Here is a 288,358-nt window from a genome sequence, read left to right as displayed (position 1 = left end):
TCATTTAGTGATTCACATACTATACTAATTCACTTTCCGTCATCATCACTGATTCAGTCATCAATTATAACACTCAATCAATGAATTACGTTTTTGCTTAAATAAAACTCAGATTTACTCACACAACAAATAATTAATTAATTCAAACATTCTATCAATTAATCAAGTAATTAATTCATCGTGTTGTAAACAAATTAATTAATTCATTCATTCGTTCATTCATTGATCAATCTATCAATCCATCCATTAATTCATCCATCAATCTATCGATCCATCTCAATCCGTCTGTCCGTCCTTCCATCCATCCATCCATCCATCCATCCATCCATTCATCCATCCATCCATCCAAACAAACAAAGAAACAAACAAATAAACAAAGAAACAAACACACAAACGAACAAACAAACAAACAAACAAACAAACAAACAAACAAACAAATAATATCTGTTGTATGACAATCTTGCTCCAGAGCTGTATATTAAAATGTTTTGTTCTGAATTCTCCACAGCCATTACTGCTTTTCTTGTTTATATTCAAATATGCAAATATTTCATGGAAACTGTGATCTGCTTTTCAGGATTTTTTAATGAATATAATATTGAAATCAATTGTAATAATTTATTGCATATATCATTGACAATTTGTTTTGAATGCTATTGCAATTTAGTTAGTGATCTTTTTACACTATTCTGAAGGATTTTCCAACCATAACATGCTTTACTGAAGTAAAGCTCAACTACTTTGTAACCTCGTTTTTAAAAGAAAGTGTTTTCAACCAAGATGAAGTCGAACTTGCAATAAGGTTGCTAAGAACACTGCCTAAATGCCCATTTGTACATCAGCAGGAAAAAAAAAGAAAATCATTTGAGAGCAAGTAATTCCATTTTGATTAAAATTTAAAAAGGCACATTTTCTTCTTTGCAATAACAGGCACCATCGTAATTGCTCACTATAAGAGCAGGAAAGATACATTTAGAAAGTAATTTGGCTCAATTTAAGTTTAATTTACACTAGCATATTCCGTGTTTTCTTCATTCCTAATTATCCTTTCTCTTTTCCTGTTTTTCTAGCGCTGAAAGATGACCGTTTTCAGATGGTTCTTTTTACGCCGAAGCTGGTGCGCATCACGTTGACTAATGTAAGTGTGTCAGACGAGGGTGGCTACTTCTGCCAGCTCTACACCGATGATACACACCACCAGGTGGCGACGCTGTCGGTGGTGGTGCCCCCGGAGGTACCCAGCGTGGAGGTGAAAACAGAGGCGGTGGAGGGAGGAGAGGTTGAGCTCACATGTTTGTCCCTGCGGAGCAAACCTCCAGCCACACTGCGCTGGGTTCGAGACCGCAGAGAGATCCCAGGTGAGTTTATTACAAGTGAAAACAACACAGAGATTTACTGTAGACACAATAAATAGGGGTTTACTTTTGTCACAGAGCAGTGTTTACAGAACTTTAGGGGCTGAGTGAAAATGTATCAAATAATTTGTTTATGCTTATCAAAGAGATGCATTGGGACATTTACAATGAAAAACGACTGTATTTACAAACAAAAAGTGCAGTATATACACTGTAAAAAAAGCTAGGTTCCACAAAATTGTTTCATATTGTCCTAACACAAATAGATTAAGTTCAAACTTAATTGTTTTTACAAATTTAAGTTGATGTAACATAAAAATAAGTCTTAAGAATCATGTTGTTTTAGCTTATTTTAATTAAGTAGTTTGAACAAGCAGCAAAAATAATTTTATTATTATAGGTTTTCAGTGTGTATTTATTAAATTATCATTGAAATATGTTTCATCTAAATATTAAAACTAAATTACAGAAACAGATTATTTTGTAATTAAAATGCTAATAATATCCAGTAAATGTCTTTTCCTATTTATAAACAAGCCTGAAATTTCTGCAGCACTGGTTCCAGAAGTATTTTTCTGTTTTCAGAGGGGAATCTTTTTATTTTTTATTTTTTTTAAGTCTCCATTAAAGTCTTATAAGCTTTAAACCAAGCAGCTACAGGGAGAATCACAACATTGTCAATTTTTTTTTCCAAGCAAAAAGCAAAGTTGACAAAAACCTAAACCAAAGGGCACAGAATTTCAGTTAGACATTTCATTTTGTCCTTGCTCTGGGTTAACACTCAAGTCCTTTTGGGAGGAATTAGCAAAACAAACACTGCTACATTTTACACAACATTTATAATAACTCATTATACATTGTGAAAAATCTTGGTGTGCTGGGTAGTTTCTTACCAAAAGCTCATTCTCAAGCTCGTTCATGCTGTCTCTGGCCAGTTGTTTTGGTGTAGTTCCAAGCATGACTGCTGTGTTTATGTATTTCTACCAAACCGAACACAGGGACAAAACGTGACAGGCTGTAAAACATGTGTAAACTCCTTAAAGGATTAGTTCATCTAAAAATTCTAATTTACAGTTATTTTACTCACCCTTAAACCATCAAAGATCATCAGTAGAACATCAAAGATAATTTTTTCAATAAATCTGAATCTATTATCCTTGATTTCTATAAAGCAAGTCAATGGAGGTCCTTTCTGAGATTAAAAATAAACACATACAAACAAGTCCAAATCAGTCCCTATGGCTCCTGCTGTACACTCAGGCCTTATAAAGCTTTTGTTGATTATTCAGCCATATGAATTATTAACTCTAATCCACAGCCTGGGCAAGCAGTTCTCTGCATGTGTTCACAGCGTTGCTGGTCACTTGACGTTTTGGTTTTCTTTTTTTACCTTTTCTGCAAATTTTGACAAACGTGTAATTATATAGTGAGCCATCTTATATGCTGATTCTCAAATATGTGTAAGAATATGTATTTAATCATGATAACAGCTTTATCATGAATATGATGGGTGACAAGTGCTACTAGGTTAGCCTGCGCCGCAGTGGAAAGATCAGAGCTGCTGGTTTTACAACATGTTAATTCATCGAGAGTTTTTTTTTTTTTTTTAAACTTGCTCATCCTCTGATGGTCAGCTACTGCTGTAGCCACTGTGATAGTAGCCTGTTTCTATTTATTTTGTATGTTTGGTGATTGTTTGTACTGTTCTCATGTGTTGATGGATGAGATGGCAAGTGTGTCTATGTTTTTATATTCTGCAGAGCAGGAAGCTGCTGAAAAACAGCATTAATACTGAGTCAGGCCCGATTATCTTTTCCTGTTTAAAAAAAAAAAAAAAAAAAAAAATATATATATATATATATATATATATATATATATATATATATATATATATATATATATATATAAATTTAAAAAATCTACTTCTCAAGAAATACATGAAAGTAAGTTGCTGCTTAGCCAGGAGAAACATAAAGTAATTGTTCTAGTAACCTAAACAATGTTTATGTGTTTAAAAATAATTGTTACTTGTCATCTCCATAAACATTAACTTGTAAATTACCATGTTACGTTTAGCTAGTACTTACAGTGCCTATAGAAAATCATCACACCCCTTTGAAATAATGACTTTATTTGTCATACAGCCTGAAGTCAAATCACTTTTCAAATAACATTCCAGCCTTTGAAATGTTTTTGTAGCCTTCTCCTAACCTGTGCCTTTCTACAACTTAATACTGAAGGAGTATTTAAAAAATGTAATGTGAGTAAAGGTATAGATTTTCACAGGTCATGATGCTTTTCTATAGGCACTGTATGGGTATTTATATGTTTGAAACATAAAATAAGCGTTATTTGTTTGAAATGCTGATGAATTGTGATTTAGGACTAGTCTTTTTATGGCTCAGCATTAACCAAAATTCGAAAGCAGATCTTCGAATCTGTGTGTTCGTGTGCTCCAGGGACCGGCCATGACTTATCACACCAGTGTAATTGTACGCATCAAAGCATAAAGCTAATTGTAAATAATGTTACATTTCTTGCAACAACTAAACATTTTGCTTAATAAAACCCCAGTGTATCACAAGGAGCTCCAAAGTTATTTTAAAATGGGTTTCATTTTAATCTCCGAACAACGACTTTGATTACACAAATCACTAAAGATCACAAATTCATCTAAATCATTATTAGTCACCTACTACATACTATGTTCAATGGCCTAAGGTAACTAAATTAGCAGTAAATTTTCATTTTGGATGAACTGTCCCTTTAAGTAATATTGTTTTTTTTTTTTTTTTTTTTTTTGTATTTTGTTAAATCGTTTTAAATTTTAACTTTTTATGTCCTGAATTTTAAAAAGCTGAAATCCCAGGAACCTATTTTTTATTCATTCATTTATTCATTTATTTTCTTTTCGGCTTAGTCCCTTTAATAATCAGGGGTTGCCACAGCGGAATGAACCGCCAACTTATCCAGTATATGTTTACGCAGTGGATGTCCTTTTAGCCGCAACCCAACACTGGGCAACACCTATACACTCTTGCATTTACACACATAGACGGACAATTTAGTTCATTCAATTCACCCATAGCGCATGTCTTTGGACTGTGGGGGAAACCGGAGCACCTGGAAGAAACCCACGCAAACACGGGGAGACAAACAAAAATGTCAACTGACCCAGCCGGGGCTTGAACCAGCGACTTTCTAGCTGTGAGGCGATTGTGCTACTCACTGCGCCACCATGAGGCCCCACCTTTTTATTTTTTACATATACTCCAAAATGCATTTATCAGTTCCACTTACATCTATTTTTAGTCTGAAAATGCGATTGAAATGCTGGCACCATTGAGCTCTGCTGCACATGCACTTACAAACACGAACAAGCACATAAGCACACATGTAAACACAATAGAGTTAACTTCAAAATGTAGAAATCCTCTACATGTGTGCATGTTTGCTTTGTCTCTCTGTCAGACTGTCTGTCTTCATGGTAAATGTCATGCATTTGGACTAATCTCTCTGGCAGCCAGAAAGAAAGGCTTTGCTCTTCTCCCCCATGTGTTTGCTCATTGGCACATTTTCCCCTCTATTGCTTTATGTCACTCTATCGAATTTCAAATGCATCTGTCCATCTGGGTCCCTTCAGATGTGTGCAGAGAAGCATTTTTTTTTTTTTTTTGTCGAATACATCCCACATACACACACATGCAGAGAGAACTGAATCCAGGTGCTGCTCCAATCTGTGCCTTTATTTCTGTTCTGTCAACTCTACCTTTCCTTTCCTGCTTTCTCTCCCTTTCTTTTACCTCACTGCCATTGCATTTGCTCTATCTCTTTGTTTCAGCTTTGCTTTTCTGGGCTCCTAGCAGGGGGAAAAAAATCTTGTAGAAAAAGAATGACAAAGACGCTGAGAAAGAGAGGCAGGGAAGGAAGTTCAGGGTGAGATTGTAGGTTTGGTGCTCTATCAATGTTGCTGGAATATAAAGTCGTGAGCACAAGTGTCTGTTTCTGTGCGACAGATTCAGTAAGACGGGTTTCAGCTCGAGTTTCGACTTCTGAGCCAGTCGGTGTTCTGCTTCGGTGAAAATAATTTAAATGTCTGTCTGATCAAGGTTATTGCCGCAAGATCACACAAGTGAGAGTTCTATAAACAAGTTCTTGTCAAGTTACTTGTTGGAAATCAGATTTGCGGTTATTTCAGCAGGGATAGTGCTTGGACTGACATTTTTCCTGGAAATAGCCAAATGCAAAAACACAGAGCTCTGCAAAACTAGCAACATTATCTGATTATGTCAGATTATTGTGGGGAGGTAACAATGCATGATACATTATAATGTTCAGCTTGTTAACATTAGTTAATGTATTAATAACACTGAATAATATATGGTATTTATTTATGAACATTTTGATACATTCAGGCCTTTACATTTACTTTTTTGATCAACAGCCACTGTGGCTACTAGTTTTTCATCATCACTAGCCCACAATTTTGTTGTTGGAAAATAAATTTTAATAATAATTTTATATATATATATATATATATATATATATATATATATATATATATATATATATATATATATATATATATATATATATATATATATATATATACATATTGTCATGTATCTAAAAATATGCACAGTAGTCTGTCCTGGCTAAAGGTCTCAGATGACCAGATAGCTAATTAATTTCCTATAAAGCTTTGTTATTGAAAAGGATGATAATTAAACTATATTAACAAAAAATAACCAAAGCAAAAGAAACACATGAAAAACATTCCGTGTGAAAGTATGATCCTGCGCACACAGTTAACATTAGGCCCTTTTATAATCTGTGTAAAGAATGTTTAAAGCGAAAGCTGCAACCGCTGCTGCTTACATAAAATCCTTTTTTTATCTCAATTCCTTAAAAGTGGTGCATGAGAAACGCTTTTTGTATAGTCTTTCAAAAAGAATCGATCGTAGCAGTTGCGTTTCCAGGAACGGTTGCTTCATGCAAGGAATCGGGCACACTTTTAAAGACTCACACGTGACACTAAGTGATCGCCTGTGTCTCACCGTGCACATGATCCTCTTGTCATTCGGTATTCACCTGCTTTCTTTTGCTCGCGTGAACACAGTTGTTTTTGTCAGTCGTGCTGCTCTCATTTCTCAAGGGCCATTGGTCCATCCTTATTGTTGAACCCTGCTTTTAAGAAAACTACAATAATTTTTTTTTTTTTCAATCAGCCTAAGTGGCTAGTGGGAATGTCTGTCTAACCCACCACAGAATAAATCAACCCGTATTTAGGTTGGCAGGTGTTAATGTGAAGCCCTGGATAAATTTCATATGGAAGAAGAAAAATTAGTAATTATGACTTCGATGGGGATTTTTTTCTTGCAGTGTTGCATTCATTTTGCACAATTCTGATTTTCTTCTTGTGAAGAAAATGGTATTGCAAGTCAGAATTCTGAGTTTCTATCTTATACTTTAGATTTTTTTTTTTTTATAAATGCAAGGTTACAGGCATAATTGTAAATCTTTTGGTTCTAAGTTAATTACTATAAAAGTCAGAACTAAAGTTAAAACTCGGCTTTTAAAAGCAAACTTCTTATTAGTAACAGCAGTAGTACTATAGTGGTTGTATTATTGTAATGAGTCGAGGTACAATGAAGTTGAGGACCCAAGTGCAGTTTATTAGGAGAATCTTCAGGCAGGAAATAGTTCAAAACAGAGACAGACATGAGCATGCGGATAATCTAAAATACAGGCCAATGGTCAGGATAGGCGGAAAAACAACATAAACAGTAAAACAAAGGAAAGGTCAAAAACACGGCAAGACACCACAAGATATCATGTACAAGACATTGCAAAGTGTGTGTGTGTATGAGGTGTCTTTATAGTCCTGGAAATCAGTCCTTTCAAGAATCAACTGTATGTGTAATCTGGGAGAGAACAGGACGTGGTGTGTGTGAGGTACATGATGGGAGTTGTATTCATGAATGTTGGATGTGTGTAGTTCCCCTTCGGGGGGAACTTCAGCACTATAAGTGGATTTGATTTGTAAAATCCACGCATAGGGAGGTTCGGTTCAGAAGCTACTCGTCTGAAAGAGTATTGAACGGGCCAATTAAGAATGAATTGGCAGCGCAAGCCTGCGCAGGTGAGCGGCATAAGCAATCAACTGAGTATATAAGCTCACCTGGCGCCAGCAGACGCTATCCTTTTCGCTTCAGAGACTTTCTGATCGAGTCGATGAGGGTTCCTCCTGCTGTGACCAGCGATTCTGAGCGAACGAGAGCATTCTCCCGGTCCAGAGTGTGTACACGCAGTGGCAGACGGTCGAGCTGGGTTTCTCCCTTGCCTGGCGTTCTTTGGGTCCGGTCCTCCAGAGCGGTGCGTATAAAGTTGCAAACTTCACAGAAAGAGCAACACAGTCGTGCAGCACGTCCTTATCAGGACGGCGCTCCGAATGTGCGTTTCTGGATGCGGTGGTTTCCTGTCCTCGGATGATGGGCGCGGGCACTGCGTTACATGTCTGGGGGTCCAGCATGTTAATGCGCTGCTCGCGGGCAGTTCATGTCGTCATTGCGATGCCATGACTGTTGCGCAAGATCGCGGTTAGCCTTTGCAAAAGGGTGAGCCACCCCAGTTGTCCCCTGCTCTGCAGCGGGCACTCGGGCAGATCTGAGGGTTTCAGCGAGAGATAATCCGTCGCCCACGGGCCCGCGGACCTCCCGCTCCTCTAAGCGCTCCATCCAAGCTTCGGGCGGGGGAAGCGATCCGTCTAACAGATGGTAGCCCTTACGCCCGATGACACCGGAGACCAGATGTCCACCGCGGCATCGGAGGGTGGGCTTTCATTGTCCGATGATGATCCAGACCCGCTCGCCCCCTTCGGGCTGGTGAGCGCTGTCACTACGGATCCTGAAACGGACATGTTACGGCAGGGCCCCATTTCCAACGGCACTTTTTACTGCCATGAAAACATTATGAAAGGGCACTTTTCACTTCCCCAGATGTGACAGCCCGAAATCTGCCAGTCTGGGACGCTATGCTTTCTAGCTTGCAGATTCGGTGCGTTTCGCCAGTGGCTCACGAGCGCTGGGAGGACGGTCTCCTTTCTCCCACCCCTCGAGCCTCCCCTCCGGAGCTCGGGTTTGGAGTGAGTGCAAATATCTCACCTCCAGCTTTTCCGTGGGACCCGCGAGCTTCCCGGATCAGCACACCCACTTCGCGCTGCCCCACTGCTGGTACGTCAGCGATTGTAGCGATGAGTCCATTAGCGAGAGCTCTGCCTGCCTGGTTAGCGCGGGCCAGCTCTTCGCGGTGGCTCATACGCACAATCAGACTCGGCTATGCGATTCAGTTCGCGAAACGGCCCCCCAAGTCACGGGTGTGTATTCACCAGGGTCAGCCCCCTGTCCGCCCCTGTCTTGCGAGAGGAGATTGCTGTCCTCCTGGCGAAGGATGCAATCGAGCCGCTCCCTCCAGCCGAGATGGAGAGCGGGTTTTACAGCCCATGCTTCATCGTGCCCAAAAGAGCGGTGGGTCACGGCCAATCCTAGATCTGCGCGTTTTGAACCGCTGCCTGCACAAGCTGCCGTTCAGAATGCTCACGCAGAAGCGCATCCTCCGGTGCGTTCGTCCTCTGGGTTGGTCTGCAGCATTAGACCTGATGGACGCGTATTTCCATGTCTCCACTCTTCCTCGCCACCGACAGTTTCTGCGGTTTGCGTTTGAAGGTCGAGCTTGGCAATACAAAGCCCTCCCCTTCGGGCTCTCTCTGTCTCCGCGGGTCCTCACCAAGCCCGCGGAGGGTGCCTCAGCGCCCCTTCGGCTCGCGGGCATCTGCATACTCAATTTCTTTACGACTGGCTGATTTTGCCCTCTCTCAGAGCAGTTGATTATGCACAGAGACAAAGTGCTCTGGCACTTCCACCTGTGGGGGTTTCAGGTCAACCGAGAAAAGAGCAAACTCGCCCCCGTGCAGAGGATCTCTTCTCTCGGGCTGGAGCTGGACTCGGTCACCATGGCAGCGCGCCTCTCCGGAGAGCGCGCTCAGCTGATGCTGTACTGTCTGAGAGAGCTCGACAGTAAAATAGTGGTCCCACTGAAACTATTTCAGAGGCTCCTGGGGCATATGGCATCCGCAGCCGCTTCATGCCGCTCGGATTATTCTATATGAGACCACTTCAGCACTGGCTTCACGATCGAGTCCCCAGACGCGCATGGCACGCGCGCGCACACCGAGTCTCTGTTACTGCGCTGTGTCGCCGCGCCCTCAGCCCTTGGAGCGACCCCTCGTTCCTACAGACCTGGGTGTCTCTAGAACAGGCGTCCAGTCTTGTTGTCGTTTCAGCAGACACTTCCAACACGGGCTGGGGGGCTGTGCGTTGCGGGCATGCGGCTGCGGACCTGTGGAAAGGTACCCAGTTGCATTGGCATATCGCCTGGAGCTGTTGGCAGTGTTCCTCGCTCTCCACCGTTTTTTTCCGGTGCTGGAGCGGCAACACGTGCTGGTCAGGACGGACAGTACGGCGGCGGTGGCGTATATCAGCCGTATAGGGGGTATGCGCTCTCGCCGCATGTCTCAGCTCGCCCGCCGTCTGCTCCTCTGGAGTCATCCGCGGCTGAAATCGCTGCACACCATTCATATTAAGGCAAGCTCAACCGTGCAGCCGATGCGCTCTCACGGCAGCCTTGCGTCCTGGAGAATGGAGACTCCACCCCGAGTCTGTTCAGCTGATATGGGCGCGATTCGGGGAAGCCCAGATCGATCTGTTGCTTCCCCCGAGATCGCTCATTGCTAGTTGTTCTTTCCCTGACCGAGTGCTCTCGGCACGGATGCACTGGCTTACAGCTGGCCTCGGTGCACGCGCAAATACGCGTTTCCCCCAGTGAGCCTGCTCGCGCAGTTACTGTGCAAGGTCAGGAAGAGGACGAGGAACAGGTTGCTGGTTGCGCCCCTCTGGCTCAACCGGACCTGGATGTCAGAGCTCTCCCTCGCGATAGCCCTCCCCTGGCAGTCCCTTCGAGAGAGCACCTACTCTCTCAGGGACAGGGCACCACCTGGCACCCTCGCCGATCTTTGAAGAGATTGTAGACGCGAGGAAGACTTAGGTAACCTCCGATTGCGGTGGCTAATACCGTCACTCGGGCTAGAGCCCCCTCCCCGAGCGCGCCTATGCCCTGACGTGGAGTCTATTCACTGAATGGTGTGTCTCTCGCTGAGAAGACCCCCGTAATTTGCCAGATCAGCGTTGTGCTTTCTTTACGCCGAGAGAAGTTGGAGAGCAGGCTGTCGCCCTCCACACTCAAGGTTACGTGGCTGCCATCTCCGCTCTCATAACGCGGTGGCTGGCAGCACCGTGGGAACGCATAACCTCATCATCCGGTTCCTCAGGGGCGTTAAGCGAATTAATCCACCCCGCCCCCTCTCATGCCCTCTTAGGATCTCGCCCTCGCTACACAAGCCGCGTCAGATCCCTTCGATCCTCGACTCAGTATTTCTGTCCCTGAAGACAGCTCTGCTGGTCGCGTTGATATCGATTAGAGGGTCGGGGACCCGGAGGCATTTTTCGGTCAGTGACTCGTGCCTGTAATTGGGCTGGCTTCTCTCACGTATGAGACCCCGCCCGCGATATGTGCCCAAGGTTCCTACCACTCCGTTTTAATACGAGGTAGTGAGCCTGCAAGCGCTGCCCTCGGAGGAGGCAGACCCAGCCCTTCTTTATTGTCCAGTTCGCGTTTTGCGTATTATCTGGACCGCACTCAGAGTTTAGATCATCTGAGCAGCTCTTCATCTGTTATAACGGTCGGCAGCAGGGAAGTGCCGTACCGAAATAAGTTCCCACTAGATTGTGGATGCCTTTCTTTCACTATCAGAGCCGAGATGAGCCGCGTCCCCCGAGAGCGCGTGCGCACTCCACTCGGAGTTTCGCATCCTCTCGAGCGCGCGCACGCGGCGCCCCTCTAACAGACTTCTGTAGAGCTGCGGGCTGGGTGACACCCAACACATTTGCAAGGTTTTACAATCTGCGAGTGGAGCCGGTTTCCTCAAGGGTATTAGGTAACCCTTGGTGATTGAGGAAACAATTCGGTAGGGTATTGAAACACGCTTGCTGCGCCATTTTCCCTAACACGGAGATACGTGCGCCTTTTTATCTGTCAGTAAAGTTCCCCGTCAGGTGAGCCCTGCAGATTCCTCCGTGGCCCCCAGCACTGACTCAGCGGAGGAGTCACTTGCTGGCCCACTACGTTGTAGGTCTGCCCGCTGGTCAGCCCGCGTTTTGGGTAAAGGTGCCTGCTATGCGTGATCCCCACTAGGCGATCCCATATGCTTATTCCGCCACGGTTAAGTCCCCCCCCTGGGCGGACCCGTGTCTTCCCTCCCCGCTAACCACTCTTTTGCTATGCGTACTCCCCCTTTTTAGGGCTAGTCCATATGTAAATTCTGCCATCTATCCCCCCTCGGGTAACGGATGGCCTCCGCAGCGTCCTCCCTATCGGGATTGCACGCTTCCCAACGTACTGTCGTATTCCTAGAATTATCTAGATGCTCACGACTTCCCAAAAAATATATCTAAATCCGTAAAACTTCTGTTGAAGTAGGATAAATTAGGGCCAGGGACACGTTGGAGGACCGCGCCCCCCATGATGCGGGTGCGTCACGCTTGCTTGACTATCTCCTCATCGGGGGTGTTGGTAAGGTGCAGTCATTATGGCGCTTTCAATGGGCTCCCAATGCGTGGATTTTACAAATCAAATCCACTTATAGTGCTGAAGTTCCCCCCGAAGGGGAACGTTCGAGGTTACTAAAGTAACCCTTCGTTCCCCGAGGAGGGGAACGGAAGCACTATACTCCGTCGCCATAATGACTGTCCCTTAGCTGTTGAAAGTCTCTTCAGCTTAAAAAGGATAGCGTCTGCTGGCGCCAGGTGAGCTTATATACTCAGTTGATTGCTTATGCCGCTCACCTGCGCAGGCTTGCGCTGCCAATTCATTCTTAATTGGCCCGTTCAATACTCTTTCAGACGAGTAGCTTCTGAACCGAACCTCCCTATGCGTGGATTTTACAAATCAAATCCACTTATAGTGCTTCCGTTCCCCTCCTCGGGGAACGAAGGGTTACTTTAGTAACCTCGAACGTTCTCCAATGTTCTGCAAATGCTCGATCGCTGGTGATTGTGACAATTTTGTTCTAAGGCAAAATCAAGGCTATCTCTGTGAAAAACTGAAAATGTCAAAAGAAGCTTAGAAGAAGGCTGTCTATGGAGACTAGGGTGTTCTTTTGTGCATCCTAAAACTCCACATTTATAATGCCTCTTAGTGGCTGACATTATCTTTGGCAGGTATGGTCACTAATGGGCAGGGCTTTCCCCCTCCGATGACATGTATATAGGGAAAATGTCAATCAAAGTGCTACTGCAGGATGTTTTCATGAAGTGTGATTATAAAAAATAATTTTAATGAATTTTTATCATTACAGGCTGGATATATTCACACACTGTTGCCACATAACTGTGTTTAAACCCCTCATAAAAGTGATTTTTGGCCTAATAGGTTCCCTGCTATGAGATATATATTTTTAAGATAATTGTTAAGATATATTTTTGTATAGTTTTTTTTACATAAATTACTTTTACATATACAAAGTTGCATTTATTGTATAGTACAGTGAATTAATATTGTGAAATCTTTGTACACATTAAAATAACAGTTTATTTATTTTTATTTTATATTAGTGCAGATTTTTAATATTTCAAGTCAAACATGCATTTTATAAATTACCTAATGTAAAATAACTAAACGAATTTAATCATCATTAAACCTACATTATCCCTACAGTAACCCTACAAATTATTACACTACATCTTCATTTAACTCATGATTTGAAAAACAAAGTTATGCTTCATTAAGAGTAACATGGATTATTAAATGCTGAAAGTTTGAGCACTGCAATGATTATGTATTTTTTAGGTCAAGACAAAATTAATCTTCAGCCTGCCTCAATCGACAAGAACCCAATGGGAGTTCTAATATGGCCTTTAGATTATTGCTGAATTTATTCAAAAAAAAAATGTTAATATTTTTTAAAGTCCTAAATAAATTGCCAGATCTTCAAAACTAAACATAAATTAGGCTTATATAAATGGACTACACACTGCAGTCACGCCACTTTAACATCACCATCATTACTTGTCCGTCTACTCTTTCAGTGTTTATTTAAAATATATATATAGATTTCTCTGAAAGCTTGGCTTTGAATAGATAGCAAGAGCACAATTACAAACACAACGAGAATGTAAAAATGGACTGGAGATAACTTCTATAGTGCCGTTTAGCCTCTTGTTAGCAACTGTCTTTTACAAGAAAAGAGAAAGCTTTACAACATTCACAATGGTGTATTCTTTATAGCAGAGATCAAAAGTAAAATTGTTATTTTGAGCTTGCGTTTACCACAGACCACCTTTAACCAAAAATACTGCATTTCTGCAGAACTCTTGTTGTTTATTATATAAAAAACATGAACTTCTGTAAGTCTCATTTGAAAGTTTATGAAACTTCTCAGAGCTGCTCATTTCAGAAATCATTTGTTTCTATGGTAATAATCATAACACTAAAAGAAAAGATCTATTTGTGGTTTTGTCTTTGATGAAAAAAGAATATTAAAATGGCATAATGCTTTACCTTTAAATGCTCTTTCTATATAAGACACAAAATGTAACATTGTGTATCAAACAACAATACACGTCAGCATCATTATATGTTGCAGCCATTACTATTCTTGTTGTTCTGGTAGTCTTTTAGTCAAGTAAGAGTTTTTTAAATGCAAGTTTTACAAGTTGGAAACCGATGGTTATTGTAATCCTGATGTATCCCTCATAAATCTGTGAACTCTGTTTGACCTCACTCTCTATCGACCTGCACTTTCCTCCATCTGTTTCATCCCCCGTTTTCTGCCCTTCACTGGCCCCTTGACGTTTCGTTTTCATCATCAAATTAAAACTTAATAGTCTCGCCAGGATAATAGAGCCTGTTCTGTGGTAGAGAAATCAATGTGTGGAAGGTGCATCTAAGTCAGATGGCTTGAAGTAATTGGGGCGAGAGTGCAGTGCATTTGTACCAAAGGTATGCAAATAATGTCTGGCTGAAAAGTAAACACACATTGTTAACCCTTTTATTTATGAATCGTTGAGTCACAAAGTAAATTCTATATATTTTAAAAATGTGTTTCTACATTTGGCGAGGCAGTGGCACAGTAGGTATTGCTGCTGCCTTACAGCAAGAAGGTCGCTGGGTTGCTGGTTCGAACCTTGGCTCAGTTGGCGTTTCTGTGTGGAGTTTGCATGTTCTCTCTGCCTTTGAGTGGGTTTCCTCCGGGTGCTCCGGTTTCCCCCACAGTTCAAAGACATGCAGTACAGGTGAATTGGGTAAGCTAAATTGTCCGTAGTGTATGAGTGTGTGAATGTGTGTGTGGATGTTTCCCAGAGATGGGTTGCGACTGGAAGGGCATCCGCTGTGTAAAAACTTGCTGGATAAGTTGGCGGTTCATTCCTTTGTGGCGACCCCGGATTAACAAAGGGACTAAGCTGACAAGAGAATGAATGAATGAATGTTTCTACATTTAATCATGTGAAATATGATTTTTAATATATCATATATTGAGCGAGTTAAGTATCTGTTCCCTACAGTGAACACCATGTTGGTGGTGTAAAATGTTACTGAATTGAACTGATTTGATTGCTTGGTTTTAGACAGTTTTCATTTTGTAAATGAAAATGGCTTGAAACAAACAGAACTTGATCGGTCTGGTGTGTCAGTAATGTGACTGAATGTGCACTCTAATTCTCTTACTTAATGAATGCACAGCACAATCCAGCAGACTATAACAAAGATCCATGATGTGTACTTTGAATCTTTTTGACTACATTTTAGTCTAATATGCTGATTTTTGTATTATATTTTGCACTGTTCATGAGTGGATGAAAAAGTGCACATTCATCATTTTTTGTTTAAGATTTTTTATGTATGATATTTCTATTTGAAATAAATAAATCAAATCAAACCTTTATAATCATGAACTGACATGTCATAAATATGCATTTTATTTTAAGCATTCTTAAGACAACCTTAATTAAGTGTCATTTGCTCCTTTTAAATGCAAAGATGAGTTTTTGAGAATGTTTGAGATGTCTTTGTTGTGACAGCTTGACATAACCAAATACATCATAACCTGTCAGTGTCTGTCATGAAAACTTGACAACATAATTACCAAGACAACGTAACTTCTCATAAACCTATAATAAACCTGTAATAAACATGATTGTTGTGAGGCCATTATGATTGTGCCATTAATTTTATAACAGTGTTGTTAATGTTTTTTGGACCTCAACTACAGTGGCACACAAAAAAATAAAGGAATGACAAAATGTCATTTTTCTTATGTTGCTTTAACCTATTTTAATAAGTTAATCTGGTTAAATTAAGTCGATCAAAAAACTTTTTAAAAAAATTTATACAAAGTTTATCTTTGTTTTTCTGTCAGTTTGATTAATGGCTTGAGATGGCTAGAGAAATTCATTTGATTCAACTGTAAACAGGGTGTTTTGCGGGGTCTTAAAAAGTATTAAAAGTTGATAAATCAATAATGAGAACATTTTAAAAAACGCGTTTTTAGGAGGACTTAAATTTTGTTCAAGCATTGTCCAAAGTGTTTGACTCCAAAACAGCATAAATATATTTATTTTCCTCCTAATATTAACAATGGAGTGCTCGATACACGCAATTGGTTCGGGCATGGGCACATCGGGCCAAACTCCTTTGTCCGGATGATGTCACAGAATTTGTGACAAACGCGGGAATATTATGTGACGCTTTCAACATGTAGCGAAACCATAAAGCCAAACAGAAAGCAAAAATGTAAGTTTTCGTACTTCTGGTAGGAGAAAGACGAGTTTAAACAGTGGCTGACACCTGTCGCTAAAAACGACCACATAATTTATTCTTTCAAGCTTTGTTTCTTCTGAGTTTATCTGAGTTCTGTTGCACGGTTGTGCTCCATTGATTTATTTAACCACAAGTGTTTATTAACAACTGTTTATTAAGTTAAAGGTTTGATACTGATTAGAACTTGAAGTGGTGACGAGGTCTTAAAATATTCTGAGAAGGTCTTTAAAAAGTCTTAAAAAGGTATTGAAATTACCTATAATATTTTTGCATATACTGTATACCCTGAGAAAATGTAAGACAGCAAGATGTTTTACAGTGTACAAATTGAGTTTTTCACTAAGATGTCATTAAAGTAATAATGATGAAGTTATACATTTATTTGTCAAGATAATGACATTTTAATATCTTTGTATAATAAAAAAAAGATTGAATGGTACCAAGGAAAAAGTGATCAGAAAAATATTCATTTAACACAGTTATAATGTCATTATGACAATCCTGTTTATGCCATTTTCATGACAAGCTCTGTCGTCTTGATAATGTCAAGTTGTCATGACAAAGACAAAGACAGATTAATTGAAGTAATTGTTTATGTCAAGTTGTCATCAAAACTTCTCAAACAGTGTCAGCTTTGCATTTAAAATGACACAACTGAGAGAAGAACACTTAATGATAAACATGCATGCATTCATGTGTTATGTCATAGTTATTTGAACACCCACTTCAAGTAGAGTGTTACCAAAATGTACATAAACAAATATGATTTAATCTGGATAGAAGTATTTCCAACAACTTATTTAACACCTATTTGGTTTTCCGTTAATTAAAGGATTCAACACTAATTCCTGCTGAATTCTCTCATCCCTCTGCCATATTAAATGTATGACTCAATATCTCTAAACAACGTGGGACAATACAAACAATAATGAAGTGAAATTGGAAACGGCTCATTGGGAGTTCAGCACATGGTGCTACAATTTAAATGACTGATAATAGCTTCCAAATATCTGTCCATTGCAGTGACCACAATGCACAAAAGGGTTCAAATTTGTGCAGAGTGACTCATGTAAACCCTCTTTCCGTCCCTCTCTTTTCATTCAGGTGTGATCTCCCAGCAGGAGAATGGCAAGACTGTGAGTGTTTCCAACACTATCCGTATCCCCGTGGAGAGGAAAGATAACAGAGCGGCGCTGAGCTGTGAGGCGTCTCATCCCGCACTCGTGAGCCAGAAGCGAGTTCGTCACTACAGCCTGGACGTTCACTGTGAGCCAACAACGCCGTCACATTTCCATGACTACCACCATATTAGACTGATTAGCGCCTGTTATTAGCTCGCTGAAGCCCCATCTGTTTAAACATGTTTGGTTGGCAAGCGTTTGTTTGTTTGTGTCACATCTTGCCTGCTTTGATAAAGGACTAGAAGGCAACAGTATCCCGTTAAACAGCACAGAAACACTCCAAATATGATAGATTTCAACCAGTGATGTAGATATTGACTTTGCACAAGGACTTCTCTCATAAAGTCCCTGTAAAAATCGAAAGGCTTTACTCTGTAAAAGACAATTGAGTTTATATAAACTTCAGCGTATTGCTGTTGTTACCCACAGCGGGTTTGTATCAGACTCCTGCTAAAATGTTTTAAAAGCATTTTTGTTGAGAAAAATGTTGTATTATTAATGTAGCTCACTCAGTGCAGAACACTGCTTACACTTACATTTAAAAGTTTGAGGTCGGTACGAATTCGAGATGTTTTTGTCTAGCTCACTAAAGATGCATCAAGAGGATGAAACATATAGAAAGACATATTAGGTAATAGTGGGAAATAAATGTACAATTTTATAATTGATTGAATAATTTTATGATTATAATTTAATATAATAATGTAAAATTCTTAATTTTATTCCTTAATTTGGGCGACATGGTACCTCGTTTAGCACTGTTGCCTCACAGCAAGAAGGTCGCAGGTTTAAGTCCCGGATGAGTCAGTGGGCGTTTCTGTGTGGAGTTTGCATGTTCTCCCCGTGTTAGCGTGGGTTTCCTCCGGTGGCTCCAGTTTCCCCCACAGTACAGAGACATGCGGTATAGGTGAATTGAAACTAAACTAAACTAAATTTGTGGTAGTGTGTGTGTGAATGAGTGTGTATGGGTGTTTCCCAGTACTGGGTTGCGGCTGGGAGGACATCCACTGTGTAAAACATATGCTGCATAAGTTGGTGGTTTATTTCGCTGTGGTGATCCTTCATAAAGGGGACTAATCCGAAGCAAAATGAATGAATGAATGAATGTATTCCTACATTTTCAGCATCATTACTCCAGTCTCCAGTGTCACATAATCCATTTATGTTTCTTGCTTGAGAAACATGTTGTTATGTATTAAGTAATCAATTTAATATCAATGGTTCTACTACACTGTAAAAGTGTTTTTTTTTTACTGCAGTTTTACAGCAAAATTATAATTATTAATATACAGCATGTTTGCAACTTACAGTATTAAAGGCAAATATTAAAGGCACACTGTAAATAACACCTCTTACTGTGTTGTAGTTTTAAAGAAAAGTTTTAATTGTTTTTTTTACAGTACTGTAAATTTTACAGTATTTTTTACATTAATTTTCCCTCAGCTTAGTCTTTATTTCAGAGATGACCACAGTGGAATGAACCGCCAACCATTCCAGCATATGTTGTATGCAGCGGGTACCCTTCCAGTCACAACCCAGTATTAGGAAACACACATACACATATACATACAATACAGACAATTTAGCTTAACCAATTCACTTATAGCACATGTTTTTGGACTGTGGGGAAAACCGGGGCGACCAGAGGAAACCCATGCAAACACGGAGAGAACATGCAGACTCTACACAGAAATCATTCTAACCAGAGACCTTCTTGCAGTGAAGCGACAGTGCTAACCACTGAGCCACCCATCTTTTTACAGTGTACACAGTAAAACGCCACAGACTACAATGTTGCACAGGGATATTAGTGGGAATCCAAAGCTATTTCAGCAGTCTAAATATGTGATCACATTTATATTTACAGTTCATGAACAATTTCAAACGATTTAGGTGTATTGGTTTGACTGACCAGCACACTAAGTAGAGCTGACTGAACGATGTTATTCTCAAACCGGCCATCATGTGAATGCTTTTTTAAAACCACTTCCGCTCATCGTTCCTTGCTATGTATTAGTTGAAAATAGTTTTTCAATGCGCTATTACAAATACATTTAACTGTGTTTTTGCTCTACATTTTGAAAAACACATTGAATTTTGCTAAACATGCCATGGTGTATCGATGAAAATGGAATTCTACTTTTCCTCAGAGTGAGTCTACAGTAATTGCAATTAGGGCAATTAACATTTAACATTTCTTTACCATTTCTGCATGGCACTACACACATCAAACTCAATTCGTGTAATACCTTTTTAATGTAATTTTTATAACTGTTAAAGCATTAAAATTAGTATCTCATTTTTACATATTAAAACTGTGATTGGAAGTGGGGAATGTAAATTATATAATTGAATTATCCTTTACATTTTGCACCAAACTTTGCACATATATCACGGGGAACTCAGTTTTATATGGATTGTCATTTTACATTTTAAAATGAATTTTGCTGCTTCTACAACATTGCCTAATTTCATTTTAAATTTAAATTTTCAATGTAAACTAAATTCTCCAACTGTGCTATCATATTATAGGGACGAGGGTCGAGCATTTTCAGCCCTGTAGTGTGATTATTTTCCAAAATAAAATGATGTAAATGTCGTATTTAGCTGAAAACACCCTAGCGTAAACATAGCCTCAGTCAGAGCACCGCCATTGAGGACAGTAGGCACTCAGTGGGCTTTGTGACAGAGCTCTTCTCAAGTTTTATTCCCTGTCTGTATCTTTCTCTTTATCTCCGCAGTTGCTCCTACGGTGAAAATCGTTCCCCCTCAGGGCATCCTCCGAGAGGGAGACTCCCTCAGTCTCACCTGCTCCGTTACCGGAAACCCACTGTGAGTGTACAAGAGCGCTGTGTGTGTTTTCTTTCTAAGTGCATCTGTCAGGCTGCGAGTGGGAGATTCGTGATGGATGTGAAGGCGTGTGTGAAGCTCTGTTTTTACATGTGCTTTAAGAACTAATCATCTGAACTGGTCCCATAAGAGCAGCTTTTATCTTGTAACAATCCAAACTGCTTATAGAGGATCATCTGAATGCAGCTTTATTACAGTAGACTGATCTTACATGAGGGAGTACATCCATGGCTCTGTCCTCTGTTCCTCTTCTTTTAGCTCTCTCATTATTTTTCCTCATTTTCAGTTTTAAAGGACACAATAAAAGAAGTGTCTGGACAAAAATAGTTTAAACGACAATATACTGTCAATTTCATTGTATGTACAGTATGTATGTGTGCATTGTTCATATGTGTGCATTAGTTCATTTATTATAATAAGTGAATTTTACTAAAAGTAATAAAAAAATATACTGTAATACAATATGATATGCAATTAAAAAAATAAAAAATAAGATCAAATAAATGTAATTGTACATTTAATTGTTAATTTCATTGTAAGTTATTCTTTTTATTACAGTTTCTGAGAGTGATTTGATTTTTAATTTTTATTGTAAATAATATAAATTTGATAATGAATTGTTATTAATGTAGCAATAAACATGGAATAAACAACAACAATAATAAAAAATCAAGCACAAACATATGTATGTTATTTTGAAGATTAAGTAAAATGTCTGGACAAATATATTGTCCAATTTATAAATTTTTATTAATAATTTATTATTTATTATAATGAATGAATTTTACACACGAGGTCAAAGTTATAAAAATATTAAATTCAGTATAAAAAACTAAGAAGTAAGACACATTTTCTTTATTAATGTAACTGTATATTGTTTTTATAGCAGTAACTAACAGGTATTTATTTGTTTGATTGTTTTTAAATAACAAAATTAATATAGGATTTTATCAAATGTAGCAATACACACAGAATAAACAACAACAACAATAATAATTATAAAAAAAGCACAATAAAATAATTTTTTCAAAATAAAGTATAATTTTATTCTAATTTTTTTGCACAATATTACTGTGGCTGCTGAACGTGCTGCAATTTAAGAAAACACATGCAATTACAACAAACGCCAGCAAATTGAGAAAAGATCTTCATCTGTTTGACAGCACATGTGCTGCAAATCCTTACAATGCAAACACATTACAAAAAACGCTGCATTTTCTTACAGCGCAAGCATTTTACGAAAATGTGCTGCATTTTCTCACAACACTTGCAAAAACAACAAATTTAATGTTTAGGGACCCTAAAACGTGACAGATGCCGCTGTGCCTTGACTATTGCTTAGTGAAGTGTAGGTGATCTTTGAAAGAGTTTTTTGTTTGTTTATTTTAATATTCTGATTCTGGTGTCTTTAGTATTTTATTACCATCGTAAATAACCATAACCTAAATAGTCGGATCCGTCATGTTTTAGGGTCCTCTTGGAACATTTCCATTGTGTTTTGTGCTATTTGACAGTTTTATGAGAAAATGCAGCACAATTTATTAATTGTTTGCGTTGTGAGAAAATACAGCATGTTTGATATATTTGTTTGCATTGTGAGAAAATGCAGCATGTTTTATTAATTGGTTTGCGTTGTAAGAAAATACAGCACGTTTTATTAATTTGTTTGCGTTGTGAGAAAATGCAGTGCATTTTATTAGGTTGTTTGTGTTGTGAGAAAATACAGTGTATTTTATTGATTTGTTTGCGTTGTGACAATATACTGTGCATTTTATTAATTTGTTTGCGTTGTAAGAAACTGCTGCGCGTTTTATTAATTATTTTGCGTTTCGAGAAACTGCAGCGCGTTTTATTAATTTGTTTGCGTTGTAAGAAACTGCAGCGCGCTTTATTAATCTGTTTGCGTTGTAAGAAACTGCAGTGCGCTTTATTAATTTGTTTGCGTTGTGAGAAACTGCAGCGCGTTTTATTAGGTTGTTTGTGTTGTGCGAAAATGCAGAACGTTTTTTTAATTTGAATGCATTGTGAGAAAATGCAGCACATTTTACTAATATGTTTTTGTTGTGGAAAAAAATTCAGCACGTTTTATTGATTTGTTTGCGTTGTGAGAAATTACAGTGCGTTTTATTAACTTGTTTGCATTGTACAATGTAGATTTGATAAAAATGCATGGGATAAAAAGGGAGCTAGTAGTTGTAAAATAATAATAATAATAAATAAATAAAAATAATAATAATTTACAATTGGGTTAAAATAATTTATTGTTTTTTTTTTTGTTTTTTTTTTTGTAAAGAGTTACCTAAAATAAAATAAAATACGTTCAAATACTTTAAAATAAAATAAACAGTTGAGTAGCATAGGGTTGCGGTGGGAACACAATCGCCTCACAGCAAGAAGGTCGCTGGTTCGAGTCCCGACTGGACCAGTTGGCATTTCTGTGTGGAGTTTTCATGTTCTCCCCGTGTTCGCATGGTTTTCCTCTGAGTGCTCCGGTTTTCCCCACATTTCAGACACATGCGCTATAGGTGAACTGAATAAACTAAATTGGCCGTAGTGAATGTGTGTAAATGTAAGAGTGTATGGGTATTTCACAGTGCTGGGTTGCAGCTGGAAAAGCAAGTGCTGCGTAAATCATATGCTAGATAAGTTGGCGGTTCAGTCTGCTGTGGCAACCCCTGATTATTAAGGGACTAAGCCGGAAAAATAAATAAATTAATAAAAAAGTCAAAAACTGCATTAATATATATTAAATGAACAACAATATTCCTTGACCGAATGTCCTCCACCAGCATTTGACCTTTAATTGGCAGGTTTTTCCCACATCCATCACTAAACATCTTATTCTGAAGGCGAAAGTGTCGCTCATTCAGCTTCAGCAGTGTCTCAGTGAACACTTTCTTTCTTCAGAAGACATATTTGTCTTTGTCTCTGTCTTTGTCTTTTTCTTTTCTTTTTTGTCTGTGGTCACTGAGTCTGTTCTCCCTAAGAGCCAGTGAGCAGAAAGCCATTAAAGCTCTCCAGAGCCTCGTAAGAGACCGGCTACAGAAATGAAAGATGGACAGATAGAGCTGCCACTCATTTTACGCCCAAATGAGGGAATGACGGAGAGAGAGAGGGGAAGAAAGATGGCCTGCGAAGGGTTTTAGCCAGGAAAGAGAAATGATAGACCTCGTGATTTATGCGGTGGGGAGAAGGAGAGTACGAAACGTGTAAATGTTTAATTGTAGGGGCATGTTTGAAGATTACAGAATGCGCTGATGAGAAATGAGAATAGACCAGCCGCCCGCAGAGACGCTCTCTGGATAGGTTGAGATAAATGAGTGTATTGATGGGAGGGATGAAAGATGGATCCAGATGCCGCTCTACGGTAGCTGAACTCACAGTTACACTGCGTCGCGCAGCTTGCTTATAAAGCCATTACGATCATGTTCATCCGACATTAATCACCAATTAAACACAGTCTGCATTTGTTGGAGGGGTGTGTTTATTATCCCTAGGCTGCTCTGGTTGGCTCAAACTGTATGTATGGCTGAGAGAATGTGTGTGGTATGAATCCTGAATCCTGTGAGGGCTGTAATTAAAAGTGTCCCATGGGATTACTCCCGGTGATGACGTAGACTTGTATTGTATCCAGGCGGGATGAGGGATGAGGCGGTTCACAGGCGGTGGGCTCAGAACACAAGCCTCGGGCGTTTTGCCCTACAGTTTTCCATGTATCTCCTGCTGCTGTGGATCACCTCGCAGCTGTTTGTGTGTGAGCGTGTGTGTGTGTGTTTGGTAATCTCCTACTTTCATGCTCTTTTGTCTCTGTCTGCCTGGTATTATCTGCTAGAACTGTACTGCTCTGCACTCTCCTCTGCAAAGAGTAGGCCTACGTGAATGTATATAAAATAGTCCCTGTCTTGCTGTAAAATCCTAAAGGAGCGCTCCATATTTTTTAGAAAAAGGCTAATTTTACAAATCACCTAGAGTTAAATTTTAGTACCAATTTTAAATCCACTCAGGTGACCTCCTTTTGTGTTGGGAGCGCTATTAGCTTAGCTTAGCATAAATCATTGAATCAGATTAAACCATTAGCATCTCACTCAAAAATTTTAAAGATTACCAAAGCCTCTTTAAGGGTGCTTTTTTTACATCTGTAGTTCGGTTTATTTCATTTCAAGCTTTATCTGGATATATTTCTTATGTCTGTGAAGCAAGTATTCGATGTAATTGTTGTAATGTAATGTAATTCCAGTGCGTTGTTGACCACCAAACTGTTGTGAAAGCACACATCTGGATCCCCCAGAGAAACGTCAGTCTATAGCAAGGGTCTCAAACTCAAATTGGCGGGGGGGCCATATTAGTGACTGACAATTCATAGGAGGGCCACTTAAACATTCTAGCACACAAAAAAAGTGGAAACCTAATGTAATTAAAGCACTCAGACTTTCTTCCCCAGAGTTTACGCAGTCAAAGCTCCTTCTTTTTGTTTCTTGTTGTGCATATTGAAGGGGTAGTAATAGGGTTGCTATGGAAATACTAAAATTTAATGATAGGCATAATAATACCGAGTGACATGTTTTGTGTATTCTATAGTCTTTGATATTACGCAGCGATGTTATGTAGTTACCTAAATGAGGACTATTTTCAGGTATTGCGTAATATCATTGCACCTGCTGCAGTCATGACTCAGCAGCATGCTTGCTTAATTATTACACGAGAATAAGAATATAGTTCCTTGTCATGTTTACCTATGAAATAGTAAATTTCAATGTTCCATCAGTCTTAGTACACAATGTAACAACAGAAGAGTCTAGCTTTAAATAGGAAATGTGATGAAACTAGTCTTTGAAATTTTTGACAGAGATGCTAATGGTCTGGTCCGATTCAATGATTTACGCTAAACTAAGCTAAAAGTGCTTCCTCCAGTTCTGGAGATCACCCTTGGATTTAAATGGATTTAAAAATGGTAATGATTTAAAAAGCTTTTGTGAACATTTTGTTATTACTCTGTTATTTCTCAGTATCATTTATTTAATTACTATTATTTACTTTTAAAATGTGCTGAAGTAAATTTTAAATTATGTCAGTGGATTAAAAACAAATTTCAATTATATTTTCTAATTTACATAAATATATATATATATATATATATATATATATATATATATATATATATATATATATATATATACTGTTTTTTTTTATTTTATTTTTTTTTTATATATTTCCTAACCCTAAGTCATACACAGATTGTAGTTCTTTAATGCCTTTTTTATATTACCTTATTTCCATTCTCCGTCTCTGGAGCCTCATTATTTGGAAGAGATTTGATTTTGAGCTTTTCTTTTAATGCCTTTGTTCTGTCTTTGATAAATTCTTGATTGCTTCTTTAATGCAATGTCATCTTCCACTTCCTTTCTAGACCACGTGACATCCAGTGGTCACGAGTGAACGACACTCTTCCTGAGAGGGCGGAGAAAACCGGCAACATCCTCCACATGTCTCGCCTCAGCCAATCACACAATGGCACCTACCTCTGTCAGGCACATAATAATTACGGCCGTGCAGCTGATCACTACACACTGCTGGTGTATGGTAAGAAATCAAGTGATCCCTGAACTCGACATTAAACCCTAACCACTTCAAACTACTCGAAGCAGATCATATGTTTGCATAGGGCTGTGCAATTGATTGAAATTCAGTTATGAAGTTGATATTGGCCTATAATGATTATGAAAAAAACAAGAATAAAAATGCATGAGTAACAGTAAATTGGGTCCGTGTGGCTCTTTAATAGCTGTTTTCACTGAGTAGTATGGTACGATACAGTTTGGTTTGGTGCGCTTTTATGGCCATTTCCACTGTCAAAAGGTACCAAAAAGCGAACAGTGCTGTACAACCAAAGGGTACCAAAAGGCGGAGCAAGATGTGCAACTGAAGGTTGTTGGTTTACAGAGATACGTCACTTGCTCGTGCACAATCCAGGATGATGAAAACAAAGGAACCATCATTTTTTCATACACAGCCGAGACCTTACACTGTAATATTACATAAATATAATAACAAGCCATTTTCGAACCGAGCTCAAACAAAACTTGTCATCTTGGCCACAAAGCCAAGAAGAAGAGCAGAATCCACCTTGTTGTTGTTCACAAAGCCGTCTTAAGCACAAGCTCTCTCAAGAGAGCTTGCTTGCTTGTCTATACTTAAAATAATTTCTTGAGCTGATGATAATAATGTGCACAAATATTGAAGTGCTTCTGACACCTGATCCTTTCAGAAACGGACAAATGCGAGAGTGAAACGCAAAAAAAGAATCAAATGATTTTTTCAGCAACCTAACACATAAACAAACTGCCATGTTTAACTATTATCATCGTCTTTTGAACTATTATGAACTCAGAATTACTCTCTAACAGAGGCTACATGTGCTGGAGTAGATTAAAGATACAGATGAGGTTAGCACTGACTGTGGGCTATATGTTGCGTGTTGTTTTTGAACCCAAATAAGGACTTAATGTATGCTGTATGCAGTTGCAGTATGCAATGTAAACAGCTTACAGTGACAAAAAATTCAATTGGGGGCTAATAAATCTGACTTTAACTGTATGTTGCATTTATTTATTTATCTTATAAGATCGCAGTTGTTACAGTAGGCCATTTCATTGATGTGCAGTTATAATCAAATCATGTTCATAGTAAGGTTAGTAATGAACATTTACACAAGTATTGATGTGTTTGATTAGAAGTGCTTCTCATATAATATACCCGTACAGCTTTACTTTGACATTTACTCAAGCGAGAATGACATTGACAGAAACTTTCTGTCGTATCAGTGGTGCCCTTTTGACAGTGGAAAAGCAAGCCTGATAAAGGTGACCCGTACCAATCCGTATCGTACCGTACTGTACCACTCAGTGGAAACGGACCATTAGTGCAACTGTGTTTATTATTATTATAATTATTAATCAATCAACAAAATACATAATCACTTACTGTTTTTGATTAAAGAACTTTTGCAGATTTAAATCAATTATTGAACTACAAGAATTATAGTTTAATAATATACAAATCAAGTTGAATTCTTACAGTGAAAACAATACTTAAAGCACAGTTTTTTTATTTATATCTTTACATAAACTATTTAAAACTTTTTATTATAAGGTCCACTCATAATCGTTTTAAATAATCAAGATTACAGTATTGACCAAAATGTGATAATGATTTCTTTCATAATTAAGCAGCCCTATATTTCTGCATGTCATAATGTCTGCTTTCCAATGAAACATGTTTTTTTTTCAGCAGCCTGTGTTACAAAACAATTTCATATGTATGCGCACAAACACCTACACTTTCTTTGCAGTTGGAGAACAGCGTGGGTTCTTGGCTACTGAGATGGTTTAGTGTAGCTTTGGATGCGACAAACTTGTCTTGTGCTCCCACTATGGTGTTTTTTTTTCCTCTAGTCCTCCCCCTCTTGCTCAGATCTGCCCCCTGTGGATATTCAGTGCATTGCAGGTTTCAGTTTTAGACCTGCAGGATGTGTGATGTATTTTAAAAGAGTGCAAGAAATGAGATCCCCAGAGGTCTCCCTCCTTTCTCTCTCTTTTTTCCTCTTCTTTTTTTCGCATGGTAACGACAGCTATCAAATACGCACGTTAACGAGGCAGCCTGGAGAGCACAGGTGGGTGGGAATGTCATCTTTCATCCCGCTTCTTTCCCTCGCTCCCTCTCTCTTCCGCTCGTTCTATCCGCAGTTCTGAGTAGGTGAGCCTCTTAGCTTTGAAACACCTCTGCACTTCTGAGAATGGCCCAGGAATTCCTTTCTCTCGGCCTGTTTTTCTTCCTCCATCTGTTCTTTCCTTATTACTTCTCTTATTTCTTCCATCCTTTTTTCTAACTTCCTTCCTTTCTTCCTTGTTTATTTTCTTACTTCCATACTTGCCTAGTTTCACTCTTGTTTTCTTCTTTGCTTTTCCGTCTTACCCTTACTTCCTTAATCCTTCATATGTTCTTTCCTTCCTTCTTTCCTTTACCAATTCCCATGTCTCTGTCTCTGTACGTTCATCCTTCCATCCAAACATGTCTTTTTCGATCCTCACTTTCAACATTCCTCTCTTTCATCGTTCATGTTTCTGTCTTCCGTTTTTCCTTCCGTTCTTCCGTTCTTCCTTCCTTCCGTTCTTTCTTTCTTTCTTTCTTTCTTTCTTTCTTTCTTTCTTTCTTTCTTTCTTTCTTTCTTTCTTTCTTTCTTTCCTTCTTTCTTTCTTTCTTTCTTTCTTCCTTCATTCGTTACTTCTTTTCTTCTGTCTTTTTTCCATTCCACACTCTCCTCTTTTCCTCTTTATCTTTCTTCACTTGTCCTTTGTGTTTCACTTGTTTCTCTCATTCTTCCTTCCTTCCTTCCTTCCCTCCTTTTCTTTCTTTTATCTTGTTTTGTCACCATCTTTATCTTTCTTTTTTACATCCTTTATAAAATCATTTTCTTCCTTCTTTATCCCTTTGTTTCCTTCATTATTTTCTTCGCTGTATCATCTCTAATATATTTTCTTCTTTGCTTCCTTGTTTTGTTTGCCATACTTTTTCTTTTACTTCTAAATCCTCTTTTATAATCCTTCCTTCATTTTTATTCCTACCTTCCTTCCATCTTATATATATATTTTTTTTATTATATAAATTTCTTTTATATTTTCTTCATTTCTTTCTTCCATCCAACTGTATCTTTCTACACTTGTCCTTGTTTCTTACATCCTTCAATTTTTTCCCTTCTTCCTTCCATTCATCTGTGCTTTCCAGCCATCCTTACATTCTTCCCTTTTCCATCTATCAATCATTTCCAAACTTCAGTCTCTACTATCATTTTTAATTTTTTCTTCACCCATTTCCTTTCTTTTATCTTGTTTTGTCACCATCCTTATTTTTTACATCCTTTATTGAATCTCTTTCTTCCTTATTAAGTTGCCTTTTTCTTCTTTTATTTGCAGCCCTTTTTCACTTCATCCTTTTTTTCTCCTATCCTTTCTTCCTTGTCTTTTTCTCAATGCATCTCCTACACAGAACACAGACTTTCCCATTTAATATGTTTGTGTGGGAGTAAATGAACAAGATTTGGTGTTAACTCTCAGCGGTATCAGCGTGTTTAGGCTGGAAATCCCATGCTCTGTGCAACTAAAAGGAGGGAAAAAGCTGACTGCTGAAGGCTGATATAGGATGAGGGAGAACTATTAGATGATGAGTCAGCAGTCACTGTGACACGAGAGGACGGAGGAGGGCTGATCTCAATATCTTGCTGCTTCGCACTGACAAACTTTTTTCACACTGATTTATTTAATGTCTAAAGTGACCATGGAGTGCAAAATGAGGAGCAACCAGCCAGTATGAGCAGAATGGCGATTATAAACTGGAGAAGAGTAACAGAAAGAATGAATGAGCAAGCAAGGAAACAGCTTTCGCAGATAAGGAAATGAGGAAGACAAGACGACAGAGGAGGAGGAGACTTTGTTTTCAATTTTGGAAATTTAGCAATTTATGCTGACTGATATGGAAGTGTTTATTTATCACATGACTCAACATGTACGCCTGTGCTGTTTTATCTTTGTCTGGAAACTTTTCATTTGCATATATATTTGGTACACACTTTTTTAAAAACCAAACCCACTTTGGAAGCATTTATATGCATAGCTACGGTTTTACATTTATTTCAGTGTGAGTATCTGCATGGTTCAGGTTTACTGCCTACACAAGAAATGTTAAGCCTGAAATCACCTACACTGTTGGAAGACGTAAAAAGTCTCTATGAAGTAAATGTCTTAAACATGCTAAATAACTTTAATGGAGACCTACGAATTTAAAAAGATTGCTGGAGTTAGGGTTAAAGGATGTGATATTTTGTATATACAGTATAAAAATGTTGCAATACAGCATATATAAGTACACCTCTCACAATTCTCCTTTTTAAACTACTATTTTTAATATGAAGTTTTACAATATTATATTTGTGCTATTACATTAGATTAATCAATACTGAAGCCAAACATGGAGCTTATCTAACAAAATAACTTACGATATCGATCCAAAAACTTGTACACCCAAATTTATATGTTACAGAAAAACTATTAAATACAAATTTTAAAAAGAGGAAAAATCAAGAGAAGCAAAAAATGTATAAATTTAATTGAAATTTTGTAGGTTGTAATTAATTTTTGCAATATTTTACTTTCAATTTTTAAATATGTTTGGTGATTAAAATATTATCAATACATCTGTTTAATAAATCTGTTTTGTTTAAATGCACCAAAATATATTGCCAATATTCACTGAGAAATGGAGAAAAATATCCAATTTCAAAATGTGGTGTTCTTAATTTTGCTGAGCACTGTATATACAGTGCATCTGGAAAGCATTCATAGCGATTCACTTTTTCCCCAGTTTTTTATGTTACAGCCTTATTGCAAAATGGATTAACTACACACAATAGCCCATAATAATACTGTTTATTAAAAACAAAAAAGAAAAAAGAAATCAGCATTCACAGCCATTGCCGTGAAGCTCTAAATTGAGCTCAGGTACATTTTGTTTCCGCTGATCATTCTTCAGATGTTTCAGCAGCTTAATTGGAATTCACTTGTGGTCAATTCAGTTGATTTAAAAAGGCTTATACCTGTCTATATAAGGTCCCATGGTTGACAGTGTATGTCAAAGTACAAACAAAGCATAAAAACATAGGAATTGTCTGTAGACCTCTGAGACAGGATGGTCTCGAGGTACAAGGCTGGGGAAGGTTACAGAAAGAGTTCTGAGGCTCTGAAAGTTCCAATAAGCCCAGTGGCCTCCATCATCCATAAGTGGAAGATGTGTGGAATCACCAGGACTCTTTCAAGCGCTGGCCGGCCATCTAAGCTGAGTGACCAGGGGAGAAGGGCCTTAGTCAAAGAGTTGATCAATAACCTGATGGTCACTCTGTCTGAGCTACAGCGTTCTTCTGTGGAGAGAGGAGACCTTACAGATGAACAACCATCTGTGCAATCCACCAATCAGGCCTGTATAGTAGAGTGGCCAGACGGAAGCCACCCCTTAGTATTGGAATTTGGCAAAAGGCATCTGAAGGACTCTCAGACCATAGGAAACAAAATTCTCTGGTCTGATGAGACTAAAATTTAACTATTTGGAGTGAATGCAAGGCGTTACATTTGGAGAAAACCAGGCACCGCTCATCACCAGGTTAATACCATCCCTACAATAAAGCATGGTGGTAGGAGCATCATGCTGTAGGGATGTTTTTCAGCAGCAGGAACTGGAAGTCAGAATAGAGGGAATGATGAATGCAGTAATGTACAGAGACATTCCAAATAAAAACCTGCTTCAGAGTGCTCTTGACCTCAGACTGGGGTGATGGTTTAAGTTCCAGCAGTACAATGACCCAAAGCACACCAAAATATCAATGGAGTGGCTTCAGAACAACTTGGTGAATGTTCTTGAGTGGCCCAGCCAGAGCCCAGACCTAAATCCAATTAAACATCTCTGGAGAGAACTGAAAACAGCTGTACACTATCACCTCCCACCCAACCTGATAGACCTTGAGAAATACTGCAAAGAGGAATGGGCAAAAATTCCCAAAAACAGGTGTGCCAAGTTGTGGCATCATATTCAAAAATAAATTAAGGAAATTAAATGTACACAAAAATGTAATTGCTGCCAAAGGTGTATATACAAATCATTGGGCAAAGGCTGTGAATACTTTTTCAGTGTTTTTTTCACATTGTCATTATAGGGGTGTTATGTGTAGAATTTTGAGGAAATAAATTAATTTAATTCATTTTGGAATAAGGCTGTAACAAACAAAATATGGAAAAAGTGAAGCGCTGAAAAGTGAATACTTTCCGGATGCACTGTACTTCTTACCTCCAAACATATATCTTATTCACTGGTCAAATGGTCATAGGATAGTCCCTGTAGATTTTCTTATGTTACACAGTAAAAGTACTTAGCAACGATTGACCTCGCTGCCGATAAAAACCATTACGATTGAACAGCCTCTGAAAAGCACTGAGATTGAAATGAGAGAATGGCAAAAGAGATGGAGGGAGAAGCAGCAATGCTCGCAGGACAGAGGAAAAGATGTAGCACAGTAATGAGCTGTGGCTCTAATTGGGAGAAACAACATGGGCACTTAATTAATGAAGTGAAACTCTGGAAAAGGATGAGGAAGCATGAGCAAGAGAGCCTATGGTAATTGAAAATGTCATTTTTTACCTTTGGATAGTCATGACAGGAATATTAAGCACGGCGAATCGAGGACTGTGTCGAGTTGACGGCAGAGACTTGGCCTTTGAGTGAAGAGGTGAGAGACTGTGGGATTTACCAACTCCATATTCTGAGGATTGAACACAGTTTTGGAGATCTGCCACTCTCTCTGTCTTTTATTGGTATAATGTGGCACAAAAACCAGAGTCACAAGAACGCGGAGAACAACATTGCTGACGTGACTCATCCAAACATCTGTGTGATGAAATGTTTATCAGCTTTCAGTCTGAGCCGTAATGATGCGCAGGAAGCAGGAAAGAAGAAACGCCTCTTAAATGATTGGTTTTGGAAAAATGTGCAGGAAAAACAGAGAATTATAATGAACGAGGAACATGGAAGCTCTGAAAGGAGAGGAGAAAAGGGGAAAAGGGACAGGAAATGTAATGAGAAAAAAGGATCTGACTGATGGAATAGGGCACCCAAAAAAAGAAAATTTGGCCATTATTTACTCAGCCTCATGCCATTCCCAACCTGTATGACTGTCTTTCTTCTGTAGCGCACAAAAGGAGAGATTTTGAAGACTGCCTTCTGAGCAATTACAGTGAATTGGGACTGAAGCTTTCAAGCTTAAAAAGGATGCAGAAGCACCATGAAACAACATAAAAGTGATCTGTCTGCAATACCCCAAGTCTTTTGGAGAGACGTGCCAAATCTCTGTATAAAAAACAGACCAAAACAAAGGCATTATTTACTGTTATTTTTACCCTTTACTCTCCCTCCTAGATTTGTGAATATTGAATCATTTCATTCAATCTGTTTACTGGTTTGCACAACCTTTTGAATGGTTTCTAATTTGAAATGATGCAGTACTCCAGTATAACACATAGACTTAATGATCAGGTTGCAGCTTGATATCGAGATAAATTTTATTTAATTTCTTTCACAGATCTTCCAAAAGGGGGGAATTTCTGAAAGCCATTGTTAGCCAGCTAAGGTCGCAAGTTCTGTCGTTACAAACATGGTTTGTTGATTTGGCATTTCCCAAACCCATCGTTCCAACGAACAATTGCAAACTGCGTCACAAACTTTTATGCTTGCAACTACACCTCTGGAGCTTTATTTAGAAGCGTAGTTACTGGCTGTGCTTTATTCCCAGTTCTCCCCCCTCTGCCCTATTCATTTAGAACATTTAAAATTTGCTTTCAAAACAGTTCAGTTTTAGCGATCTACATGTTTGCAGTTTTGCTCCCTTCGCAGTGCACTTTGAAATCATTGATGCCGTTTTAAACAGCCATGGCTCATGACAAAAACTATAGAGTGACCTATTATTTAAAAGCGGAGTTTATGTTAAGTATTTAAAACTTTTGAAAACAAAAAACATAGCATATATGCTTTTAATTTATAGTAGGTTACTTATTAAGTATCTGTACTGTATATGACATGGCCCTATGGTTAGAACATTTCTGCAGTGGTTTAAAGGTGTCAAATTGTAGAAGTAGACTTTTCTTAATAATAATATTAATAATATTCGTCATCATCATCAATATTATTATTTCATATATTTCATATATTAATATATATATAAAGTATGATTTTTTTCATTTCCTAATAAATAATAAATATTTAAATTTATTTTTTAATAAATAGCCTCATTATTTATTTATTTATTTATTTATTTATTTATTCATATGACATTAGATATTGGTGTTAGCTTTTGTAAGGGATTTTATGTTCATTTAGAATAGACTATAGAATATTCTCAATAATATTTGTAAAGGAATCACAGGCCCCATATGTGCCATTTACATATATTTCAAGTTGTATGGAATGCGAGTGCATGTTTTCACCAAAACTAATATTAGATTTTTTTTTTTTTTATGTGTGTAGTGTAAAACAATATAATTTGCACAATGAAATTATGGGGTTCTTCTCTGAAGAAGTAGTTACTCCACCTCGTTTTAAAACATCAGTATGGGCATATTATGTTATAACTAACATGGTTCAATCGATGGATTGGCGACAAAGAAACTACGGGTTTTGGGAAACACTCGTTACTAAATCGTTGTTTTTCCAAACTATGCATCGTACTATGTTTAGCCGTGAGTTATGTCGTTGTTTGGGACGACAATAACAGTCAATGTTGTCAGTTATACTGGAGTGTTTTACATATTGCAAAGTGTATTGCATTAAACTTGGAACCAGTTGCGCCTGGTTCAACCACTGGGTATCAAACTTTCATACTGCACCTTTAACTATTTGTTCAGTATCCAGCTTAAAAACTATTTGTTAATTAATCGATTGTTGGTGAAAAGATCTGAAATCCAACATGTTGGTCTCTACTCTTATAATGCCATTGGTGCTACTCCTTTATTATATTCTGAAGAACTTCATTGTTCATTATTATTCCGAAAAGAAAATGATACTGGAGGGACATGATGTTGTTGAGTAAATGATGACAGAATTGACAATTTTGTATCGATTGTCCCTTGAAGAGTCATTTTAAAGGAAATGATCTCTCCGCCCCTTTAAGAGTTTGAGCTGCTATAAAATGTGAGATATTTGGCCTCAGAAGAAGATGAGAGTTATTGAGAGAAGAGAGATGAGAGGGATGATTTGCTGCCCTTCGCTTCCTGAAGAAGACGGGTGGTCTATTGATCGGTGTCCGGTTATCGATCGGTCTGGTACCACGCTGTTAATCCCTCTGAGTATTGAAGGCCACACACGCACGCAACCCGAAAACCGATGTGATGCTGCTCTTTGTTGCATAAAAAGCCACAGAACTTATGCAGATAGAGGAGAGAGTAGCTGCGAGCTTGAAACCGAAATGAAATGTGGCGAGAAAGAGCGATGAGGCTACTGCTTATATTAGAGGTGTGGAGGATGGTGGGTTGAGCAGTAAGATTGATGATCTTTGGGATGGAGGGATTGAAGATTACAGTGAGAGAGAGAGAGCTGAGCCCAGGGTGCCAGTAACTGCAGTATTTTGCAGCGGTAAAGGATGAAAGGGTGGAACAGGAAGCTGCTGCACCCTGCTGGTTGGAGATGTTACCCACAAAGAGACCCATGACCCCGGCAGAAGGGTGTCATTTCACACATTGCACTGTTTTATCACTTGCTTGTAGATCACATAAATGCTTAATTTAGCATGTTTTCCCTTGCATGTGCTTGAATGTAGCTGCTGTAGTTTGTGAATAACCATGTTATAATGCCATTCCCTTGTAGTGTCTGTTGCTCAATCTCATCCTGCCATCGCTCACCCCAACCTTCCATCCTCAAAGGAATACCAAGGTAACCCTCCATTCATCATCTCACCTCACATCACCTTCTGTTCTCATCATTCACTTCCCTTCTCTAGTTTTTCTTACAGAGTTGCTTTCATAATGTTATGTATTTTTTTTTTTTTTGCTTCACATATAGATATACTTGAGTTATACATGTCTATTTTCAACCATCTTTCTTTATCTCAGACTTAAACAGGCCAGGTTTCTACCAGCCCACACTCAGGAACAATATGTGCCTTTTTTTAAAATAGGGCATTTTTATAAACAGCTATATATTATTTAGGCACTTGCATGTTTAGAAGCAGTTTCCAACTGAAATGTCTAGTGAGTGCTGCAAAGGTTTATGTTCATGTTTTCTCAGAAACAGATATATCTACGTTGGCAACATTTTATATTAAACTGGTTCATGCACGCATCAAGGAACTTTAAAAAAATTACTAGGCTAATGAGTTGCTGTAAAAGATTAATGTTATATCACATGATCGGTTCTAGGATTTCATCCGAAGAGGGGCTCAGCCCTCGCTACTGTTGCTGATAATGCTGAATCCATAAACTTTACATTATAATCTTGCAAGTATAACAAATATATATATATTACTAGATTTTATCATTTTTGACGAATTATTTAGTGACGTACATTGTTGATGGTTGGTTGGTTTAGTGAATTGTGCAACATAGGCTAATATAGAAAATTTAGCCATATATATGGTTGAAGTCAGAATTATTAGCCCCCTTTGATTTTTTTTCTTTTCTTTTAAAAATATTTCCTAAATGATGTTTAATAGAGCAAGGACATTTTCACAGTATGTCTGATAATATGTTTTCTTCTGAAGAAAGTCTTATTTGTTTCATTTCGGCTAGAATAAAATCAGTTTTACATTTTTTAAAAACTATTTTATGGTCAAAATTATTAGCCCCTTTAAGGTATATATTTTTGCGATTGTCTACAGAACAACCCATTGTTATGCAATGACTTGCCTAATTATCCTATCCTGCCTAGTTAATCTAATTAACCTAGTTAAGCCTTTAAATGTCACTTTAAAGCTGTATAGAAGTGTCTTAAAAATATCTAGTAAAATATTATTAACTCACCATGGCAAAGATAATATAAATCAGTTATTAGAAATGAGTTATTAAAACTATTGTGTTTACAAATGTATTGAAAAAAAAATCGTCTCTACGATAACCAAAAATTGGGCGAAAAATAAATAATAGGGCTAAAAGTTCTGACTTCAACTGTATATTTCTGGAGATTACGAATTACGTAGCCAGAAGTACATATGGCTGCATTTTGCCTAAAGAACAATTCTTCAATGCCATTTCTGCACACAAATTCAAGAATCCCAAATTTAAGAGCCTTAATGGGTAATTGGTAGATATATTTTGCTATTTCTGCACATAATTTTGTACAAAAACTGACAATTTATGTGGAATGATTTTGAGAGTGTTGTAACAAAAAACTTAACACATTAAATAAAGTAATGATAACCTTGTTTAAGGTTTGCATTACAAGTCCAATTAGAATCGCTTGTGACAACAGTGTCACTCATATAATATACTGTATTAACAAAATAATTGAAAATATTACTTTACTAACTGTATTGTACATTAACAATACAAACATTTTATTTAATAATATTACTAAAATAAAATTACAAAAAAATAAAAGCATAATTTTTATATTTTTACACTCTATTTACATAATTAAATAATAGATTGAAATACTGCATTTCTGCACACACCGTGATCCATGAGGACCTAGTAATTGGTAAATGCTGGGTTGGTTCAGCCAAAGTGGTCAAATCAGGAAAAATGGGTTCAAATTAAAGTTTTAAAATGTAGCTTTTATAATTGCAACCACTATTGACTAGGATCAGCAACCTATAGTTAGATAATCAGAGCATGCATGTATTTCATTTAAAAAAGACCAATGGAACTGTGTACAAATGTTCTCTGTTAGATGAGCATCCTGATAGAAACTACAGTATAAAAATGTTTTGAAATAACCTGTGGGAATTAATGTGAAGCAAACCATTGACATGAGCATGAGCATAGAGAAGCACATTGGCACAACCCGAAACCCGAAACCCGAAAAATTAAAAAGGCCACTTGATGGTCAAAACGTAGCTGACCCCAGAGCCCCCTGTAACATGTGAATCAAAGGACTGTTTCATTAAAATGCCTGCAAAATACGCACTGTATTATTATTAATTATTTGACTTATTTTTCAGCTCAGCTTCTCAGCTTTATGCTGCTTTTTTCAAGCAGTTAGGACAAGCATTTTTTGAAAACAAAAGTAATTTAATTTTCAATGAAGATTCACACAACAGCTGCTTATGGGTTGTGATCCACCGTAAGTGCAAAATGTTTTTATTTAAAATCATTCTTCATTCAAAACAGTCATTATTAAGAATGGATGTTTAATAGAGAAAAAAATATAATCCTTGCTTCATATAATTTGTTTTTGTTTGCTGGTTTTTTCAGAATATTAAATATTGTTGTCTTATGTACCGTATAGTTCATTCAAGTCATGTTATTATTAATGTAATTACTAAAACACAAACCAGTTGGAGCATTTCTTGCCCTCTGAATTGTATAATTGCATAATTAAAGTTGGCGTGAATGAACCTTTACATTAATGGAATGTCCAGTATTCAGAATGCCATTGACAGTGATGTCACAGTGATATTTGCTTACTGAACTGTCTTTTTTACATACTATATTCTACTTTAGCCTCAGTTTGTTCATTAAAGTCCAATGTATACTTCCGCTTGAACATTTAATTGTTTGTACAACCTCAACACATGCACACAAGGAAAAATCATCCATGTTCAGTGTCACATTTCTTTCAACATGTTATTAGTGACAACAAAAAATATGTGTTCGTACTCATTTAAAATGGAGCTGCGGATATCTGTTTAGCATTTCAAAGCACATGTGCTAGCTGCTTATACATTTTCTGTGCGATTAGAAAAATCAAGCTGCACATGTACAAAATTATTCACACACCTTTCACTACCTGACAAAAGTCTTGTCGTGGATCCCAGTTGTAAGAGCAACAAATAATAACTTGACTTTTGGTTGATCATTTGGAAAAGTGGCAGAAGGTAGATTTTTCAGATGAAATATCTGTTAAACTGTATCCCAATTATCACAAATACTGCAGAAGACCTATTAGAACCTATCATGATTTGGGGTTACGTTCAGTATGGGGTGTGCGAGAGATCTGCAGAGTGGCTAGCAACATCAAAGGCCTGAGGTATCCGGACATTTGTGCTACCATATTAGAGGGCAAATTCTTCAGCAGGATAGTCCTCCTTCTCATACTTCAGCCTACAATTCAAATTTCCTGAAAGCAACGAAGATCAAGGTGCTCCAGGATTGGCCAGCCCAGTCACCACAATGCAAAGAAAATGCTTCTCTCACTTAGATTTTTCACTTGTTTCTAGTCCAAAAATCCAAAACTGCTTAAATCAAGAAGAATTTTCTAGACAAGCAAAACATATAGTCTTGTTTTCAGAAATAATATGCCAATATTAAGTGAGTTTTTCCTTAAAATAAGCAAAGTAATCTGCCAATGTGGTAAGTAAAATCTTGTTTCTCCTTTTGACATAAGATTATTTTGCTTACCCCATTGGCAGATTTATTTTCCAAGCTCATGGTAGTCATATACAATATGAATTATTTCTCCGCACCATGACTTTATATTCTATACTTTACATTATTTCTGTTAAGTGACAAGACTTTTGTCTAAGCAAAGTCAGACCTTACTGTCCTAATTAAAAAAAAAATTAATAATCAAGGCATGATCATATTTTATTCTGGTAAAATTATTTAAATCTAGAGGCTTTTGCCTTTCATATAAGCCACTTCTAAATGATCAACTAGAAGTTAAGTTATTATTTGTTGTTCCTAAAACTTGGATTGGCGACTAGACTTTTGTCAGGTAGTGTACTTTTACTTTAGTATGCACATAAAAACTGAGGCATTCATCCATCTGTCAGTCTCTCTCTTATTTCCACTCATTGACTGCCTTTTTCTTTAACCAACATTTATTTTAACATCACTTTGTTTACTGCCATGCAAATCCTTCAGGAAATGCAAATCCATATTTTATTATTATTTTAATTGTCTTCCACCTCGTTCTCCACCTCAGCATATGCTAATTCTTCCCTGACGGCTCTGCTCCGATGCTTACCTTCAAACCAGCTTATTTTCCATATGTTTTCTCCAGCTAACTTGCCTAGCTTCTCATCTTCTCGTTCATGTTTTGTTTATTAATCTTCCTTAAGATTCATGCAAGCACACTCCTATTGTCTTCCAAGTGCCCTTGTCAACTGAAGCACTAGCGCCGCTCTCCAGAGGATCTACTCAGCCGCAGAGGCTTGTTTTTTTTTTTTTCTTGTTGTTTGAATTTAAGTCCCTGCCAACAGATGAAGAGAAACACGCTATAAAGGAGAGCAAGAAAGGGAGCAGCAACAACAAAAAAAGAAGACACAATGACCCTTTAAAAGAGGCCTGGTGCTACACGGCATTGCTTGTCATTCATGATGCTGTGGGATGTGAGGTCGGGTCAGTAGAAAGCTCTTGATCCTCCCACCTGACAGAAGTACTGAGAGACTTGACTGTACTGCAAGACATCAACATCACGCAACACTGCACAAACCACACACCTCACTGACCTGCAGAAGAAGATATCAGATGCGTTTCTAACATTTCCATTTCATGCACTTCAAAGCGCACAGTCATTGAATCCGTGGCCTTTTCCTTTCACAAAAACCTTCTTTTACATCACGTCTCTTGCTCTTCCACTTTCTGATTCACATTGTTTTCTGTCTCCAGTATATGAATTGAAGGGATAAATACTGTTTTCCAGAACGGATGGGAAGTGAAAGACTATTACTAGTAGAAATGACAGTGGCTGCGGTGTCTCTTGGTGTCATTTTCTTAGTGCCGGGCTGCTGGTTCCCTGAAAAGTGTGCGCGAGGCAGGGAGCAGCGTTAATTTTTCATCGTCTCTGAAACGGACTCTTAATGAAATGTTACTCGACAGCCTGTTCAAAGGCGACCTCCCGCTTTCCAGATCTCCCGCTGTTTCTGTAGCGTTCGCAGTGAAGGTGAAGTGTGTAATTTTTTTTGATGTTTAAATACTTTCTTTTATCCCAGCTTAATACGTGGAGACAACTGTAAGCAAGCCATTTGTAAGCTTATATGCCTTTAAAAGTGTAAACATCGGGGCTCAGTGCTGAAAACATTGTTCTGTTTGTTTGACAATCCTAGGGTCCGTTCTACATACCTCATGTAAATGATCCAAGATGATTTGGCAGATCTTGGATCTTTTAATTGTGCTTAATTTGGTTTTTTCAAAAATCTAATTCCTGAATAAGATTAAAATATCTGGAAGAACTGATCTGAGATATCTGCATGTGCTTTTGTTTTTTGTGAAGGACAGATATATCTTTATTTAATTTCAGGAATTCACACTTAGCTGATGATTTATCATAAGCTTGTTTGACATGCTGTCCTGGGAAAGAGCCCTGAGCTCAAGGGAACCTCGTGCCCAGGGCTCCCTCCCATTCGCAGAACGAGAGGGGAGATTGAGCTCAGGTAGATCTCAAAAACTCCCCAGCTGAAGTGGCTAAGGTGAACTACTTTGAGAAGGAAAGGAGCTAAACAAAGTGCCTGTTTTGTTTAGTCTGTTAAGTATGATGCATATCTTTGGATGATGGGAGGAAACCGGAGAACCTAAGTGGAAACCCACACAAACACAGAGAGAACATACAAACTCAGCAGAGAAACACCGACCTGCTCGGCGAGGACCAGGGCCGGCAGTGTTCTTACTGTGAGGCCAACAGTGCTAACCACTGGGCTGCAATGCCGTCCAATCTATGAGAAAAAAGGAGGAGAAGGGGAGAAAGGGGGTTTCTTCCAGACGAAAATTAATATGGAATGAAGACTGTGGTTATTTATAGTAACTTAGGAATCATTTGACTGGAGGGACCGGCTGTGGTAAATCATAAGCATGTGATCCTCTCGAAATTAGTTTATAAGTAAACGTCACTTAAAATACTTTTACAATATTGTTATTTTGCCCAAATTAATACAGACCTGTTGCTAAGACAACAACTCCTGGATGAGTTTGACATACAAAACGATCCTGGATTTTATCAAAACAAATCAAGCTGAGTACAAAGAACAAACCCCTACCATCGTCACACAGCAACTTCAGTGAAGTTGTTTTTAACTATTATTACACACTTTACCTTTAAATTCATTTTAATTATTTACTTTGATGTTCCCTATTTGTATTTAGCATGATATAACCATTTGCATCCTGCTCAAGCTGTTGAGATTTAGGGAAGTTATTAAATGAGCCTATTTAAAAAAAGTGGAGTGTTCCTTCCAGTGGTTCTGAAACATTATGAGCCTTATCATACACCCGGTGCAAGGCGCGAAGCAATTGCTGTTTGCTAGTTTCAGCTGGACGCAAGAGCTATTTTGATGTTTTGCACTATGCTGTTTAAATAGCAAATGCAGTTGCGCTCATATGTGCGCCCATAGAAATCTGGTCTAAAAAAGGAGGTGTTTTAAGGCGCATCGCCTCCATGTTGCTATTTTGAGGAACTAAAATAGACTGCACAATAGACCAGCTCAAAGCAAGTCTAAAGTCCAGCACAGAGCGCATTAGTTGTGCTCAACCCTTACACATTGCTTAGTGCAAACAGGATGTACAGTAGAATGTGAAGCAAATATCTTTACATATAAAATAGAAATAAAGAATTAAAATTTTACAAAAATGATTAATTTCTACATAAATATAAAAAGTGCTGCTTTCATGCCTTCATCATCTCGGCTTTTCAGTTAATTCATGACAATTAGCTTTTTTATAATATTATTATTATTAATATTAGTATTTATTATATGCATATTTATATTTGTTTTATTAAAAACAAGCTTAGATTTACCCACCTGTCAGGTTTTGGACCAGATGGGCACAGCATGTATATTTGGATATAACTCAGTTGTTTGACCACACTTCGTTATTATTGTTCATTTATTCGTTTGCTGGAAATTAAAATTGAATTTAGAAATAGTTTTGAAAGAAATCTTTGCACTTACCAAATGAAATTAAATAAGTAGGCTAATGGATGTCTGTGCGTACAACACAGTGTCACGCTCAAAAATAAGAGTCAAGGAGGATCCAAGTGCAAGTGATAAAGTTTATTTGACCAAGTCAAAATAAACAAACAAAGAAAGTGACAGGCTAGGAGGACGACGAACACAGGGCAGGAACAGACAGGAAAGCAGGGTCCAGAAAATTCTCCTCAGGGGCCTGAGCACAGATAACACACATGAGAACAGATGTAACGAACTGACAAAGAAACATAGAAACGTCGCCCTGATATAGGGCTAATAATTAGCCTCAGCTGGTGTGTAATCAGCCCCGCTGAGTGTCGTCATGTCACGTGAGCATAACAAATACACATGGACAACCAAAACAAAACAAACCCACGTGATCAAACATACACTCCGGAAAAGCGCACAAACCTGCAACCGTGACACACAGTTCCTTTTCCAGGAAATAGTAAAGGTGAAAGTAAAGAATGAGGAGGCTCATTCTCTTATTCTCGCACTGCAGACGCGACACAACTGACTCTTGAAGGGAATGGGAGATGAGAATCTGATTGGCTTATTCTCAAAACACACCTATAACTCATTAAGAAAATAAGCTGAACCCTGTAATGCTGCGTTTACACCAGATGCGAAACGCACATCAAGCGCGAGTGATTTACATGTTAAGTCAATGCAAACGCGTAAATAGACATCCTGCGGCGCAAGCGCGAATGGCGTGGCGCAAATTGAGCGTTTTGCACGTTTGACGCGCTTAACGTGCATATCGCACGAATCACTCGAGTTCGGAAATCTAAACTTCAGCGGACATTCGCACCGCGTTAACCAATTAGAAGCTTGCTCTTATGGGGGCGTGATTGTGACGTAGAACCTGTTGATGGTGTCGCGGGGGAAATCCTCCAGCCAACAACAAGTCATCAAACTGGTTGCACCTCTGAAAGGATGTAGTGGACTCAGACATGACACTAAACGTATCGACACTGTTTTTCAGTCTTCATAAAGCACATAAGCACTGTTATTTTCTTCATAAAATCCATGTTGGCCATTTAGCTATGAAGCTAGAGTCACCGGGTAGACAGAAGCCCTGCCCATCACGCGAATCCGCGTCTGTTCTGAAGTGGATTTGACGCGCGAATGAAGCAGGGTTTGAAGCGCGAATGAAGCGAGTAACCCTCAAATGTTTACGCGGCTATTTACACACGAATAGCGCGATTTATCCGTGTGTTCCGCGTCTGGTGTAAACACAGCATTAGATCATGTGCAAAGCGGATTTTTTTAAAATAGCAAAAGTGGATTCTGACACGCCCTAATTCCTTTGCTCCCTTCTCTTTAGACTTTGTGTCTTGTCAAAATAGAGCTCTTTGAGTTTAACACAAAAGAAGATATTTTGAAGTTTGCTGGAACCCGATCGCTATTGACTGCCATAGTAAGAAAAACAAAAACTATGAAAGTCAGTCGTTACCAGGTTTAGCATCCTTTAAAATATCTTCTTTTGTGTTCAGCTAAAAGATTGTCGCAGAAGAGAAGTCGGCAGAATAAAAATTTTTGGGTGAACTATCCCTTTGACATGTAAGACCTTATTTCAAATCAACTTTTTAAGTTTATAGATTTTAAAGAAGAACAGTCATGGACACTAATTACAGTTTTAGTGTTATCCATATAAATAAAATCATACTGTTTTAAGTGACGATTATTTACTATTAGTCATTTGTCCGTTGTATTCTTCAGGACCTCATGGAAACTTTTCTTATTTGTGCTGTTGACTGTTGCCCTTCCAGCGAACATACTTTCCTCTTCCTCACTCTTTCTTGCCATCGACCTTATTTTGTGTCACTTTCTCGCCTCTACTCTCTCCATCTATGTGTCACTCTGTTTCTTTCATTCAATCTCCATGTCTCCTATTTTTCTTTTCTCCTCACCGCTGTGTTGTAAACAGGTTGTTAAATATTTAACCGCGCTGTCCAAGCTCATGTGTGGATGGTTCAGAGTGTATGTCTGCCTCTCGCTGTTTCCTATCTGTCACACACACTCTATGATGGCCTATGCAGTAATTAACTACATTTACATGGGCTTCTTTGTTTCTGTAGGATTTTAATCTTCCAGAGATCAACAAATCCAAACATACATCAATGTTAAAATGATCATGTTTGAAATGATGCATGTTTGTCATAAGTGTTAAATCAGATTTGATCCTTTGATATACAGCATACTGTTTGCCTCCTGCAAATGTTGCCTGCTAAACATCCTCTTTACTTTTTTTACATAAAAGTAGACTTATGCTGCCTTCATGTGCTTCAGGGATTATCATACTTCACATGTACAAAATAATTAGCCCTTTGTGAAATTTTAATTCTTTAAAAAATATTTTCTAATTGATGGTTAATAGAACAAGTGTAACCAGCAAGACAGATGACAACAGAGTGTGGATCCACGTGCAGCTTTATTTAGTAGGGAATGGTCAGACAGGCAGCAGTCAACAGGTACAAACAGTAGCATGAAGGCAATCCAGAAGCATAGTCAAGTCACTGGCCATAAGGTCGGTAAAGTCGGCAATAACATAAATGAGGAAACAAGTCTAGGGTCAAGAAACACAGAAATACTAGGCACAGAGAACGCTTTATTATGTTACAGCAAAACAAGACTGTTATGTAAGGAATGTAAGCAGTGTATAATGTATGTACAATCAGTGTTGGGCAAGCTACTTAAAAAAAATGTAGTGAATTAAGCTATTAGTTACTTAAAAGGTAGCTTAACGAAACTAAAAGATACCACCTGGGAAATGTAGCAAGCTAAGTGAAAGCTACTTGGCAAAAGTAGCTTAGCTACATTTAAGTTTTTTTTGTAAGTTTAATTTTTACATCAAAGCAACTTAAATCCAAGTCAACCATCGAATGTAGCGACGCTACCGCCACGCTACTAAGAAATGTAGTTAAGCTAGTAGTGTCACTACTTGTAGCGACGCTACTGCCCAACACTGTTGATCAGCTTCCAGCTGTTTGTGTAATCATTGGTAATCTGGAAACGGGTGTGTGTGAGGTGCATAACAGGATTTGCAGTTCATAAGGTGACAGAATCTTTGTCCGAGTGATAGTGAATGTTTACAACCCAGGCTCATTCTGGAAACTAAGCCCAGCGGTGTTTCTGAAGGCTGCGAAATACATTCCGGGAGGTACGTATTTGTGCAGTTTTTGTTTTCGCTAATCCGTTCGCGCCCACGCTGTTCACGTGTAAAAAGCCGCCGGAGGCAGCTGTCGAGCGACCGTCTGTCCGACTGATTGACTGACTGACCGAATGACTGAACAATTGACTAGGCAGCCAGCCAATCAGCTGACCCAGCCACCCTCCTCCTCCTTCTTTCCTAAACCCGAGCGACGATTTACAAAAGCCGTCCAGAAAAAGATTTTTTCGAAGAAAATCCGTTTTCGGATTTCACCGCATTCTTGCCTGTTACGAACTTGTTCGCTTTAATTTTTGAATCCTGTTTTTTGCCTGACCTTATTTCTGTGACCACTCTTCACCGAACTCAAACCCGGTCATCGCCGAGTCCAGCTCTTTTTCCTCCAGGCCTTTGCTCCGCCAACATAACACGACGAGCTAACTGGACAAACTGGTTGCGGCGGGAAAGCCCTCCACACGGAGGCGAGCCGGTAAGCGCGAATAGGATCGCCGTCACACCACACCTTGAAAATGTTCGCTTGAAAAAACTAAATGCAGCCATAGGTACCTCCGGCCATGTAAATCGCGGTTTCCAAAATCATCCGGGGGGCTACCTTTTCAGAATGAGCTTGAGTTGAATGTTTACCAGCAATCTGCTAGCCTGGTGATCATGACACAAAGGGAATTTTTTCTTAGTATTTGCTATTATTTTTTACTGAAAGTCTTTTTTTTTTTTTTTTAGGCTTTGCTATGGTCAATATCAATAGCCCCTTACAGAAGAAACCGTTGTTGTTAATGACTTGCCTAATTAACCTAGTTGACCTATATAACCTAGTTAAACCCTTAAATTGCACTTTGTAGCAAAATTTGCCTTAATTAGATAATTAGTAACATAATTATAATAATTATATTATATTATAATCTCATAATTAGATAATTAGTAACAACAATTAGTAATAACACCTTTGAGCTGAATATTAATATCTTGCAAAATAACTACTGAAATGTCAAATACACAATAAATTAGTTTTTAGAAATAGGTTATGGTTAAAAATATGATGAAAAAAAATCTCTGTTAAACAACACTTTGGAAATATTTGAAAAAGAAAAATGTAATTATTTTGTTTAAAGAATGTATGTAGTCAACCAAGTGCCTCGTTTTTTGTGGAATTCTTATTAAAGCTAATAGGTGGTAAAGATATTTAATTATGGACAATGGCGAACTCAGGGATTTGGGGGCCCTAAGCAGTTCCAAGTATGGTGCCCTTAGGGATGCTCAGTTCAGTTAATTTTTTGTAACCGACACTGGCTAACCAAATATTAACCATTAACCAGTCAGATTAATATTGACTTATCATGTAATAAAAAAAAAATGAATTGATGTCTATTTTGTGTCGGACACATTAAATACTGCATTTTAAAATAGACTCTACTGATTTTTTATAACATGCCAAAAATAGCATACAGAACATTAACATCAAAACATCTTCACACATCTGCGTTTCCAACAGCATAAAAAGGAATATAATAAATAAAAGAATAAAATAAAGTGGCCTTCCCTTTTTTTTTAATAATGTTAAAATCTTTAATGGTTATAGACAGATTTTACAACATATGATAGAAAATGTATAAAAGAGCTATATATTTAATGTAGGCTTCTTTGCCCCTAATTCCCCAGGGCCTTAAGCGGCTGCTTACCTCGCTTATTCATTAAGTCCACCCCTTATTATGGATAAAATAAAACATTCCTTTGAGTCAACCTTATAAACATTACATAAACAGCTTGCTGATGACTCTGGAATTACTGATCAAATGTATGCTGATTTTAAATCAAAAAGGCGGCAACACAGAAGATCCAAAAATACCAATTTATTAAATTAAAAGCCAACACAAAATGTGCAATGTTTTGACCACATTGGCTCTTCATCAAACAGTGTTCAAAAAACAAAAAACAATACTAATAATATATCACAATTAAAGAAAAACATAACAGAATATAACAAAGAAATGCAACAATATGACCAAAAACCTTTACCCAAACAACTAATTAAACATTAAAGGAAAGGACGAATCTCAAACTCCTCCTTTTTTGAAATCATAAAAGCTATAAATTGTTTGTCATATGTAGATATTCACACCTTTAGCAACAAGACAAGGTGAGAAAGTTCACAAATTATCTCTGAGTTTTCCAGTAGTAAATAAGACTTGAGAGGCTGTTCATATCAATTTCCGAGTAGGAAGCTCACACACGAATAATCTATTTCGGTTCCTGATTAGGAGACGATGAGCTCTTGAAGCACATGCTGGTTATATTTATTTAGAAGTAAAAATACCTTCCTGCAACTTCCTCCAAAACAACTATATCTAAGGATGTGAGTCTGAAGCAATGGCTGGTGTCAGTGAGATAATTAGCTGGCCATAAATACTGCATTTTATATGAATATTACAACAATAAACATGATGACTCTAATGTGAAGTGGACGCTGACAAAAGAAGTGCGAAACGCAGGTTTATTAAACAGATTGGTAAGGCAAGCAACAGTCAACACAGGAGCAAACAGATGTATACGGTAGGGAAGGCTGACATGAAGCTGTAGATTCGACAAAGTATCTATGTTTCCATCCAAAAATCCGAATAAACTTTATGCGCAAATCTGGATTATCGCATAAAAGATGTGCAAAAAAAGCAGCATTTCCATCCAACGAGTCAAAGCGAACAAAATCACAACTTCCTGATTAACTGGCGCCAAATTTCAACTGTAAAACATAATTAGCTGCAGTAGGATAAGCTGCAAGAATCTTTTTTTCATTTAATAAATGACTTGTGCCTCAGAAGGCAATCCTGACACGCAGTGAATGCATGGTGGCGTTTAAAGGCATGAGACGCAAAGCACAGACGGTCTTGAATCTGGAGGTCATTATTACTATAATAACACTAAAGCTAAAATGACAAGGCGTTTAAGAATGGCCAAAACAATACTTCAGATGGTTTACAATGTGCTCAGCCTGCTGGTTCATCCATTTACACACATTTTTATCATCACATGATCTCTATAACAAAATCACATTACTTTTTAATGTGCATACTGGAATTTATTCTGTAAAAGTGTTTTCATTGCAGTTTATACGCATCCTTTCTTATCGAATAAAACATTTATTCTACTACTAAGCTATATGCGCTTACATTTTTTATGTGCATTTTTAAAATGTATGCGCATCATGCCATTTCCATCAATTTATTTTTTATGTGCATATCCAAAATAAGCATAAAAATAGGTGAGTGAAAACATAGTGTCGAGATCCTGAAGCACAAGTGTTTCCAAACACTGCACCAAGGCATTCGGATGTCAGACCAATGTTAAAACAAAAAAATACAAGAACAAAGTATTTCAAACCTAACATCCATAGCTGTATCAGCCTGGATTTGAACTACAACTGTTTCTTTGCTGAAGCTGTTACAGTGTAATACATAAAAATGTAGACAGTAGACAGGTTTCTAAACGTTTTGAAGCTTCGACACATTTGCTTCGACTGTTTCAATGTTTCATGAAGCCTCGCTTTGCCCACCACTAGTAATTCCAGAGTTGTGGTCCTACAACAGGCAAACAAACAAACAAATAAGGCAAGGGTCAAAAACGTGTGTGTGCTGTGTAGTCCTTGTAATCAGTCCATAATAGTCTTCTGGCTGTGAGTGTGTGCAATCAGCGGAATCTGGAACAGATGCGTGTGTGCAGTGCATGACTGGAACTTGTTGTCCATGTGATGTCAGATTTGTAGTGCGTTGCGATATGCATGTTTACCAGCAATCTGCAGCCGCTTGATCATAACAATGACATTTGACTGTATTTTACAACCATTACCTTATCTAGTGTTTTACCTTTCTTTTCTACCTATTGCTTTAGCTTTACTTATTTCTGCTGTTTGTGTGTGTGTGCATTGTACATTTATTTAGATAAAAGCCTCTGTCTGCCAAATGCATACATGTAAATTTAAACAGCCTCAAACCGATCGTAACAATTTTATGGTCATTTCACAACACCGCAGAGAGAATAAATGAGAAAAAACTATTCAAGAGAATTCAGAACAGTTAAATGACGGAAAAACATGAATATAAAACAACCAGAACTTATAGTGGCATTCTCTATAAACAACATTTATTATTAATGTCAAGCCTACACTCATTTATTTAAAGCAGAACTGAAACTAGCAGTGTGTGTGTGTGAAACGCACAACACAAATATGTGTCTCTCTCATTCGGCACGAATGCATTTCTCTGTTTTCACCAGTCAGCTTGATTTGTTTTTTTATTCAAATGCTAAAACTAAAGCTCTCTCTCTCTATCTCTCTTTTTCTCTTTGTGTGTCTTAGATCCTGGAGCAGTGGTGGAGACCCACAGTGCCGTCCCGTTTGCAGTGATTGGGGGCATCCTGGCCCTGCTGGTCTTCACTGTCATATGTGTGCTCATCGTCACCATCTGGTGCTCCGTCCGGCAGAAAGGTGACCTCTTCTGTCCACACACACTTAACCTGTGCTGACACACGCCACCTTTGAGGACAGGAGCAACTAGCTAACGTCTGAGCAGTAGAGAGAGAGAGAGAGAGAGAGAGAGAGGCTGTCTGTCTTTTTCCTGTGCCCTATAATTTTTTGAGTGTATTATAGGATTAACCTCCATTAAAGTGGAAACCAATCAGTGTTTTAAAAATAAAACTGGGTATAATGAAGTGGCGTTAATTCCCTCACAGTTCTGCAATTGAATATTGAAAAGTGGCATATAACAGAATAAACAAAGCACTTTCAGAAAACCACCAACAAGTCTGAAACTCAAAACAAGTCTTTCTGCAGCAAAATTACACTGAAAAAATATTCATTGGATTTACTAAGATTTTTAAGATAAGTAGTCACAAACTATTTAATCGGTCTGAATTTAAACAAACAGATAAAATTTTGTAATGTTCAACATAATTTGTTTGTTTAAATTCGGACCATATAAATTGTTTGCAACCTCTTAATTTAAAAAAAAAAAAGTAAATCCAATTAACCATTGTGTACAGATGGGTTACCAAAACAAAATGATTCTGAGAAACAAAACATGGTTAATTCAAAAAAGATATGGTAACAGGTACAGTAAAAAAGACTGAACATATTAAGACACCGTTATCATTTCTCACATTATTAAAGTTTATTTACTATAGTTGTAACAAAATAACAAGAACTCTGGTGCCATTTACATTAGTGTGTTTTAGTTTAACACGAGTTGTATTATGGTTATATCTGGCTTCCACACTATTCCAACATCTTTACACAACGGATAGCATGCAATGGATGGTCGCAAAATATGCACATGCATATTTTTACTGTGACCTCAAATTGACCTTGAACATAAGTGTAACAAGTTTGGCGATGATATCTTATTACATTCAAAAGTTGTAGCATTGTACAATAAGCAATTAGCTTACAATTAGCATGAAACCTTTTGTGTACTGTTTCACGCGAGGATCAAACTGTCAACTTTTTTTTTTCTTTCAAAAACTAATGATATTATTCAGTGTCCTGAGAATATTTCTGAAATGGTTTGGCTTAGATAAGACGAAATACCTAGGACTAGTTTGCAAAAGTAAGTGTCAGACAAATCTCGATGTAGCTGTGTAGGCAGAGATCCTTTTTTTCCTGAAAGGCATGTAAAACCATCAGTATGGATGAGGATTGTTTTCATTCTAAACTAAATGCACCACTCTATACAGCACCTCAGTTCTTCACAGTTGAACCAAAGAGCATAGACTCACCAAGAGGTTACACTCAAGTGCAATTTGTGAAACAGCCACTAGAGGGTGTGGCGGCCATTTTGGAATAAAAACTCTAATAGAACAACATCATATTGTAAGTCTGTAAAATAAACTATTAAAAGTGCTGATGATTGAGATAGTAAGTGTTGTATTGTCGTCTTTCAAGTTGTATCTCAGCTTTAATGAGCTTTTTAAATAAATAAATAAAAAATAAAGCAGCTGCTTGCCACCGCGACAGCAATAAGATTTAATGTACAGCCGATCGCTTTCACTCCAAAATGGCGGAATCCGGGGCTGTTGTTGCTGCTATGAAACGTTCTATTGAGTATCACCTTTTAGTCATCTAAGCTCTTAGGTTGAACTGTGTCAAAACAAATTCTTCTTGATAATGTCAGGAAATCTTCAATATGTAATGGATTAAAATCAACCAAAAATATTCAGACATCTGTTACTCTGACAATATTTACACAACTATCTATATTTTGTTGGTTCACTCTGAGCCTCGATAGTGGAACATAGTGTCCTGATGCTGTCAGTTTGGTTTATGAAAACTTTATTTTCAGTATTTTTCTGATGCAGCTTCTTCAGTTCCTAATACTTTTTAGTCAACTTTCTGAAGAATGTTTGGATATAATGTTTCACGGTCTACTTTAAGTTGCCATACTCACATAAATGATGAAACTAGTCAACAGTATCAAAAAGAAAATAACAACGCATTTGTTTGACTGTATGCTTGTGATACTAAAGTCATGTTAAAATATCAAACTTTACAGTCATTTCCAGAGGGATCAATATAGAATATATAGTACACCTCACTCAGTTTACAATATGTATATGGCTTATTTTTAGCAAAACCTTATTATTTAACAGTGGAACTACCAGAATTCTATCATATTTACAACTTTTTTAATAAGATTTGACAATTCAATTTTGTCATCATGTGTTGCAAAGTTATTTACTCAAAAATATGATTTTTTTAGTAATATAGCTTTAAATCTGTACAAGCTATCTGACCCCCACTGAAGGTCAGGGCCGGATTAATGTAAGGGCTAGGCGGGGCTGAAGCCCCAAAGCCCACGGAAGGAGGAAGCCCTTGATTGGCTAAACAATTAATTTGCATCATGACATGGAAAACGACTCGATAATGTGAAGTATTCCTTTCGCTTGCTGCTGTTAAAAAACGGTGACGTCTCTAAACTATGGCTCGGAGCTGCTTTAGCTTAGTTTTAAATAAAATAGCCCTGTTAAGTCCCCAGTAAGGGTGATGCCCTGTTTTTTCCCCGGAAAAGTTCATTTTTCCCAGCACATTCCTTATTTCGGCTCTACCAGAACAGTCCAGTCAAAGGTAGGTTAACCAAGCGCATCGTAGAACAAAAAAATTAATTCATACAGTTTCCGTTATTAACAAGCGGTAAGAGAAGCCGGGATAGGAATCATGCAGAATGAACTCATAACTTAACCACTGTGTCGGTTGCACACCTGCACAATCCTGTCCATAACTGGGATAGTGTCCGACCAAATCAAATAGCCTGCACACCGAGTTATCAAAATGCGGAGTATCTATCTCTAGAAAATACATTGTTTAAGTCTAACTGAACTAGTTAGAAAGCTAACTTTTAAACTAATGAATTTCCCCTTTTATAAAAACGACAGTAATATTCTAGATCAATGAAATATTGGTGTTGGCTTTCAACAGACAATACAGTATATCTGAGGAAAAACAATATATCTGGAAAAAAAAAAAAAAAAACATGCAAACCTTCCATAATTGACTGATTCAAGACCACACGGGAAATTTGAAGCATGGATTTTAAAGATATTTAAGGGATTTATTCTCAGCTAAAGTTTAAAGTGAAGTTTTAAAGATAACCCTATTTAAAGTATTTATTGTAAAGCACTCGTTTAGGAAGCAGGCTATTGCAAATGTTTGTTTGTTTTTTACTGATGTTTTCTGTAAAAATGTGAAGTTAATGTTTTGTGAATAATTTTGAATGCTTGTACACCTAGTAAAATAGAAAACATTATAATTATCAAATATAAATCAAATTGTAAAAAAAATAGATAATAATTATTCATTTATCCATCCATTCATTCATTTTCTTTTTGGCTTAGTCTCTTTATTAATCTGGGATCGCCACAGCAGAATGAAACGCCAACTTATCCAGCATGTGTTTTTATGCAACGGATGCCCTTCCAGTCACAACTCATGACTGGGAAACATCCGCACACACAATTATACGCTACAGTCAATTTTAGGATACCCAGTTATTGACCTGTACCACATGTTTTGGACTCTGGGGGAAACTGGAGCACCTGGAGGAAACCCACACGAACACGGGGAGAACATGCAAACTCCACACAGAAATGCCAACTGACCCAGCCGAGGCTCGAACCAGCAACCTTCTTGCTGTGAGGCGAACATGCTACCCACTGCGCCACCGTATATAATATTAAAATAAATATAACTTTGTGAGGAAATAAAATAAATAGGGCTCTTGGGTTTGATATAGCCCCAGGGCCCAATTTGTTCGTAATATGGCCCTGCCGAAGGTGAGAGAAAATTTTGTTTTTGAAAGTTTAAAAAGCTTGTCTTAGAAAAGTTATGTTTTTGCTGTGACAAAGTTATGTTTTTGTTAACAAAAACTTACAGAGCCACACATATTCAGATTGCATGGGAAAAAGTGGTGGGTGTCATTTTGCCAATTACAATGCGATCCTGGAACGTTATTTTTTTTTTTGAAAATGTAATCTGTACCTAATCTCTATTCCTAAACCAAACTCTAAATGTGAATTATTTCCAAAAACAAAGAGAATTTTAGTTAGATAACAATATGTTCTACAAAAAAAAAAAAAGAAAAATCACACTAAATGGAAAAAGTAGTGGACCCTAAAATGCATATGGCCAATTTGACTATTATAGAAAACCTCAGAACTCTTTTGTGTTTTCTAATATTAATAAAATAACAATTTTATAATGAAATATAAACACATTTAACAAAAGAGAGGGTACTCTAGTTAGGGGTTTCCCTTCTTAGGATTTAATTACATCATTTTAGAATGGTCTCAGTAGCTCTTCAAACCAGAAGTTCAACCCATAAAGAAAAACACAGTAGTCACATGCAGAAAAAGGGGGATAGACCGCACCAACTAACATCGACCAAACTAAAACTTAACTTTACCTAACTTAAACTAAACGCTCACCCAGTTTTCTGGTGTTGTGAAAGCTAAGGTCTCATAGGAAAGAAACAGAAATGTTGTGATGGTGATTTAAGGTTGACTGTATGACATTGAATCTGTCACCCTGACAGTGAGCACAACTGCTCTGTTATTTTCATGTGACAGCCATGAAGAAACGCTCTGTGAGGATGAACTAGCATGGATGAATCACAGAGGATGAGAATGAGTCATCGTGTTTGTTAGGGTAAAGAAACACAAAGCTGTTGTGGTTATATCTTCAGAGCCATGTCAACTTAAACAACATTTGTGCATTTCAGCAGATGTTTCATATTTCAGATATTTCACATTCATTTAATCAGAGTTTTTTTATTTATTTAAAAAAAAGGAATTTTTACTTTTCTTTCAGCAAGGACACATTAAATAGATTGATGGAAAAAAGTTTTGTTGTTGTTTTAAAATGTATTTTGCCTCATACAGCCTTGGTTGGGGCTGTGTGATGTGGCAAAATTATGAGGATTTTTTTTTTTACTTTAAATGTTTTTAAAAAACTTTTGTGACATATTTTGTCAATAAATTTGCATTCACACATTGAGTGCAGTTTTGGATTCTGGATATAAACTCTAGACAGAATGGCTATTGTCTTGTCTGTTAAAATATGTATTTTTATATATAATTTTATAACATTCATTCATTCAATCATTTTCCTTAGGTTTAGTTCCTTTATTCACCAGGGGCCACACACACACACACACACACACACACACACACACACACACACACACACACACACACACACACACACACACACTATATGTATATTAAGCAAAAATACTATGTTAATGTTGCTAATATTAAATTCAATTACCTACTATATAGATATCATAGATCAATATAATATTGAATCAATCCAATATGGCACCTGAATTCTAGTGCAGTTTATGACTAAAAAAATAAATTTATAACAGTGTCATGGCATTGGGTAACATGATTGCCTCACAGCAAGAAGGTCACTGGTTCGAGCCCCGGCTGGGGCAGTTGGCATTTCTTTGTAAAGTTTGCATGTTCTCCCCATGTTTGCATGGGTTTCCTCTGGGTGCTTCGGTTTCCCCCACAGTCCAAAGCATGTGCTCTATAGGTGAATTGAATAAACTAAGTTGGCCGTAGTGTATGTGTGTAAATGCAAGAGTATGTGGATGTTTCCCGGTGTTGGGTTTAAGCTGGAAGGGCATCTGCTACGTAAAACATGTGCTAGATAAGTTGGCGGTTCATTCTGGTTTGGCGACCGCTGATTAATAAAAAGACTATGCCGAAAATAAAATGAATAGATGAATGAATGAATGAATGAATGAATGAATGAATGAATGAATGAATGAATGAATGAATGAATAAATATTTCTGTATCTCAATAATGTAAGATTCCACAGAGGACCATCAAATTCATTTGTATCTGTTCAATTGTATTGTATTTTATGCAGATACACCTTTACATAATAATCCCAATCAATGTAAAATAATGAACTCATTCAGAGTATATAGTTATACATTAAGTCATCTTGTGAAATAATTTTCATATCGCAGTATTTATCGCCAAGTAACTAAGTATCACAATGTCCGTTTTTGTCCAATATCATGCCGTGCAGAGCAACATAGCAGATCTCCCTAATATTCATGACCATTCCAAATATGATGAAAACCAAGTTATTCATTCTAGGGGTAATTTTTGTGAGCATATAAATGAGCATATAAAACCATTTCTGGAGAATTTTGCACTTACATACTAAGTAGATATCAGAGAACAATAGGGTATATGCGGAGCTAGTGGTTCTTCCCGTACTGATAAACTTCCGGTGAACAGTTAAATGTGCATTTTATACAGTTCTTTTTACAGCATTAATGCTGTAATGTAATTAAAATATAATCAGTTAAATTGACTTAGGCATTCATTTAGTTGCTCAAGCATAAAACGAGACAAAAAGCCTTTATTCGCATGCACCCCTCAGAATCGGCAGACTAGCGCAGAAGTTCCATTGAATATACTGGGGTAAAATAAATGTTCATATTTTAAAGGCATGGTGGGAAAAAAATGTAATATAATGCAGCACTTCTTATACAATCTGAGAACCACTTTATATTGGATATCATTTAGCCAGTGGAGATCGCTGATTTGTAAAGAAAATAGACCTTAAACACACAATTTTGTAATGACATACAGTTCAGTGGAAGTGCTTAACCCAGGTTACTGACCTTTACTTCTGCATATAGCCTATTTAACATTGAATCAATGCAATATGGCACCTTTAATTCTAGTGTAGTTTATGAATGAATGAATAAATAAATTAGCTACAAGTTTAATCTTTTAATTAGTTTTCACATTCCATTTTAATATCAACAGTCTTAATAGTTTAGTTTAGTTTAGTTTCATTCTGCAGGGACATTTCTTTTCAATTTGCATGCTTTTTTTTTATGCCAAAACACTTTTGTTAGTTTCAACCCTGCACCTGTTCTTGAAAAACACTTTAGCTGTAGCAATTTCTAGATTTTGATCATGCCTCCTTGTGTCAGATCTGTGATATAAAGATGTGGCCCAGGGAAATGTTTAATTGCCTTTTTTCTATCAAGCGTATCAGGTGCATCTATAAAGAAAACTTAATTACCTCGTCCCTGAACTCTTTGAGAACTTCAGGCCATCTCAGTGAGCCACCGTTTCCAATAAAGATCACGGCTGCCGTAAATTGGGGCGGAGGCAGAGGGAGGAACCCGAACCCACCTGCCAATCACAGTCACAAGCAGTTAGTTCAGCCACGGGCACAGAGACACACGGCATTAGGGTTGATCCCGTCTAACCTTGGGGCGGCTGGAAAGGCAGAATGGAAGTGATTAATCTTGGAACGGAGGGCGAGGGACATTACAGCTCTGATGCATTGTCCTGGCCCACGACATCACTGCTTTTAACGACCCCATCAGCCTCTGCTGTACACTTGCATTTTAGCAAAGCAAAACCGCACGTACGTAAGATCGATTTTTTTAATTAAACGGTGTCGCACTGGTGCCACCGAGTCACTTCTGCCCGAGTTATTTCAGTTATTTGTGCCTGAGCCACAGAGGCAAAACCATTGTGTCATATAATGATGCGAATAAAAGGGCTGCACTGTGGCGAGCTGCTGACTGTGCAGTAAAATGTCAGAGGTGATTATACCTAATGAATTTTGCGATTAATTAAAAGTTGATCTGCATAAGTTCTCTCGATAACAACAGACTTTAGCTAGCCTTGCAAAAGAAGCTCTAATTGGCAGGAACGTGATTCCAGACAGGTTTAGATGCGAGGTAGATGCGATGCAGTGCAACAGCATCAATTCCCTTGGGGCAGTTAAGTTTGAGACTCAGTGATTGAGAGCACTTGGGTATAGTAGAAAACTACAGAAGGAGCCATTACAGACTATTGACTGCTTTGCATATAAATGAGAGTATGTTAAAAATTAAATAAAAAGTAATAATATAAAGATGCGACGAATATAAAGAAGGTCGCTGAATCGCTGGTTCAGTTGGCGTTTCTGTGTGGAGTTTGCATGTTCTTTCCTCCGGGTGCTACGGTTTCCCCCACTGTCCAAAGACATGGGGTACAGGTGAATTGGGTTGGCTAAATTGTCCGAATATGTGTGAATAAGTGTGTGTGAATGTTTACCAGAGATGGGTTGCGACTGGAAGGGCATCCGCTGCGTAAAAACATGCTGGATAAGTTGGCGTTTTTTTTTACTGTGGCAACCCCAGATTAACAAAGGGACTAAGCTGAAAAGAAAATGAATGAATGAATGAAATAATATTGGTGGAAACTGCGACTAGTTGTTGGCAGTGTTTTTATTGTTAAAATGAAACTATTAAAAAACACAACAACAAAAAGTTAGACATTAAGATGTTATTCAAATTAATAAAAATTATATTTTCATTTTATATTAATTTTAAATGTGTGTATATATATATATATATATATATATATATATATATATATATATATATATATATATATATATATATATATATTATTATTATTTTTTTTTTTTTAATTAATTTTTTTCCACATAATTCTGCTTTTAATAAATGTTGTGTGCATTTGGTCAATTATACAATGACATGATTTGAATTAGGGTTGGGTTAATACTAATAGAAAATGCCATTGACTATCACCGCTGAGCCAGCATCGCGATCCTCTACTCCACTCACAAAAAATACACACGGCCCAATTTACGCTAATAAGTCTTAGTTTTAAAATGGAATTTTAGAACGAAAACGATCCACGTTCACACTGGCGTTTTATCTAGCTTTTCTGAAAAGCCCTCCGTCTACAGTATACCGCTGAAAACGCATTACGTGACCCCACACACACACTGTCATGTGCTGCAGCGTACATGCGCGTCTGAGCTCCAGCAGTCGGATAGTTTATCAACGATTTTTTGCCAGTCCTGCGGGAAAAGTGATTGGCAGGTGGTAATTTGTGTGTAACTTCTCTTTATTTATTTATGATTTGGTTATAACAAAGACAGTGCGGGTCAGGTAGTTGAAACGGTAGGCTACAAATCATTTATTGGTTATGAGTTAATTAATTATTCATAAATAATTAATTCACCGCCGCCTACGACAAATTGACATCGCCCAACCCTAATTTGAATAGCACTTTAAAAAAAAAAAAACATTTTAGGTAAAATTACAATTTTACATTAATAGTTTACTGTGGCTTATTGATTAGAATAATTGTATGTGCTTTATTATAATTTATTTATTTTTATTTACAGTTTTTCTCAGTCGCATTTTTCCCAACACTATTTACATTTGCACAACACTTAATGCATTTCTCAGAACAATTAGTCAGTAGTGCACATCATAGTAGCAGTTTCTCATTCTTTCCAACAAATTGCAAATGTCGCTATTATCATTATTATAATAATTATTTTTATTATCATTTGCTATTATTATCATGCCATGTCAGTCAAAATGAACTAAACTTGTGAATGCTAATAGTCATTCTTACTAATAGTCCTCATTTCATTACTTGAGTCACTACATACAAAAATGTTGAACTAGTTGACAAAATCTGTTAAGCAAATTTTATTTTAAAAATTATTAAATCGTTTTTCTTAAAAAAAATTAACAAGTTTATGAATAATTTACAGACATATGTGTTTTGTAGGTTCAGTTCCAATATATACTGCAATGTTGTCTACAGTTGTGCACAGCTCTACCCAAAGGAAGTTTCTGTTTGTTGTAAATAAGGGTGTATTTATTCTTTTGCACAATGCTGTGAATAAATTTGAATTGCAAAGAGCATATACAGTTAAAATGCGAAATATACATATTCAGTGTCTTGTACTTAGATACCTCACTAAATGCAGTGATGTCTAACTTTACTGTAGTTTTCAAATGGCTGTGCAAATAGTATACAGCGCTGTCTTGATCATTTTCAGGAAGTGTCACCAAAATTGCATTGGAAAAAATTAACAGAGTATATCGTCATAACAAAAACATGACAAAGCCATCTGACTATCTTGTTCATAAACAATGGTGTCAGGACTTTTCATCTTGATGACACTGACACTTTCATTGACATGAATACAGGAATGAGCTCTCCATTTTGAGAAAGTGACACGCTTTTGCGGGTTATCAACTAGGTTTTACAGTTTTTACTAATTGTTTTGAGAAATGCATTAACTGTTGTGCAAATGTAAATAGTGTTGTGAGAAACGCACCAAAGTGACTGAGAAAAACTTTAATGCAAATTATCATATTGGTCTGTTGTTAGTTTCAAATTGTTATTAACTCTTCAAAATCCATTTTAGTAGGTATAAATTGCAAAAAAAAACACAGAAAAAAGTATGTATGTCTTCATCAAATTCTGAAATTGCTTCCACTCTGAAATTGCATTCCATCTCTGATGATGTCAGTTTGACAGCTTAAACAGAATATCGTTAAGCACTGCTGTCTGAGTGTTGTAATCGAGAGATGGCCAGCACTGAAATAAAACTCCACTCTCATTTTGATATACTGTTTCAGCTGGGAATGCCTCACAGTGCTGATGTAAAGTCAGTAGGAAAGTCGCAGACTATAAATATTGCTAAAACACCTCAGCTAGCCTCAGCCTAGCCTCTTATTGGTTGAAAATCAAAAAAACTTTATTTTAATTTTATGGGACCTTGAATAGAAGCACATTCTCTTCAATATGCCCTGCTTCAGCTTTGTATTTCAGAGAATGTGAAACTGCCATTAAAAAACTAGAAATTCACAGATTATAAATATTATTAAAAAACCTCAGCCCCAGTCTAGCCTCTTATTGGTTGAAAATAAAAACAGCAATATGTAATAATTAAGACAAGAATAGGTAAATTCTCATTTTCTGTGGACAAAAACACATTTGCTGACCCCTGGCAATCATCTCAACGCATTATTTACATTTCTTCTATTTTTAATTACCTACCTTATTGGAGAAGCAGCAGGTTAATTGGCCATTCGCTAGTCTTTCATGCAGAGAAATCTCCTCAGATCTTTGAATAATTAAACATTTAGAAGTTATTGTCCAAACACATCTTTATATAAGTTTACATTGTTGTTGCAGATGAAATATAAGACAGAAACTGTGATTTAAATATTTTCCAGTTGGCATAATATTAATTAATAATCATTCAAACAACTTTTACAAAAGCTTCTCTACTTGACAGTTGGTCTCGTGCTTCCACCATGTTTGTAGTTTGTTTACACTTTTTCCCTTGGGTTTGTAGTTCTAATCAAATCACGTTCAACACACAAAGTATTGTGGGCAATTTTACCGGTTATAGAGTATACGGACGGTTCTGCACTTCTAAACATACTCTTTGGCACACTCATTTCAACATACTAGTTTGCGACATACTAATTCTATTTTTGAATACTACTTAGAATGGAGAGCATGCAAATTGGGACACAGCTATTTTCTTTTAAGTCCTCAAGAAATCCAAACTTACCATATGGTTTTGTTAGCTAACATTGCTATTTTTGTGGTGAACAATTCATTTGTGCATGTCATTAAGAAAAAAAAATGTTAGCCCTTCTGATCTTTAATTGAAATCTTAAAAAATGCACTTCCTGTTTAATTTTTTTCAGTTAAATTGTCAGATTACGTATATGTTAGCAAATGGGCGTGGCTAACATATTTAATCACACTGCTCCAACTGTCAGTTTTGACAACAAATAGAATGGTGTGTAGGAGTCTGTTAACTCTCCCCAAACACTTTCTCCAATCTTTCTGAATGAATTGCCTACTACATCTATTCAACTTGCAGTCAAAAACAAGCAATGACTATTGTTTTGTCGTATAATATTTTGTTTCTCTAGGTACTGCATCACAATACGAACAAAATAAAAGTTGTAGCTTCCGGTTCATGGGGACTTTAAAGGTGCTGTGAAGTGTTCTGAAATGTGCATTTTTATTCGATGTTTGCCATAATCTCAATTGAAACATGAAGAGATGGCAGGACATTGTAGCTTCTCTTTAAAAAAAAAAAAAAAAAACTGCCAATAGCATTTTTGTTTTATCTCTAGGCTGCCAGTGAGAGTGGTTTAGCTCAAGTGCCTCAAATGTGAAGCGTCTTGAAGGGGGCAGGCCATGTATGATTCTAGAGAGCATTTGACAGGTCTTATTTTGATGAGAAACCGAAGTATGAAGCAACCTAAATAAAACTGTTCATTCATTTAGATCAGGGGTGTCAAACTCAATTCCTGGAGGGCCGAAGCCCTGCACAGTTTAGTTCCAACCCTGCTCCAACACACTTACCTGTAGGTTTCAAACAAGCCTGAAGAACTCAATTAGTTTGATCAGGTGTGTTTAATTAGGGTTATAACTAAACTGTGCAGAGCTGCGGCCCTTTTGGAACTGAGTTTTGTCAATGTTTTGATGCATACTTAAAGACTAACATACTAATACAAACATCTAAAAACATTATTTTAATTTCATGGGACCTTTAATAGTAGTAGTAGTAACTTTATTGTCCTTGACAGCAAATTCGTTATGGGCATCACCATATTGCTGCAGACATTCCATAAAAACAAAGAATAAAAACAATACAAAATACAGTAGTTACAATAATTATAATGCTAATAAAGATAAACTCTTGTGAAATAAACCCACTGAAATGGGTTCAAAGAATTTCTTATATTGGTTCAACCTACACTTAAGGACTTTCCACCAGAGGGAAGTAGTTCATTAGGTGGAATTTATAAAAAAAGAGTTTGAACATTCAGAATCCTTTCCACCTGATTAAGGACACAATTCTCATATAAAACTTGAAATATTCATCGTGCCCAACAATTTTTTAATCCTGCCTTTAAGAGATGCATCAATTTACATTTACACTGTACGGATGGATACAGTGCATCCGGAAAGTATATATAGCACTTTACTTTTTCCACTTTTTTTTTTTTTTTTTTGGTTACAGCCTTCTTCCAAAAATGGATTAAGTTTATTTATTTCCCTAAAATTCTACACACGATACCCCATAATGACAATGTGAAAAGATTGTTGCAAATTTATTAAAAATAAAAAACCTGAAAATTCACATGTTCAAAAGTATTCACAGCCTTTGCCCATTAAGCTCCAAATTGAGCTCAGGCACATTCGGTTTCCACTGATCATTCTTGAGATGTTTCAGCAGCTTAATTGGAGTTCACCTGTGGTAAATTCAGTTGACTAACCATTATTTAAAAAGGCATACACTTGTCTATATAAGGTCCCAGGGTTGACTTTGCATGTCAAATCACAAAGCAAGCATGAAGACAAAGGAATGAGCTAGTGCGCTACAGCGTTCTTCTGTGGAGAGAGGACAACTTTACAGAAGGACAACCATCTGTGCAGCAATCCACCAATCAGGCCTGCATGGTAGAGTGAATAGACGGAAGTCACTCCCTGCCTGGAATTTGCCAAAAGGCATCTGAAGGACTCTCAGACAATAAGAAATAAAATTCTCTGATCTAAAATTGAACTCTTTGGATTGAATGCCAGGCATTACGTTTGAACAAAAAAAACAGGCACCACTCATCACCAGGCTAATACCATCTCTAAAATCTCTTACCATCTCTAAAAAATACAATCTCTGGTGTAAATGAGAACCAACCAACACTATGTGTGTTTTACATATAAAAGAACTGTTAATGTAAATATCAAAGAAGCACAACAGAAGCACATTCTCTTTAATATGCCCTGTTCAGGTTTGTGTTTTAGTTGAAAATGTCAAACTGCAATTTAAATACTCATCTAGTGCTTTAATTTTAATTTTTTTTTTAAATTCTAAAGTATGAACCTAATTCTCATTCATTTGTGCATGTCCCTCTCTATAGGTTCTTATTTGACTCATGAGGCCAGTGGTTTGGACGAACATGGCGAGGTTCAGGAGGCCTTCCTCAACGGAAATGATGCCAGCCAGGGCAAGAAGGAGTACCTACTGTAGCGCTGCCGTGGTGGAATTCTTGAGAAACACTGGACCGCTGCAGACTGCACACCGCAACACACACTGTTCCCAAACAGACCTACACACCACTACTACAACAACCAGAGGGAATCACAATCGTGCCATATGAAGGAAGATGGAGTGGGAAGGAGAGGACGGAGATATTAATGGAGGAGCGAGAGAGATGAAAGGAGAGAACAATTATTCTGACTGAAAAACACCATCATGGTCACTCTCTTTTTTTAGTTGTGACAACTAAACTGTAATTGCAGGACCAAGAGAGAAAAGTGTCCATTTCTAAACAGTGCCTCTATGGCTTATGAGGTATTGAATGTCTCAAAGTGAGCAAATTGAAATCTTCTGCATTTTTATGCAGCACTGGGCCTCAGAGACTGAGCCGGTAGAGAATAAATCCACCAACAACAGCGCTGAGAGCTCAGAGCCGTCCTCATAAAGTATTTATCTGCGCTTTTCATCCAGCAACTCCATTATCTGCTCACGCTGGCCAAAACCTGTTGACTTGTGAAGAAAAGTTCCTCTCGTTTTTGATCCTCTCTCGGTGACTCTCTCCAGCGCTCCTTCCTCTCCCTCCTCTATCTCTCCACTATTGTTTGTTAATAATTAAGGGATTAGACATGTTCTCTTTTATGAGCCGAATGAATTGAAGCAGACCGCTTGCTTCAACGCTGTAAAAAAGGGGGCTTAATTATCGCAAAGTCATTGGAAACGTGGAACCGCGACTTGGGTGAGAAAAAAAGACAGTTTGTCGAGAACATGTCGGAAATTACATTTTTTTGTTTTGTTTTTTGATTGCTCCACACAGAAACACACAATGAAACATATCTCTAAAGTCATTATTTGTATGAAAAAGTCTACAAAGTAAGTTAAATGACTCTTTTAAGAAAAAAAAAAAAAACTTTTGCGCGCATTACCGAGCGATGCTACCGTACTAACACAGAATATTAGCTTAGAGGTGCAAAACTGAACAAACTACTGTTACGTCATCTTTAAAAAAAAACTTGCAAAATTAAAAAAAAAAAAATATCTATTTTGTTTGTCTTTAAAAGATATCAGAGGTCTTAATTGTTTTGATTAATTATTATTTGGACTATTATGATCGTTGTTATTGTTATTATTATTCTTACTGTTATTATAATTGTAAATGTTATAAATTGTATACTTCCCATGCTTTAGTTCTACCAGTAGAAACAGCCGTGTATACCCACTTTTCTCTCTCCTCCACTTTTCTCTGATCCTCTTTGTGTCTTTCTCCCTCTTCGTCCGTCTCCTCTTTGTCTTTCACTTCCTGTTTATTTTATAGTCTTTGCGTCGCTGTTGATATAGCTAACTGTACATCTTTATAGGGGAAAGATACCAAGCACGACAAAATAAAAAATACTTAAAAGATTCCCGACTGATTTTCTGACTTCAAGAAGCCGACACAATCAACTCTCACCAGTGGCAATAAAGGAAAGCGGCGAAGAAAAAAAAAGGGAGGATATTTTAATTAGCAGAAGCAGCCAGTGGAGATGAAAGCCTTGTGACTGAGATGATGAATCATAAGACTCTTATGACAAAAGAGCAGAGACACAAAGAGAGAGAGAGAGAGCAGGTGCATTAAAATAGGACTCCTCCATTATTCCACTGTAATCAATATACGATTGTGTCAGAAGTCACTTGCTGAGCACTCTAGGAGGGGTGGCTTTGGATTTAAAAGCTGAGGGGAGGATGACTGATCGATGTGTTTGTCCTTTATTGATGGAGAAGCTCTGCAGAAGCCTGTCATAAACAGTAACTGTCACATGGCAATCAAAGCGCACCCTGCGTTACCTGCTGTTCTCCTCGCTTTGAGCTGCTCCTCAGATAAAGAAGGACATATGCTAGCAATTTCCTTCAAGTTTGAGAATGAATGCTTCACAAAGCATGATCAGATGCGATGAGTTGCTAATTCTGGGGCTTCTGAGAAGCGAGTTATGCTTCAGCAAGCTGACAAACTGCAAATGCAGAGTTTAAATGGAAAATGACAGCTGCAGTCTTTTTATGAACTTTATCAATCTCTTGTAATTTCCTTTATAGATCTTAAGCTGACAGATTAATGGTATAGCAAGCTGTTTCAATGTTTCATATAAACCACAGTTTAGAAACCAAATACTTATTATTAGATACCTGTTCTTGTTCATTAGAAACAATGGATAGTCTACACAAAAATGAAACTTCTGTTATCGTTTACTCACCTTTACTTGTTTTTGTTATTATTCTATTGAACAATAAAGAAAATATTTTGAAGAAAGCTGAAAACCTTACAACATTCTTTAAAATATCTTAATTGTTCAACAGAATGAAAAAAAAAAAACTTGAGGTTGGGTAAACAGAATGAAAACAGTTGCATTGAAAATGTGCACGCCAGGCACTAAAACCAGCATACAGCATGCTACAGCAGTGGTTCTCACATTGTCTTTATTTTACACTCTTTGATTGTCATAAAATGCTCTGCAAGTGACATAATTTTTATGGATGCAAAAAAACTGAATAAATATCCAATTCCAACATCCCAATCCAAAAAAACAATCTATGACAAAGTCGAATGACGAATGTTTCAGAGGACCCGTGTGTAAATGCCAATGACACAACATGAGGTCAAATTTATTTTTTACGTGCACAAATTTTTGATTCAGTTTGCAATGACCTTTTGTTATGTCTAGGTGTGATGTGTAAGGTAATAAATGATGGCGAGCAGGATCCAAATGCAGAATTGTGATTTAAAATAAAACAACAAAACAAGGAGAACAGGGAAACACTCAGAATCCATAGAAGTAAAGCTAAAAACACTAGACAACGAATGGCTTAAAGGAATATTGGTTGAAACAGTTAGGTTAAACAAGATGATGAGGGGTTGGAGACTAAATAACTAACGTAGTTGACAAGGGGAGATTCAAATGACTGGGCATGATGAATGAAAATATGGAACTGAACAAAACTAAACATACAAAAAAAAAAACAAGGACCTTTACAGCTTAGTACATCTAAGTACAAGCAGGATTGGATTTGAACCACAAATTAAGTGGTTTGCACACACCTGGCAATCCAGGTGGGCCTCGGTGTTGTTTGCGTCACTTGGTTGCTTGGGCTGGTGTGACTAAACCATTTTTTTCCACTGGTGTTAAAAGGCTGTCGAAGCGGAGGCTGCTACAACTGCTGCCATACAAATTAACCATGGACATTACCCAATGAAATATCACTTTAGATATGCTGAAAGTCATACAATTCGAGTTAAGACATTTGGACATCCTATTTTAGTTGCATGGAAAAAATAACATACATTTTTTAAGTTAAATTTGTGGAAATTAGTTCCAGGAGAGAAGCCAATCATTAGTTTATAGCTAAATATTTTGTAGTGTTTGCATGTGCTTTACTCCATAGAATTCATTCATTCATTTTCAAACACTTTTTCGGGGCCAGGTCGCAGAGGCAGCAGTCTCAGAAGAGAACCCTATTTTTCTCTGCCCAGACACTTTCTCCAGCTCATCTGGTGGGATCCCGAAGCATTCCTAGTCCAGCCAAGAGATGTAAGGCCTCAACCATGTCCTGGGTCTCCTCTGAGGCCTCCTCCCAGCGGGACATGGCTGGAACACCTCCCTAGGTAGGCATCCAGAAGGCATCGGAAACAGATGCATGAGCCACCTCAGCTGACTTCTCTCAGCGTGGAGGAGCAGCGGCTCTATTCCGAGCTCCTCCCGAGTGACAGAGCTCCTCTAAAAGGGTGCCCTGCCACCCTGCAAAAGAAACTCATTTCGGCTGCTTGTATCCAAGATCTTGTCCTTTCTGTCGTGACCCAAAGCTCATAACCATAGGTGAGAGTAGGAACGTAGATTGACCGGTAAATCGGGAGCTTTGCCTTTTGGCTCACCTCCTTCTTTACTACAAAGGACATTGACCAATGCTGCTGCCACTGCACCGATCCACCTGTTAATCTCACGTTTCATCCTTCCCTCGCTCAAAACCCCACGATACTTGAACTCCTCCACCTGGGGTAAGGACTTTCCTCTAACCTGGACATGGCAAACCAATTTTTTTTCTGGTGGAGCACCATGGCCTTGGACTTAGAGGTGCTGATTCTCATCCCAGCCGCATCACATGCGGCATATGATTCATTAAAATAAAATAACATTCACTTCAAGTTGATTTAAATAAATCACCTAAATAGTTTTGCATTTTGTGAGTTTTTTTCTAGTTATTAAAAGACATTTATTTAATTTTTGAGAATTTCGTTAAAGTAGTGTGAAAATCTCATCTCGTGAACCTAATCATGTGTCTCGTCTTGTGGAGTAAGCGTTCATCACACCCCTATAAATAATAAGCATTTGTGTCTAATAATAACTAGCATCAAATAAATGAGTAGGCTACAAGTATGTTCTATTTATGTTCTTGTTAGCTATTTATGAAAATATAAATAGGTACTAACTGCTAGAACATGGCTACTAGTGCTGTTTATAGACTAGATGTTAAAACAGCTTGCCATTGGCATATACCATATGCTAGTCAAGGAGTGCATCCAACTTTCCTATGGCTTTACCCAAGGACATTGCATTCACATTATGCTTTATGGTTTTGATGCTTCTGTACTCCTTGTAACGACCCCATTCAAGAGGATGTGGACTAGAGCAGGTGCGCTGAATTGACTGAAGCTGCTTTAGTGATGAAAGATTGTAATTTCGGCAGGAAGCTAAAGGCTCTCGAGCGAAGAACAATCGAATGAGCTCTCGGTTAGCAAAAGCTTTTACTTGTTTTTCCTTTTTGACAGGCCACGTTCACTCAATAATTCACCTCGGCATTGGAGGTTTGCGCTCGCTGTAATGAGAGAGAAAAGCATTTGCAAGAAAAAATAAGTGGAAGACAATGATCAAGTGCTAGACGAATCAAAGTTGGAGCTGTACAAAGACAAAATGAGTGACTTTAGATGGAGGATTTCATGCTTGAAACTTAGATGGATAATAGCTGGATTGGGGGAGTGAGACGGCAAGGAGGGAGAAAAGGAATATGCGGAGATCACAACACAAATATTCCGATACAAAAGGATTCATTTCTTACACCAGCACTGACACAAGTGAGCAAAAAGAATAATCCAATTAGACTGAAACAGAGCTTTTATTCGAGCCGCACATATGAAGTGCGCATTTAATCAAAACAGCTATGGAATCCTGTTTTCCCTGGGAGTTATTGAGTGCTTAATTATCTCGATACATTCAGACGGCCTCTCCCACTTGATATGCTATTATAGTTGGGATAATTAAACATGCAGATCAAACCGAAGGGTTCGCACGTTGATGGGACACATTTTGATGTACCATATTTAATTATGCATAAGTGTGCACACTTATTGATGTATTCATATAAAAGCCTTCTGAGACTGTTGGTTAAATCATTTCACCAGTAATCCTCTAGTATCGCTGGGATTAAACATGGCAGCGGTGGAATATTTATTGGGCCATTTTTGCAACATAACAGGAATTTACAAAGTGCTTTCTAATGACTCATTACATCTTCAGTCAGAAAAGGCTTTTCTGCACCAGTTTAGTTCATAGCTTATTTGTTGTCGGGAACATAAAAGTAAGGTCAGAATAATATTTCTTGCATATTGTAGCAGTTTTATATTTTCCTGCTCCCTGAAGTATTCATTATTTCCAAGACAACAAAGAATTCGGTCTTGTCTGGAAAGCCATTTTAATGCTATGATAATTCAGGAATTACGATTACTTGTCTCGTGGGAATTGGTAATTTCATAGACAGACTTGTTTCCCTCAGATTCAAATGCATCAGAATCCCTGCTGAGTTCAGATATTTTCATAATTGGACTCTAAAGTTAAAAAGAGGCTCTTTAGATGTGGGTGGTATTGCGGCCTTAATCATAAAAAACTGCAAGAATACAAATATATGTTTGATTTTAAAACCAAAGTCTTGATTGGCTTTGTCAAATTTGCAAGTCCACGAGCATAATGAGAGTTTTTTTTTTTTTTTTTTTATAAGTTGGGTAAAGTATAATATCCTGGTCATTTTTATTTAGTCTACTCCAAATTAATGTTTCATACAACCGTGCCAATTAGAGTAAACTAACTAAATCTATTAATTCAGACTGAAACAGATAGTGTGAATGTTTGTTAATATTAGGTAGTGATGGCAGCTTTTGGAGCACTGCTTTAAGCTTCGAAACCTTTGTTAAACATTTGTTTCCAATCAGTGGTCTTGGAACATGCATCAAAATGATAAATAAGGCTTTAATACATCATTACTGCTTTGAAATGTTTTGAAATTTCAATAGTTCTCCACTGGGGCGATTTGTGTAATACCATAGAATCCCAACATAGGCTCATTCTGAAAACCTCTTTGTACATTTCTGGAGACTGCCAAATAGACCTACATCCCAGGAGCTAGATTTATTTTTTTTTATTTTTTTTTATTTTTTTTGCAGTCGCTGTGTATTGTTTTTGAGATCTCAAATCCTATTCACGCCTGCTGTTCTCGTGTAATACCACCAGAGGCCGCTGTTGGCTGACTCACTGACAACTGACCCACCCTCCTTCTTCCCTAAACCCAACAAATTGTATTGATTGGGCCACCCACCCACTTCCCTAAACCCAACCAACAATTTTCAAAAGCAATCCAGAAAAAGGCCACATTCTTACCCTGTTAGTTAGGCCTACTTTTTTATTTTATATTTTGAATTCTATTTATGTCTTACCTGCTTTCTGGAACCGTTCTTCACTTGACTTGAACACCGTCATCGTGGTCAACTCCTCTCTGCATATTAAGTCCGTCGACGTACATGGTGAGCTAATGAGACAAACTGGTAACAGCAGGAAAGCCATCCATATGGACCTAAGTGTTCAGCTGGTAAGCGAAAAGTATTGGCGTCATACCGCACCATAGCTTTCGTTTTAAAATGAAATGGAGCCATAGCTCTGGCTACATAATTTGCGATCTCCAGAAACGTACATTATATAGGGCTAAGTTTTCAAAATGAGCCTATGTTGTGAAATCCACATGAATAAAGCTAGTTCACTTAGATCCCCCCAATGGCAAATCACTGAACAGGTTTTATAGTTTTAACCTGATTTTGGATCCTGTTTTAAAGAATTTGCAGAAGTTTTAATGTTTCATTTTTAAAATGAAAGGGAATAATAGTTATTAATAGTTTCTAGTTTGCCTGTTGGGCAGAACCAACATGGAACAATCAATAAATAAGCCATGGCTATATATAATGTGTGATAATGGGCTGCAGGTGTAATGCAATCAAAGTTCATAAACATCAGATGTGATGTGCATAGGATTATGGGAGGTGTAATCCGGTTGAGTGGCAGATATGAGGTGTAGAGTCTAATGTGTCTGGTGGGAACTCTAGCTGGTGACCAAGAAAAGTAGACTTGAAAATGACTTAACAGAAAATTGTATTTTGAATGTAACTTCTAAACTTTTCAGTTTTTTTCTTAGATCACTACATTTGAGGTTTTAATTCTAAGCAGGTATTTTGCATAAGTTGTGATTAATTTTCAACCTGACAGTTGTGAGAATCAACTTCTAACTTAAAAGGCAAGTTCGCATGAAGAAAATTAAAAGGTAAGGTTCATTTTAGACAGTGTTGAGTAGATTACTTATGAATAAAAGTATGTTATTGATAGTAAATGACATAATATTAACTGTAATTAGCATCCTGGTCTATTAATGAAAACCTCTGATCTGATCTGACTTAACGTACCCATCAGTTCAACTAATGGTTTCATTTATAAAACTGTGTGGATTAATCTACTACAGACTGATTTCACGCGGCCATCATTTTAAACTACGAAATCCAGGCTGCAGTGGAAAGAAGTATTGCTTGAGTCACACAGAAATGTTGTTTATCTGGCTGTACACCTGGCTTCTGAGTGACCTGAAAGTCCGATCTTAATGAATAGTGAAAATAAAAAGGAATATTGGATCTCATTTTAAGGGAAGTTAAGGGAAATGGCACTACACACGTTTTAGATGCCATTTAACAAACTTAAGTTAATGAACTGATTCTTTCATTATATTAGACTAGTCATGATACAAAATGTCGGTACTAAAATAATAAAAAAAACGTCCATTGTAAGGCACCGTTGATGGCGTTCTTAAACACTGCTGATTTGCCATTGTGTGCACATGCTCAACAGAAATGACTGTGATTGGCCGTGAAGTTCATCAGTTTACCACACTTCAATGATGTTTACCCAGACAAGCAATCCACTTGACAAATTGACTGATCTTCACAGCTTTAAAACGATTCCAGTGTCTGTGTATCTGTGTTTGCAATCTGTAAAGAATGGTGAATTGTTAACCTTCATGGCCAATCACAGTCATTTCTGTTGAGCACTGATGAATACTATGGCAAATCCGCTTTTTAAATGTTAGCGGGAATTGGACATTTTTAAAACTTCAGTACCAGTACAAGGACTGCATTGTTTTATCGCTAACCATATAGGCTGAAGCAGGGAAGTGTCCCCACGTTGTTTACCTGGTGCCATGAATTGAAGTCTATGAGGACACTTACACGTATTACTCCTAAAGAGATTGCGATTTTGTTTGACGCCTAGTGTGCTTTTAATTGTTTAAATTAAACTCAACTGAAGGATATTAAAGGGATGTTTACACCATATCTGCATTTTTAAATCATGGCAACAGCAGGTTATTGTAGTCAACAGCATCTTGTTGCAATATTTACAGTGCTGGTCCTAGACTTCCAGGTTTCTTCCCACTGCAGCCTCACTTTCGTTCTTTAAAATGGTGGCCGCATGAAATAAGCGTATACACACTATCTATGCTGGTTAAACAGCACACAGAGTGATGAATAACAAACAGTGCTTGGAATCATTAACCATGAAGAATTCATTGAAATTAAAAAAAAAAAGTGCCCACATAATTGACTACCTATAAAAGTAATGCAGGTCCATTACAATTTAAGGCAGTTGAATAAAAAATGATATTTCATGCAGACTCCAGGTTTGGTTTCACATAACAGAGTAAGTGTGAACAAAATCAATGTGCAGTAACTCTCTTCATTCATTGCCTGAAACGACATGAACGACCCTAATGCAAATGCAGCAGATAGCCATGAGCTAATATTGAATGAGTTTAACCTAACTGCTGAATATAATTAGATATGACCCATGCAATGACTCTACAGATAGCTTTAGCTGTAAGTGCCCTCTTCACATGACAACCCTGGAGATGCTTTGCCTTTGAGTGTCAGCCCACTGTGATGGAAATCTTCCACAGAACAGAAAGCGCTCCGCACAGATTTGACTCGAGAGGTGATAACCCTGGAGGTCAGGTTGGGTGCGGATAACAAGGCGCACTCGAAGCCTACCTGCTGAGAGGTGCTGGTGAAGAGGAGTGGGGGCACTATGCTATAGATCTGGAAGAGAACAGAGGCCGTCAGAGAGGTCCAGTCGGGTCTAGTGGCGCTCGGGGCGAAGAGTAACAAAGCGTGGGTGATGTGCTGGGGCAGGCAAAGCATTATCAGCAGAGAAATAGAGAGAGCCAAAGAGCGAGACCAAACAGAGCTTCGTTTCTGAGAAAATGTGGAGCACGCAGAAACCCGCTGTGGCATGAAGCACGTCAAGTCCAGATACACGGCCAGTAAAACCAACAAAGGAATAACAAACACAGTGACAGCATAAACATACACTAGGAAGACTGGACTGAGTGTGGTGTCAGTGGCACAGACGCCCCAGTGGCTGCCATGGATCTCGGCGTATGTGAAGTTTTCATTGTCCTCCACCAGGAACTTGGACAGAAAACCTCCATAAGGCAAGAACTCACCGATAACAGAGCGGTCCTGGGGGTAGGGGCGTTTGGGAGGGAGGGCGGGGGTGGTGTCATTTCCTTCAGGCCATTCATCCATCCCGAGTCCGGTTGTATCGTCGTCCACAGCAGCTCCCCAGGTATCAGAAGAGTTAGAAACAATGAACTGGCCGAAGGCGGTGATCACTGAAATGACCCAGCAGAGCAGCAACAAGCACAAAACCCGCCTGCGAGTCACTAAGCCTGCATATCTGAAAGAAACATAAGCGCCGTCCTGAATTTTAACTATTAAACATATTCGGCACCACTTAATACTCTGATTTTATAGTCAGCACAAAACCGAGTCTTATGTTATTTCACATATGCTGTATGCAAGAATTAAAATAGCTCAGAATTTGCTGAAAACTTTTCAAACATACAGTGTATCTGGAAAGTATTCATAGCACTTCACTTTTTCCGCATTTTTTGTTACAGCCTTATCCCAAAATGCATTAAATTCATTTTTTCCTCAAAATTCTACACGATACCCCATTATAACATTCCGAAAAAAAAAGATGTTTTGAAATTGTTGCAAATTTTATGTTAGTACTCTTTATTGCAATCTTTATCGCAGTGGACAGTGAATTTACTTAACTAATAACACAAAACATTTAAAAGTAGCAAACAATTTGCATACTTCCATAAATCGCTATACATGGCATGTGTAGCTCTTGGGTTAGGAAGTTCACAAATAATTTTATCCTACATTTTTTTAAAGGAAAACTAAGGTGTAGGTTATATAGGTGGTTGTAAAATGCAGAGCTTCTCGATAAAAAAGGGGAAATAAACACCTGCAAATTCTGAAAGAGATAAAACCTTAGCCAGGTAAGGAAAAGTAATGCAAATGTAACTCAAAAGTAATATAACGCATTATTTTCCATAACAAGTTACTAAGCAAAGCACTTAGTTACTTTTTTAGGGAGTAACACAATATTGTAATACTCAAAAGTAACCTTTACCAACACTGGTGACAATAACATTATATACTGAAGTGTTGTTATTTTTTTTATTTAACAATAATGTGTATATGTTGTCATAGGTAAATGGTTTCCCCTTTGTATTGTATAACTTGCATGTCCATATTCTATCATGTTGGGGGGGAGGGAGACAATGTTTAGGAACCAGTCTGGTAACATTAGTTGTGGTCACTTTTTTTAGCACGTTTTAATTTAAGAAAAAATAAATTAAAAAAATCAACAGGGTTTGTTAGCTAGTATCATTTATATTTTGTGTATTTAATATTTTATCAAATAGTTATGAAGCCACTTTAAGATGTAGAAGATACAAAATTATTAATAGTTATATCACAAAACATTTCGTTTTTTAAAGAATTATAAATAAAAACCCAACAATGTCACCCCAAGAAATCCTGTTAATTTATCCACCCTCAGACCATTAAAGATGTAGGTGAATTTTTCCTTCAGGAAAAACTGTAAAATCCTGCAACTGTTGTCTTTTGGTATCACTATAATTCAGTTCAGTGAGTGGCATTACTTTGAGATTTAAAAAAATCCTATTGAAATGAAATGATAACCACTGGCAGCTACTGACGATTCACTGAGAAGCTAAACGATCACTTTAGTGGTGGTGTGGAGAGATCCCCATCGTGAAGTGTGAAATGGTTTGGGTGTATGGCCATACACAATAAATGTGCTATATAAATACACATTACATCACGCTACATTACAACAAATTAAATGTTATTTACAACTTACATTATTACCTGTAATTAACAACCTGGGCAAATGACTCTGAGCACACTAAAGTAAGCACTACAAGAGTCTCATATAGTTCCAGCTAAACATATTCTTTTCTGTTCCACTGAAGAAAAATATGTCACCTACATCTTGGATGACCTGAGGGAACCAAAAATTACATTTTTGGGTGAACTATCCCTTTAATATTATTTATATTCTCCCCCAGTATGCAGTTTTGACTTGTCACTGAGTTGATGATGCATTTACCAATTCAAAATAGAAAATCATCCCACTCATAATAACAACTTTGTAGTGGCATCCGGGGGACGCAGTGGCGCAGTAGGTAGTGCTGTCGCCTTACAGCAAGCAGGTCGCTGAATCGCTGCTACGAGCCTCGGCTCAGTTGGCGTTTCTGTGTGGAGTTTGCATGTTCTCCCTGCGTTCGCGTGGGTTTCCTCCGGGTGCTCCGGTTTCCCCCACAGTCCAAAGACATGTGGTACAGGTGAATTGGGTAGGCTAAATTTTCCATAGTGTTTGAGTGTGTGTGCATGTTATCTATTTTTATCCGCTGCGTAAAAACATGCTGCATAAGTTGGCGGTTCATTCCGCTGTGGTGACCCTGGATTAATAAAGGGACTAAGCCGACAAGAAAATGAATGAATGTAGTGGCATTCATGTGTGTTCAACTCTTAAATACGAATACTTGAATGCACCAAAACTTCCTCTCCAAAACCTTCACCTCTGTTGCTCTTTTGTAAATCTCACTGGATAAAATACACCTGCTAAGCCAAGCACATAAATGTGAAGGACCTTTTGTGTAATGGAAAGGTTCTATGAATGTTAAAGATTCCTCGTGGAACCATCAATTCCAATTAACCTTTATTTTTAAGAGTGTAAGCCCTGGAAAGCAAAGTTGGGTTGTGTGCACTCACCTATTCCCCAGGCGGAGCTGCAGATGATTATTAAGGGTGAGTAGAAGCAGAATGCACACAGTGAACTGCCTGACCAGTATGGGGCAGGACACCATTGCAATGCAGGTGTACAGGCACTGGGAACTTCTCAGGTTCAACAGCACAAACACTGGAGTTTCTGCAATACTGCCCACTGACCCAACCAAGCCGAGGCAAAGCTTCAGGCATGCAGATGTGCTCCATCTTCTACTTCCTGCCACAGCTGCAAACGAACCAGCAGCCAAGCTCAACCTCACACTCACACCAACCACCAGCACAGCGATTACACACTGAAGTAGGGAATACAGCCACATAACATGCATCATTTCCTGTAAAAGAAAAAAGAAATAAAACACATGAATATTAGACATGGGGAGGTAAGCTAAATTGTTCGTAGTGTATTTGTGTGAATGAGTGTGTGTGTGTGTGTGTTTTCCAGTGGTGGGTTGTGGCTGGAGGGGCATCTGCTGCGTAAAACATATGCTGGATAAGTTGGCAGTTCATTACACTGTGGCAACCCCTGATTAATAAAGGGACTAAGCTGGAAAGAAAATGAATATTACACATTTTACACATGAGTACACTATAATGTATTGATCTCTTTGCAGAAATTGTATGTTCATTCAGTCATTTTGATGGTGCTTTTATTCACGTTATTTTGCATTATGGTGGTAAAAGCTATTTTCCGGTCTTTGTGAATGTAATATATTTGCTGCTATGGGTAAATTGCTAGTAATTACAATAACCAACGTCTTGCACTACAAACTAATTTGTTTATGGCGATACAAATTAAAGCTGAAAGAATAAGAAAATAGCAGTTTGAAACATCAAGCGGCCTAACAAGCTATTTGTACACCTAAAAATCTATGCAAGTGAATGAGACTGGAAGTCTTGACACGGGTTACAATGGCTGCACTCACTCTTATGTGAAACATAAGTTGGACACAGTTAAAATTGTGTGTAGAGAGTTAAAAATAACAGATTAATACTTCAATACACTAAAACCCATAACAAATGATGATTGTAGGCAGGGATGGGCAAAAATACATTGGAATTTATTTTAAAATAAAATACAAAATACCTCAGTTTTACGTGTACCAAAATACAGCAGCCCCAAAAGTATCAAAACAAAATACTGTGTTTTATATTTTAAAAATACAACACAATACTTTTACAAGTGAGCATGACATTTCTTTGCAAACCTTCATTCAACAGGCCTATTTGATCAGTCCCTTCACCATTAAACTAACTTTCTCATTCGTTTTTGCTTAAATTTTGTACAAATGTCATACAGAAAGTCTTGTCTTAAAGATGTTTCATCACGGTAAAAAACATGTAATGTAGTAATGAGTTTTCTGCACTGTATCTCTTCATTTTGTTTTCATCCATTACGTGGCCAGTGACACTGCAACAATCTCTTAACAGTCAAAAAGAAAGATATATGAAGAGGTTGTTTTATTTATTTTTGTTTTTGTTTAATAAATGTAGATTTATTTATGTATTATTATTTTTGCATTTGAAATCTTCAATAACTAATGCAAAAACATGATTTCTGAACATAACTTTTAAATTAATTATTCTGAAAAAAATGTCCAGTTTTAATAATTTCCATAAATACTTTTTTTGTGTGTGTGTACTCTTCAATGCATATAATATCTCTAAAAAATAGTTATCTGTTTTGCAAATAAATTTTTCATATACTGTACATCCTGCTGCTGTTGAGTAACAGAATTCTGAAGGTTTTGACCAGTCTGTATACACTAGAGTATTATCAAATATTTGTGTCTCATATACTGTATTGTGCCACTTTGACATCTCTTGATTAACTGTACACTGCATCTGCAGATCATCTCTGTCATTGGAAACAGACAATGAAGTATTGTAGCAATCACCACCGTAGGGGTTAATTGTATGTTGTTTGTTTTATTTTCTTGGCATCACATTAGCAATCCATTCAAAACTATTATTATTTGTGTAGCACACTTATTCTCCCAATATTTTTTAGCTCTTCTTTAACTGAAAGAGTCCCAGTTTACGCCCTTAGTGAAGACCAGTACACAATCATTAGGTGTTTTATATTTCCCAAAGTTTCAGCACTGAGAATGATTATGTGCTGAAGGCTCTACATCCTATTCTTAAAGACTGATATTTTATTCCATTTAATTTCGTAAACAAAGATGCTGAATTGTACACTGTGCCATTACTGGTCTTAGCATTGTGCAGTATATTAATTTTAATGATTGTTGTCTTTTGTTATCATTTGTCTGTTATTTTCTTTATCTGTGTATCTGCATAATTTCCATCCATACTTCAATAATTGACCGTACCTTCTTAATCAGTTTTCTATTCTGATCTCAAAGCAAATAACTGAGAACATCAATCGGACGCATTTTTATGAAGTCATCATAGACTTAAAGTATTTTACAGTATTTTAAAAATGCTAAAATACAGAAGTATTTTGATAGAAAATATAAACTTGTTTACATAAACCCCATCAAATACAAATCACAAAATACTTTTTTTGTAATTTAAATATTTGAAATACATGTATCATACTGCCAATCCCGTGTGGGCCTATTCATAGAATTATTTGCGGTTTTCTTGCTACAAATTGTTTTACAAATAATTAACCCGCGTTTTACACAGGGACATTTGATACAAAAAAGTAACAAGATTATGGCATTTGTGTTGGTTTACACTTAGTTGAAAAGGTTAGCGGAGATTGCTGTGACAGTGAATCCACACACAGTGTGTAATCACAGTCTAAACAGAGTGGGGAATGGCTGAAAAGTCACGCACACCGTTACAGACGATATGACAACCACATCACGTACTTGCCTTCCTGCTCTGACAGACAGGTTATTTCATTCTGTGCCCAGACAATGGAAAACATATTTGCGTTAAAAATAGCTGTTAAAATATCCCCCGAAACGCTTCAATATGCCACCTGTCTCTTTATCATAATGAATATGACCTTTCAAAAGCCACTGACAGTAATCAGTCGGAAATGCCCGTGAGTGCTTATAGTAATGAACAATGATTGCGCAATCCCGTAATTCTGCTCGAGCTGGGCCGCCGGGTCTGCAGTTCTTTTATTGTTTTCCTCACTCAAACAAATTGATTAGCCGAAGTAATTAATGGTGTAAAAGTTAGAAGTCGTCTCATTGTGTCACTCCTATTGTAATGCGTCTGCACTTCACTCTCCGCACAATTAATTTTTCCGGATAATCAACTAGCGATACAACAAACGCTCGTGCATTCACGGCCCTCTAGTGAGGAAAAGAACAGGATATGTGTTAATTAAAACACCAACATGTTTACAACTGAGTAAAATTGAGAGAAAGAGGTTTGTTGAAATTACCGTAATTAGACGCAAAGAGACCCGTCAGCTCTGTTTTCCCGCCACCAAATTCCCCTCACGGCTCCGTGAGTCTCAAATGTGCCGGTGGAGAGAGCAAACACATAATAAAACTATTTTAACCACAACTCTTCTTTTCAATACAGTGTATGGAGGCTTATCAGTCTATTGAAGTGTGAGCAAAACCATTCCATTTGGCCAGTACAAAGGGCAGCGTGGCTACCATAAATAAACATCAATTTCATTCAGGAACACATGAAGACTTCACACACACACACACACACACACACACACACACACTTTCAGATATGCACAGTCTGAGGGAGACACACACCATCACCGATTTGCACACACCAGGACCCTATCTCTAAAGTAAACAGATATGACAGGAATGATTTTGAGGAAAGAAGAATGAAGGGAAGATGAAGCGCTTATCTGTTTGGGAGTTAGGTGTCGATGCACATGAACTAATTCAGTTCTCAGCAGGGTATGAAATGATAGATTTCTACCATGGTTCAATAAAGCTGCTTCAATTGTCTTCTTTAAAGGAACAAAATGTCAATTGAACTTCACATGAGAGTTTTAAATGGATGGTTCATGCAAAAAATTTAATTCACTGTTAATACATAACTCCAGGCCATTGGAGATGTAGGCTATTTTTCAAAAAAGAAACGTTTCTACATGATTCTTGAAATGCAAGTCAACAGCACACTAGTTCCTTACAAAAGAGGGAAAAAGCATATACAATACAAAATTAAAAAACATACTGATAATAGTCTAAATGGTAGTCTTTTAAAATAAAATAATTGTGGGTAGGCGAGAAAGGGTTCGCAGTAGGTAGTGCTGTCGCCTCACAGAAAAAAGGTCGCTGGGTTGCTGGTTCAAATCTCAGCTCAGTTGGCGTTTCTGTGTGGAGTTTGCATGTTCTCCCTGCCTTCGCGTGGGTTTCCTCCGGGTGCTCCGGTTTCCCCCACAGTCCAAAGACATGTGGTACAGGTGAATTGGGTAGACTAAATTGTCCGTAGTATATGAGTGTGTGTGTGAATGTGTGTGTGGATGTTTGCCAGAGATGGGTTGCGGCTGGAAGGGCATCCGCTGTGTAAAAACTTGCTGGATAAGTTGGCGATTCATTCCGCTGGGGCGACCCCGGATTAAAAAAGGGACTAAGCTGACAAGAAAATGAATTAATGAATGAATAATTGTGGTTAAAAACTCAAATGTGAGCTGACATCAGGGGTGTTGCTAGACATAAAGCTCTACTGGGACACAGCACCCCATTCAAAAAACATAAATAAATAATTAATTAATTAATTACTTAAAAAAAAAAAATATATATATATATATATTTTTTTTTTTTTAATTATCTATGATTTTCTTATTTTAAACTGTCTTGCCATTTTAATTTTTTTTAGTCTGCTTCAGTTAGGTTCTGATTATTTTTTATTTTAGTTAGTTTTAATTTGTTTTGCTTTTTTGCATTAAAATATTTCTAATATTTCTAATAGTAAGTATTCAATTAATTCTAATGATTATACAATTTTTATGTGACTAAATTAATAAACAAAATGCAAATAAATAAATACCAAAGTAAATATATACATTGCTTTTATCAGCGTTGGTTTGGTTGCACATAAAGAATTTTCTGGCATTACCACTCTTAATACACCTGCATATAAAATTTTAAAGCATTTACTGGGCCACTGTCAATTTTTACTCGGGCACATGCCCCAGTTAATGGGGTCTAGCGACGCCCCTGGCTGACATTGTAAGATTTTTTACATAAAGGCCTTGCAGCATTGAGGAAAAACATTTTGATTAAACAACAATGCATCCTCATTGTCAATTGTCATTCATTCATTCTTTTTTTTTCGGCTTAGTCCCTTCTTTAATCTGGGGTCGCCACAGTGGAATGAACCGCCAACTTATCCAGCATATATTTTACGCAGCGGATGCCCTTCCAGCTGCAACCCATAACAGGGAAACATCCATAGGCACTCATTCACACACATACAGTACACTATGAACAATTTTAGCATACCCAAGTCACCTATATACCATATATCTTTGGCCTTGTGGGGTAAACCGGAGCACCCGAAGGAGACCCACGCCAACATAGGGAGCACATGCAAACTCCACACAGAAACACCAACTGACACAGCCGAAGATCAAACCAGCGACCTTCTTGCTGTTAGGCGACAGCGCTACTCACTGCGTCACCTCATCTCAATTGTAAATCAATAAATAAAATTTAAAAAAGAGCAGCAGCTCAAATGCTATATTACAGTGCCCAGGCATGTCATTATGTCAATGGTTGCTCACATTGTGACAATTTGTTGCTGGGGATTAAATGTTTCTAAAAATGCTCAGACTGACTAACTTTTGCTTTTTAAATAATGTGTGATGGTCTTTGATTTAAAGTTTAGTGTTGTGATGGGCTATATACAGAGAGAGAGAGAGAGAGAGAAAAAAAAAACATTTCACAGGCAGAATTGGTGTTAATAAAATTTTTTGACATTTCTTTAATAGTTCATTATTTACCAAAAAATATAATTGAACAGACAAAAAGTAATGTTATCAGTTGTTATTAATAATCAAGATTACTCCCCAAATAATTTCTCTTTTCTCATTCTTTTTTCTTTGCCTACACAGATTTACAGACATTAGAAAACAATAATAAATAGACAATGATTTTCCTATAAACACAAATCAAGATGGAAGCATTGGCTAATTTTTTTTTATGTCAACATGGTTTAATATTATAGTCAAAAATACAATTTGAAAGCTTAGCCTATGTTCTATCTATCTTTTTTGGCAAGGTTTATATGGACAAAGTTAAGCTCGTCGGACTGTATGCCTAAGGATGTTTAGCAAAAAGGCCTCACATTTTAAATAGGCTACCACTGAAGTATTAACGTTACCATAATGTCTGTAATTTTATTTCTTGCAATTCAATTAATTACTTTTATTGCCTGTTGTAGAGTAAGTTGATTAACTAAGATTAACTAAGACAAAAACAAGTTTAAAATGCTATTATTTTATTTATATGTATGGATTGAGCACATACAGAATTTTAATAATAAGCATCATTAAATTTAGATGTAATGTAATGTATTAATATTTATTTATTTATTTATTTATTTATTATTATTATTATTATTAATATTATAATTATTATTATTATTATTATTATTATTATTATTATTATTATTATTATTGTTGTTATTATTTTAAACATTCTTGTTAGACATCCACAGTTTGTTTATTTTGCACGTGAAGGAAGTTGTATAGCAGAGTAAACCTCCAGTGTTCAAGTCTCGCGATAAGAACCGTGACTCGCCCCTGTTAACACGCTTAGGAAACCCTGCGCGTGCCTCTTCCTTTTGCTGTCCACAAGCAAGGTAAATCATACTCCGCGTCTTTCTAGACTATTCAGCGACTTTTAAACAGTATTTCATAGTATTTCGTGCATAAATTCATCTTAGTATATAGTGGCACTCATGTGAACTCCCGACTATTCATAAAATGACACGCAAAATGACAGTTTATTTGAAAAACGAGATCGCATGCTAAGAATCCCCGGTCTTCCAATGGCTGCGCCCATGGAGGTGCACTGAGGCCTGCTCCGCTTTACATCTTTTGCTTTGTTAAGATGTAACGATAGGCCCTGAGTTAATAAAAGTTACTAGTATTCGTTACGTGGTTTAAGAAAACAACCATATAAGTTGTTTTTTTGTTAGTCCTTAGCGTTACGATGTGTGCTCAATACATAAGGCAGACATAAGCGTGGTTGTTAGCTTTTAGCACACACGTTGTCTCAGAACATTCAACTAACGTTACACGTATCAACAACCACAAATGCGTATTATATTGTAAATAAAGTATTGCTGATAACAGCAAGGTTTGTTCTGCCCCTAACCACATTGTGCATGAACACTGATTAAAAAGTAACACATCGATGTTAGCTTTCTATACGTATTATGCGATTTGTTTTCTTTACTGTTAAATATTAATATAGGTTTTGATGTTAATTCGTTTTCAGATGCCAGGTGGTGTAACAGTGAAAGACGTCAACCAGCAGGAGTTTGTCCGGGCGCTGGCAGCCTTCCTCAAAAAGTCAGTACATTTTATATTTATGTTCAGTGATGATTGAACGTGCTGTAATTCAGTAGTTAACATTTGAACCGAGTTAAAACTTTTCATCAAATTTGTCCTAAAACCATTAAACAAGTCCTGGTCTTGGGACAATTTTGAAACGTTTTTTTGGTCCACTTCTAAAGTTGACTGCTGTGTAATCATGCTTGAGACTTTGTGATAAAAGCATGTGTGTGTTTTAGCTAATTATGAACCCTTGTCTTTTGAAAGGTCGGGGAAGCTGAAGGTGCCAGATTGGGTTGACATTGTCAAACTTGCTAAGCATAAGGAGTTGGCTCCCTGTGATGAGAACTGGTTCTACATCAGAGCTGGTGAGTTTTTCATGTTTTATCATAGCTTATGGACATGCATAGAATCAGTGTAACTTTCGTCCATTCCATATCCCATATATATAGATAGATAGATGTGTGTAATATGTGTATGTATGTGTGTATATATATATATATATATATATATATATATATATATATATATATATATATATATATATATATATATATATATATATGTGTGTGTGTGTGTGTGTGTGTGTATGTATGTATGTATGTATGTGTGTGTGTGTGTGTGTGTGTGTGTGTGTGTGTGTGTGTGTGTGTGTGTATGTGTATATATATATATATATATATATATATATATATATATATATATATATATATATATATATATAACACATACACACCACCTACATGTGTATAATGAATTTAAGTGTTATCCGTTTTTCTGTTCTAAAATAAAAACTGAGCCAAGATTTTTTTTTTTTGAAAAAGGCTGATAAATAGCCTCAATTTTCAATATTTTGGCTTGAAAATGGTTACAGAATAGACAAAAGATACCCTGATTGCATGGAAGGCTGGCTTTTGTGTGTTGCTCTTAGTGCACAAAGTTCATGCAACATTTGCACGTTAAAATACACATGCTGGCTGTGTATTCATTAATTTGAGCTGTTTTTAAGCCTCCTGCTAGGTATATTGCATTGATTCATTAGTAAATGTCATGTCATTATTTGTCAGAAGCAAGGAAGATGCATTGTGAATGGCTTTTGTTAACTTGTACAAGGTCTACTCTGTGGCATATCACATGTTCGTTTTTTTTATTTTTTTTAATAAAATATTAAATTACCTTATTGTAAATACTTACTTGGCGTTTACAGTAGTCAAGATTAAAAGTGTTTTAAATGAACTATATGATTGTAGTGATGCTTTTAAATGTTACTAGTACTCATATAGCAGAAAGTATTTCTCAAGTGTATATACTTAAATTTAAACAGTGATTTACATGGTTCAGAACTAGGGCTGGGCGATAAACTTGGTATCAATATTTATTGACTGAACACCATTGTCAATATCGATTTAAAAAAAAAAAATTTAAATGTAGCTTTATGAAGGCTGTGGTTTTATAAAAATGTATCTGTTAAACGTGGCCCTTGGAAGCAATCCTATTCCAATGGAGGCGTGTAACTTGCAGGATGCACCTATGGGAGTGACGTGCATTTTCAGCAGCACCTAGTTGAAAACGTCTAAACTTTTCCAAATGCTACAAGTGCATCGTGATTCATGTCAAGTAGAACTATCCAATCTGCTTCACACTTTGTATGGAATATACACATTTCAGTAATAACGACCAACTAATTACCCGAGACAAACGGTGCATTCAAACACTACAATTGTTTGTCCATTTATCATCCTCTGAAAAAATGGTTTATGGTCACCTAGTTACGAGAGACTCGGGGAGCGCGAGTGCAAAATCTATTGTAAATGGTCAAGGAATCCACACGCCCGAGATTGTCACTTAAGGTCAGAATAACAATGCATGCAAAATTAAGTGCTGAATAGCAGCAGCGAAAAGATTATAAATACAAAAGGATATCTCCGTAGTGGCTTTTTGGTTTCTTTTCTTGTGCATCCCAGCCAACCCATCTGAGTTTTTTTTTTTAAGCATAAGCAGTAATATAGTCATTCAACTTCACATTTTGTAATGTTGCGATATGTATTTGAATAATGGTTGGTCAGTCGCTCAGATTTGGTTATAATTTGTGTTGTTCACAGTTTGAGGTTTACTATATCATTATTATTAACTCCTTAAAGGTTGCCTTGATTGTTTATTATTTGCACTTTACATTTGCACACACTTTGTAACATTTTATTTATGTAGTTTATCTAAGTCTCTTTAACACTTTTATTTTTTAAAAAAAAGATCTTATATATTTGTTTAAATTTTTGTTTTTGACTATTAAATCCATTTGCTGTAGTAATGTTGGTAAATAAAAAAAAAAGTGGTTAATCCTAATATTTCTAAATGGATTTTTAAAAACATTCAATAATAATCTATATTGAATGATATGAAAAATTGTGAATTTATTTATTTTTTTTTTGCAATGTCACTCTGCCCTATTTAGAACAGTTGTGTAAAATGATAAATGCGAAGTACTGAAGTTTATGTAACAGCCCTAAGAAGAGGTCAGGTAAATTATAGAATGCAATTTTCTGTTTGGCAGAATTATTATTTTTATTTATTTATTTTTTTTTAACAATTTTTGCCTGTTTACATTTGACACTTTATAAAGTTTTAGAGTTTTTATAAAATTGTAGTTTTGTTAAATTAGTTTCTAGGTGCATGTTTTTGAAGGCAGCTGTTAGTTTAACTACAAAGTTACAAGAGTTGATTAATGTGTCATCAGTTTCTGGTTTATGGTGAGTTTTAGTAGTTAGGAACTGATATTACAAGTTAATTATTTTTTAATAGACTAGCATTGGTCCTTTTAAAGATTCGTTTTTTTTTTGGCATATTGGTTGTCCTCCACTACTCACTGAAGAAGTCTTTTCTCTCTCTCTCTCTCTCTCTCTCTCTCTCTTGCAGCCTCCACAGTGCGTCACCTGTACCTGCGTGGAGGTGTTGGCGTGGGCTCTATGACCAAGATCTATGGCGGGCGTAAGAGGAACGGTGTGTGCCCCTCTCACTTCAGCGTGGGCTCCAAAAATGTTGCCCGTAAAGTACTCCAAGCCCTTGAGGGCCTCAAGATGGTGGAGAAAGACCCCAATGGGTGAGTAGGCTGAATTTGTGTAATGTGTAGATGTAGTGGAAATTTCTTTTATCTACAAAATAAATTTAAACTCTGAGATCTGAAATTAAATAAGACCAGGCAGATTGTTTTATCATAGTTTAATTTTGTAGATTGAGCCATTCATACACAAGCATATTTGTGAGCGGAAAGAGCAGTGCATTGCTCTCAATAGCTTGCAAAATTATTAGTTGAGAGAACTGATTCACTCAACCGACTTTAGGAGTTTCACCACTCGCACCACAATCGTATCACAGAGAAATCGTATACTTGCATGAACTTTCACACTATTGATCATTCATTTTGTAATTAATACTCTATTGATCTATGAATATTGGGAAAAACAGATCCATTTGTAGTAAATTTCCATTACACAATCTTCTACACTACTGTGCTCTATTGATTCCTCAAGACTTTAGACCTTATGACTAATTTCTGATCTACTTCATCAGCGGGCGTAGACTGACCCCCCAGGGGACCAGAGACCTGGACAGAATTGCTGGGCAGGTGGGTGCCGTTGCATTACTGTATTTGAGAACTTGAGCTCTTACAACGTTGATTTTCTAAAGTCATATTTAAGAAGCTATTGATTTTGTTGGTTAGGGTTCTTAACTTAAACAGATACTGTATGAGCGATTGTGGGATCTCATAATTTACAAAATAGTGTTTCCTTTAGTTTTATAATTAAATTTTAATAAAATTCAAATGAGGCTGTATAATGCAGCTTTGAAGAGCAGATGCAGGTACTAAGTGTGAGGAATCGACTGACTTAAAAGGCCTTGCGGTTCAGTTTTGACTGCAGTAGCTTTGATTTAGTGTGTGGACACAGTACAGTCTTTAAAAAGGAAATGCATGCACATCATCTCCAAAGCCTTCGCTTGCATTTCACCCCCTCTGTTGGTCCTCTGCTTTCCCTGTGAGCTACCGCTGTGCGCCAATCCGATGCTGGAGGAAGTAAACAAGCCGATTGAATTTCATGCTCGCTGGGCTGCCGTATGGCGGCGTTTTATTCTGCCTGATCCTCCTTAATGAGCTGAATTCAGATGAGTTAACGTGATTTTCTTGTGTTGTGCTTGCCTTGGCTGTGTGTTCTGCACTCTTGACTCTTTCCAGAACACTGTTGATATGCTTGGCTTGGTGGCATCAGCAAAAACAATGTCAGGGTTGCTCCTAATCTCCTGGCTAAGATCACGTCCAGAACCTTAAAACCTTCTAAAACGTTTGCCCACTGTTAATTAAATTTTCTGCAATGGGATGCAGGGATAACTAGACTGATTTTGTGTCTTTTCTAATATTGAACTCTCTTTATTATCTGTTACAGGTTGCTGCTGCAAGCAAGAAAGTGTAAAATAAACTTTTGTTGGAAACCAGTTTCTGTGTCTTAGTCTTCTGTCTTTGATTTTTTTTCCCCCTCAGCATTAAAAATAAAATGCTGTAACCTTCCACTTTTTTTAAAATTGTGTAATCCATCCATCCCATGATTTTTCAATTCTGGGTCGCTTTGTGCATTCCTGGATGCTTCTGGCAATTAGCTTGCATCATCTTTCAAAACAGATGAAGTAAGGCTGGATTTGTATCATTTCTTGGCAATGATGCCGATTGATTTACTCATTAAGACAAGTGTCTTTATTTCCCTTCTGCTAGTTTTGGCAGAGGAATTTGGAGCAGTTAATGGATAAATGCATGGGAGTCAAACAGCTGTTTATTGAACTTGCTGCATAGTAACAGTGCCATCATGTGGGCATTCATGATATGACCAGTTTATGACCGCCGAAAGGCAGTAAGTGTGAATTTAGAAGTTTAAACCTAAAACGTTAAAGTTGACTGAGGATGCGTTTGCACCTTGCACATCAAGAAAATCGCAGTCTAAAGGCCAGATCACTTTTTTTTATTTTTACCACTGAAACGCAAACTGGCCTTAATTTTTGCCCAGCGCCAACAAAAATCTGATTTTATATATTTTTTTTTGCTGTGAAGTATTAATTTAAGTCACAAAGAAAATTCTGCAAATCAGGTGATAAAGAATATTGAGAATATTTGTCTAAATAAAAATTGCCAATAAACTTTTTAGTTTGTCATGAGAAAAGTAACTATCACACACGGAACTTTTATTTGTTGTAAAAAACATATATATATATATATATATATATATATATATATATATATATATATATATATATATATATATATATATAACCACGCTGGTTTGAGATTTAAAGTTCTTGTGGCGTCATCAGATTCGCTTCTGATGCTCGTTGCAGCTGAAGTCTCGCTACACGGAAAGAAAAGTGTGAAAACTTTTGACATTGTCAGATTCTATTCGGTTGGAAAGTCTGACCAAAACGGATTTCGGACATGTCATGTCAAAACAACGGTCAAAGATCAGATTTTAGCCTACGATTTATTGGTTCTTTGGAATTTGTCACATTTTTTCTCAGAGAACTTAACATACTTGAGCATGAAGGTACAGTGAAATATTGTGGCTGTTTTTTTCTTTGTGCAGTATCACTTTCAATGACTGATGAGTCACTCATTTACACCATGAAATTGTTTTCCCTTGCTTATCGGTTCTTTCATTCAAATACATTATTTCAAGTTTCTCATCCAGTAATAATTACTGTACTTTATACCCTATGTAAGTCGTTGATCACTAAGTTATAATGTCGATATAAAAAAGCTGCTTCAAACAAGGGCCAAAATAGTTACTTTCCATGATTTTATATACATACAGGTAAGATTTGTGTGCCTTGCGACATATAAATAAATGAACGTGGTGATATGGCAAGAAAAAGCACGACCCAAAACACAGAAAACACCATTAAAATGTGTCTTATGGGTAAAGGTATAACATTTGAATGGCGTTTGCTGTCGTTTCTGTGATTTGACTTATAGTTTGTTTGAATGTTTTTCCTGTATTCACCGTGGTGAAAGACGACTGCACGCAAAAGCCCTGGAGTTACAGGCGCTGTTGAACAGTGCCCGCTGGATGGGACTTTTTTATCCAGCCATCACTGTAAGCTGATGAAAACCGATTCAGCGCGGTTTTGATTATGACTCCAAGAATCTTCAAAACAGACAGGGAAACGTTATTTTTTTCTATTCGAAACTGCCCTACCATTGATTTCTTTTCATTGCATCCCTGCTGTTAAAAAAGTATTCCTGGTCTTCACTCTTTTACAATTAAACATTACAAGCGGTAGACTTTTGATCATAAACAAGTAGCCTACATAAGGTTTTTCGTGGAAGCATAAATGCCAATAAGAATCTTTATCCCTAATAAGCCTATCTTACTGACGTCACATTGTAAAAATAGCATACTGTTTTAACGCTAACAACGTGATGGGAAAACATTTGTCAAGTAAACTCCATTTTGAACTGGCTGTTAATGTGCACCAGAGGGCAGCAAAGTTTAAGATATATCACCAAAATTAAGTTGTAGCCTTAAAGTTAACTTATGCCTTTTGGGCCACATTTAGCTATTCTAAAAAATTTCCAGATTTCCACAAGTTACTGTAATTTCTTTTCACAGTAAATTACATTAGTATTGTTTTACCGTATTTAACTGTAAAAAGTTCACAGTAATATGTTGTATTCATAATTTTTTGGTTATATGTTAACATGTTTACAGCTAATTACAGTAAAAAGGGCTTTATCTTTTGAACGTTAGTTATAGAAATTCAAACTTTTTTTATTTCATTCCCACAAACCACAGATTTGAATTTTTAAGAACTATATTCTCGCATGAAAAACTGTTAAAACTGCATTTCATGACATATCAAAAGCAATATTTAAATTAAAATATTATGCAGGTTTTCTCATCCGCCAATACCATTTGCTGCAGCTTGGTGCAAAATGAATCCTGGGAGAAAAAATATTAATTCTCAAAACACTCCAAACTAACCTTTTTTTCTTATTATTAAAGTCAGATATATGTAATATTTTAAATGGCAAAGAAAAAAAATACTTACTATATTGTAATCACTTTTGCACTGCTTAAGTTCAGCACTCGTGTGACATCGATTCAGATATTTTATCAGACGTGTTCATAAGCTCATGCTCATCAACATGCAGTTAGTGTACAACTAGTTATGTTATGTTATGTTGAGTCTTATTCTACTCTTATATTCATCTTTTTTTTTGCAGCCACAGCGATTGTTGTTGAAAACCTGATGCTACCAAGCACCCCTTGCTTGATTATTCAAGGAAATGTTGATGCCTTCATCGTTTTGATTAGATTTTTAAATGTCCAGTTGATCACAGATTTGTTGTGAGCACTTTTATGTACAAACTCTTTTTTTTTTTTTTTTCTTTTTCCAGAAGTTCTTCCAGTACTCAGACAAAAAAAAAATTTAAGCTAGTCTTTGTTTTTATTAACAATTTCACTGGGCATGTGTGTTTGTTTGCTTGGTTTTCAATAGGCGGTCTATGAAATGACAACTTTATTTGTACAAACAAATTAAATTATTCACAAACATCTCTAATTTAGTCTTTCATTCCCCAGCAATACAACATCAAACAGTCTTATTCCTTGGAGCAGTGGTTCCCAACCTTTTTCTTTGGGGCCCCCCCCATGAACATATACAAACATTGGAGCCCCCCCCACCATATAAATACACACGCACGCACACATATATGTACTGTATATATATATATATATATATATATATATATATATATATATATATATATATATATATATATATATATATATACTGTATGTGTTTGTTTGTGTAATATTAATATATAATATGTATAGAAAATATAAATTAATCACTTTTAACTTGTCTTGGCCTTCAATAAAACTAATCTTTGTCTAATCTTTTTCTTCGCCTCTGAAGAACCACTGCATTTACGTTTCTCTGCCATTTTTGTTTTGATTTTGCCTTTACGACGCGTTGGACAAGCACATTGCGTGAGCAAAATTTAAATAATTATTTAAAGTTATTTATTTAAATTATTTTTACTATTATGTTGGAATTTTAAGCATGTTTTGATTTTGATTTTTTTTAGTACTTGAAAATACATATATAATAGTAGGGCTGCTTGATTTTGGGAAAATCATAATAACGATTATTTTGGTCATAATTTTAATCATGATTATTCAAAACGATTATCAGTTAAAGTCAAAATTATTAGCGCTCCTGAGAATTTTTTTTTTTAGAAATATTTCCCAAAATTATGTTTAACAGAGCAAGGAATTTTAACAGTATTTCCTATAATATTTTTCTTCTAGGCTTATTTGTTTTATTTTAGCTAGAATAATAACAGGTTTAAATATTTTGAAACCAATTTAACTTCAATATTATTAGCCCCCTTATGCAATATATATTTTTGATTGTCTGCAGAATACACTACTGTTATACAATGACTTGCCTTATTACCCTAATTAAGCCTTTGATCTGCACTTTAATCTTAATGTTTGTATTTTGAAAAATATCTAGTAAAACATTATTTACTGTCATCATAGCAGAGATAAAAGAAATAAGTAATTAGAAACGAGATATCAAAACTAATATGTTCAGAAATAAGTAAAAAAAAATCTTCTTTCCATTAAACAGAAATTGGGCTGGAAAATGGTTGCTAATATTCAGGAGGGCTAATAATTCTGACTTCAAGTGTTTACATACAGTTATTTCCACCTTGCAAAGGAAAGAGAAATAAATACAATAGAATAAAAATATTAAACAAACTGTGATTTAAGCATCTTCACTGTAAGAAAAACACTTTAGCTACAGCAGTCCTTCAGTCAAGACTAGTGAGGGATTTTGTCATTGTTTGATTAATGATAAAAACAGGCGGCAGCAGAAATATTTCTCGCTGTCTCTTTAATGCAGGGGTCTCAAACTCGCGGCCCGCGGGCCATTTGCGGCCCTCAGTGCAATATTTTGTGGCCCGCGCCGACCGAATCAGAATCACTGACAGAATCAGCGGAGCGGGGAGAGAGAGCGCTCCCTGCTCCGCTGATTCTATCCGTACACAGCGGTCACTGGCATTCCCCGCCCGCTGTGTTGTCGCGCGCGTTCTCATCAGCTGTGTTGTCGCGCGCGTACTCAAGAGCGGTGTTATCGCGCGCCTACTGAAGGGCGGGACCGAGGGTGTGTTGCGTCCCGGGGGCACTTTTGATCATTTTGGAAGGGCACTTTCTATGCAAGACTAAAAAGGGCATGTGCTCTGCACAGGTTGAGCCCTATGTGTGCACGTGCCTGCCCTGCATCTTATATATATCATAGGTAGATACAGACTGGTACAGACTGATGTGACTGGAGTGGGGTAGGGGTGTTTTATTTATACATATATACACCTTTTTTAGGTGAGGGAATGGAAGTTTTGAGTGAGTTCCCCCACTTTTTTCCCAGGACTTCAATAAGTCAAAGTACAGGTCTAGATTTAATGATGATCATCTTCAAGCCATACTGAGGGTCTCAACTGCTTCCGCTCTAAAGCCAAATGTGGTTCAGATTTGTGAGAAGAGGCGCTGTCAAGTCTCTGGCAGCAAGAAATAGGCAAAAGATGCCATGTTCAGAAGAACTGTTCATAATCTTCACTCAATGTTCTATTATTATAATGTTCAGGACACTTCATGTTCAGAAGAAATAATTAAAACTGTTAATAATGACATTTGAGGACTTTTTTTTTTTTGTGAAATCCCTTATGCGGCCCAGCCTCACCCAGACTTTGCCTCCTGCGGCCCCCAGGTAAATTGAGTTTGAGACCCCTGCTTTAATGGTTTCTCTTTCACGTCTTTTGATCCTCAACTCGTTTGTTTATTACACAAATGAGGGTTAATATAAATAATCAATAAACACCGCGTTTTGACACCTATTTGACCATTAAAGCGTTCACGTTAAGATGACTTTAGATGTCTGCGCTCCGCTGCTCGTCTCAGTGTGCGAATGAGACCGAATGCTGACCGGCCGAATGCTTCTGATTGCGGGTGCTTGCTGCACACACAAATAAGCACGCGGTCTTTCGCGCTTTTAGAAGCAACAAACGTGAACAACTGGAAAGGGGGCGGTTTATGATGCAATAAACTTTATCTCAATTAATGCTTTTTTAATAATCGTTTGAAATCGAAACCGGATTTTCGATTAATTGTACAGCCCTATAAAATAGTGGAGCATTTTTATGCCTTTTTCTACCTCAACACTTATCCTCTCCCGCGCCCCCCTTGTGAACTCTGGCGCCCCCCTTAGGGGGGCGCGGACCCCAGGTTGGGAACCACTGCCTTGGAGGGTCAAGCAGTCATGGGACCTTACCTGGATTTCACAACTGGCTTCGGATCTGGTCTGAAATTGAAGTATGCAGAAAATGCCTTTTGCACTTTGGAATTTAAGGTAATGCCTGTCTACATTTAATATTGTACCTGAGGGCATGTTTTAGTGGATTAAACATGTAATGAGTAGAGGAATTACCAGCCTACGTCACACAGGTTCCCAGTTGCAAAAAAAAAAAAAAGACTTTCAAAAGCAAATATGTCGTAGAATGCCAAAATAGAAAACTTAACTTTTACCGTACACCACAATGCTTTTTATGCCAACCGCATGTCTTAGCAACATATTTGAGTAGAGGCGTGGCGCGCACGATGTACCTGAAGAGCGATGGGGGTGAGTTGCGCGTAACGTACCTGAAGAACTAGGAGAGATGCGGTTGAGATGGGTGTGCAACGTATTTAAGGACCGGGCGGGAGACGCGCAATTTCCAGGAGATTATCATTCATTTGCGGGCATCCAAGAGTCTCTATGCATTTGCGGGACACTCCCGCAACTTTCAGGAAACTTGGGATGTCTGGTTGATGATTACCCAGGCCTTGTATAGCTCTGTCATGGTTTTAAGCACTACAAAGTTTTGAATCTGGTAATCATGGAACATTGTTTCTTGCACATGACCACACAGAACAAAATTGTAAGCACCCAAAGACTTGTAAGCCTTTAACTTCTCTCTTGTAAAATGACTTGGAGTTTCAGTGAGATTGTATATTTTGAGCTGGATGCTTTGCCATTTTATCTTATCCGATATCCATTGGGAAGGTGCTATTGCAAATGGACCTTTCAGACGAATGCCGTTCACTTTAATGGTAATTTTTGCTGAATAACTGTGCTTATCACTGGATGACAAGCTGTAATAATACACTGAAAGCATTATGTAAATAATATATATAATATGTAATCAATATAACTTATTTCCAATACTACAACAAACTCTGTACTGCATTGATTGTCATTCTCTAACTGTAAATACTATATCACTCCCGTTTTTTTCTGCAACCTTGCTGCACGTGCATCCTAAATGTTTACAAACCGGTAATTTTTCTATAGGAGCACAAGTCATGACTCCCCTTGTCCCGTTGTGATGAAAGGGTGTGTTGCAGACTCAGTTTGTGTCTCTCTGCTGGAGACCAGAGAGGAAGCTGTCTTTAAAAAGATGGAGCTCTTATGCTGGATTGATACCAAATGTGAAGTTACATTTTCAGGTGGGTGGATTAAATACAAGTCATTGCAAATGCATAAATTGTGGGGAATTTTTAGCAGCAGCACAAATTAAGTGAAACGCAAAACGAGGAAAAATCTTTGTAATATTTGCAAAAACTTAATTGAAGTGAAAACAGCAAATTCACAAGTTTTGTATTCACTTCAAGTTTTTTGCATATATTCTTCCAAATATTCAACTCATGAAAAATTTGCTTGATGCAAGAAACATCCTGCTAGTATTCAAGAGCAAGTGCCGTGGTGCATGTGTTCACTTTGCAATAAGTGTAAACCCAGCATTAGATTACTCTGCAAATGGAAGATGTAAATCATATCAACTGTTTTGAAATGCTCTGCCTGGGTTTATTAAAACCACTATTTGTTGTTGGACAGTTCTTCATTGTGTATTTGTGATGGAAATGTCTTTCAGACGTTTTTGTTCAAATGGTTGCAGTTTGACTGAGCTAGAGTTTTGTCATCATGTTCAAACTGAGCTAACAGTAATTTTGCTCTGTAGTGCCGCAGTAGTGTCCCACTGAAGCTGGTGATTTGGAACAGACAACGCCATTTGTTGAATGAAACCAGCAGTTTATCTGCCCTTTTGCTTCTATGCTTGATGTTTGATACAGTGTTTTCAAGGTTAGGAAAGTGCTTGGATTTTGGACAAAGTGATTGAACCTGCTTGAATTTGAAATTGTAGGGCTCGAAATTGCAACCGTTTTGGTTGCATATGTGACAATTTATTTATAAAAGCTCAAAATAAATTTGGGAGCATTTGTGTGAGTGGATAAAATTGTGGCTGTGTTAGCAGTTTCCAATGCAAAATGTGCACAGCATGTGCGTATTCAGGAGACATTCACGCAGAATGCCTATTTGCACAAAAAATCGCTAACGCAATGCTCATTAATAGTTTAAAGCAGTTGACATGTCAACTTGCTGCAGTAATCAAAGCCTGCAATGCCTGCCCCGCTTTAAAGTTCTGGCCCACTGCTCTTGGACGCGAATGGATTGGTCAATATCAGCTGTCAATAACTTAGTCAATGCTTTCCTTCAAATGACAGGGAGCTACAGCTGTGAAAATGTTAAGGTCTGGGTACGAGAGAATAAAAACAACACTGACAGATTTTGTTTTAGAAACCACCTAAAGTTACAAATAATGGCACATTTTTTTTTTTTTTTTTTTACCATTTTTGGGTGAGCTATCCCAAAATATTAATGTTCCAAAGTATTCAACAATTTAAATTAAAATGTCATATTGTGTTTTTTTTTAAATAGCACAATGGATTTAAATGTAAAAAAAGTACATACAGCATATATAAACGGAATTTATTGTGGTTGTTAGGTGCTGGAAAAGCATAAAAAAGCACATTGAAAATGCTTGAAAAGTGCGGAATTTGAAGTTGGAAAAGGTGTAAGAACCCTGAGAAATAAAAAGACGGCCTCTGTAAATGTGCTGTTAAATGTGTAGATGAGTGTTAGAGAGTGGATTAGAGAACAAAATCATCCCTGCGTCCCAGTCCAGCTTCAGCCGGATCACCTTCAGTCTCTGTTGAACATTTAAAGTTGTGCGGTGACTGAAAGCTGACTGTGTTGTGTACTGATCAGACAAAACCGCACACGGCACACTCTGCCATGGAGGAAATCATCTTCTTTTCTCTGGTTAGTTGCTTCGACAGACCCGTATGTGTTGTTTTGGTACAGCCCTCAGAGCCAGCACACAGTGGAAATAGTCAAACCTCTCTGGGTTTTCTGGATAGGGTTGACCTACTGTACTGGACTTTAAGTTGGTCAGATCATCAGTTATGGTCAGCAGAAGAGGAGCAGTGTTTGGATCCAGTGATTTGAACAATCTCGACTTTAAACTTCAGGCTTCCCATGAGTTCTGCCACATTTATCAGCACTCCAGTGTGCATCTGTGGATCCTGCAGTGTTATCTGGACTCTTTCTCTAGACAACATGAAGTTTTGCAGAAAGGGCTTGTTGGCAGTAGATAAATCATTAGTGTTGGCGTTGATGTTGTTTGAAAGAGCTTCTATATCTTTGTCTATTTGTTCAATCTGGAGTGTCATTTTGTGACTCTTCCTGCATCAGTGCAGATATTCTGCTCGTATCTTCCTTCTGCAGAAACTGATGAAGCTGTTCAAAGTCCTCCTGCAAGAGTCTCCTGCTCTGCTGACTCTGCCTTGATGTGTTGGGCTGCATCATCAAATGATTGTTTGATCTCTTAAAAAGTTCTTAGTTTTTCTTGCAACTGTTTCAGTTGGATCTTCAGCTCCTCCTTGAGAAGCAGTACGGTTTCTTCAGCTGTGATTGAGGTGTTTTTCTGAGTCTCTGCACACCAAACACAGCAGATGCTGGTCATCCAGACAGAAGAGTTTGAGCTTCTTTTCATGCAGATCACACAGCTCCTCTGAAGCTGAACTCTTGCTCTTAATGACGGATTGACAGATGTTGTGGAGCGCCAGAATAACCGTGGCCAAAGCAGTTCTGTAAAGATGTCTAAGCACACGGGACACAACAGGTTCTCCTCAGAGACTCCACAACTCATGTTCTGTCAAACCTTCTCTCTGACGGTCAGAATATGTGTATTTCCTTGTTTTGCTTGTTTACTTACTCAGTTCATTATGCGATTTGATCACGTGCTCTTCACACATTTGAGGATAATGATGACCTCAGATCTGGAATTTCACCTGTCATTACACAAGAAAACTCATTTAAATTCAAAGCAAAAACCAGGAAAAACTCCAGGTGGCACTCTTGTGCAGATTTCACTCTCAGATGCAAATCTTGTTTTTCTCTCAATCATCTCTTGCATTCCCTTGCGAACACGGGGAGAGCGAAAGAGAGAGAGAGAGCACTCTGAATTATTAGCCCCCCTTTGATTTTTTTTCTATTTTTTAAAATATTTCCCAAATGATGAATACAAGCAGTTTTTAATTTTTTAAACACCATTTTAAGGATGAAATTATAAGCCCCTTTGAGCTAATTTGTTTATCAATAGTTTACAGAACAAACCATTGTTATACAATAACTTGCCTAATTACCCTAACCTGCCTAGTTAACCTATTAAAGCCTTTAAATGTCACTTTAAGCTGTATAGAAGTGTCTTGAAAAATATGTAGTCAAATAGTATTTATTTTCATCATGGCAAAGATAAAATAAATCAGTTATTAGAAATAAGTTTTTAAAACTATTATGTTCAGAAATGTGTTGAAAAAAATCATCTCTTCATTAAACAGAAATTGGGGAGAAAAATAAACAGGGGGGCTAATAATTCAGGGGGCTTATAATTCTGACTTCAACTGTATATGTGTACGTTATGTATGATGTCAGAAGATGTTTTAATATGTTCTTATAGTATTTATCAGTTCAATGGAGAGAGGCTTCACCTTTTGAAATTTTTTTGAAATGTTTACACAGATGTCATTAAACTGTTAAATAGATTTGTAAAAAGTGTGTTCGTTTGTTTTTATTTTGATTTAAGTGTCTTCTCAGATCATCCAAAAATGAAGATTCCGTCATCATTTACGCATTCTCAGGTTGTTTCAATCCTTTTTTTGTTTTGTTTTGTTTTGTTATGTTTTGATGGTGTTTAAAAAAAAAAAAAAACATATTTGCAAAATTGGAAAAATCTTATGGTGAGTAAATCATGACAGATTTTTCATTTTTAGGTGACCTAAATTTGCTTTCAAATTTTACAGCACCAATTTTAAATTGCAGTAATCCGGGCTATAATTGTAACTTTACAGTTAAATCAAATATTTTAACTGCAGCCAACTGCTAAATCACAGAAATCATATTGTAACTTCACAGTAAAATATAGGTAATTCTACAAGATAATACTGTGAAATACATAAAAAAACAAACAAAATAAAACGTCAACATGTAAATTAAAATGTGCTTTTAAAAGTTCATTAAAATGGTAGGCTACTGTTCTTAAAAAAAAAAAAAAAAAAAAAAAAACTCCTGTACTTAAATGTAAAGTGTTAACCTATGGTAACCTATTCATCAAAACCTGGACATGTTGCTTGGACCTCATAAATATAGGGTATATGTCATCATATTCATATATGAACCATTTTTGATAAATTTTGAAATATATGTTGCATGTACATATGACATATTGGATTCCTCTGCATACCACTTGAAGGAAGCCCACATACAACTAGTGGTACACTTACCACAGTTTGAGAACCACTGAGTTAGAGCAAAATCAATAAAAAATAACTTGCTCTTATCATTTATTGAATTATTATTATTATTTATTAGGGACATGCAAGACTACAGGCTAAAGTGAAATACAAAATATCATCATCTAAGTTACCGGTGCCACGGCTAATTTGTGTTTGAGTGCTGATTTGTGTTGTTTACTGTAGTGTGTTTGCTTGACACAGTGTGTACTCAGATGTGCCGAGGAAAACAAAGCGCTGTAGGCTAACAATGCTGTTCCGTGCCAGCTTATCTGCGACCGTGAGTACACAGAATCTCCTTTTTACAGGATCACTCATCAGCACATACAGCGTTTCTGAGTTTACCCTTCATCTCTCAAGAGATATTCATTTGTAATATTTTCCTATCCACCTCTCTCCCTTGATCTCGCCAGCTGTTCTGGAGCACCTGAAGCTTCCCTCTCTTTCTCTCTACCCTGTAATTTGGAAGCAACAGAGAAAGATAAACATGTCTTTGAGTGATAGTGGAGAATGTCAGGAATGCTTACAGAGAAGGTGTTGCTGTTTGTTCACTTGCTACTGTCTGTACATGGCCAGTCTGACCTCCAACGACGCCGTCGGTGACTACGAAGGCCGTTTTAATATTTAATCTTAAAGAATAACATATTAGTAGCGATCTGTTTTCCTGCTACTATATTTCAGGATCTTCTCTGTTATGAGCACTTTTTCACAGGCTAGTGCTAGTGTTTAAGTAGAGGCTTACTTAACTTTTAGTTTATAAAACGCTGCAAGTAAATATCTAACCTAATTAATCAGATACCTACTAATAGTTGGCTATACCTCACACCTCATCATCTATTTGTTGGTACTATCAAAAGTTTGCTAATGACTTTTATGAGGACCTGTCATTGAAACATCAAACATTTTTATATTCTATAAGTTATTTATTGGGTAATATTTTTTGGACACTGAAATTCATTTACTTTATTAAGCTACTAGTAGCCTATTTATTTATAATACTAGCCTACACTGTAAAAAATAAATAAAATAATCCAGGGTTCAACATATTTTATCTAGGTTGTCCTAACACAAATCCATTAAGTTAACGTAACTAATTTAAATTGCACCTATTTCACCCCTTTTTCAGGATGTAATATAAACATTTGGTGTCTCCAGAATGTGTCTTAAAAGTTTTAGTTCAATATACCTATCAAATCATTTATGATAGCCTACAGAATCTGCCCATTTTGGTGTCTGAATACATAACTGTTTTTGTAGCCTGTGTCTTTAAATGCAAATGAGCTGCTTCTCCCCGCCCACCATTCCCAGTTATGTGTCTGCTTCTCATCATGCGTTACGTCAGATAAACAGCTGTCAGTGACAGAGACAGAAATGGATGAAGCTGAAATACAGCTCATTATTCAGAAGTACCAAGTCATTTATTTGATGTATTTGTGGTGGAGTTTATACAAGCCTTTCTGAAATAATGAGTCTCAGACAAATGTCGTTTGCAGCACTGACACATATTAGCATTTACTGACACCATGCAGCTTTGGTGATTATAGTGGTTAAGAATTACATAGCATTTCCCTGTCTTTATTACGAACATGCTCTGTTTTAAAAATGTTTTAAACTTATAAAACATAGACAAATCACAGAGAGTTGTAACAATTATTTTAATTCTAGTTTATAAAAAAAAAAACAAAGTTCTGTGGACGTGTGTATACATGTTATTATAGAAATATGGTGCCTGTCAATTAATTTGGTGGATGGGGAAAACCGCACTCCTACATCATGTTGCGCTGGGCCTCAAAATCACTGGGATTTGGGTCTTAAATTAATGTCAAGAAATTTTTGTTGTGTTTATATCACTCCAAAATGGCAGTGGAAACACTATAACGGCACACAGATCCGTCCAAACAGCTTAAAGTTGCTTTTCATCATAGGTGCCCTTTAAGTAAATTGAAAAAAACTATTAAGTTTCCCAAAAAATCTTTGGAATTGTGTCATTTCCGCTCATTTTAAACAAGTAATTTGGAACAAGCAGCAAAAAAATAAAAATAAAAAATAAATAATAATAATAAATAAATAAATAAATTGAGTATTAAATAATTATTCATATCATAGCTTATTTATTTTACTACATATTGATTAGACATTAGAACAAGCAGTAATTGGTAGAATTTAATTCATAATATTACTTGTAACATTGTGGGAAAAGTACTAATATATTCTTAATAGACAAGTTCCAAAATAATTCACTGTATTTAAATACAGTTGTCTTATTTTTAGGTTGAATTGAATTAATCCCATGAGTAATTTTAACTTAAATGACACAGCTTGTATAACTTGTCTTGTATAAATTGCCTTTAAAATAATACATGGTGTCATGATATATTGATCATATACTGTAGGTACATATTTGGTATATAGGTACTGTTGAAAGAGTAAGTATAATATCTAATAAATCGTTATTTTGTTAATACATTACACACTAGTATCTACCATATAAGTTCTCTAATAATAATAATAAAAATACTAGTTAATGTTAATGTAATAGTTAATGAAATTACTACTAGGCTTTTTATTAACTGAAATATTAATAGAATGGAAATAGGTACTATTAATAATATTTTGTAAGGTTAAATGTTAACACTGCTTGCCATACTCAGAGCTTCTGCAGCCTTCACGTTACGTTTATTCAGTTTTCCAGGGCATTGTTTTCATAATGAAGCCGGTGGGTGTAAATAGAGGAAATTAAAAATGGTAATTACTGCAATTAGAATTACGCTGTTAAATAATTAGATTATTGTGGTCTCAGGTAATATGTCATGCCAGTTTAATAGTGGCAAAATGTAAACATAAACAGTTTTATTGCTTAAATGCTAACTGTGTATAAGCTGACACAGACACTCTGCTGCTGTTTGTAATTTTTCCAGGGCAGATGTGTTGATTTCTGGACCACACGCAGCTACCTCAAAAATAACTGTATTATCAGTGAAGTCTCAAAGCCACTCAACACCCTTCTTCTGCATTTTTTCCACCCCTTGAGGATAGAGAGGTCTGTGAGAGTGGGTCGGGATGACGGGTAAATACAAGGACAGAATGCATAACAAGATTAAGATATAATCAAATGTTCCTGTTAAACACAACTTTTGTTTAGTTGTGTGTTTGAGCCTCTGCATTTCACACGCTGTTAAAGTATGGGTAAAGATTTTTATTTTCTTTCTTTCTTGGCCATGGCTAATCTAATCTTACAGCCAGTTAGCTGAACTGAATGTCTTATTGTAAAGAGAAAAGCAAACGGTTTGAGTTGAAACATTCACAAAACTCTCTGTTGAATAATTAGAGTGGCTACTTTCCTCTGGGTTCTGTAGCCTATCATGAAGCTATAGCTGAACAAACTCAGGCTTAAAGGACTGGTTTCAAGTTGTCAAAACCAAACCAGTACAACTGGATGTTGTTTATACCTTGATGAGCCGATTATACCTTGTTCATTAGCTTCATTAAGTCAGGCTTACTTAGTTCAGGCAATTGTGAGTTCATTAACTATGGTGTGTACATGAAATGGGACATTGGTAATAAACAGTAATTCACATTGTGATACATTATAAATTCATAATTCGCTCCTTGCAAGTAATTACACAGTAATAATTTAACAACATAAACTAAAATAAAGTGAGCTGTTTCAGTGCAAGTTAAACAAGTTAAACCTTATACTATCTCTCTATCTTTTTTTTTTTTTAGAAAAACTGAAAACCTAATAAAATTTAACTTATCACCTTTTCATATATATAAGTTATAAGTTATTGTATAATGATAATGATAATGGTTTGTTCTGTGAAAGGGGCTAGTTTCCATAGTTTTGTCCTTAAAATGGTGTTCAAAAAATAAAAAACTGCTTTTATTCAAGTCGAAATGAAACAAATAAGACTTTTTCCAAAAAAAAAATTATCAGACATACTGTTAAAATTTCTTTGCTCTGTTCAAAATAATTTGTAAAAATATAAAAAATGAAAAAATTCAAAGAGGAGCTAATTCTGACTTCAACTGTGTGTGTGTATGCGTGCGTGCGTGCATGCGTGCGTGCATGAGTTTATATTTGTGGATTTGGACATTTCATTAGGCAGTTTTGATATATGTGCCAAAGCATATAAATAAATTCCACTGGCTATAATTGTCAGCATTGTAGGAATGTAGTACACCTCACAGTATTATGACATTTGCATGAACCACAGCTCATACTGAAAGTACACTATAAAAGAAATTGTAAATTAACAGTTTTTCATATTTTATGATTCATGTCTTGAACTCTGATATATGCCTATCTAAATCTTTCATCCAATTTCACTTGATGTTGAAAAGTTTGGGAAAAAAAATATTTTCTTGACATTTTTATTTGTTTAAAGTGATAAATTGACTGGGTTGTTGTAAATTAGGGTACAAAGTAGAACTGTTGGTTCTTTTCTGTTAATATATGCACTTATTTCTATGACCAGTATATTATTCATTCATTAATTCATTTTCTTGTCGGCTTAGTCCCTTTATTAAACTGGGGTGGCCAGAGCGGAATGAACCGCAAACTTATCCAACACGTTTTTATGCAGCGGATGCCCTTCTAGCCGCAACCCATCACTGTGAAAAAGTATATTATTTCTTATGCAATACTATATTGTTTCAAACTACAAAATGGTCAATAAAAGACACACTGTTAAATGCGGAGTTTAATTTTCACCATAAAAGTTAAAACGGCAGAGATCAAGGTCCCATAACACAATTCATAACCATAAATAAACAGAAAACAACAGAAATAAACAATACAAAGTAGGGAAACTGTTAAATTATATTTTTAACACTCAAAAACAATAATGAAACTGACTCCAATGGGCTCTTTTCGCCATATTGAGTGGCTGTTCTAAGATGCTGTGTAGTTCTTATAGCGCTCTTAGCATGGCACTTTTTTTTATATTCTTTTTTTTTTCATTTAACTCAAGAAGTAGGTTTATGTGAATTATCTCACACAGTCTTTCTATGCCTCTTAGACTGGCATTGGCAGCTTCTGCGTGGCGTCTTTGTTAATCTACCCATCATTCTCTGTTTGTGATGGGGCAGGTGGTGTAGTAAGTCGTGGTGCTTTTGTGCATTAATCTTCTGTGTGTGTGCGTAAATGTGTCTGGTGTGTGTGTGTGTGGCACAGCCTCAGGGCAGACAGGCCTGTGTTGTCTTTACTCAACAGTCGCATGGCACGGCCTGCTCCCTTGGACATAACACCTGTTTTGAGGGCAAAAGGCGAGCAGTGAACAGATGCAGGTTAGAAACACTGTGTTTGAGTGTGTCTGTTTGGCACTTGATCTGGCTTCAACCGTTTGCCAGACATAGTCAAACACCTGTCAATTGATGGACGAGAACAGAGGCAAGTTTAAAGGAAGAGAAACTATTAGGATGATACAGAGCAGGGCTGGTAATTAAAATAGGAATTTGGTATTATTTGTCCAAAAACTATAGTGATTAACCCATATATATATATGGTCAAAATTATTAGCCCCCCTGTTTATTTCTTTCCCCAATTTCTGTTTAATGGAGATATTTTTCAACACATTTCTAAACATAATAATTTGAATAACTCATTTCTAATAACCGATTTCTTTTATCTTTGCCATGATGACATATACTATTTTACTAGCTGTTTTTCAAGACACTTCGATACAGCTTAAATTACATTTAAAGGCCTAATTAGGTTAATTAGGTTAACTAGGCAGGTTAGGGTAATTTGGTAAGTTATTATATAATGATGGTTTGTTCTGTAAACTATTGAAAAAAATGGCTTTAAGGGGGTTATAATTTTGACTTAAAAATGGTTATAAAAAAATTAAAACTGCTTTCATTTCCAGAAGAAAAAAATATCAGACATACTGTGAAAATTTCCTTGATATGTTAAACATCATTTAGAAAAAAAATAAATAAATGAAAGGGGGGTTAATAAATATGACTTCAACTGTATATATAAATAAATAAAAGTTATAACTAGTTATTACCCATATAATGAATTAGTTATTACCCATATGTTTATTTCAGGAATTTTCTCAGAGTAAGAGCAATTCTGGTTATACTTATATTGAAAACTTATTTAGAAATAATTATATATTTAGCATAAATATTGCCTTTCAGAGATCATATGGTTTGTCTTCCACACAAGTAATTCTTTCATATTTTACCATTAAAAATAGCTCACAGTACCACACAAATACTATGTTGTAACTCTCTGAAACTGCCCCTGTTAGATTTTGATCTAAATTGTGTCATGTTGGGTCTGTATGTGTAAACAGCCCCTTTTTGAAAATACTGGGAAATTCGTTCCAGCATTTTTCCGGAAAGAGAAGTTGTAACATTAGCAGTAATTTGCTGGAATGCTGCACTGTGTGAATGCAGGAACATTGCTGGAATGAGCATGTTCACATCCACACTGTTTATGAAAACAAAAGCATTTGGATTCTTTTCCAGACACTTAGCTGCTATAGTGTTTGCTTGATAAAGTTTCTAGGTTCCTTCTTAATACCAACTGTGGAAAAAAATATTGATAAAATACTTATGATAAACCGCCGTTGGTTTATGTGCAGGTGAGCGCCAACACACTCACACATTATGTACATCTCGACATGTGAAAGTGGTTCTCCATATGTTTTCGTCGAAGTTGTTCACAATACTTATCCACCCACAGAATTTGTAATGTCAAATGTGTAAACAGTGCATTTACTCACGAAATGGTAAGGTTTATAATCTAATTAATACAATGATTTTGAGTCACAGTTCTAAAGTTCAATTTCAAACTGTTTATTTTATAAGATCTGAGGTGTACTATCTGCTGCTGCTTTAAGTATATTGCAATAAATGTAATGAAAAATGCCATTCAAACTTACATTATTAGCATTTAACACAGAAAACAGTACATGAGATGTACCTAAGGTGATCATTGTCAGTTTTCTGTTGTTCACCTGTCAGATATAGAAGCCATTTCTAAAATATCTATTCAAGGTGTCAAGGTGTTGGTCAGAACAAAAACTCCTTTAAATATGGAAAATGTTCCTTCTATAGTGCTTTTATTTAGAACAAGACTTAAATCTTAAATCTCTAAGTCTTTAGCCTCAATCGCCAGACTCGCTCCTTAATCTGGCAACCTGCGCTTGCATTAGTTTTGATTCTGGAATGTAATACCTAGTTCAGCCACTGGGTGTCAAACTTACATACTGCACCTTTAATGTAATAAGGTCAATCAAACATAAATAACATAGCAAACTGTTTGCTAACAATAGTCTATTATAGTAACCGCTGCAAAATATACCCCAAAACACTGATAATGGTGCTCGATGATTTGACAGAAAAAGCCTTTCTGTCAGAAAAGTCTCATGACAGGTGAGAAGGTGAGCCTGACTTGAATAAGAATCGATGTGTAACAAATATATAGCAAGGTGTCTGACAACACCCAGTCAGTGTTCCTGCAAAATGCTGTTATCAGAAGCATCCACATCCTGAGGGTTAATCTCTTCCCGCCCACAAAATACCCAACAGTCACACACACACACACACAAGCTTGTTTGGGGTCTGTCTTTGCTCTTAAACAAGTCCTCCCGATCTAATCACATAAACTGATAACCATACAGTTCTCCTATTTCCGTCGTATTTCTCTCACCTGCGCCATCGCTTCACCTCTCTTTCAACTCAAACCTCTGTTCGCCATAAGCTCTCAGCTGCTCTGATCCCCCTGGAGTATGTGTGGTCTTATCTTAACAGCGTCTGACCCAGAGTCCCGCTCTCGTTTACTCCTATCAGCCCATTCCTCTCCCATTCACTTGTGTAGACAATGCCCATCCACCATCCCACTCCTCCATGCAGGAATATGAATTTTGCAACATCCCGCTATTAAATATTTACTCGAACAGTGTCCGGAGGAATGTGAACATAAGCCATGCACATACCTGCAGTTATTTATTAAGTCTCATATGACAGTCCAGATCCCTCCAGTTGGAACAGACACGCATGAGTTAGGATTATTAGAGCGGGTTAACTCTCTAGAAAGACATCTATGGATTATTTATGACTGCTGTAATGGTCAGCACTGATGGCGTGATAGTTGCTCTCCAGCTTTAGCAATGTGTTGAATGGAGTAATACATTTTTTTGACTTGGAGCTAAGGTCTTCAACTTTCCTCTCCCCTCACATCACTTCAGAGGTCAGACATGCTGTTTGTAAAGTAGGAGAGCTTGGTAACTTGGAGGAGAACTGTGGTGAGGGATTGCATATGAAGTATGTGCTGGATAAAGTGTATTTGACTGCAAGATTTTCACATTCTCTCAATGACTCTTAACTCTCCCCCAAGTTTAAGAGAGCTACTTTGTTACAGCGGTTGACCAATGCTGTTTTGTGTTGGCAGGTTGGTTTGATTAAAACAAACCTTACATTACAGAACCATAACAAGTATAGAATGCTGAATCATTGTCAAGGTCATGTTCCACATTAGAGTTCAGTACTGGGGATGGATGTACTTTCTTGCAGCAGATCTTTATGTATAGAGCTAGATTAGTCTCAACAATAATTAATGCAAAAACCTGATGTTCACATGCAATCAGAGTTCATTTCAAATGAAAATCAAGCATTGTATGCATGCTCTGAAAGAATTGATTTCTGCATAATTGTGGCAAACAATTTATATGGGATGAATTTAATCAAATAAAATTTAGTAATGTTGAACTTAATTTGTTTATTTAATGTCAGCCCAAATATTTTTTTACAACCACTTGACTTAAAACCATTTAGTAAATCCAAGGAATCATTTTTGAATATTATTTTTTTTCAGTGTGTCTGAAAAAAGCCAGCATGTTGCACTAGGGGTGTTACGCCCCATTCACACGAGGCATCAGTGTCAATGCTTTCCATTTACTTTGAATGAGTGACATTAGGCGTTGCTGAACTGCATTGTGCATCTTTCAGCGCTGCTTCAGCGGCATTGCTTGCTGCAGAAGTTGGGATTTTCTCAACTTTTCAAGTGCCAATAAAAGTGTCTGCCAATCAGATCGCTGTATGCAGATACACCAGCTCAGACAGCTGATTGCTAACTAATTTTATTGGCTGACACTGCTATGACAATTGCGTCAACCCCAACTTCATCCATGCCCTCTTTCAAGTGTTGATGCTGAAGCCCGGTGTGAATCGGGTGTAAAGGATCACTAATCACAACCCACAGTTCAGAACACACGTGACCTGCGGATTAATAACTTTTTTGAATTTGTAGGTTAATTCAACATTTATAACCACTGCAGATAGATTGACTCCCGCGTCATTCAAATCACATGTATGAAAGCATTTTGGTTTCCCTGTAAAATATAATAACAACAAAAAGGGGACTTACCTAAATCCTTTCTTAGGCTATTAATTAAACAGTTTGTTTAGCCTGCATTAATGCATTCAGTATAAATCTGTACAATTAAACATTAAAAGATTGTGATTATTGTAAATGCAATGTGAATGATAATAATTTTTCAGTTAATTACAAACAGTCAAATAACACAGAAGTACTGGGTGAACAGTTTATAGTTTAGAAATAAACACTGATGTTTATGGTAAAGATTAAAATCACTGTTTAATGAAACGTGACGCTGCTGAATTTTGTAGCAATTACATTGTGTTACCAATCGCTGGCGACAAACAACCATCAAAAATGTCACTGAATAGGTTTTCAAAAATGATACACCTATAATGAAACAAAAAGTTTTATGTGTAAATTGTAGAATCATTAATTAAGAATAAATATAATATTTTGTACAAGATGTTAGATTTCTATATTCAGCATTTTCAGCAACAGTAGCAAAGATCATTTTTCATATTGAATATTTTTCTTTTTTCGGCTGGTCCTTTCTTGATTTAAATTTTTATTAAAATTACAGATTCTAAGTTCTGTTTGATAAAACCAATGTTTTGTATAACTGAAAAGCATGACATTGTCCCCCCTTTTTTTTCCTTATTCAAAAATGTAACAAAAAACGTAGTGTGATCCGAACCGTGAGATTTGTGATCCATTACACCACTATTTTGCACTATGCGTGAGTTGCACTGCATGCACTTACCCCCTATTTACGCACATGCAGCCTACTCAACATGCAAAAGACATGATATGTGAACATGTTCTGTTCTCTGTTTCCCATGCTGGATTTTTGCACATAAGGCGTGTAAAGTGGAGCACCTTGAATACAATGCTTTTAGTGGGTTATGATTGATTGAACAGAAAGCTCACATCTGATTGGCTAAAGGGTACAAATGACCTGGTAAAAATAGATACATTTATGCACTTTGAAGTCTGATGTTTGAGAAAATATAAGGGCTCACAAATGTTATGAATTCTTTCGGAAAAATGTAATTGTTAAAATGATGTGATATAGCAAAAAATATTAAAAACAACTTTTAATAATTAACATAGTTGTACACTTATCTTATTATAAGGCTATTTATTCATTCATCATCTTCGGCTTAGTCCCTTTTTTCATCGGGGGTCACCACAGGGAAATGAACCGCAAACTTATCCAGCATATGTTTTACACAGCAGATGCTCTTCCATGCTGCAACCCAGGACTGGGAAACATTAATACACACTCATTCACACACATACACTATGGCCAATTTAGTTTATTCAATTCATCTAAAGCACATGTCTTTGGACTGTGGGGGAAACTGGACCACCCAGAGGAAACCCACGCGAACACGGGGAGAACATGCAAACACCACACAGAAATGCCAACTGACCCAGCTGATCAAACCAGCAATCTTCTTACTGTGATAGGATCATGCTACTCACTGCTACACCGTGCTGCCCATGATGCTATTTATTTGATATGAAATTATGAATATTAATGAATAATTATTTATCTCCATGACTTCAAGCAATTTGGACTTGTTGGATATTAAATCAATAGGGTTGCCACACCAAAGGAAAACAAAAGTGAACAATTTTATCGTAGTTCCACAAAAGTTAAATGTCAAAAATTGTCAGGTGGATGTCATGGGCTTCATAGAGCATACCTTTCAACCCTCCAGTTTTTTTTTTTACCCATCACTGAAAAAAAACAATCATACACACATTTATTCACACGTATACATTACGAACAATTTAGTTTACCCGATTCACTTATACCAAATGTCTTTGGACTGTGGGGGAAACCGGAGCACCCGGAGTGAAAAGTATAGTGAAAAAATAACACTGAGGCAGATAATTAAGCAATTGAGCATTAATGATGAACACTAGCTGTTAACTAGCTGTGTTAGCAGAAGCAGTGAGGAGAAACACAACTATGGACAGTCCCCATATTAGATGAAATCAAGTCATTAGATGATAAAAAGTGACTTATTGCTTGCTGCAGTGATAAAATAGTTCAAAAAGTTGAATTTTATTCTCTGTGTGAATTGTCCTTAATTAAGGTATTGGATAAGTAGATGATGTCAATACATTTTTGTTTTAATTTTGACCACTTTGTTTATACCTTTTTGGGAGTGACTAATATTGATATTTTGATGTAATATTGTAAAAAAAAAGGCTATCTTTTGATTTGAATGCAAAATGAGACAACTGAAATGATAATTCTGTTTCACTTCTGCCCTGAATGCTTCAAAATAAACTGAACATCATATGCAATGTTCTAATTAGCGAGTAAAGTAATGCATTACTTTAAGTAATAATATTTGCATTACTTTTTAAAAATATGAGTAATGGATCCATGAAAAGTAACTAAGTAACACAGTTACTTTTTTGGGAAGTAGCTCAATATTGTAATGCATTACTTTCAAAAGTAACTTTCCCCGTTAGAATAAGTACCAGCCTGATCTCACGAGGAAACGTAAGTATTTTACGTTTTGTAAGTTTAGTGGCTAAAAAGTGAGCTAGAGAGTTCAGTTCTACGAAAATGTACAAATTTAAAGGAGGCATGGCACCCAACCCCACCCCTAACTCCAACCGTCATTGGGTGATGAGCAGATCGTACTAATTTGTACGAATTAGATCATACGAATTAACCACTAAATCAAAAAATTATGAATTGGCATGAGATTGAGGTGTAAGTACTAGTAAGAAAATTGTGCATTTCACATATTTTCATGTACAAATTAAAGAATTTTATCTTTTCAGATAGCTAAGATTAAATGACTTCAGGTTAGCGTGCTTAAACAACACTTTCTGTAATGTTTGAGAAATAGGTCAGCAGGCAGAGAGTAGATGTGTTTTTTGTGTGGCTGTTGAAAAGGATTGGACCACTTAGGAATTTACACTACGAAATCTATCTAGTTGTATATGTTTTCCTCGACCTCTGGAAGGGCTTGGAAGTGGACATTCTCTAAAATGTTTGACCTTGTTTACGTTATTATTGACAATCTACATCTGAGAGACTTTGCAGTTATAGTGGCATCCACAAAAACTGGTGTCCGCAAGCGATTTGTTTTTATAAAGTTCCCTCTCATCTATTTTCTTCTACTATTTTCTTTTATTTCTGATTGTCTGCAGGTTTCATGTTCATGTATTTGAGTTGTATCTGCAGTGTGAGAAGAGAGAGCGACCACGTCCGAGATCTCTTATTGTGTATATTCTCAAAGCTTGCCTGTCAGGTAATGCAGAGCCACAGTGGGACATTGAGACTGCTGTCTGGATAAAGAACACAGACTGTCCCCTTCTTTTGAAAGAGAAAGCTCAGGAGAGAGCTCACATGGAATGCTAATGCTACAGTCAAAGTCAGGACAGTGAAATTTCGGGACGGCGCTCCAGAAAGGAGACATTGTGTCATTTGCTCTGAGATCCATTAGCGGGAAGTCATACGTGCCTTTCTGTAAGGAGGGTCTGTAAAACATGAAATGAAAGTAAGGTGTCTACTGTCGTTCTGTGAACATAGCTTAAAAAAAGTTCATACTGTATTTTTGAGTAATGTACATGATCAAGCACTTCCTTTAGACAACTTTAAATGTGATTCTCTTAATATTTGGATTTTTTTTTTGACCACTCAGATTCCAGATTTTTAAACAGTTGTATCTCCGCTATATACTCCATCCCACCAAATAGGCAAAAATACATTGTATAAATCAAAATAATTAATTTTATGCCAGAATTATTACAATATTAAGTAAAAGGATGTTTTATGAACATAATTTAGTACATTTCATACTGTAAACATATATAAACCTGATTTTTGAGTAGTGTGCATAATCAAGTACTTCCTTTGGACAACTTTAAATGTGATTCTCTCAATATTTGTTTTTTTTGACTGCTCAGATTCCAGATTTCCAAATAGTTGTATGTCAGCCATATATTATATAGCAGCAAACATCCATAAATGTAAAGCTTATTTTTTCAGCTTTCAGGTGATGTAAGAATCCTACATTTTAAATTGACACTTATAACTGGCTTTGTCACATTTGATGAAAAAGTGAGTGTAAAGTTGCTGCCACAAAAAAGTGAAGCGCTTAATTAGGAAACGGGACGGAAATGAATGTATGAGGGTTAAAAACATTTAATTTCTGGGCTCTCCAGAGCAAACTGTGGGAAGAGATTAAAACTTTGCTTCTCACTTTGTCCCGATCATAAAGTCATCTGCATACTCTGAAGCAGATGAAAGGCCTGAACCTGCTTTAGGGCTGCGCAAATGTAACAGACAGACATTTAGTGTTACATTATGCGTTTGCCGGAGGCTCTTCTCCTCTACAGTAATGGGGAGTCGTGCTTCCCTGTCTTTTGATATATGAATGACCCTCTTTTTCATTTTTCATCACAACCGCGGTGCTTCTGCTACAGCTGTGCCTCATGTCTAGCCGTGTTTTAAATCTGTAGCACAGCACACACACACAGCATTTCATGAATAACAATGCAATGGTACTATTCGTCGCCCTTTGGGAGTAATGGTTGGGTGGGTACAAAGACTCTGCCCATTAAAGCGGCCTGCAACCTGCAAGCATAACTGCCACTCAGCTCTCACAAACTGATTTTTTTAACATACGATTGCATGTTTTATTCTGTTTGTTGACCCGTTGTGTCGTTTCCAGGTTTGACTTTGTTTGGGCGTTAGGTATATGCGTGACCTGAAAAATCTGTCCCAATCAGATATGATTATCAAGTTCAAACAGTTTAATCTATTTATTAGGCATGTCACTTAATTAAATATGTTAAGTAAATGTTAATTAGACCAGTTAATCGTGTGCATGAATAATTTATTTTGAGAAAAGCCCTTAAGTGAAGATCATTTTAGGTTTTGCAGTGGTTTACAGTTTGTTGCAGTAATTTCTTTTTTTTTTATTCTTTTTAAAAAATTTTATTTATACCTAAACTGATATGTGTATTAGGGCTGCACAATATTGGAAAAATTGGACATTGCAATATTTTGTTTTGCTGTAATTATATATTGTGATATGAATAAAGTTTCACATAGATAACTTAGCTCTATTTGGAAATTATTAGTTTATTTAGGCTGATTGGAATTATTCTGGAAGATTATGGGGGTTATTCTAGTTGGAAGATAGAAGTGAAATGTTTTCATGTCACAGTATTCACATACAGAAATTAAATAATCATATGTAAAATAGCAGTGAATACTTCAAAACTCCCCTGCCTGAATGCTTAAATAGCTCTATTTGGAAAGAATTAATTTATTTAGGCTGATTGGGATTATTTTGGAAGATTATGGGGTTATTCTGGATTATTATTGGGAAGGTAGAAGTGAAATGTTTCACATCACAGTATGTTGGTACAGAAATAAATAATCAAATGTAAGATAATACTGTATTGTATAAACATACATAATCATTAGAGTTACAAATAGTACAATTTTATGTGCCTGAATACTTTAAACTCTCCTGTCTGAATGCTTGCACAGTCACAGGCCTTAAAAACACACAAATGATCAACTCTTGCTCCTTTATGGTTAAATTCATCAGTGACCCCAAAGATTTTCTGTTTTCTGAATTATGGCTCCTGGTAAATTATAGTCCCAACATTTAAATCCTACACTGCACTTTCTGCGATGTGACTATTGCAGATGTGCACATTGCGATATCGATGCAGGAACAATATATTTTGCAGCCCTAACGTGTATAAATAAAGGAATTGTTTTTTTACAATCATAAATGTTTTTTTATTATTATTTTGTTAAAACAGGTCGGTACTAAAAGTTTGAGTTGTTCATAATTTATGTATTTATATATTCTTCTTTTATGTATTTTCCAGTGGACTTGTACATTAATATTTCAATATTTTGTAAAGAATTTTGAAATATTTATAATTGCTTTATGATTTTTAAAAAATAATAATTGTTAAATTATTATCCGTAGTGTGTGAGCATGTGCATGTGTGAATGTAAGAGTTTATGGGTTTATGTTTTCCAGTACTGGGTTACAGCTGGAAGGGCATCCGCTGCTTAAAACATGGTGGTTCATTCCTCTGTGGCGACTCCTGATAAATAGGGGACTAAGCTGAAGGAAAATGAATAAATTAACTTTTTGTTTTGTTTTTAGTTTAATGTTTTTTAAGTATATATTTCTTTATTATTTATATTCATATTATTCATATATTTTATATAATTTTACTGAACACATCAACAACAATCTTGTTTATTTTTTTTTTTAATTCCATTGATATATTGAAATTCATTTATAAACTTATCTTGTCCATTAGTTTATAACATTTATTTCACTATTGATATACTATGGTCAAGAATCTTGGTGTGATTCTGGAGTCAGATCTGAGTTTCAGCAGTCATGTCAAAGCTTAAGTAAATCATCAAATCACGTTATCTCAAAAACATTGCAAGAATTAAATGCTTTGTTTCCAGTGAAGACTTAGAGAAACTTGTTCATGCTTTTATCAGCAGCAGGGTGGATTACTGTAATACACTCCTCACTGGCCTTCCCAAAAAGACAGTCAGACAGTTGCAGCTCACACAGAATGCTGCATCCAGGATTCTCACCAGAACCAGAAAATCAGAGCACAACCCACCTGTCCTCAGGTCTTTACACTGACTCCCAGTAACATTCAGAATAGATTTTAAAGCATTATTACTTGTCTATAAATCACTAAATGGCATAGGACCTCAATAGTACATTACAGACATGCTCACTGAATACAAACCGATTTTACTGATAACAGATCACCTAGATCTTTAGAATCATATAAACTAGAAATTACAAGGGTTCAAACTTTTACTGAATGAGCACTGGGCTACGTCCCACAGATCACATTAAATATTTCTTTTCTTTTTCATTTTTTATAACCTGTTTTAACACATTTTAATCTGTTTTAATTATTTTTTTATACCTTTTTTATATTTTTCCCTGTTTATGTAAAGCACATTAAATTGCCACTGTTAATGAACTGTGCTATATAAATAAACTTGACTTGCCAGTGTTGAACTCTACTCAGTTAATTTTTGTTTTTATTCTTTCTGTTTTCAATTTAATGAGGTGGTTTTAGCATATTTTAATGACCACATGAATTGCTTATTTCATTCAATGTAATCACAATTGTTGTCGATTTATTCTGACAGGCACTGAGCGATATGCTTTCCTAAGGCCACAAAATAATAATTGCATTTGTTCCTTGCCTCCATTAACTTTCAAGACCTTTCAATTACTTTCAATCAACCATCACGAACATTCTTTTACCGCCATTCAATCTTCAATGCTCACCCTGTGCTCTGAACAGCTTAAGTACACACACAGTGCCCTTGTTATGGCCCTTTTAAGTGTGTTGCTCTCTGCATTGTACCAGCCTAAGTAGTCCAGTTCTAACCTGAATTAAATGCCCTTTCTTTGCTCCACCTTCTTTTATCTGTCCTTTCTCCCCAATTTCTCCAACCAAGAGGCAGAACGTGTGCTGGAAGAGTGTAATCTGCTCTTTTGCTCTCCTTTATTTCCATTTCAATCCCTTGTTCACAGCTGGAACTCAACCGCTTTGCATGCTGATGAAGAATGGGTCAGACTGATGTGGGGGGAAAAAAGCGCAAACAGACTGGAGGAAGGAACGAGGGATTATTGGGAGGAGTAAAAGTGAGGAAAGGCTGAAAGAACTGAGGAAGGAAAGAAAGAAAGAGCGTATTTGTTTGTATGCTTTTAAAAGGCACTCAGAAAATCTATTATTTCCACTTATAAACAGATCGATTGTTCTCGCATTTTCCACTTTCTGTTGTATTGGTGCCAGTGTTCAGGAGCGCTCATCCTGTGGACTGCAGTGTGAAGTCATCTCTGTTGGGAAAAGTGAGAGATGCTGAGTCAGATTCTTCATAACCCTCAAGAGTCAAGCAGCATTATTCTAGCAGGAAGCGGTGAAGAGTTCACAATGACAGGATAACTTTTTCCATTGTTGATCATGTCAAAGAGATTCTGAAGCTGAGGATGTTAGACAGGGAGTCTGACTGTTTGGTGCTTGAAGTGTGTGTGGGTCATACAGCATGTGCTTTGCATAGCGTTGAATTAATGCATCAAAAGCTTTCGAGACACCCTCAAAATATGCAGTAGAGCCACATTGTTTAGATTTTTAACACTGGTCATATTTCACCATGGCCTTTTTTTCAATAGAACATAATTGATTTTCTAAAATCCCCAGAAGTTTTTCAGTAATTTGTTTATTTGTTTTGAGTTTTTGTCATTAAGCTTTGAAAAACATGTGTTATACAATACCAAGCATTTTCTATAGTATTTTTTAAAAATCCAGCGAAAGGTTAGTATTTCTTTAGAACAAACTAAATAATAATAATAATAAATAATAATAATAATAATAATAATAATAATAATAATAATAATAATAATAATAATAATAATAATAATGAACAGTTTTTTTGCTTACCCAACTGACATTTTTGTCTTGTTTTATGAAAAAAAAAAAAAAAAAAAACGCTTAATTTTGACTCTAGTTTATTTAAAACCTTGATACACTAAGTTGGAGACATTAGACCACCACTGAACAGCTTAGATTTGGAGTGTGTTAATAGTCAGTGATTGATAACTTCAGGCCAACTGAGAGTGTGAAATTGGCATCTGTTCAGACTATTGATAAGAGAGAAAAAAATGTATTTGCTTTTTAATTTAGAGAGTGAATTAGAGTAAAACAATAATAGATAAAGGCAAGTTTATTTATATAGCACATTTTATACACAGTGGCAATTCAAAGTGCTCTACATAAACAGGAATAAGAGACAAGTATAAGACAATAAAAGCAAACAATAAAAACGATTAAGATTAAAATGTGTTGAAAACAGGTTATATAAAAATTAAGAAGAAGAAAAAAGACATAACAGTGCGATCTGTTGAATGTCTTTTTAGTTTTGTGCCTAATGTTGGAGCACATCTGATTATTTCTGGAAGCTGATTCCAACAGTAGGGTGTGTAGAAGCTAAAGGCCAATTCACCCTGCTTTGACTGAACTCTTGGAATTTCTAGTTTATATGATCCTAAAGATCTGAGTGATCTTTTTGGTTTGTATTCAGTGAGCATATCTGTATTATATTGAGGTCCTAGGCCATTTAGTGATGTATAGACAAGTAATAATACTTGAAAATCTATCCTGAATGTAACTGGGAGCCAGTATAAAGATCTGAGGACAGGTGTGATGTGCTCTGATTTCCTGGTACTGGTCAGAATCCTGGCCGCAGCATTATGGATGAGCTGCAACAAAAGAAAGTGAAAAAAGTTATTAAAGATGTCAAGACGAGACGGACAAGAGACTTACTAACAGATGAAATTACTAATCTATGTTAAACAAAGTTATTAGGTACATCTGTCTAATTTGCTTGTTAACGCAATGTGCCAACCGCATGGCACATGTCAAGATAATCTGCTGCAGTTCAAACCAATCATCAGAATGGGGAGGAAATGTGATTTAAGTGACTTTGAATGTGGCATGGTTGTTGGTTCCAGACGGGCTGGTCTGAGTATTTCAGAAACTGCTGATCTACTGGGATTTTCATGCACAACCATCTCAAGGGTTTACAGAAAATGATATAAAAAAGGACATATCCAGTGAGCGGCAGTTCTGTGGACGCAAATGCCTTGTTGATGCCAGGGGTCAGAGGAGATGGCTAGATTAGTTCGAGGCAACAGTAACTCAAATAACCACTTGATACAACTGAGTTATCCAGAAGAGCATCTCTAAACGCACAACACCTCCATTCTTAAGGCGGAGGGGCTACAGGAGCAGAAGACTTATGTAAGATAAAAAAAGTAACTGAGGCTACAATTCGCACAGGCTCACCAAAGTTGAACAATAGAAGATTGGAAAAACGTTGCTTGGTCTGGTGAGTCTCAATTCCTGCTGCGACATTCGGATGGTAGGGTCAGAATTTGGTGTCAACAACATGAAAGCATAGATCCTGCCTTGCATCAATGCTTCAGGCTCATTGTGGTGGTGATATTTTCTTGGCACACTTTGGGCCCATTAGTACAAATTGAGCATTGTGTTTATACCACAGCCTACCTGAGTATTGCTGCTGACCATGTCCATCTCTTTAGGATCACAGTGTACCCATCTTCTGATGGTTACTTCCAGCAGGATCACGTGCCATGTCATAAAGCATGAATCATGTTTGACTGGTATCTTGAACATGACAATGAGTTCACTGTACTCAAATGGCCTCCACAGTCACCAGATCTCAATCCAATAGAACACCTTTGGGATGTGGAATGGGAGATGCACATCTTGGATGTGCTGCCGACAAATCTGCAGCAACTGTGTAAAGCTATCATGTTGATATGGACCAAAATCTCTGAGAAATATGTCACATACTTTTGTTGAATCTATGCCATGGAATATGAAGGCAGTTCTGAAGGCAAAAGGGGTACAACCCGGTACTAGAAAGGAGAATCTTGGCCAGTGAGTGTTAAAGTGGCCAGTGAGTGGTCTATAATATAGATTTACTTTCTTTCACACTGGTGAGGTCTGCTGTGTACTCTTTGTTTTTTGTTTAAATTTTTTTTTTAAGTCCTGACATAAGCTCATTTTCATTGCCGTTGGTCCTTGTCTATTGTCAGTTTGATGAAGTTTTATTATGTAAATTGGCCAGTTACTTTTGAGGTTACTCTGTAGTCATCCTTTTAAAAATATTAAATGTTTTTGACATGAAAATCTACTTTCTAAATGCAAGTTGTTTAACTGAAATCAGAAGTGATTAAAAACTGTAATGCAGTCAACACCTGTCTGGAAATACTTGAGCTGCGTGTTTCCTGAAAACAACTGCTTGACCAATCATAGTGTAGCATTTAACAGCACTGCTGTGCAAACAACGATTAGCAATTGAATGTGCAACTCCTTTTTTTTTTTTCTCATGACAACATTTGTGACTGCTTCAAATCGATGGGGTAATAAAGTTACGTACAAGACGTGTGTGGCCTTACTGGAGTGTACGTGGAATAATTGACTGGTGAATTATTGATCATTAATGCACACCAAGCTGTGACTTTACTTCAAAATGAGTCGCTGCATTATCACCATGTGCATTAACTTTTAATAATTCATCATCCAGTGTCATCCTTCAATGCTTACTTGACTGTAAATCCAAATCAAGCTTGTGAAATGTGTGTGTGAGAGAGAGTGAGCGAGAGAGAGAAAGCCTTAGTGAGCCTAAGCTCTTTTAGGGGGGCTGACAGAGACCCGCTTGCTTGATCAAAGGGACAGAAGCAGCTCAAGCCAGCCAAGCCTGATGAACACACTCATAATCACGCACACGCACACACATACACGCAGACACTCCCATGGGGCGCTGCGCCTCACCATATGCTGAGTATTGATTATGATTCCTATTGATTTATGCTCCCATGCCTAAGCACTAAATGAAGTCTCAACCCTTTTCAAGAAATTACTGCAGTGAGTGTACGTTACGTTGTCCTTGGCTCGTGAAAACTGCACACTTTTCTTTTAACCTGAATAATGTCATGCCTTTTTGCAGATCTCTGCACTATTTCCACTGGCAGATGTGAGTGAATCAGCTGGTAAGTTGATTAAAGCAGCACGTGGGCATTCCGCTGCTCTGCCACTCTTGTCCTTATGAACGGGCATGCTGAGAGCTTGGCAGCCAAGATCACAGCACTAAATCAAGGCGCTAAGGGTAGCTTACTCGCACCGACTGCTGTAGGCTGGGATTTCCAGCATACTCTCTTCAGTCTCAGGCTTAAACTGAAATATTTGCGCCAGGGCTCCCCATCATTGTGCTTCAGCATGTGTCATAGGTTCTTTTCCCTGAATGCACCATCAGTGGTGGCTAATAAGATAATGACCGTCATCATGAGTAATCGGTGAGGGCAAAATGGAATGATAGAGAAAGGGCTGGCAGAGGATTTGGAAATGAACAAAAGGATAGCCAGTCACACACTGAGTCTAATACAGACTACAACAACTCTATTTGTTTTTTTTATTTTATAAATTGTATTGTGGAAAAGAAAGTTAAAGACACATGAACATGAGCAAGCAGATATTGTGATATTCAGTGCTTGCTTTATAACAAACGTTCACCCTTTTTCTATGTAGATTGGCAATTAAGGACAATTAGCTGAGTTCAATTAGCACAGCTAGATGTCTATTGTCAGATATAGGCTGCATTCCAGTCCTATTTGTTTATGTCCACCACTCGAGAACCCCACTTTGTCAAGATATACGTCATTGATTGTGTTGCACAAATGGCCATAGAGGTGGGGCAAAATATTGACATGGCGATATATTATTGATACTCTAGCATCAAGTATCTGTTTATTTAAAGAGCCCATATTATGTATTAAAAGGGTTATATTTTAGTTTTGGGAGTCTCCAACAACAGTCTAATATGCATGCAAGTTCAAAAAACATGTTCATTGTCTTATTATATGCATTTATTTTTACCTAGTTATCGCAACGACTCCCAAATGATTTGCTCAGCAATTCATTTGTTCCAAAAGCCCTCATTAGCCCTATGCTAATATGTGCTGATAGGTCCGATGACCCAGTCTGTTGTGATTGGTCGACTGCGTTCAACACGAGTTAGAGAGAATCGCCCACCATGGCTTATCAACAATTTTGAAGTAGTCAGAATTCAGAGTATATGTGTGAGCCCAATGCAGGAGTGCATTAAAGCAATGCAGTTTGACACCAGCATATTACTCTATTCTTAACCATAAGTTAAAACAGTGACATACATTCAGGATTATTCCACACAGTGGCAAAAGCTATTTTAAAACTTGACCACCGTTTGCGTGTAGGAACAGCTGATGGTGGCCAAAGCAACAACAAACAGCAAAGGATCTTGAGCTCACAAACGCATTTAAACCCGTAAACAATGCGGCACGCCTCGTGTTCTTAACATGATTTTAGGTGCGATATAAGAATCTAAAAAGGTAACCATATACAGTACAAGCCACGTGGAGCAATTACAAGTACCAAAACACAATTAAATACATAATTTGAAAAAAAAAACTAGAGAAAACAAGGAGGCAACCATTTAAATCACACTTACTTAAACTTGTGAAATGGAGGAAGAAACTGATCCATGAACTGTGAACTGTAAAGTTCCCGTCAAGCTCTGACAAAGTCCCATCACATCAGTAGTCTTTTCTGATCCTTCCCTACACAAATGGCCGATGAGTCACCCGTTGTAAGTGTATAGATTACAGAAGCACTCGTCAGAAATTTTCAACTGTGTTTGTGGGTGGACTTGAGCTCTGTATCAACGTCACGCCGACATGGCTAAAAATTTGTTACTACAACGATTAATTTGTACCACTATGAGTCGACTCTTTTATAGATGAATCAATAGTTTTAAACAAAGTGCACTTTCAGATTTAAGCCTTAACTGGATATTTCCCTTCACTTAGAGCTGTGTTGGTCATTCCATGGAAGGTCATTTTCAAAAAACCATAATAGTGGCTCTTCAAATGTGCAAAAGATATAAATTAATTAATCAGTCTTGCTTTTCACTACTTTGGCTGCAGTACACGCAGGACTAGCCCCAATCCCAATTCTACCTTTCAGCCCTTCCCCTTACCCCTACCCTTCGTTTTGCATGTTCACATAACGGGGTAGGGCTGTGCAAATCTTCTTTAGCTTGAAGGCGTAGGGTGAAAGCCGAAGAGATAGAGCTAGATAGAGATTTTTCAGGACTACACTCGAAATCAAGGGTTACAAAAATTTCCCAGAATACACGATTTGTTTTTATTTTTACATTCATAACGGTGTTTGTGTTTTACTGTAAAAAAAAATCCACTAAAATAAAAAACCTTTAAATTTAGCTATATACAGTATAATCTATCATTTTAATCTGACACTCGATGACACACAAATCCTCTCTCAGAAGTTTAAAACTTTTTACAGTGTCTGGTATGACATTAATGCTGTTTTTGTGTGTTTACATAGTTGAATATGGCCACAGTGTAAGTGCACAGTATAGTTACGATCGTATTGCCACATTATATCATTATGATAACATGATATATGCCCTCAGTGAGTTCCTGAAGATAAATACCAAAAAATAACTCAACTGGAATAACCTAGGCCCAATTCCAATTCTAACAGCAGTTGAGGTCGTTGATCTCATATGAAGTAAGAGATTGAGATTGTTCAGGTGTTGTAGTGCTGTCCCATTTCTTAGGGGTAAATTTTGAACCCCTTATCATTCACACTCCGTATCAAGAGCCAAGGGGTAGGGGTACAAAAATAAAATTGGGATTGCGCCCAAGGGTTTTAAGTTTACAGAAAACTAGAAAGGAATAAATTGCTAATATGGCAGGTTTTTTTTTTTTTTTTTTTGCTAAATGTAATTTGTACAAAATTATTTATTTATTTACAAATATTGGGATACATTGTGGATGGTTTTCTTGTAATTTTTTGAAGAATTGCTGATATGTGATATATTCATTCTTTCATTCATTAATTTTCTTGTCTGCTTAGTTCCTTTATTAATCCGGGGTTACCACAGTGGAATGAACTTATCCAGCAAGTTTTTACGCAGCGGATGCCCTTCCAGCCGCAACCCATCTCTGGGAAACATCCACACACACATTCACACACACTCTCATACACTACGAACAATTTAGCCTACCCAATTCACCTGTACCGCATGTCTTTGGACTGTGGGGGAAACCGGAGCACCCTGAGGAAACCCACGCGAAGGCAGGGAGAACATGCAAACTCCACACAGAAACGCCAACTGAGCCGAGGTTCGAACCAGAGACCCAGCAACCTTCTTGCTGTGAGGTGACAACACTACCTACTGTGCCACTTCCTCGCCTATGTGATATATTTTTATGTGGCAAAATATTGTGATAATATCATATTGTGAATTAACCTGAGATTCCCACCCCTACTACAAGCAGAACATTAAATGTATTTAAATTAAACATTTAAGTCTTCGGAAACTATTATGCACTATGTAGTTGTTGTTGTTGATGTCACAATCTCTCAAATCTTGTTGGATTAATATGAAATCAGGTGTAAATGCAAGCAGAGACTTTTTAATGTGTACACTTAACCCTAGCCCCCACACTAGTTCTCTTAGGAATATAGCAGCTGGAGTCTACATATAAAGCAGACTTGCTCCCTATGCTCAGAATCAAGGGGTCAAAGTTCTGTCCATGTATATTTGATAAAGTAGAACACACTTGAGGTCCATTAGGAAAGTTTGCAAGTGCATGTATATATAGAGTGAAACACAGAACTCAGAGTTTAGTCATATAAAACATATAAAACATGTAAACCATCTCAATGCCCAAGAATTTTATTTTAGACAAAGAATGATTATTAGGCTGAAAATGACACTAAACTGGAAATGTAACATTCAATCTTCTAATGACACTTATATGATCAATTCTCACATTGTTTTACCACTATATCCTTTAACCATGAAGAGAGACAGTAAGCTCTTAAAAGTTATCACTGTGTGTTGGTGTATGAGGAAAATGTAAATGAGCATAACATATTTAGCATCAGATGTACAAATTTAACATGGGCATCCTGGGCATCGACAAGACTAGTCAGAATCAGAAACGAAATAATGCGGTTAGGTAAAGGAATAGTAGAAGTGTGTACCCTTTTCAGAAGGAAACTAGGCTAACGAGAGCGATGGGCAAGGATTAACACGCTAGTTTGGTCAATAAAGAACAGGAGTTTGTGTGTGTGTGTTGGTTTGGGGGTCTTCTCAAAGGAGGAGGCCACTCAGGGGAGGTGACATCAGCGGGGTTTGGCACCGAAACAGGCCTCACTGAACACAGATGGGGCCCCCAATGTGCACCAGCTAACATGCACAGACAGGAGCACAGTCTAATGGATGCACAGGTGGACAAACATTGCCATGATCTGACTCTAGAGACAGGAAATCTGAGCTCAGTCATAAAAATGCACTCGTTTCAGCTGCATCCTGCACTGCTTTAAGGAGTAACTCCCAATTTTCAAACCACTTTGTATTGTTACAGTGTTGGCAGTTTATGTAGATCAACAATATCTTTCCTTTCACGTGGTTTTATGAGAATTTTGTGATACTGAATAAAACACTGGATGGAAAGATCAAGATGAACAGAAAATCTTACAATGCTCTTATTAGAACAACACTGTTAAAAATGTCAGGTTTCACACAATTTTTTCACGATGTCCCAAAACACATCAATTAAGTTAACTTAATAGTTTTTACAAATTTAAGTGGATTGAACATAAAACAATTAAGTTTTCCCCCCAAAAAACCTTCAAAATGTTGTTGTTTCAACTCACTTTAAAGAAGTAGTTGAACAGGCGTCAAAAGTCATTTTTTGAGTGAATTGATAGGGTTTAGTGTTGTACAAAAGAAACTGTACTAAATTAATTTTTCAATGTACAAAAAAAAAAAAAAAAAAAAAAAAACTTGAACAGATGATATTATTGGATAGCCAAGATAGGAAGTGATTTTGTTCATGGTTATGCTTTATTTGCAAGTGTTTTTTTTTTTTTTTTTTTTTTCAATATTCTATTCTTTTGGCATAGGATAAATTTGCAACATTGTATTGAAGCATATCTTATATTCACTCTATCTACATGGCCTTGTTGGTCAGAAAAAAATCCACAGGATGACAACATGCACTATTCAGGAGAATTTGACAACTCTGCTTTCTGAAAACTACAGTTTTACTTTTACATCCTTCTGCCTACACACAGTTTTGGTAGTGTTTGTTGACAGGGTTGCGTTCAATGGACGAACAAGAAGTAGTTGATGTTGCTAAGGGTCTAAAATGTCAGTGTTCTTGTAAGAGCAGAATTATGAATGTATTTTACCTTGTCTGTTAAACAATTTTATGATAAAACATTTCTTACTTTGTAACCTTTATGTGACTAGTACATTCGGCAGATTTCCTTTCATGTTTTCTGTATTCATAGTCAGATTGAAGTGGAAACTGCAGTACAAACATTTTTATGCTCATATTGTACTGTATACTGTGCTGGAAAGTGGAAAAAAAATCTTCTTTTCCACTAAATGTTATAAGTTTGAATTGTTGACCTACTGAATTGAGTCAATACCATTGTCACTAAAGCAACAAGGTCCTAGTAATCCATATTGATACAGAGCAGGGGTGTCAATCTCCAGTGCTGGAGGGCCACAGTCCTGCATAATTTAGATTCAACTTTAAAGGTGCCATAGAATGGAAAACAGTGTAAACCTTTTAGAGGCATGGTTGAATATATCTATCATATGTCTATCAACAGTGTATCTGTTCAGTACATGGAAATGACATACTTCAAACAACATTTGTTCCTCCTCCTTATATAAATCTAATTTAAACAAAAGACTGCAGAAAGAATATGCAAATCAAAGCATGTCATGGTTTTTAAAATGCACACCCCAGCAGCAATTAACTGACCACAACATTTCTTGTGACACAATACAAAATATTTCCAAATGTTCTGGTTAAATCAGCTTATTATATTATCTATGTATTTGGGACTCTTACCTTTAAAATGGGACAGTGTCTTATGAACTTATGGAGCATCTCATCACAGCTTGTCAGAACACTAAATGCAGAAAAGATCGATTACCCATCTTTTCATAAATATAAATATAAAGTCTGTTCAACTGTGTCTTTTGTAAGTTTAACATGAATATTGTGAAACTTGCTGTGTTCGACTGTAATGAGGCAACAGACACATGTAATGACTTGTGTTTATTACACGTTTTATGTATCGTCTTATCATTCAGCACTTATTGTTTTTTTTTTTATTATTTGGAGTGAAAGCATGGCAGTAACCTTCATAAAATCAAGCTTTGCTCATAATTCATTTGAGATAATAAAGTACAACGATGTGTTTATGCTGAGGTTAATATTAGTTCCTGCTCTTGTTTTTATATATGTTAAACCCATAAAATACATCTCTAAATAAACCAGTTCCTAAAAATTCCACACACTAAAAAGCCTATATATTTCATCCACTAGACAAAATTCAGCAGCAAACTATGGTTTACAGTGACTTTCTCCAACACTTTAGTTGAAACAATTGTCATTTGGCATAGCGTCTACTCAATTTGTTCAAATATTTTTTTTGACAACTGATATGTTTGTTTTACGCTTGTATTTCAGAGTACCTCAAGCTGTATGGGCATCAGTGACTGACATGAGCTGCTGGAGCACCAGAGCAGAGCTCAATAAAATTAACATAAATATTCAAAAACATAAGGTAAAAACATACCATTTCTTTCTTAGGACAATTTTAAGGATTGTAAATAGACTTGTATAAACGATTCTGGAAAGTTTTTGTGCTTACGTCAGCCACATACTGTACATTCAATGAAGATGTCTGAGAATAATTTAAAACATTTCTTCTCACACATCTGATGAAACTAATTAAGTGCTTCAGGCTTGTTTGAAACACACAGGTAACTGTGTTGGATCAGGGTTATTAACTCCACAAATGCCAAAGCAAATTATTAAGATAGAGTATGATTTACATGTATCTATGCATTCCTTCTTCAGCTTAAACTCCTCTTCAGATTTATATCTTAATAAAACATGGCTGACACGTCTCTACAATATTGCATGGAGCTCAGGGCCAGTTCCTTTGGACTGGGCAACAGGGGTGGTTGGTTTTCAGTTTTAAGAAGGGGGACTGGAGGGTGTGTTCCTGCTGTAGGGGATCACACGCTTCAGCCTCCCTGGAAAAGTCTATGCCAGGGTACTGGAGATGAGGATCCAGCTGATGGTTGAATCTAGGATCCAGGAGGAACATTGTAGTTTTTGTCCAGGCTGTGGTAAACTGGACCAGCTCTATACCCTCACCAGGGTCCTCGAGGGTTCATGGGAGTATGCTCAACCAGTCCACATGTGTTTTGTGGACTTGGAGAAGGCATTTGACCATGTCCCTCATGGCATTCTGTGGAAGGTGCTCTAGGAGTATGGGGTCAGAGGCACTCTGTTTCTGTTGTGGGCCCGTATGAACAAAGCAGGAGTTTGGTTTGCATTGCCAGCAATTAATCAGACTTGTTTCCAGTGCATGTTAGACTCCAGCAGGGCTGCCCTTTGTCACCAATTCTGTTCAGAATTTTTATGGCCAAAATTTCTGTGCAGCTGTGAGTTGGAGGGGCTCCAGTTCAGGGACCACAGGATTTCATCTCTGTTTTTCGCAGATGATGTTGTTCTATTCGCTTTATTGAACATGGACCCTTCAGCATGCGCTGGGGCAGTTTGTTGTTGAGTGCAGCTTGAATGAGAATAAGAACCTCCAAGTCCGAGGTCTTGGCGCTTCATTGGAAAAAGATGGTTTGCCATCTCCAGGTTGGAGGAAAGCCCTTATCCCAGGTGGAGGAGTTTGAGTTTTTGGGTTTTGTTCACGAGTGAGGGAAGCATGAATTATGAGATTGACAGGTGGATCGGTGCAGCTGCATCATGAATGCAGTCAATGTACCGGTCTGTTGTGGGGAAAGAAGGAGCTGAGGCGAAAAACAAAGCTCTCGATTTACCAGTCAATCTACGTTCCTACTCTTACCTATGGTCATGAGCTTTGGGTCATGACGGAAAGGACAAGATAAAAGGGGCCGAAATGAGTTTCCTTCGCAGGGTGGCAGGGCGCACCCTTATAGAAAAGGTGAGGAGCTTTGTCATCCAGGAGGAGCTTAGAATAGAGCCGCTGCTCCTCCACATTGAGAGAAGTCAGCTGAGGTGGCTGTGGCATCTATTACAGATGCCTCTTGGACTCCTACCTAAGGAGGTGTTCCAGACATGTCTAACTGAGAGGAGGCGTTGGGGAAGACCTAGGACATGCTGTAGGGACTATTTCTCTCGGCTGGCCTGAGAACACCTCGGGATCTCCCCGTAGGAGATAGAGGAAGTGTCTTTGGAGAGGGAAGTCTGGGATTCTCACCTGAAACATGGCCCCGGAAAAGAGGACAAAAAAAAAATGAATGAATGAACGTTAATTGAATGTGTTCAGATGAAAATTATGTACACTTTTCACAAATTTTGGTCTTTTTGAATATGAAAATGTTTACTGCTGAAAATGTTTTAATCCATTTTCAAAATCCTATCCTAAGCACATTTTTAAAGTCTTAACAGCTACTTTGTTGCCAAAAACCCTTTAAAATACATTGTGAGACAACAACAACAGCAGTATTTATCTAGCTTTACTAAGCTTAGTCTTTGCCATGAAATTGCATCGATGAAAAGACCTCTCAGGCAAACAGACTGAAGAACCAGAAAAAAAGCATTGTGTAAAGTGCAATAGTGCCTACTTTTTAAGCAGTGCTTGTTCTCAAAGTTTTTTCTCAATCATTTCAGGCCCTTGATAAAATTGTATAAGCTGTGAACCAAACTAACAAGATATGTTGTAATTACATCATCACACACTTTATTTTGAATCAAAGAAGCAAATGAAAAATCAGTGCAAGTTATTGTCCTCTGTTTTTTGTCCTACTTGTGTAGCACCAATGCCTTTTGCTGCTGTTGTTGTTTTGGCTTTCTAGCCAGCTAAGTTTTACTAAAAACTCTACTGATCTACAAAATCTACTGATTTTGCCAGTAGTGAAGTAGCTCTTTATTCTTTGTGTGCAGTTGTGTGAAGTTGAGCTAAACTGTAGGTGTAAATATGTTTTGATGTGCCCACAGATCAGACAGCAGTTTTTGTATTGGGTTTATGCAGTGTTTTGTGGATGGCACAGATACACTGACAAACTCTGTCTACCTCATTAACATGCTTCACATATAAACAGTCATGCTTTAGTTCATCCATAATTACCACTTCATAATTCATTCCATGGAACTTTTATTATTTCGTTTTAAAGGGAGTCAAGGAATTTTTCACAGAATTCGCCGTAAGCTCCAACACCCCCATCGCTCTACTCCAGCTCTCACACACACACTTCTCGCGACTCTGTGCTGAAATGGACCTCAGGCGTGTTGCAGGCGTATGTGTGTGGAAACAAAGTGCTAAATATGGATAAAGGTTTCAAATCTCCAGGCATATTGTTTCAGCATATGAATATTACACCATTTTTCTGTAGTTTCATTGAGTTAATCATATAGTTTAGTTTTTAAGTTTGATATATTCGATACAAGTTTTAAACAAGAGGGTAAGTTTATTGCTCTGTTTCAAGTATGATTGTAGTTGATGTTTGATAAGTTTCTTGCGCAGAACAAATGTTCCAAGTATTTTTTTTGATGATGGCAAGTTTTTGGTGTCATCACTGCACTTAAAATTTACTCAGTTTTGTCCACTCTGGCAACCAACCATCTTCCTTTCAACCTCCTTCTCTTCAACTGACCATCCTCCTTCCTTCCTTCCTTCCTTCCTTCCTTCCTTCCTTCCTTCCTTTCGTCCTTCCTTACTTCCTTCCTTCCTTCCATCCTTCCTTCCTTCTTTTCAACTGATTAAACTTCTTTCTTTCGTTTTTCCTTTAAAGCAACCAACCTCCTTCCTTCTTCCTTTCTTCCAAACCAACCACCATTCTTCTTTCTTTGGTTCTTTCCTTTTTCTTCCTTTTTGCTTCTTTCTTTCTTTTTTTCTTATTTTCTTTCTTTCTTTCTTTCTTTCTTTCTTTCTTTCTTTCTTTCTTTCTTTCTTTCTTTCTTTCTTTCTTTCAAACGACTGACCTCCTTCCTTCCTTGCTTTCTTCCTTTTCCTTCTATTCTTCCTTGTTTCCTTCATTGCTTCATTCCTGTCCTACTTTCTTCCTTACTTTCAAGCGCTTTCCTTACTTCTTTCGTGCTTACCCACCCAATAGGCTTGGATGTGTGTATGTGAGCTCAAAAATAATAAAGTTATGCCTTTGTTTGTTGTGAATATGTGTCTTCTAATGATAAAATGTACACATTATGCATTAAAAAATAATGAGAAAAAAAAAACTAAAGATATTGGATAAGCAACTGCTCTGGCAAAATGTACTGTAAACATAATTTGGCAGGTTCATTATTTTGTAATATCTACATTTATGTTCAAGTTTGATCAAAAAGTAATAGCCCCTTAAGGTATAGGAGTCATTTTGAAATATGATCAAAAGATGCAAAAAAAAAAAAAAAACTCAAGTGACGTAATATCTTTGTGTAAGTGAGTATCGGCTAAAGGCTTTTATTAGGTGCATTGTTTCACAGGCAGTGAATCTGAAACCCACAGTTTCTCTGAGTGAGTCATCTGAAGTTAAGTTTACAGTAAACGTAGTTGTCACTGAACACAGAGCCATATAAGTCTTGTTCTGTGCACTGACTGCATTTTATGAGGCAGATCTTGAGTTTCCAGTGTGAAGTCTTAATCTGCAGTGTTATAGAGAGTCTCATCAGCTTCCACATCTTCCTCTGTTGCCCTTTGACCTCTGGCTTAAGCTGAGGTCAGTTTGCACACATGCGGCGCTGATCTGTGTGGTCTATAGTTTATGATAATCAGATCTCTGCGGAGAGAAAGATGTTCAGTCAGACTGTGGGCTGAAGGAATGATAGGCTCTATTGTTCTTCTGAAAGCCCCCATAAGGATGAACCCTGCAGCCGAAATGTCAGCACGTCCGCCCACGTGCCATGTCGAAATGACTGGCAAAAATATGCAAACTTTTTGGGTTGTATCCCGACACTGTGCCGCCATGATGACAGAATGTTATGACTAGATCTAGAGACTGCATACAGGGATTTGGGTTGTGGGTTTTGTGTGTTAATGGTCTTTCCTGGAGAGCAAAATAAAAGGATCTGTCCTGGACTAAACCATCAGCTGTAGCTTTCTCTGGTATCTCCTGAATCAGTGTGGAGGGTAAATACAGTAGAGGAAGTTTAACATTTAATGGTTGCTATTTGACCAACCGTTTTATCAGAGTAAGACAAGCTGGCAAAGACATTGCTGTAACTCTGATACAAGTTTTATTTCTGAGAAAAAAATAGAAAGTACTGCAGTGTTTGGGTGTTCTGTGTTTGTATAAGATAATTAGTCTACTGAATAGTGTATGTTCCATACAAACTGAAGCTGATCAGTCAATTCTTGTCACATAACTTGTGGTGCTCCTGCAGGATTCATTTAACTGGGTGCACCTGGTTAGAAAAACGTGAACCCGTCACGCCACTTGGCACCACGCCTCCACTGGAAACAACCAACTTGTGCACACTCTAATCAAGATGCGATATGCAAACGGCCCCTAAAAGGCCGCCGTCATTTGGGATCCCCATCAGTTGGTCTTCCTGTACAGCCATGCTGGATTCATCTGATTTGTTGACAAATGGGTTGCAGATCCATTCCTTGGCAGATTATGGGTCCTTCATTGAGCCTTTTCCCCTTAGCAAATAATCTTTCCCTTGATGTCTGGCTCTTACTCATTTTGCTATCTTGTAGGTTAAATTTCGATGCTCAATTTAGTCAATTTTTAAAATAAAAGATTTTTCAAATTAAAAGATCTTTCAGACTCAGATAATGATTAAAACATAAATAATTAATCATTTCTTGTGCGGCCCGGTGCTTGAGGACTACTGGTTACGATCCAAACATAGTATAACTAATAAACATGACAATGTATGTTTCTGTAGTTTTGTTATATTACCTTCAGCAGTGTTATTGGTCATTTTGAAAAAACAATCTATATGACTGCGTGGTTTAATTTTTTTTCCTAAAAGTCTGTTTATACAAAAATAGATTACTATAGGCTGCACAGTGGCTTAGTAGTTAGCACTGTCGCCTCACAGCAAGAAGGTTTCTGGTTTGAGTCCCAGCTGGGCCAGTTGGCATTTCTGTTCGGAGTTTTCATGTTCTCCCTGCGTTGGTGTGGGTTTCCTCCAGGTGCTTCGGTTTCTCCCAGAGTCTAAAGACATGTCCTGTAAGTAAATTGGATGAACTAAAGTGTTGATCGTATTGTATGAGTGTATGTGTAAATCAGTCTGTGTGTATTTCCAAGTACTGGGTTGCGGCTGGCAGGGATCCACTGTGTAAAAATGTACTGGAATAGTTGACGATTCATTCCGCTGAAGGAAAGTGAATGTATGATAACTATATTGTTAAAAAAGCTACAAGTAACTCCTTTGAAACCCTTTTTAAGTGTGTTATATACCGCAAAGCAATATGTTGAACCAACATAATTCTTACATTTGCAGGCAGCCCATAAATATTGTATCTCAAAGAGAACTGGCTACAACCACAGCTGCCGCCATCTTTTTATCTGCTTTAAAATCAATGTAATTATTGTATTTAAAACAACCTCAGAAGTCTTCAGCAGGCACATTCCTGCTGTTGCTGTGAACATCCTGTTGGGAGTCTTGTTTACTGTATTGAACTTCACTGTGTTCATACAGGTGCTTAAATAACTTTGAATTCAATCAATATATAATGATCACATCTTCATTTGATTTGTGGACATGTACCAAGGCAAAGCAAGTTTATTCATATAGCACATTTCATACAGAATGGTAATTCAAAGTGCTTTACATAAACAAGAATAAAAGTAACAAGAATGATATTTAAAATAATAATGATAATAAGGATTAAAATAATTACAAATTATTAAAACATATTAAAATGTGTTAAAACAAGTTATAAAAGAATGAAAAAGAAAGTAAAGACATTATATCATAATGCTCATTCAGTAAACAGATGTGATTTTAGTCTAGATTCAAATGTGCCTAATATTGGAGCACATCTGATTCCATTCTTTGGAAGCTGATTCTAACAGCGGGGGGCGTAGTAGCTGAAGGCCAGATCACCCTGCTTTGACTGTACTTTTGGAATATCTAATTTACTTGATCCCAATGATCTAAGTGATCTGTTGGGTTTGTATTAAGTGAGCATGTCTGTAATGTATTGAGTACCTAGGCTATTTGATGATTAATAGACAAGTAATAATACTTTAAAATCTATTCTGAATGTAACTGGGAGTCAGTGTAAAGACCTGAGGACAGATGTTATGTGTTCTGATTTTCTGGTTCTGGTGAAAATCCTGGCTGTAGCCATCTGGATGAGCTGCAACTGTCTCACCATCTTTTTGGGAAGGCCAGTGAGGAGTCCATTAAAGTAATCCACGCTGCTGCTGATAAAAGCATAAACAAGTTTCTCTAAGTCTTCACTGGAAACAAATGTTTTTGAGATTGCAATGTTTTTGAGATTTATGCTGATTTACTTACTGCTTTGACATGACTACTGAACCTCAACAAGGCTTCTGCAGGTTTCACCAAGTTAAATTTAACATAATTTTGAACAACATTTTAGACTTATACAGGGCTTAACAAATTTTTCTAGCTTTCGATTATCCCAGTTGGAAAAGATTTTCACACTTGCCCCATCAAAAATATTATTTGTAATTTAACACATTTAATAATACAACAACAATAATTATCATTTAATAATAAAAATATAGGTCAGATCAGTATCCTCAGCAGTAAATACATGGAGAACATTTTAACAAATGTTATTGTAAGGAAAATAATTAAACCATTATGGTAAATGGAGTTAAAAATTCCATTTTATGCAATAAAAGTTATATTGAGATGAATTGTTGGTAATTGTATGGGTGTTGGCCAGATTGGATAGTAATGCATTAACAAAGGACAGTTAAAACCCTGTTAAAAAGATTCAAGACCTATTGCGCAATATTTCAGTAGATTTAAGTTGTTAAATTTAGTAGTTGAGATTTAGGCCCCGTTTACACTAGTGCGTTTTAGTTTTAAAACGGCGTTTTAGAATGAAAACGATCCGCGTCCACACTCGCGTTTTACCCAGCGTTTCTGAACTGCTCTCCGTCCACACCAAAACGCTGAAAACGCACATCACGTGACCACACAGACACTCTCTGGCAAGCGCTCCAGCATTTCTACCCAGATGAGAGCTCTGCTTGTCGGACTGCTCATCAAGCATCTCCCGCTGGATCTAATCTCACTATATTTGCTAAACGTGATATTTCATTCATGTTGTTGTCTTTATCTAACGACATATGCCAATTCCCTGACTTTGGTCATTGGAATCTATTAAGTTACTTGTTCACGGGTAACATGTTTTGGTTAAGCGCAAAGATAAGTTAATGATTAATCCAGGTACATTGACTGATCGCTTGCCTTTATTTCCTAGAATGTATAAACTTATTGTATGTTATACTTTTATAATTATCGATTATTAAAACTGATATTCAGCAATAGAGAGGGTGTGTTTCGTATTTTCACTGAAATTGAAAGGAGGCAGTTGTTATCGGCTCCGTTTTGTTATAAATATCCACACAGTGAAGATGACGCTCATATATGCAGCACGACGCCTCAACATTTCTGCTGTCTGTTTAGTTGTTAATATTAAAAAGAAAATAGGCAGTTCCTTAAATCATGTTTACATTTTATTGTTGAGAAAGTGAAACAACGTAGCCAAGGTGATGTGAATGAAGTTATAAAGTACACTGTTCCCTTTGAAGATTTACCCGTGTCCTCGGTATGTTTTCCATATCAAACTGAGAAGGGGGAGACTGCAGCCTTGATCAAACTTGCAAAGTCTGAACTTACAAGGAGAGGATGCGAGACTGAACTGTGTGTGGGCTACTTAATATTGAGGAAAAGCCCCAATCAGATAGGCGAACGTTTGCAGCCCCGCCTCCGTTTTCAGATGTCTCCGTCTTTCCCCATCCACACTGAGACGGAGCAGCAGCGTTTTAGAATGAAAACGGCCTCTCCAGCGCTTTCAAAAAGCTCCGTTTTTGGCGCTCGAGAACTCCGGCGTAGTGTGGACGGATGGCGTAACCGTAGCAAAACTTATGCGTTTTCAAACTAAAACGCACTAGTGTAAACGGGGCCTTAGGCCGTACTCACACTAGGTACAGTTGCCTCGAACCGGGCCAAAGCACGCTTGTCCCCCCTCCCGTCTCCCCCGACGGCCCGCACTCACACCATATCGGGCCTCGGCACGCTTACGTCATCGCTGCTGCTCTGTTCAGTGAGAAGCGCTCTCTATGGCAAGCCTTTTTAGCATTTAAATCTTTGTTCTGACTCCATAAATATATTTAGAGATATCTCTAATTATATTTTGACTTGTCATAATTATAATTCCACTACTCAGAATGACAATTAGAGATATCTGCAATTACAATTGTACTAGTATGAAATCAGATTGGAGATATCTGCAAATATATTATGACTAGTCATATTCCTCCATTGACTTCCATTGAAAAATATTTGCAGATATCTCTAAATGAGTTTTGATTAGTCAAAATTGTAATTAGAGATATCTTCAAATGAATTTTGACTAGTAACAATTGTAATTAGAGATATCTCTAACTGAGTTCTTACTAGTCATAATACATTTGGAGATATCTTTAATTCGTCATTCGTCAAATATATTTGAAAATATCTCTAATTAATTTACTAATAGTCGAATTACAGTTGTAGATATCTTGAATTGGATTTTTGACTAGTCAAAATTCATTTGGAGATATCTCTAATTACAATTGTGACTAGTCAAAACTCATTTAGAGATATCTGCAAATATTTTTCAATGGAAGTCAATGGAGGAATGACTAGTCAGTCATAATATATTTGCAGATATCTCCAATCTGACTAGCCGAATCATAATTATGACTAGTCAAAATATAATTAGAGATATCTCTAAATATATTTATGGATAGTCAGAACAAGGTTTAAATGCTAAAACGGCTTGCCATACGCTCTCACCCAGTAGCACAGTGGAGATTTCTCTAGTTATATCCTTTCAGTCATTTGATATGCAGTGACATGCAGTCAAATATTTCGCCAAACAGTCCTTAGGGATGCGGTGACACGCAGTCAGATATTTTACTGGACAGATCCGCATCTTTTTGCGCTCATAAACAATCATAAAGCTCTCGTGCTGCAGGAATGAGGAGGTCTGCTGAATGCGCGCAGCTGTCATGCGGTGAGGAGTTCTCGTCTTTAATAAACTACGGTAGTTTGCGATCACTGAACAATAAGAATGATTAATAAATCCATATGAAACAACCTCTTAAAAGTCACGTCTCGCTTTCAGTTTCGGGCTTTGGCGTGTTTTGCACTCACACACAAGCGTACTGCGCCCAAGTGAACCGCGCTCAGGCACACCTCTTCCAACCGGGCCAGGGCCGGCCAAGTGAACCATGCTTGAGCCCGATTCAGCGCACTCACACTTCTCAAACGATCCGGGAAACGGGCCTGGGCACGGTACGGATGGCATAGTGTGAGTAGGCCCTTAAGACATTTTAAGACATTTATGACCACGCGGGCACCCTGCTCAAGCTAAAAAAAAGTCATTTTTGCAAAATGAATGAATATGACATGAATAATCACGATCAAGACCGGAACATGTATATTTCTTTCTAACTTGAAAATTTTTTTTTCTGTGACCATTTTTTAAGCACTGGTACATTTTAATCCAAAGTATGATTGTCTAAAGATTGTCTATAAAAAGACATGCTAGAAAGGGATTTTTTCATCCTAGCATGTCCTCTGTATTCAACAGCTCTACCAAAAAAAAAAATAAAATTGCAGGACTACATTTTATGATGAAATTGATTTGGAGGCTTGACAAAAGCTTGTCTAAAAAGAGGTAGGCAAATACAAAATGGAAAGAGAGTGCGCGAGAGCAGTTTATGTAACAACCTATAATTGTGAAAATAATGAAAAAAGCGCATCAAATTCAATAGAGCTCTCCTGTCCACGCTCCCTTTGGTGTGTCTATGCTCATTCTCTGCTGATTTACTTTAGTGTGCAGACCTCTTTCCTCTCCCTTAAGCCCCAATTTATCATTCTGTTTCTCTCTTCTGCGCTCCTCTGTTCTGTATCCCTGTTGTTCCCTGAGGCCTCGGGCTAGTCACACCCTGACATAAGAATCAAAGAGGTCCTCCAACCTCTTCTCTCCCTTTTCATCATTTTATCATTACATCCCTTCAACATCCCCGACATCTCAGTGTACTTCTGATGGCAGTGTTCCAGAAGAAAATTATGCTTTTGGGGAAAATCACACACACTGTAGATCGCTACAACATTTTGGGTCAAATAAGACTCTGATGTTTTCAAAGAGCAAAGTCTGGACCGGGTAAAGGTCACAGAGTGGGTTTCAGTTATAAGTATGTTCTGTCCTGCCTGAGAGAGGATGTGTTGCAGCTCTGTTCCATACTAAAGATTTTACATGCGCACTGCATCTGAAAAAGTGTTCATAACGCTTAAGTTTTTCCACATTTTTTTGTTACAGCCTTATTCTAAAATACATTTAATGACTCAAAATTCAACACGCAATACTCTATAATGATTTTTTGAAATTGTTGCAAATTTATTAAAAATAAAAAACCCTGAAAAATCACATGTACATAACTATTGATGGCATTTGCTCAATACTTTGTTGATTCTCCTTTGGCAGCAATTACAGCCACAAGTCTTTTTGAATATGATGCCACTAGCTTGGCACATTTGTCTTTGGGAATTTTTGCCCATTCCTCTTTGCAGTACCTCTCAAGCTCTATCAGCTTGGATGGGAAGCAACGGTGTACAGCCGTTTTCAGATCTCTCCAGAAATGTTCAATAAGATTTAGGTCTGGGCTCTGTCTGAGCAACTCAAGGATATTTACCAATTTGTTGTGAAGTCCCTCCATGGATATTTTGGCGGTGTGCTTTAGGTCATTGTCCTGCTGGAAGATGAACCACGGCCCCAGTCTGAGGTCAAGAGTACTCTGAAGCAGTATTTCCTTTTGGATGTCTCTGTACATTGCTGCATTAATCTGTTCCTCTTCCCCTTCTCCTAGTCTTCCAGTTCCTGCTGCTGAAAAACATTCCCACCGCATGATGCTACCACCACCATGCTTCACTGTTGGTATTAGCCTGGTGATGAGCAGTGCCTGGTTTTCTCCAAACATAACGCCTGGCATTCACTCTTAAGAGTTCAATTTTAGTCATATCAGATCAGAGAATTTAGTTTCATATGGTCTGAGAGTCCTTCGGATGCCTTTTTAGTTGGCAAATTCCAGGTGGGAAGTGGCTTCAGCCTGGCCACTCTACCATACAGACCTGATTGGTGGATTGCACAGATGGTTGTCCTTCTGTAAGGTTCTCCTCTCTTCACAGAAGCACTCTGGAGCTCAAACAGAGTAACCATCGGGTTATTGATCACCTTCCTAACTAAGGCCCTTCAATTCTGTCTTGGAGGTCTACAGACAATTCCCTTGTCTTTATGCTTGGTTTGTGCTTTGACATGCACTGTCAACCATGGGACCTTATATAGACAGGTGTAAGCCTTTTTAAATCATGTCCAATCAACTGAATTTACTCCAATCAAGGTGAACTCCAATTAAGCTGCTGAAACATCTCAAGAATAATCAGTGGAAACAGAATGTTCCTGAGATCAATTTAGAGCTTCACAGCATAGGCTGTGAATACTTATGTACATGGGATTTTCAGGTTTTTTATTTTTAATAAATTTGCAACAATTAAAAAATTGTCTTTATAGGGTATTGTGTGGAGAAGTTTGAGGAAATAAATGAATTTAATTCATTTTGGAATAAGGCTGTAGCATAAAAAATATGGAAAAAGTGAAGCGCTATGAATACTTTCGGGATGGACTGTACATATGCATAAAAAAGAGTGAGAGAACGACAATAAATAAGGGCGAGACAACTGCATAATTTAGGAATTTGATGAACATCATCTGAAAAGAAGTTATCAAAAACAACTACTATAAATGTAAATGTTTAAAAACATCACAAATGCATATAGTACATTAATATGGACTGTAAAAGAGAGACTAAAATGTATTAGGATGGTTAGAGTAGAGGAAGTGAGTATTTGCTTGGTTTCAACATCCACCACATGACACTGATATTATCAGTGTTGAGCTTCATAAAAAGCTTAATTTTTAATTTGTGATAGATGTTTGACATAAAATAAGGGAGAGTTGATTACAGAACTGTCTTTTCTGGGTGAACTGTCCCTTTAACAGTCATGCTGTTCATATCTCTGCCTCATCTTTGACGTTGTTGTTGTTGGCATTTTTTGGGATGAATTTTCCCTAAGCAAGCCCTTATCAGATGCTGTTTCTGGAAAACAGACTTTAACTGATAATATTTGACCCATTTTTCCAAGAGGATCCTAAGATTATTTCCTAAAATCCCCGCATTGCGCTGGGTTTTAGGCATTAGGGTAAATATTCATAGCCGGTGTCTTTGAACTTTGAAGTGCAAAGAGCCACTTCAGGCGTTATGAGATGAGCAGTTTAATACGTTGCTACGCTGTCATGACCCAAGAATAGCACAAAGTAACAGTAATGACACAGCTGAATATATCAGTATCCTCTCCCTCCAACACAAAAAGCTTCACCCTCCTGTCTTCTCTCTCTTCTTCTTTCATCACTTTGCCCTACTCCATATCCCAAGCTTCTCTCCTCTTATCAGGTTCGATAGCTCACTCACTCTTGTTCTCTTTCTGCACACCACTCCCGCACTGAGAAAAGTGATGCAGCTGTTTTCTTCCAGCTATCCCTGGAATGCCTGTTTGAATCGTGTGAACTGAGAGGCTATTATTACCAAAGGGACAAACAAACGCACAATCTCTAGGATGTTGGAAGAAATTGAATTACTAGCGCATCCTACAAACTCTGTTTTTTAAACTTTTACAATATTTATGAATAATGAACTCTCATTGGCACACTTCTACTGTCATGCCCGTAGAAAAAAGCACGCTGCTGTAAAGGTTTTTAACTCTCTACAACTCTACTCACCCATCCTTCCAGCTATTTTGAAATGTTGTTGGAATCCCTAGGTCATCGTTATCACCACAGAATGGCAAAGCAACATATAAATAATATCTCAAGATCTGTGTCTTGTGTTATGTTGCGTTTGGGCTTGTTTCACTTAAAAAAAAAATGTGCCAACACATTTTGGTAAACTAAAAATGTTGGTTGTTTTAACCAACACTGACTCAAACATGGATAACCCCAACATTAGAATGACTTTTTTATATTATTATTAACTTTAAATGACACGTCTAACCCATTGGTTGTATTTGATCCAACATTGGGTTAAAGCAATTCAGATTTTTTAATTCAATTCATTTCAGAGTGTATTTCATTCAATCATTCATTTTCCTTCAGCTTAGTAACTTTATTCATCAGCGGAATGAACCGCCAACTTATCCAGCATTTGTTTTACACAGCGGATGCCCTTCCAGCTGCAACCCAATACTTGGAAACATCCATACACTAATTCAAACACATACACTATGGCCAATTTAGTTTATTCAATTCACCTATAGTGCATGTCTTTGGAATGTGAGGGAAACTGAAGCCAATTCAGAATGTACACAGTAAAACATGGACTAAACCAATTGGGCTACAATTTAGATACAAAACTTAACCCAAGCATCGATTTTTTACACACATTTGGGTTAAAACATCTCTACATTTTAGATTGTTGAACCAAGAACACCTACTATGTGTTTTACTATGGTTAACTAAAGTATTATGGGGCTACAAATCAAAACATGGCCAACAACCTTTTACCAACAACTTAATTTGTTTGGTCTCTAACTAAAACTAATTTTGGATGTAGGATATTTAATAACCTATACGACACAAGTCCATCTATTACACAAAAAGTCATTTTTCATTTGAACATCTAAAAGCTCTATCATATATATTTTCATTGACTATTTTAGGAAAAACCAACAATGATTTTTTTTTTTTTTTTACCTGGTCAAATTTAATTCCTTTATATTCTTAAAAATGAATATACTTATACTGAAAAATGTTGGGTTGTTTTAACCAATGCTGGGTCAAACATGGACAACCCCAACATCAAGATGAGTTTTTTTTTTTAAATAAATTTTAATTTAGTCTTTTAACCCAATCCCAACATTGTGTTAAAATAATTCATTCATTCATTTTCCTTCAGCTTGGTCCCTTTATTCATTAGGGGACGCCACAGAGGAATGAACAGCCAACTTTTCCAGCATAGGTTTTACACAGTGGATGCCCTTCCATCTGCAACCCAGCACTGGGGCACCTCCATACTCACTCATTCCAACACATATACTACAGGAAATTTTTTTTCAATTCACGTATAGCGCATGTCTTTCGACTGTGGGGGAACCCGGAGCCAATTCAGTGTTTACAGTAAAATATGGACCAATCCAATGATTGGGCTAAAATTTGAATACAAAATTTAACCCAAGCATTGATTTGTTCTATATTTTACACACATTTGGGTTAAAACATCCCCACATTTTAAAATGTTGAATCAAGAACACCTGTTACCGTATGTGTTCTGCTATGGTTTACTAAAGTATTTTGAGGCTACAAATCAAAACATGGCCCAATTACCTGCAACCGTTTTCTATTTACAGCACTTATATTGTTTGGTCTCTAACTGAAACAAATTTTGGATGTATTCCGGTATTTGATAGTATACGACTCAAGTCCATCTATTACACTAAAACAGAACTTTCTACATGACCATAAAAGCTCAATCATATATTTTTCATCTACTATTTTAGGCAAAATCAACGAGTTTTTTTTACCTGGTCATATTTGAATCCATTTAATTATGCGTTATAAACTGTCGGGAAGGCACTGAGGTCCACTCACGAAACTTATACCAAAACATTAGATACATTTAGTGCTTTCGAATCCTTGTTCAAACATCCCTTCAATAATCGTGATACCGTGTAAAATTCGGCGGTTGGCAGTTCACTTCAGCAGCACTTTACTCGTTTGGGAAGGGAGAGGAGAGCAGAGTAAGGGGAGGGGCGCACACGGTCACCTTTTGTGCAAATATATCAGCCAAGAGACTGCCATCCGCATCAGATTTCGTACGCCAAGAAGGACGGGATCAACTGCACTGCTGTGTGTGTGAGTGTAAGAGCAGAGGGTGAAGGAGCTGTACGGAGACGAGACTGAAGAAATATAACGACACAACGCGACACAAAGCCGCCAAGTTACGACGCAACTATGAAGAGAGCGATATCGGGACCGTTCTGGATTTGCTGCACCTTGCTTGCTGTAGTGCTGCAAGGTAAGAACTAATAATAGTAATGCTTCAAAATTGCCATTTTAAAAATTAATAAATGTAAGCATAAGTTGTTGTTCTGTAGCTTCACTGCGTAATTTATGGGAATAAACGTAGCCAGATGTTTTGAACGCGGAGTGAATGAAGAAAATGTTACTTTTCTGCTGTTTTTTTGAGCAACCTGTTACTGCGAAGCTCGTTTGGAGGATAACAGAGCGCAAGTTGAGTCGAAATGAGGCGTTGGACATATTAAAACATGTTCTTCTGTGGCTGTTGGCGTCTTTGAGGGTCTGTGGCTCATGTATTAGTAAAGGAATGGTTCAGGGGTCAAGAACTCGAACTGGTCTTGGTTTTTGAGGAGGGGGGGACGCTCCTGCTCCGCCGCACTTCAGAGAGCGGCAGTATCACAGAGCCGCTCCGCGCGCGCACTGTCGCCGGAGACGCGCCTGCTTTCATCTGAGTTCAAGTGTGCGGCTGCTGCCAGACTTACATTTATATCACGTCAGAATGATTCTTAGGTACAGTTTATTTGTGATCTCTTATTTACTGCTATTCAAAAAAAAAAAAAAAAAAAAAAACTGTTGAATGTTGAAATGTGAGCTAATTACGAAAAGCAATTTTCTTGAAAGTTATTTAAATGAATACAAACAGACTAATAAAAATAGCATGAGCAGATGTAAAACTATTATATAGAAACGGGCACCGTGATCTTGTATTATGTACAATACAAATAGCCTGGTAACGTGGCTATTTGCAAAAAGTAATTTTTCATAGTGATAAATACATTGTAAAATTAAGGTCTTCATCAACTTCTATAATGAACTCAGTTTTTTCATATTAGACTAAATGTTTTTTTTTTTTTTTTTCAAGCCAGTGTGTTTTAATCATGAGGGTTTCTGTTAATATTCTGTCAGGATCTGAACCCGGTCTCTTATAAAGCAGCGGGCTGTAGCTATCTGCACCCTGCGGTTCAGCTGGTAGCTTAGTTTTGTTCTGCTTTGAAGTGTTTGCCTTCCTATGACCAATAGTTTTTCAGCACAGGGGGATCATGGCCCCTCCTCTAGCTCCACCCATCTTCTGTCTGACCGTCTTTAACACTTCTCTCTCACGTATGTGTTGATGTATTAGCACTTTTAAATGGAGCTCAAATGCAAAGTACTGCACTGTTGACCTGTGGATAAGTTTCATTTAGACACCAATTTCCATACATGACTGATAATTTGAGTTTTGCATGGCGTGACTTCCACTTTAATATGGCTCTATGAGTGCAAACGCTCATTTTTTTTTAAAAGAAGCTTATTCAGGGAAAAAAAAAAAAACATCCTCCAGGCACACATTCTTCTCCATCCCAGAGGTGCTTGCGTTTTATCTCACTATCTGCTCTTAAGGCTCTCTTACTCCCCTCCCCTTCTGTATTTCTGGCTCTTCCAGTGTTCTCACCTTCTTTCAATACTGCGGCTATCTGCAGTCTTTTTTTGCCTACCTATCTTATCCCTCTGCGCCCTGTTTTTGTCTGTTGTTTGAGGCTCTTCTCATGTCCAGAGTCTGAAAATACGTTTGGTGCAACAGACAGATGAAGTGTTTCTTGTGATGAACTCACTCGAGGCTCCAGGGTGCTGCGTTGAAGTTTGATACACTGATCAGTGAAGCCTCTGTTGCCGCTGAAAGCAGGTCCTCCGAGATTTTCTCTTCTGTAGCTGTTTTTCCTCTCTCTTTAACTAGAACGTCATTAAGAATTTACTTACTTTCACATGTCCTTTAATTGGATTGATCATAGGATCCACAGTTACTCTCTGCTGACCTTATTTACACCAGATTATAAGGTGCATTTTGATTGATCTGATCACAGGAAGATGAGAGAGACAGATTCCTGTTTACATCCAATGTTTAAGTCTGTGTCTTTTGTCCAGGTTTTACTACATTCTGAGGGCAGGTTGTTTGGGCTATAGACATTTTAGCCATTGAATAAAAAATTAGCAACTTTTTTTTTTCTCAGAAATGCAGGACACAACATGTGAAAAATGACGACATAAAATTATGAGGCAGAGAAAAAAAAAAGTTCCATTTCAGCAGGCACCTTGATGTAAAATGTCATCAAAAACATGTATAAATTCTTAATTGACTACCGTGATTTCAAAATTAAATTAATTTGACGTTGGAAATATTAACATATGCATAAAACGTATGCTGGATAAGTTGGTGGTTCATTCCTCTGTGGCAGTGAAAATGAATGAATGAACATTAAATTGAAATTGACAACATTATCTAAAAAAGATCAAAAATTGATTACAGGACTGTCTAGATAGCTATGTGTTTTTTGACGCCAATGTCGGATGTCAGTTTGATGTAGTTTCAAAAAGGGTATCAATATATGGATGTACAATTTCAATGTTTTGACATCACATCAATTAGCACAAGGTATCCATGGGGTCTTAAAAAGTATTAAAAGTTGATAAAATAATTTAGAAAAATTTGAGGCTCTTAAAAAGTATTAAATGCTATTTAGGTTTTAAGTTCTGTATAATTTTGTAGTTGTACACTTAAATATATATATATATATATATATATATATATATATATATATATATATATATATATATATATATATATATATATATATATATATATATTTGCTTGTTTAAACTACTTATTTAAAATAAGCTGAATCAACACAATTCTTGAGATTTGATTGAGACAACTTATTTTTTTATGTTCAATTCACATAAATTTGTTAAAAGTGGTAATTAAATTAACCTAATTAATTTGTGTTGGGACAACATGTATGAATTGTGTGAAATCTTGTATTTTTTACCGTGTATGATAAAGTTTACCTTTATTTTATCTGTGAAAATTGGAATGTGAGTTTTTGAAGTTGATAAAATCCTGTTAGATTTGAAGTCACCCTGTTTCGTTTACTGCAGTAACCAAGACAACATCGTTATATATTCACGCTGTTGTACAGGCGCAACCTGCTGGAAGAGAGTGAATTAGCAGTTTTATTAAGTTGATATGTATGTTTTAGTTTAGCTGCAAGCAGTGTTGGGGGTAATGTATTGCAAGTAACGCGAGTTGCGTAATATTATTACTTTTCTAAGTAACAAAGAAATGTAACACATTACTTTTACAAAGAAGTAATAACATCTTAGTTACTTTTTAATAAATGTAGTCTGAGTTACTTTTTAGTTTAATTAATTCGCTTAATAAAAATAAATAGCTGAATTGAAATTAACGTAGTCACGTTGAATCCCACACTCAATGAGAGAATGCAAGAACAGACAGAAACATTGCAGAGTCTTACATTTCTGTGATGGAAGTATTCTCATTATTCTGAATGGATAAAAGAAAGGGAAAAGGGAATCATAGCCTCAATGGTATGTGATTTCACTTCACTACTAAGACAAAAAGTACAAAATAGCAAACACATTGCTTTATTCTTTCATTAATCTGTATAAATGGCATGTATAGCTCTGGGGTCAGGAAGTTCTCAAAAGATAAGATTATCCTACATTACATTGATGTGTGTGTGTGTGTGTGTGTGTGTTTTAAGGTAAATGAAGGTGTAGGCTATACAGTGCATTGTTAATTGCAGAGTTCCTTTATTTAACAAAAATAAAAGAAAAAATATCCTGCAACTTATCAAACGAATAAATCAAGCCTCAGCCAACTCAGAAAAAGTAACGCAAGAGTAACTCAGTCAATGATTCATTCATTCATTCATTCATTCATTCATTCATTCATTCATTCATTTATTCATATTCTTTTCAACTTAGTCCCTTTATTAATTTGGGGTCGCCACAGCGGAATGAATCGCCAACTTATCACGTTTTACGCAGCGAATGCCCTTCTGGCCGCAACCTATCTCTGGGAAACATCCTCACACTTATACACTACAGACAAATATAGCCTACCTAATTCACTGTACCGCATGTCTTTGGACTGTGGGGGAAACCGGAGCACCTGGAGGAAACCTACGCGAATGCAGGGAGAACATGCAAACTCAGTAAACTCAGTAACTCATGTAACTCAGTCAATTCAGTCAAATGCATTTTGAAAATGGTTGAAGCTGGATGAGCTCAAAACATTTGAATTTCACAATTTGCACCTGCATTAAGTGTTACCAGGTCATGGAAAACACGTCCTAATGGCAGGTCTTGACAGGTCTGTCCATCAGCTTGTAGTTTCTGTCAATCACACCACATGATCTGTGTGACTTCTTAAGCTCAGCGGATTGAAAAATCACAGCACTTCCATAAGCTCTGCAGCATGTCAACAGGAAAAACTCTTTTAACAACTTTATCCTCTTTCCGGGCATAAATTTCAATTGATCTGTAGCGTTTAACTGCCAATTGACAGCTGCTGGAACTCTGCCCGTTCATTTCAATTTGTTGCCTAGCTCTCCCAGAGGTACGCCATGCCTCTGCTAGCGCTTTCATATAATTTGCCTTATAATGGAAGTCTCAGTGATTAGCATTTAAAATGGTTCCCGTCCAGCCTCATATTGGAGCCACATGACCTTGTTACTGTAACCACCAGCACTGACACCAAAGCAATACCCACCCTGATGACATTTAAACAATATTATTTGCGCTTTCAAAACCTGGTTGGCCATCCTTAGGTGGTGTCGGTGCAGCACCTCAGCGACTGTGAGCGTTTGATCAAGGCGGGATGTCAGAAGGTGCCGTAAAGAATTGTTCAGACAGCTTGTCAACTGAGTTTAAGGAGCCTTGCTGAAACAACGCACTTCACTTCTTTGTCTATTTCCCCCCGCTCATTTCCTTGCTTAAATTTTCTTCTCAGCAAAACCTCCCCAACCGCAGCGGCATCAAACGTGAGCACGCGCACACACACATCACCCCCTGCAGCCGGCAGTAATTATTATGGCATTAGGAGGCTTCAAATTAAAACCCGCTCTTTGTGCTGGGCCAGCAGATAAAAGCCAATCTTGTGTCTGAGGTGGCTTCTGCAAGCTCAAAGCTCCCTAGATATCCATCACTCACGCACCCACCTGCGCATAAATCTAGTCACCCACACCTGAGCGCTCAGAGTAAGCCCACATGTTGTGTAACTGTACAAAGCCAAGGTGCTAATTTGTCCGGTGAATGATGATAGTCTGGAAAGAGTTGGTAAAGTGTGAGGTTTGGGTTTGTTGCTGTGGGCCCCAGTCTCTCATATCAGCTTTGTGATTCATGCCCGTGAGGAGGGAGGGGGGGGAGTCGCTGCCTGGAATGAGAGGCATTCGGCAGGGGACAGGTTACATCTCGCCCCCTCGGTCTACAACCCCCAAGATTCTCTCTCTTTCTATCCTAACTGTGATTCTCTCTCTCTTACACCAATTCTGCACAGATGGACAAGCTGTCTGCCAGTGAACACAAGTCATGCTTCCACAACCCTCTGGTTTTAGTCCAAGATCGCAATATGCCACTTTGCTGTTAGATCATAAATCTTTTTTTTTTTTTTTTGCATGTCAGTCATAATTTAGTGGTTTAACAGGCTCTTGACCCTTTAGCGTAAGCCAGTTAATCAGACATAAATTTATAAAAAAAAAATACAGCATTTATAGATTGATTTAATTGACTTAATTAAAAGATTGACCTAATTAAGAATTAATATGCGTAAAAAACTTAAGAGTTGTTTTTATATTCAAATTAATTGTTATATTTTAGATTTTTTAAAACATGTAACAGTTCATAGTTATATGCTTTTATGTCATACTAATAAAAGATCAGAACATTTTTGACCAAATTTTACCTGTAAACAGTCTTAGCAAACCTGGATTAAAAAAAGTGTCTTAAATACAGTACAATGCTACCTGACTCCAATTTGTAATTTTTTTATTCATTGGCTAATTTGTTTAAATTTGTATGACTATATTTGTAAGTTTTAGAACAATTTGCTCATCTTCCAATGATGGTTGGGTTTAGGTTTTTGTTTTTTACGACTGAACTTGTATAAACGTATGAATACGTATGAAATTGTATAAATTACCCACTAAACTGTCAAAATGTAAAATAGTTACGCTTTCTCAAGAAATCAGGCTGCTCAAATCTCGGCTTTCATCAGAAAGAAAGAAAGAGAAAGAAAGAAAGAAAGAAACCCGCCATATTGTGTGTAGGATGCATGAAATCTTCACTACAGTTGTTTCTTTATTGCTACTCACAACTTCTTTCTTGTGGCCTCATGGGACAGTAACGTGTCCACTGTATCTGCACTTCAAAATGTCAGCGAAGTAATAGGTCATCTGGGCCTTTTTTGTCTACTCTTTTATGAGTATTAATTGTGAAATCAGACATACTATTATTTTTACATAATGCTTTTTTAAATACAGGGTATGAATAAACGTCTGGTTAACGTCTGGTAAATGATTCCTTAAACACCTTGAGTAATAATCAAGAGCATTTGGGCTTGTTTTAATTGTTTTGAGACCCATCATGAAAGCTTGTTTTGGACTGGCGCTGGCTCTTTGGCAGCCGCTCTGAGGAAATCTCACTGCTTGCTGGCACAAAGCATCAGCAACCACATGCTCTCCCAGAAACAGAGATACTATAAACATCCCATCTTTTCATCTTAATATCATCTAAGCCAGCATTTCCTGATCTTTTTTTGTCTCATGTATTCTCATAGCCCCATTTGTAAAACAAAATAAGTCCTTTCATCTACATCAAAACATAAATGTGTTACATGCAAGTTGACTACCATTTACAGTAGCAATATTTTTAATGCTATTACAATAATTCAACTTTAAATGAAAAGTATAGCTTCCTCTGTTGTCTGTAGGTATATGGTACAACTTTAGATCAAGGAATACATATTGACTTTTAGCTAGTTGCTAGCTTATTAGTATGCATAATACAGCCATACAGGTTGTTTTTTAAGCATATATTATTGCCTTATTAAAGATGACTGCGTTCCCAGTCCCTTAAACCCATTCTATCTACACTTATCTTAATGTATAAACAGTAATTAAGACTTTATTGAGCAAAAACATTTTATTGATAAAATTTTTTTCCCCAATTTAAAATGTGTCCAGACTTGCTTGTGATTGAAAAGTTTTACCAGTTATGTTGTTGATAATAGAGAAACTATAGCATTTAAAGGGTTCTATTGTAAGTTCTCTGTGGTTATTAATTGAAAAGTGGCATATTTAACTGATAAAATTGGGTCAGTAAGTTTTAAATTATAGAGAACACTATTCTACAAATTAAAATTCCATTATCATTTATTTAACAAATCCATTTTTTAATCACTTACGTACGGTATGGTTCGGCACAGCTTGGCTTACTTCAGTTCGGGTTTGCTTAGCTGTTTTTCCATTGCAGTTTAGTACTGCTTAAAGTGGGTGGAATTATTGTTATAATTGCTCTGCCTCTACTGTTATGGCATCATCATAAATGTGACATAAACAAATGCATGACACCAACTAACTGGTTAAGTTGTGAGAACCAACAATATAGATGTAGCTTCTGCTTACAATTTACTGTAAATATAATGGATATGTTGTCTCATGTCTCAAATCATACTGGTATAATGATTCTTTTGGACCAATTGGCTGTGTGTATAAATCATGTTTTGGTAGCGGTACGGCCAGGTGGTACCAAAGCCCCTTTAAGGGAAGTCATTTCCCTCTATGGCCATCTTTGAAACGCCTCTCAGGCAGTATGCTTAGGCATTCTGTCTGAATGGGGAAACATCAAATTCTTCAAAACTGTTTGTCAAGCTTATGATTACGTAAATAGTTGGAATCACCAATAAAATTAAACAACAATCATTTCATAAGTTTTGTTTCTAGATGTCCGAATCAAACAAATTTGCTTATTTTGAGGTTGCCCAAGCTAACGCGCATGCGCGCTTAAAAAAAAACGAGATCACGAACACCAACCTCATTTAAGGCCGCGTTACACCTCATCATCCACTAAATAATGATCATCTGATCGCACTGGTCTTCTAAAGTAACCCAAAGCTTGGTCTTTATAGTAAATCTACTCCAGAAATGACAGTGACTCTTTATTTACAAGTTTGTGGGTGTAGTTGCTGCTATTATGTGATGTGTATTTGAAAGGACGCACTGTACCTCGTACCTGTACCTCGTGTTTATTTCATACTGATTACAAAACTATAAAACCTTTGTTTTCAAGTGCACTTGGTTAATTTAATGGCACAGATTTCAAGTTTTATGTGGATATATTTCTTATGTCTGTGAAGCAAATATTTGCTGAGATTCAAGCGTCTAGTCCGAGCGAGCTTCTTCTTGGAGAAACGTCAGTCTATAGCGATCACTGATTCGCTGTTCTAGTAGGCAAAGCTTCATTCGCTATATCAACCGTTACACTTTTACCCATTCAAAACTATATGAGTGACACCTAAAATAAAAAGGTGGTAAAGCACCTAAGTTGTTCTAAGTCTGCATTACTTTATTGATTGATTGATTGAATGATTGCATTAATAGTCAGTTGTTTTGAGCCCCACTGACTTGAATTAAATGTCAAAATATATGTCCAAAGCACATTTATAAGCAACAGTGTTGCATCAAAGTGTTTTACAAGAAAACACAATAACAAAAGAAACACACATCATATGAGAAAAGGAAAGAGAAAGACATGTATCAAATGTAAATTGATATAAATCAAAAGCCAGTGAGATAAGATTCGAGAGCAGTTTTCAAAATGTCCAGTAAAGGAGACATTTTTGAAAAATAACAACTAGTCCAAAAGGCAAAACTAGTTCATTTAATTCATACAAGTTTAGACTGACATGAGAATGAGTAAATCATGACAAGCTATCTGTGGGAGATCTTTGTCTTTTAAGCAACATTTAAGTTAGGCTAATATTTTCAGAAAGACAAATTACTGTTTTGGTTGAACTGAAAATGAACCCTCGAAGTCCATATTTACTGCCTTGAGCCACAGGTGCCTCAGATGCTGCTCCAGATGTCAGACACAGGAACAAAAGCTGTGGATTAGCTCTGTCTGGGTTGCTTCTGTGTTTGCAAGTCTCTCTCTTTGTTTTCAGTAATGGCGGTGCTGTTTAAAATCAGTGGGCAACCATTGATGTTTTCAGTGATTTACGGTTGGTTTTTGTGCGTGTTTGAGCATAGATAATGGTCTCTCGAACAAACACAGAGGTTAACCAGGAAGATAGACTGTGTGTCTCAGTAGATCCTGTGCTGGCAGTCAAGAATTTATTTATACAGACCCACTGAGCAAATTCACAGAATTTGTAACCAGCACATTGCCTACAGAGTTATTCCTTCAAAAAAACAAAAGCAGCAGTTCTCTCCTCAAAACCTCCAACCAATCCTCCCGTCTTATATGAAAACTGTGTCCTGACCAGTCCTTCAGCATTCAAACACTCTGCCAACACTACAAAGCAACCGGGCATGGCAGAAACAGTGATAGAGGAAGCCTGGTAGCCCGATGCCCTTTGATTTCTCCAAGGCTGCAGCTTCAAGGCTGTTATTAGCAGCATACAGGAAACAGAGTATGTGGAAGATACAGTGCATGATGGCTATTTTCTGTAAAGGATGTTGAAGTGGTCTGATACTGGAGTGGGGAGCACAAGGATACGAGGCACAGTGAAAAGCTGCATCTGTATAGTACTTTGAAGAATAGGCTCTTTGGGGAGACAGGGTTAAGAGCGGCTGATCCATTTAGCTGTGGAGATCGACAGGGTGATTGGCCAACGCAAATCCTGAGGCCTCTCTCAGGCATTCCTAATGGATTCAGGCCTGATGGGTTTCCTTTTGAGGGAAATATCGCTTTTTAGTTAGCAGGAACTTAGGTCGTGCTATACACCATCGTCCATCTTGTAGAACATTGCCGCATTTCCCTTAGCTCTATTATAGCTGTATCGATCTGGAGATGGACATTAGTTGTTCTGAATTGATTTGTTTATCCTAGCAGCGTTTGGGGATTCAGCTTACAAGAAATGCTTCATCTTGACGCAGTTCTGCAGCTTGTTTTCTGTCATAGGTGATCGCTTTTGTGGCTTGATTATATATATAGGCCACTTGGAAATTCTCTGTTTTTCTGGTTATGTTTTTGAGTGGAAAGGGAACACTTTAGTTTAGTAACCTATTCTCACTGTTAAAGAGATAGTACATCCAAAATGGAACATTCACCAAAAATCCCAATTCTGTCATCATTTAACTCACCCTTGACTTGTTCCAGAAAGTAACCTGGAAACCTGTAACCATTGACTTCCATGTTGTTTGTTTTTTTCTATTGTGGAAATCAATGGTTACAGATTTTCTGCATTCTACAAAATATCTACTTTAGTGTTTAATTTTAATTTTTTGGTTAAATCTCTTTAACGAGTGTCTTAGTTTTACAGCAATCCGTGTTTTAGGTGAATTATGGTAGGGGAAGCCTTTACACATGTCCTGAGTGAAGAAGGCCTGCATGTCAGATTCTTCAGAGAGTGAAAACTGAGAGAAAGTTTGATTGTGGATCAATTGCATAAAGAGTTGTGCAATCTTCCTTTGGCTTAATCCCTACCGTTTTAGATCAGTTTTAGATCTTGTCTTGACAGGAGATAAAAATAAAGAAGCTTTATTTTTATGATTTGTGTCAAAGTCATTTTGTCAGATTACACACCTAACATAGTAGGCTACCCAATAAACCTAATTACTACTTTAATAACTATTAATAAGAATCAAATTAGTAGCTTAAGACAAAAGTCATAAATAGTTAATTGTTTAATAATGTCATCATTAATAGGTTAAATTATAGTAAAATAATGAAAGCTGCCAAATTTTCAGACAAGTTTAGACAACACAATAAATTTTGCACTGATCAATATAAGCTAAGTTGAGTTAAAATTTACAAAATGTCTTTAAGTGTTAAGTGTTTGCAGACTTTGACACAAGGACATAACCACAAATACACAATGTCTTTCTCAAACTATTCTTCTGTGATGCCCTCAATCCTTTTCCTCATCTGCTCATTAGACCTCCATTGCACCTGGTCTAAACTTTTGCAACTCTACCTGGCGTGACTGAAAACACAGTCGTGTTGAAACAGTCCCTGTTTAAGAGCTCTTCAAACATCCCTTTCCTCACATAGACTGTGGCCATTGTCTTCATACTATCATCTGGCAAACATTCCCTGGAGAAAAGACTACTGACGCAAGGGAGAGAAAAGCCTTTATAGCCCTCAGCTTACGGCTGTTTGGTTAGCGGAGCTCACCCCCCGGGCCCAGCTATTCACTGGCCCGCGCTCCCGAGACCCTTCAAGATGAGCTCTCGCTGGAGATTACACTCACACATAAACACTATTTGTAATCCTGACCTCTTGTTTGCACTTGCACCACCTGAAAAGTATACACACTAAGAGTTCAGCTGAGAGAAATGTTTGGGGGGAAAAAGGTTCTCATTTGATTTTCAATTCCTTGTTAGATTTGTGTGCAATCTAGTTTCATGTTCACAGACTTTTTCAATGTGGTCATGTCATTGGCCCATGAACATTTCCTGCTTGTTGTCAAACTATTTAATAACTGTAACAATAGGCAATTCAATAATAACTTATTGTTAAAACAGCTATCATAACATTATTTATCAATATGTGGCTCTTTTTGGATTCTCAGAAGCTATAGAAATTAAAAAGGAAAAACCGGAAATACGTTAGGACCGTTGTTATTGTTTATATCCCTCAAAATGGTCTATTGTGACATATTTGAAAAACAAAACAAGAGAAGTGTAAAATGTATAGGTGTACAAATTAAGTACTATGGTATAACAGAGTGATCCAATTTCTAGAATAGCATGGGCTATTAAAGAGATATATTATGAACATTAAAAGTAAGGTCATTTTTACTTTCTACTTGTCAAAGTGTTTTGTTTCTCTATCATGTTTTCTGTAATTCTATATTTCTCTACCATGTTTTTGCACATTTTTATTGTCTATATTTTATGGCATTTTGTTCCATACAGCATTAGTCAGCATCAATCAGCATTACTCAATCAGTTTTGTATGCCTAAAATGAATGGAAGTGTATGAGATAATGGCCATGCTGCTTTAATATGAAAAATAAAGTGGGTAGGCCATGGGAATTCAGATGTTTAGTCAGTGAAAGTTAATAAGGAAGGAATTTTACATTTGGATTTACATTTGTGCCGTTTAAAGTAACTCTGGTACAAGTTTTGTGATGTAATGATTAGATATTGTGAAGGGAACTGTGAGGAAGTCAGGAGTCTTTTTTGATAATCTACCCTTGGCAATTATAGTCAAGAATATATTCAGTTTTACTTTTGGTTTTGTCTTCTAATTAATTAACATTGTTTTTGGTTAAAATAATAGTTATTTGGTTGTGTTCTTTTTTTAAACTTTAAAATATTTTCGTATTTTTGTGGTTTCTTAAGAATATGTGAATGTGCACTATAAAAAAATTCCTGTCACAAAGGTACCGCCAGTCATTTTGTTACCGTTTATTTCATTTCATCAAGACAAAACAAAAACAATAACCAACCTTAGACTGTGATAATATAGAAAAAAACAAAAAATTGCATGACAATGTAGAGAATGTGTTTATTTCAGCTTATTACTGCTTCCAATATTATGTACTGGTGTAGGATTTTGTAGTGCTGTGAAAATGTAAGAAGCATGTTTTCCCAAAGTCTTTCCAATCACTGTTTAAATATCCTTCAGGTGAATCATAGTTTAGTGGGTGAAACTATATGTCCAGGTTTCGTCTGAGTGTGTATTTCCGGCCGTGATTTATCATTGGCAATCTGCTTTACAATCCATTTGCACAGCGTGTGCCTTTAACATGAAGGACACTTTTTTTCCTTGAGACAGTTTGGCCGTTTTTTTAATCTGGTTAATGGTTAGCCAACCATTGTTAACCTCTTCAACAAAAATGGTCACTGTTTGACAAGCCACATTGTTGTTTTAACAGCGCTTGACCCATGAAGAACAACAAACTCCTCTGATGAATCTAAGATGTTTTCACAGGGATAGATTAAATGTATGCACTTGTGATTATGAATTTGTCTGAAGTGTTTCAGTAAAGGCATAGTTCACCTGAAACTGAAAATCTGGTATTTACTTATCATCTACTTGTTGATTTGAGTTTCTTTCTTCCGTTGAACACAAAATAATATATTTAAAAAAATGCTGGAAACCTGTGACCATTGACTTCAATAGTAGGAAAAACAAATACAGTAGAAGACCATGGCTACAAATTTCCAGCTTTCTTCAAAATATGTTCTTTTATATTCAACAGAAAAAAACAAGCTCATGAAGGTTTGAAACCACTTGATTTTTATTTATTTTTGAAGGTGAGTTTTTTTTTTAAAGACTGCAGTCAAAAACAGTTTTTACAAGGACCCAGGGGCATTGCTAGACATAAAACTCTACTGGAGCAAAGCTGCCCTTTAAAAAAATAAAAATATATATTATTTTTTATTTAACTAATTTCTTACATTTTATTATGAAACAAAAAGATTATATATAATTGTAAATGAATAACTGGATTATTGTTATTATTCAATTATTATTCTAAATAAATAACAGAAATTAATCCTAAATGTAACTGGAAAACAATCTAAAGACACAACTGGAGTCATGCTAAAATAATATAAGAAATCTTTTGTATGAACATTAATTGTATTAGAATGAAATTCTATAGACAATTCTATTATATCATATTACAATTCTGTTCGATATATTATTTTATATTTATTAAGATTATTATATTATAAGATTACAGAATTGTCTGTTGAGCGTGATCTTAGACCAGACTCATGGCCGAAAATTACATTTATTAAGTCTTACCTCTCTGACTCATCAGCCCTCTTTTTTGCTTCATATAAAAAATCTATCAGGAGCCATGCTTATTCTAAGTAAGATTACCATCATATTATTTAAACTTTGTTTTGTCGACTTGCAAAACTCACTGTGTGCCAACACCTCCGTTTAAGGAAGACTGCAATTATCACATATTTAAAGGACTTTAAATATGAGTATCCTAAAAAAGTATCCTGCCTTGAGCCAAAAATGTCCACTTCAGCAGCACTTACACACAACAACCTTTACAGTTTTATTCATAGTTCAAACGTGTGTTCTGAATGATTTTTTAACTGAGGTATGTTCATAAATAGTATGCCTGATTATGTTGTTTTATTCTACAATTTCCTGGCAGTATGCAGTATTTTCTGAATTATAAAACGAGATTTCCAACTCCAAACCCCCCTCTGTAAAAATGTGTAATAAAGAAATAAATACTTAAATTAATAAATCAATCACATAAAAATAAAACAAATATCCTGACTTTTCATTTAGTGTCCAGATTTTTGTGATTTGATTAAATATCAATATCAATCTCATTTAAATATTTAACAAATTTTGTTTACCATTTTCACCTGCGCTCACTTGCCTTGAAAAGATAATAGTTGATGAAGAAGAGCAAAGTGGTTTCATTTGCATGGCAAGAGGGATATATATTGCGTTTGTGTGTGTGAGTCTGTGTGTGTCTTTATGTATGTGTGTGTGTGTGTGTGTGTGTGTGTGTGTGTGTGTGTGTGTGTGTGTGTGAGACTCAGACAGACATTTAGAAGTTTTGATTGTCTGAGATTGGGGCTTCCCCGTTCACACGCTCAGACTGGGAGTCAGATCACATTTCATTCCGGAGACACATGTTCAGGTGATTACCTGCGGGACAAGAGCGTCTCTTACTTTACTCAACCCCCACAACCTGTAAAATACCCTTTGCTGTCCTTAAACCCTGAGACTTTAAACCAGTGTCAACATGACTTTGAATATGACCAGCACTGGAATGCCTAGAAGCTGATGACTTATCTGACCAACTTCTTGCTCCTATGAAAAAAATGACCCGCTTAATATTTTGTGTGTAATAATCTAGTGACAGTATCAAAACATGATCATTCACTTACAGAAAAACCACATCAAGTCACATTTGAAATCACACATGTAACAAATATTATGTGATCTGATGTGATTTCACATTTGATTTTAATACTAGATTGCTTGTTTGATGATCTTGTTTTATTTGCAATAAAAGCATATGTTTAAAGAAATATGATTTGGAAATGTTAATGGTTTTATTAATATTGTTAAATTGCATAAGAACAAAATCCTGGATAGAAAGTTTTTTTTTTGAGGTGGAAAACTTTTATTACATTAATGGTTACTTTCATGCAATCTTTCTGAATATAAGTATTAGGCTCTACATTTCAAGTATTCATACCAATAATGTTTATGCTTAAAGCAAGGAAAAATCTTCGCTAATAGAAAATCCCAAATAAACATAATTCAGCAATGTCTTATGCAACCAACCCTTATGCAATCTAAAGCAATTTTCCTTCTTTATTTTTATTTATCCATTTTTAAAGATGCTTATATATGTTTTTTTCACTGGAAGCGTGACAGAGCTCACTTTTTGGGGGTCGCTCTTTCTCTCCCTCCTCTATCGAAAGCCTTCATCCTAGTAGATTAGCGAGTGCTCTGCTTTAGTTTGCAGTTAATGAGTGTCCCTGGCTGATAGCTAATCAGAAAGGTGGTCTGATGTACCCCGAGGACCTCAGTGCCAACTCTAATTCTAGTGCCTCCCTGATTGACACTCAGCTTGATAATCATATTCAGGCCTGCGGGGCTCCAGCATTGGTTCCCCCCCTGCATAATCTCAACCAATCAGTGAATTCCCTGTACAGTATAGTATGACTGACAGACAGCAAGGCTACGTTTTCTATTGAGTTTCAAGTTTCGAACCTTGTCATCTGTTAAAGGTTCCATCCATTTGACTTGAAATCGTATTAATGTCCTGTAATCAGTTTTGGATGTAATTTTCCTTTCTCGGAGAGCACCAATGAAGTTTGTAAGATTTACATTATGCTTCAGCTCTTTTGGGAAGGATATTTTACCAGCGCTAAGATCTCCGAAGACCGTAATGTACTCGATTATCGAGTTTGGAGACCTAAAATGTAGCACAAATGAAAATCTTGTTATGTATTATCAAAGGAAATGGGCTTTGTGCGATCGAATTAGGCTTTCTTGAGGGGCAGTAATTCTTTGTTTGCCGCCAATTGCTCGCAGAGTCCAGAATCTTTTAAAAGACAATTAAATAGACAGCGGTGGCATTTGGCTTACGATGGATTAGTTCAGTTCGTTAAAACACAGAAGCTCATGAAATGGTTCTGCGCTAAGACACACGGTGCTTTAACTTCTTAAGACGGACTTAATTAGACTGTTATTTAGGGAAGTAGTTGACCCGCATGGCAAGATACAGTGTTTCGCTGGTGTCCAGTATGGGGTGTGGACACCCGCTGACAGTGGCGGCTGTCACTCTATACCTCGGATGAACATTTTTGGGACGGCAGCGGTCAGTCTAACCCCTCCGTTTGCTGCCAAGTAACCATGACGACGGGCACGTGGAATTCCCTAGCCAATTAACGGTGGGAGTGGGAGTAGGAGAGGCCGTGTGGGCGCGTATTGACTGCTGCGGTGGGGAGGGCTGACGGGGCGAGAACAGAGGACACATGTTCATTAAAATCATCCATCCAGCATCAGATGGGAGATCTGGAGATTTATGCCCTCCTCCCTCCCTCCCATTCTCTTTGAAACGCCCGTGTTGTTGGTTTGTGAGTGTGATACTGTATCTCATTGGGCTGAAGGCAACTTTCTCACACTGCTCTGCCCTTTTCTTTGTCCTTCATTCATTCACACTGGCTTTGTTAATGTCTGGCTTTTTTCTTTTTGGGGAAGCCCCCTTCCTTCCCTCTCTTTTCTCATCTCTTTACTTGTTTAGTCACTTTAATCACTATATTCTACAAACAGGGACATAAATAAAACGGGAGTGAGAATGTATGTACAGATGTATGTACAGTGAAAATCAGAATTAGATGACAAATGACCATTTACCTAATTTAGTAGTAAAGAAGTAAAGACATCCCGGAAAATTTTTAAGCATTTTTCATGAGTCGCAAGATGGTGAGCTGAAATCCTCCAATGGCAGGATGTCCAGATGAAGGCTAGAGGAAGAGCGTTTCAGCCATAGCAAGAGAAGCTGGTTGTCTATAATGTAACTAACTCATTCAAGTCACCCCAAAAGGTTGGAGTCTAAACCTATCTCTGGAAGTTAAACCACTTAAAGTTTGCATAGGCCAGTCAGATTAAGATTTCTTTTTTAATTAATACTTTTATTTAGCAGGGAGACATGAAATTGATCAAAAGTGGCAGAAATTACATTTCTAATGTTAAACATGATTACAAATAAATCTGTTGAAATATTAAAGAAGCATAATATCATGGTCTCTGTTTTTATACTTTTCTGATTTAAACAACATAACTGAACATTAACATTTTAATTTAATTTAATTTAATTTAATTTAATTTAATTTAATTTAATTTAATTTAATTTTTTATTATTTTATCTTATTTTATCTGTAAGTCATGGTGCATTGAATTCCATTTTTATCTTCTCACTTTCTGTGTAGCTTGTCTGCATGTAGCCACACGTGCGCGCACACACACACACACACTTGTACCTGTGCAGCAGTTAAAGGACAAGGCTACATTGTTAAGACATTCCTGGGGCTGCTGGAATGCAGGTATTAATGCAGAGTGATTAGACACAGCGAGAGAACGAGTGCAGAAAGAAGGAGGAGGAGGAGTGATAGGAAAAAAGAAAGAGGCTGGATTGGGGCAAAGCGAGGAAAAGAGAATGATGGAGTGGGACAGGTTGAGGTACAGTAAGGGAACATATTGTTGAAGGAGATATTGTTTTGAACATAAGGCAGGATTCAGAGTCAGTCAAGGTCAAAGGTCCGATTGATTTTTCGAGTTTAATTGTATGGTTTACTTAAAATCTGTATGTGCTGTGTATGTGTTACTCTGTATGTGTTACTCACCCTCAGACCATCCAAAATGTAGGTGGCAGTTTTTTCCCTCCTAGAGAAACATTAAAGAACATTTCTAGCTTAAAACAAGGTCCCTGATGATTCATATAATCCTGATTAAAGGGAAACAAGTACTTTATGAAACTAAACTAGTGTAGACAAACAAAAAACACCCGTGAATCCTTTTGACGATCTTGTAAGGTGAAATATTGGTCAGTAAAATAACTTGAACATTATTTACTACATTATCACCTTTAATCTACAGCCTTGGTTAACATCTTCATGTAATATAATGACACTTAAAGTGCTGGTGAATGACTGGCTTGTTACGAATTGAAATTGGATAATGAATCAGACCACAGTTTAAGCTCTAAATCTTCTTTAAAGCTATACTGATGAAACAAAAGTCTGCTACACGACATCTTAGATGGCCAAAAATAAACATTCCGTCATCCCTCATGGCTGAAAATCCATATTTTCCATATTAAATTGTGAATTTTTTTTACTGCAAGAAAAGTTATATGCTATGAATATGTGGAAGATAAAATTCACCATATTTTTTTATTGTCATCTGGCCTCCAACATCAGTTGACTGTCACAATTTACACCTGTGGCCTCATGGGGTAATAGGGTCTAATTGATGCACACTTCAAAAGTGCACACAAATTAGTAGGTCATCTGGGTTATTTTCACCTGCTGTTTCATGCCTTGTCTAAGTACTGTTTTTGACATGGTTGAATATGGTTACTCTTGTTATTCCAGATGTGAACAACTGGCTTTGTAAGGCAAGACAGTCATCTGTGCTTTTTGACAACGCAATCACAGTATAATGAATGAGAACTGCCGTTTTCAAGCTTCAAAAAGAACACAAAAGCAGTAAATAGACCCTTGTCACATTTGCAGTTTTGTCGGCAGTGGAAGTCAAAGTTTGGTAAACATAGAGAGCTTGATTCATTCGCAGAGAGATTTTTATTTGCATTCCAATTTGCTCAAATAACAAAGAATTCTACAATAGTCTTTTCACGACTTAAAAAAGAATTAATAAATTGTGAGACTGATAATGGCCACCGGAAGAGGGAATAATGACAAATTTACAGTACTGCCAAATGCTGTAAACACCTTGCATAATAACATAATACAAAGTATAGTTTTAAAAACGTGTCTTTTTTTAACTAACGTAAATTCGAGGTTGACGGCAATTGAAATGTGTCTATAGATTAGAAGTATTCCCATGTGTCTTTAGCATTTTTATTTCACAAATCTGTACAAATCAATAGCTTTGTGTGAAAAAGCACTATAATCTGGATTATCATACTTAAAATACTGTCATCTACTATATTATCATCTGTGTGTATGGGAATAACTGTGTATAATTTATTTAAAGAGCTCCTTTTATGCATTAAAAAGGTCATACTTTGATTTTGGGGATCTCCAACAACAGGCTGATATGCATGCAAGGTCAAAAACACTTTCATTGTCTAATAATATGTATTTATTTTTACATAATTATCCCAACGACTCCCATATGATTTGTTCAGCGATTCATTTGTTCCCAAACTCCTACTTTGCATGAGGCTAATCTGCGCTATATGGTCCGATGACCCAGTCTGTTGTGATTGGTCGACAACATTCATCGCGAGATGGAGAGATACACCCAGCATGGTTAAGAAGTATTCAGAGCGCAGAGTATATGTGTGAGCCCAATGCAGGAATGCATTTAAAGCAATGCAGTTAAACACCAGCATATTCCTCTTTTCTTAATGACAACCCCAAGTAAAAATAAAGACACACATTCAGTATTTATCCACACAGTGGCAAAAGATAAACTATTTGGAAAATTGATTGTGTCACGCGTGTGAGAAACAGCTGATAGTGGTCATAGCAACAACCAGCAGGAGATTGTGAGCGTCACATTTACAAAGTGGTTTTGGACACAATATTTAAAATGGCCAATACAGATTTAACCTGAGAGATAACCTGGCCTGACCTATAACAAATATGTGATTATAAACCGTCGGAGCAATTACAAGTTACAACACAATATTAAATACTTATTATGCAAGCTACAGAAAAGAGGCAACCATGTTAATCATACTTCATGTTATGTAGGAAGGAGAAACACTTACATGATCTGGAGAAAGAAGAAACTGGTCCGTACAATCTGTGTAACAGTTACTGACAAAATCCCATATTTTTGTAGTCTTTGCTGATCTATCTTCTATTAACGAATACCCGGCAAATCCCAAGCTGCATGGTAGGCTATTGTATCAATCATCAGAAAAAACAACAGTAACAAACACAGCACACGGTTGGCTATACTGAGGTTTTGATGTAAAAACGAAGTGGTAGTACTCTTCACTGATGATTACGTGCTCAATTCCATGATCCCTCGCACTACGCTAGTGTCTGAAGGGAAAGGAGTGTTCGCGTGTCATTGTTTCGTGTCGAAGTTAGTACAAGTAGGCAAAAATGCGGATGAACGATGAATCATTTAAATCACTCTGAGTCGAATCTTTCATTAAACAATCAATATTTTTAAACAAGATGCATCTTCAGATTTAACTCTCAGCTGGATATTTTCATTCACTTAGAGCGGTGTTATACACTGCATGGAAGCTCATTTTCAGAAACCCATAATAAGGGCTCTTTAAGTAAAATCAATTGATCTGCTTTAATGCGCTATTGATTTGTTCATGCAACTGACTGGTCGAGTTTAAATTATAGACTCAGTTGAGTCTAGAACTGGTTACATACTAAAAACCCGCTTTGGTCTATTTCACAGACAATGCTATGACTATGATATGATATCCCTATTCATTCATTCATTTTCTTTTCGGCTTAGTCTCTTTATTAATCTGGGGATGCCACAGCGGAATGAACCGCCAACTGATCCAGCATATGTTTTACTCTGCGGATGTCCTTCCAGCTGCAACCCATCTCTGGGAAACATCCATACACAGTCATTCACACTCATACACTACGGACAATTTAGCCTACCCAATTCACTTGTACCGCATGTCTTTGGACTGTAAGGGAAACCGGAGCACCCGGAGAAAACCCATGTGAACGTAGGGAGAACATGCAAACTTCACACAGAAATGCCAACTGACCCAGCCGAGGCTAGAACCAGCTAGCTTCTTGCTGTGAGGTGACAGCACTACCTACTGCACCACTGTGTCGACCTGCTATCTCTATAGTATGACTAGAAATTGTACACAATACTTAAAATTGTAACATTTGTATGGTACTTTCTTGTTTTTGATTTCTACATTCTCTAGTAGTCACCTTACAGTGTAGATAAATGGAGATATTGCTTCTTTTATGTTCCTTAGAGAAAAAAGGTCACAGGTTTGGAATGATACGTGGGTGAGTAAATGATGACAGAGTGAACTATCCCTTGGTTGATGTGTTGTTGACTATGCGTATCAGGAATGTGTTTATTACTGACAGAACTGATACTACAGTATATGCGTGTTTGTGTGTGTGTTGACATTGAAGTTTGACAAGTGTGTGGGGGTGCAATACTATCAAACAGGAGCTCGTGGATATGGCTTTTTCATTCCAGAAAGAAATTTGGATTGAACCGCATTTAAAAATAGGAAGTGGAATGTCTGGGAGGTCCCAGCATAATGATAGCAGTACCAGCTGGTGATCGGATCCGCCATGGATCTGTGTGTGAGAAAAGAGGACGAAAGCAGATGGGGGGAGGCGAGGGTTGCCTGTTGGTGCTTCCATGGCGAGGGCCACATTGCCAACCAATGTCAGTGGTGCCATCGCTGCTATATGGCCAGGTGGCATCAACCAGCAACATGTTCTGGCATTAACTACTGTAAACCCCTTCCAACACACAAGGTGGTGTAATCATTGTCAAAGTCAACCTCCTCAACCCCATGATCTGCTCCTTCTCATCTCTCCATCTGCTTCCTGTATGTGCTGGGCAAATGGGTTGAGGTGGGTGTCCCATATCTAACACTTTCTTTCTAAGATGACACTTAGTTTGGGATTTCAACAATATACAATATTCAAAATATGTACAGTTTTACTGGTTTATTTGAAGTTAAGGTATGGAGTTTCTGTGCAATTTACAAATGGAATTGTATTTGCCTTTTCATGTCTGTCTTTGGTTGAAAAATCAATATATATTCACCAATATATATATATATTTGTCCAAATCTCACATCACTATTTAATTTAATTTAATTTAATTTAATTTAATTTAATTTAATTTAATTTAATTTAATTTAATTTAATTTTTATTTTTATTTTTATTTTTATTTTATTATTTGATTTATTTCATTAGCTTTATTTTTAATTTAATACAATTTATTTATTTATTTAATATTTTTCATTTTATTTTATTTTTATTTATTTATTTGACTTATTTATTTTATTTTATTATTTCCTGTATTTTCTTGATTTTTCCTTATTTTTTTTCATTAGTTTTTAATTTAATTTAATTTATTTAACTTTTATTTAATAAATTTTTTTATTTAATAAAATTTAATTTTTTTCCCTATTTTATTATTTTTTATATACATTTTAAAATTTATTTTAACTGTTATTTTATTTTATTTTTAAGACCCAGTGCATCGAATTCCATTTTTAGCTTTTCACTTTTAGTGTAGCTTGTGTGCATGTAGCCACATGTGCACACACATGCAGACATACTTTTGTACTTGTGCACCAGTTAAATTGTTAACTGCAGCAATTGTTCACTTAGGGTTAACCAAAAAAATGCACAAAAACATTCTCATCAATCTTAAGTTGGTGCACAACCGAAGAAAAAAAAAATACTAAAAGCAAATATAACAGTGGTGACCCCAAAGCTCAAAAAATGTAGAATTTGTTTACTAAAAGGCTATCACATCGAAATAAAGCAAAACAGCACATGCTTTTTTGTCACTTTTTTGTCACAGGATTAACTGAAGAATCAGTTTGACGTTTTTTTATTCAACTATTGTTTAGTGGGTTGGCGGTTAGTAAGCAAGTTGGAGTGTTAAAGTGCTACTCTTGCTGATTAAACAAAAATCCCTCTTTAAGTAATTTTAATTGTAATTTTGCTTCAAATGCACAAATATCTGCATATATAAAAACCCAATAACAAAATGAAATATGTTGAGGTTTTATGGTGAGTTTTTTTGCTTGTGTCAGATTATACATGGCTTCTCAATAGCTCTACAGTAGTAACACTAGTAAATAATGAGAGATTGTGTGCTCCTCTTACTCTCTCTTGATCTTTCCATCCCTCTCGCTCTGGGAATGATAGTTGAAATGTTGTGTTGAGCTCTGGATGGAGTGACAGAGAGGGAGAGAGACAGCTGGACACTCCTGGCTCCACAGATCAGCTTACACAAACTCACTGGCATGTCTGGCTGTGGTCTCTCTGTCTTTCTATCCCTACGTCTCTTTCGTTCCACTTCTCTTACTTGCTCGGACCATTGCTCTGTTTCAGTCAAACAAATTCCCTACACACACACACACACACACACACACACACACACACACACACACACACACACACACACACACACACACACACACACACACACACACACACACACACACACACACACAGACAACCTCACACACAGAGTGCTATGTGTTACGGTAGACTTGGCATCTTGTGTTGGTTTGTCCGGCACGGAGCTCAAGCCTGACATCAAACACGCAACTAAACAATGAAGTCATGAACACAGGATGAAACTGCTCTGGGGCAGTAACCATGAGCCCCTCACAAAACACACACACACACACACACACACACAAACACATTCAAATGGAAACACATTTTAAAGGCATGACTCCTCAAGCCCCTGCCGTGTCATTCATTGATAAAGAATGGAGCACATTGCACATGGAAAAATCTAAAGGGTGTAGATTGAGTGACAGACACACAGAAACTACCCCGACACCCTGCCCCCTTCTCTCCATCTGCACCCCCTCTTTAAGGTGACAGATGGCTGTTGTCTACACTCTTATGTTTTAGTCTCTCCGTTCTCTCTTCTTCATACCTGCCTGGACATGGACCCTGATTTTCACCCTTCTTCAACCTTGTAAAACCCCCACCTTCAGCAAACATGCTAAAATCCACACTTAGCCTGAGAGTTAGGACACAGCCTGGGGCCATGCAATCTTCTCCAGGTGTGCTCCCTCCCGTAAAAGCTATAGATGGCAGCTTTGTTTTGCAACATGAAACATGATAGCTGGATTATAGATGGTCACTATAGATGGAAGGTGATTCAAACTAGCTATTTGCTGGTTCATCGCCTAGTAAGTTCTAGTTGTCCAGCTTAAATTGATATGATTCGTTTCTGATTTAAAATGGTCTACTAGATTGCATTTGAAGAATTCAGATGCAAAAACCTCTAAAGGCTTTCTGAAATATTCTCCTAAAATGAGGATTTTTCTCAGTCTCCTATGATTATGTTCATTTATTTCACTTGAAAGGCAATGAAAAGAACTATGAATCCTAATTTTAAAAGAAAATATCAAATGACTTTTAGAGGGTTTTTTTTTTTTTGCATTTAAAGTCTTCATTTGTTATTTGTTGTTAAAGTTAATGAACTGAAAATTAATTTGGTTATCATTAAATTTCTAAAGAGTTTTGTTGCAAAACGAGATAAATTCTTTTTGAAAAATGTTGGTTATTTTACATTATTATTTAAGACATCAACAGTCAAGTTCATTTACAATTTTTGTACAATAAACTATTACTTGAGCTCAGTGAAGTCCAGGACCACAATATTTTCAAATCCAGGATAATTTTTATTTACTTTTATGTCCATAAATTCAAACTGCAAGTCAAAAAATTAAGCCAGAATGCAACATATTTATCTTAACATTGTCAAACATCTTAAATTGGTAAAAAAAAAAAAAAAAAAAAAATTAATATATAGAATAATATATACAAAGATTGATTTATAATAAGATTCTCAATTAGATTTGGCCAGAATGTACACAACATAACATAACATAACTTTTTATTATTATTATTATTTTAGCAAAACGCGAATTATTTCACTGGAATAATAATAATAATAATAATAATAATAATAATAATAATAATAATAAAAAATAATAATAGTAATAACAGCTTATTTATTGGTTGTTGTAAAAAAGCAAAATCGTTTATTTTCCTTCATAACAACCTGTGCCCTTTATGTTCCCTTATAATAAATCACCAACAACAAGAATTATCATGAGGTTTTAGGCTATAAATAATCGGTTCAACCGCATAAATAAATCTTAAGATAGGCTACTCAGCTACATGTAAGACATTATTTAAAAAATAAACTTACAAAGGTCACCTTACAGACAGGTATTTTGTGATGGGGAGGAACGCAGGAAAAAAGGCGCTCCCTGGCCTTCCTCTTAATTGACATCAACGGAGACTCGTTCCCTGCTGCATTTGCGTATTGTTGACAAACGAAGAATTATTTTATTTTGGTCCACTTTTGTAGGGTTTTTATACATTTTTGTGAAGTTGAAGGCTTCATCCTCTATCGCTAAGTCAATGAGAAAACTCGGAGCACTTCAACAGCGGCGACTCTCTTCCCAGTGGATGTTGAGCTCGCACAGCATCCTGAACGTTCTATAACTGTTATAACACACTTTGTAAAGAAACTGGTTTGGCGGACATCGCGTTTTGTGAAAAAATACATTTTGTAGTAAGCCTAGGTACCGACAACTCCTTTGCTTTTAAACAAACCCTTGAGCGGTTTATTTGTGGTGAGAACATGATCCAAACTAAAATAGACCCAATCACAAAAAGTACTGCGCCTTTTTGGACTAATCCAGCTGCCGTAGTCAGATGCGCTGTCCCATCTTATGGGGTGTGGAGGAAAAATATTTGTTGACAGCGCTTTACCTACAATTATAAACAGAGAGAAAGAGGGGGAAAAACATTACCTGATGGATAATTGGTAATACTTCCGGAAGATGACCATGTCGCAGTTTGGCTAAATTAATTCAAGCCTCCTCCTGAAGTGACTTGCGATGCACCTCTGCCTTTTGCAATGCAATAAAACATTGTTTTCCAGCCACAGCCGCGATTCTTCTGGAAATGTATAGTTTGTCCAAAGTGATGTATACAATCAATATAGTATACTATTTCCAGCGCAGTTGTCCCTCCATAGTAAAAAGCGACATTTTGTGTCTGCCAGTGTGTTTACTTGCAAGAGTTCCATTGGCAGTTTCCTGCCTGTTAATTCTGACCAATCGAAAAACCATTTTAAGAGTTCCCACTTAGATATTCTTGGCATTAATAGCAGGTTTGGCATGCTGTTAAAGTTATAAATATATGCAAATATACATACATCAATAAATTAGGTGCAGCCTGTGCAATGTATTCATTGTTCAAGTGTGCTTTTTGGTGTTAACTAGCAGACAAAAGGTAATGAAGATGATGAAGTGATAAAAGCACACCTCATTGATTGTCTCCTCATCCTGTTAAGATGACTCAGAAGTACATTCCAAAAAATAGCTTTTCTGACCCCTAAACGCTTCATCCCTTCGAAGTGATGGGATTAGGACATAGAGATGAGTTGTTCTGAATGGAATGCAGTGAATGTGTCATCTTTCACAGTAAAATCAAATTTATTTTCCAAGATACAGCATAAACATCTCAATATTACAGCTTTTGAAAATATGGTATCTTTAAAGTGTCTAGTTAGCAAATGCTAGTTTGGATAGAGAGCAAAATTATCTGCTGAAGTCTATTGTGGATATACACTAACCGGTCATTTTATTAGGTACATCTTAATGGTACCGGGTTAGACCACCTTTTGCCTTCAGAACTGCTTTAATCCTTCAAGGCATAGATTCAACAAGGTATTGGAAATATTCTTCAGAGACTTTGGTCCATATTGACATGATTGCATCACGCAGTTGCTGCAGATTTGTCAGCTGCAAATTCATGATGCAAATCTCCCGTTTCATCACATTCAAAATGTGCTCTATTGGATTGAGATCTGGTGACTGTGGAGGTCATTTGAGTACAGTGAACTCACTGTCATGTTCAAGAAACCAGTCTGAGATAATTTGTGCTTTATGACATGACGTGTCATCCTGCTGGAAGTAACCATCCGAAGATGACATGATGTTCAATTGGTACAAATGGGCCCAAAGTGTGTCAAGAAAATATTCCCCACACCAATTCACCACCACTGCCAGCCTGATCCATTGATACAAGGCAGAATAGATCCATGCTTGCATGTTGTTGACACCAAATTCTGATCCTACTATCCGAATGTCGCAGCAAAAATTGAGACCAGGCAACATTTTTCCAATCTTCTATTATCTGATTTTGGTGAGCCTGTGCGAATTGTAGCTTCAGTGTCCTGTTCTTAGCTAACAGGAGTGGAAACCAGTGAGGTCTTCTGCTGCTGAGGAGATTGATAGACAATGGTCTACAGCCAATCAGGATGCAGAACACAATGCGCTAATCAGGATGCAGACCACAATGCACTAATCAGGACACAGAACACAATGCGCTGTAAAAAACCCCCGAAACAAAGCATGTCAAATTGCACAAAAAAATTGACGAAAGTGAGAGGCCGCGAAAGGTGAACCGCGTTATAGTGAGGAACCACTGTATACATATAGTGTAATTACAATTGAAGAGATGGATAAGCCTCCAACTGCCATCTGATTTTTACTCTAGAGCTTTTTCTCAAACTCTAGTGTGTAGGTTTAATAATTTCATGTTTATGGTAATGAAAGTTTTTTTTTTATTGCTTTTAAAGTAAAATAACTAAACATAAACACTCATTTAAGAAGAAACTTTTGATACGGCTTTTGCAACCGAACTCTTCAATTGAAGATGCACTGTCAACTTGCTCAAGTTTTTAACAGACTTTGACTGTTCCGGTACTGTGGGTGGCTTACATAAAGGGGCCCATATAGAGCTTAGTGTGTTTACAAATAGTTTTTGTTCAGGCATTACAAACATTCACCCCCTGGGGTCCTAAGCGGATAGTTCATGACACAGTACCCCTTTAGAGATTTAGTGACAGATTTAATAGAGCAAAGAAACACTAGTTTCCATGACTGACACTTTCCTCTCATTCTGCCATGTACTACAGTCACCTCGGCAGTCTGTGTGTGTGCTTGTGTGTGTGTGTATATGTGTTTGATTTTTAGTGGATAAACTGACATGCCTTTTCATGTCAAATGTGTGCGTATTTGCCTACCTAAGAAAGACAAAGATTACATCACACTTCATTAAATGTTTGCTTTTATCATGTTTTTCCAAATGCTTCTCATATTTGAGCTCAGCGGTACACTTTGTGAGTTTTTGAAACGTTATCTTATTTGCACTTATGGAAGGTTTTCCATCCTTCGTAATTTCTCTGGATATTAATTCCAGCAGGAAGGACTTGTGCTTACTGATAATGTGATTCATTTGCATGCACTCTCTGCATTATAGTGGGAATTATTCAAAACAGATTACATGGCATAAGAATTAGTTTCTGAGCCGCTGCATGTGAAAATGGTGCAACTCTTTAGCTACTTCATCCATCTGATTTTTTTGTTTGTGTTTCTGAACTACAAAAGAAACAATGGGAGAACGGGGAGGCAACAGAAGCTTCTGTTCTTATCGCTCTCTTTCACTCAAGGTTCCGGTTCACCGCCCTCCTCTATACGACTCTCTCGGACTATCCCTCCTCTTATCTCCACATGCCCAAGGTTCTGTCCATCCTGCAAGAGTTGAAGCACAGCTGCCTGTCTTGAATTTCATCCATTTTTTTAATTGCTTTGCTGCTCAATGGATTTGTTTTACAATCAGATCTTTTTCTCAGTGTTTTACCGTAAATTAGCAGTTTTCTATTTTTTGTGAATCATGTTTTCAGTTTTTATTTTATTTTTCCTGTTTATTTATGCATTTGAATTGCATTATGGGACCTTAATCCTTCTTCCAACAACCTTTAACCTGGATAAGTCATGAAAAGTGGCCTTTATTAACATTTTTAATAGTTTAAAGGGATCTATTGTCTGGGTTGGTTTTGTAAATGATGGTTGCAATAAACAGCCAGTACATTTTTTGTTACCTTACAGATTTATTTGTCTATATATTATTTAGTAATTATGTTATTATAATTATGAATTATATAATTTAACTATATAAAATGCCAATAAAAGTCACTTTGTTAAACTGTAGAGCTGATTTTTTAATACTTAGTTTTTATTGTTTTTTTAGAAACATAATGGGAACAAAACAAACATACAAACCAATAATAATGCATACATACATACATATACATACATAGATATACACGTATATATACAAACACATCCATTCTGCACATGTATATCTGTATACAGTACATGCATACATAAAAATATTCAATTAACCTTGAAAAAAAATAGAATAAGTATAAAATTAAATCTAACAAAATATTGCCAAATATATTCTCACAGTGATGCATAACCTCTAGAATTATGTAATTATTAAATTTTGAATAATTATAATGTCGTTGTGGAGAAAGCCTGCCATTTACTCCATTTCTTTTCAAAGATCTCAAATTGTAATGTAAGTGCATGTGTCATTTTTTTCTATTTCCTCAATTTATGCTATTATTTTAAACCATTCCTCTTGAGTTGGTGGGTCTTCTTTATACGATTTCCGGGTTATAGTGTAGAGTTTTCACCATCAAAAGTCAACAGAGCGGTGGTCCCATCAAGGTCCCATCATACAATTCACATCTGTAAATAAATGTAAAACATTCCCAGTACTGGGTTGTGGCTGGAAGGGCATCCACTGCATAAAACATATGCTGAATAAGTTGCTGGTTCATTCCACTGTGGCGACCTCTGATAAATAAGGGACTAAGCCGAAGGGAAATGATTGAAGTAAATGGAAAACACTTGTGTCTTCTGAAATACGAAACTATTAATTAACATATTTTTTTACAGTGTTGAGGTCATAGTTTTAACAGGGCTGCATTACACAATGACTTTCCTGTGAGTTTTGCATTGGAGGTTGGAAAGCTGATGTTTTTCTATGGCATCTTTGGTAGATGCCTGCTTAACTCTGTAAAACTCTGTAAAAATTGCAGGGTTCCATACAATCCATTCATGTTGTCCCAATACAAATTGATTAAGTTAACTTAACACTTTAAACAAATTTATGTGGATTGAACATAACAAATTAAGTTGTCCCAATGAAATGTCAAGAATTGTGTTGTTTCAGCTCATTTTAAATAATTAGTTTGAAAGATTTTTCTTTTTGTGAGTGCATTTAAAAAAGATTCCAGCATATTTTTTTTTAAACTTTCATATGGTTTTTACACATCTTCTAAAAAAGTATATCCTGGGATTTGCAAAACAGCAGCATGAACAATCAACAGAAATGGAGCCAAAGGAAATATTACTCCACTAAGAGATTTATGACTGCAAAGATTGGGAGAGTTGATGGGCTTGATTTAATCAATGTGTGTTTTCATTCACATGTTAGAGCCAAAATAGAAGTAGTTAGACAAAGTTAGATTTTTGCACACTTACCTACACTCACACATTGATTAAACAATGAACTGCAGAAGTTGGAACTTAAAATACATTCACATCTGGTTAGTTCTTTTATTTCCTGCATAGTTTTCGCCTTTAGCTCAGTTTACTCATGTGTGCAACATGGCAATTGTGCTTTTATCTGCATTAAAACACCAAAAAAAGGTCTTAAAGTGCATGCTGACTAAGGTGTATTCAGCCTGCTTGAAAAAATAAAACAGTGTGAAATCAATATGACTCAAAAAAATCAACCAACACGAATTTATCAAACTATGGATAGTGATGTACACTATGAGAAAAGCAGCACTGCTTGTTTTTCTGATGCCTTTTTAGAATGAATTATCAGATATGAAATGCCAAATTGAAATTAGAAGAACATTCTTCAGAATGTCTGCCAAACACCTATTGAAGGCTTGATACTTGCTCAACAGCTAAGAAAGCCACAATAAGCACACAGAGCTATTGTTCTGGGCAATGAAATGAGAGTTTACTTGCACAAGACAATTTTTTTTTTTCCATCTAGAAAGAAAATGAAAGAAACACAACATTTTGAATAAAGTAAACAGGTGTGGAAATTGCTTAAATTCCTTTTCTAGTTGCTTTTTGTTTGAAAAAAATGCTGACATGAAATAGGTAATATCTGCTAACACTTGATGGCAAAATAAATTCTGCTAAAAGGGAATTTAGAGTTATGTCAACTTATTCTATTAACACTAATTCTGCAAACACTCTGACTGTAAAAAAAAATAAATAAATAAATATATTCTATAACTTAGCAGTTTTCCTTATTTTGTTATTCATGTTTTTCATTTATTAATACTTTTGAATTATGGGACCTTGATCTTTCCTCCAACAACTTTTGATGTTATATGTATATCGTCTGCAAAATATGATGCAACATATTGCTTTTGATGCAATAAATTGTCTGGGTTAGTTTTACAGTACAAAACCTGGCAATAAACTTTCAGGTTTTTTTTTTTTTTTGGTATTTAAAAAACTTAATTCTCTGTTTTTTTTTTCTAATATATTATATTAAAGCACCAAACTGTCAATAAAAGTCACTTTGTTACACTGCACAGTTGAATGTTTAAAAACAAAAATCAGCAGAGCAGAGAAAAAGGGCCCATAATTTAATTCATAACCATAATAAACGGAAATAAATACAGCAAATCACAAAATAAATAATTTTACAGATATTTTTTTATAGTGCACTAATGCCCCACAGATAGCCAGTTGACCAATAGTTGCAAACTTTTTTTAGTCAACAGTGTGTTTTAAAGGAAACATCCATTAGTGGGATTTAAGCTTTGATCTCTAGATTCAGTTTTACTTCCTTCCTCTCCCTGTCTGGATTTCTGAATGATAATTTGTCACCTGCCACCCTAATGATAAACATCAGTTTTTTTTTTTTTGTGATCATGCGATGCTGGTTCTTCCCCGTGTCTTTGTTCGCTCTTCACTCTTTGTTCTAATTATCAGATCCCCATCAGACCATGCTTGTCTCCTCTCCTTCGTCCTCTGTGTTCTTAAGTCTGTTTTGTAGGCGTGCATATACAGTATATCATTATTCGATCAGTGTGAAAAGCAGCATTGTATCTGTTTGTATGTTTGTGTTTTCATTGAGGCAGTGATAAATTAGTACTCCAGCTGACCTTGATCGTCTGATGGCTGATTATTGTTCTGTCCTTGTATCTTATTGTCTTTGGAATGCAGACAAGCAAGCACATTTCATTATTGCATTTTGCTCTTGACTGTCACTGCTCCTTTTATTTTGATGTTCCAACTTTGCATGTGACAACCATTTTGTACATATACAAAACAATAGTTCACCCTGAATGAAGTGAAAGTTGTCACCATTCACTGTTAAAAATACAAACCAAGAATAATAATAGTTACTTTTTAGATAAATCAATTGAACTTTTTTGGTCATCTCAAATATCATCGATCAAACTTAAAAAAAAAAAAAAAGGTTAAGCTTTGTTAACTTGTATAGAGATGATGACGACCCTATGAGGACAGCACAAATGTCTTAAGCAAACACATATTGTTCTTTATTATTTTGATCTGATCCCTTCATTGAAAATGTGTTATACATACACTACCTGACAAAAGTCTTGTTGACTATCCAAGTTTTAGGAACAACAAATAATATCTTGACTTCTAGTTGATCATTTGTTATTAGAAGTGGCTTATATAAAAGGCAAAGGCCTCTAGATTATGCTTATTTTACCAAAATAAAATATAATCATGCCTTGATTATTAATTATTTAATTAGGACAGTAAGGTCTGACTTTGCTTAGACAAATGTTCTGTCCTGGAGCACCTTGTTCTCGAGTCCTGAAGCACCTTGACCTTCTTTGCTTTCTGGTACTTTGATGTGCCCTCTCCTGTGGTTTGTAATGGGCAGCACAAATGTCTTGACACCTCAGGCTGTTGATGTTGCCATCCACTACTCTCGCACACCCCATACTGAACATAACCCCAAACCATGATTTTTCCTGCTCCAAACTTGACTGATTTATATCTGAATCTTGGGTCCATGCGGGTTCTAATAGGTCTTCTGCAGTGTTTGTGAGTTTCGTATGAAGTTCAACAAATGATTTATCGAAATAATACCTTCTGACACTTTTCTAAATGATCAACTAGAAGTCAAATTATTATTTGTTGCTCCTACAACTGGGATCAATGATAAGTCTTTTGTCAGGTAGAGTAGATATTACTTTTTTTTAAGTGCACTATACTGTATATTGTATAACTGCAGCTGAATTAGGCCTAACTCTTTCTGATATTGATTGTAATTTAATGATGTGGCATTTGATAAAGCTGCTTTGGAAAGATGCATATTGTGAAATAAGCGATTTGCATATAAGCTTAAATTGGAATTTGATTACAAACTAGTTGAAACTTAGTTGACTCATTAAAATAAGTTTAAGTGACAAGAACAGTTGCTGTCATGACTTTTTATTATATTATTTGTTTTTCTTTTTCTTTTCCTTTGAACACAAAGGAATATTGTTGCAAACTGCTGTGTGTTACTCATATTTTCCTACTGTAAATGTCAATAGCTACTGGTTTTCAATCTTCTTTTGTCTTCAACAGACAAAATAAAATCCCAAAGGTTTTGCGAGACGAAACCATGAGTCAACTTTGATTTCGGGTGACCTATCCCTTTAAAATCCTTCAGGGTCCTTTGTGATTCATGTTGTTTTTAAAGTACAGATCATAAATCCTGGCATTTACCATGTTTTCTGAAGGTAGTGGAGTGTCTGAGTCAGATCTGATGAAGGGTCAGATGAAGATGTGTTTACTGACAACAGCATTACTGAAAGGCGACGTGAGCACCTTCACACTGAGAAACCCTTTTTGTACAATCATAAAAAGAGAGGAAGATGTAATAATACATACATCCGATCCTCATATCCTATCCACAGCCTTAAGGAACACTTGTCTCCACATCCGACGTTGAGTGATGGATTTTAAGCAGCTATGAGAGTGTGTGTGTGTGTGTGATTATCTCAGTTTGCGATTGTGTCATGGATTTCATGTGTGGTCCACAGCAGGATGTGTTTCTCAATCTCCCTTATTTATATATGCGAGTTTGTGTGTGTGTCTGTATACTGACGCCCCATTTTCATCTCAACTTTTGTGTTTACAGATTTTTCTGGCTCTGTTCATTAATTATAGCGCTGTGTCCCTGACACTCTCCACCTCCCCCTCGTGCTATCTCTCATCTCTGTAGTTTCTGGCTCCTGCAGGTTAAGACGTGTTGTGTCTGTGATGCAGATAAGGGTGATTCTTCAGTTCGCACTGTAGATTTGGATCTGTACTGACGCTCATCCAGGCTCTGCTTCGCTCTGTTGTTAAACTTTTACGGTGCTTTTACTCTGTGACTCGGTGGTCGCTCTCTCTCTATATCTTTCTTTTTTCAATTTTCAAAAACTCAATCATTTTGTCTTTTTTTAGAAGTACTGTTTGTTTTTATGTTGTCGTGTTTTCTCTGTTGGAAAGTCATGGAATGTTAAAGGGATGGTTCACCCAAACATGAAAATTACTTCATCCATACTACATAATCCTTCATGTTGTTTTAAACCTTTGAGTTTCGCCTGTTGAACACAAAAATATATATTTTGAAGAATGATGGTTGATGGTACCCATTGACGTCCATAGTAGAAAATTACTACGAAGGTCAATGAGTACCAGCAACCATCATTTTTATTCCAAAATGTCTTCTTTTGTGAAGAAAGAAGAAAGAAACTCTAATAAGACTGGAATAAGTTAAGGGAGAATAAATGATTACAGTTTTTTTTTTTTTTTTCGAGTTAACTGTCTCTTTAAGTAAAGTTTTGTTTTATTTAAAATCTTCAATTCATAATGAAGCATTGTAAAATTTAAGAGGCTGAAATAACATCTTTTTTATAGAATTAATAATATTTACAGGTTGTAATATAATATTTTAACTAAACCAGAAGCTTGCCTAGGCTCAACTCAGTTGTTAAACTTTTAAAATCTATTTTATATCCTCTAGAAGAATAGTCTCAAACTCCTGAAGGGTTGCAGCTCTGCATAGTTTAGGAAAATTGTGCAGAGCTGCGGCCCTCCAGGAATCGAGTTTGAGACCTATTACTGTAAAATGTATGTCTTGTACTGCTGTTTTTGGAGGTATTTTGAAAGTAATTTTGTAGAATAGGTTTAAACCCTGTTCTTGAGACTATTGCAGTTGTACTGATCAAATATTGAATGTAAATATAAAATAAATAAGCATACAAGTGGAGGGCTATGACAGTTTTCTCACCATTTATTCAAGCGGTTCCAAACGGATGAATGTCCTTTTTCTCTTGAACACAAAACAAGATATTCTGAAGAATGTTGGGGAAAAAAGCAGCTATAGACATCCATAGTAGAAACACAAAATACTATGGAGATTATTAGCTGTTTTTTTGTTGTTGTTTTTTTACATTTTTAAACTTATCTTCTTTGTGTTCAACAGAAAAAAGAAACACATGGGTTTAGAATAAGTGGAGTAAATCATGGTCAAATTTTGATTTCTGAATAAAGTATCACTTTAAGATTGGTTACTAAGTGATGTGGAGTCACAGCATTCATGGGTATCTGGTCAACAGTTTCTTAGTATTCATTAACTGTTTCAAAGTTAAGAGTTCATTGCTCTCAGATTCTATAGATCACTCATTAATTTGTCCCATGATAATACACATTGTGATTCCCATGTTACTAAACTGAATTCGTTTTATGAGACAATTTTTCTTTTATTGCACATATTATTAAATGTTTATCATTGCTTAGCCCCCATTGCATTTGTATAAGATTATGATTTACACTTGTAAAAATATCTATTTTTATATTTATTTGAAAAAGAACATCTTGTCACTATAGTTTTACTACTTTATGTATATGATTTAAATATTTAATGTATTATTATATAAACATACAGTATATGTGAGATATATATATATATATATATATATATATATATATATATATATATATATATATATATATATATATATATATATATATATATATATATATATAAACGGAAATAGCCACAATTAAAAACATGGGTAACCCTTTCATTTGATAGTCCATTAGTGTTTGAAGGTCTGTTGAAATTTTTCATTCTGAATAATTAAATTTGTTATCACTTTATTTTGATGGTGTCTTTAATGCATTTTGTTGAATTTAAGTTACATTGCATCTTCATGCCAGCTAATTCTCATTAGATTATAAGTAGACTGTTAGGTTGGAGTTGGGGTTAGGGTTAGTGTAAGTGGACGTACTTGTAAAGTTTCTTAAAGTCAGTTAAATGTTAAAGGAGCAGTATCAACAGATATTAAGCAAAAAGTCTACTAATACTCAATTGAAAAGTAATTGGCATGTAGTTGCAATGCAACTTTTAGTCAACAAAATGTGCAATAGGGACCAATAAAATAAAGTGTTCCCTTTATGTAACCTGTTAATAGTGCTCAACATAAACGAGTAAACGAGTTTCTTTCGTTTTGGCTTTGTTATTGACTAAACTAATGTATATGCACAAATATATTATTATAAAGCATCTTATAGAAATTATTCATTTAAAAGAGATCTGTGAAGGGTGTACTCATTAATGTCATTTACATAAAGAAAGACCATAATCTTATGCTATTTTTAATGAAGTTTTTTTTTTAATCTGATCTTTGATTTATAACCTCCAGCAGTGTCAGAATGAAACTAATGCAAGCCAATCAATAAGGGCAGGCCTGTTCATGACCTGACCCCAACCGCCCTATAAAGAGACACACCCTCCCCCATCCATCTCCATCCCGTTAGTGACCGTCCCGCAAAGACAATTACCCCCTGCATGTAACCTCGTTGACATTCCATTGTTGTCCTCTCCGCCCTTCAGATATAAGGCATTTCCCAGCGGATAAAAGCAGGAAGCGTTTATTTCTTTCTGATGTCTTAGGAGTTTATAGATAGAGCCGACCTCTTTTGAGCAGGGATGGAAAGGGCAAGTGGAAGTGTTGGTTAAATGTGTGTGTGTTAACAGACCGATACACGCCAGGTGTCTCATAATTAGACAGATTAGTGTTGAATGTCCCACACAGGGGAAATGCTTTGGTGGGCAACTCAAAAGTCTTCATTCAGCTCTCTGTTTATCTGTGTCTCAATGCTACCATCCTATCTGTTAACATCACTTTGCAAGCAATTCAATCATCTATTCATTTGTGATCCTGGACAAAACCAGTCATAAAGGTACATTTTTTTAAAATTTGTATTTATACATCATCTAAAAACTGATAAAATATACAGTTGAAGATTTTTAGCCCCCCTTTGAATTATTTTTTTTCTTTTTTAAATATTTCCCAAATAATGTTTAACAGAGGAAGGAAATTTTTACAGTAGGTCTGATAATATTTTTTTTTTTCTTTTGGAGAAAGTCTTGTTTGTTTTATTTTGGCTACAATGAAAGCAGTTTTATTATTTTTTAAAAAACATTTTAAGGTCAAAATTATTACCCCCTTTATATTTTTTTAATAGTCTACAGAACAAACCATCATTATACAATAACTTGCCTAAATATCCTAAACTGTTAACCTAATTAACCTAGTTAAGCCTTTACATGTCACTTCATAAACTGTATAGAAGTGTCTTAAAAATATGTAGTCAAATATAATTTACTGTCATCATGGCAAAGATATAATAAATCAGTTATTAGAGATTAGTTAATAAAACTATTATGTTTAGAAATGTGTTGAAAAAAAATTCTCTCTCTGTTAAAAAGAAATTGGGGAGAAAAAAACAGGTGGGCTAATAATTCAGGGGGGTAATAATTCTGATTTAATCTGTATCGATTTTAATTAATGTATGGTAATATATGGTTAAGGTGTGGGAGTATAGAACAATGTTTAGTTGAGAAGCAATTATTTGAAAATCTGGAATCTGAGAGTTTAAAAAATTTAAATACTAAAAAAAATCCTTTATATTTGTGCAAATTAGGTTGCATAAACACTGCGAATAAATAATAAAAGATTGGGTTTTGATATATCTATAGTATATAACTATATCTATTGAAATTTACAAAATACCTTATGGAATATATGTAACTTGATCTTTTATACCCATGGAGCTAAAACCTTTCACACATTTAACATTTAATGGGGTAAAGTTTGTAATAGGTACCATTTTGTTATGTTTTAAAAGAAGTTTATTTGATCTAATGTAAAATTTAAAATGTAAAATTGTGAAATAGCATTACAATTTTCATAAACTCTTTTTATATTGATCTTGATTTAAAGTTTAACGTATTTCTGTCATTAAAAGCTGAATTTTCAGCATCGTTATTCCAGTCAGGTCACATGATCCCTCAGGAATCTTTATGTGGTGATTAATATATATATTTATTAATTATTATATTTATTAATATATATATTTTTTTTGTTTATTTATTTATTTATTTTTTTATATATATATATTAGTTTCGTCAGTGAACATAAGGGTGAAGACTATTCATTGGCTATTGCTTTGGCTAAACAAACAGAAACTTGAGAGATGTGCTAGTAATGTGGCTTAATACTAAAAATACTAAAAATGACTCTGATCTGGTCATCTAATAAATGAACAATGATTTATTGTTGACATAAAAGATGACAATAAAATGTAGTTAAAGAGATATAAACCGGGGGTTTCCGAACTCAGTCCTGGAGGGCCAGTGTCCAGCAGAATTTAGCTCCAACCCTAATCAAACACACCTGACCTAGCTAATCAAGAGATGCGTCCCAAATCGTATACCTATGTACTATTCTATGCCATTTTATAGTTTAAATAGTGTGTTCACACTGAAAACTCTAAAAACAATAAGAGCACTTTAAATACCCGGATGATGCATTTATTCAATCGGTAAAATGAAATGTGTAATGACGGACACTTTACGCACTCAACGACCGCAACTTTGCTCACATTGTGGAAGGGACAAAGCTTTCTGGTGCTCAAGTTGGATTACTATATTTATTTTGGATTGTGAAAGCAGAATTCTCCTACGAGAGATATTATAGCACCTCCCTGTGGTAAATGCGGTTCTACTCATGGCAGGTATTATTTGGTACTTTGGTCATTTATTTCCCTAATATGGCCAATGGCCACCATCAAACATCATCAGGGAAAAATTTAGAATTTCTGCTTAGTAAAAAAACATTAGTGTTCCATTTGGGATGACATTACATCCATATACTATGCTGTTGAGTGTGTGGTGCATAAGTGCATAGTGTGCTATTTGGGACGCAGATAAGGTCTTACTAGATTTACTAGAAACTTCCTGGCAGGTGCATTGAAGCAAGTTGGAGCTAAACTCAGCAAGTCAACGGCCCTCCAGAACCAAGTTTGGACACCCCTGATATAAACTAACACAAATTTTTGGTTAAGCTGCTGCATTGTTCATTCATTAAACCAATAGATCAGAGCATGGATTGAGTCATGTTACTGATGCAGCAGACCTGTCAAGATTCAATGTCAAGCCATTTTTGTTGACAGAATTAACTCTGCTTTTTATTAGAAAATATTCTAATTTCTTATCTCAAACATTTGGTCAACAGTGCATGTATGTAGTGTGTGATGCAGTACTGACGCAGGAGGAAGTATGTACAGCAATGTACAGGAACAGTGTACAGTAACGTGATTGCATGCTTTTATGTGACATGTGAGTATGTTATCTCATTTATCTGCATTACTGAAGAGATGAAGTAAGATGTTAAATGAAAGGCTTTTCCGGCACTCAACATGTACGCAAACATCAAGCAGTTTTAGTGTTGTCATTCATCAGAACACATCAGGAGTGAATCAACAATTTCTCTTGCTCACTAAAAGCATTTTGCAATCAGTTCGCATCAATTATTCTGCAGGTTCTCCATTTCCTTTTTCTTGTTTGTTCCTGGTATTTGAAGTCCTTGTATTACACGAGCATTAAAAAGTTCAGTATTCATAATTAATGTCACCATATGCAAGTAGAACATTTCACACATGGTATCATTAACTGAGAGATGCTTTTGTCCGCAAATTAGAGAGAATTAACTAATAATGAGTATTGTACTGGTTGTACTGTGGTTCAGTGGTTAGCACTGTCACCTCACAGCAAAAAGGTTGCTGTTTGAGTCCTGGCTGGACCAGGCCTTTCTGTATATACATTGAGTCATTTATTCATTCATTCATTTTCTTTTCAGCTTAGTCCCTATATTAATCTGGGGTTGCCACAGTGGAATGAACCGCCAACTCATCCAGCACACGTTCTACGCAGGGGATGTCCTTCCAGCTGCAACCCATTTCTGGGAAACATCCATACACACTCATTCACACTCATAAACTACAAACAATTTAGCTTGCCCAATTCACCTGTACTGCATGTCTTTGGACTGTGGGGGAAACCGGAGAAGCCAGAGGAAATCTACACGAATGTAGGGAGAACATGCAAACTTCACACAGAAACGCCAACTGACCCAGCCGAGGCTCGAACCAGCGCGCTTCTTGCTGTGAGGCAACAGCGCTACCCACTGCATCACTGCATCGCCCATTTAGCAGAAGCTTTTTTCCAAAGTGATTCACAATTGGGGAGGCACTGAGTAGTACAGCATTGCTAGAGTAAGCGGGGGGATTCATTTTCTGTAGAGAGAGAGTTTCTACAGGTGGTTTGTCAAGCCCATTCACCAGTGTAAGGCACACTTTATGAATGCACATTGCATTTTTAGAGATATGGAGTGGTTGTAAGAAAGTGTCTTATGCAAATGTACAAAACTAGTGCAAGTGTTGGTTAAAGTGTCAGCAAGATGAACGATTGTTTTTTCTACAAGTGGTTTGTCTAATCCACTCACCAGTGTGAGGCACACACAGAATTGCATAATGTTTTGAGATCATCATGTGGTGGGGTGGGGGAGAGAAGAGGGGATCCTGGCTTTGTATATACTGTAGGGGTTCAGGTGATTGCAGAAGCAATGGATTTGTACTTGTTTGAATGATAGTGAATTAGCAGTCCGTGTGTTTGCACATTTTCCCCATGTTCATGATGGTTTCCTCTGGATGTTCCTGTTTCACCCACAGTCCAAAATTGATTAAACCTAATCTGTAGTGTGTGAATGAAAGAGTGTGTGGGTGTTTCCCAACACTGAGGATTGTACTCTTTATACTGGATTGAAGGATGAAGGATGTTCACTGTGTAAAACAATTGCCGGAGTAATTGGTGGTTCATTCCACTGTGGCAGCACCTGGTAAAGCAGGAAATAAGTCAATGGAGAGTGATGGAGATAATAATTGACTGCCATTGTATGAATGATATGTAATCATGTAGTCCATACAAAGTAGTTGCCATATCATTATAATCTTTTTTTAAAATGTGATCTAGTTACAAATTCTTAATTTTCATATTTAGATCACCAAATCTTGACCACATGACATGTAAACACATAACTACCCAGCACTGTATAATACATACACAGACAACCATTTTAGTGGTCTCACTCGTCAGTCTTTTTCTTCTCCCATAATCATTTTTAAAACTCATGTCGGTTTGCATAGCTATTTCGTAAGTTGTCTTTTAATATAGACCTACAGTACATCATTATGATACAACTGTCAGACAGTCATCATTGCTGTCCAGATACCCTCCAGACAAACCCTTGTTTCCACTAAAGACCATTCACATGCTCTGCCGCTAATATTTAGCATAATTAAGTTCGCAACAAAGTGGATTTCCTACCGCCACCAATGAAGGTCTGCTAGTGCCTGTCTGTGTGTGTGTGTCTGTGTGTTTTAGCGTCCTCTATGCTAGGTGACCCTCTGTTTTAATCAATCAAAGTGGCTCACGAGACCTTGACAGCTTGGCACAGCAAGGATGGAAAGAAAGACAGAAGGTACAGTAAAATATGAGGAACGATGAGAATCTGTGGGGTAATTGCACAGGAGAGAAGGGGAATCATTAAAGGCAGAGTGCGCTACGCTACGCTAACGGGGATAAGATGGATTAGCCGACCATGAGCTACATCGATCCCTCTGTCAGACTCTGTGACTTTGTTTACCCGCTCTCTGCCCTGAGTTACAGACACAAACCCCGAGCGTCTGGAGGACTGTGACTCGTTACCCTCCACTTACTCATGGCCGTTCAAGCATTATGAAGCTAATCCGTCCTAATAGGGAGAGGAGAGAGAGTGAAACGGAGGTAAAGGAGAGCCAGTGAAATGGAGGGATGAAATGGAAGAGTGGTTTCATACTAGAGGCTTAGCGCTGTGTTTTTGCTTCGAGACACTGATAACCTGTACAGACAGTCCCGGCTGATGATGGCATGTCATGTTTTGTCCCGTCAGTCTAAGCCCAGCCATAATCATACATAAATCCTCTCCAAACAGTGCAATATACTGATAAAAATGGCTTGAGAAAGAGCAACGACAAGGACAGTTGGAATTTCTTTTTCATACCGCGGTGATACCATAGTGTTCTTTAAATGGCTTGGTAAGTGTTACTAGTGGTAACTGGTAACTTATGTAGTTTTTATTAATAGTGAGAATAATTTTATAGAACTTTGTATAATTTTTGTTTTACAATTTTTTTTAATTTTCTGTCCCATTCTGAATTGTTATAGTATTAGTGTTGCTTTGTCGTTTTAGTTGTTTAAAAATAAAATTATATATATATTATGTGTGCACACAACAGTTCGATCTGGTTCTTGAATCTGATTGGCTGATAGCCGTGTAATATTCTGCAAATAACAGCACTAGTACAGCCCCTTCACCCTTGTGCATTACTCCAACCACATACAGCAACAAGCAGAGGACAGTACCGTTTGACAAATAGTCCTGCTCTTGGACAACATAATGTACTTTTTAGGCTTTTTAGTTGAGAATGTAGATGCTTAGATTGCAACTATGTAGTTTCACGAGTTCACACTTGCATTCGTTTAAGTATAAAGCGTATTTGGCGTGCTGTCCGGGGGGAGGGCTCTGAGCTCGAGGAGACACCCCAACTCGAGTTATTCCCCTTATAAGGAAACAAAGAGGAGTTGGGATTCGAGCGAAGTATCTAGCCCGGCCCCGGAGCGCTCCCCCCATGAATGCAATGCAAGAGGTGAGGTGACGGGGTGGTGGAGGGATGCTGAAGTCGTGAGATGCTGCAGGTAAGACAGCTTTGGTATATATAGGCGTTGCTCAGAAACTGATTTGATGATGGGATAATTGTCAATGACGTATTCGATACTGAAACTTCTGCGCATGCTCCTCCCGAAATTTGTTTACAAACATCACTTCACGAGTTCACACTTGCATTCGTTTAAGTATAAACAGTATTTGGCGTGCTGTCCGGGGGGAGGGCTCTGAGCTCGAGGAGACACCCCAACTCGAGTTATTCCCCTTATAAGGAAACAAAGAGGAGTTGGGATTCGAGCGAAGTATCTAGCCCGGCCCCAGAGCGCTCCCCAAAAAACGCTATTTGTTACAGGACAGCAGCCAGACAATGTGCAAGCCCCCCAAAATTTGCTGATCTTAAAAATTTGGAGGGGTGCTGTTGAGTTATAGGGTAAGTGATTTGGGGAGGAAGCAGTTGCTGTGTTGATAGTGGTGCATGATGAATGTCTCTAGCAAGAGTGTCTGCTCCCACAGGAGACGGGCGTCTTCCGTGGGAGTGGTCACTGCATTAGCAATGTTGTGTGTTAAAGTATGCATCCCCGTAATAACTGTCACTGTGCTGACAGTGGTGTATGATGAGGTATGAGTCTCTCATAGGAGTGGTCACTGTGCTTGCAGTGGTGCATAAGGTGTACGTCTCCCGTAGGAGCAGTCACTGCGCTTGCAGTGGTGCATAATTATAAAGTGTACGTCTCCCGTAGGAGCGGTCACTGCACTTGCAGTGGTGCATAATTATAAGGTGTACGTCTCCCGTAGGAGCAGTCACTGCACTTGCAGTGGTGCATAGTTATGAGGTGTACGTCTCCCGTAGGAGCGGTCACTGCGCTTGCAGTGGTGCATAATTATAAGGTGTACGTCTCCCGTAGGAGCAGACACTGCACTTGCAGTGGTGTATAGTTATGAGGTGTACATCTCCCGTAGGAGCGGTCACTGCGCTTGCAGTGGTGCATAATTATAAGGTGTACGTCTCCCGTAGGAGCAGACACTGCACTTGCAGTGGTGTATAGTTATGAGGTGTACGTCTCCCGTAGGAGCGGTCACTGCGCTTGCAGTGGTGCATAATTATAAGGTGTACGTCTCCCGTAGGAGCGGTCACTGTACTAACAGTGGTGCATAATAGTAAGGTGTGTGTCTCCTGTATGAGGTATGAGTGGTTACTGCCCTAGAGGCAGTGTGTAATAAGGTGTATGTCTCCCGTAGGAGCAGTCACTGCGCTTGCAGTGGTGCATAATTATAAGGTGTACGTCTCCCGTAGGAGCAGACACTGCACTTGCAGTGGTGTATAGTTATGAGGTGTACGTCTCCCGTAGGAGCGGTCACTGCGCTTGCAGTGGTGCATAATTATAAGGTGTACGTCTCCCGTAGGAGCGGTCACTGTACTAACAGTGGTGCATAATAGTAAGGTGTGTGTCTCCTGTATGAGGTATGAGTGGTTACTGCCCTAGAGGCAGTGTGTAATAAGGTGTATGTCTCCCGTAGGAGCAGTCACTGCGCTTGCAGTGGTGCATAATTATAAGATGTGCGTCTCCCGTAGGAGCAGTCACTGCATTTGCAGTGGTGCATAATTATGAGGTGTACGTCTCCCGTAGGAGCGGTCACTGTACTAACAGTGGTGCATGATAATAAGGTGTGTGTCTCCTGTATGGGGTATGAGTGGTCACTGCCCTAGAGGCAGTGTGTAATAAGGTGTACATCTCCCGTAGGAGCAGTCACTGCGCTTGCAGTGGTGCATAATTATAAGGTGTACGTCTCCCGTAGGAGCAGTCACTGCACTTGCAGTGGTGCATAGTTATGAGGTGTACGTCTCCCGTAGGAGCGGTCACTGCGCTTGCAGTGGTGCATAATTATAAGGTGTACGTCTCCCGTAGGAGCGGTTACTGTACTAACAGTGGTGCATAATAGTAAGGTGTGTGTCTCCTGAATGAGGTATGAGTGGTCACTGCCCTAGAGGCAGTTTGTAATAAGGTGTACGTCTCCCGTAGGAGCAGTCACTGCGCTTGCAGTGGTGCATAATTATAAGATGTGCGTCTCCCGTAAGAGCGGTCACTGCACTTGCAGTGGTGCATAATTATGAGGTGTACGTCTCCCGTAGGAGCGGTCACTGTACTAACAGTGGTGCATGATAATAAGGTGTGTGTCTCCTGTATGGGGTATGAGTGGTCGCTGCCCTAGCGGCAGTGTGTAATAAGGTGTACATCTCCCATAGGAGCAGTCACTGCGCTTGCAGTGGTGCATAATTATAAGGTGTGCGTCTCCCGTAGGAGCAGTCACTGCACTTGCACGTCTCCCATAGGAGCAGTCACTGCACTTGCGGTGATGCATAATTATAAGGTGTACGTCTCCCATAGGAGCGGTCACTGCATTAGCGGTGGTGCATAATAAGATATGCGTCTCCCGTAGGAGTGGTCACTGCACTAGCAGTAGTGTGTAATCAAGTGTGTGTCTCCCGTAGGAGCGGTCACTGCACTTGCAGTGGTGCATAATAAAGTGTACGTCTCCAGTAGGAGCGGTTACTACACTTGTAGTGGTGCATAATAATAAGGTGGGCTTCCCCGGTGGGAGCGGTCGCTGGACTAGCAGTGATGCTTGATGAGGTGTACGTCTCTAGTGGGAGCTGTCACTGCACTTGCGGTGGCACATGATAAATAAGGTGTGCGTCTCCAGTGAGAGCGGTCACTGCGTTAGCAGTGGTGCATAATAATGATGTGTACGTCTACCATAGGAGCAGTCACTGCGCTTGCAGTGGAGCATAATAAGGCGTGTGTCTAGAGTGGAAGCAGCCACTGTGCTTGCAGTAGTACGTAATAGGGTGTGCATCCCCAATGAGAGCGGTCGCTGTGCAGCAGCAACCTTATAATAGAACTCCTTAAAGGGGTTAATGACCAGGGTTAGGAAAGGTTTAGAGGTTGAAATGGTAAAAAAGGGGGCAACTATAGCGCATTTCCACTGACTTTTAGGTTTAATTTCTGTGGAAAACTTAATTGATAGGATTAAAGGAACTTAAGGTAGTGCAAGGAGCATTGAGCAGTACCTGAAGTTTTGAATGGAGTTCCATGGTTTATACTGAGTGCAATTGCGACTTGAAATCGCAGTGAAAATAGATGGGGTAAGCTAGTAATGGGATTCTGGATGATTTCTGAGCTGAAGTTGCTTATCAGCTTGGTGTTATTATTACTCCAGAATTACTTATCAAATTTATTTAATTAAGCAATTTATTTTATAGACGCGTGTTGTCTATGTAAACGTTAATAACGTACTTAAGTTTATACATGTTAAGTACCTAGACGATGAATCTAAGGAATATAGTCTATACGTGGCCCAGGATCACAGGTGGGAGGAAAAGAGAAGAGGGGCTGCCGGCGTTAGTGACGTCAGCGGAGGCAGCCTCATGCTGGCACTTACGTCGGGGCCTGACAGAAAATCAGGGACTAGAGCCGTTTGCGGAGGCATGCTCACGCTACTGATGAACCTAGAATCACAGGTGGGAGGAAAAGAGAAGAGGGGCTGCCGGCGTAAGTGACGTCAGCGGAGGCAGCCTCACGCTGGCACTTACGTCGGGGTCTGACAGAAAATTAGGGACTAGAGCCATTTGCGGAGGCATGCTCACGCTACTGATGACCCTAGAATCACAGGTGGGAGGGAAAGAGAAGAGGGATTACCGGCGTAAGTGACGTCAGCGGAGGCAGCCTCACGCTGGCACTTACGTCGGGGCCCGACAGAAGGTTGGGGATTAGAGCTGTTTGCGGAGGCGTGCTCACGCTACTGATGACCCTAGAATCACAGGTGGAAGGAAAAGAGAAGAGGGGCTGCCGGCGTAAGTGACGTCAGCGGAGGCGGCCTCACGCTGGCACTTACGTCGGGGTCTGACAGAAATTTAGGGACTAGAGCCATTCGCGGAGGCGTGCTCACGCTACTGATGACACTAGAATCACAGGTGGGAGGGAAAGAGAAGAGGGACTGCCGGCGTAAGTGACGTCAGCGGAGGCAGCCTCACGCTGGCACTTACGTTGGGGCCCGACAGAAAGTTGGGGATTAGAGCCGTTTGCGGAGGAGTGCTCACGCTACTGATGACCCTAGAATCACAGGTGGAAGGAAAAGAGAAGAGGGGCTGCCAGCGTAAGTGACGTCAGCGGAGGCGGCCTCGCGCTGGCACTTACGTCGGGGCCTGACAGAAAGTTGGGGACTAGGGCCGTTTGCGGAGGCATGCTCGCGCTACTGATGACCCTAGGATCACGGGTGGAAGGAAAGAGAAGAGAGGAGAGCTACCAGCGCTAGTGACATCAGCGGAGGCGGCCTCACGCTGGAACTTGCGTCGGGGCCTGAAGAAAGTTGGGGGCTAGAGCCGATTGCGGAGGCGTGCTCGCGCTACTGATGGCCCTAGGATCACAGGTGGAAGGAAAAGAGAAGAGAGAAGGGGCTGCCGGCGTTGGTGACATCAGCGGAGGCAGCCTCACGCTGGAACTTGCATCAGGGCCTGAACAAACCTGCTTAATCTGCAAGCGGCATGAAGGAAGACTCCGCTTGTTAAGTGGTGACCTATTGGTGACGCAAGTAATACTGTTTCCGGGTCCAAGCCGCCACTCATTTGAGTTGAGAAATTTCTTCGTTTATGATCACTTTAAATTCTCATCACACAATAAAGTTAATTTTATACAATAAAGTTAATTTTATACAAAATCAGTGTACACAAGCATTGCTTGCTGCATAACAATTACCAAAAAACAATAAGCAATTTATAAAAATTAATCACTTTCTGCCCGTCAGATATAAGGTGTGGACGTATGTATAGGGTATATGCTGAACTACTGCTTTTCCCATGCTGATACACTTCCAGTGACCTGTTATTGTGAACTTTTTCCGTTTTGTACAGTTCCTTATACAGCATCGATGTTGTAATATCATTAAAATACATTCAGTTAAATTAACTTTAGCATTTATTTGGTTGCTCAAGCGTAAAATTAGACAGAAGCTGTTTACTCGCACGCGGTCGTCAGAATCGGCAGGCTAACGCATAAGCTCCATTAAACATACTGGGGTCAAATAAATGCTCATATTATAAAGATATGGCGATATCACTCAGCTAGTGGAGATCGCTCATTTTTAAAGAAAACAGACCTTAAACGCACTGGCTTTGCATTGGCATTCAATTCGCCCGAAGTGCTTAGCCCAGGTTACTGGGAAATTAAAGAGTCCTATTAGCATGCTTTGGCATATACCCCGTAGTGATGATGATTTCGAAAGTAATAAATTGCTTTGTAAACATTATAATTAACATTTCATGAGTCTCCCCATGCAGTAAGTTAAGAAATTATTTGTTTATGATCAATTTTAAACATATTACACGATAAGTTACTTTTATACAGATTCATGTTGTACACAACCATTTTTGGGCTTGCTGCATAACAAATACCAAACATTTTTAACAATTTATAAAATTAATCACTTGCATCATGTATGAGGCATAGACATATATATTGTGATCATGATTTTCGAAAGTAATAAATCGCTTTGTAAACGTTATAATTACCATTTCATGGGTCTCCCCATGTAGTTAAATAGAGCGCTTGGACCCGGAAGCCGCTTCGCGTGACGTCACACTCACGAGCGGACTGGCTTGTTTTTCCTAAATTTGGGGCGCCGAGAGCAGTGATTGCGGGCGCTACTAAGTGGAAATGTTCCGTGCGTGGGGGGTGGATGAGCCCGTAGCGGAGACGTGCTCACGCTGTCATGGCGAATTGGCCGATGGTGGCGCTTCGCCTGTAGAGCGGTGGCCTGGCACTCGCTTGATCTGGGCCGGTGGTTTCCAACTGGGGAGCGGCTCAGGTTTGTTGCCGGTGTCTGAAAGAGCGGCGGCGTGGCGGGCCTAAGTTAAGACCGCGGACTCTGGTGATATGCTCTGCCGAGTGTTGATGCGCTGGACGTCGGCTTGGAGTTTGCAAGAGGAGCCGTGTCATCCTTATGGAAATTTGCTGTTTGGACGAGGCTACCGCGATTGGATGTGCCAATGCTGAAGTCGTGAGATGCTGCAGGTAAGACAGCTTTGGTATATATAGGCGTTGCTCAGAAACTGATTTGATGATGGGATAATTGTCAATGACGTATTCGATACTGAAACTTCTGCGCATGCTCCTCCCGAAATTTGTTTACAAACATCACTTATTCATAAGGATAGTGCCTGTTTTTAAATAGTTATCATTTTGGAGCCATCGGCCGCCATCAGCCTGTCTGAGCAAACCAAAGAACGTGACAGTTGACAGAGGCCGCATATTAAGTGCTTAGGGGAGAAAAACAGTATTTTCTAAGCGTAAATTTCAAGCTAGAGCTGAACAAATCATTTTAAATCAGTTAAGTGACAATCTGAGTGGATCTCTCTCTTTTGTATTTTGTAGTGCTGTATTTATATCACAGAAACTGATAGTGCTTGCTTTGCTTTGGCTTTTTCTGGGTTAATTATTGTAAATTCCTGATTGCAACAGAGAAATACTGGGAAATCTCTTTAGACTGGTGGCATTTCATGTTGTTCAGCCTTATAATCTTAAAATGTGACCAAAAGTTACTTGTTTGGTCATCACTTCTTTAGACCATATGCAGGAGGATCATTCAAATGCTAGCTCTTAAGTGACATTGGTGAATTATTAACGGTTTCTGCTGTTCTGATGTATAGCTGCAGATGTGAATGAATGGCAGAAGAAAGTAGTTTGATTTTCTTTTTTATACAAACGATTATGCCGTCGAACTGTTGTATAAACACAATATCTGGCAGGGGGCAGTAAGGCACTCGCCCTGCGACCTCGAACCAATGCACACCTCTCACCAGTGCCGATTTACAGCCACATCACACTGCTACTCGTGTGATTTTGCTCATATATATAAAATATTTTATTGTTTAATTTTTTTGATTACCGAGTAACTATTGTATTTTTTGTTGATACATTTGAAATTCTCTCTTTTGATTATAATATTTTAGTCAGTTTCTGATCTTTTTAGAGTGGAAATGTTTTTATTTTAGTTTTAGTTTAAGATACTTTTAAAATGATAAATGTTAATTATCAAACCAATAACCTGCAATTTATCTAATTTTATTTACACTAAGCTATGCTAAATGCACGAATGTATCATTATTTGTTCAGCATTGTCTTTTAGACCATAAATCATGCATCAAAACAGTATGCGTTGATGCTCTTTGTATACATATTACAATATGAATCAGAAGATTGGCATCAAATATTGAGCATTTCAGATCTAATTCTAATATTATGACTCCTACATGGCCTCCAAAATATTCTGCATTCCCACAGAAGTTCCTTAGTGTTCCCATCAGATACTCTCAACGCACCACAGTATGGCCACAGTACTTTTTTGCAAAGGGGAAAAAAAAAATCCTCAGATCTCCAACAGAAGAGTGAGTGAAATGTTGGAGAGGAAAGATGAAAGCTTTGTGTGTGTGTGTGTGTGTGTGTGTGTGTGTGTGTGTGTGTGTGTGTGTGTGTGTCTCCTCTTCTGTGTGTATGTGTGAATCTGACCTTTAGCCCTCAGTCTGCTGTTAGCACTGTCAACACTGTAAACAAACTCACTTTATACCGGAGACAGGGAAAAAATAAGAGAGAAGCAGAAGCAGCAGGAAGAAAAGAAATCTGGAGGGAGAGACGTGAGGTGGAGAAAAAGTGGAGAGAGAGAGATTGAAGCGGAGAGGAGGCAGGCAGGTGCAGGACTGACTCTAATAGCATTGTGCTGGAAACAGCGGGACGCAAGCTAACCCTGACCTGTGCCTCTCCTCCCCTCGCTCTGTCCTTCACCCTATCATCACGCTTTATCAGCATCTGTCCTCCCTTCTTCAACTCCCGCTCCCACTGTAAAAGCTCATCAATTCAGGTTACTCCAAATATTTGTGAAAACTCCCTGCCTCAAATATTTCATGTTCATACAGATTCATTTTTTATTTTTATTTTTTAGGTTTAAGTTAGTAAAACTTTATTTTATTTTGTACTACAGGGAATCCATTTGTGATGATTGGACTGGCCAGGCTGATCTCACAAGGAAAATTTAAAATTATAAATGTTAGTTATTAAATCAATAATCTGCAATTTATCTAATTTCATTTACACTATGCTATGCTAAATGCATGAATTTATAATTAATTGTTCATCATTGTCCTTTAGACCTGAAATCAGGCATCAAAACATAATTTGCTTTGATGCTATTTTGTATACATATTACAATATGTATCAGAGGATTGTCATGAAATATTGAGAATTTCAGATCCAATTCTAATATTATGACTCCGACATGGCCTCCAAAATATTCTGCATTCCCACAGAAGTCCCTTAGTGTTCCCATCTGATACTCTCACTGTACCACATTATAGGCACAGTAATTTTTTGCAAAGGAAATAAAAAAAATGGAATATTGCCGAAAAGTGGCTAAATTGTACAAATGTCATATGATTTAATTTTTAAGGAGACATGCCCTTAAACCACAGCCCTTTATCCTACCCCTCTGGAGAATGGGCAAATCATACTAAAATACATGTATAAGTCATAAAATACAAATTAGCTGCTAAATATTGTATATTAAAAAAATATGAATTGCAAAGGTATTTCTTATTAACATTCAGCCTACTCATCAAAATAATGATCAGTTTATTGAAATCGCTTGACCCAGGTTACTGACAAATTAAAAGTCCTACCACATACTTCCTCATATACCATATTAAAATATTGAAAAGTAGGGCTGGATGATGTTGTTACCACAGATCAAATTGACAACCATAATAGATCAATTTATTGTTATCCCTGTAAATGCCTCACCAAGAAAAAAAATATATGGATTGCATATCTTAACTCTTAATGTCGCTAGTTAACACACTCAATGCTTTTTTTTTTACACATTCCATAATTTCTAAAATATCAACCTTTACCAAATGGTTAATATGTCAAGTTATGGTAAAAGTACCATAATTAATACAGATACTATGAAAATCAGAAAAAAATGTTGTGTACAACCAATTTGTTTTAAAAAAATGATCAAAATAAAACCTTTTTGAATACTAAATAATATTTATTAAAAAAAAAAAATCAGATTCTCATTTAACATGTCTTTTTTTTTTTTTTTTTTTTTTACAATAAAACCAATCAGTTGTAGTAGTCTGTGGTGAAATAATCATACTCAATCAAAAGTTCCATTACTTGCCCAAAAATGTAGAAATATCTTGGTAATATTGTCCAAAATATGAGTAAAAAGTAGCTCTTTTAAAAGTACTCATGAGTAGTGAGTAGTAAGTATTACACTGTGAAATGCTAATGCATTTACATGCAATTGCTGCAGGGATGTACACTGTAACATTCTGTTGTGCATTTAGTGATCTTCCTATATTCGTTCATTCTTTCGAACCTTCCTTCCTTACATTGTTTGTTTGTTTTGTCCTTTTTTCATTCATTGATCCTTCTTTTGTTTCCCCCTTCATTCATTCGCTCATTCATTTGTTCATATTTTTGTTCCTTTATTAGGTCCTTTGTTCGTTCATTCGTTTGTTCTTTCATTCCTTCTTTGAATCCTTTCCTCATTTATTTTGTCCTTTTTTTCGTTCATTACCTTCATCCTTCGTTCTTTTGTTCATTCTTTTTTTTCATTTCTTGTTTGGTCCTTAGATGTAATGAAGCTCTTCCTTCCATTCTTCATTCGTTCCATTTACTGATTGTTTAAGGCTGTTTGGTGATTTCAGTCTTCGTACAGTCGACATCCTTCATTTTCTCATCAGTGACATGCGGTCTATAAAAAGTCTCTGCATGTAAAGATTTTCTTGGATATGCTTCCAAAAGGTTTGCTGCATTTATAAAGTGCCCATATCTTAAGGTTGTTCAGTATGATGCGATTTACCTTCTAGGTGTGATTTGATTGGACAAGAATCACAGGACTGATTTTTCTACTTTAGACAATCACCATATACAAGAAAGTAGTGATTGCAGGTTGAAGGAAAATAGAGGAGTAAAAGTACCGATACAGGACTAAAAAATGTACTTCAGGGAAAGTAAAAATACACATTTTCAAAACAACTTAGCAAATTACAATTCCCGAGAAAAACCAGTAGACTAGAAAAACTACAGTTATTAAAGTATTTGTAATTTGTTACTTTACACCACTGGTAGTAGTGCAACAGTATTGTGTTTGTTTGATTTTTTGTAAACCAACAATACTGTGTAGTGTAAACCATTATTTTAAACAGTCAAAATATGGTCCACCATTTGGTAGAGCAGGCAGTTAAAAGGGTATCATTAAAATATCATTTTGAGTTCACATAACTTATTTTTATTAAGTCCAATGATCTTTTTAAAAATTTTGAGTGAAATTCCTATTTTACTGTTTAGAGTTACAGTGTACGTCTCTCTCTCTCTTAGGCTGTGCTTTACTCCGTCAAAGCTGAGATTTGCACGGCTCAGTGCGTCTCACTATCTTTCCTCCACACACAGGCTGCGGTCAGTGTGGCGGCGGGGTGTCCCGTAAGTGGACCTCATGAGACCGGCCGGGTGTTTGCTTCCCCCTGTTTTCACGGGACCAGTTCGACAAGACTCCTCTTATTGTATTTCACCATGGAGACGTGCAGTGTTATGATAACAGTCTGCTTTAATCCTGCAGGATTAACAGCATATCATTTGATTAAATTTTCGCTCATGGGTGAAACTGGTAATATACGCATTGCAGATGTAATTATGCATAGTCATTCCACGTTTATCGCAGAGCCCACAACAGATGCACATTTTCTTATATCCTACCCTCATTTCCTTCCTTTTTCCAACCTGGAAATGGGAAAGGAATAGTACAGCAGCTTAACTATGTGCGGGGTTGACAGGAAGGCAGACCCGGGGATGTACAGTCAAACATCAGCCGCCTCAGGGACTGGAGTCACTTGCCCTCCTCCCTCTGCTCCTCCACACTCACTCCTCTGCCAAACTGAAGCTCATTAGACCAACAGGGATTCTTGACTAAATAGAATGGGGCTCCTGCCAGACTGGGTGAAATATGAGAGAAAAAGGGCACAAGTGTGCTGAAGAAAAGAAAATATTTAATTAAACTTATTATCACACTTCAGCTTTTTTGTTGTTGCTCTCTTAATAAAATAAAATAAAATAAAAATACAATAAAATAAAAAGAAATTAAATTAAATTCTATATACATGTATATTACATTAAAAACTTTTAAACGTATCATCACACTTCAGCTTTTTTGTGGCTGTCAATAAAACTAAATAGAATAGAATAAATTTTCATTTGTTTTTTTTAATTAAATTAAATATTTTTATATACAAGCAAATTAATAAATTACATTAAAGAAATATTAAAGAAATTTAATAAAATACAATAAAATAAAATTGAACTTTTCATCACACTTCAGCTTTTTGTATCTGTTTTAACAATAAAATAAAATAACTTAAATTAAATTTTAAAAAATTATAAAATTTTATATACAAGTAAATTAATAAATTACATTACAGTAAAAACCTTTGAACTAGTCATCACACTTTAGCTTTCCTTGTAGCAGTCTTAACAATAAAATAAAATAAAACAAAATAAAATAGAACAGAATAGAATAATTAATTTTAAGAATTTAATTAAATAAAACTTAACTTAATTAATAAAATAAAATTTTATATACAAGTAAATTAATAAATTACATTAAATAAATATTAAATAAATACAATAAAATAACATTAGACTTATCATCACAAGCTGTCTTAACAATAAAATAAAATAAAATAAAATATAATTTCATATACAAGTAAATTAATAAAAAGACATTAAGTATAAATTGAATATATCGTTGGGACATATTAAAAGTTCATCATTAAATTAGTAATAAAGCACTACAGATATAGCATGCAACAAGCTCAAAACCTGTTTCTGCTTCTCTATTCCTAGAAATGTCACCACTTCTCCAGTTAATATGTTTGACACTTTTACAGGTTTCCTCAGACGCTGAAATGCAGCGCGTGAACGTTTCTGTGCAGAGCTCATGAATATTTAATAAGACAGGCATTGTATCGTTTATGATTGGCTGTCTAACATTCTAGCGCCACATTGTTTCACACTGTACAGTTTTGGCACAGCAGTTCAGGAGGACTTCATATCCCGGGGTTTAAAAAATGGTGCCAGTCTTTCTTTCAGAAAGGCAGAATTGAAACCCCACTCATTGTTTGGCCTTTGCAAAGTGTGTTGTGAAGGTTAAGCAAAAGGTCAAACAGTCATTTAAATATTGCTCATTTTACAGAAAAACATCAGGACTTTAGGAGTCATATAGTTTTGTTACAAACTTAAATAATTAAAAAAAATCGTTTGCTGTTTGTTATTTAAAAAATAGTTAAAACTGCCCATCTTAAGTTATTGTGGGGGAAAACTGATTTGTTTTATGTTCAATCCACTTAAATTAGTAAAAAACTAATAAATTAACTATTCCTTCATGATGTCCCTGTACAAATTTATTGTGTGGAACCCAACATTTTTGCAGTGCAAAGAAATGGTTTCTTTTGCCAGAAGTTTAATAAATCTATTTATTTGTAAAACCCGGTTATTTCCTCAGTTTACAGTAAAGCTGCAGTGATGTTTATTTGGAGTGTTGTGTGTGTATATATGGAGATTGAGTGCCAGCCTTCCCGCTGGTCCCCTCTGTACCCCCTCCAAAAGTCAACCGCACTTATTGTCCAGCTAATAAAGCACCTGAGTGTGAGAAATGTGGGGCTTAAGGAGGGAAGGAGGGTGAAAGAAAGAACAGACAAAAGGAAAAGTGTTAACTGAAGTCAGGAGACTAGCATTAACATGGACATGAGCAGCAGAGGCCTGGAGGAGGGGAACCTGTGTTTGTGTGTGGCCTGCATGAAAGCAGACCTTGATAAGTTCATAGTGACCTGTAAGAAATCAGGCAGAGAGGAATGAGCAGAAATGAAATGGCATTAATATACCAAATGTTTATTGTGAATGATGTAATTGAGTTAGTGTATGATGTAACTGTGGCAACTATTCAAAATTTTATTGTCAGTGAGTTAAATTTTTTATGTATTAGTACTAATTGGTCAAATATTTCATTATAGTCTGAATCATTCTTTTTTTTTCTTTTCTTTTTTTGGTGAGCATAGGAGACTACAGAGGCGCCAAGACACTGCATGACTTTTCATATACAACTAAATAATAATTGTTGTTTTAATTGTTTAATTATAATTGTTGTGCAAGCTGGCATTAATGAGCGAGCGCATGTTATTTACTTTCCAAATACATTAAGTAAAATGTGAAAGTCCAATAAGTTCATTGAAGCTTATTTGAATGCAATTTAAATGACTTCTTCATTCAATTATGAATGTAACATGTACATAAACTGTGTAGGATATATATATATATATATATATATATATATATATATATATATATATATATATATATATATATATATATATATATATATATATATATATATATACAGTTGAAGACAAAATTATTACCTCCCCTGAATTATTAGCCCCTCTGTCTTTTTTCCCCTAAATTTTGTTTGACATAGAGCAGATTTTTTTTTTTTTTTAATTTATTTAATCTTTGCTATGATGACAGTAAATAATATTCACTAGATATTTTTCAAGAAACTTAAAGTGACATTTAAAGGCTTAGATTATTCAGGTTAACTAGGCAGGTTAGGGTAATTAGGCAAGTTATTGTATAACGATGGTTTGTTATGTACACGATCGAAAAAAAAAATAGCTTAAAGGGGCTGATAATTTTGACCTTAAAATTAAAAACCGCTTTTATTCTAGCCGAAATAAAAGAAATAAGACCTTATCCAGAAGAAAAAACATTATAAGACATACTGTGAAAATGTCCTTGTTCTGTTAAACTTCATTTGGGAAATATTTTAAAAAGAAAAAAAAAATCAAAGGGGCACTGACTTCAATTATATTGACACAGTGGACACAGTGGAACTTGGCATATGTAATCTACTGCCAGCTAGCATTTCAGAAATTGTATCGCAGAGCAACACATACAGCACGCAGAAGTATAAATGCATGGCTACGGTCAAGGCAGTCGCAGTGGGTCATGCTGATATAAATCAACCTTTAGGTTAATTTTAGGGTCAACAATTTACTGCATTTTTTGTATTGGCAATAAAGCAAACCACTGTTGTCCAATGACTTGCCTAATTAACCTCTGTAAAAAAAAAATCTGTAATTTTACGGTTTATAAAAAAAAAAAAAAGTAAATAATGGCTGTTAAATTTAAAGAAATTTACTGTAAAATAACAGAGGTTGAATTACATAAATTTACCAGAAATTCAAATTTAAAGAAATGTCTTTAATTTAATGTCCGTTATTCTACGCTAAATTTCTGTAATTTAACAGCCATAATTTACGGGGGGCTTTCGGTACCCCAGTTGCTGGAAATAATACTGTAGTTCAGTAAAATTATATCATAATTATATCATATCAAAATATTCATTCATTTTCCTTTGGTTTAGTCCCTTTATTCATCAGGGGTCACCACAGCAGATTGAACCGCCAACTTATCCAGCATACCTTTAAGACAGCAGCTGCCCATCCAGCTACAACTCAGTACTGGGAAACATCCATAACACTCATATCCACACATCCACTTATTCCATTCACCTTATAACACTTGTCTTTGGACTGTGGTGGAAACCGGAGCACCTGGAGGAAACCCACGACAACACGAGGAGAACATGTTAAATTCCACACAAAAATGCCAACTGGCACAGTTGGGACTCGAACCAGCAACTTTCTTGCTGTGAGGCGACAGTGCTAACCACTATGCCATCGTGTTGCCCCATATCAAGATTATTTCCCCAAAAATCAGCTTTGGCTTTTAATTTCATACAAATTGTAAATTCATAAAAATTTATATCCAGTGAGGTAGACACAATATTGCCACCATTTACTTGTGGTTTTAGGCATATTTACCCCATTGTTTCTATTCGTGTTATAAAGAGATATCAGTAGAAACAGTCAAAAACTGATAAGATAACTTCTAATATTTTATACAGACAGATATTAGAAATCCCAGTAGACAAAGCAGTATTTGGAATGTTATGGGCTCATATTTATTTTCATTCCTCAGAAACATATTTCCTGCTGGAACAAAGCTTTGTTGATGTGGTCTCATTTGAGCCAGGATAACTCTCTTTCCTTCTGGTTATCTACACCCTAAACACGCGGCTCTGACTGCTCAGTATTTATAAATGCAACATGCTATCGTGCCTCAGAGAAAACCATGTGGCACAAAGGCAATGTCGGGACATCGAGAGAGAGAGAGAGAGAGAGAGAGAGAGAGAGAGACAGGAGTGAAGTGGCTCTGGATGGGGAGTGAGAGAAGGGGCAGTGCTTGCCGTCCTAACCCTTTTAGCGAGATTAACTCGAGCCGTAATGTCTCTCTCTCACATGGCCCTGCTATTTATCTTCTGACTCAGCTCTCTCTCTTCCTTTTTTCCTTATCCTTCTATCTCAATAATGAGTTTCGCCGGGTGCGCCAGAGCCTGCATTGTGGATGCGGCAGCTGTAGCATTAAAACACAGCAGCAGCTCTCGTACAGTAACTGTCAGCGCTAATACAAGCTCTTCATCCACTCCTACCTCACTGCTGTCAATCAACATGTTTGTTTTATTGCTCCTGCCTCCATTTTGCACGCTTTATTCCATCTTTTTCTCTCTCCGAGCTCTCCTGTTTAATTCACTTCATTTTAGATGTCCATTACTGGCTGTTCCACCATTAACTGCCATCCAGCCCGACTGATTGCGCTGCCAAACAATGCATATATCTGCCTCTGCTAAAATAAATGGGGGTTTGGGGGGGTGCAAACACACTTTCAATTGCAGCATTTATACTCCTTCCATTTAGATGTCTCTGTTTCTTTATATATTCCCCCTTATGCATCCATCCATTTTTTTTTTGCACTCTCCGCTCTCAAATTTAACTGCCCAACCCCCAACATTCCCCCATTTCCATCCCGAGATTTCATTTTCACATTCGGATCTGTTCTGGGAGCTGAAGTTTGAAATACGGGGCTGTAATTGCACCGCCTGGGGGCCGGTGAGGTGATCGGGAGAGCGAGAGTTGTCCCTCTGCATTAAATATTAACTCTTTTTTTCATCCCTGCCTCTTTGCTGACATGCCCTAATAAGAATCCCATCTCTTCATTTTTGTCAGTGTCATGTGAGTTTCATTGCAGTCCCTTAGAGGCGATTTCAAAATCGAGTTTCCCGAAACGGGTAATTTAAAACTTTAGAGACGGGCCCTCAGATTGCACTCTGTCGCTTCTTGTTGACCACAAAACAAACTATGATCAAATTTAGCGACATACGTCATCAATATTGATTTGTATCATTTCAGCAAACAGATACGCTTCTATATATAATTTTGCATGCACAAGCTCACGTATCCGAGGACTGGACTTTTTCTATGGTAGGAACTTGAAGTAAGTAAAAAAAGAATTAAACATTAACGGATGACGTATTTTGTGAGGATTTATTTGAATAATTAATTTAAGATTTGCGGCATAACCTTCTTAAACAAAATGCACCCGCCTAACTAACCAGACTATAAATTATACATGCGGAACAGCGTGTTGGATGGCTTTTAATATGTCTTGTACATAAATTCAGCATAGGATGATGAAGTGCATACTTAATAACTCTCATCTTTTATTAATTCAACATACAGGTTGTTGTAATGTGAGCTTTACATTGCTGCGTATTATGCTTGAAAGCATGTTTTCCTCCTTCTCTCGTGGTCATGTGTACTGGTTAGTGCTGGCCTCAGACTGAATGTGTTGGACTCGTGATGTCGTTGTCAGGACCACCGCAGTAGCGCAGTGGAATGTCGGCAACACAAAAGACTGAGCGTGAACTGACCTTGTAGCCCACTTCACACTGTTTGTCTTCAGAGATCAAGAGATGGAGATGATTTACCTATTTATAGGAAAACTACAGCATCCTGTGGTTACATGTCAAAATATAGCTTATCATCGAGAGAGAGAGAGAGAAACAGAGAGAGATGGACATAGTTATTTTGCTTCAGTCACACTTGCTTTAATTGTTCACATTCTGTCAGTTTTTCCAACAGTTTGTCTCTGTAATTTCTTAAATCAAACTGGGTGCTAAGAGACACATAACAAATGAAAACAATACATGTTTCAGCTCAACATATCAGCTAGATATCCACTGAATGGATTTATAGTCTAACGCAGTGGTCTCCAACCTTTGTTAAACTGAGAGCTACTTCTTGCGTATGGAATAATATGCAGGGGCTACCAGTTTGATACACACCTGTCAAATAACAAATATGCTCAATTTACTTTTAACTAAATGTTATTGTTAATAGTTAATGATATGCAAGTGAAGACACTGATCATGTTAATGACTTCTCACATTAGTTATCATCAATCATTTAACAAAGTAGAAAACAAAGAAATATCAAAAACACTTCATTTTTCCGAAAAAGTTTTCAAGTTTTTTTAGAACAGGCCTACGGGCAACTCATGTGATCTTTGAGGGCTACCTGGTGCCTGCAGCCACCATATTGGTAACCCCTGGTCTAAAATTTCTTTCTATATGTTTGTTTGTTTTTTATTTTTTCTTTCTTTCTTTCTTTCTTTCTTTCTTTCTTTCTTTCTTTCTTTCTTTCTTTCTTTCTTTCTTTCTTTCTTTCTTTCTTTCTTTCCCTTTTCTTATTTGTTTCTTTATATCCTTTATTCTTTGCTTATTTGTTTGTTTGTTTGTTTCTTTCTTTCCTTCTTTCTTTTCTTATTTGTTTCTTTATATCCTTTATTCTTTGCTTATTTGTTTGTTTGTTTGTTTCTTTCTTTCTTTCTTTCCTTCTTTCTTTTCTTATTTGTTTCTTTATATCCTTTATTCTTTGCTTATTTGTTTGTTTGTTTGTTTGTTTGTTTGTTTGTTTCTTTCTTTCTTTCTTTCTTTCTTTCTTTCTTTCCTTCTTTTCTTCTTTCTTTTCTTATTTGTTTCTTTATATCCTTTATTCTTTGCTTATTTGTTTCTTTCTTTCCTTATTTCTTTTTTGTTTGTTTGTTTGTTTCTTTCTTTCTTTCTTTCTTTCTTAGCAAATTTGTCAAATGATTGAAAATCTGCTCAGCAATGCTTTCTCAGCTATTGTTGACTGCTCCACCCTGCAAAATAAAACTTTTTATTATTATTTTATTTTATTTTATTTTTTTACCAAAAGTCTGTTAAAATCTTGACTTAAATAAATATTAATAGATTTCTTTGTAACAGGCTACATGGCTACTGAATAATGTAAACTTTTAAAAAGTCAAATGTGTCAAAAAACTGAGTCAGAAACTCCATTGTAGTTTTCCGCGAGCATTTTTTGTTTAAAAGACATCTAATAGATCTCCAAACATAGATATATTGGCATAAGCAAGGCTACATTTGCCAGTGAAAATCTAATAGATGTCTAGCAATAGTTCAAAAACAGAATAGTCATCAAATAAGCAGGAAAGAATGACTACACATCCAAAGTCTGCTTAATGTGCCTAAATGTATAGTTTTGTTTTAGCCAACACATCTATATTTGGATGTCTATTAGATGGCCTTTAAACACAAATTGCTTGGTGGGATGAAATATTCTGTATAATAAATAACTTTGTGCAATCCACACAGTTTCCAAAGGTGAAAGTCAAGTTTACAGTTCATAACCGGAGTTAACAAAAAGGTTATATTTGTGCTTTAAGTTTTACTTTCTTTGAGATTTTTTGTTTGAGTGTTTTAAAAAGAAGCTGCTTGGAAACCTTTTGCTGTTTAAAATCAGATCTTTTCTGCTTCTTTAGCTTTATGCACAGATTTTCTCATTGATTAGTGTACTAAAGCTCAATAACAAGTGTAATGTATGTACAGTACATGGCAGGATTTGTTATTTAGTGAAGCAATAATGCTGTGAAATACAACAAGGTAGGTGACCCTCTCTTTTGAAATTAGCACTAAACCACTGAACACTCCTTTAATCCAGAAATAGCTCACTTAACAGAAGTGAAATTGGATGCAAAAAATAACTTTAACTAAGCAAATAAAGAAATGAAAGAGTCAAAATGGGAAGAAAGAGTCTATGAGCTACAGAGGAGCATGTAAAGCTGTTGAATGATGTTAGGCATGACTGAATGGTTTACAGCCAATAGCATACCAAATTCATAACAGCATGACTGGAAATATATACTCCAGTGTCGTTTGCCACAGGTCTGCAGTCCCCAAATGAAAACAGAACGGCAAGGGAAAATGCATGACATGGAGGAATGTAGTGCTCGGCAGGAGCAGAAAGATAAATTCCCACACTCTTTTGATGTCCTGTTTTAACAGAAGACTCTGACCACACACATACAGAGTAAAATCTGTAAACCGCAGTCAGTTAAGCCTGAACGCTTAAGTGTAACAGTCAGTGCTCTGTATCAAGCGCAAAGTGTGTGTACTGTTTATATGTGTAGTGTGTGCCACACATTTCCTCATCAATGTATGCACTCAGCTTAATTTTTCTAACAATGCATATAACACACGGAATAAATGGTTTAAGCACTACTATTTTGTCCACAAGCTGTCAACAGTGAACTGGACCATTTTTTCACCATCACAAAAGAAGATGAAACAAGAACAACAAGCTACTGCAGAAGGCAAAAACAAGAGAGAAAAAAAAACTTTACAAATGTATTACCTGTCAAAACTGAAATCGAATCACAATTCCTTTTTTTCTTTTCTTTTCTTTTTTTTTTTACATTTCCGACTTCTATGGAAACTTGTCAAACAGGACAGGAGTGGTACTATTTTACGGAGTGTATTTGTAATAAGAAGTGGCTCTCAGTCAATTTGCAGATGCTTTTTACTTTTTTTTTTTTTTAATGGTGCTGAAATGGGACTGTCCTGAGGAAAACTGAATGTCTGAACACCCTATCATTGGTGAATCTGGTGAACCCTACACTATTAGAAATAAAGGTATGAGAGCTGCCAGTGGGGTGGTATGTTTGCATAAAGGACACATTTGTACTTAAAGGGCCCATATTGGTACCTCATAAATTTGTATTAGTACCTTAAAATTTCAACAGGTACACTTTTGTACTTCCTAGGTACTAATGTGTATCCTTGAGGAATTAATAAGGACCCTTTAGTTACAAATGTGTACCTTTTGAAAATGTATCACCCCAGTGACAGCTCTTGCACCACTATTTCTGAGAGTGTAGTGTACTTTACTGTGTGTGATGCTATCAAATGCAAAACTTCATGAAAGCTGTGTGTGTATGCTATTTTGCATATACAGTACTTTGAGTTTTATGGTAGTGAATGTCTAGTGTAACCAAGTCAGAAATGTTTCAGATGGCACTTTTTGGTTGATGGCAGTCATGCATTTCACACAAACAGGAAATACGAATTAAGAAAAGTGTAATGATTCTTAGACTTCTTAGAAAGTTTGCGAATGAGGATGAGGAATGTCTGCATTTGATGCTTGTGACAGGCTCAAAGTTGACAATAATTGGGATGAGATGAGAAAAGAGAAAAGGCAAACAGCTGACTAGAGTGACTCAAGTTCACATGATTTAATATCATTTTGTTTTGTAAAAGGTGACTCTGGGAATCTGGCTTTATTGTTTTTCTAAATGTTGCTAAGTTGTATTCAACCTTTTGATGAACTAGACAAAGTTTTGATACATTTTCTGTTGTGTCATTTTATTTTTTGCCAATTTTCAGCTTTTGTCTGTTTCCCAACCGCAGTTTCACTTCTTATTTCCCTCTGTTCTGCTCTTGTGTGTGCCTATCTGTCTGTCTGCCTGTCTGTTTGTCTGTCTTTTCGTATGTCTTTTTCTGTTCACCCCTGAACTGTTTGCAGTGTGTGTGCGGGTGTGTGTGTGAGAGAGAGAGAGAGAAAGAGAGAGAGAGAGAGAGAGAGAGAGAGAGCAGCTGCTATTGGTGCTCTTGCACCTGTTCTTGTCTCATCACAGCAGTGATGACTGATGTCAGGCCTTACATGGACCCATCATGCCCCTCTCCACCTTCTACATCTATTAAACACACACACACGCACACACACACACAAACACAGCAGGCTTTCTATATCTACAGTTTTTGCTCATTTTGTATTTAGCATTTTATTTGAAGATGTCAGGAAGTTTAAAATGTGTCACCCACTTCCTGCTATAAAGTCGCTATTGTCTTGTTTTTTTAAGCTTAGATTTTTACGCTTAAAATTATTTTATCTATTTGTATATTTATAAATGTTTTGTTTTTAGTGTACACTTTTTTGAAGAAAAAAAATGTGTATTTTACCACTACTGTACTGTACTGCATGCTTTTCTTGAAATGTTGCTCTACATAAACACAATATACTCAATAAACTCTATAAAATAATACATTTATTGATTCATATGCATTATATTTATATGTGTGTACTTTTATAGTACATAATTGTAGTATTATATTAATACTATTAATATATTATTTTATTCTTATTATAATACATTTATTATATTTACTTAAATGTATACATTTCATGTAAAATGAGTTAAAATGCCAGTGATTGTAATGTGAAGCAGATGCTGACAAGGAAGTGAGGATCCAAATGCAGGGTTTATTATACAGAGATGGTCAGGCAAGCAACGGCCAACACAGGGGCAAACAGTTGTATGTAGGAAAATTTAGAGTCATCGTCAAATAAACAGGCAATAGTTAGTACAGGCAGCCAGCAGGCAACATAAACAAACAAACAAGGTGAGGTTTAAAAACATGGCAAGGAAAGTGCGCTGTAATGTTCACAAAACCTTTCAACAGGATTCAACAACTTCTGTGTGTTTGTGTGCTGCATAAATAGTTCAGTAATCAGTCCATGAGCAGCTTCAGCTGTTGGAGTGTAATCAATGGAGACTTGGAACGGGTGTGTGTGTGTGTTGCATGACTGGAACTTGTAGTCCATATACCACCAGATTGGATCGCTGGTGATCGTGACAGTGATTTATGCTATGTATTAGTGTCATATTTGTAAAAACCATTTAGCTTTGACTTATTTTTAATGTGGTGTAATAATTTTGTCATTTTCATATTTCAACCTATTTCAGCTATTGTTTTTTTATTGTTTTTGTTGGGAAAGCTCAATCAAAAATTCAGTGCTCACCCTTTACTTATTTCATATTTTCATTTGTTTCTTTTTTGAAAAGTAAGTATTTTGAAAAATCTTGAAAAGTGGTTACCATTGACTTCAATAGTATTTTTTATTATTATTATGGAAGTCAATGGTTACACGTTTTCAGCTTTCTTCAAAATATCTCCCTTTTTTGTTCAGAAGAAAGAAACTCATAAAGGTTTATAACCTTTAAATGAGTAAACGATTTTCAAATTTTCCTTTTTGGCAAACTATACTCTTTAAACAAAGATGCTCATTTAATATTTCAGCTTTATTTTTAATTAACAAACAAATAAATGTAGTTTTAAAAAAACTGCACAAAGGTGGTCTACATGACTTCTGCTCTGTATCTTAAATATTGTAGAAACATACAAAAACTTTGTGTGAGGAAAGGACTGAAGTTTGAGTCCTGACGTGTGCTGTCAGCATCAGCAGTAGTGAATGTCATCCAGCTGTAACACTGCTGACATTGAGGCTGCCCTGAAACTCTCACTTCCCACTCACTGCTGTTCCCCATGGCAGTCCTGCCTGATACCCTGTTTCCATAGCAATAACATTCAGAACAACATCAACACTGAAAATTACAGCCCTCCGTAAAAATCAGCAAGGTTAACACTTTTTCTGTTTGTGTACATGCATGTGGGTGGATGTTTTTGTCATGAATATTCATGCATTATATGCGTCTGCATGTATTTCTGTTTATTTCATTTCAATATAAGCATCTGTGCACTTGGGTTAGTTTCCAGAAGCCATACTTAAGGCTTATTTAAAAAGGAAAAAAAAAAGAAACTGAAATTCTAGATGCGTATAGAAGTATAGATTTTATAAGCAATTATTAATGCAGTTTTAAGTTAGATCAGAGCTTGCTTGAGGATTTTAAAGTTTAAAGATCCATACTTGTTCACTGCCTATGTTTTTTCTTGGAGTGATAAAAATGTGCTGCTTTCATCAGCACGGGTGTCTGTTGTTTTTGCTGTATTTAGTAGTTTGTTGTTGATCTTTTTCCATTTTATTTTACTTTTTCTGAATGTGAAACTGCTCAGTTCAGTGTTAATTGTGGACAAATTATACAGTGCAAAAACTATTCAAGCCCTAAAGTTGTGCTTTATGTTTGTGCATGTTCTCTTTATTTTGCTTCTGCTGCATTGTTATCTTCTGCTTTAAATACATGAGCTTTTTAATGTAGATTGAACTCTTTTTTTGTAACATTCATCAGCTTAAATTATAAATAATTATGAAAATTATGTCAATGATATTATTATTAGAGTTTTAGATAAGTTCAAACTAGATAAATAGGTTTGCATTTCAAACAATAAAAAGTAAAGCTTTTTTTATTATTGAAACTTATAATTGCCTTTTCTCATTAGATTATAAGTAGACTGTTAGGTTGGAGTTGGGGTTGGGGTTAGTGTATGTTGACATGTACCTGCAAAGTTTCTTATACAGTAGTCAGTTAAATGTCTGTTAATCAGCAGTATCAACAGATATTAAGCAGACAGTCTTCTAAAACTTAAATGGACCATTAAAATAAAGTTTTACCAGAAAAGAAAATCACAGCCCTGGGGTTTGATTTCAGCCTGTGTTTGGTGTCTTTTGCATTCACTGGTTGTGCATTTGACAGATACATAGGTCGTTTTTATACAGAACATTTGAATTGAATGCAGCTGCTGAGCTGTGCTGACCCACTGTCACATGCGGTTAGAAAGACATGTTCATCCATTCAGTTTCTTCTGGATATTCGCCAGAAGGTTATTTTGAGGACTATACAGCTTTTCAGAAGATATTGAATAACGTATAAGGTCATGTTTTATTTTGAAAGTAAAAGTGAACTGCATGTGGCCTATGGCTGATATAGAAAAACTGCAGCAGACTGAAAAGGGATCCTCATCGTATATTCATTTTCAATCACAGTTTGAGGGCAACTATGATGTTTGTATTTTATTGTGACTTTTTTATTATCATTAAGATCAGCCACAGAGCTTATTTAACTTTGATTTTGCTTTGAACAAACATACACACATTTCAAAAACATTCCCATGAGACACCTATTCTCTCTTATAGTTCATAGTTATAGTTGTGAAGCATCTGCACACACCGTTAAAGTAGTTTTCTGATAATTCACAGGTCTGTTTTTCACTAGCTCACAACATAGCCTAACTTTAATAGTGATAGTTCACCTAAAACATGAATTTGTGAACATTTATTCACCCTTCACTGCTTTCTTCTGATTAAAGGTGCAGTAGCTGATTGTCTTCAGAATCACTTTTTTGTTTTGCTAGTTAAATGTCTCTTCACATTCCAATAGTAATTGTAGTAAAGTAAATTATCTAAATGCATTTAAATGTATTTTATATTCTGGGTAAGGCATAGGAATAAAAAATATTCGTCAAATAAAAATATTTCAGCCTGAAAATAGATCGATGACCCAAACTGTCTGTCAACAAATGCAGATTTGTATATCTCCGCATCCTGTTCACGCAGATAGATATGTCATTTGCGCATTCACATGTAGCGTTACCTGCTGCTGACAGAAAGAGTGACAGGCAAACTCAGAATCAGCCTGACCTTTCTGAAAGACCAACGTGGATCTATGCAAAAAAAAGGTTGTTTTTGAAAGGGCTTCTGTCAAAAATGCTGCTTTAAAACTTTTAAATCCTAAATCAATATCGGAATGGCTTTTGAGAGATGACACCATAGTTGTGGTATTTCTTTTTTTGACAGGTCTGAATGTTTTAAAAAAAGTCATGCAAGGCTTGTGTAGGTTGTGTTCTTTTATGAATGGGCTATGCACAGTTTGATTGATGTGACTTTTCAATTGCATAAGGCATTTTTATAGCATCGATGGTGTCATTGAATTAAAATATAGTCAGTTAAATTGAGCTAAGTATTCATTTAATTTTTCAAAAGAATGTGCAAATATAAAACCAACTTTACCCCAATGCAAGCTTTAGGGAAACTGGCAGTAATAAGTATATTTTCTGTACTATATTTTCTGAAATATTGCACAATATGGCAAGTTTTGCTTGCCACACAACTGAAATGTTGATGTACAAAATGTTCATTTTTGGTTGAACGATCGCTTTAAAGAGTGGAATGCTTTGTTTTTGATTCATCATCCATTGTGAGATGTTAAGGGAGTATGATTTGCAAGGTTGTAAGCAACACCCAACTATGCATCAACCAGTGTGAGAACATGCACCACGGCTCCTGTTGTTTGAGTCTTCAGAGAATGGACAGACAGCTTACATGTCATGTAGACTCTGTACCTGCGAGCTGCTGTTAATGGAGAATTGAGTTTACATTGGAAGCTTTCGCCCATGAGGGAGGGATCACCTTTCTATCTGTCAGACCATGTTTGTGTATACATGTGCCTGAGTGTGTGTGCGTACATAAGTGCACAGTTTGTCCGCACAGTGGAAAGATACTGTATACACACCATTCATCTGCATAATACATCAATCTCTCTGTGGGTGCTTGCGCTGGCAGTTGACGCCAGCCAGAAAATGAATGAAAAGAGGTAGAAAACACAGGGGAGGGCCCACTTTTAGATGAAAGAAAGGACATGAAGAGTTCATATGCAAAAACCTCTTAGTGCCTTCTGAAAATTCCATCGAAAATAAACATTTTTCTCACCCTCCATTTGTTTATGCTAAGATATTTCACTTTAAAAACCAGGTAAAGGATTTATTCTTTACCATTAAGGTCATATTACTGAAAATACACACAGGAGTCTGATAAAAATGCTGATTTTAGAGGAAAATCTCAGATAGAATTTAGAGGTTTTTGCATCTGATCCAATGTTACTTGGACTATTAACAGAGAGTGCTAACGGTCTACATCAAAATTTTTTGATGCATTTATTACTGTTTACACAAATTAATGGTGTTTTTAATATATATTTTTGCTGTGTTGGCATAATGCCATTCTTCTTACAGTGTCCTTTTTGGATTTGTGTATATACCTCAAGCGGCAACCTCCCACTCTCCCTTGTGAAGCCAATACGGAAGTAACTGAAACTGCAATTCATCGACTCGCCTTTGTTCATTGGTTGCTATGCTAAATTAGCCAAATTTACAGCTCTTGAAAACATGTTTACAGCCTGGTATAAAAGATGGTTTTGGTGCATATAGCTAATATTACCCTTCATGACAACTGTTAGGAGGGTGAAGTTTTTATAAATCATCCGTTTAGTTTTTATTAAGTTTTAAGGTTTATTAAGTCTGCACAATTAAGGGCGTGACCATTTGAGTGACAGATAGGTCTCGCTGCTTGCTGTCTTGTCACGTCAGCTGATTTCGGCTGATTAGCCGCTGAATTCGGCTTATGCATCATATTTTTGTTTTGTTTTATGTGGCTTTACACAGTCAATTGCCTTTTGGAATTATTGTTTACGCTTTAAAACCCAAAAAGTTAAGGTAACTAAAACCATTTGAGGAAACTGATTGCAACAAACTATTTAAGTTCAAAAACTAATTTAAATGAGTACTGTGAACGTAATCAGTTTGAGTATAAGAAGCAATTTGAGCACAGTAAAAGCCAATAAATGAAAAGAACTCAAACCAATTGAGCACTGTAAAACTCAATAAGTTAAGGCAACTGTGTTTGGGAAAACCGTTTGCAGCAAATCATTTGAGTTAAAAAATGAATCTATATGAGCACTGTGAACTTACTCCATTTAAGTTGAAATGACGGGCTATTTAATTAACTCTACCTTTAACACTGAGTTCAAAACTCTTTTCAATAGAGTAGAATTAACTCAGCAAATCAGCACATTTGGAGTTAACTACACTCATTTAATTTGATAAAGTTGACTGTCGGGTTTTACAGCGTACAATTATCAGATAATATGGCACTTAATTGTACTCTTAAACAATTTAAGTTGCCTCTATTTCCCAGGTGAGTGAAATGATATACTTTTATACCATATTTTTAAATGTATTTGTTATATTTAAGATAATTTATAATTTTCCTTAGACCTGTAATGCACTCCAGAATCTGACAGATTGATTAGCTGTAGGCTATGAAACGTCATCTGAAACGTTGTCATACACTTTTTTTGCCTGGATTTCATCAATAGCCTTGCTTTTACTAACACAGACATATTCAAAGTATTTGGAAGTATTTTGCGTTTTCCTCCTGTAGAAAAACATTATAAGAACAATGCTTAGTTGCTCAAAGTATTACAACAGTGTTTTTAAAAGACTAAATGCTTTATTGATACAGTATACAATGAAGCACATCCGGTCAAAACACAAACGAGCCAGATTAGTTTGAGTTTTGTTTCCTTCCCTAGTGTCTAGATATGAAAAGTCTTTAATATGCTTATTTATAGTTGCTGTGTTAATTAACTGTATATCAGTCAATTATATTCAATGGCAAAAAAGTATTTTTATGACAAAAAATGGCAAAAACAACTTTAATAATGTAGTGATTGCCAGTGGTGTTGTCTCCAGTGGTGACCAGTGTGGCCAGTGGTGTTGTTTTTTTTTTTGTTTTTTTTTGTTTTTTTTTGCAATCACCAACAGGGCTTTCTCTATTGGAGATTACTGCTGAACTAACTACAACGCCCAGAACTTACTGTGCACATCAACTCCTACAGCTGCTGACAACAATCTGGACACGCACACACAGACACAGCTGCTGCTCATCTACACTGATTATTACAAGGACTATAAATACACCTCACCTTCATTCACACATTGCTGAGTCTTATTTTGGTACGAAGTGGTTTCCTGGTTTGTTTTCCTGTGTGTTGAGCATTGCCTTGTTCCTCGTTTTGATTCATTGCCACCTTGTCTGACCTCACGCCTGCACACTGATCATGTCTTTTGGATTTCCCTTGTACTACTGTTTAGCTCCTGTTTCTGACCTCTGCCTTTATAACCTTGATTTATAAACTGAATTTGATTGCGCAAGTCTTTTCTCAGCATCTGCTTTGTTACTAATACTTTATATATAAAATGAATAATAAATTGATGTGAGTAAAGGGGAAATATAAAGAACAGACCCTGAAAGCTGAAATAGAGAGGCAGCTGACTCAGTTCACAGCTGCATCTGTTCTCCTACTGTGCGTGTGTGTGAAGGATACTGTTCAGCTAACGCTTTAGGATAGAACTTTAGGGAGAAGTGTGATGGCAGCCTTTGACTGCAGCAGCTCTCCAGCTCTCTGAAGTCGGCTGGCCCAGTTCTGTCTTGCCAGCAATTGCCAATACTGTAATGATCCATCCATCTGAAAACTGCCTTGAGTTTTCAGAATGCAGTGTGCAGACTTGATGCGCTTCATAAATACTGTATGTGTGTGTGTGTGTGTGTGTGTGTGTGTGTGTTAGTTGGTAGGGTCTCCTCTCAGTGTGAGTGTCTGTCGATGTGTCTGCTGCTCACAGTCTGAACGTCTCCTGTCCATCTGTTTCTCTCTTTCTTTCTCTAAATCCGATTATCTTTACCACTTGCTATCATTCGCACCCACCCGCACGTGGCCTTGACCGCACCCCATCCAGCCCCTGCTGAGGTGGAGATTGAACGGAGGAGGCACTAATTGCCCTTTAATTGCCCCTCTGTCTGTGCAGCTGCTCCCGTATAGGCAGAAAAGAAGAGTGGACATATAGTATTGATTAGACAGGAGCAGTGAGAGTAAAAGAGAGAAGTGGAACTGAAGTGAGCTTTAAACAGACATATCGATTGGATCTTTAACCAAAACTAATACTTTTTTCCATCATTTACTGGTTTTGAAAAGAGTATTTATCATTTTACTTAGTTTGACATGTATTTTTTATTATATAGATGTAACATTTTTTTTTAAATGTAACAAAAAAATAATTTTTAAAGAATTTTTAAAAAAGTTTTTTTAACTAAATCTGTCAGTGCTGTTTTCATTCTCTCGTATCCAGCCCTATACATTTTCGCGGATGTAGCTCCCTGTCATTGGAACTGAGTGATTGACAGCTGATAGTAACCAATCTATTAGAGCTTTGTGCTAGCGCAGTGGGCCAATAAGAAGAGCTTGAAGGCGGGACAAGCATTGCAGGCTTTGTTTACTGCAGCAAGTTGACATGTCAACTGTTTTAACCATTCCTGAGCACTGCGTTTGGTGTTTTTAGGTGCAAAGATGCATTCTGAGTAAATGCCTCCTAAATCCGCGCATGTGGTGAACATTTTGCTGTGGAAACTGGTCGCATGACAACAATTTTATGCACTCTCACAAATGCCCTCAAATATATTTTGAGGTTGTATAGAAAACATTTCAGGTGCATATGCGACCAAAACAATCACAATTTCGAGCCCTGTCATTTGTTATATAATTCATTCAAGTTGTGATTCACATGTAGCTAATGATTTATAATAAAGCTTGTTTGGCATGCTGTCCTGGGAAAGAGCCCTAAGCTTATGATATCCTCAAGTCCTGGGCTCCCTCCTGTTAGCAGGGCGAGAGGGGAGTTTGAGCTCAGGTACATTTAGATGAACTCCTCCTACTTATTTCTGGCTAATAACAGATAAAGGGATGGCTAAGGAGATTTATGGCTTGCTAAGAACTTGACTATGGTGTCAATTTGGTATGTTCAATTTACTTAGGTTGCATGTTTTTTGGACTGTTTGAGGAAATCGGAGACCCCAGGAAAAACCCACGCAAACACGGGGTGAACGAGCAAACTCCGCACAGAAATGTCAACTGATTTAGTAGGGAATTTAACCAGAGACTTTCTTGATGTGAGGCAACAGTGCTAATTACTGGGTTGCTGTGTCGTCGATCTAGAAAGGAGGAAGAGTGGGATTCTTCAAGATAAAAATACTGAGATTAAAAAACTCTGGTTATTTATAGTGAGTTAGTAATCATCTGATTGGTGAATCAGTCCTGAGCTGATGCAGGAGCAGTCGTAAACAATCATAAGCACATGCTCCTTTCGAAGTTAGTTTATAAATAGCATCACTTATTTGATTTAATAACATAAATAAGAAAATAACAATTGTAACCATTATATTATATGGAGATGAGAAGATGGTCAAATCAAGGGAAACAGTTTATGACTGCAATATAGACACTACAAAAGAAAAAAAAGTGCTCTGTCAATGAATCTCAACACATACTGACCTTTGACCCCTTTGACCCCACTATTACATACTGAGCTCTTTGAAGCGTTCAATGTCAATCACTAAAGGAATTTCACATACACATGGACACACATACACACATTGACATATGCAACCAAACAAAAAAATTAACAATGGATGGTAGTGATCACATGAAAGTAATGGCATTTTATGAAATATCAAACTTTATATAAATATACAGTATACAACTATTACACAAATTCTGTTTATCACAAGATTTTTTTGAGCTGTAATGTTTCTACTTGTAAATGTCGATACAAAACTAATGCAAAATTATGCTGTTTTGGTTAGGTAAGGGCTATGCAACTGAAACTGTAAACTTCTAAAGCAAAAATTAAGAAGATAGATAGAATTATTTATTTTGCAGCCAATGCACATATCCTTAAAGAAACCCTTTTTTTATTGTGAAAAAAAATAGGTTTCTATTGCTTTTTTGCTAAATATTCCTTTTTCAAGTTGTCATTAAAAACACCACATATAAACTTGTTTGCCACATATGGGCATTTTGCAAAAGTGATGTGTTTTAATTAGGCGTATTTTCAATTTGCTCAGTTTAAAGGGTAATGGAAATGTGCCCATAGTATCTGACTGGTGTGCGCTGGCTCCTGTGTTGCACTCATTCAGTTTTAAAGCGAAAGCACAGCCTCTGCTTGTTTCACTCAGCTTGTGAAGTTGTTCTCTTCACTGAACAGGAGCTGTTTGTTTGGGTTCTGTGCTCCGGGTGGGAGTCATGAGAATGTTAGCGGGTGTGTGTTTATGTGTGTTGTCTATCAGCCAAAGGGATCTAGGAAAGAAGGAGGATCCTAGGGGAGATTATTGTCTGTCCCGATGCCACATTTCTCATGTGATCTTTCTAAACAAGGCTACACCATACTCATATTACATGCATACATGCATACAACAAAGAAGACTGTTAATATGGGTTTCATGTTTAGTTATACACCAAAAAGTGCCTTGTGCAAAGTGGGAGTGAAGTGAAGAACATAAATTACTTACAGTATGAGCAGCACTATTTTGGTATTCAATATTTATGCTTTTTTATAATTTCCACCAATTATTTAATATGTTCACTATATGAAATGGAAAATCTAGAAAATTTATATTTAATCATTTAAATTATATGTGTCAGTAACTCAATATATGCTGCTCAAAATTTGGGGGTCAAAAGGAGTTTTAAAAGAACAGCAACTGTGTGGACCCACCCGCAAGAGGAGGTGAAGGAAAGTTCCCAGCAGGCAGACATCATAAGACGGTAGTATTAGGTTAGAAGTCAGGTGACCAAAACTCAATGTCCAGCCAGTGTCTAAGGACAACGTTATTTTGACGTCCGATAACGACGTCACATTATGTTGATATTTGGTTGATTTTAGGTTGTGTTGGAAAGTGACCAAAATCCAACATCTGATAGATGTGATAGTGGAAATGTCCACACAACGTCAAGGTGTAACATGATTGGACATTGATATTTGGTTGATTTTAAGTTGATTTAAGGCTGGACATTGGACATTGACGTCGGCCTGACGTCAACCTGATTTTCATTTCCAAGCAAAATCCAACATCCCCATGACCTTGGGGTACAACTTCAATATGACTTCCTGTCGATGTCCTGTTCCTGCAGGGTTGAATCAAAATCTGACTCCCTGGACAAATCTGACTCCCTTTCGCGTGCACACACATCATGCAGTGCTTGCAGTTAAACTCACAGCAGTTTATCATGGCACTTTCATTGATTGTTTTTTTTCTACAACTCACAGCAAGAACAAACATAGTTGGCTGATTGACAAGCAGTGCCCACTCATGTTCAAAACTATTTCAAATGCAAAATAGGACGAATTTATACTCCATTTTGAAAGTAAAACATACTGTATAGGTTGTGTAATCTACATAACATTAAGTGCAGTGTGTGGTTGAGAGGGGGCAGAGTTTCGATGTGATCCGGTGTGTTTTTGTGACTGCTGGTGTGGGTTGCTGTATGGTTAAAATGATGACAGTTGAAGTAACTAGGCTAAGTTTCAATTTAAATCATTTTAAATTAAATTAAATATTAATCTAATATTTCAGCCGTTTTTTTTTTTTTTGTTTTTTTTTTGTGTGTGTGTGTGTGTGTGCATTTGGCGAGGTTTGGACAGCTTTTGTGTTGGAAAAAAGTCGGCTACAGTTGCAATCAGAATTATTAGCTCCCCTGTTTTTTTTTTTTTCCCAATTTCTGTTTAACGGGTAGAAGATTTTTTTTTTACACATTTCTAAACATAATAGTTTTAATAACTTATTTTTAATAACTGATTTATTTTATCTTTGTCATGATGACAGTAAATAATATTTGACTCGATATTTTTCAAGACACTTCTAAACAGCTTTAAGTGACATTTAAAGGCTTAACTAGATTAATTAGGTTAACTTGGCAATTTAGGGTAATTAGGCAAGTTATTGTGTAACAATGGTTTGTTCTGTAGACTATCGAAAAAAATATAGCTTAAAGGGGCTAATAATTTTGACCTTAAAATTGTTCTTTAATAAATTAAAAACTGCTTTTATTCTAGCCGAAATAAAACAAATGAAACTTTTCCAGAAAAAACAAATATTATCAGACATACTGTAAAAATGTCCTTACTCTGTTAAACATCATTTAGGAAATATTTAAAAATGAAAAATAAAATCTGATTGCTGTATATCTGGCAACACTGCTCTTCAAACAGTTTCCACATGAATGTTAAGCAGCATGGTAATGTTTTGAACATTGATAATAAAAATGTTTATTGAGTGGGATTTTATGTTAGAATATCCAGTGAATATGTTTTAACACAATGAATAGCATTTGCATTTTTATTATAAAAAAAAAAGAAAAAAATGTTATTAATGTAAATGAAATAAAACATCTGCACCATTTTTTGCTTAACACTTTTAAAATCTTTCATGGCCTCTCCATATTTCTTGATTTTAATTTGCCTTCAAATTTATTAGATTAATAGATTGTGAGTATTAAAAAAAATCATCACCCAATCCTACCGTGAACTCTAATACCAAATTTGATGAGAGCAAAGGGTTATCGACCGCCCTTTTTTCCTGGCTCTCTCTTGCACCTGGTTCTGTGCAGCTGGGCTTCATGTTTGGAGGCAGCGGGAACACAATGGCTGTTTCAGACTCACAGCATGTGGATCATTTCTGACTGTGTGTGACTCTGATGCTGCTGTGGTGAAAAGACGTCTGCCAAATTATTATGAGTGTTGCTCACTCCCCCCATCCATCCCTGGGTCTTTCCCTCCAAACAAGTACAGTTTTCAAATAAAATAGTTAATGTTGTTACAGTACTATATGTGTAATTCGTGTCTCTGTTCCTGTCTCTTTACAGTATGTTTGGCTTCAGTCACAGTCAAGGTGAATCCAGAAATGCACGTTCTTAAAGGAGATACAGTCATGCTGCCCTGTACGTACACCACCTCTGCAGAGGCTGCGGTTGCGGTCCAGTGGTTTATTGTGAGTATGCAAAAATTACATTATATGATGTACCATTACACATAAATGTTCAGCAACTGTTTTTTTTTTTTTTTTTTTTTCCAGAACAAAAGTTCATTGAACACAGCAATAACAATCTAAATATTTTAATCAGGCAAGGTTAGAGGGGCAAGGTTTTGGCTTTTGGAGAGTTTTTAGTCTCAGTGTAAGCCAACAAAACAATGCTGATTCAGTAACTATAACTAGTGGGAGGGAGCAAACTATTGTTAGACTGAATAATAGAATAATAAAAGTAAGCTTTAATTACATTTGACACTGGCCATATCTTGCAGCTACTGGGGTAAAGGTCCTAGTTACAGTAAACTTCAAACAAAAACAGAATAATGAACTGAAATGACAACATTTGAAAAAAATACATAGAGCCAAAACATTGTTTGATTTGACAGTTTGAAACAGCTCACCAACTTTTTTGGGCCACTTTCTGCCTTCTTTGACGTGTTTGATTTGTATATCATGAATACACTAGAGGGTTGAATAGTCTATAATGATGGCAGACTTAAAGTCTAGTATTATTTCATTTTACTTACAAAAAGAAAAGAAAGCACAACCAAAACAAACATTAGCAATAACTTACACAACAAGACAGTTACCGATTTGACCAAAAGTCCCAATCAAAAGCAAAAAACACAGCAAAAAACAAACAAAATTAATAAATAAGCATCAACAAGCAAAACAAAATACCCCCCAATTGTATTATTTGACAAAATAACAAAAACAAAGAGGGGAAATCAAGAGTGTCTGTTGGAAGTAGTTTTGGTAGTACCAGGATTTCTGCTCTCACATCAGACTTGGCCTCCGGAGGATTGGATGTTTTGACATAAAGATTTTAAACTTGAACGTAGTTAACTGATGTATCCACACCTGTATGATTGCTCACCGAGAGAATTTTTAATTTTTTTGAAGAGGGGGTCACACGCTGAATGAGAAGCCCCACTGTGTCACACCACATCTTTTCTATGAAAGTGTGCGCAATGCACAATGCCAGCACCATTGATGTGGCACACAATCTGGTAGTGCAAAAGGCTGGAAAAAGACTGTTTGCCAGATGTTTATGATTTTTTTTTTCTCTTTTAGCCACTATTGTTGTGTTTAGTGGTTACACGCAAACAACCCGATATGACCCGATATGAAATAGGTTAATGACCTACAGAGTAACACCAGTCTTTTTTTGTTAAAAGATGTGCTATAAGGGTGTAAACAAAAACTTTAGCTTTACTTTCATCAAGATAGAACCAATGCATTAATCAGTGCTGTAATAGGGTATATGCAAAAAGACATTTAATTTTTAGGAACCATGTTAAAGCACTTCCAGTGAACTGTATGCTCTTACAAGATCAACGCGTTTAAGGCCTGTTTTCTTTAAAAATCAATGAGCTTCACTGCCTGATAGATATACGATATAAAGTGGGTCTCGGAATGTACAAGAAGCACTGCATTAAATTTCATTTTTCTTAGCCATGTCTTTAAAATATGAACATTTATTTCACTCTAGTATTTTCAATGGAGTTTCTGCGCTAGCCTGCTGATCCTGACAGTGCATATGTGTAAATGGCTTTTTTTATTTCGTTTTTACACTTAATCAACTAAATAAATGCTTACGTCTCTTTAACTGATTCTATTTTAATTATGAAATAGGAAAAAGTCACATTAACTGTTCACCGGAAGTTTATCGGTAGGGGAAAAAACACTAGCTGTGCATATACCCTATAGGATTGCACAACAAGAAATATGTACTATGATAATAGTGGCATTGCTGACAAATGAATGGATATGCTTGTAACTCGCTATTTTATCTTAGTCATAAATAATACCCTACATACAACAACAAGCTATTCAAGTAATTTGTTTCTCACAGTGAAGAGGTTTTTAATAGTTTTTTTTTTTTTTTTTTGCTTCCACATTTGTGATGTCAAAACACATTGTGAAAACACAATTTTACAATTTTATCCATGCAATATGGCTTTATTTCAACATGGCTGTGGTTACCTTTATTGATTTAGAGCTATATGACATGACAGCTTATATGAAATTACTCATGTATTACATTTTCAGTTTACTAATTTGATTGATTTGACATATTTTATTTTATATATGGTTTAAGAAAAAAACACAACTTGTTTAATATGTGTATGCTCCATTCATAGGAATTTGCTGATGGAGGCAGAAAGCAAGTCGCCTACAAGTCCTCCGTAGGCTCTGATGCTGGAACATTTACAGATCGCTATACCATAGAAAAGGACATGTCCCTTAATATCTCCCAAGTCACAGTGGACGATCACAAAAAATTTATCTGCCAAGTGACCGCGGGGCCTGTGGGCACTGCCGAGTCTGCCACCGAGGTCAAGGTTTTCTGTAAGTCTGGCTCAAAATGGGTGCATATTATGTTTCTTCAGTTCATGTTTATCTTATTATGTTTCATTTGAGCATGTGCGTTAGGCTTGGGCGGTGTCCAAATTTTGAGACCGTCAAACCGCCTCCATATTTTACCCCGGTATCCGGTATTACCGGCTAAATAAAAAAAATTATGACGTAAGGCTCAGACAGCGTCACCAAACTGTTGGCTTGAGCCTAAACCATTCAGAAACTGAATACCTTCTATGCGACCTTAGGCAGAGAGAGAGAGAGAGAGAGAGAGAGAGAGAGAGAGAGAGAGAGAGAGACTTTCTCTGTCTTACACAAACACACACACATCTCTCCCGCGATTTATTCAGAAATTTACTCCCACACCGTAAGAAATCTGGCCGGCTTCCGCGGGAATGCAGAGAGCTGTAATCGGGCCATAAAAATTATACCCGATAGGTCCCGAGTCCGACACGTACATTTTGATTGACAGCTTTATAAAGCCCGAGCCCTTACAGCTCTAATGCATTTTTTCAAGAATGAGTCATTTATATGTTTTAACAGCATTTATTCGTAACAAACGAAGACTATATCCCACTTGAAAGTTGGAACAAAGAAATAAAATAAGTCCTCTGTAACATCGTAACATCTCAGCTCTCTATAGGTCTACATGCACTTAGCCTTTAAATTGGCCAACACACCAATGAAAAGAAATCTTGCTTAACAAATCAAATAAACTCTAAATGATGACGGGTATTTTGGCAGTAACTAAATTGAAGCTGAATATTAAAAGAATAATGCCACCATTAGTCTGTATACTCTGTCTACATTATGATTATATGGTTTAATTAATATTTATTTATAATTTAAAACCCTTTACTCACCAAGATTAGGCTACGTGTGTTTGTGGAGGAACATTATTAAATCCACTGGCTTTAGCGCAGTCTTGCGCTCATGTGCGTCCAGCAGCACTGAACACCGTTTCATTGCTACTGCTACAGGTCGAGATGCAGAGTTCTGATCTGGCTGATTTTGCAAGTTTTAGGTAGGATTGTTTATTCATCTTATACCAGTCAGGAACATCCATTTAATTTTCCATGACCGTAGTTTCAGGGTAGCGAGTGGCCTCGTCATTTTACATGTCAGCTTGCGGTTTAGGGCTCTACCGTAATACGCAGTGTATGAGTGACCGCTAAATACCTGCGGCTGGAATAACCGCTCTTTCTGACTGGCTTGACCGCCGTCAAAATTCTCTTTTTTTACTACTTCGTCATAATTTGCTTCACCTTTGCAGGGATGGATTTTAATGCAGGGATTTGGATTTTTTCGGGTCTCGCCGGGTTCGGGCAAAGATCTTCAGCTCTAATGCAGACCTCTCGTTCATATTAACCACGTCTCCCTTCTGTTCAGTGTAAACTGCCAAACTGCAGGACACTTTGAAGCGCGACTCGTCACGTCACGTCTCCCTGTCCCTCTCTCCCTCTCCCTCTCACCCTCTCCCCCTCCCTCTTCCTCTATCTCTCTCCTCCACACTGTCCCGTGATGACAACCACACACACGTTTTTTAGGCATTAAATAAAGGATATTTAACACTTTATGACGGTATAACGGTATTGAAACTGACACCGTTGCTATTTTTAGATCCCGCGGTATACCATAATACCGTAATATCGCCCAAGCCTAATGTGCGTCCACTCTACTAACAATTTCCATGAACTAAATGGGACATATGGCCAGCCATTTTTACCCCTATTCATTAGTCTTGAGTGTTGTTTGTGAGTTGGCCCAGGGGCAATTATGAGCGTACAGATTGCATTTGACACTATTGATTAATAGAGTGATTGCACTTGTCATGTTTGATGGATGTCATTTTAAGGGTTATGAGAGACAGAGAGTTCTATGTGCTTTAAGCACTGCGCTGCTGACCACTAAGTTCCTTGTGAAAAAAAAAACATAATTTAAAAAAATAATTTGATTCTAATGTATTTACATAGGCGACGCAGTAGTGTAGTAGCTAGTGCTTTTGCCTCACAGCAAAAAGGTCGCTGGTTCAAGCCTCACTGTTTGGCAGTTTGCATGTTCTCCCCGCATTCACATGGGTTTCCTCTGGGTGCTCTGGTTTACCCCACAGTTGAAAGACATGTGGTACAGGTGAATTGGGTAAGCTAAATTGTCCGTAGTAAATGAGTGTGAATGAGTGTATATGGATGTTTCCCAGAGATGGGTTGCAGCTGGAAGGGCATCCGTTGCATAAAACATATGCAGGATAAGTTGGCAGTTCATTCCGCTATGGCGACCCCAGATTAATAAAGGGACTAAGCCGAAAAGAAAATGATTGAATGAATGAATGTATATATATTTTATAAATAATACATAATATTATAATATATTTAAATATAATATATATTAAAAGAATCATTCTGTCCTCAAACTTTTGAACAGTACTGTACATTTATGCAGTAAATATATTTACTTTAATAGATACTGGTAAAAAAAAAATTAAGATTATTGAATTAAATTAAAATGCACGCTTTCATTCAGTGAGATAGGAAAATATTACTATACTTTATTTTGAGGTACGTCATTTATAGTTGTGTGAAGAAGTGGTGTAGTCTGTGGAATAGCATAGATATTTTCAGTGAAGCAGTATTAACCATGCTTAATTGTAAATACAAATGGATATTGACCAGGTGTGCATTTGCCAAACAACAACATAACTCGTGACTGACCTATCAACGATGCATTATTTAATAAAAGAACGATGTAGTGTAGAGTGTTTCCCAAAACCGTAGTTGCTTTGTCGCTGATCTATCATTTGAACCGTGTTAGATATAACGTAAAACATACATTTTTAAATTATCCACAGAGTTCATTTACGTAATTTTAAGGAAATGAGTTCGCTCACTTTTTTTAGTCAACAAATTGCTTTTAAAGGTTAATGTTAATAAATTTACTAGCATGCACAAATAATGAACAACTAATTTATTACAGTATTCATGATAGGTTACCTTAGTTTATGAAATTACTGGTGTTTATTTGTAGTGCACTCACAGTGAGCATTTATTGTAGTTACAAATATAAATATGGATTATATTAATGCATTAGTACATGTTGGCATTAATATTTAGGTAATAGATGCTGTACACATTTTGTTTAATCTTTGTTCATGTTAGTAAATATATTAACTAACAATATTAAACAACATGTTAAACCCTAATGAAGATTTATTAAGCTTTTCTGAATTCTGAATATTTGGGTTGTTCATTCTATTATTTATTTTTTATTGTGTGTTTGTGCATGTGTCACTAATTGGCCTGCATTAGATGGTTTTGAACTTTCATCCCCCTGCTCAGTGATCCATTATTTCTTTGGAGAGCCTCCCCCAGCTGTGTGTGTATGATGGGGTCACTTCTGGGGACACTTTATGAAAAACCAGACAACTGTTTGTGTGTAGGAGGGTGTAGGCTGCTGCGTGGGATAGTGTGTGTGTGTGTGTGTGTGTGTGTGTGTGTACACCAGAAACAACAGCAGAACAGCCTCTTTGTTCATATTCCATCCCAGACTGCGTGGAGCGAGAGAGCCAGTAATGGCTGTAATAATTGTGAATGAGAGCAGTGGGACTAGGAAACAATAGCATCTCCTCCCTGGAGACGAGCGCTGCTGCCTGCTTCATGGCTAATGGCTGCACCAGAGGGACACGTCCTTGTTTAGAGAGAGAAAAAGACATCCATCTCTATGCAAACTTGTACATGTTCTTTGATACTTGTTCTTTAAAAAAGTATTTTGAAAAAGATTAAGACACAAGAGAGTAGATTTGACGATATAAGATCATAAAGGAAGGGGACAAACATGAAGAAAGGCAGAGAAACTATAAATGCTTTGGGAAAAATGGCTTGACTGTTAATGTTATTGAAAATGATTGAGTTTATTTTTGTACCAGATGACAGCTGGAGCAGTGTTATAGTGACCTTGCACATTTGCACTTTAATGAGCAGTTAAAGCATGAGTTGGTAAAGGAGATTGAAGTATTTTTTGTTGTTTTGTTTGCTATTTATATATATATATATATATATATATATATATATATATATATATATATATATATATATATATATATATATTTTTTTTTTTTTTTTTTTAATTTTTTTTTTTTAAATAGTTAAAAAAAGATACATTAATTATTTAACATTAGTAACAACATTATGACTTTCACACAGTGATACGAGTAAATATCCGGAAAAATTACCACAACGACTTAACCGGTAAATAAAAAAAAGCTCTTTTCACACAGGCAGGGACGTTCTGGAATTTTTCCGGAATATACCATTCATACATAAATACCAAAAACTGGTATATTCTGACAGATTTAACCAGAAATGGCCTCTAAACGGCTGTGCTTGTATTTGTAAACATTTGAATACCTCACAAACTCAGAGGACAGATAAGTATTGTGAACAACTTCATTGAAAACATATGAACACTTTCGCGTGTCGAGATGTACATGTGTGTGTGCGCTGGGGCTCTCCGGCTGCTTCACGTGCACACGCGGAAAAGTATTCAAAGGCTTTTATCTTCATAAACAGCATGGTTGTGAATGCGTCTGAATCTTCTGTAACTGTAACAGTAAGTGTGAACGCGCTTTTATTCGGCTATTTTCCTTCTGCGTTTATACAACGCAGCATTCCAGTAAATTACCGGTAATGTTACAACTTCTCTTTTCGGAAAAATGCCAGAACGAATTTATCGGTATTTTCAAAAAAGGGCCTGTTCAAACATACAGACTTTACATGCAGAATTACCCATTTTCCGGAAAGGTCTGTATGTGTGAAGGGGGGTAATGTGTACATAAAAACAAAGACAACAAGAATGAAGAAAACATCAGTACAATACAAGCATCAGCATCAGCATAATTTTCTCCACGTACAATTAAATTTGGCTTTGGAAGTAATTTATTAAAAGGACGCCACATGGCAGTGAACTTGGACCTAGAAGTATTTAAATTAAGTATTTTCTTTTTCAAACTAAGGAAATGCAACACAATATTGTCCCACTGTCTAAAAGAAGAGGGAAATGATTATTTCCAATTGATTAAAATCAAGTGTTTTGCCAAAAGCAACGCAAAGGCAATGCAGTCCAATTCATTTTTTGACAAATTGTTATTTTCATATACAATACCAAAGACAGCAATTAAAGGATTTGCTCAAACATTTTTCCAAAATATACTGGAGTAAGATAAAAACAAATGACCAAAATTCAGATAATCTGAAACATTTATTTATTTATTTATTTATTTATTTATTTATTTATTTATTGTATTAATTTTGTATATATTTTGTTATTATTATTATTATTATTATTATTATTATTATTATTATTATTATTATTATTATTATTATTATTATTATTGTGTATTATAGCATATTGTATATTGTAGCAAATCCCAGATGAGCACCCAAATATGTTATAAAACACAGTTTTTCCATTGTATCCATATGCAATATATCTCTACAACTGTTTAGCGATTTCAATATAATAATAGCTATTACTTGTAACACCTTCATAACTTTAATTTTGTAATTAAAAATAATGTGGTAATTAGTTGTAGTAAAATGCATGTATGGATACTTGATTCAGTATTTTTGCAAAAAATAAAAATCTCGGTAATTGCTAGTCAATTTCACTAATAATTTATAATAAAGGACAAGGCAAGAATCACTGAATTAAATATGACATTTTGAAGCATTAGTATTTTCATTTAAATGACTGAATATCATTCTTTTCAGCACAAACATGTCTTTCATGCAAATTAGGTTCATTATGTTTTGCCATATTCACACAATTCAACACCGTTAGCCTGGCACATTTATTGTTCAGAAAGCAGAAACCGATTTTATTTAAAACAGATGTTAAAGAGTATATTTCTATTGATTGTGGCAGCAGTTATTCATAAAATAATGATTAAGTGATGAAGAAGAATATTATAACTGGGCATCCTGGGTATAAAGAAGCCGTTTTCAGCTGTCATGATTATTTCAGTGAATTCCCCCTCAGTGTGTTGGTATTTATATGGCCAACTGCACTGTGTGTATGCTTGTAATTAGTTTAGGAAACCAAATCTCAGACTACATATAAGTTATTAATGATTTTTTTTTCTATCTTGCAGCTGCTCCAGAGAAGCCAATGGTAGTGCCCAATCCTCAGAAAATCTTTGTCGATTCCAGCATTTCATCCTCCGCTGAGGTCAGTTTCATATTTATGTTTCTATCTAGCTTTTTTAAATGTCGTAAAAAATGTTTATATATATATATATATATATATATATATATATATATATATATATATATATATATATATATATATATATATATATATATATATAAAATGCTGTTTTGTTTTGTTTTGTTTTTTTGTTTTTAGGTGGGCAAGTGCATCAGCAGGAATGGTCATCCTGAGCCTCGTATTATCTGGTTTAAAGACGACAACCCTCTGCCTGAAGAAAAGAAAAAAACAGAAAGTAAGTTCAGAATCTGAAATGTGTCAGAATAAAGGGGCTTGCACACCAAATGCACCGTGCTGTGCTGTGATGCGCATTTGACAGTTCAATTCTTTACAGTTCAATTCAAAACTTTATTTCTATAATGCTTTTACAATGTAGATTGTGTCAAAGCAGCTTAACAAAGAAGTTGTAGTACATTGAAAGTGTGTCAGTCCAGTCTTCAAAGTAAAAGTTACATTTTGTTCAGTTCGGTGAGGTTTAAATTACACTGTTGAAAGTCCAAACGCTGAAGAACAAATCCATTGATGCGCAGCTCCACAAGTCCCAAACCAAGCAAGCCAGTGGTGACAGCGGTGAGGAACAAAACTTCACCAACTGATGAAATTAAAGTAAAGAATAATAAACTGGCAAGAAACATGGCTCAGTTGGGCTCAACCATTTTTTCTCTGGCCAAACTTCCTGTGCAGAGCTGCAGTCTAGGCACTGGAGGCTGGAGAATGCTTCATGCTTTACGTATGTCACCTGCATGTGTACAGGCTGGCCCATAGGATCAATACTGAAACTCGTCTGTCACTGGGGTCTCATGCTCTTCACTCCCCCATGACTGAGCTCAGGATACTCAGGATACGGCCTGGTCTATGATTATGGAGGAGCTCTCTCAAATACTTGGGAGCTAAGCCATTCAGGACTTTGTAGGTAGTAAATAAAATAAAAAAGTTATACCATATTATATTTAATAGGGAGCCAATAAAATGATAAAAGAACTGGAGTACTATGATCATATTTCTTTGTTCCAGAAAGCGCTCTAGCAGCTGCATTCTGAACCAGCTAAAGTTTGTTAATTAGGCCAACAGGGCAGCCACCTAATGCATTACAATAGTCTAACCGAGAGGTCATGGAGGCATAATTAAGCTTTTTCATATCAGACAGTAGCTATGTTTCCATCCAAAAATGCAAATTAACTTTATGAAAAAAACTGGATGTGAAGATGTGCGAATAAAGCAACGTTTCCATCCAATGAGTCATCTTGGCATTTCCATCCGTTTTTTTATGCGCAACTCTAAAATGCACATAAAAATAGGTGGATAGAAACGTAGCAAGTGATAGCATATCTACTACTACTACTACTACTACTACTATTACTACTACTACTTCTACTACTACTACTACTACTACTACTACTGCTACAACTAATACTACTACTATTACTACAACTAATACTACTACTATTACTACAACTAATACTACTACTGCTACTATTACCACTACTACTACTACTAGTAATGATAATAATAACAATAAAAACAGTAATAACAGTAATAATAATAACAATAATAATAATAAAATAATAATGATAATAATAATAATAATAATATAATTTCATACTGAACAATAAACTAACACATTCGAATGATTAAGAATTCACCCAAAATACTAAAAATTATTGAGACATATTTAATATCTTTCAGCATGTGAAGAGTTAATTTGCAAAAACTATTTTTTAATTTTTTTCATAAATTACATTTTTTTAACATTTAAAAGATTACTAAAACGAAAAAAAAAAAAAAAACTAAATTACTATTCAATAAAAAAAAACATGATACCTGAAATATGACTGAAAACAGTGGTGTTATCTGTTGATGCAAATAAACTCTTCATATATTTATTTATGGCAATTCAGTGCTGCAGTATGTAGTACTGCCACCTCACAGCAAGAAGGTCGCTGGTTTGAGCTTTAGCTGGGTCAGTTGGTGTTTCTGTGTGAAGTTTGCATGTTCCTTGCGTTCATGTGGGTTTCCACCAGTTGCTCCGGTTTCCCCCACAGTGCAAAGACATGCGGTATAGTTGAATTGGGGAGGCTAAAATGTCTGTAGTTTATGAGTGTGGGGTGGGTTAAGGATGGAATAAGGATGGGTTGCAGCTGGAAGGACATCTGCTGCCTAAAACATATGCTAAAAAAGTTGGCAGTTCATTCCGCTGTGGTGACCCCAGGTTAATTAATAAAGAAACCAATTACATTCCGCTATACTCCACCTAGACTTTTAGATTTCTTACAGTAAAATTAATCTTGTTTCTTTCTCTTTGCCAGAAACATACATGATACATTTTTTGGTGAAGGAAGCCTCAGGCCTGTACACTTTGACCAGCATGCTGTACATGCACCTGACGAAAGCTGATGCTAAATCAGTCTACCACTGCATAGTGGAGTACACCATGCCAGACAACCAGATCAAACAGGAGAGCTCCGATAACTTCAACATCTCATTGCAATGTGAGTTTTACACACAAACACACACACACACACACAATGAAATCTCCACCATTACTGCATATGTACTGTACTGCATATAAACTATTACTCCTCCAATCAGATTCAACAGAAAACGTCTTCTTCAAAGTGAAGAACGAGGGGCCAATCAAAGAGGGCGATGATGTGGTGATGCAGTGTGAGACTGATGGAAACCCTCAGCCACAGTTTGATTTTTTTAAAGGGGTAAGAGACCATACATGCCAAATCACAACCAACTGATCTAGTAATGGTCATTACTCTTACTCATGTTTTCTCGCTCACTCATAAGGAAAAATTGCTGGAAGGATTGGGAGGCACTTTGAAAAAAAAGAGCATCACTCGGGAGGATTCTGGAACTTATAAGTGTGAAGCTATGGATTATGAAGCTGACAGCAAAGTCCAACTTCATAAAACTCTAAACATAAACGTGCACTGTGAGTATGTAAACAAGACATAATAACTAAAATAAAGTATGTGAATAGTTTATTGATTCACAAAGTTTTCCAATACTGGGTTGCGGCTGGAAGGGCATCCGTTGCGTAAAAAGATATGTTGGTATAGTGGGCAGTTCATTCCGCTGTGGCGACCTCTGAAATAGAGACTAAGACAAAGGAAATTTGAAAGAATAAATGATTTCACTATGATCACACTAACATTTACATCTTTTAGAAGAGATAAATACATATTTTGAGAAAATGCTCATGAATTGGAGAAATTACTGTTATTATTATTGCATGGGCTGTACATATATGCTTTGGAAAACAACTGTGGGGATAAATTAAAGAGGATAAATTAAGAGTTCCTATAAAAAAATTCAAGTTCACTGGATTTACAGCATTTATTATTAGTGGTTTTTATTTGAGATGTTAATAATTGCTTAATTCTGTAAAAGTCTGATACCATTCTTTCTAAATTCTAATTGAAATATGGTCATTTAGAGAATTTATTTATTTCAGAGCATTTTATTAAAAAATGCCAGTTTTTTTTTAACTCAGGGCTATTTCACCAAATGAAGATCTAACTAAACTGTTGCATTTCAATGTTCAACTGGTCTTTTAATTTATTCTTTGTAATTATATTTCTTATTTATACTTTCAATCTTTAGTTATTTTAACTTTTGGGAATTCATTTAATTTGTTTTTGTGGTTTTTAATATTAAATTTATTGTATTTCACTTAGCTGCAAATGCTACATTTATATTTTTAGAATGGAAAATACCTGAAATGCAAAAAAAAAAAAAAAAAAAAAAAATATATATATATATATATATATATATATATATATATATATATATATATATATATATATATATATATATATATATATATATATATAATGCTATTATAACTTGTCAAAATATGTTTTTTGTTTGCATTTTTATTGTTTAGCTATTTTGCTATTTCAAGAAGAATTTTCTAAACAAGCAAAACATATTGCCTTGTTTTGAGAAATATTATGCCAATATTAAGTCAGTTTTTCCTTAAAACAAGCAAAATAATCTGCCAATGAGGTAAGCAAAATAATCTTATGTCAAAAGAAAAAACAAGATTATTTTGCTTACCCCATTGGCAAATTATTTTGCTTGTTTTAAGAAAAAACTGACTTAATATTGGCATATTATTTCTCAAAACAAGGCAATATGTTTTGCTTGTCTAAAAAATGCTTCTTGATATAAGAAATTTTAGATATTTAGACTAGAAACAAGACAAAAAATCTAAGCAAGAAAAGCATTTTTTGCAGTGAAAGTATTAGCCATTTAAAGGCTAATAAAATAAATATGACACAGCTATATAACATACTGTACATGGGCATGACACATGCTACATTTAGAGAAAGAAAAAAATTGCCAAAAGTAATAATATTATTCAGAAGATCATAATTCACACATTAAATATTTGCTTTGTATAGTTTTTGTTTTACATTATTCAGGTGATACAAAACACAGATGTTTCGGCACTATGCCTTCCTCAGTGTGTGCCTTCCTGGTCCCACAGTCAATCACATTATGTCATTAGTTAGACAGCCACTCGATAATTAAATATAATCTCATTTTCATTTCAATAAACCACAATCAACTACAAAGGAAATATTTACCTTCGCCTTCAAAACATTATAACACTTGAAAATAGCATATCAATTATTATCACACACTTATTCATGTCTACATCAATGCAAGGAAATTCCGAAAGTTCAGAATAGTAAGAAATACATTTTCATTACATTATTTGTTCAAAATCTATGATTCACAATGTTATAAAAACAAACCGTTAAAGAAACACAGAAATGTCCAATTCCTCATTGATTCCTCTTGTGAATCATGACCTTCTGAATAATATTATTGACTAGATTAACACACCAAAAAAGTTTTTAAAAAATTGTGAGCATGCAGGGCAAACTTCATTACTCAGGCAAAAATAATAAGAAATAAATTTCCAAAACCTATTAATGTGGTTTAGTATTTCTCTGTAATGTAGAACAGTGCTGGAAATAACAGTGTTTCCCTGCCTTAATTACAACTCTAAAAATCTCCAAACAATTTAAATAATGTCATGTGTTTATTAGTCAATAAACTAGTCAACAAAGAAAATCTTTATCTTGACTGTATTAGCTTAGGTATCCAAACACCATGATTTTGTTATAAATGGGACGTATCCATCCTAGGCTCGATACATCAGAAAAGAGTTTTCTGAGAAAATGTCAAACAGCAAAAATTTCACTTAATCAAGATGTTGATTAAAAGATGTGTTTATCTCTATGCATTCTTTTGTTGTGCTATCAGATATCGACATAACAGTGGAACCAGAAGGGCCCTTGGTTGTTTCTAAAGGAGATCATGTGGAGCTTCAGTGTAAGGCCAAGGCTTCTGAAGCTCACACCCTGCAGTGGACAAAGGCAAGTGAAGATAATCTCTTCATTTTTTCCTGCACTCGTTTTTGTTATAATATTATGTTGTTGTTGTTTGTTATTACTCAAATACAATTAAGGTGCTAGTTCATCCAAAAAATCAAAAGTCTGCCATCATTGCAAAACCAGTTTGAGCTTCTTTTTTTCTGAGAGAAGATATTTTGAAGAATGTTGGAAAACCTCATTATTTTCCCCTTATTATAAAGTCAAATCAAATCATTTGTATTTAACACTTTCTACAATGTAAACTAAGTAAAAATAGCATCTACAAAAAAAGAGACAATAATTAATATTACGTATGATGTCAATAATTAAAAATGGAAATGGCAACGAGTGCAGCATGTGATGTCATCATTCACATACAGAAATGTCAAATACGTACTGTATAGCAACAAAATTAAGATAACTTTTTTAATCATATTTTCATATGTAATTGACACTTTTTGCTACTGCTTAAACAACAATGCTTTCTTTTTCCAAATATTTATTTTTTTCATGCACCTCTTGCCTGGGTGAGAGCCCAAGAATTAAATTCATTACCATTCACCATATCTTTATTGCCATTTCAAATCCATTTTAGTTCCTAACGAGACAGAATTTTAGCAGAGAGACAAAAATCTCCAATTTCAGTAAAAATAGCTTGAATTTTATGTAGAACATGAAACAAAAAGTCTTATTGGTTTGGAATAACACAAGCAAATCTGAATTTTCTTTTTCAAAATATTACTTTAAAGTCACGGTTCACCCAAAAATGAAAATTTACTCACTATTTACTCATTCTCAAGTCATTATAAACCTTTATGAGGTTCTTTGTTCCATTGAACACTAAATTAGATATTTTAAAGGAAGGTAAAAACCTGTTACAGGTTTTTAGCTTTCTTCATAATATCTTTATTTGTGTTAAACAGAATTAAAAAAACTCAAACCAGTGAAAACAAGTGAAAAGGGAGGAAATTATGGCAGATTTTTCAGTTTTGAGTAAAAAAATATTTTTATTTGGCTGTATATTTTTTGGTTATACTAAATCTTAGTTGACTCAGTGTCTACGTTGTCTTTCTGTAAACCACAGGACTCGAAGGAGCTGTCAAACACTGGTGTATTTGCTAAGGAGTCTGTGACTCTGGCTGACGGTGGTGTGTACGTGTGTGTCGGAGCTGTACCTTCAGTGCCAGGTCTTCAAAAACAAGTCAACATCACTGTTAACGTCAAAGGTATTGAGTGCATTACCAGACAAATACAGCTTTATTGTGGTTTATCAGTGCAAAGTTTCAATAAATGCTGTCATCAGTGTCATAGCAGCTTGTGTTCAAGTGATAGAGCTAAACTATGGGCTGTCAACAAACAGTCAGTGCTTGTTGTACCAGCTGGTTTTCATTGTGTGGATATTATTGTATGTTTAGATACAGGTAGGAGTTCAATGTCAGAGGAAAATACTTCCTCAATCAAGCGTGCCAATTCTAAAAATACAATTTATGCCACACAGATTGTAAGAATATTAAAAAAATGATCAGGCTGCGCCAACAGACCAGTTGAACTCAATGAGAAAACCCCTATAAAAATCTCCAAACCAAAAATGTATATGACACAAAATTAGTCAAAGATGGTCAAACACCAGTCAAAAGTTTTATTTAAAAAACAATAAAATTGTCAAAATATTAATACATTTTAAGATGTAATTTATTCCTGTTATACGAAAGAAGGCTGTATAGAAAAATAAATATACCCTGCAGTCAAAGGACATCTATGTCATATTGACATTGTACCCCAACATCTTGGGGACATTTGATTTTTGATTTTACCCCCAGCCATGTCACCCTGCAGCCCAAGACCGGTTACTCACTGAAGCTAAGCAGGGCTGAGCCTGGTTAGTACCTGGATGGGAGACCACTAGGGAACACTAGGTTGCTGTTGGAAGTGGTGTTAGTGAGGCCAGCAGGGGGCGCTCAACCTGCAGTCTATGTGAGTCCTAATGCCCCAGTAAAAGTGAAGGGGACACTACACTGTCTGTGGGCGCCGTCTTTCGGATGACATTAAACCGAGGTCCTGACTCTCTGTGGTCATTAAAAATCCCATGGCACTTCTCGTGAAAGAGCAGGGGTTTAACCCCGGTGTCCTGGCCAAAGTCCCCCTATCGGCCCATACGATCATGGCCTCCCAATCATCCCCATCCACCGAATTGGCTCTTTCACTGTCTCTCCACTCCACCAATAGCTGGTGTGTGGTGAGCGCACTGGCGCTGTTGTCCTGTGGCTGCCGTCGCATCATCCAAGTGGATGCTGCACACTGGTGGTGGTGTGGAGACACCCCACATGATTGTGAAGCGCTTTGGGTGTATGGCCATACACAATAAATGCGCTATATAAATACATTACATTGTTTGGAAATGAAAATTGGGTTTACATCAGTACCCAACGTCAGGTCGACATCAATGTCCAACGTCCATCGTAAAATTAACCAAATATTAGCATCTAATCATGTTACACCTTGACGTTGTGTGGACGATAGCACTATGACATCTATCAGACATTGGGATTTGGTCACTTTCCATTCCAACCTGAAATCAACCAAATATTAATGTAATTTGGTTTGGTTATTGGACCTCAAAAATCCTTATAGATATTAAATTTTGGTCACCTGACGTCATGACCTAAATCTAACCTAATGTTAACGTCTTATGATGTTGTGTGCCTGCTGCATAATTTTACGTCAATATATGGAATTGATTCAATTTCAAGGATTCATATTTAGCTGTTAATTTACATATATGTGACCGTGGACCACAAAACTATCAGGGTTAACTTTTGGAAAATGAGATTTAAAGAGCCCATATTATGGGTTTTTGAAAATTCCCCTCCATGTAGTGTGTAACACAGCTCTAAGTGAAGTGAAGTATCCAGCTAAGGCTTAAATCTGTAAGAATACAGTGTTTAAAACTGTTGATTCATCTATAAAAGAGTCGAATCATAGTGCTTCAAACGAGTCGCCTTGATACCGACTCATTAGGTGTTTCGCCATGACGTACGAACGAAACAAAGTTTTTCACGTGCACGCGCAAACCCGGGAGATTTCAAACCTGAGGCCCCGCCCTCTGACGCAGTAACCCAGACACACACACACACACACCCACAAACACACGCACACCCACAAACACACGCACACAAACATGCCGGTCGATTGAAGTCACACTGCAGATGGATATATTGAGTCTCTACCCAAAGATGAAACATCAGCATTATAACCAAGCAGTTGGAAACTTCTGGAAGCTACATGCTACAAAGAATACTTCATCTGAGTTTGTTAAAGGAAGGATCAGTAAAGAGTAACTGATGGACGTCAGGATGGGTTTCTTCCTACATTTCTCAAGTGTAAGTACGTGCGGTTAAAGTTGTTTCCTCGTTTACTCTAGCTTGCAAATGTATTTAGTTGTGATTTGTTACTTGTAACCGCGTGTACTGTATCAGGTTAACTGGATATATTATCTTATCGCGTGCAAAGTCACGTTAAAAACGCGACGCGTGCTGTTTGTTTATGGAGCTCCGTGCTAGAGTTCTGCTCCCGCGATTTATTCGGAAATGTATTCCCGCGCCGCAGAAATCTGGCGCGGGGAGAGAGAGAGAGAGAGAGAGAGAGAGAGAGAGAGAGAGAGAGAGCGAGAGAGAGAGCGAACGAACGAACGAGCTTTGTGTACTTTGTGCTGTGTGTATGTGTTTATACAGACATCTTGGCTGTCTGGACTGTATACTGGGTGATATTTGGTTGTGTTCTCCGCTCTAGCGGGACCGGGCGCGGCGGGCAGAAAACGGAGCGGGTTCTCAGGCTAAAACCTGGCGGGTGCGGGCTGAAGCGGGAGCGTTGTCATCCGGAGGTGTGTGTGTGTTTTTGTGTGTGTGTGGTATGGCGAGTACACGACTGTCTCCTTCGTTAGGTTATCCGTGGCACTATCCACTCGCCATAGTGTGGCAGCTAAAGTCAACGCCTACACTATCGAGCGTGTATGAACTGTGATTACTTTTTAAATTGCTGATTAGCTATTGGCCATTTCCCTCTCTGACTGAAGGCAGTCGACCAATCGCGACAGACTGTCATCGGCCCAATCAGCGCAGATTAGCTCCGCGCTAAGGAGGGGTTTGGGAACAAATGAATCACTGGACGATTCATACAGGAGTCGCTGGGATAATTAGATAAAAATAAATGCAGATTATAAGACCATGAAAGTGTTTTTTGACCTTGCATGCATATTAGACTGTTGTTGGAGACCCTTACAACCAAGATATGACCTTATTTCATGTATAATATGGGCTCTTTAAATATCATCTAAAAGCTGAAAAACTAGAAATTTTCATATTACTAATCCAAAATTACTCTTAGATAGGTTTGTTGAATGATATTTGCTAAATGTTTTCAATGAAGAAGATCTCTACTTAAGAGACTAATTATTTTTGGCATAAAATGAAAATCAATCATTTTAACCCATACAGTTTATTTTTGGCTATTCCCAAAACTTACCCCTGCAATATAAGACTTGTTTGTGATCCAGGTTCACTTATGTTTTTACTTTAAAGGGTACCTATGGTGTTTGGACAGAAACATGTTTGAGTATAGTGTATAGGAGGTCAAATTGGAGGTCAAATCGGGGTGATATAAACAGTCCTTTTTTTAAAATTTAATATTGTGTCCGTCCTGGGTATGTGTGTGTGTGTCTGTGTGTGTTTGTGTGTGTGCGCGTGAACTTTGTAATGACATTGTATGTGACTCATCGTTGTAACTTAACACTGCAAATGCATCAAATACTCATTGGTTAAGATTTTACTGTAGTATTTCTCACAAACACCACATGTGATCTGCTTCCTTTATGTGTGTTTGATTCATAATACATCTGTAAAAAGGGGTAACCTAGGTGCCCTTTAAATGATTAAATGTAAAGAAAATATACTAGCATATATATTACATTTGAGTTTGGATCAATTTTCAACAACCATTATTCCAGCCTTCAGATCCTTCAATTTCCAAAATCCATGATCAATTGTATGTATCCAAGATGAATCAAATGAATATTAACAAAGGTTTTGAACATAATGTGTATGTTCATAAAAATGCTTATCTCCTCATAAACTAGCTAAATGAGTTTCCTTGCAGTAAACAAACTCACCAACTAAATAGCATCATTAACATTCTCATTTACAGTTTAATATGATAAATAACTATTTGCTTATGCTGTACAAATGTAATTTGAACACCTTAAACTCAAGGTCTAAACAAACTAATTTCCATACTGTAATTAAACCACTCTTGTGTTTCTTTAACTTGGAAATACATTAATTCTGCTAAGAATTACTGAAAGAGATCAAATGAGACAGTTGAAGAAGAGAGTATCTCACTTTTTAAATCCTCATTGGCTTTGGCTTCACATCAAATGTTTTGATTAATCTGAAAGCAGTTTGATTTCATTCAAGGCAATTTCCTTAAACTCCTGAGATATTTCCAAGGCCACTAACAATGTGAGCAGTCACTGTTAAACTAATTCCTGTATTAATACTTGAATCCAGGCTGCTAAAGAGTGTTATCCTGCAGCTTGTTGCACTGTAACACTCAATGACATCTCATTGACATATCTTATGTGTGCAATCAAGAAAACTGTCATTTTAGTTGATTTCCTGGTTTTGCTCTATATGTCTACATTTACAGTATTCATGAGTGTAGTTCACACCTTTTCCTGGTTTCCTAAAGTTCCCCCTGGTTCTGAGCACATGGATTATGATACATTTTTATACTGAATATTGCAGTGATTATAAATGATGTATCCAAATTAATAAAAATATTGTACTATTCTCAGCTGATGCATTTTCTGAAGGAAACCAATGTATTTACATGATTCGAATTTGCATTGTAGCGAAAAATGGACCTGGAAACTGGAAATGCTGCAAAATTAGAATGAACTTCTATTTCCTTTCTTTGTCCTATAAATATGAATGAAAGTCAAAAGAGTCAAAGGAACTAAAAGTTTAGTCTGACCACACTTTAAAGTCAGCATGTAATTGAAGTTTTTTTTTCTCATATTGTGAAATATTTTTAAGTGAAAAAGCTTTTGGTAAAGATCTGATGTAGGACGGGATTTGATTTCATCCTTCAGTTTGGATCTTAAGAAATGCCATTACTAACTACACAGACAATTGTGGAATATTTATAGAGCCCCACTTTCCTCGAAGTGGAAAGGGAGGTTAATAGTTTAATAACAATTATGATTAGTGCACCTTTTATGATTTTTTTTTAAAGGTGCACTGATAAATCACCTGTATACTTAAAGGCACAGTATTTTGGGAGCAACAAAAGCAGTGGAGCTTTTATTATGCCACAGTGGGCCGCTTCTTGTTTTTTAGTCATGGAAGAAGCAGTGCTTTTTTTATCATTCTAAATACACTGTACAGTCTAATTAAACATATTAAAACGTCCTTGTTGTTTCCTTGTTTTCCAGAAAACCCAACCAGATTTTGAAGATTTGTGATATGATTAGCATGCCCACACAATACATGGCCCATGTCACTTGTCACTAGTTAAAATGACCTACAGTTGAATTCAGAATTATTACCCCCCCTAAATTGTTAGCTACCCCCCACCCCCCGGTTATTGTTTTCCCCAATTTCTGTTCAACGGAGAGAATATTTTTTAACACATTTCTAAACATAATAGTTTTCATAAACCATTTTTAAGCACTCATTTATTTTATCTTTGCATGATGACAGTAAATAATATTTTACTAGATAATTTTAAGACACTTTTATACAGCCTAAAGTGACTCAACTTGATTAATTATGTTAATTAGGCAGGTTAGGGTAATTAGGCAAGTGGTTGTTTGGTTTGTTTGTTGTTTTTTATTTTGGCTAGAATAAAAGCAGTTTACATTTAAAATAATAATAATAATACTAAGTCCACTGTTATACAATGACTTGACTAATTATTATAACTTAATCTAATGAACCTAGTTAAGCCTTTAAATTGCACTTTAAGCTGATTACAAATATCTTGAAAATATCTAGAACTGTCATGATGGCAAAGATAAAACAAATGAATTATTAGAAAATAAGTTATGAAAACTATTATGTCTAGTAATGTGTTACAAAATTAGTCTTTCCCTTAAACATAAATTGGGTAAAAAATAGAGGATGACTAATCATTTTAATTTCAACTACTGTATATATAAGTCAGCAAAATACTGTATATAATACTATTCTAGTATTTTTGGGAAAATTTAATGAAAAGAATCTTACATATTTTGCATTTAAGTACTATGTAATTTTATGACAATTTAAGAGTTCACATTTAGCTGATGATTGGTTATAAAGCTTGTTTGGCATACTGTCCCAGGAGAGAGCCCTGAGCTCATAAGATCCTCGAGCTTGAGGCTCTCTCCAGTTTGCAAGGCGAGAGGGGAGTTTAAGCTCAGATATAGATCTCCCCTGCTGTAGTAGCTAATGAACAGATAGGGATTGCTCTTAAGACATTGCTACTTACTAGGAGCATAGTGCCGATTTGGATTAGTCAGTTAACTTAAGTTGCATGTTTTTGGATGGTGGGAGGAAACCGGGTTGCCCCGAGGGAAACCCACGTGAGCACGGGGTGAACATGTAAACTCCGCACAGAAACGTTGGCTAGCTTGGTAAGGACTAGAACCAGTGACGTTCTTTCTGTGAGGCAACAGTGCTAACCACTGGATCACCCTGTCACCTATAGGAAAGGTGGAGGAGTAGTAGTGGAAGGGGGATTCTTCAAACAAAGATGGCTGTTAGACAGAACTTAGGGTATTTTTAGTGGCTTAGGAATCATCTGATTGGTAAATCATAAATTTGGATGATGCATGACCAGCTGCAAGCAATCATAAGCACATGACCTTCTCGAAATAAGGTTATAAATAAACTTCACTAAATGTGAATTTTGATTTCATGTAAACCAAATAAACTCAAAGATCAACCACTGATAATAAACCTGCACTTTTGCTTTGAAGGTCAGCCTGAGATTGATGCTCCAGTCAAGGGTTTGGTTGATAAGGAGGGAGGGATGGTCACTCTCAACTGCTCTGCTCTTGGTCATCCTGCTCCACAATTCATCTGGACACCTTCTGGCAAAGAGGTGCGTGTATGTGTGTGATGCGTGTGTTTCAAACAAATTAGGAAAACTGTTTTCACTGTATATTTGTAATGTGATTGATCTGCGTGTGTGTAGTCGGTGACAGTAAAAGGGAACAGGGTGATCAGCACAGTCACTCTTGAGGCCACAGCTGCAGTTCTGAAGGACGGTGTGATTTGTGAAGCGTACAACACTCATGGAAGAGACAGCAAGAACTTCGAGGTGAAACTAGGTTAGTGCAAACAGGCTGAAGCTGTGTTTGGATTGGACTACTGTACTCAGGAAATTACTGTTCCAAATAACAGTGCTGAGGAAATATTGGACAGAACACAGTCATGTTGAGCTCACTTGCATTGTTTTCTAGTTTTGGTTTAGTTGCACAAAAAGTATGAGAATATATATATATATATATATATATATATATATATATATATATATATATATATATATATATATATATATATTTATATATTTATATATTTATATATATATATATATATATATATATATATATATATATATATATATATATATATATATATATATATATATATAGTATGCACAGTTGAAGTCAAAATGACTAGTCATATGAAAATTGTATTAAAATTTTCCAAAGTTCTGTACCCAACACATGTTTACCTGTTATTGGATACAAGTATTGGTTGCGAGGAAATAAATTGACTAGCACTGGGGGTTTATGAGTTAGTGAAGTAAAACATGTGCCCGAATAATTAGTGTATCATTTTGCTGTGGTGTCCTCTGATAAAACAGGGACTAAACTGAAGAAAGTGAGCGGGTGAGTGAAATTCTCTGGTAAGATGATGTAACGCTAGAACAGCGGGACATCCGTGACTTCTTTTCTCACTTTTTTCACAGCTTTTATTCTCGTGCACTGATCCGTATGCTAAATTGTACAGTTAATTAAAGTGGTCTGTGGTATGGCCCCAACCCCAGTTCAACATGCTGAAGTGGATGAACAGCCAACTGCATGAGCCCGACTAGACTCTTACCAACGGCCCAACTTTGACAGATGGCCGACAGCCATTCTGGTGTTACAGCCTTTAGAAGAGTATAAACAGACTATAATAATTGTCCATTCAGTTTTATGTGAATTCATAATATGCTGAAAATGCAAAGCATAAAAATTCTGTCTCAGTGGTTTGTTGATTTTAGGAAATGTAATTATTTTAGGAATAAATTATTTTAGGTTTGTTGATTTTAGGAAATCTAATTATTCATAATGATTGAATGATATATCATGTGCATTATTAATTGTTTATCATTATACATTCCAATATGTTTGATCAATATTTGATCAATTTTGTGCTTGCCACATATCAAAGAGCTTAGCTTACGCTTGTGATTTTTGCATCCATCCAAGTGCTTGGCTGAACTTGTACAGCTCTTAAATCATAAATCAGAAAAAAACATATTGGGCCCCAAGAAGAAGAAGGTCATATGATTACTACTTAAAAAAACAAGTTCTCCAAACATGCATCTAAGACAATAGTCTCAAACTCGATTCCTGCAGGGCTAGGAATAGACTACTGGAGAATATTAAAAAAGTTGTCAGTTTGATGTTGGAGCAAAAATCTGCAGAGCTGTGGTCTTCGAGGAATTGAGTTTGAGACCATTGTCGTAGATGCATTCATGGAGAACTTGGTGTGCTTTTTAGCTGTAGTCATCACATAACCTTCATCATCTTGGCACCCAATATGTATCTTAAGAATAATTTACAAGGTGTAATATTTTCAGAAAAGCCAAAGAATTGCTTATAACAAACTGGTACTTCCCATTTTTGGCAGAGCTTATATGTCTATATTTTCTTATGTGGTTAGGGCATTAGTAAGATTGTCTACCTTTCTCAGAAATATAGCATCTTGTGCCAGTAGTGTTCTAATGGATATCTACATATACTGTATATCAGCAACTTTATTTAGTCTATTTGCAAGGTCACAGTGTGCTATACTTTAACACAAGCTTCTTAACAAAGAGACTTCGGACACCATAATGTATAAAAGGAAACATTGATGTTTCCTGCCCCAGTTCACAGTCTGCAAACTGTTGGATTCACACCTCTGTTCTTAACTTCTGCATTTGAGGTTAATTCTCTTTAGTACTTTAACTCTAGTTTAATTAGTTTAAAACTAGTTCAATCTGACTCTTTGATAAGTATAATTACTTTCGACTTTAATGTAGTTAATTATACTCTCTAATGGTTCTATGGGTTTACATTAGTATCCTAATTTGCTCTTTCGTCTTATTGATTGGAATGCTGTTGACCAAATTGATTGTATTTGTGATACCACTGCTTGTTTTGAAATATTAATGTTACAGTTTTAAATTATTGTCCTCCTTATTGATTATTATAATAGTCAACATTTGCATTTTATTCCAACCCAATCCATCCAACAAGCATTCAATCTTATACGTATCTTAATCTTTAAAAATAAATAAATAAATAAATAACAACACATCATGTTACTTTCCTTAAAGGAACTAAATAACACATTTATTTACTTTATAAGTTACTTAAGATTGCAATATATTACTTTTAAAAGTAACTTTACCCAACATTGATCACATGAATCAAATTATTTCAAAATTGAGAAATTTGCCAAAAAAAGTTTATAGTTTCAGTCACTTAATAACAATTTGTTGTTTAACATCTCTATCATAAAAGAGTTGTCAATTATTGTATTTGTGTACTCTTTCACAGAAGTGCTGCACTGAAATTTATACTTGGGTTTCTGTGAGAAATAAAGCTTACTGTATTTTTAACTGATGAAAAGAACATTTGCAGTTTTTAATTTACTCCAACCAAATAAAATGTAAGCAAGTCCTACGCAGACAATCTACTATTGTTCACAATACAATGTTTATGAATCTTAGCTTTGAGGCAATAAAAATAAAACTGTGGCTTATTGGTTGCAGCATCTTCAGGTCTTCTTAACATAATAAACCACAAAATAAATCCGCCTTGGAATGCTAATCAATGTTCAGAAGATTATTGACATTATTACCTAAATTATTATTGGGTAGGCTCTGTGTAGAACCACTTTTGATACTTCTGCATACAAAAAGCTTATTTTGTAGCACACCATTCCAAGTAAACTTTATGCATCAACAAACAAAGATTTACCCTCAAAACATAACCATTCTCTTAACATTTTTTTCTCTCTCTCTGTGCAGATCAAGCAAAACCCACACCTGCCAATTCTGACAGAGGTAGACACTTGTCCCAGCTCTCTCTGCTCCTTCTCTCCTTCTCAGGACTCTTTCTTGTACACACTCTGTGATCTTGCTCTCCAGCCCTTTACACTGTATATTATGTACTGTTACCAATCACTGTGTATATTGTATATTGTATTACGTATGTGCTCTTTGTATGATTGTCCGTCCTCTATTTTGTTGATGCTGCACCTTTAACTTTTCCTTCACTGGGGTCAATAAAGGATTCTGTTCTATTTTACTATCCTCTCTTTCCTTCCTCTTTGTGTCTGTCTCTTAATACCGTTGTCTTTTCCGTCCATCCTTGAGTGCGTTGACAAGTGTGTCACTTCTCTGGTCACTCTAGTGTGTGTGTGTTTGTGTGTGTGTGTGTTTGTGTGTGCAGGTTTATGTGATTTACAAGGACACAGAATTGTATAATGACATGGGTATGACCTAGTCGTACTCTATTATGGTGATTTACGAGGACACGCTTTGTCTTCTTGTAATGCAAATTGCTTAAAAATCTTAACAGGGCCTTTTGACCTTCAGATTTTGCTACTGGTTTCATATAAGGGTTTGGTTTATGGGTAGGAGTAAAGTAAGGCCATGTAAAAAGCGTTTTTTGCATAGTAAAAATGCTGTGTTTCCACAATTCCTTCATGTTGTCCCAACCCAAATCGATTAAGTAATTGATTTAACAAATTTGAGTGGATAAAAATAAATAAGTGGTCCCAAAAAAATCTCAAGAATAGTTTCAATTCATTTAAAATAAGTAGTTTGAACGAGCTGCAAAAATATTTTTTGGAATACACAGTATACAGCAAATTCAGAAGAATTAAAGAAGTTATATCTAATACCTCTTTAGACCTTTTTTAAGACTCTTTCCAAAGTCTTTTCCAAAGACCTCATCGCCACAAGTTTAAAACTAACTTAAGGTGCTTTCACACCTTTGGAGTGATTATTTTGTTCCAAAAAAGAGATGAAAATTGTTGCAATGTTGCACTTTGTTCTTGGTCTGGTTTGCTTTCACATGACAAAGTTTTTAAATGGACCAAAATAGCTAAAACATGTCAGGTGCGAATAAACTCACCTCACATTGGTCAGAGTTTCATGATTTATTTTTAAGAGACCTCCTGGGTTGTCATGTGTCCTTATTTTATTTTACATTATAAAGAAAAATAACAGATAATCCAAGACCAAGGTCAATTTTAACGGATAAACAGCTATCATTAATAGTTAACATGCTTTCAGTTTTGTATTTGACATGAGATGCACATTCACTGGTAGGAATGACATTCCGCCCTACTCATAATTCTGTCTTCATATAGCCATATATGCCTATTACACTGTGATAAAACCAGGTTTGGATCGTATTGCTTTCTCACTACAATCAATCCGCTCCAGAGTTTGTATCGTCGAGTCGAGACCGCCTCATTTGGTGCAGAGTTCCACACAATTTATTCCTGATGTCCCAACACAATTAAGTAAACTTCAAAAAATTAAGTGGATTGAACATAAAACAATTAAGTTGTCTCAAATTGTGTTATTTCAATTACCTTTAAATAAGTAGTTTGAACAAGCTACAAACATATACTGAAAAAAAGAATTTTGCTGCTTGTTCAAACTAAATATTTAAAAAGAGTTGAAACAACACAATTCTTAAGATTTTTTGAGACAACTTAAATATTTTAATCAGTTAGATAAATAAAAAAAGACAAATTTGCAATCATTTTAAGTGGTGAAACATACCACATGCTGTACATTACTTGATTCTTTAGTTTACCCCAGACAAAGAACAAAAAATAATACCACTGAAAAAAATTATCCAGAGATGACTCGTTGAATTTACTAAATTTTTTTACGTAAGGTGGTTGTAAACTATTTTTTTGTGTTGAATTTAAACAAACAAATTAAGTTAAACTTTATTAAACTTAATTTGTTTGTTTATATTCAACACAAATTAATTGTTTGCAACAGTTCTGCAGGCAACACTTTTTTCAGTAATGCAGTAATTGTGCATAGAGTTAACAACAAATCGAGTGGGATTGCATAAGTAAACTAGAATCCAACTATTTGCCCAGACAATGATTCAATGATTCATTCTCCCTAAAAAATCAAAAAAAAAAAAAAAAGTATACGATAAAAAAAATATTATAAAAAATGTAATAACTTGGAATACCTTTAGGATTTTTAAATAAATTTGAAGGGCCTTCATTTTCTCTAAGTTGAATGATTAAATAATTTATGACTCAGCTATCATCTTTTCACACTTTTTAGCATGTTACAGACACTCTGGTGTAAAATTCATTATGCATATAAAAAGTCCTCGTAAACCATATATATACAAGTTTGTTTGTGTGTATGCGTGCAAGTGTGTGTGTTCGTCTTCATCTTGGTGGTGTGCCTTGTTGCGTGTTAATGATTATTTTCATGTGTGCTGTTCAATGGGACTCAACTTTCTCTTTCCTATAATGCTGCTTGAAGGAAATCCTGACTTTAAAACAGGTCTGTATAACCCCTGCTGCTTCTCTGTCTTTGCATGATGTGTAAAACACTGTCTGTTGCTTTCAGATCTTTTTTTTTTAAATCCTGACATTATCTATCACTGATTCCTTTATGGGTCTCCCGTTAGCACTCAGCAAAAGAACAATTCCTTATTGTTCTTGTTTACTTCCTCCCCACCCTTTTCAACACACCCGTTCCCCTTCCGTGTGCCACTTTCTCTTCCTGTCCGGCCAAAACTCTTCTGCACGCTCACCATTAACCAGTACCCTCTCTTGTTGTTGGTTCTCCTCAGTGGAAGGAAAGCAGGGCGGTTCGAGTTCTGTGGTGATCGCTGTGGTGGTGTGTGTCCTGCTGCTGCTCATCCTGGTGGCTTCGCTCTTCTTCCTTAATAAGAAGGGCAAACTAGGCTGCGGGAAGAAGGACCAGAAGGAAGTGTGAGTGGCACATACTGGGATCATTGACTTAGCAGGACATAAAGCTGTATAGTTGTTTGTAACTCTTCTTTGTGTGTCATTTCTTTGTTCCAGGGCTTCTGGAGGAGTGAAAGATAATATTGTGGTGGAGATTAAGCCCAGTGAGAAAAGCAAGGAAGAGGCTGGTCTGCTAAAGCCTGCAGAACAGGTGAGCGATCAAAGAAAAATATATATATATATTAGGGATGTAACGGTATCAGAATTTCACGGTACGGTAATACCTCGGTATGAATGGCACGGTACGGTATTTATTGAATCATTTACAGGAAAAACAAAACTAATGAAAATACCCCAAAAAAGTGCCAAAAGTGTTTATTTACCTTAGCACTGAACATATCAATGACAAACAAATTAGCCATCTATCTGTAAGCTTTGAAACAGGAACTTCAATTTTTCAATTTTAATAACAAAAAATCATTAAACCATGTAAAAAAATAAAGTTTCAATTTAGTATTGTTGAAAACTCATCACATTCAACATTTAATCACTCACTCACTCACTTGGATAGAGATGGGTTTTAAGGAAAATGATATAACTATAATCTGGTAAAAGCTGGTATCTCTGGGCATTTACAATGTCCCCTGCAACAGAAAAACCCCTCTCATTTGGGACTGAGGTTTCTGGGACAGATATGACTTGGCCCAGGTTGACAGCAGTGGGTAACGTTGTGCATTGTCTTTCCCCAACTTGAGAGGACAAGCCATGAGTGAGATAGAGGTCTCTTTGCGGTACAAGTCAATGTCTGCATCAATCTGAACAGTGTGCTGTATTCTGCAGTCCCCATGACTGTTATTAGTCGTATTCCCCAACTTGCAGGCAAGTGCACACATAGGGCTCAACCTGTGCAGTGCACATGCCCTTTTTAGTCTTGGATAGAAAGTGCCCTTTCAAAATGATCAAAAGGGCCCTTGCGATGCGACACACCCTCCGTCCTGCCCGACGCAACAACAACGCTATTCAGTACGCGTCAACAACAACACCCCCAACCGAAATGCTTCCACACATCCGATTTAAAACCCGCTTTAGGTTTGATCATTTCCAGCTCTTTTTCATTCCCGCTACAAGCAGCACACTCCATTTCCGCATTACTGGATCTGTAGCGACAACAGACCGCAAAGGATGATGGCCCCGCCTGGGCTAATGGGAATTGTAGTTTCCGCTACCTTCCGGAAGCTTCATTCGCCTGAGCAAATTTTCTCAGAAGACCTATAGTTTCACCGAGTCATGCGACTACGGTAATATTGAAAAAAATTGCTATTGCGGTATGACGGTATTTACAATACCGTTACATCCCTATATATATATATATATATATATATATATATATATATATATATATATATATATATATATATACACTCATACACAAACACACACACACACACACACACACACACACACACACACACACATATACACTGTTAAAGTCTTATATCTTTTATTTTGGCAAGAATAAAAGCGATTTATAATTTTTAAAAAACCATTAAAGGTCAAAATTAGCCACTTTAAGCTATATTTTTTCAATATTCTTCAGAACAAACCATTGTTATACAATAATATGCCTAATTACCCTAACCTGTCTAGTTAACCTAGTTAAGCCTCTAAATGTCACTTTTAATTAAATAGAAGTGTCTTGAAAAACATCTAGTCAAATATTATTTACTGTCATCATGGCAAAGATAAAATAAATCAGTTATTAGAAATGAGTTATTAAAACTATTATGTTTAGAAATGTGTTAAAAAAATCTTCTCATCTGTATATCTGATTTTAAGCATGTATTAACTAGTAAGCTTTCCTCTTTCACAGTGTTAAAACAAAGAAGAGAAACAAAGGAGAGAGACAAACAAAAACAAAATCTCCAGAGATGTGGAGGAGGACATGTTGGAATTAAGAGTGTTCTGATGGAGGACGAGAGAGAAGATGGAGGCAAGAGAAGATAAATTCAGTTTAGCTGTACAGTTTTTCTTTTTTTTTTTTTGTAGGAGGGGCTGTGATTTTTTAACTGTGGGTGGGTTTTAGTTTAGAGGGGGGAGGGGCAATACATGTAAATCTGGCATTATTTTGATAAGGGTATCTACTGTGTCCTAACTGTGTAATCAAACCAGTCTTTGTCCAGTCTGAACAACTGTATGAAGCTCATCTTGAGCGAAACTTAAAGCAGTTTTACCCATAACACATCAAAAAAGAGACTGTGGACACTGGATGTTGCGTTCCCTCATACTGCACTGCACCCTGGTTATGTCTGGTAGTACATGTTGTTCAATAGTAAAGAACAGACTCTTTTGTGCATCCACACTGCACTCACGGTGCACGTTTGATTGTAAACTGAATTCATGTCATTATGCAAAGAAATAAGCCCAACAGACTATTGTACTCTTTGCTCATAAACTGCATGACCATTTGTGGATGTACCATACACACACCGTCCCTTCTGTGCTGGTAAAATGATCACGCTTTATCATTCAGACCAGCTTTTGTACAGTCAAAAATTCACACTGCAAAAAAAATATTTTCTTTTTATCTTGTTTCTAGACCAAAATTCTAAAAATTATTTTCTAGACAAGAAATATTGTTTTGTTTTCAGAAATAATGTGTCAGAATTAAGTCATTTCCTTAAAATAATCTAAAATAATAAATGCAGTAAAATAGCAAGTAAAATAAATTTACTTCAAAGCTCAAACAATAATATTTCGCTTATCCCATTGGTGCATTATTTTGCTTGTTTTAAGAAAAAAAAACTTAATTAATTTTGACATATTATTTGTAAAAACAAGACATTTTTAACTTGTGTATTTGTTAAATGCTTCTTGTTATAAGTATTTTTCTACATTTGGGAAAAAAACAAGACAAAAAAGTACACAAGAAATCTTTCTTTTTTTTTTTTTTTTTTTGCAGTGGATGTTTTTCCTTCGGATATGTTAGATCCTGGCCTAAACACCACACCACAAAATCCCACACTTTTATATTTCGAGCTAAAACCAAAAGCCAGTGGTGCCACTAACAAACAAACAAACAAACAAACAAAATGCCTGAGAATCACTTAGAAACCTTGTAGCTCAGGTCTGAGAGTAGTGGAATTGAACTAACTGGATCATCTAATTTCCTTTGAACTGCACTGAACTCTGTTTGACAGCCCAAACACGTTCACAGACCTCAGGCTTACTGTGTAATTATGAAGCATGGGTTAGCAATGGGACAGGTCAGGCCTAACTTCTTTAAAATGGCTCCTGACAGTATTACGTATGATTGGGTTATATATTGTCAACTCCACCTCTCTTTTCAATTATTCAAGTGCTAAAATGAAATGGGGAAATATCTATGTAATGAGCACAAATTATAATGCACATGCTGTCCCTATATATCTTTCTGCCTTTTTTTAACAAAAGTTATTCATATCAAGTAGGTTGTCATTATTTATATTTAGAAAACAAATCTAATTGAACACATTTAGACTTTTCTTAAAAATTAGATCTGTTCAATCTGTGCTTAGATGTTTGTGTGAAACCTCTTAGACATTATGCATAAAGGCAAAGTTCACCCAAAAATGAAAATTCTGTCAAACAGTTTTTCTATTTTGTATTTTGTTTAAGCTAAATGAAGATATTTTAAACAATGTTGAAAATCTGTAACCACTGACGTCCATAGTATTTGTTTTTCAAGTCAATGAGCACTTTCTTTAGTATATATTCAAGTATAGTGTTCAACAGAAGAAAAACTGCAGGCAGAGGACGTCATATTACATCGGGACATTGGATTTTGTTTGGAAATAAAATTGGGTTGACATCAGTACCCCAACATCAGGCCGACATCAGTGTCCAAAGTCAGACCTAAAATCTACCAAATATCCACATCTAATCATGTTACACCTTGACGTTGTGTAGACGTTACCACTATGACATTTATCTGACGTTGGATTTTGGTCACTTTCCAACACAACCTGAAATCAACTAAATATTAACATAATGTGACGTTTTTATTGGACATCAAAATAAAGTTGTCCTTAGACGCTGGTTAGACACTGAATTTTGGTCATCTGACGTCACAACCTAAATATAACCTAATATTAATGTCTTATGATGTTGTGTGCCTGCTGGGAAAACAACAACAAAAAAAACCTCAATCTGGTTTGGAACAAGTCAAGTAAAGTCGAGTAAATGACAGAATTCTCATTTTTGGGGGGTGAACTATCCCTTTAAAATGGACAGTTCAATCAAAACTGATTTGTCACCATTTATGCAAATCAAACAAGTTGACTTTGTCTTCAGTGGAGCACATAAAAAGGCTTGAAAAAGTATTGCCATATTTTGTTTTAGAGTCAATCATTTTATGGCTTGGAGTGACAATGATACTGTGAACTGTCCTTTTAAATTCTTAGAGAAGAAGATAAACATGAACATTTGTTACAATTTAAGGCAGAAGTGTCCAACCTCGGTCCCGGAGAGCGGGTGTCCTGCATATTTAAATTCCAACCCCAATTAAACACACCTGAATTAGCTAATCAAGCTCGTTTTACATATGCTAGAAGCTTCCAGACTGGTGTGTTGAAGGAAGTTGGAGCTAAACTATGCAGGACACCTGCTCTCCAGGACCGAGTTTAGACGCTCCTGATTTAAGGGATTGGGCCAGAATTAGTTTTCACTGTTAGTAATCTGCTTTTTGTTATTTATCAATATTGTTATTCGTCACCATTATCATTTGCTTATTGTTTTCTTTAAACCAAAAAATATGATTTAAGAAAAACATATGGTGTAAATTCATTTCTTCAAGCTTGTATATGATGTTCTGTTTTTTTCGCATATATATGTATCTTGTTTCTAAGTCAGTAAAAGCACACTGTTGTTCAGGTGGCACAGCTGGAACATTCTGGAATCACTGTATTGTTGGAAACCCTGTCATTTTTTCCCAGGCCCTGTTCTTAAACAAAGCCGTGGACCTTGTTATTTGCTTCAAATAACAGATTCCCAAATCTGCTGTTCTTTCAGTTGGGTTTTCTGCGTGTCAGTGCACACCCAGGGACAAATTTACAGACATTTCCACAGTTTCAGAATACTATCACAGACTGTGATTCTCTTTAACAACAAAACAATGATTCCAGACTCTCTAGACAGAAGGTAAAAGGGTTAGTTCACTCAAAAAAATTAAATTAAATAATCATTTAGTCAAGTGTTTCTCAAATGGCATATGTCCTTCTTCCTTTTTGGGCCAAAATGAGATAATTGTAAAATAAATGTCCTGTCGTACTCATCCAAATGATAACAGCAACCACCATTAAACTTTAAAAAGTATGCTATGGTATCACTGGATGTTCTGTGTAAATGAGAAGTAAATTCCAAGTATTCAGGAGCTATATGATAGCATTTAATGAATAAAAAGTAAATTGTCATTTTTAACTGAAATCTAATGTGAATGTTTGTCATACTCAATGATATGAGATTATATTAGGGCATCATTTTGACAAATCATGCAAAAAAACAAACAAAAAAAATGCAAAATGCAAAGCCTACACTGTAAAAAAGTGTTTAGTTGACTTTACTTTTTAAAAAAGAGTAAACATGTTTTTTTAAATCGATTAATTTAAAAAGTGTGTAAACCATTTGCCTTAAAATTTAAGTCCCCAAGAAATCAAAACTAACCATATAATTTTGTTAGCTCACGTTGCTAGTTTTGTGGTGAACAAATTAATCTGTGCATGCCATTAAGAAAAAAAAGGTTTGCCCTTCTGATCTTTAATTGTAATCTGAAAATGCACTTCCTGTTTGATTTCAGTTAAATTGTCAGATTACGGACATCTTATCAGTTGGGTGTGGCTAACATTTAACTACTGTCAGTTTTGATAACAATCATAAATGGTGTGAAGGAGTTGTCTGTTAGGTTGTAACTACTCTCCACAAACCCTTCTGAATGAAACGCCTACTTTACTACATCCATTCAGCCTATAGTAGAAAAAAATAAGCCACACCCACTGTTTTGTCATTTAATTTTCCATTTTTCTAGGGACTGTGTCAAAATACGAAACAAATTACAGCCGTAGCTTCTGGTTCATGGGGACTTAACTATGTGCCTAATTTTACAATTCAATTAAGTCAACCTTACCGTATGTTCACACCGAAAGCGGCGAGACCGTCCAAGGTCGCTCTGGTCGCCCTGGTGACAACGCTGTCTGCCTTCAGCTCTGGCGGCGAGAGCGTCAAAACTCGCTACATTGATCTCGTATTTAAAGGAGCGGTTGTTGCATATCAGTTACATTCCTGCATAAAACATGTTTTTAGCATGAAAATGTTGCACACTTCTTATCAAATTCATATAACAATGGAAGATCAAGTTGCGTGTGGTGTGACTTTGCTCTATTTGTCCAACATGTGTCCATATGTCTGAAATTTCCTGAAGCAGCTATACTGTTTTGTACTGTCACGTTGCATGAGATTCTCACTTTTTTAAAGATAAATATATATATATATATATAACATTAATGCAAATCAGTTTTCTCGCCAGTAAATTATTTAATGCATGTTCGTGTAAGAAAACATTGTAAATAATTGGAAATCAGGCAACCGCAAATCTTTAACCCTTGGGAACAACTGTGGTCGGAACCAAAGTTCACAGGTCTGTGTTCTCTGAACTCCGAACCGCGTCATAGCTCATTACCATAAAGTTGACTTGATTTCAACTGCTCCTCGCCGCTTATCGCTGCTGGCTGTCATTGAAAATGAATGACTTCTGGCTACTTTGACGCTCTCACCGCTTTCGGTGTGAACGTACGATAACACTTCGAAGTTACAAAGAGTTCACTCACTTGTTTAGGTAAGTTTAACTTGTAGCTTTTAAGACAGGTTTATTCACTTTTTTAAGTGAAGAAATTCCACCAAAAAACTATAGCTGTCTCATTTTAGAGGCTGCACCTTTTGAAGGGTGCATTCGAAGAGCGCTGCGTGATCATCATGGTGCTACAAAGGCAGTCTCATTTAAAAAAATAATAAAAATTGAAGGCTCTTTCAAATGTTGCCTTTAAATGTGTCTTTCATTTCCCAAGTAATGAAGGACACAATCTTCATCTAAAAAACATCCCAAAATTCATTGCACACTAAAAACGACACAACATTTTAAAAAGAAAACTCTGGAATAAATGTATGATTTAGGTTTTATTTTACTTGGTTATCTAAACACATTAAAAAACAAAAACAAAAAGAGTATGAAATGCCTTACTAAATAGTTAATTTATAGACAGTTTATGTGTACATGTATGGATCAAAGAAAATCCAGCTTCTGTAAACCTTGCTGTGCTTTCCGATCACTTAAAATAAGTTTTAAAATCACTTTGAAAATAAGTCATTATAAATTATTATCGCTTATCAATGGCAGCTCTTACCGTTGCTAGGTGATGAGATCTGTCCTTTGTAGGCTAGATTGTCTTTTTTCAAAATGCTCAGTTGGGCTTGTGTGGACTTCGAAGGACTCGCCTTTGAAGTCTGCATCCTTTAGAGATTGCAACCTCTGAAATGACACAGCTAATGTGTGCTGCTTTTTGTTTCTTTGTCTTTGTTTAAATATCTATATTGGAACTCCAGTTGACCTATTAAAGAGATAACATTTTCTTCTGGCAAACAAGAACTAAGAAACTAGAACTTTGTGAATTGTTACTTTGAAGATAAATGGTGGTCAGGATTTTTAATGCTATCTTAAATAGAAATAATGTTATATGCCATTCAAACAAAACGTCAGGTGAATGCCTTAATCTTTTGGGTGAATTATCCCTTTAAATACCATTGGGTGAGAGAATGAAGGGGACTGAGAAGAAATGAGGTGTGTAGAGAATAAAAGAAAGCTGTGCTTGGATATAAATTTATTATTATTATTTACCTACTGAGTCTTTTTGTGTAGTTGAGAGTGTTTTAATGAATCACTAGGTATTAATTGTCCACTAGACACATGGAACATGAGCTAAAACATCTCAGACACTGGAAACATGTGTGATGGCCAGTTGTGTGAAGGCCTCTGTCTCAGACTCAGATGTTTTTCCTAATGCATTTTTTCATATTTGCTGATTTCATTTTGCAAAATGTAGTCATATGTCAATGTGTAATTTTAGAGTTACATGGAATATTTACATACCAAGATAACTGAATGCCATTTTTTTTAGAAAATTGTGAAACAAAAAGGTTTTCCTTAAGAAAAATTTTGTGTCTTAACTACTGAATGATGATTCTGACAATTTCACTGGTTTTGCAAGAAAGAAATGCGCTGTTTTGAATAAGATATCATACTTTATGGATGTCTGCAACTGTTTATGCCCTTTAGGTATACTGTATATTTTGTGGTACGCACTTGTGAACTTTGTAGCTTGTCTTTTTCTGACTGGAACTGTGTAGAGTTTATACTGCCAAAAAAACAACAACAACAACAAATCCAAACTGTGTCATGTTTGTGTTTAAATTGTACACTTTCTGTAACCCTATAGGTATATTCATACTTTAAATGGCTAAATCAATTAGAATCAACACGGTTGCTCACTTTAACATTCGAGTTTCCCTTTGGGGTTTCAGTGTTTGTTCTCTACTTCTAATGACAGTTCAAATTTAACAGGCTGTAATCTTTTGGAAACGTCAGGGTAAGTGTATCATGCATGATCTTGTTAATCATTAAATGATGATGCGATTTTCCTATAGGGGACTTCTACATGTAAAGACAGTATTACCTTGGATAAGAGACACAAGCTTCCGTCATTTACAATTATTGCATTATGTAATCTGATAGTCGTGGGGTTTGGTTATTTCATCTTTGTGAGAATGAACCATCATATTTTGTGATGTGAGAATAGACACAATACAACAAAACTAAAGTGCTGTTAATCAACAATGCTGCAGATCACCTCACCAATATATATAATGCAACCCAGAATTTCTTTTTCAGTCTGTGGGTTCAATGTGATTCATTTTGTAGAACAAAACTATAGGAAAGTCTAAAATTTCTGAAATGTCTGCCACAGAGATTAGATTACTCTTAAATCAAAACCGTACAGAGACTTTCGTGTGAAAAGTGGTTTGTAGACAGACAGCACATGCACGTCATCTTTTTTAACACAATTTGTGGGGGTTGGTTCTCACACATACAGTGCTCAGCATACATGTATATACAGTTGAAGTCAGAATTATTAGCCTCCATTTGAGTTTATTTATTTATTTTTTATATATATTTTCCAAATGCTGTTTAACAGAGCAAAGGAGCGAAGACAAGAGGTTGGTTCCAAATGCAATTTTTAATGAAAAAGATTATTCGTGCAGGCAAAAACAAGGTCAAAAAACAAGAATTCGGGTATCATAAGGGGCATCAAAAATGCAAAAACAAAGCAGTGATCAAAGTTCAAAAAGTAACCAAACAATCATCAAAACAAAACAAAACTATGAACAGAATATGTAGACGACACTCTCTGAAACCATACAGGTATCGACAAACAAAGACTCGAACAAAGCCTTGACTGGTGTGTGAAATGTGTATAAATAGTCCAGACAATTCATGATGATGGTATTCAGTTGTGTGTGAATAAGGGTGAATGGTATCTGGTGTGGGCAATAGCATGCTGGAATATGTAGTTCCTGAATGACTGACTGAGTGTAGTATGCAAACGATCTTCCAGGAACAGATTGCTGGTTATGTGAAACAAACCATCATTATACAATAACTTAATTATCCTAACCTGCCTAGTTAACCTAATTAACCTCGTTCAGACTTTAAATGTCAATTTAAGCTGAATACTAGTGTCTTAAAAAATATCTAGGAAAATATTATGTAATGTCATCATGGCAAATATAAAATAAATCAGTTATTAGAGATGAGTTATTAGAACTATAATGTTTAGAAATGTGTTGAAAAAAAATATTCTCTTCATTTAACAGAAATTGGAGAAAAAAATATTAAACAGGGGGGCTAATACTTGAGGGGGGATAATATTTATGACTTTAACTATAAGTACACCCTTCACAAATCTATCTTTTATATTCATATTTTTATATCTTGAGCTTATCTAACTAAATAGCTTATGATAACAGTCCAAAAAAAAAAAAAAAAAAAGAGTACACGCAAATTTATATGATATAGAAAAATATTAAATACAAATTTAAATAAAGATGAAAACTCGAGAAGCAAAAAAATAAATAAATAAATAAAACATTTGTTTGAAATTTTGTAGGTTGTAATTTATTTTCGCAATATTTTGCTTGAATTTAATCGTATTATATTTCAATTTCTAAAGATGTTTGGTGACTAAATTAAAATTTTAATAAATATATCTGTTTGATAAATCTGTTTTGTTATATGCACCAAAATACATTGTCTATATTCACTGAGAAATGGAGAAAAATATTCTTTTTCAAAATGGGGTGTACTCAGTTATGCTGAGCATTGTAAATGTACTCGGAAAATGTTTATTTGCTTAGTTGGTAAGCAGCAAAGCCTAAGCAAATATTTAGTGGGCCCAAAATATTTACTGTCTGATCGGCTGATCTGTTTACTATGTTGCTAAAGGTTTTTCATATAATCAGTATTATAATTCATGTGTCTGTAATCAATATTGCCTAATGTAAGTTTATATGTCAGACTTTTTCATAAGAATTGTGTGTTTTTATCTTGCAGTTTTGAGAAGAGTCAGAATTAAGACAATATAGAGAAACATGTCACAGTTGAGGGAAGAAAAATGACAGCACAAACTCTAAATCAGTCTAAATCAGAAGAAACTTAATTTTGAGAAAAATCATGAGATGATTTCGACTATTTGCAAAGAAAGGTGCATAATTGGTCATTTTTGCTGCTAGGGGCACACAGCAAACAAATGCATAGTTTGATTACATTGTAACTGACTGTGGAATCAAGGGATTTGTCTTCTTCGTTCTTCGTTACATCTTCAGAAATCATGACATCATCATGACAGAGTGTGGCTGAAAGACACTGAAATGAAATGAGACTGAAATAACTGCTGATGTGAGATGAGCAAGATGCAGCAAAAAGCAATGTAGCTTTTATTATGCCATAGTTTATAGCTTCCAGTTTTTCTGGTTGTGATCACGTGGAGAAGCAGCAATGTTTTATCAGACTAAATTCATTTTAGGACTTGTTATAATGCTTCTCTGTGCAGTCTAATAAAATGCACAACATTTCAAAAGCATATTTTGTGTCTCTCTGTTTCTTTTCAATCTGGAAATCTAGGCTGTATGAGATTATTAGCATGGCCACACAGCATACGGTCTGTGTCACTAGATGAAATGGAGTATACTGTATGCACAAAAAGTGTTGTTCAGCCATTGATAAATATCCAATGAAAGGTTTATGTGACTATTTTTAAGGTTTAATTTCACATCATCAATGTTGTAATGTAATTCAAATATAATCAGTTAAATAGACTTATTAATTAATTTAGTTGTTCAAGTGTAAAATGAGATTAAAAAAAACAATTGAATGCAAGCGCGGGGAGCAGCAGGCAAGCACAGAAACTCTATTGAAAATACTGTAGTAAAATAAATTCCCATATTTTAAACACATGACACAGAAAATAGAATTTAATTCAGTGCTTCTTGTCTGCTCTTGTACTTACTTTATATAAGATCTCTGTCTGGCAGTAAAAGTCGCTGATCTTTACAGAAGTCAGATCTTAAACATGGTGATTTTGTAATGGCATGACAGTTCACCTCAAGCACTTGAGTTGGCTTACTGAAAAATAAAAGTTTGTGTACATATACCCTATTGTTTATTTCTCTGAATCATACTTCTAAACATTTGGGATAATGTAAGTATATTAATTCAACAAAGTACACACCACTGTCCAAGAGATTTGTGGACTATTTTATTTTAAAAAATTGACATGTCGTGCCTTTAAAAGTTTGCATTTCAAATAATAGTTTATTTCCCTTTTCCCCTATCCTGTATAGTCAAAACATTGTGCTACTCAAAAAAAAAAAAAAAAAAAAAAAACAGCCCGGCCAAGCATCTCTCTGTTGCTCAACAGGCAACCAACCAGTAGTCTTTTGCAAAATCTGTACTCTCGTAAAATGTATTATCATGTGGATTACAATGAAGCGACTCGATTTCAAAAGAAAATTCAGTGAACGACTGTAAATTCACATTCCTGTTGACTGAGCTGTCAGAACGGAAGTGGGCTGTAGAATAATAATTGACCCTTTTTGCGTACTTTGCCAAGATTATACAGTATGCCATGTTGGAGTATGAGTAGTGCATTCTCAGTGAAAAGTACAGGTGTGCATTACAAGTACCTTCATGAATTGTGAACTCTGGTCACTTCCTACTCAAGAAAACCATAAGCCATAAACACATACCTCAGGTCTTTAGCACATTAGGACATCATTCATTGTTCATCTAAGGCTAAATTCTACAGTAATTTATAGTTAATGCTTGAATGTGTTGAATATATATATATATATATATATATATATATATATATATATATATATATATATATATAATAGTATTTACTTAGTGCATACTTATTGAATATACTGTAATAAATACTGTAGTGTAGTGTAGTCTATTTTTGACTATTGTTAGACACCTATTGGATTTCCATACCAAATTTAGCTTTGTTTTATCTGACACGTCTATGTTTGGATGTCGATTAGATATAAGTTTGTTTATAAGATAATTAAATGTTTAATGCAGTGCTTTTATTTTACATAACTTAAGCATCTATAACTTGTTTTCATTTTGAGCATTATAAACTCTAGCTGATGGATAACAAAGCCCAAAGTGTCTTCTTTACAAGATACATAAACTGTGAATGTAGACCAAACTATTCAGCCACTGTTTGTTTGGGAAGGTCCTTTCTGAGAAAGTGTTTCGGTGAGGGAGAGAAGGACACCGATATAGCCTCAGAAAACATTTAGCAGAAACCTCATTGTGCATGCTATCTTCATTGAATTTGAAATAAAAACTCATGGAACACCTTCAGCCTTCAGGCCATATTTTTTCTAGGTCATTACATTAATGTTTTCCTGTGTTTGTATATGAAAAAACAATAATAATTTATAATGTTTATCTTTTATATTTTTGAGCATGAATCTTCCCAGATGGACCATAGTAAAGCTCAAAGTGTCTTCTTTCCAATAATACCTAATTGTTTGTAGCTCACCTGGGGTCTAGAACTGTTACTTTTTAAAGTTATGTAGATGTAAATGCCCAAAAGTAAGTGCTGGCTAACAGGTTAAACAAAATTGTTTGTGGACTCATACTCCCACTTTTATTTTTTGTTTAAATTTTGACTTTTATAACATGATAAAATAATGTCTGTTTTTAACCGCCATCAAGAGAATTGGATGACATACTGTAGGACTGGGTCACTAAAGACTCGTGTATGCAATAATGCTTGACGAAACATTTATTTAAAGTCCATGTGAAATAAAAAAGGCACAAAATTAATTCTGATTCTTCTATAGTTGAACAATTAATCTGTGCAAATTAATTCACTGACAAAAAAGGTTTGTTTTGGTTATCTCCGTTCAAAGTCTGACCATTTGCTTCTGCGTTTGGAGTGGTGGTCTTTCGCTGTTGATGTCAGTTTGACAACTTCAGCCACAGAATTCTTAACTGTAAATTTGCTCCTCTTAACTGTAAGTTTGCTATGGGGAATAATACAAGAGAATGACATTTCAGTTGGGCGTACATCAAGATACGATATAAGTCTCTGCAACTTCCTGTTCACACAGACTTTAAGTCTAATAAAATACACAACATATCAAAGCATATTTGGTGTTTCTCTGTTTCTTTTCAATCTAGAAATCTAGGCTGTATGAGATTATTAGCATGGTCACAGAGCGTATGGTCTGTGTCACTAGATAAAATGGGCTATATGCACCTCAAGTGTTTTTCAGCCACTGATAAAGCGCAAGTTTGCTTTGAGGGAATGAAGTGAGGGAATGGTGTTTTTTTTTTTTTTTTTTTAATTGAATACAAGAATAATAACATCACTGCATTGAAGAAAAAATACAATAACAAAAAATAAGAAAGACAGAGAGAAAAAAATACACAGCCTCAAACATTAATAAAGAAGATTGTCATAAGCTTTAAGAAACTTATTATTCTTCTTATTATTACTAAGCTTAAGAGATTCAATATTATATGAAATTTCAACAAGGAAAGTATTAAAAACAGGTATTGTTTTTAGAAACTTATTTTTGTGTATAAAAAATTTACAGTGTAACACAAAAAAATTTACAATAAGATCGAGAGCATGATCATTATCCGAGAAATACAGAAATATATCTTTTATAGACAAATTTAAGTCATGTTTAAAAATGGATGATAAATAAAAAGTAATGTCATTCCAAAGATTTTTAATGTGAGTGCAACTATAGAATAAGTGAAATAAAGTCTCTTCATGTGTATTGCAGAAAGTACACAAATTAGATATATCAAAATAATTAGCAATTTGGGAATTTGTAGGATAAACATTATGCAAGATCTTAAAATGTATCTCTCTTATTTTGTTGGATATGCTGATTTTTTCAGGTAATAACCATGCTCTCTTCCATTGAATGCAGTCAGAGAAGTTGGTCCAAAAAAATTTACATCTTGGGGTGGTATATACAGAGTAATGTAACAAACGTCTGACATGTCTGTTTCCACATTTTTTATCAAAAAAAGACACTCCATCCAAAAAAAGTTTAGGCCTAATTGTTTCCCTCTCATTAAAGTAAAGAAAAGTTTTAAATAAATGCACATAACTTTGTGACAAACTCTTTATAACACAGTTGAAGGATTTAGCTGGCAAAGAGAAGTTATACAATGTCATAAATTCTTCATATTCCAAAATATTGCCATCATTTTTAAATAAGTCCAAAACAAAAACTATTCCTCTTTCAAACCACTTATTAATAAAAAGAGATTTCCCACGAGTTAAGACATTAGAGTTGTTCCAAAGAATTTCTTTGTGTGGGGAAAAATTGTGCACGTAACACAATTTCCAAGCAAGTAAAGCTTGTTTACAATAATACCAAATTGAATTATTACTACGGAGACATCTTTGTAGCCAATTTATTTTAAATGAGCTAATTAAATCTTTGAAATTTAAAACCTCTAATCCACCCTCTGAGCGCCTATTAGATAAGACTGATTTTCTAATTTTATGGGTTTTATTCTTCCATATGAAGTTCAATAACACTTTATTTACATTATCAGCAATTTTGTCACTGATAAAAAGAGACATCGCAGGATAAACACAACGAGACAGCCCTTCAGCTTTGGATATAAGTACCCTGCCATAAATGGATAAGTCATGTTGAAGCCATGAATTAAAGATAATTCTAGTTTTTGAAATTTTAGGTGAAAAATTCAGATTTTGACGAGATAATATGTCTTTAGTAAGGAAAATCCCCAGGTACTTCACACAATCTTTAACAGGTATGTTGTGTATAAGAGATTGCTGTGTATCATAGAGACAAAAAATTTCAAGGAATGGTGTTTCAGTAGGGCGTACATTAACATAAAATACTAGAATAAAAGTCTCTGCATCTTCCTGTTTACACAGACTTTAAAGGGGACCTATTATACAAAAAGCACTTCTATAAGGGATTTTAACAAAGTTGTGTGTCAACAATGTTTGATTATAGGCAGCCTTTAACCTCACAAACTCTGCGTGACATCATCGACTTACCCTTTAAGATTTAAAGGGATATATTGCACCAGACCCCCTTAAGTGGTTTAATTTGTAAGTGTAGAAGCTATATTTTATGCACATATGCATCACTTCAGTTTTATTCTACTGTACAAAAGTTATTTACACTTAAATACACAATATTTTGGATACCTGAGCTAGGTATTGAACATTGGTTCATTTTTATATGTTTTATATGGATCATATATGAGACATGTACAAGTTATAGCTCAAATTAAAGCTCTTGCCGGTGCTCATATGGTTCTAGCGTTATTTTTACTGAATTCTATTCACTTGTCAAACAGTTGTCGAATGAATCACCGTGTTTCCATGGAGCAGAAGTGAAAACAATACATTTATAATCAATAAGCAGCCCCATATAGCTCAGAACGCTGTCATCTCTTACCTTATGCTGTGCTTTTCAAAACTGTATTTGAGGTGATGTGCATAAGTAATCCTTTAATATGTCTGACGTGGTCCAAACACAGTGAATTATGTTTGATTAAGCAAAAGAATATATGAAAACAATGATTGCTGTGGCTTGTAAAGCACATCACATCAGTTGGAATACAATAACTTTTACATAGATTATGGTAGAGACATTTTCTTTTTTCATATGATTACAGACAGGAATCACCAAAATTAATTACAGCACCCTAGACCACACAAAACCTAAAAGGTACACTTTCAAATTTGAGTTTATAAAAAAAATTTAAAATGTGCCTCTTTTTTTAAGTGTTTATTTTAACACAGAAAACATATACAATTACTTTAAACACTTTCAATGGTGTTTTATGAAAATTCAAATGAGTTTCTTTAATATAATACCAAATTTTTGCATTTACACCTTTTAAATTTGGGTAGGCAAAATCCAGGCGGAAATCCCAAAATAGCACTTGGGTTTAAGAAGTCGATGGTCAAAAAAAGTTTTTATAAGTACACCACAAAAAAAAAAAAAAAAAACAGAAAAACTGATTGACTCTTTTTGTACATGTTATTAAAGCGGGAAAGTCCTGCGTTGAGCAAATTTTCACACATGACATTTTCAGTTTTTTACAGAGATGACGTTAGTCCTGATTTAAATATACCACCAAAGCATAGGTGTTTTCAACACTGTATTTTCAAAAGAGCGCTAAGAGCATCTCATTTAAATTTAAAGCATCACCAAAATGGCATTTGCATCTGAATTTGAATCAAAGACTAAAAGGGGCAGATTTAAAGAGCTATAAAAATGTATTTGTCGGGTATGTTGAGCAGAAACTGAACATGTAAGGGGTATAATTGGTCCCCTTTAAGGGTTAAAGTACAGTGAGCTGCCTACCTTAACCTCGAGACAGCTGACACAGCCAATATACCATAAAACCTTCTTCTACAGCAGGCCATTCTTGCCTCAACCTGCCAGGTTTCTGTCGACGCACTGAAATTCCTCCTGTGTTGATTTGCATACAAGGGAATCGTTTTTTTAAAGTCTGTACTAGACAGATACACCCTCAGGTGTGATTAATATTATTTGTGTGCTCTTTCCACTTTAATTAGAGGAATGAGACAGATGTATACATAAGAAGCATTTGCGGATCCATCTTAAATCATCGATTCTGACAGTTCAATTCCTAAGAGGAGCTCATCCACCTGTCAGAACATCAGCACAGGAGCAAATGCATGCTAATAGAGTTTGATACTGAGATGAAAATAAGGATGGAAGATGGAAATTGAAATCGTAACTGTTTGGATATAAGAAAATACGTTTAATAAGAAGGGAAATGACATTTTTCAATAAGCTTTTGAAAACATTGTTAGATCAGTAGATATTCTTGTGGAGAAAATTAGGAAGGATGCTTGGGGGATGGCGTGAATATTTAGACAGAGGAAAAGAGTGAGTCAGCTGTATTAGGCGCTTTCAAGCATGTTGTTATGGATTTCATTTAGTGAATTGAGGCAATGATGTCTGGATCCATTGCATTGATTTAGTGATGATTCTAGTTCATCAAAGCAAGTGGCTCTCCATTTTCTGCCAATATGGATCCACTCTGTATTTCTTATTATGTGAATGAGTAATTAGGAGAAAGATGCTTTCCTCATTTTTTTTTCTGTCGTTTATTCTTGTGCCAGTTTTTGCATTCTTCTATTAATACATCAGCAGCTACATACAGCTATTATTTTGCATGTTTCTTTTCTTTTCATTTCTTTTCTTTTCTTTTCTTTTCTTTTCAGATAAACACCAGTCATCAATTAAAAAAATTCTGAAAGAAATTCCTAAATGTAATAATAACAACAATATTAATAATAATTTATACTTCCTGAACAGCAAATAAGCTTGTTGGAATAATATGCGAAAGATCTTTTGACTAGAGTACTGATATTATAAATTCAGCTTTGAAATTACAAAAATATAATAATAATAATAACAATAATCATAATCATAATAAATAATCATAATAAATAATAGGAATGAGAAATAAAACTTAAAAGTATATTCAAATATAACATTTTATTTAAAATAGCAAAAATATTTAATAATTTTGCTGTACTTTGGTCTGATGAGCAGAAGTGCCTTAAAAATCTTTAAAAAATTTAATTTTTTTACTGTTCTAAACCTTAAACACACACACACACACACACACACACACACACACACACACACACACACACACATATATATATAAAAACAAGGGGGCGAATAATTCAGGTGGGCTAATAATTCTATATAGTTTAAGTCAGAATTATTAGCCCACCTGAATTATTCGCCCCCTTGTTTATTTTTTCCCTAATTTCTGTTTAATGGAGAGCAGTTTTTTCAACATATTTCTAATCATAATAGTTTTAATAACTCATTTTAATAACTGATTTCTTTAATCTTTTATCCTTGATGACAGTAAATAAGGGTTATTAGGCAACTTATTTAACGACGGTTTATTCTGTAGACTATTGGAAATATTGTAGCTTAAAGGGGCTAATAATTTTGTCCTTAAAATGGTGCTTAAATTTTTTTTTTACTTTTTAAACATTTTATTCTTTATTAAATTTATTATATAATTCTTTGTTTAATTTATTATATAATAAATAATAAAGAATTATAAAATTCTTTATTATTTATTAAGACTTTCTCTAGAAGAAAAAATATTTTCAAACATATTGTGAAAATTTTATTGCTCTGTTAAACATCATTTGGAAAATATTTAAAAAGGAAAAAGAAATTCAAAAGGGGCTAATAATTCTGACTTCTGACTAATAATTCTGACTATATATATATATATGTGTTTTGCAGCTGGAAGGGCATCTGCTACGTAAAAACGTACTGGATAAGTTGGCGGTTCATTCTGCTATGGCGACCCCGGAGTAATAAAGGGACTAAGCCGACAAGAAAATTAAAGAAAAAATGGATATATATATATATATATATATATATATATATATATATATATATATATATATATATATATATATATATATATATATATATATAAAAGGGTAAAAATGACTTAATGTAACCTTGTGAATTACAGCCTTTAGTTTGGGGAAAACTTATCAATAATTTAATCATACCTTGATATTTGCATCTTTAAGTTTGTTGCCTAAAACAACTGAATATTAACCAGAGCATGACTTTGTAAAAATTATTGTTTATGCAAATTTGATTCTGTCATACCAATATAATATTACTATATACCAATATAATTACTGTAAATAAACTGGCAATTCTCAATTTTTTTCTGAAATGGTCATAATTAAAACATATTGCCTAAAAAAGATCTAAATTGTGAAATACAACTACTTTCTCTTTTTTCTGCTTTTGCTTTAATAGTAGATGGATAAGCAGCAGCAAAGCATTTCATATGATAAAATGTGTAGCAATTTCTGTCACCTGAGGGCAGGTGTGTGAGCTGCCTTGACTTGATGCTCGGTATGACAGAAACAAATTTGCATAAACAACAGCAGTTTTTACGAGGTCATGCTCTGGTTAACATTCAATCATTTTAGGCAACAAACTTAAAGATGCAAATAACGGTATGAGTGAAGTGTGTAGTGAAGGACTGGCCATCCAGAGACAAAGATATATACACATATATACATAAACAGCGCATCCAAAAAGTATTCATAGCGCTTCACTTTTTTCACATTTTATGTTACACCCTTATTCCAGATTAAATTAATTAATTGCCACTGTGCTCATTAGAACTTTCAGAGCAGCATATTTTTTTCTGTAACCTTCCCTAGCCTTGTGCCTAAAGACAATCCTGTCTCAGAGGTCTACAGACAATTCCTTTGTCTTCAAGCTTGGTTTGTGCTTTGACATGCACTGTCATTCTGGGACCTTTTATAGACAGGTGTATGCCTTTTCAAATCATGTCCAGTCAACTGAATTTATCACAGAACTTCAATTAAGCTGCTGAAACATCTCAAGAATGATCAGTGGAAACAGAATGTTCCTTAGATCAATTTAGAGCTTCAAGGCAAAGGCTGTGAATACTTATGTACATGTGATTTTTCATTTTTTTTTTTTTTCATAAATTTGCAACAATTAAAAAAAAAAACTTTTTTTCACATTGTCATTATAGGCTATTATGTGTAGAATTTTAAGGCAATAAATAAATTGAATCCATTTTGGAATAAGGCTGTAACATAAAAAAAAATGTGGAAAAAGTGAAGCGCTATGAATACTTACCAAATGCACTGTATCTATGGTTGTTTCATAGCCAGTTTCATAGGGATTCCTCAAATATAACTACTAATTGCACATCTGTGCATGTTCACACATATTTTATTGCATGTACAGTCAATTTGCTTTTTAATGACGCAGTGAACAAGACCTCCTCAGTTTGTCATTATCCTCGTCCCTCCATCACAACCCCTACTGTGCTTGGGTTCAGAGCAGAATGTTATCAAACCAGCCTTGCAGATTAGCAAAATTATCTCGCTTTGCTACTTCAAGTGAGACATTGTTTTTAATTAGCTGCTTTTGTGATGAGTTTATTCTGTTTAAATTAGATTCTGTGACTGATGAGGAGAGATTGCAGAGACAGCTACACCAGCAGGACAAGTATGGCTGTTTTATGGTTGTCAGTATTTGGGAGGGAATCTCTCATGCATTAAAGGAAAGATAGCAGGAAGACCTTGACATTACTCACATAGCTGAGCCTTGTCTGTTTATCAGCTCTACTCGAGTCCTCGTGATGCCCTGTCTGCCTCTCAAGCTGTATGTATTTCTTCCTGAAAGACAAGTAAAAGGAGATTTGCTTTAGGATATCTCTTTCATTGAAGATACTTTTGAGCACATATTTTTTCGACAACGGGAGTGTGAATAAAGGCTTTTAGTGATTTTCGTGATCCCCTTGTTTACTTTGCAGACCCTGGTAGTGCCAGGTTAGCTTCTGTTTTCTCTTTACTGATTAATTATGTTTATAGAAACACATATTTGAGGGGTCAAATCGAGGTTAAAAAAAAAAAAAAAACTGAATCAGTCTATCTGGCCGATCCCAATTTCAGTTTATCTCGTAAATCTGCAAGTTCACACTCCATGGGTCATTCAAGATAATTTTTCTATTACAGATCAGCAACAAACTTGTTAGGTTGTCATGGCAACCAGATTAAGGTGACCAGATTTCCGTCATGGAAACCAGAAATTTTTCCTCCTGTTTGAAGAGTAAAAACTCAATTGAAATCTCTTTTGAGAAACAATTGTTAAGTGCCTGTTAACAGTTTTTGCTTTCCATTTTGTAAGCGAGGATATTTATATTCTTTTATATATTTTTTATTTTATATATAGATATATTCTTTTCGGGACATCTTAAAGCAGTAATTCAATTTCATTTCTTTTGTTTTGTTAAATGTAATTAAGCTCACCATTAACAAGCATTAGTAGCAAACATAATCATAAAATATAAATGAAGGAATGTTGATTTTGAACTCTGTGACATTCAATAGATTCTCCTCTGTCAAAACAGTTCACTGGCACCAGTCTTATATCTTCATAGAGGGAAGGCATGAAGAAAGTGATGACAGCAAACCCAGTTACAGCTGCATTACCATCACATTTTGATGTTCACTAAAGCGGCAAATAAATATCCAGACCTTACATTTGATACGCTGAAAAAAAAAGCATTATTGTGCTGTTTGTAAGTCCATTTATCAGCATAGTTTATATCAGAATTCACTGCAATAAATACATTCATTAATTTATTTATTGCTATTTATTTTTAATTTTTTGCTGCTTTTCCGGGGCTGGGTTGCTGGGTTGCTGGGGCAGCAATCCTAGGAGAAAACCCCTGACTTCCCTCTCCCCAGACAATTACCCAAGCTCCTCCGGGGGGATCCCAAGGGGTTCCTAGGCCAGCCGAGAGACATAGTCCCTCCAGCTAGTCCTGAGTCTTCCCCAAGGCCTCCTCCTGGTGGGACATGCCTGGAACACCTCGCTAGGTAGGCATCCAGGAGGCATCCGAAACGCATCCTCACGGGTGTCAGTGCTCTTCACCCTATCCATAAAAGTGCATCATGTCACCCTTCGAAGGAAACTCCTTTCGGCCGTTTGTATCCAAGATACAGCGCAGAAGGCTGTTATAATCCATCCAAATGTTTATACAGCTATCCTAATAGAGAAGACTCCAGATCCAGATCTGTTTTTACATTACTGTGGCGGTTGGGGTAGGGGTAGTCGTTAATAAAATAAAATTTAGATGAATAAAAAATTAAATATAAATAAAATACAATCAATGGGAAACCTAATAAATAATAATCGTTAGCTTTCGCCCGAAGCCGTATGTGACCTATAGCTAATTAACCATGTAGATGGATGATGAAAACCTTATGAGCTTACTACACTCTCAGAAATAAAGGTACAGGAGCTCTCACTGGGGCAGTACCTTTTTAAAAGATACATATTTGTACTCAAATAGTCCACAGTGGTACCTAAAAGGTGCATATTAGTACCCAAATGTACCTAAAAAGTACATTTAAGGTACTATTATGTTCCTTTCAGATAAAAATATGTACCTTTTGAAAAGGTACTGCCCCAGTGACAGCTCCCATACCTTTATTTCTGAGAGTGTAGTAGGCACAGAAGACCCCTACTGCCCCTTTTTAGCTAATAACCACTGATAATGCCCATTCATTTGAGTGATAACATTTGAATCGGCTGGAACAACATATAAATAGCAATTAGTCAACATTCCTTTTTGCCGCAATGGGTTTACAACAAAGATTGAGAAGACTGTGGAGAAACCTGTGGTTAAGTGGTTTACTTTAGAGCCTAGAAACAATGTCTCAGGTCAACTAATCATAGGTATTAACGTCAATCTTGTTGTTTAGATATGGAATTAGCATGTGTCTCAAATGTGTTTCAAGGGACCACATAAGCATGTATTAGATGAAATGAAGTTCGATGTATGGCTGGTTGAAGAATGTTGTTACACCATGTCTTTGTATATTCACAATTAGCCATTTACATTTAATTCGCCAACATTGGGATGATGTTTTAAAATTTTTTTTTAGATATTGTTACATTAAAAAGTCTTAGTCTAAAAGTGACAAATAAAAACTGTTCATTGTCATACACTGTGTTCAGCCTCAGGGTGCAGTTTGTAATGCCATGAAAAGTGATTTTAAGTTCTGGGTTCTTGTAAGTGCCATTATAAACTGCTGCTGACAGGTATTGTCAGTTTCTCTTTACATTTTTATGTGCTGTATGTGTGCGCAAGTGCGTGTAAAGAACTGGTAGAGTATTTCTAATCACTCCTGCATTTTTCCTGAACACTTGTTTTGTTATATTAAATCTAGAAAGTATTTGGGGTATTTTATGTTGCTGTAGAAAGCATGCAACAGATTTGTATGTCCTCGGGCTACGAGTTCCCTTCAAGATTCTTTTGTAAGTATACCAGAGAAACACACACATGTGTTTTGCATAGGAAACTTTGAACACACTGGATGTGTGTGTACACGTCTGTCTCTTTGACTAGTCATGCCTTTTAGCCAAGTCTGACACACACACAGGCAAGATGCAGCTTGTTCTCCGCAGTTCTCTGTGATTTTGTCTGATCAGATGTAGCTTTTAAAATGGAATGCACAAAAAAAATCTATTTACTGTTCCTTGCTCTCGTTGGTATAAATTGGCCTAAATAAATTGAAAAATGAAATAGATTGTACAACAAACAATTTATTTTTGTTGACTGTCTGCTATTTTCGGTATGCGTAAAAAAATCAGGAGATAGTTACTATCACAGTGGTCGATTTGAGATGTGAGGCTGCTGTTTTTTTTATTAAAGGTCCTCTTCAACATTTAAAGTAAAAATGTTTGATCTCTCTGGGTCCTCCACTGGTAGTCAGCCAATTGAATGTAAAAGCAGTATTACTGAGTATTAAAATTCTACTCAGCTGAGAAGTGTTCCTCCATTTTCCATTAGGCATTAGATTGCTTGTGTATTTTTGTGATAGTGGGGATCTAGAACTGTTCTGTTACTAATATTTTTTACAAGAGGTTCTTTAATTGTTTTTAGCAAAGAAGGGAAGCGTATTTCGGTTTGAACAGTCTGAGGGTAAGGTGATGACAGCATTTCCATTAATTATATAAGCTTATTGTTTTCTTGTTGAATGTAGATTGTAAAGCGTCCTTAACCCCTAAACGGTCACCTTCCTGCTTTACATCACTTTTTTTGTCTTTAGATCACAAGTTTACATCATTTTTTAAAAACAAATCCTAATCTAATCATGACAAACTATACTGTTAGAAAGGTCTAATACTTTTAAACACATGTCTACTACTGTTTTGTTTTGTTAGGAAGAGTTTAAGAGAGAGAGAGACTAAAACACATTTATTGTCACCTTACAACCTATGGGACCATTTACAGCAGGGATGCCCAAACTTTTTGTGATGAAGGGCCAAATACCAAATTTGATTGAGAGCAGTGGGCTGAAGGTAAATATATTAAACTGTATAAAAAAGTTGCCCTGGATAATGTCCTCAGTTATTTTAAAATTAATAGAAATGACATGACATGACATGACTTTAATCAGATTGAGCATTGGATTTTATATATTTCTTTACACTTCATAATTATCCTATTATAATGAACACAAAATAATTCCATATTTAACACAATGGAGTTTAATACCGAATACACTATAAGCTGCACCTGCCTTTCCCTTGTTTTGCTCACTGAGGATTTCTGAGTTGTGGTGTGTCCGATGAGCAAACTGGATGTTCATAAAAAAAAATAATAATAATTTACAACATGTAATTGAAACATTTAATCCAAGTTTTTTTGTAGCTTAAAATAAAACAAACAAATGAAAGGTTATGTTAAATTAGAAATGGCAATGTGTATTAAAGGTATTAATCCCAACTTTCTTAAAATTCTCCCTCTCTTCTCTGATGGAATGGTGGGCCAAATCAAAGGTTACCATGTGCCAACTTTGGCTCACGGGCCCTAATTTGGAGATCTCTGATTTAAGGTTACATTTTTAAATCATAATACTGTAGTCTAAACATAAAGCAAACATCAAAATCTATTTAAGCCTACATTTTTTAGTTTCCAAATCAGGTGATAGATTTTTGATAGATATTTCCAAGCAACATTCCTTCATTAAATTCCCTAAAAGTATTTATCTGGGGTCGCCACAGCAGAATGAACTGCCAACTTATCCAGCATATGTTTTATGCAGCTGATGCCCTTCCAGCTGCAACCCATCTCTGGAAAACATCCACACACACACACACACACACACACACACACACACACACACACACACACACACACACACACACACACACACACACACACATACACTATGGACAATTTAGCTTCCTCAATTCACCTGTATCACATGTTTTTGGACTTGAAGGGGTAACCGAAGCACCCAGAGTAAACCCACGCAAACACAGGGAGAACATGCAAACTCCACATAGAAATGGCAACTGACCTAGCTGGGGGCACTTTGCTACAGCATTTTGACTCATAAAGTATTACGTTTTAGATGTTTTTAGAGGCTAACTTCTAACTTACCATATTACTGTAGAATTTTATGTCTACTTTAAACATTGTCAAATGTTAAAAATATGGTTCTTATTGCTCAAAATATGGGGGCAGCCTTGTATGGTCACGAATGGAAACAGGATGTTATCTGGTGGTCATGTTTGATTCTGCAGCTAAACAAAATTTTACTGAAAGCTAATTTTTAGAATACCAACTTCAAATTTGGAATATAATTTAATCCAATATTTAGCTTTGTTTTTAGGTTAAAGCAATTTATGCAATATTATTGCATAATTATATTATTTTAATTGCAATATTATATTATTTTCATAAACATCAAGGTACATAACTTTTGTTTTATTTAACTTTTGGAATGTTTTTCACTTCAGCTACATTCTGACATCTGTCTTCTTTAAAATGAGACCAAACTTATAATTATATATTTCTGTCTATGTTTAAAAAATGGGTTGAAATTCCCTGCATAAATAAAACTCAATTCTGTTGTCCTCATAAATTGATTAGGCTAAAAGAGTAATAAACCAGAATACTACAGCTTCCCAAAAAAACAGAAGCTGCGATATATAGGCGAGGCAGTGGCGCAGTAGGTAGTGCTGTCGCCTCACAGCAAGAAGGTTGCTGGGTCGCTCATTCCAACCTCAGCTCAGTTGGCGTTTCTGTGTGGAGTTTGCATGTTCTCCCTGCCTTCGCGTGGGTTTCCTCCAGGTGCTCCGGTTTCCCCCACAGTCCAAAGACATGCGGTACAGGTGAATTGGGTAGGCTAAATTGTCTGTAGTTTATGAGTGTGTGTGTGGATGTTTCCCAGACATTTATTTATTTATTTATTTATTTATTTATTTATTTATTTGTTTGTTTGTTTGTTTGTTTGTTTGTTTGTTTTATTTTATTTTATTTTATTTTATTTTATTTTATTTTAGTGATGCAGTTCCTACCTAGAGAAACTGAATTTTAAATAGGCAAATTTAATTTTTTTTTTTTTTTTTTTTTTATTGCTGGCTGAATGGATGTATTAATTTAAATGGATGAATTTCTTAATGACATGCAATAATAAATTGTTCACTGCAAAAATAGCATTATGAGGTAACAAAATCATATGTTTAGTTTTGATTTCTAGGGGACTTTAATAGAGTATATGCGGAAGTATGCAGAAGAACTTTTAATTTATCAGTAACCAACGCTTCCCGTGAACGCTATGCCATTTCAAAATTGGCGCGTTTAGGGTCTGTTCTCTTTAAAAATCAGAGAACTCAAGTGGCTGAGTGATACACGATATAAAGTGGGTCTCAGATTGTGAAGCACTGCATTAAATTACATGTCTTTAAAATATGAACATTTATTTTACCCCATGTAGGCCTATTCAATTGAGCTTCTGTGCTGGCCTGCTAATCCTAACGGGCGCATGCATGTAAACTTATTTTTATCTTATTTTACGCTTGAGCAACTAAATGAACACTGGTCTATTTAACTGATTGTATTTTAATTACATTACAACATCGATGCTATAAAAGGAACTGTAAAATATGAAAAAAAGTCACATTAACTGGTTACAGGAAGTATGTCAGTATAGAAAGAAACATTAGCTCTGCATCTACCCTATTATAAATAAAATTATAAACAAATGCGCATTTAGCTTTATTTAATTTTATTCATTATTTAATTTATTCATTTTAATTAATATATTTTAGCTTTATTCATTTTAATATTTTAAACCCTTTTTTCTGTTTGTTCCCACAAAAGATTTTTATTTTTTTATTAATATGTTTAATATATTTATGTTTGTATGTTTGTTTATATTTAATATTTAATATGTTTTGTTTTAGCTTATTTCAATCATCAACAGTAAAAAAAGCACAATAAAATATAAACACAACACTGTGTTTGGTCAATTTGTACACGAATATTTCAGAGATTCTTTTAGAGCTGTGTGATTGTTTTTGTAAATAACGTCGAAGTGTAAATAAGAAAAGCCGGAGTGGATAAACTGGATTTGCCTACTGTTTGCATAACGGTTTAAGTTTTCCACTCTGTTTCACTCATCCATGCTGTTCCAGATCGGATTTTAACCTGTGCATCACTCGGCAACATATTTTCTTTAACAGTGAACAAGAAACTTATAAACTATAGCTGCGTCCCAAATCGCATACTTATGCACTATTTTACGCCATTTTGTAGTATAAATAGTGTAAGTAGTGTGTTCACATTGAAAACTCTCAAAATAATAAGTGCACTTTAATTACCCGGATGATGCACTCATTCAGCCGCTAAAATGAAGTGTGGTATGATGGACACTTCACGCACTCAACGACCGCAGGTTTGCTTACGTAGCGGAAGGGGCGGAGCGATCGGACGCACATGTTGAATAACTTTATTTATTTTGGATAGTGAAAGCAAAATTCTCCTACGAGAGTGATTATAGCGCCTCCGCATGGTAAATGCGGCAATACTCACGGCAGGTATTACTTGATAATTCAGTCGTTTATTTCACTGATTTGGCAACAGTCAAACGTCATCAGGGAAACGGGTTGAATTTCCGCTTAGTAAAAAAACATTAGTGTGCCATTTGGGACAACACTACATACATATACTATCCTGTTGAGTGTGTAAGTGCATAAGTACATAGTGCATGAGTGCATAGTGTATAGTGTGCCATTTGGGACGCAGCTTATGTAAACGTTACCAGTTTTGTCTGAGAAGTAAGTCCTCAAAATCGATTACTGTACAGTTATACAACTGTTGTATGAAAGCAATATCAACTTCGCCATTGTTTGACGTCTCAGAAACAAACAGCCATACTGCTGCGTTATTAACTTATCACTAGCATAATATCATGTTAGCAAACCTTGAGGTTGAATGAATGCTGTTATTATGAAACGCAGGTGTCCTTTTATCTCAACACACTTAAGATCAATATGGCAGCTGATGAAGACTCTATATCACTCAGTAAGTATTAAAAGCCCTTCAATGAAACCATTAGAATGGAGAATCAACACTCACTTAGCAGCCTCTGGAAACAATAGAGGAGGGAGTGTGGCATGAAGAGCAATGTACACAGACAGCTTACAAAGTGATAAACAATGGTGAGCACACAGTCTGCTATGCAAAGGTGGGCTATTGAATCCAGCACAATTTATACCGTTGTCAATGTTTAACTTTACTGCAGTAAGTCTAAAGTGAAGCATATGCGTAATTGGACAGACACAGAATTCAAATACAGCAGTACTGTAAGCTTTTTTAGAGGAAATGAGAGAAGGAGAGCAGATGGGGACTGAAGGTAAAGTGAGATGAAAAAGCACTTAGTGAGTGACAGCAGAGAGTTTTATAGAGAGTATTTACGCACTTCTTTAGTTTGAGAAGGCAAAGTGAAATGAAAAAGATAATTTTTACTGCGAAAGCATTTACTGTACATGAAAATCACTTTCTGTCTGCCAGGAATCTGCTGTTAAATGGCACTCGCTTTAGTGTTAAAGATCAGATAGTAGAGGAGTTACAGTGAGAGAGGAATGGAAAAGAAGAAAACAGAGTATGTGTGAGGTCTGTTGAACGATGTCCATCTCTAGCAGGGGAATGTGCACTCTGGAGCAATGCAAAGTCTGTTTTCCATCTCTGTTTTGGTTTAAAATTAAGATAAGCAGATGGAAATTTTGCTTAATATAGTTAGACATTGTTCATTAATTTTAGTGTTAAAAACTAAGTGCACATGTCTGTGTAAATTATTTTAAATCACTAATTGTTTTCCATGTGCAGGTGGATTATTATGGAAGGTTGTTTTTGCATTGAGTTTGAAAAAAAGACACATTTTCTGTCAGTTTTTCTGAATCTTGCATTTCATAATCATAGATATTTTTTTTTTGAGAATTGTGATTTGATCACACATTTTCAAGCTCCAAACTCACACTTTTCCCTCTTTTTTTCTCAACTTTCAGTTCTGTTCATGGTCAGCACTTACTGTACACTGTGCTCTGAGTACAAAAAAGTTACATGAAAAAGTCAGAATAAACTCTGATTCTGACATTGTTTGTGTATAACTTGCAATTTTAAAATAAAAAAGTCAGTATTGTGAGATACAAAATAAGAATTGCGAGTGGGGTAAAGTCAGAATTCTCAATGTGTATATTCATATAAAAAGCCTAGAGATAAAAATAGAGTTAATAGTACTTTATGAACATCACAGGTCCTTGGAGGAAATGTAGTGATGGACACTTGGATTGGATGGATTACATTTTGGTTTTGTTGATTGATTTAATGGGTGTCACGGTGGCGCAGTGGGTATAAGCACAATCGCCTCACAGCAAGAAGGTCGCTGGTTCGGTCCCCAGCTGGGTCAGTTGGCATTTCTGTGTGGAGTTTGCATGTTTGTGTGAGTGTTCCAGTTTCCCCCACAGTTCAAAGACATGCGCTTAGGTGAATTGAATAAGCTAAATTGGCCATAGTGTACGTGTGTATATGTTAGAGTGTATAGTTGTTTCCCAGTGTTGAGTTGCAGCTGGAAGGGCATATGCTTGATAAGTTGATGGTTCATTCCGCTGCGGTGACCCCTGATTAATAAAGGGACTAAGCCGAAAATGAACGAATAATTTATTTAAACCTAGTGTACTACACTAAATCTAAATGTTATGTTTATTTTCTATTAATGTTATGGTCAAATCTTTTTGCCGTTACTTTTGAAATGAAGCTCTTGCTTTACAAATAAGTAAAAGATAAAATAAAACATTACTTACTATTAATATTTAATAATTATGTAAATGAGGCAATAATTATTTGGAGTTTTTTTTGATGAAACAGATGTGCCTATTGAAAGACAGATGAGGAGAAAAGATTGAGAAGGACTGAGATGGGTGATGGGTGGAGAAAAAAAAAAAAGAGATAGATGACAGTGGAGGAAAGACAGATGGTGCAGTGACTCCAGTTTTGGTAGAAGTATTAATGGACACAGCTGTCACTTTGTGTGTGTGTGTGTGTGTGTGTGTGCGTGCGTGCGTGTGTTTGTGTGTGTTTGTGTGAGGGAAACATGCATGAATGTTAGCGACACTCCTAAGATGAGAACTTGAAACACATTCTCTCTTTCTTCATTTTTTAACAAATACATTAAGTGTTGCTTAGATGAAGAAATCATGAGGTCTGGGTTTGGCCTGTGGTAGATTTGGGTTTGGACCATTCAGAATAACTATACATTTATATATATATTATTTATTTTACACAGATGTTTGTCATCATCAGCTGATGCTAAAACTATGCATGAGTTGAGGGTAAATATATGTTGTAATTGTCATATGTTGTACTTGGCTGAATTGTTAGCATTTCATTCTCCTCTAGCAAGTGTAATTGTTTCTTTTGTAAGCAGCAGTGTGACCCCCCAACCAAACAAATGAATAAATGAATTCAGTAATAGGCACACAACAATGTTCAGGGTTTCTCTGGGTTGTAAAAATGTCTTGAAAAAAAGTGATTTTGCACTACCGCAATTAAAAGCTTTGCTGTGATTTTCTTTCAATGTAATAAAGAATTTGGAAAATAATAAGCAAATAAAATGGAATTTGTGAAATAATAAAAATTAATCTCATAAACCCCTTATATTAAATGTTGCATTTAATTTATTTTTAGGAATCCAAAAAAAACGCGCGCACACACACACACAGACAGACAGTGCGCTTAGCTTTGCACTGTTTAAAACTATTTGCCTTAGTAATGTTGGTAAAAAAAATAAAATGGTTAAATAAATAAAAAATTATATTCCTTAATGAATTTTTTAAAGATCATGTTCCATAAAGATGTTTTGCAAATGTTGTACTGTAAATTTATCAAAACTGAATTTATGATAAGTAATATGCATTTAGATCAGATTTACAAATAGTTGCATCTTAGACAATATTATGTCCATAAATCATATGAAAGCTTGTTTATTCTTTCAGGTTGTGTTTAAATATCATTTAAGAAAAGATCGACCCTCATGACTGGTTTTGTGGTCCAAGGTGACATTTGAAAACATGTTAATTGATAACCATGGATATATATATAATGCTTCAAATGGGATTAAATCTATCTCTGAAAAACAGTCATTTACTGCCTGCTGTACTAAAGAGTCATTCTAAACCAGAGTGCTCAAACCTGGCCACTTTGAAAGGCTCTTCAGATTTAAGGATTTCAAAGTGTCTCCTCTATGGACACCTTTCTCGGCTATAATTGTGCATGTTTATTTGTGATGAGATTACTCAACATGACACAGATGTGCTTTCCAAGAAAGTTTTTTTTTTTTTTGAAGCTCTCATTCTTAAACCATATAAATTGATTGGGCTAAGGGATGAATCCTTTAGAATGGAACAGATAGTCACATGTATCTGCTGCCATCTAGTGAGTATAACGAATACAGCAATAATTTGTTCTAGCATGCTTAGATCATGTAATTAACACTGACCTAAATTTTGATTGAAACTCGAGATTATTTATTACAGTTCAAAATGCTGAGGCCTAAGACAGCTAAGACAGTGTGTGTGTGTGTGTGTGTGTGTGTGTGTGTGTGCGTGTGCGTGTGTGTGTGTGTGTGTGTGTATGTGTGTGTGTGTGTGCGTGCTTGCGTGTGTGGGTGCTCTCATGTGTACGTGCCTCATGCAGCATTAATGGCTTTTATCAAAGTGAATTAGGCATGAAGAATAGAAAAGCTGAGGTATCCCAGCGGACCACACATCAGTGGGAAAACGTAGAAATGTAAAACACCCGCTCAACACCTGAGAGCAGAAAATTAGCCTGGAGACACTCCACCAGATAAAGAAGCCATTAAAGAAAGGACACATTAGCATAATGTTATTGTTTGATTTTCTGGTTATGTCTTCTTTTCAGGTGCTGTCTGCAAGGAGAACATTTTTATTTACACAATCACATTAAGACGCAGTGCATTCTCAGAGAAAGAGAGATTGATGAAGACAGGGCGAGGGGAGGAAGAGGGGTTTAAGAAAAGATCTGTAAGTTTGAAACATTCTTGAAAGTTTCATCGTAACTTGTTTTGGAATTGGAAAAAGAAAAAAGGAGTGTTACTAAATGTAAATATAAGACACATTTACTGTTAGTCTAGGCAGTTACTTTATTCTGTTTATGTTTATGTTGGCTTGTGTGTCAACTTAGTCCAGACATCAACATGTACACAGATCTATTTTTTTTTTTTCATAGGACTACATACTCAGACACACCATACACGCACAAAAACAGCTTACTTACAGCTGACATCAAGTTCATAACATGGTATTGTTTGTTCTCAGTGCACACAATTACAGTGGCCCCAAGTACAGATAGATGGATGGATGGATGAGTGGATGAAAGGATGGATGGGTGGACAGACAGATATATATAGATAGATTATTCGATGGACGAGTAGATACAAAGACAGATAGTTAAATAAATGGATGGATAAGTAGATTAAAAAAAAAGTTGTATATTATTAAATATTATTACAACAATTATTATATATTACATTTAATGAAACCTGAAAGTCTTTTTTCAGTGTATTTTAATGCTTAGTTATCCAATAAGAATGTATGTTATTGCATTGTAAAGCAATTTACATTTTTTTATAAAGTATGCATGCACACAAACACATAAATGTTAGTCACTTAAAAATCTAAATAGTTTTATGAAATATTTCAGTATTTCAATGTACATTATTGATTTGTTTTTGTAAATATATGGTCCTGCTTAATCTTCAGTCAAAAATACCTTCACTTCACCTCTGCAATGGCATCTCTTCTTCACTCTAATGGTATGTTTACTGCCACAAGGGTGGGACAATCTGTCATTCACATGAGATCACAATAGCAACCCGCAGTGGCGGAGTCAGTTTCTGATGAACAATACCTAAAAGTTTTCTTTTTTCAAGGTGTTTCACTCTGCTACACATCACAATAAATAAATAAAAAGCAACTATTGAAAATTTAAGTGACAATATGATAAACCTCTTAGAATAGGTTTATTAACATCCAAAGTTAGCAAAAAATGTTTATAACACACATTTCACCATCACCTCTTTCATAAAATGTGTAGAAATCTACCTTTCTTAAGTCTTCCTTTCCAAGAGTTTACTGTGCCCTGATGGGTCAGATGGTACACTACAGCCTTACAATCTGCAGGCAAAGTATGGCCAGCCCAGACAGCTTGTTTAATCTGAATTTGAGGCTATTATGAGTACATCATCACTTAAAATAGGTTATGCTAACTCATTTCACTCATTCACCCTGTCTGTCCAATCCCTAGATGGTATGTTGAGGACTCTGGAGGGCCAGAATGTATATGAGCTGATGTGTGGTTCTCACATTGAGTCTTTTGGGCAAAATGCCCCTCACCTACAGAGATAGCTTCGTGGAGTACTGCTTTAGTCATGACATCCATCAATCTGGTACTGACAGAACTTATACACTCCCCAACCTAGCAGCCTGGTAACAGACAAAAGTAAAAGTTTGTAAAGTATACAAAGAGATCCATAATACCGCATGACTCAATTAAAGGCACTTCAAGAGTTCACACTTAGATACTGTTTGACAACTTGTTAGCAAGTTAGCAGGTTTGGCATGCTGTCCCGGGAGAGAACCCTGAGCTCGGAGATAGTTGAGCCCAGGGCTCCCGCCAGGTCCATAAAGCATGTGAGGGGAGTATGAGGTCAGGTGTTCTCGAGAGCTCCCCTCGGCAAAAGAGGAAAGGAGGAGAAGGGGTGGATGGGGGGTTTCTTCGGAAAACGAAGATAGGGGTGTAGATCTTAGCTAGGTTATTTATAGTGAGTTTGGATCGTTCCGATTGGCTAGCTAATGAGCGTAGATGAGTGGCTGGCTGCAGTCAATCATATCACGTGCTCCTCTCGAAATTAGTTTATGAAACTTCATATCTGGAGCAGTTCAATTAAAAACAAGTAATGTGTATGATTCAGCATAGCTTAAACTTACCTGATATAAAATGAGAACTGCAGAATCGAGCATTTTTAATTAGGTCCTCACTCCATTCAGCTGTTTTGATGGCTATTAGCCAAAGACGTCTGTGGTTGGCATTAAAAGCAGTGTGGTGTATGGTTAAAATAAAGTTTGTCTATTCGATTTTAGCTTCCTACCGCACAACACAACATGTTTGCTATTGCAACTGATCTTTTTTTGCAACCAGTATGGGAAGTTGAACCCATGTGACGTCATGTGTGATGTAGGTTGGTAATTCCCCTATAACCTTATGTGAAAAATGAGAAATGCAAAAATGAGAATCTGTGTCTCATTTTGCAGTCTGCTACTGTCAGCCGGAGGTCGCATTTCGGTCACGCATGCTTTTAGAGCCTTCCGGAATGAATGAAATGCACGGTTTTTCACCAAGGCAATCTGGGCTGTTTTGGTATGTTGAATTATAGTATTTTTATGCTTTTGAAAATTCTAAAACTTACATACAGAACCTTTAATAATGCAACTTGTACATTATAAGATGAACACAAAATGCAATTGATGAGCAGTGGCTTTTGGAGACGTGAGACCATTTTTTTGGGAGAACAGCTGCTCAAGACATTTCTGGGAGGTGCTGAAGCTGAACCACTTTGATGATAAACTTTGGGTAAGGCTTATTTGAATAACTAAAACAACATTTAAAATATTTTATAATATGGTTGGTCTGCGGCTTTGTCCACTCTCATTTTGCCTATTTTGTTATCTCATCATGCGGTGAAACAAAATCACATAACTTTTTTTATGTGCATGCTGGAATTTATGTTTCCATTGTTGTTTGTACATATTTTTTTATGTCAAATATGTTTATGTTAACTGTTGTTTTTTGTGCGTTTTCAAAGTTTATGCAAATCTTGGCATTTCCAATATTTCAAATGTGCATAAAAATATGTGGATGGAAACATGGCTATACTGACAAGAGGTACACAATATTGACAAGAAGTAGAGAGTTTTAAATGGTTTAAAGGTTAGTATTATGGAGTACTGACATTGTGTAATTTGTACATGTCAGATTTATTAAAAGCACTTAATGGAAGTAGAGAACAATATAAAGTAGTGATTTTCTTTGTATATGTTGTTTTTATATAAGCAGGCAGGTGGGCAAACAGAAAGCTTGTTGGTTTGAAACCCTGTTCCTAGAGTTTTTCGTCTGAATTCAGCTGCTGCCCTGGAGCAAAGTACACTGCCTGCTGCGTGTCATGGCCGACCCTGCAATGTCTGCCGCTAGCTGTGTTTGATTATAAATATTTAATCCTAACACAAGTGTGTGTGTGTGTGTGTGTGTGTGTGTGTGTGTGTGTGTGTGTGTGTGTGTGTGTGTGTGTGTGTGTGTGTGTGTGTGTGTGTGTGTGTGTGTGTGTATAGAGAGCATGACTACAAGGTTGCATTGTTTTGTGTATGGCAAAACCTAAAGAAAGAGCACTGTCACGAATTACTCACCCTCATGTTTTCTTCAGGCTGTTGTTGTTCCCCAATTAACATTCTGCACATAATTGCTGAAATCTCTATGAGTTCATATCCAGATTTGTAACTGAAGTGTAGGTATATAAAACAGTATAGTGTAAATAAATGATGGCAAAAAAGATTTGAACACAGATAATAATATGATTTATTTTGAGAAAACCGCAATAAAACTGACTTTGAATAGTCCCACATGTACAGGTCTATATTTAATTCTCTATTTATTCCCATCAATAGTTCTGAAACCTTTTCTTTCAAAAAATAATATTACAATGTTTTTCTCTCAAGAAACAAATGCAATTTATTAAATTGTTTATGGAAATAAATTCATTCATGAAATAAATTCATTGACATTTCTGGAACATGTGGGGTCTTAAATCCAAAAATCTAAATTTTAGGCCCTAAAAAGCGAAATATTGAAATATTGTGTTGTAGGTCTTAAATCTTTCTAACAAAGATTTTATTGTCCTTTGTTCATGTATTGCTATGCAATCTGAAAAACCCATACAATCACCAACAATCCATCTCAATAAAACTTAAAACTTTTATTTAAAAGGGTAATTTTTAACTATTTATCATAGTGGTTTAATTATTTTCCTTAAAATAACATTTGTTTAAAAGTGCTCTGTGTATTTACTGCTGAGGACATCGACCTGGACAGATTGTGGACATAGATTTAGTTCATTATAGTTTCTAAAACTTTTAAACATTTGTTCAGTATTTTGTATTTTAAAGAATATTTATGTTGGTTAAAAAATGTATGGACACAAGTAGAGCTTGCTTGTTTTAACACACTATTTAAAATATTTTGCTAAGAAACATCAAAAATATTTTAATTTTGTATTATTAATGAATTAAATTATAATGTTTTTTGATATTGCAAGCAATAATCTTTTCCAACTAAATTGCTTTGTCTTTATGAGTCTAAATTTTCATTTTTTCATTCATTCATTAATTTTCTTTTTGGCTAAGTTTCTTTATTAATCCGGGGTCACCACAGTGGAATGAACGGCCAACTTATCCTGCATATGTTTTACACAGCAGATGCCCTTCCAGCTGCAACCCATTTCTGGGAAACATCCATACATACTCATTCACACTTATACACTATTGGCAATTTAGACTACCCAATTCACCTGTACCGCATGTCTTTGGACTGTGGTGGAAACCGGAGCACCCTGAGGAAACCCACATGAACACAGGGAGAACTACACACAGAAATGCCAACTGATCCAGCCAAGGCTTGAACCAGCAACCTTCTTGCTGGGAGGCAATAGCACTACCTACTGCGCCACTCGTCACCCTAAAATGTAATTTATAGTGGTCTTAAAAATGTCTTTAAAAGTCTTAAATTTACCTTAATGAAACCTGCAGAAACCCTGTATATAAGGAGTTTTAAAAGGTCTATTCTAGACTCTGAATGTATGGGATATTAATGTTAAAGATAATGTGTTACATTAGTTTTGTCCAAGTAATGAAAATCAGACAATTGTTGTTTGCCATTTTAAAATGTACACACTTTCCATTTATACATTTTTTATCAGGTTGTTTTGCGTGTTTTGCCTGTTGTTATGGTTCAGAATTTTTTTACTGCTTTTTTTCCCCCTGCTTGGCAAGAAACAATTAAATGCATTCACCAGGCTGTACCTGTTAATATACAGGTAATTAAGCTCAACAAGTCCCTCTTATTTTGGGCACAATTTTCATAAATTTTGCAGCCTAAAATGATTTTGAGGGTTTCTCAAAATGTTTTGCAAAATGTACGAAATTTCTTGTTGTTTTGCAATTAGAAATATACACAGGATTACATATCTTTGTGATTCAGGATTAGAATAACATAATGCAATCAAAAAGCATGATAAGTGAAGTTTATTTATAAACTAATTTTGAGAGGATCATGTGCTTATTACTAAACACAGTGATGCATTAGCTAATTCATGACTTACCAATCAGACGATTCCTAAGCCACTATAAATACCCTAAGTTCCATATCACAGCCATCTTCGTTTTGAAGAATCCCCCCTTCCACCCCTACTTCTCCTCCAGATGGGTCTCCCATGGTTAGCACTGTTGCCTCACAGCAAGATAGTAACTGGTTCTAGTTCTTACCAAGCCAGCCGACATTTCTGTGCGGAGTTTACATGTTCTCCCCGTACTCATGTGGATTTCCCCAGGCCCCCCAGTTTCCTCCCATCAACCAAAAACGTGCAACTTTAGTTAATTGACTTATCCAAATTGGCATCATAGATGTACTCCTAGTAAGTAGCTATGTCTTAAGAGCAATCCCTATCTATTCATTAGCTATATACAGCAGGGTAGTTTAAAGATCTACCAGAGCTCAAACTCCCCTCTCTCCCTGGGATCGAGGATCTTTTGAGCTCAGAGCTCTCTTTCGGGACAGCAGGCCAAACACTCTTTATAATCAATCATCAAAGTGTGAACTCTTGAAATGGAGAGAAAAAAAAATACAATACAGAAAACTTAGTTCATGATTTTTTTACAGTGTTGCCAAAATTTGAATGAAATCTGTTTTATTTAGCTTTATTGTTGGTGAAGTCAGGAAATTTGACATTTGGCTTAGAGTGGGAAGCTTGTAAATGTTTTTTTTTTTTTTTTTTTTTTTGGTTTGTAAGAGTGTGGACCCAGTTTGTTGTCTTATACTGGCTATCTTATATGAAAGGATACTGAACATTCTATTATTGAACCATAAATAAATATGTTGCACATCGCTTTATTGTTTATATTTTGAGTTAATGTTTTTACAGTTAATATTATGGTGCATTATAATTATTGTACTGATTAATATAATTGTATTATCTCCTTCAAATACCATGACTAATATTTCATGTCATTTTTTACATTTTAGATTTATTAATGAACATTGGCCCATAATGCTAAATGGTCATTTCATTCAAGAAGCTCGTTGTATTGAAATTGCCTAATTACATTTGGTCATTGCAAATCAAATTTAACTTATTAGTCTTGTCCTCAGAGAATTGTTTTCAATCATAAACCCTAATGTAAACAGTTGTTAATAGCCAGCTAAATTGCTCTGAAAAGGCAATTATTTGCATATGACATGGAAATTAATTCAGTGACAAGTAATTAATCAAGACAGCATTTAAACACATTGTCTAGCAATCAACTTCCAAATGATTGGTATTTGGAGTGATTATATTATCTGTAAATGCATACAAACAAAGAAAGTTTTCTACAAATGTGGAGTTTTATTGCAGTGCCGTAAAGCTCATGGACACAGAACCACTTAAAGCTGATATAATACAAGGATTTATTTAATCTATAAAGCAAACTTCAATGAAACAGTCAAGGATTCTGCTTTAACCTGGGTGCAGGTTATCAGCCAGCAGCACGGGCATCTGATCTTCATCCAATAACAGCTTGTGTTTGAGCATTAGACATGGCTTAACCTAGAATTTTTACATACTTATTTACTGATGTGTGTCAAGGTGCTTTTGCAGAATAGGCAAAGGTAACAGGCCAGTTGAAGACAAGAGTTCGCCACTCATGTGTTTATCCCAGACCGCGCTGTCTTCTTGCGGG

General features: G+C 36.3%; 5 protein-coding genes and 2 long non-coding RNA genes across 23 annotated transcripts in view; 3 read left to right on the top strand and 4 right to left on the bottom strand.

Moving 5' to 3' along the window:
• cadm4 (cell adhesion molecule 4) overlaps window positions 1–65,942 on the top strand; it is a 305,176-nt gene extending 239,234 nt beyond the window's left edge. For 4 of the 8 annotated variants that reach the window (XM_005158112.4, XM_073924909.1, XM_005158111.6 and 1 more), the window contains exons 3-9: window positions 1,071–1,358; window positions 17,391–17,552; window positions 20,209–20,299; window positions 25,725–25,897; window positions 35,768–35,833; window positions 50,480–50,608; window positions 64,426–65,942. In XM_005158112.4, the coding sequence (XP_005158169.1) occupies window positions 1,071–1,358; window positions 17,391–17,552; window positions 20,209–20,299; window positions 25,725–25,897; window positions 35,768–35,833; window positions 50,480–50,608; window positions 64,426–64,535 (1,019 nt within the window). In that variant the 3' untranslated portion in view covers window positions 64,536–65,942. 8 annotated transcript variants of the gene reach the window in all.
• Window positions 65,943–70,560: 4,618 nt separating this feature from the next.
• LOC141378058 (uncharacterized) lies at window positions 70,561–80,572 on the bottom strand. The gene is made up of 3 exons (XM_073925410.1): window positions 80,399–80,572; window positions 77,020–77,366; window positions 70,561–74,602 (listed from the first exon to the last, which is right to left on the bottom strand). The coding sequence occupies exons 2-3, from the start codon at window positions 77,361–77,363 to the stop codon at window positions 73,738–73,740; spliced, it is 1,209 nt and encodes a 402-aa protein (XP_073781511.1). The 5' UTR covers window positions 77,364–77,366; window positions 80,399–80,572; the 3' UTR covers window positions 70,561–73,737.
• Window positions 80,573–83,783: 3,211 nt separating this feature from the next.
• Window positions 83,784–88,975, top strand: rps19 (ribosomal protein S19). Its single transcript, NM_200750.1, is given in 6 exon segments — window positions 83,784–83,793; window positions 84,435–84,508; window positions 84,758–84,858; window positions 87,404–87,587; window positions 88,058–88,112; window positions 88,927–88,975. Coding segments are annotated over 5 exon segments (441 nt in total). The 5' UTR covers window positions 83,784–83,793; the 3' UTR covers window positions 88,954–88,975.
• Window positions 88,976–97,253: 8,278 nt separating this feature from the next.
• Window positions 97,254–108,096, bottom strand: LOC141378067 (uncharacterized). Its single transcript, XR_012391655.1, has 3 exons — window positions 107,927–108,096; window positions 98,685–98,760; window positions 97,254–98,569 (listed from the first exon to the last, which is right to left on the bottom strand). It is a non-coding gene; the product is annotated as an uncharacterized lncRNA (long non-coding RNA).
• A 35,270-nt stretch (window positions 108,097–143,366) lies between these two features.
• On the top strand, window positions 143,367–258,791 carry bcam (basal cell adhesion molecule (Lutheran blood group)). Of its 8 annotated transcripts, none has more exons than XR_012391545.1 (18): window positions 143,433–143,645; window positions 220,247–220,371; window positions 222,555–222,762; window positions 228,914–228,990; window positions 229,168–229,264; window positions 231,336–231,518; window positions 231,619–231,740; window positions 231,826–231,970; window positions 234,316–234,428; window positions 235,510–235,651; window positions 242,440–242,564; window positions 242,658–242,793; window positions 245,754–245,789; window positions 248,259–248,279; window positions 248,572–248,713; window positions 248,807–248,900; window positions 250,560–253,184; window positions 253,340–257,155. XR_012391545.1 is itself a non-coding variant. In NM_001365888.1 (17 exons), exons 1-17 carry the CDS (start codon window positions 143,582–143,584, stop codon window positions 250,563–250,565), a joined length of 1,836 nt encoding a protein of 611 aa, NP_001352817.1. In that variant the 5' UTR covers window positions 143,367–143,581; the 3' UTR covers window positions 250,566–258,791. The 8 variants fall into 8 exon arrangements, 3 of the variants coding, with proteins under 3 accessions (NP_001352817.1, NP_001352818.1, NP_001070095.1); XR_012391546.1 differs by having other exon boundaries at window positions 250,560–252,094; window positions 253,324–255,847; NM_001365888.1 differs by having other exon boundaries at window positions 143,367–143,645; window positions 250,560–258,791.
• Window positions 258,792–262,672: 3,881 nt separating this feature from the next.
• Window positions 262,673–276,685, bottom strand: LOC141378056 (uncharacterized). 2 transcript variants are annotated; one of them, XR_012391633.1, is made up of 4 exons: window positions 276,620–276,685; window positions 270,693–270,872; window positions 269,529–269,610; window positions 262,673–265,831 (listed from the first exon to the last, which is right to left on the bottom strand). It is a non-coding gene; the product is annotated as an uncharacterized lncRNA (long non-coding RNA). The 2 variants fall into 2 exon arrangements; XR_012391631.1 differs by lacking the exon at window positions 270,693–270,872.
• An 11,319-nt stretch (window positions 276,686–288,004) lies between these two features.
• The window catches only part of apoc2 (apolipoprotein C-II), a 6,406-nt gene continuing 6,052 nt past the window's right edge, over window positions 288,005–288,358 (bottom strand). For both annotated transcript variants that reach the window (NR_136943.1, NM_001326448.1), the window contains one exon: window positions 288,005–288,358. This exon is cut by the window's right edge and continues 181 nt beyond it. The gene's annotated coding sequence lies outside the window, so the exon portion shown is untranslated.

Source organism: Danio rerio, chromosome 16, assembly GCF_049306965.1.
Source record: "Danio rerio strain Tuebingen ecotype United States chromosome 16, GRCz12tu, whole genome shotgun sequence".
Lineage (NCBI taxonomy): Eukaryota > Metazoa > Chordata > Actinopteri > Cypriniformes > Danionidae > Danio > Danio rerio.
This window is presented reverse-complemented; position numbering and strand designations above follow the sequence as displayed.

Excerpts from the sequence above, each read along its gene's own strand:
- LOC141378058 (XM_073925410.1), bottom strand. The coding sequence starts at position 77,363 with ATGATGCATGTTATGTGGCTGTATTCCCTACTTCAGTGTGTAATCGCT. Across the intron at positions 74,603-77,019 it reads CAGCTCCGCCTGGGGAATAG|ATATGCAGGCTTAGTGACTC; the intron begins GTGAGTGCACAC and ends TGTTTCTTTCAG.
- bcam (NM_001365888.1), top strand. The coding sequence starts at position 143,582 with ATGAAGAGAGCGATATCGGGACCGTTCTGGATTTGCTGCACCTTGCTT. Across the intron at positions 235,652-242,439 it reads CATCACTGTTAACGTCAAAG|GTCAGCCTGAGATTGATGCT; the intron begins GTATTGAGTGCA and ends TTTGCTTTGAAG. Across the intron at positions 248,714-248,806 it reads AAGAAGGACCAGAAGGAAGT|GGCTTCTGGAGGAGTGAAAG; the intron begins GTGAGTGGCACA and ends TCTTTGTTCCAG.